Source organism: Nothobranchius furzeri, chromosome 7 (assembly GCF_043380555.1).
Source record: "Nothobranchius furzeri strain GRZ-AD chromosome 7, NfurGRZ-RIMD1, whole genome shotgun sequence".
In the NCBI taxonomy this organism is placed as follows: domain Eukaryota; kingdom Metazoa; phylum Chordata; class Actinopteri; order Cyprinodontiformes; family Nothobranchiidae; genus Nothobranchius; species Nothobranchius furzeri.
This window is the reverse complement of record NC_091747.1, coordinates 56,232,123-56,489,936: the sequence shown is the minus strand read 5'-3', so window position 1 is coordinate 56,489,936 and position 257,814 is coordinate 56,232,123. Positions and strand designations below refer to the sequence as shown.

The window sequence follows — 257,814 nt, the reverse complement described above, 5'->3', positions numbered from 1 at the left end:
AGAAAAGTAATTATGGCCTATTATACATCAAAGTACTTACCTGCTATTATGGAGAAGGTCAGGCCTAGCTTTGTGTGCCGTCTACACTGCAAATAGAAAGGTTGCTTTAACACATTGCTTTGCATTTCTTAGTGCTGAAAGCTGCCTAGTTTCTCCTCAATGCATAACTTAATTTGTATCTCAGGATAACATCTCTTCAGCAACAAGAACACCTGTGTCTTTGCAGGTTCTTTCTTCGACAGGACTTTCTTACATGCCATCACTGAGCTGGTTTTGCATGATATGCTCTTCTTTAGAGCTGAACTTTAGTAAACGCTCACGGAAAAACACGAAAAGCTGCGATTAGCTTTCGCACGCAGTAGCAGCGTCCACGTCGTATATTTAGCCGATTTATCTATCATTCTCCTGTCAGTCAAAATAAACAAACATATAAAGATGATTAAACTTTTCAGTTTTACTTCTTGTTTTAGTTAATTCTGTTGATTTTATCAACCAAAGCAAAGCAACACGGTTGGATGCTGCTGCTCCTGTTTCATCTTCTCCATTTTCACCCATCTCAATTGATTCCATGGCTGTCTTTGCATGTTTCTGGGTCGAGATTGGTAAACAAATACAAACAAATGGTCTGCTTCACTCAACAGTGTATTAGGATAGTCAGTGGACAATAGTGTGTTTCTGCTCTGATGTCCATAATGTGAAATCCAATCAAATGAGGAGCATTTAGAGGTACTTACGGACCGTTCCACCATGAAAACGATGCAGTGAGCTCTGTAACAAGAGCTTGGCTAACAACTGATTGAATCGTAGTGTATGGTCTTGATGCACAATAGGCCTAAACTCTAATGGACACTAAACAGAGTTTATTTTCTTGTTATAATATCATGAAATCCAAGGTTTGTATTCTCTGTTTTAGGCTATCGCAATTAGCCTGCGCTGTATTTATCATCCTCGGAGAGACCGACGTAACAAAAGCATGTCCTCTGCATAGAGTACACACTTTTATTCTGTGGAGAATACAAAATACTGTTTTAAAATATGGTTCAAGCTATTAATGCAGAAGACAAGCTTCATTTTAGCCAGTTTGAAATGCACTTAAACAATAATTTGTGTATTTAAATCTAAGAGTGTGTGCACTTTCATCCTTTAAAGGTCTACGTTTTGATTGAATGTAATTGTCTTCATCGGGAGGCTGTTTTATTTATTTATTTTATTTGAGGCAAATACAAAAACAATTCAAACCTTTGCTGTGGAAATATTTTGAACATTCATTAGTTTACCTGTTGTGGATAGGTATTTGGGTAACATCAGTTTGGATTAATAAATGGTAAATAAATCTGATTAGCCAGGCCAGTTTAAGCTGCCTCAAGCTAACTCAGGCCTAGCCCACACGTAGCCGGGTTTTTTTTAAACGAATATCCGCCCCTCCAAAGACTTGCATCCACACCACCTCGTTTTAAAAAAGAAACTCTGTCCACACGTACCCGGATAAATACGTCGTTAAGGACATGACAGACCTGTAGGCGGCAGTACTTCCCCCATTCTTAACCTCGTCCTTCGTCTGTGGTCTTCCGCAAGGAGCAGTAATTCCGCTTGCAAAAACAAACAAGCAAAAAGCGCTTGGACAATTGATAAAGCGAGCGCAGCTCTGAGGGCATCCATGCTGTCGGCTAGTGTAAACACAGGTCGCACACGTGATGTCAGCATTTTTTGTCGCGGAAAGTGACGTTGCGGACCTCAAAACTACGGTTTTGTCTGTCCACACGCAGACACCCAAAACGGAGAAAACGCAGATCTTCACTTTTGCCGGAGTTTTTAAAAAGATCCGTTTTCGTGTGAAAAAACTCCGTTTTCGTGTGGATGACAGGCCAAAACCTAGAAAAATATCTACGTCTCCCCGGCTACGTGTGGACAGGGCCTCAGCGGCCTGGTGGTATGAGTGTCTGCCCTGAGACCGGGAGATGGTGGGTTCAAATCTAAGGTCAGGTCATACCAAAGAGGACTTGATGCCTCCCTGCTTGACACTCAGCATTAGGGGGTTAAACATCAAAATGGTTCCCAAACGCAGACGCGTCTGCAGCTCACTGCTCCTCCAGGGGAAATGCGGAGAACAAATTTTACTTGTGTGTGACGACTAATGGGACCTTAATCTTCAAAGCATCTCTAATCCTAAAATTGTCATCGCAGCCCATGTGAAGACTATTTTATAATACTTTACACTCTCTAAATTTTTGAATTCACTTAAAATTCCTTGGATTGTGGTAGCAAAATCTAGAGGTATAGTCCATGCTAACTGTGGCCCTTTTCAGTTGGGTGTGTGAAACTTGAGATCAGAATTTCACAATACTTCTGTCAGATTATACCCTGCTGGAAAAGCCAGTATAGACCAGCATAGCTGTTGTGTTTTGGTGCTGGTTTAGTTGGTAGACCAGCGTACTGGACCAGCAACATGGGCTGCTTGCAAGTTCAACATCCCATCACCAGCATACCAGCACCAAAACACAAATAGGTTGGTCTATGTTGGTTTCTCCAGCGGGGTAACTGTTGGTGGCCATTGTTGTCTCAATCCAAACTAAACCATTGCTGTAGAGGTAATACAACCATTGCAACAGGTGTGTTCAAGAGGACGTGTGACATGCCTCATACTTATATTCTTAGTGGTGTCTTGTAATAACCAACCGTTAAGTGATACACTACATTAAGACAAAACATAATTTGTATGGCATCTTAAATCATTTAAAATAACATTTCCATTTAAGGTCTGAAACATTTAATTAACTTCAACTCTCAATGGTATTGTTAATGTGAAGTCCTTTCTTGTTAATGGGAATCATCAAATAAATGTGAAACTCTTTACTTCTGTAATTACCCTCGAGTCCGCCAACATTTGTAGCCTTGGTGGTGAATTGTGATATGATCACACTGAACCAAAGAATGCTTGAGAAACAAAGAAGTGACATAAAACATGGATGAATGATCATTAGATTGATAATTAGGAACAAATAGGGATTGGTACTTTGTAACCTAGTGGCTTTTTTGTCTATTTTCTCACATTTGCTGTTGTTGCTTTCACATTGGAAGTGTCAGAACACATTTTTCACATCTCTCATCTGAATTTGTGTATTTTTTTATCTGTTGTGATGTGACTTGTTAATTGTGCCAATCTGTCTGCGGTTGAGTGGTCAGCTGCCACATCTAATTGGTCACATTAACCGCCATTAAATTTGGAGTGTGTCATTTCAGCAAAATGCCAACATAAAATCTGACTTTTATTTCGTAGCAAGCCACAGCGAGTTACTGTTTTGAAGGGGCGTGAGTAGATTCAGTTGTTCCAAACTCTTTCAGGGGTGGAGGCCAAAATGTGTCTACGAGTTTTTGATAGAAATCATTTGAACACACTAATGAGAAACTCTTTAGGCTTCTGAAGTTGGCTTTACATGCTAAACCCGTTCTTTTCAGTGTCTGTTTCAGAATTAAACAATGTCACAATTTAATATTAATCTTCTGTATTTCAGGTTCAATTTACACATATTTGTCTTACTTAAAACCTTGAAAATGACATCTTATGCTTTTACTCTTCTCCCGTAATAGACAACAATAATTATCTGCATGGAATCTTTTTTGTTGCACCTAGATTCATTCTTAGAATTTGAACATCTAAAGGACAACCATGGAAAAATTCTGGAGGTGTAAGCACCCTTTAAAAACCCTTTTGCTTGGTTAGTGACTGCCAATTTAGGATTTTAGTGAGATTTCTATAAAAAACGTATTCTTAAGTTGTGTAACTGAGAACATTTAAACCACTAGGCTGAACGTGTCAATTTGTCACCATTTGGGATATTTCCTTTTAGAGTTGTATTTAAAATCTTGAATTAGGCTCTTAAAAATCACTTTGGCTTTCATTGGTGTGACTTAAAAAAACCTTTATTAAAACTTAGTTTTTTACAGGAGACACGCAGCTTCCCTGAAAGATTTCAAACCACTCTGGGAATGAGCTCAGGTGGGGATGCGGACGCAGTTCTTAATTTGGTTGAACAGGGTTTGGATAGCTGTTGTATGTGAGTGACCACAGTGCCCCTACTCCCTCAGCACTCCCAACAAAATGTCTTGAGGGCTATGGGCCCACCACTTTGATTGGCAGTAAAGGGCGTGGCCCTGGAGCTGCCGCTCCTCAACTAACTTACCTGATAGGAAGATTTCCATTTGCAATGAGCATTCCAGGTTCCCTGGGGAGGATTTTGGCATTTATAGTAGCAAAGCTGAAGCAAGAATAAACTGCCATCAGGCACCTCTCTAACCAAGACGGGAAAAAGGGAGGTCACCGGGCGGCCCCCCTGCATGTGACGTACAGGGTCGTGCGTTCAGCGTCAGATGGAAGACACGTCAGACTGATGGAATTTCTTTTTCAGGACCTTGAGCTTTGATGTGACCTGCTTTTCGTCCCGCTTGACGCCCCGCTCAGCCAGTGTTTTCACCACTCTGTCGAAGAGCTGGCTGCCTCTCACCGTCCCCGTAAAAAGGTGACTAATTTGTTCGTCCGCTCGCACGGCCAAAAGCTCCATGGTCTCCGCGTCCGTACAGTTTGCCATGAAAGATAGTGAGAGGCCATGTTTATCTGTGTTTATATCCCTTCCGGGCGGCACTAGGCGCGCAGTATATGTCACTAACGCGACAACCCTTTTTTGCGGGGGGGTTAGCTCCAGAGGGATTAGCGGGGGCTGACACCCGTTTAGCCGTCATAGGCGAGGGGCTCATGTGGCAATATTACTACGAGGCTAAGCGCATCAGAATCGAGTTTTGTCACCTTTCCCCTTTGCTCCTTGCCGCATTTACGAGACCCACAAATTCGGATTTATCACTCCGTAATGACGCGATTGTCTTATAAAAGAGGCAAAAGTCACATGCAGTGACATTCTCATGAACTGCAGAACAAGGATATTTAAAATCCAAAGGCAAGGAACCCGAGTACGAAAATAATCTGTGGTAATGAGAACATCATTCTTCCTGTCATGTGGAACACCCTTGGTGCCAACATTCCCAAAACCCATTCTGCTCTTTTGTAAGAAGTTAAAAAAACTAAAAAAAAAAAAAAATGTAACGTTCATTATAAAGGATGTCTGTAACTTACACTATAGTTGAGTGAAAATCCTTATGATCTTCAAAGAGAAACTTTTTCTGTAGTTAATCAGAGGAGCCCCACGATCAGAGTGACCACAACTCTTTAGCTTTGCAACCGCACGAGGATGTATTAACCACCCACTTTAATCTGTTTCCATGTGACAGCAGTGACTCAAATAGATGTGTAGCCATTTCCTCTGCGCTGTAGTTAGATTAATTCTAATAGCGTTATTCACATTTTTCTACTATAAATGATTAATAGCATTATTTATCTGGCTAACATGTATATAGTTCTTTCGCGGGACTCAAAAAGCATTTGCTCCAACCCTGACCGACCCCGAATTATAGTGCAGGCTCTGCCGGAGTTAATGAGAGAATGTGGAAACTCAATTCAGGTCTGCATGAAAAACAGTGTCTGAACCGTGTGACCTTTGTCATTCTCTATCCTCACGCCCCTGACTCCCTTTCACCCTCACACCAACTTGAGTATTTGCTTGTGCAGCTGCTGCTTGGATGAAGAGAAGGACCGGGAATGAAAAAGATGGAGCAGGCAAGGTCAAAGGGTTGCGATGGTTGACTATGCTAATGCTGTTGTTAATGACTCTGCTGTGAGTGATAATTGATCGTCCTCATTACCATATAACTCCACCACCCACCCCAATCGTATCCCCAAGTCTCCCACCTCGCTTACTCTTAAGGCAGTAATGGATGCCCCTGTTTGATCCCTGGAATAATGAACTAATTAGCTTGATTAAAATCAATAAAAGGTGCCAATATCAGGTTAGACGTTTCAGGGACGCCATCTCTCCATCCGCAGGAAAACAAATTCTCTGAACGTGAGGTTGAAACAATGGATGACGGGGATTTGAGGATTGAGATGTAAGAACCAGGAAGAGAGGGAGGAAGAGAGAGCGAAGCAAGAGTGGAAAAGGAAACGGCACAAGAAGCAGTGTACTGGAGGAAGTTTTAATTTTTATAACACAAAATGTAAGTCACAATATGAGTAAACATTATCGAGGACGGGGCAGCGAAGGAGGAAGAGACAGAAACCATCAGAGGAATGGAGGTAGCCAAAGAGAGGAGACTAAATGAGAGAGAAAGAGGGCGAAGAGGTTCCTAATGCTGATTTATGAGTGCTTGACGGTCGTTAGCTGCAATAAATGGCTTGTAGGAGTGGTTGCAGCATTACTCCCTGTACAGGATACTAAGTGCATTGTAAGGTCAGCTATAAGGCCAAACTCACATATGTAAAGCCCTGCCCTTGTAAACCTTTGCTAATGAATCAGCCAGTGGATGGAACTGTAACCAGTCCATCTGATCCAGAACCGTGACGTTTTAGTCAGTGTGGTGATTATTTCATTTTTGGGAAAGGAAGTGAAGAGAACCTGGAGAAGATCTCACGGCAAACAGTTCACGTGCTTCATGTTAAAGCACGAATGAGAAACATGGTCAAAATAAAACAGTTGTTTTATATCGACAAGATACTTTTTAAAAGTTTGTATTCATAACATTCTTTAGAAGTGGATTTGAAAACTTTTTGCAAGTAATTTGATGTTCTAAGTACGGAAGAGGATTAGTGCCACTGAGAAAGAAATAGACAAAACAAGACAAGACTGCTTTATTTATTTAGCACATTTGCTGCAGGCAACTCAGTGTACTTGAATACAATCAAGCACATTATAACCCTAAAGTAAAAGGAAAACAACTCTAACTTAAATATCAGCATTCCGACGTTAATCTTGGGCTTTCGACTCAAAATTCCGACCCTTTTTTAAGAAGTCAAAAGTCAGAGTAACACTTTACAATAAGGGTCCCTTTATTAATGTTACTTTTTATAAGCATTAATAAAGTATCAAAGGAAGTACTAACAACTGCTTAACCATAATATGTAATAAATTACTGAGCAGACCGCCCCCACCCCCCACCCCCCGCCCCCCGCCCCCGTTTCCTGGCCATACACTTAATAATTAATAATGGTAACGTTAATAAAGGGACACTTTGTTTATTGCATAATAATGAACTAAGTACGTTACCAAAGGGACACTTTTTATGAAGTGTTATCAAAATCTGTATTCTAAGAAAAAATTAACAGTTCTTTTTTTATCTTTTCAGTGGCCCTGATCCTCTTCCATATTTAATTTAGTCACTAAAATGTGGTTTGCACAACTCTGGACATTATATATATATATATATATATATATATTTTTCATTTCCATTTAATACTTGTTCAGCCGCTGTTTTGTACAGATATTTTTATTTCTTCATACATTCTTATACATTTACATACTGTGTATTTTGTTGTACAGTTACTTTATTCTCAACTTCAACTTATATATATTTTATCTTATTACTTCCCAGCTAAATTTACCTTTTATTCTAATTTGTATTGTATTGTGTATTTTGTTGTAAAGCTATTCTATTATTCAACTTTAATTCAGATGTATTTTACCTTACTCTTTCCCAGTTAAATTTACCCTTCATTTTAATCCGTGGTGTACAGTCTTTTTATTTTCAACTCTTAGGTCACAAGCAGTTGTGTAAGGCATTTCACTGCATTTCATACTGTGTATGAATGTGTATGTGACAAATAACATTTGAATTTGATTTGATTTATTAAAACCTTTATTTTTAGATGAAGCTTCATCCAGCTGTATATGTGGCCCCATTCTGGTTCTTTTTAATGGTTTCTGGTAAAAATTAAAGACACAGATCCATTTTTGTCCTTCAAGCCACCAACTTTGATGCATCACTTTACACTTGATTCCGCCTCTTTCCACACTTCTGAGTCTCCCACTGCAACAAACACGCTGGCCTTAACATAGTAGAACAAGATGCTCATGTGTTCTTTCCAGTCACCGTCACTGTGAGCTGAATGAAGTCCTTTCTTTCATCTGTCGCAATCTGTTTTGATCTGGTGAGTCAGAAAACACACGCTTCTACTTTACTTTTGTTTTTTCTCTTTCTTTGTTGCTCTCAGTTGACCGAGCTTCAGAAAACGAAATGAATGAGAAAGATGGAACAAAGGGAGTGACTGGTTTTTTTTCCCCCCTAAGTGATGAGGAGTTTAAAAAGGTAACAAAGAAAGTGAGAACGTGTAGGGGAAACACAAAGGAGACGGAAAACCTGACTATGGAATGTCTATTAGTTTTATTTAAGGCAGTTTAAGTACACACAATATTTTATAAATAACAGGGGCGTGTCCAGGGAGTGGCCTTGGGTAGCACATGCCACCCTTGGAATCTGATTGGCCACCCCAGGTGCCAACACACTAATTTACTTTTAAATAGGCTTTTCATTGTCCACAAAAGGCTAGGGGGTAAAACAAAAAAAGCATAACCATTGGTGCCACCCATGCACAAAGTTGTGCCTCACCTGGGCCACGCCACTGATAAATAAATACCAATAACAGAATTGATCAAGTTAAAACATCTTTTTAATCGTCTAACATTATCTAAACAGAGATAACCCTTTTCTGTGAATTAGTCCAACACATTCTCACTCCCAGCGCGTCAAAAACTTACTCTTGGTCAGCCACCCTCCGCGTCAGACTCCTGACGCCAAAAGTGCCCTTTTTCGTCACTTATGTGCAAAAAGGGTTTCTTCCTTTTTCTGACTGCAGATCCCAACGCAGCGTAAAACTGATGCGATGGGGAGGTTTCAACTACCACTGTGGAGGTTAAAAGTAGAGGGTATTTGTAACCTCCCCCTCGCCAAATGGTATGTTCTAACGTTCCCCTTGGGCGGCAAATATGAAAATTCACAGTCAGAATGCGTGGGAAACAAACGCTTGATCACTGTGAGAGTAACGTTTTAGGTAGCAAGAGGGTTAAGGTTAGGATGAGGGTGAGGGGAAGGTTATAAATAGTGAAACGTTAAGGTTTAGGTACGGTTAAATGAGCTGGTTCGGTGCCGCATCAGCAAGGACGTAATTTTCCCTTTAGAAGTGGGGGGGACACGGGGGGGTGGGGGGTGGGGGGGTAGCGTAATATTGTTTTTGGATGGTAAAAAGTGCAGAGTTCAAAACTTGACTTTGGAAAAAGTGGGGGGGGACGCACCCCCCCCCCCCCCAAATTACGTCCATGCGCATCAGCAGATATCCCATCGCGTCAGTTTTACGCTGCACTGGGATCTGCAATTAGAAAAGGGAAGAAACTCTTTTTGCACATAAGTGACGAAAAAGGGCACTTTTGGCGTCAGGGGTCTGACGCGGAGGGTGGCTGACCAAGAGTTTGTTTTTGACGGGCTGGGAGTGAGAATGTGTTGATTAATCAGCGCATGTCCAAAGCGAATTGTTACTGAAGTCGGTCTTTTAAAACGCTCACATGCTCCTTAGCTTGGCTGAAGCTGAACTGAATGCGACTACTCCGAATCGACTACGATGCCATTAGAAAACTGAACAACATCCCAGCATCACCGACCCTGGCGACCTGTGACCAACCTGGGAACTCCCCATTTTGGAAGTGATGAAACCACAGAAGCTGTGGTGTGATGATGTCCTCCCCACACAGTAACACGTGTAACACCGTCAGTCGCATACATGACACATCAAATAAGCTGCGCTGCAGCGCTGTTGGTGTCCATGACTTCGGCTGTTTTGCATATCCCGCAGTTATTTTATCCGCTTCACTCCCGCCTGCGATTGTTTACTATTTGTGTGTAGTTATAGGCTAACCGACAGAATGCCGCCATGAAAAGGAGCATGTTGCTACAACCGTAGCGAAGTGGAAGGCACTTCATTCGAAAATGTGTTTATCTAACGGACGTGTAAGCTAGGATAAAGGCTGCCACACTAGTTAAGATTTTAGATTGATTATTGCCTTCCATCCACTTAGATGCACATGTACAACACATTCTCACACCCTAAGCGTCGGAAACAAACGCTTGGTCAGCCACCCTCCACGTCAGACCCCAGACGCCAAAAGTACCCTTTTTCGTTACTTATGTGCGAAAAGGGGTTTTTCCCTTTTGTAACTGCAGATCCCAATGCAGCGTAAAACTGACGTGATGAGATGAGGACCAGCTCATTTAACCGCACCTAAACCTTAACGTTTCACTATTTATAACCTTCCCCTCTCCCTCATCCTAACCTTAACCCTCTTGCTACCTAAAATGTTACTCTCACTGTGCTCAAGCGTTTGTTTCTCCTGCATTCTGACTCTGACAGTCAGAGTCTGAATGTGAATTTTCGTATTTTCCGCCCAAGGGGAACGTTAGAATATACCATCTGGCGAGGGGGAGGTTACACATACCCTCTACTTTTAACCTCCACCGTGGTAGTTGAAACCTCCCCCTCGCATTGGCTCGGTCCAAACTCGACCCATCAAGAGGCGGCTCCCGCCGTTCACTTCATAGAGCCGGCTCTTAGAGCGATCGACACATCACTAACGTGTTCGCTAGCAAGATGGTTAAGGTTAGGATAGGGGTGAGGGGAAGGTTAAATAAGAGGATAAGGTTAAGGTGAGGTACAATGAGCTTGTTTGGTGCCCTGGCTGCGGACATCCCATCGCGTCAGTTTTACGCTGCATTGGGATCTGCAGTCAAATAAGGGAAAACCCCCTTTTCGCACATAAGTAACGAAAAAGGGCACTTTTGGCGTCAGGGGTCTGACGTGGAGGGTGGCTGACCAAGCGTTTGCTTTTGACGCGCTGGGAGTGAGAACGTGCTGACATGTAAGCACACAGGTTTACGTGCGTATCAGAAAACCAAACTGCACCTAAATAGATTGACGCTGATTTTTTTAAATTTATGTGAACGCATAGAGTTGCAGATGTCTAAGCATGAGGAGATGAAGGTGTAGATAGCAACCTCAAGTTCAGAGCATTACGTGATGGGACTCCTGACAGCAAACAAGAGAACTGTTCAACAATTCCCACTAAATTATTTACATGAAGCAGGTTTGTTTGTTAAATTTGCCTCAAGAATAAAATTGTGTCACTTAGAGAAAAAAAAACACTCTAGACTTGTTTGATTTACAGATTTCATAAGATTGTGACAGAACATGGATGCTTTTGTTATAACCTGAATGAAAGCTTGAAAACGTGCCTGCAGCAGAACGTTTCAGCACAAATCAGCATACTTAAGCCAACTTCTTACTGGGCTGACTGGCAACTTAGTGGAGTCTTGAAAATGTGAAAAGATAGCAAAGATTGTTTTGGAGTCCCTCTAAACTTGTATATTTGAAACATTTCATTCATTTTATTTTCTTTGGTCAGGCCAAAAGCTCCATCAGTCGTCGCTGCATACAAACTGAAAACATCGTCCATTTGTTGTGCACATTTTCTTGTTGCGGTTGTGAGAAAAACTGCAAATTAGGTCTCTGCTTGCTGTTTAATCAAATTTCATTTGCAAATAATTGAAGCCTACTTGGATTTTTATGCAGATGTTTACAGTATTTTGACTACATAAGGAAACGATACAAAAACCCTTTTCCAAGCATCACAAGTTAGAGTTGTCCCTCTTCTATCAATGACTTTGACTTTTCGGTTTTGGAATTGGAAAAACCCTTGATTCACCTTGGTCTGGTTTGTGTTTCTCCCATTTATGTCCATCCATCCATTTTCATCCGCTTATCTGATGTTGGGTAGCGGGGGCAGCAGCTTAAGCAGAGAAGCTCAGACTTCCCTCTCCCCAGCCACCTGGGCCAGCTCATCCTGGGGAATCCCAAGGTGTTCCCACCAGCTGAGAGACGGTCCCTTAAACATGTTCTGAGTCTTCTCTTGGCTGTCCTCCCGGTTGGACGTGCCTGGAAAACCTCACCAGGGAGGCATCCAACCAGATGCCTGAGCCACCTCAACTGGCTCCTCTCGATGTGGAGGAGCAGCGGGTCTACTCAGAGCCCCTCCCGAATGACCGAGCTTCTCACCCTATCTCTAAGGGAGAGCCCAGACATCCTGCAGAGAAAATTAATTTCGGCCGCTTGTCTGTGATCTCGTTCTTTCGATCACTACCCAAAGCTCGTGAGGGTAGGAATGTAGATCGACCGGTAAATCAAGAGCGTCGCTTCCAGCTCAGCTCTCTCTTCACCACGACAGACCGGTACAACGCCCGCATCACTGCAGACGCAGCACCAATCCGCCTATCGATATTGTGCTCCAACCTTCCCTCACTCATGAACGCGACCCCGAGATACTTAAACTCCTCCACTTGGGGCAGGACCTTATCCCTGACCCGGAGAAGACATTTTACCCTTTCCCGTCTCAATTTACACAACCAGAAAAAAAACTTTGTATAAAACAGGATACCTTTTGTACAGCCTCAGATACAAACAACAGTTAGCAGAAACTGAATTATTAAATCAACTCTCTTCTCGCCACAAAAATGATAATGTGGTATGATACACACACACACACACACACACACACACCCATAAGTAAGCTCTCCAAATTCATATAATGTAATCATAACCTTCACTGGGCTTATTATCATAGATTGCAGACCTTTTCATAAAATGCATTCTACTGGTGACAGATTACTAACAGGACACACACACACACACACACACACACACACACACACACACACACACACACACACACACACACACACACACACACACACACACACACACACATTTTGTGATCTCTAATGAGACCTTATCCCGGACACCCCACCCAGCTTGCCTGTAAATTACAGCCGCCACTCTACTGTACATACTTAATCAGCTAATGTTGTTTTATTTCTTATTATTAATTTGTCCCCGTGTCTGATTTATCTTAAGCTTTCAGCAACACACCAATATTCTGTATCCTTTACAGTTCAGAGAGGCAAAGAAAGCCATGTGCTTATTCATTTACTTAAGCGATTGCATCTGTAATGAATTGACTGGCTGTTTAGGCATACATAACACAGCCTACTACTCACCTTAATAATGTAAGCAGGTCGTAACTCCTGCTAACCCAAGGGTATATAAGGCATGCATACGCAGACACACATGCAGACACACTCCCAAACACACACGCCTTACCCATATTAGCCACTGACCTCTATTATTTCCAGGTCCTCTTATTGCCATATTGCAGCTGCAACAGAATATCAATGTTTAACGAAGGGGTAGAAAATGCTGCTTCTTAACTGCTGTGTGACCACCTCTTCACAACCTTTGTGGATGCCTTAAAGTAACGAGTATTTACTTGTATCTGAACAGACTGCAGTCTCTGAACAAAGCCTTTTCGTTCCCACAGATGGGACTCTGTCAACGCCAGCAGGTCCTTCATTATACAAATCAACCTTGATCTATGTGAAAAAGCAATTCACCCCTAAAACTGATAACTAATATTAAAACAACTGTAATCAAGTGTTTGTGATAGCTCTAAATGAGTCTAAAATGCTTTGATGAAAATTTTAATTCAGCATTGGGGTGTTTACCAGCATGAAGGACATTTTAAGGTCAAAGGTCAGACATTCTCTTGGAGGGCTCTGGTAGAGAGAAGTGGGCGGCACTCACCGTCCATGGAAATGCAAATATTTGAGAATGAAATTGTCACAAACAAGCTAGACAGTAGATATTCTGTCACCCATGCATCAAAGGTGGTTCGCTGGACTTTGTCTTCAACTGCATGCTTGTGTAGAAACGCTAAGCTGTAAAACTGTTCTCAACGAGAACTGTAGTCAGTGGGTTTACATGCAGCCAGTAACCCTTTTAAAACCCGAATATTCACAATAACCCGGTTCCGCATGGCCATGTAAACACCGCCAAAAACCCGGATATGCTCATGACCTTACTACACCCTTTTCTAACCCCTAATGTTTGGTCGTTTAAACGCATATCGGGATATCTCCATCAAAGCGTGTGTTCTGCGCATGCTCTGTTCGCAAGGAATATTGGTCTTTTGAGTAGCGAGACATCTTGTATGTGCCAGAACACCGGAAGTAAACAACAAGTTGGGAGCAACACGGCGAGTCGCGGCACAGCACCACACACTTTTGGAGTGACGAGGAAACTAAAGAGCAAACAAACGCGGTCGCTATCTCTTCCGAACTGGGAAACATGTTGTTTTCACGGATACCGGAACAAGAAGAACCGGAAATGATGCATATTGCGTCGGGATGTAGTCCATACGTCCTGACGCTTCCCCAACGTCCGCATTTAAATCGGGTTATGCAAGTTAGGGGTAACTCTTTCTATTTATGCTTGTAAACGGGTTATTCTGATCAACTCAGAAACCCGAATACCGACCTTAACCCGATCATAACCTGGGTATTGGCTGCATGTAAACGTAGTCAGTGTCTCATTCTGCTCACTAAAACTCATTGTTATGATGCAACAACCTGGTCAAAAAGCTGGCTGCATGGTGGCACAGCTGTTAGCACTGTTGCCTTGCAGCAAGAAGGTTGCAGGTTCGAAACCCGGCTGAGGTCTTTCTGTGCGGAATTGCATGTTCTCATGCATGCGTGGGTTTCCTCCGGGTACTCCGGTTTCCCCCACAGATCACAACACGCCCTATAGGTTAACAGTTGCACGTCGCTTTGGATAAAGGTTTCTGCCAAATAAATAAACGTGAATAAACATAAATAAAATTTAATTGGTAATTTGAACAAACAAAGCCACAGATGTCCTATTAAAGGGGGCTACACTCGTTATTTCAATAAGTGTGCTGTGGTCTCCCTCGCTCCCCCTCTCTCTCTAGTATAATGAATGTCTTGTGAGTCGTTCTTTGTAGAACAAAAGCCCTGGTGCTACTATAAATTACAAAACAAGGTTAGATGGGAAGGCCCGTTTGTCATTTGTTTATTCTACTTTTGGTGAAAAAGAGCATGTTTACTTATTAAACAGTAAAATATCACCTTTCATGAGCTAAGCTCTTCTATCCAGCTCTTCTTTTAGCTCCAAACAGGTAACAAAACAGTTTCTGTGTTTTAAAAAAAGAACGACAGCATGGAATTAGAACCACGACACAGCAAGAACACATCTAAGATCTTGTTTTAGCTGCTTTGGTCTGTTGTTTCTCGTTCTTTAGGGTTGTAGTAGTGTCACGTATGCACACACTAAACAGATGCGTAACTGAAACACACTGGAGCTCTCTCTCTCTCTCTCTCTCTCTCTCTCTCTCTCTCTCTCACACTCACACACACACACACACACACACACACATACACACATACACACACACACACACACACACACACACACACACACACACACACACACACACACACACACTCTCTCTCTCTCCCTCTCTCTCTCTCTCTCTCTCTCTCTCTCTCTCTCTCTCTCTCTCTCTCTCTCTCTCTCTCTCTCTCTCTCTCTCTCTCTCTCTCTCTCTCTCTCTCTCTCTCTCTGAGCTACGTGTTGACCCGTGAGTCACTGCTGTCACGATTGATTTCCTTTTCTCAGAGTGACCCCAGTCACCGCAGCGCTGGAGCGGCTGATATTTCAGCGGTCCTGCTGTGCCTCGCCTCGTCCAGCTCTCCGGATTTTCCAATTTCTGTTTTTTTTATGCAATTTTTTTCAAAAACTTTTTGTCTGTTTTTCCTTTTTTATTACAGTTAAAATGATTTCTTCATCTTCTTGACAACTGTTCAGTCAACAAATAAAAAAAAGAGAAGAGTAGACTCAGGCGACATGATGCCAGCAGTGTTTGAGCTAAACACTCTTCATCCTTCTGTAACAGTTTTATTTATTTTTTTATCTTGTGCATCTCTATTTCTCATCATCCTCCTTTCAGAGCAGCTCACTTCTGACGTGACAGGTGCATTTAAGATACTCTTTTAAATCTCCAAAGTTGAGATTAGAGTAACAATATCTGCAGCTTTTATTCTTCCATCCTTTATTATTTACTTCTGGTTCACAAAAAACAGATGCAAATGAAAGCTTTCTAGCTTGTTTTGCAATAATACCCTCATGTTTGTTTGTTAACGAGATGCAAATTCCCAACAATTAGCCAGTGATTACACTCCTTTACCTTAGAGAACTGTCACACATTATCACAATTAACAGAAGAAACTGTTTATTCTGAGCAGTTTTCTTGTGTTAAATTATACGTAAGAAAATAAATCAGGGACTCGGGAACATTATGTTGAAGGTTTGTACAATAGATCGTAACGTTTCTGTAGACTAGAATTCCTTCTACCTTTCTTCCATGCCAGATTTTACAAAATTATCCATTCCTTGTATCATTGTTTTCTACCTCAAATGATAGTTCACGTCTTTTAATTTGGAGGGGTCTGTAGAAACATTAGGAGCAAATAATATATTCCCTTTTGTAGATAGCTCAGCAGCAAATAGTTTATTAAACTTTAAGCTAGAGCTTTAGCATTCATCTTGGTGATTGTTGAGTTAGAAACTTGACCAGTTTCATATTTGACACAACTCTGTAGCCCTTTGCTGACCAGAAACTGCACTTGATAGCTCTTTACATGCTTTATGGCTGTTAGCTGTAGTGCTAGCCATTAGCATTTTCAGTTTGCCGATCATCAAACAAATGTGCACAGGAAGAAGAAAAAGAAGAGGTTTGGGGTGTTTCTCAATGTCAAGGCGCCTTGCTTACGAGGACACTGTCCTTCCTTGATCAAAGAAAACGGTTAAATGGAACAGACTTGCATCACATGACCGCGACTTCCACGGCGGTCACATAACGTCACGTGACACGGGAGACAACGTTATATTTGTATTAATTTCAATATAAATTTATAACGAGCCTTTTACTTTTTAAATTGTGTGTATGTTTATTAAATTAAAAATATATGTGAGTTACTACCCACTAGCCACCAAAGCTGCAACTACTAAGCAACTAACCAACTATAGATAACTTCTTTGGATCTAAAAAAACAATTTTAATTAGCTGACTTACTTTTAAATTAAAAATTTGTCCCCAAAGTAGCTGCCGGCTTCTGATCCACCGTCCTTTTGAAAATACTGCGGTGTAGTCTGGGTAATTATTGACCAAGGCTAGGCTACAAGACACCTCCCGTGTATCCTCGCTCAGCTAGCTAAACGGCTAACAAACGGAGTACACACGCCTCAGTAGAACATGAACATTGGAACACATCTTGGCGGCTCCCAATGACGTATCTCCTAGGCAACTGGGGCGAGGCCAAGACATCAAGGCAAGGCTCCTTGGTATTGAGAAACACCCTCGGTATTTCTGTTGTCATGGCAAAAAGTAAGGCCTGATTTATACTTCTCTGTCTGCGTTGGTGCGGAAACATGCAACACTATTATGCATCTGTGCAAGGTTTCTCCAACGGGCTCACAGAGGGTAATGAAGACATGCTCAAAATTTTAAACACTTGAAAGTGACTGAGACCGCAAGCTTGTGATTGGTCAGGGCCCCGCTTCCTATAAAGTCATCACCAGCACCGCCATCGCCCCGTTAAAATGTAAAAAGATATCTAGCAGCAGACCCAAACAGATTTAAAAACGCATCGCAGAAAAAGTCAGAAAATGTAAACGTTTATTCACCCGTGACTGAAGGAGTACAAAATAAGGGGTAAATGGAAATGACTGGAAATGTGTGTTTAGAGGTGACGACAGCATGAAGAGGTGGAGGAGAATGAAGGAAAAATGTGTCTGTTATAAAGTCTCTGAAATATATAAACACATTACGAAATACACTATTGTGGGCAGGATACAGGAGGGTTATGGTGAAGCGCTACGCCCTCTGTTGCCCTGGCGGAGAATTGTTTTGCAACACTCTGCTGCCTGAACAGGAGTTGGAATGTGAAAACCTTTAAGACACTCTGTGTGTGTCTCTCTACTCTGGAGCTCATGGAAAAGTATAAATCAGGCTTAGGAGGGTAATGTCTTTGGAGGTGAAGCAAAGAGCTAGCACAAGCGCAAACGTTGGTGCGGCTCATGCTAGTTTGAGGAAGCTAAAGGCAGCTACAAAATCACAGACTGATGATGATCTGGCTTTGTTACTACTGAACTTGTAAATAATCATTTATTTTTTGTCCAACAGTGTCGAACTTTTTATTTTGTGGTTTATTTTGGTATTAGTTGTCTCATGCTAGCATTAGCCCATTGTTAGCGCTAACTACAGCAGGGTTGTTTACAGTTGTAATTCTACTTGTAACTCATTCACTGCCATTGACGACTAAAGTCGTCATTTTAAATCCAATCGTTCACTGCCAATGCATTTTTTTTACTGTGTGGGCGTCGGAACGAGCCCCCACACCATGAGAACAAACATCTCAGCTCTAAAGCCGATCTTCATCCGCGTACGTCACACGTCATGTGATCAGGAAGCAGAAAATCCATGTTAGGAGATCGTTTTGGGCCGCTGCTGTAAAAAAAGTGAGGCGCGAACTGGAAAGGCTTCTGCCGATCACAGTTCAACAACGGATTATGAAAGAACAGATGACGCTCGAAACGCGCAGATTCTTCCTGATGTAAGAGGTGAGTCTCTGCTTTGTTTTGGCATCAACATCATCCTAGCAACATCATCCTAGCACGCAACATTCTGTGACTCTTAAAAAAAACTGTAAAAACGGTGAGAAATGCTGGCAACAAATGAGTTAATGAGTAGGTCAGAGGGGCAGGAAACTGCTCGCTGTTATTTTAAATAGAAGGGCTAACAGCTAATTAGTGTAGCCAGTCACAAAGTGTCTTAAAACAACTCCAATCTCAACAAAACCATTACAGTGTATGCAAGTTGATGCCATTTTATAGTATTTCCAATAGCATAAATTTCACATTTAATGGGTATTTTGGCTGAAATAGTAAAACATTCCAGCCAGAAGTGGTACATTAGCTAGCTCTGGAGCAAACATATGCTGCAAATTACTACAGAATTCTGTGTAAGTGATAAATACTGATAATGTCAAATATAAAACTGTATGTACATTTGCATTAACTGCTAAACTGCAGTGATTTTGAGACATTTAAGACAAGAGTAATCGTGTTTTATCTACTCTCACTCAGAATAGCCAGCAGCTTATTTTGACAATCAAAACTGATCTGTTTTCAGAGCTAGTGATAGATTTCCATCAATTTCAAGCACCTTTTCAGTTGATCTATATTCCCATGAAGTTCCTACGAAGATCTGAGCACGGACACCTACATTTGTAACAATCATTGGGCTCCACCATCTCAACACTTTACTAGTTCATGTCATGGTGCAGCTATAGCCATGTTTCCATGATGAGAGGGAAAATTGGCCGGGAGATACGATGACTCTGTCCTCTGAGCCGTTGTGTTTCCATAAAAAATGTGTCCCTTTCAAGACTTTTCGAAGACGTCAGACTTGGCAACTGCTTTGACAATGAGTGACGTCATTGATCCGCACCAAAAGTTGTCCACATACATCATTAATACTTTGAATTACAACCAATCAGCATGAGTTAACCACAAGTCCCACCCAGCTACTCTGTCAGGCCTTTCCAAGTACAAACCTCTGTTCTGGTTCCTGAAATGGCCTGGAAAGTGGTCCTTTTGTCCGGCAAGGTGAGATAGAGACACGTGCATGCTGCAAAGGTCTGGTAAAATGACCTGGAAGTTCCGTTAGTGGAAGCAAACCTTATGCGTAGCCAATGCATGGGGCCAATAGTTGCAATCATCTTCTATTAAACAACAGCAGTGCATGCAAGCCCCAAGGCATGGATACTTTGTCGCAGTGGCCCATCCAGGGCCCCAGTATGCTGCCACCTTGACTAAAACCACCACAAACTCATGGAAATTTTGCACATGCACAAAAAAAACCTCCACATGTTATGTGTAGCCCATTATGTTTACACGTATTCTAATACCGCTACATGACACTGCAAAGACCATCCAGGTTCCACCAGATTCTCTAGGTCATTGTTAAGATGTCCTAAATAATCCAAAAGTAGTTTTATTGAAGCTGAAGACTTTGTTTTCTGTGGTCCAGATTATGTTCTTGTGCCGACTCTCTTTATGGTTGGTATCAAAAATGACATTACCCACTTACAGTCCCATCTCATCAAAGAGTCAGCTTTTTCTTTAGCAAAGTATGTGCTTGACTGAGATAACTAATAAAGTACAGGAAAAGGTAACACAGCTGGCCTGAGGGACTCTGCCTATCCTTGGGGAGGCTGAGCTCTTAAGGGAGTTGCTGCAACACCATTGTCCCCATGGCGATATGCTAATCCCTGTGTGATATTTCCCACCATGCAGCGCTCCAAGGCCCCTGAAGACTTGTCCTGTTTCTAATGTTAACCTTTATTGAAAAGACAGATTTATATTTTAGGCTTCACATATTTTGACTAAACAAACGAAAGTAGGATTTGCTGCTTGGAAGACTTCATACTCGTATATGTACTCATACTCGATTGTTTCATAATTGGTTGCACACTTGGACCAGTCAGAAGAGGGAAAGGTTTGAGCATCAGCTTTTATTTTTCGCTGTAAATAAACACAGAGGAAGACGGTTGACCAATGAATACACAAAATTAAGCTTTTAAAATGCTATTTATGTTCATCACCCTTCCAATAAAGCTACATGCCTTTTGACAGCGTTCTAACATAATATAGCTAATAATTTATTATGGAGATTAAAACAGAAAATTGATTAAGTTGTCTAAAACCTCTGCCAATAACACAGCTCGGACCAAAAGCAACCATTGGACCATCCAGTTGTTGGTCTCACCAAACTGCATTACACGTTTGCATAATTTACAGAGAAGGAGAAACAGCCGGCTGCTACCACTTAAACTTTAGGACAAACTACCAAAGTTCCAAAAAGAAAATCACTATTTGATGTCACGGACAACAATAATTGTTTGGATGTAGAAACAGCGACCGATGTTTAGCATCATCTCGTTTCCTCTGGCAATGCAGGCTCTGGTTCTGTGCCCCAGAGATGATAGCCAACGGGAGGGGTGAGTGCTCCTTGAAAATGTTAGCGTTCCAACGCTAGCTTGTTCGCATTTTTGCAATCGCACCTTTAATGTTTAACTGACATGAACATTCTTGGTTTTAGAAGCTGACATTGTAATATCTATTGTGAAATAAGTCAGTTCTTCCCAAACATGAGGATATTATTGCAGTCAGTTGTTGTTTCTGCAAGCTGTCATGTGAAACACACAAATAAATAAAGAAAAACACGACCAAATATGGTCAAAAGTAACAGTCAGTAGTTTGACAGCCTGCAGTGCAGCCAATTAAAGCACCCAGCCAAGCAGAAATCAGTGGTCTGGCACAACGTGACACAGCTGAGTTAGTGGCTCTGCTGCTTGTGTGAAAGGCAATGAAGGCTGTGATGGATCCTCAGTCAGTGTATTTCCTGTCAGAGATGTAGGGATTTGCATCACACCTTGAGCGTTTTAAATGGCTGCAAATATAATAATAATATACATAAAAAATAAAATAAATGAAATGAGTAAATCAGGTCTCATGAAATGAAATGACAGGCAGGTTTAAACAGCGGGTGAGGGAATGTGTGTGTGTGTGTGTGTGTGTGTGTTTCTTGCCACTAGCGTCAACATTAAACACCATCAGATTGAAGCCACCCTCCAGGGTAGCATCACTCAGCCAGGTATGGGTGTGTGTGTGAGTGTGTGTCTGTGCGTGGTGAAACCTAAGTCTTTTATCTACTTTTCCATTTCCTCTTTTTTTTGTTTATCTACAAATTTATTTATATATTTCTGGTGAAATGGTGTACAGAACACACACACACACACACACACACACACACACACACACACACACACACACACACACACACACACACACTGATCTATCGATGTATTGATGTGTGAGTGGATGTCAGGTTTTTTTCTCCGTCTCAACCAGTTTTTTTAATTATTTTCCTTCAGTATAATCTCCTGCAGAGTTTTTTACACTTGAGTTAACTTGGGTGCTGTTTTCCTTTGCAAACAGCAGTGAAGTGCTGAAAGTTAGCTAGAAAAAAAAAGATGCTTTGACAGAATTTCCTGATTGTCATGTGGGAAAGGTAACTTATTTCACACACGCAGGCAGTATCCCTCAGTGAAACTGTTCTCATTCAAACCCAAAAGTTTCCTCTGTTAACAGAAGTGATAAGATATTTAGGCTGCAAGGGATTCAAGGTTCATCATAGTTAGTTTCCTCACGGCGTTGCTTTTTCCTTTTTTATTATCCAGCTGTTTTTCTGACAATCTCTGGACTCTGATATTTTCTCCTTTGCAGCAGCACGGCAGATGCATTAGCACCTACTTCTGTCCGTGTGCTCTTTCTCCCTCTTACCTCTTTCTCACAGGGCAGGAGGAGGATATGTCTCTTTTTCTCCATATTGACTTTCCCAGGTCAGGCTCCTCTTTTCCTATTAGGCCAAGCTAACTGATCAATACACGGCCTGGTGGGCTGCTATATGGACATGCGGACAGGCTGTGTCCCAGTCAGTTGCCACAGTCATTAACAAACACAAAGTTCACACATCTACCTATTCATTTATGTTTCATAAAACCAATATTTTGTTATAATCGTACTAGATTTAGAATTATGTTGCTACAGTACGTTAAAAAGGAAATAATAATAAAAAACCTAGTGTCTGTTTTAAAGTAACACTAAATAGTTTCTTAAACTTTAAGTTAGAGCTTTAACAGTGATCTCAGTGGTCGTTGAGTTAGAAACTTGACTTGTTTCATGTCTGACACCACTCTTTAGCCCTCTGCTTGCCAGATACGACACTTAACAGTTTTGGGAAGCAGGTAGGCGCTCTATAGGAGGAGCTCTTTAACTGCTTTATGGTTCTTAGCTTTTATGCTAGCGGTTAGCATTTTCAGTTTGCCGATCATCAAGAAAAAGCACAAGAAAAAGAAAAAGGAATTTGCTTTTTCAGTTGGCATCATGGCCTGGAAGTAAAAATAAGAGTAATGTTTTTGGAGATGAAGCAAAAAGCTAAAACCAGAGTGAACATCTGTATGGCCTACATTAGTTTGAGGGAGCTGAAGGAGGCTACAACATCACAGACTGATGGTGACCTGGCTTTGTTGCTACTGGACTTGTAAATAATATTGTTGGTCAAACAGCGTGGATCTTTTAAATTTGTGGCTTAATATCAGTAACCTTGTGTTATGTCCGTTTGTTGTTACCGCTAGCTACAGCAGGTTTTAGTAAGGTTGTTTACAACAACTGTAGTTCCACTTTAAAGAGTCACTAAACCCCAAAATAACTTTTTTTTTGCTTATAACTGTATAATTTGGTCTTTACCAATGCAATCTTTCTGTTTCTGTTCATTTTTTGACATGTTTGTGTAAACTTGATTAAATCTAGAATCTAGGTCTAGAAACGTCTTGGTGCTGCCCCCTGTGGCAGAACAGCGGCTACTGCATTTTAAACTTGTGATTGACTGGGGCTGGAACAATTTCCCATCATCGCTACTGTCTCCTCCCACTCCCCCTCCCTCTCAGGATGGAATTTCCCCACACCTGGCCATGCCACTCTGTGCCTCCTGGCAACGCCCACTTTCATAGCATTTTTCAAATCTTGACTAGGGGTGGAGTTACATTTTCTGATGGTGTGCAGTCCCTCTTTAAACGAGTAGGGGGAGTAGCAAGAAACTGCTCAATTTTACTTTAAATCATTGTCATAAAAATAATTTCCCCTCCCTCTCATCCGTTTTTTCAAACCAGCTGACCACATACTACATTCAAAGTGCAATAACATGATTGCGAGTTCTGTATCCAGTTTGAATCCTTTGTCTTTGAGCTCTCACTTCCTTTCGGTCTGACGTTTTTTGATCTCTGTGGATTCATCGTATAGTTCTGGATTTGTAAATAAGGGATATGTTGCCGCTGTGGAAGTGTAGCATCCCTCCAGTCTCCGTGAGAGCTGGGCAGAGTTCCTTTTCAATGAAAATAATACAAGAAAATGGCGGAAAAGGTTGTTTCCATGAGTAGCAAAGGGAGAGCGGGGTGCATTTCATTCTCCCCCATGGTATGTCATTTGACATCTTTTGGGGGAGCCATCACCTTTATTGGGGGAGCCGGGCTCCCTTTAGCTCCCCCGTAATCGAACACTGATTGTTGTACTGCTTCCTGAGAGATACACGAGTTTGCAAAATTTCAGGTCACTGGTCCGGAGAGGCTCCAGTTCCAAGCGTGGTATTCTCCCCATACAGATCGGAGGGGCTAAAAGATCATTCATTCACCCTTTCATGGGTCAATTTAGCACCTACTGGCTAATGATAAAAATATGGCAGTTACTTAGTGTGCCTTTAACAAAACCAATTAAGAGGATTAGCTGGTCAAGTTCCTCTGTCGAATGTGGAGATGCAAGAAACTCATCCTCTCCCCTCGTGTTTTGCTCTCTTCTCCTCCCCTGCTGTTCCCCCATCTGGCGAGTTGTGACATCTGCAGCACTGCGACGTGGATAAGCAGCTGCCAGAGATGGAGCTGAGGAGGAAAGAGGGGGGCGGCGCAAAAAGGAGACAATGCAGGAGAGGAGGGGTGCCAAAGGAGCTGGCGAGGGACGCTGTCAACCAGCAACAGTTAGATACATGTGTGTGTGTGTGTGTGTGTGTGTGTGTGGCAGCTTGCCAGGCAGTGCCATCTGGCTGCTTGACAGGGCTCCTCTCATTAACAGGGAGGTTAATTGCTGTGGCAGCGCCCAGGCTGTGTCAAACATCACCCTGGGGAGTTGAAGGCAACAGACGATCTACATGTTGGTGCATTTGCAAGCACCAGCATGTAGACAGGAAACGTATTTCTTAACATGAAAAAAAAAAAAGCATCTGCGATAAACTAGGCCTGTGGAGGGAAGACGCCGGGGAGAGGCGAGTGGGCCCTTTGTCCTCGTGTGTAGGTGAACACGCACGTGTGGCTGCTTGTGTATGCATGTCAGGCTACATGCATGTTTAGATTATTCTTATGAATTATGCCATGTTGCTGTAATGATGTAGAAAGAATTGGGTTTACTGAGCGAATGCCTATTGCCCTGAGGGCAAAAACACATAAACACACACGTGCATGCGGGCCGGGGTGCAGGGTTAGGGAGGGTTGGGGCAATTTGCATGTTATTACTGCATATTCATGACTAATTTGGTTAGCCTTGCTTAATAGGCCTGAGTGACAGCTTGAGAAATCGAGAGCTTGCTTTAATATCACACACACTCGCGGTGATGCACACGCACGGTCATCGCTTGCGTTCGCTCACCCTCTTCGAACACCCTGTTCGTCCACGCAGTAATCATAGCAACGCTTATTGCTTTAAACAGGAATCCTCTGTTCATTTGCTGCTGTGACATCAGGCCATTTGTTTAGTGCAGCTCCTCGATGTATATAAAAAAAACTGTAAGTTTTATAGACTTGTTCAGCACATGCATAATCATGACCTGCAATATAACGCACACGCATCCAGATACACGCTCTGAGAACTGCATGAATAAATTTGCATTTTGACGTGTTGGAAAGTGAAATTTGATGAGCTTCGTATGTTTACTTAGCTGGAAGAAATTTTAAATATTTGATGCTTTTACTTCATTCTGGTGGTGGTCGAAGGGACCGGTGGCACCATTGTTCTGCAGCCTCGTCTCTGTCAGTGCGCCCCAGGGCAGCTGTGGCTACAATGTAGCTCATAACCATCCGTGTGTGGATAGGTCCCAAATCCACCCTCCTGCAGTCAGTTTCTGTCTGCTCGTGACCTGAGCAGTGAGTTGTGTGTGTTCATGTTAACGACTTATTTGTCTGACTGAGAAACTCCGCGAGTGCCCTGTCAGCCATTGCCTTGGTGCCGCTCTCTCGGTCCACCAGGAACTCTGGTGGAATTAGGCTCCACCCGTGGCATCACTCCCACTTAAAGTGGCAGAGATTTTTTTTGCAGTATTCGACCACAGGATTTGTTACAGGAAGTCTTCCGTTTTGTTATAATCTTAGGGTTTGTTTATGCCGGCTGGATCTTCTAAAAGCTGTTGCTGAATTAGCATCCAGGAGAGAGCAGAGAATGTTTTGGCTAGCAGAAGCTAACGGTTAGCATTAGTAACTTCACAACATGGCGGAACTTCGCAAGGCTAGTGTTATTTGTGGAGATGAAACAACGCTGCAAAGCAAACAGAGGCAGTGGAAGAGTTACGTTGCTGTTAGCCAATCAGAGGCGAGATGTTTGCATATCATGGATACTAACGAGTAATGGGCTCGACACACGGGAGGCGACAAACAACTGCGATCAGAGAAATTGGTCGCTGTCACTTTTATTACCTGACACACGGGAGGCGACCCGCGGCGGCGGCCAGCTGCAAAGCCGTCTACGCGTTCTGTTCCATGGCGAAATCGAAACTTCCATTGTTTTTTTGGCTGTCAGGTTGGAGGGAATTAAGGTTATTTAAGCGGTTCAGAGTTTAAAAAAAAGTGGTAGATATGTTTCACAAGGTGCTGCTAGAGTTATGTGAAATCTTACTTCTAATTTTACTATATAAACATAATAATAATCAACTTCTCCTCCATGTTTGCTCGGAGGTGTAGGAGCATCCTGTCCGCTCATTGGTCAGTGAATGAAACCTCGGTTGATTGGTCCTCATCCGAGCGACAGCGATGAGAAGTTGAAAATTTTTCAACTTTCTTGGATCGCGTCGCTGGGTCGCCTGTGCACGACACGTGCACGAGCGCAAAATTTCACACGCACGTTTTTCGCCTTTTTGCTTGGTAGGAGGGAGACCCGCGATTATCGCTTTGTTGCGCATGTCTCATTGAAAATGAATGGAGGAGAGCCGATGTCGCCTCCCATGTGTCGAGCCCATTAGACTTAAAGTCCTGCCATTTTCTGCCCCCTTCTCCTCCAGCTAACTTCTACTTCCTGCAACAGGAGCATCAGAGCTTTTTTTCCCCACTGTTTTTAAATGTCTCACTCTCCTTCAGCACTGCATTTCTCCATCGTTCTATTAAGTTGCTTTTAAACATGCCATGATATACCATTTAATTGTTACCATAACCAGTTGTCCACTTTGGGCATGGCTGTCTCAGACTAGCTGTTAGCATGTTAGTCCTGGAGGACTTACACCACTTTTCCAAACAGAAGCTGTTCAGGAGGCTTTTTTAAACTGATTAGACTTTAGTAATCATGAACGCTTAAAAAACGGTGTGTGTGCTTGTCTCTGTGGATAATACCAGGTTTGGTGGAAAATTTTATTTTTAATTTTCTGGAGTAAAAGATTTAACTCTCTCCACCCAACTCGCATCACTTTTTTCATGTCTCACCATTCTTTCGCCGCTTGGCGCGAACGAGTCGACGCGAACGAGTCGACGCGCTTGATCAAATGTGAGTTTAACATTTTTAATCTGCAAAGTTTCAGCGGAAAAGCTGATCTCATGAGGCTGGTAAATATAAAATTATGTATGTGTGTGTCTTTGTTCACGAATGTGTGTTTGTGAATAATAACGTATGATCTGTTTTTTTTTTTACACCCCATCTCTTGCCATCTTGGGTGTGTGACAGCTGTCACCAGTGAATCAGAAAGGTGTCTTGGGCCGAGCTAGCAGATTCCTAGCTGCACGCAGATAAAATGTAGCTGCTGTCGGAAGATTTCACCAGGCTCAGCATGTCTTTGCTCTTTTTTTAGTGTTTGGTTTTTACACACACATTTCATATCTAATAACACAATACAGACGGCTCACATATTCCTCATTTATTCCTTTAGATGAAAGATGAAACTATTTTCCTGTGAGTTGTTCTGTAGTTTATTTCCTGTTTTATTTCCTTTTTTTTAGACTGAATATTAAACCAACCAAATACTTAACTCCACACCTACATATACCCGAAACGACCTGCATGAAGATTCAAACGGGTCACAGCTTGTTTTGTTTTATGAAAATTAGAATTATTTTCTTTAGTATTTATTCCTGGTTTTTCTTTTGATGTTTTGATTCATTTAGCCAGATTACTTCAGAATTCGATTGCAACTGTAGAGGTAAAAAAAAAAAACTAAAGGTAGCTAAATAATTTACTCTTCTGTGTGTTTGAGTCAACCGACAATGTTTGTTACCTTGCTGATATCACGAGGTTAGCCAATAGCCGATGTGTGCTGCAGATACTTCGAGATGATAATCATGGTGGATATCTAGATGTTATCCACCCGATCTGCATGCTAAAATGTTGCTAATGACACCAGTTGATGCACAAAATGTCTGTATTTAGCCAACTATAAAATCTGAGTCGGAAAGGGTAGAATTCCTTCTCCGGGTCAGAGATGAGGTCCTGTCTCAAGTGAAGGAGTTTAAGTTTCGCTGGGTCTTGTTCACGAGTGAAACGCAAGATCGACTGACACGATCGGTGCTGTGTCTGCAGTAATGCGTGCGTTGTACCGATCTGTCGTAGTGAACAGAGATGAGCTGGAAGGTGAAGCTCTCAGTGCGCCGGTTGATCTACACTCCAAACCTCACCTATGGTCACGTGCTTTAGGTGGTGACCAAAAGAACAAGATTGCAGATACAAGCAGCTGAAATGAGTTTTCTCTGCAGAGTGGCTGGGCTCTTCCTTAGAGATAGGGTGAGAAGCTCGGTCATCCGAGAGGGGCTCGGAGTAGATCTGCTGCTCCTCCACGTCGAGAGGAGCCAGTTGAGGTGGCACTAGAGGATGCTTCCTGGATGCCTCCCTGGTGAGTTTTCCAGGTACGTCCAACTGGGAGAAGACCTACAGGAAGACCCAGGACACGCTGGAGGGACTATAGCCCCCTTCAGACAGGCCATGAAAAACGGAAATGTTCAGGACTCTGTCCGTAAGACCTTTGTGTCTGAATACAAACATCCGGATAACGTTTTCCGTAATTAAACCGGACGACGCCCCTAGTAACAGGTCCGGACTTGTCACGGACAGGGTGGCTGCTTCAGACTGGTGAGGTCGAGTTCCGGACAGGGAGGGGGGGGGAGGAGGAGGGGACCGGGGGACGCTGTGCGCACCTAGATAGCTCACTCCGGTAGCATGCGGCGAACCATGGCAGCTCGCCTCCTACGGTACCGTCTAGACGCGCGACGGAGCGCTTCACACCACTTCACACCGCTTCCGTGATTCCTTTTACCGTTGAGCTTCATCATCCAGGTCTCTTATGCGGCTTCGTGTGCGCAGAATTATGCTTAACATAAGTCTGATCAGTGAGAAGAATCCTACCTCTTCATCTGCCATGTTTGACTGAATAGCTTTGTTTGGGTAAATGATGCATGTACGCCCGCCGCACCATGTTTACGCAATACCTGGGCACAGTACTGGTTAAAAACCGGACTGAATTGTCCACACATATTCCAGAATGTCAATCTGAAAAGGGGTTTATGTCTCTCAGCTGGCCTGGGGAGCGCCTTGGGATATTCCTAGAGGCGCTGGCCCAAGTGGTTGGGGAGAAGGAAGTCTGGGCGTCTCTGCTTAGGCTGCCGCCCGCGTGACCCGACCCCGGATAAGCGGCTGAAAACGGATGGATGGATACTTTTATTTTGTGTGCAGTGTTTAAACCTATGGAATGGCTTATTTATATTATACAAACTTGAAAATATATTGTTAAAAGAGCATGATGGTATGTTGCAAGAACATAAAATTCTGTAGAAATGTGATAACATATTGTATGAACGTGAAACTTGTGTTGCTCGGACAAAAAAGTTGAGATGTTTTATCGCATGAATTTAATTTTGTGTGGGTGGCACCTTTACGTTGCCATGAAAATCAGACGTTTTACCTGAAGTTCATGAAACAAATCAGTGAACTGACCAAGAATTAACTATTCAAAACTGGTAAATAAAAATACATTTTAGAGCTTTTATTAAGCAGATGTTTGGTTAAATTCTGCAGCAGAACCAGGCTGTCTGGGGATGTGCCTGATTTTAAATAGGCTTTAGGTACATCAGCTGATGTCAACTTATATATATATATATATATATATATATATATATATATATATATATATATATATATATATATATATATATATATTAAAAAAAAGTCAAATATTGGCCCAATGTATCGGCCGACCTACCCTTACTAACCAATAATTTAAATCTGAAATCTAGATATTTATGTTTCAGTTTTAAGTGTCTTAACATTTGACCCAGCATGCAAAACACAAAAAACAATAAAATAAATGTTGTGTCAGCAGATTTCTTTGCTACAGCTTTTAGACTGGCCGCACTATTAAACTCCTTCATTTAGAAAACAGTTGATGCAGAAATGCTTCTTGTTTTTTTGTGACATGCTTCTTGTTTAGAAGCCTGCTTGAGAAGTGGCGAAGTCCTCGATTTTTTATTTATTTATTTTTACGATACTGGTTTGGCAGCTGTGCTGCAAGCGCTTCGTGTGCAGCCAGGTTTAACAGGAAACTGTAGCGTGTGTGATGAATTACCAGCATATCTCACAGCCCTGGGTAACAAACATGGCATCTCCGGCTGGGATTAAAAGAGAGAGTTTTTTACGGCCTTCCCACACCTCCTTACTGGGTGTCACTAAATTATACCCACTGCTGTTTTACTGTCTTCTGTGGCTTATGGTTAAAGCACACACTCACAGGAGTGCAGGAACCAACACACACTTTTCATATGTGTTTGTGGTAAACCCAGTGTTGTTAGTTGTTTATGTGTGTGTTTGTTTGTGCTGCGTGTTAGTAGACTCATTTGTACTGCTGCTAATTAGTGGTTTGTGTAATTACAGAGCCTCAGAGCATCGATTAAAAATAGCACAACTTGTAGTCTTAATCGTATTTCTCTGGCTGCAGGTTTTTTCCCCCCTCTGATCTACTTTTGATTTGTTGATCCAGTCTCACACGTACACATAGATTCTTGTTGCAAATTATCCCCGCAGAATTTGGCCTTTAAAATATTGTTTGTGAGCTTCAAGATGCAAACTAATGAGGCTTTTAGAGTCGGATGCTAATACAAGGATAATAAATAACACATTCAAGCTGCGAAAAGTTCTGTTTCAACGAGAGATGACTCATTAAGCAAACATAAAATTGACTTTTTTGAAGAAGACACAACACATTTTCTACTTTCTAAATGAAATGGGTTGCGTATTAATCCCAACATGGCCAGCTGGCGTGACCGAGCCTTTCCACTGGACGCGTAAGCGTTGCGTAACGTTGGTGAAGCCTAGTGGCATTAGAGTGGCTAGGTCCATTTCCACTGGACGCGTAAGCGTTGCGTAACGTTGGTGAAGCCTAGTGGCATTAGAGTGGCTAGGTCCATTTCCACTGGACACGTAAGCGTTGCGTAACGTTGGTGAAGCCTAGTGGCATTAGAGTGGCTAGGTCCATTTCCACTGGACGCGTAAGCGTTGCGTAACGTTGGTGAAGCCTAGTGGCATTAGAGTGGCTAGGTCCATTTCCACTGGACGCGTAAGCATCCCAGAAGACTGACTTGTTGCTCTGCAAAATTTTTGATTTGAGTCTATTTTTTACATGCTGCACTTGCAAAAGTATCTAGCACAGCAAATGGGATTGGCCAAGACAGGAGGTCAAACACGAATGCAGTGTCAAATATATGGAAACTTTCAAAATAAAACTCACATGCAGATTTCCAGTTGCTTAAAGTAACGTCAGATGGTTAATTTTTTTACTTTAAGCTTGAGCTTTAACATTGATCTCAGTGATTGTTGAATTAGAAACTTGACCAGTTTCATCTCTGACACCCCTCTGCTGCCCTCTGTTGACCAAAAACCACACTTGATAGTTTTGTGGCGCGGGTAGGTGCTCTATAGGGGGTGTTCTTTATCTGCTTGTTGTTCCACTTTCAACCAGTAGAGTGGAGGAGCAGGAAACTGCTCAGTGTTACTTGAAATGGTCCAAAAAATAGTGCATCATTACCTGTGAAACCTCCGTGGTCGAGGTACACGGAACAAAAACTAAACCACAGACCTATATGGATAAATGCTGCCATATTTCTCCTTGCTTTTTATCACAAACTGCCAAATTCCCCTCTTGATTTTGCAATCATCGCGAGACCCGCTGTATGGAACTTTTTCTTTCTTCCGTTTCTCATCTGAAACATAACCGGAGCTGGTGGGTAAAACATTAGGCTATCCAGAGGGAAGGCTGGGGTGAGAGTTTAGTGCACCTGCAGGGTGAAATTCTACATCTGCAGCTCAGCGGGTACGAAAACATGTGCTTTCAGTGTGTTCTGTAGTTATCCAAATGTGCAATTGTTCTAACTTTTTACGTCTTTAAGTGTTTTTTGTTGTGTGTGTTTCTGTTTAGGTTTTTTTTAATGACATGACTGGTGTCTTGTAGTCCACTGGTTTTCGCCATTTGTTTGTTTGTCTCGTTAAAACCACGTTCTTTAAAACGACCTGAAAACAAAGGGGCTTCATTTGTATAGTCAAATAAAAAAGGTGGAATAATAATGCAACAAACACTAAAGAAGTTGTTGACAGATGGCAGGAGCAACAGTAGATGGAAGAGTTATGGGAGGAGAAAAGGAAAAATAATAAATAAAGACGATTTAGAAGTCTGAGGTGAGCTTTTACCTAAAATATCTACAAAACTACAAAACCAAACTGAAAGTGCGTTGAAAGCAGGGAAGGTAACTTTTTCTTTTTGGCCTACCTACTTCTAACCCTCTTGTGAGAGATAAATCATTTCTTTTTTAGAAAACAGTGAAGACGTGCGCCTCCATATTAAAGTTGGGTAAAATAAATGTAAGTGTTGCTGAGAACAAACATTCATCATCACCCAAGTCAACATTCTCCAACCCACCTGTATCCCCCACCAAAAGACAGCAAAGTCATTCCATTAATAATGTGATTTATGAGCGGTGAATTTAGCCTCTCCTTGTCAGTAAACAATATTTATAAAATTAGTTTTCTTCTGCATTTTTTGTTTGTTTTTAACCCTTTGGTGCATGAATTATGAAATCTTCAACCAAGATTTTTTTAAACATTTTCTTTCATTCATCTTTAGATGTGAAGGAAACAAATTTCAACAAATATTTTTTGTAACATTTAATAATTTACAAATAATTTATGACATGTCCACCTCAGTGGACAGCATGGTAAAATGGTAAATGGCCTGTATTTGATATAGCGCCTTCTAGAGTCCTGGAACCCCCCAAGGCACTTTACAACACAATCAGTCATTCACCCATTCACACACACATTCACACACTGGTGGTGATGAGCTACAATGTAGCCACAGCTGCCCTGGGGCGCACTGACAGAGGCGAGGCTGCCGAGCACAGGCGCCACTGGTCCCTCCGACCACCACCAGCAGGCAACGTGGGTTAAGTGTCTTGCCCAAGGACACAACGACAGCGACAGACTGAGCGGGACTCAAACCTGCAACCTTCCGATTACGTTAGCATGCATTCTGAACATGAATTATGTTGGCTTGACTTACTGAAGTCCAAATGGAGGGGCAACAAAGGGTAACACTTTACAATAAGGTACGCAAAATTGTGCTTCATTATTAGGGAATGACTTAAGGAGTAATTAGTAATGAAGCAGGAAAGAATAGGTAGTTAACCAGTAGTTACTGGTGAAAACGCTCATCAGTCTTGTTCCATGGTCTAATAGGTAGTTGGCCAATACTTACTGGTAAACACCCAGCAGTCTCATTCAGAGACTAATAGGTAGTTTATTTGTGCTTTGTTACTAGGGAATGACTTAAAGGGTACTGAGTAATGAAGCAGGGAAGAAAAGGTAGTTTCAGAGTGTTTTTAAATGTGGATTTCAAAGTTTATAAATGAAGAAGAAGAAGAAAATATCATTTCTATATCGCCTCTGAAGCTAAAAATCACGAGGCGCTTCACAAAAACAAAAAATGTAAAAATATAAAAAAGCATTTAGAAAATGTTTAAAAATATATTTAAAATGAGCAAAAAGAGACAATTGTGATGAAAAAAATGTTAAGATCGACAGAGAGTGAACAGGAAAGAGGGAAATCAGTGGATCCTGAGGAAGGTGGAATAGGTGGGGAGAGCAGAATAAAGAGAGAGAGGTGAAGAAGGTCATACAAAAGCCAGCTTGAACAAGTGAGTCTTCAGCTGCTTTTTAAAGGAGACCACTGAGTCCACTGATCTCAGGCTCAGGGGGAGAGGGTTCCAGAGTCTGGGGGCCACAGCAGCAAATGATCTGTCACCTTTGGTCTTTAGCCTGGTGCTGCACAACCAGTAGGCTTTGGTCACTGGACCTCAGGGACCTGCTGGGGGTGTAGGGACTAAGAAGATCACCAATGTAAGATGGTGCTTGTCCATGTAAGGCCCTATAGACCAGAACCAGGATCTTGAAATGAACCCTGAAGTTGACTGGCAGCCAGTGAAGCTGGAGGAGAAGCGGGGTGATGTGGGTGTGTTTGGAGGACTTGGTCAGAAGCTGAGCACAGGCATTCTGAACCACCTGTAGACGGTTCAGGGAGGTTCTGCTCAGACACGAGAAAAGAGAGTTACAGTAGTCTAAGTGTGAGGAGATGAAGGTGTGGAGAACTGTCTCAAGCTCAGAGCGGGACAGAATGGGACTCAGCTTAGCAACGTTCCTGAGATGGAAGAAGGAGGAGCGAACAAGAGAACTGACATGAGAATCCAGGGTGTGAGCTGGGTCAAAGGTCACCCCAAGATTCCTGACAGAATGTTTGGTGTGAGAAGCAAGCTGAGCAAGAGAGTCTCTGACTTTGGGAACCAGCTTGTCTGGAGCACAGATGAGGATCTCAGTCTTATCTTCAAAATTTAACAGTAATTTTTTGAGTACTTTTCTGATTATTTAAAAAAAGTACCCTAAACATTTAGCATTTTGTTAGTTATTGATTTGAGCCAGGTAACACTGTAACCTGCAGGCTTTTGGTCACCCATCTCTGGAATATTACCACACACACGATGAAAGAAAATGATGTGTAAATAAGCTCAATGTATTCATGGTAAATGGCCGTGTAACAACATATAAGTAATGGTTGAGTATTGAGTAAGTACACATTCGTTCCTCAGAAGGTACTTGGGAGGAGGCTTCACTTTCCATCATCTCGAGATGGACGACGAAGTGACAGACGAGTGAAATCAAGATGAAACAGGGATGTTAAATCACTGTGATGTCGCTAATTATCTGCATCCTTCATGAAGTTTACAAAAGAGTCGACAGGCTCTACCTTCATTTGGGATTCGATTCTTATTGCGTTCATAGATAACTACCTATTAGTCCCTGAATAAGACTGCTGGGTGGTCACCAGTAACTACTGGTTAACTACCTATTTTCCCTGCTTCATTACTCATTACCCCCTAAGTCGTTCCCTAGTAATGAAGCACAATTTTGCGTGCCTTACTGTAAAGTGTTACCCAATAATAAAGTATTAACAGCTGTGCTTAATAGCAAAAATAAACAAATAACATTTTTGAGTACCTGTCCACAGTTACCTTATGACAGAGGTTCTTTAATTAAGCGGACTTTGATTGTTTACCTTTAGCCATCGCTCCGAGTCAGACATTTATGCAAATGCACGGACACCCTTGCACAATATATTAAAGGAATGGGCGAGAGAGAGAAAGAGAGAGAGAGAGGAAGAAAGAACATGTCACCTTAATTCAGACCTCAGACACTCTGCTCTCCTCCACCCCCACACCCTCACTTCCTTCCATCCTGCCATCTCGCCACAACCGCTCCAAATTAATCTGCAAAATATTGATTTGAGTACCAAGGGTGCGGGTGCGGGGGGGGGGGGGGGGGGGGGGGGGGGAAGCGGGGGCACAGGATTGCGGCCGCATATTAATACGAATGAGCCGTACTTCGTCTCTCTATACTTTAAGATCCTCATATCTTCATAATTGATTAATGCTCCTTTGTGAAGTGGGGATGAATAATACATTAGTGGGCCTGCTGCACCCTCAGGCTGATGAGAAAATGTTTAATTTCAGTAAATGTAGCGCTCCTCTGTCTCTCCTCTTTCATTTTCCCCTCGCTGCTTACTTGTGAGTGTTGGGAGTCTGCTGGTGAGTTTGCGCTCGTCGTGAGCTTGGAGTGTTGTTGATTTGCCTTTTTTTTTCTTTTTCTTTTCCCGTGTTTACCGTCGGCTCCCGGCGCATGTTGGGCATCACAAAAGGCGGCATCTGCATTTGAAAACATGAATGAATAAATTGGCGGAGTGAGCTCAGCGTTGTTCTATTAACTGATAGAACTTCAAGAGTGGTTTCTCCTTACACGCTCTTGGCTCTCACAAAAGAAATCATCACTTTGGACATTTCGCTGCCATTGCACCCGTCGTGCACCGCTGCAGCAGCATCAGAACATGCAGCCCCGGCAGGCCTCAAAAGGAGAAATCGTACACATTTCAGTTGTAGTGACTAGCGCAGCTTGGCTCCACTCAGCTCGTCTGGTTAACAGTTTTAATTATGCCACACAGAACGCTTAATGACCACAATGGGGAGTTTAAGAGCTGCTGTGTGTGTGTGTGTGTGTGTGTGTGTGTGTGTGTGTGTGTGTGTGTGTTTGTGTTGGGTTGGCACCTGATGAGCATGTGTGTGTGTGTGTGTGTGTGTGTGTGTGTTGGGTTGGGTTGGCACCTGATGAGCATCTGTGCGGAGAAAGATAAATGATGCACACACACACACACACACACACACACACACACACACACACACACACACACACACACACACACACACACACACACACACACACACACACACACACACACACACACGTCTGACTCGGCTTAGCTTTGCTTCCATTTGAACTTTTGCCAGCGGTGACGGAAATCCAAGCACCGCTTGATAATACACACAAAGAGCTAATTGAATAAATATTACTTTTCCCGTTAACAAGGATCCTAATTAGTTATGCTAATCAGCCCAGATAACACAATTAACCCCACAGAGGGCATCAGAGAGGCCTCCTCTGCGTGCTCGTGAGTGGGTGTGGATTTCTCTGCCTGAGAGCTTATTAGAGATACTTAAGAAAACATGTTTGCCTAATTAGTTTTCATTGAACGACATCAGCGCTTTTACTATTTTTTTAAACACGTTTCCTCGCAGTGACGGTTTCACGGGGAACCGACGTTGGTCTGACGCGAATGCAGCCTCTGCTTTTGCATATCTGTGAATTTTTCTGCATTTGCACACATTTCTGTCTGCCCTCTGCCAGTCTGGTCCCGTAGTTGGATCCACATGGACGTGTATATTTTTACAACTATTATGGTATTTTAAACAGAGTGCGTATTTGTTCAGGGAATGTCTGCCCGCTCCATTAGTTTACGTCCTTGGAAACACTATTTGGCCTCAAGTTCTCTCCGTTTATTTAAAACCTTCAGTCAGCGTTCCCCTCCTAATAGTGAGCCGTGTTTCCTCTCATTTAGCTACACCACTCATTATCTGGGCCATGTGCGGGGGACATTGTTTTGAGAGGAGAGTGAAAGAAGAGAGGAGTGGAGAGGGGGGAGTGAGACTCGGAGAGGGACAAAGAGGGAGAAAAATGATTAAAAATGAGGAAACCAGGAAGGAAAAAAAAACGGAAGAGAGGGAATTAATGTGTGACTGAAAGAGAGAGAGTTTAGATTGTCTTTGAACCTGACTACAGCTGCTTTTGCTTCTAATGAATGGTAAAGAGAAAGAGGGGAGGGAGACACGCAGACAAGACGCTCTTTGTTGTGCCCGAGCACTCGTCTCGGAGGCAGAAGGCGACAGATTCATGTGGTACAGGAAGTCTCCCAGATCTGTGGTGGGGAAACGGACTGCTCCAAGTCAAAGCTATGCCTTGGCTTTTTAATAATGTATGCTTTATGCCTCTGTGTGTACAGTAATTAACTTTCCTTTTAATTAGAACCTGTGACACGTGGCTGTGTTTGCACCAATTAGACTCTGACCTGATTATGTTTCTGTTTGCATGTCATCAATCAGCCACCAGTTGTCTGATAATAAATCATTTCATGAGCATTGGCTTAAAAGACAAGTTACAAGAATCCCCTGAACTAGTTAAATCCTTTTAAAGTTCATCAGTTTAGGAGTTTGTGATCATGTTAAGTCTCTATAAAATAAAATACCCATCAATTCTGAATTACTGTCATCTTTTTGATTATTATGTACAGTTGTGTGTCTATGCATGTGTGTGTAAGGGTTAGAGTTAGGGAGATCTAGACACAGTAACCGAAGCAAGGAGATTGTACGCTGCAGGACGTTCTAGCCATGCTCCAATAGAGCGTCAGCACTCTGACCAGTCTGGTGGCGTGCCAATCACAGCGCTCATTTGGTTTGGTAGGCGGGATGATGCAGCGGAGCAGAGCGAAAATGGTGGCGGCTTGTTTGAAACAGCTTCGGCATCAACTTTGGACTTTTTAGATTTGGGCTTTTCTTTGAGTCAGGAGCAGACAGAGGCTCTTAAGTACTTTACTTATAAAAAAGATGTCTTCTTCGACTCTCCGTACGTTTACATGCACACCAGAAAACCAAACTATTGCCCTAAATAAACTGATTTAGTTTTTTTTTCAGGTCTGCACAATATATCGTAAATATGTCGTTATCGCAATATCAGCATGCAAAATATGCATATAGCAAAAAACAGATAAATATTGCAATAAATGGTCAGCTCAAATGTTTGCTAAACATGATGTATTCTGTCAACCAAACGGAAGTATTATGTTTTTTTAACAAATCAAATGAAGCTCTTCACCCATTTGGCCAAATGGGGGGGGTCTCATAGGTTAGACGCCCGCCCCCGAGGCGGACAGCACTTAATTTTGATGGTTAGCAAACACCTGAGTTAGCTTTGTTCTGCTTTTCCCGGGATCCACCGATTACCTTTTCTTGCTAATTTTCTTTTTCCCTTTCCTCACATGTTTTGCTTTTCTCAGTTTTACGAAATTTTTGTTTCTTGTTTTTGATTACTTTTGTTCCTGAGTTAAGTTTTTATTTATCGCAAGTGATCTCGTCATCGCAATATTAACCATTGTTATCGAATATCGCAGGTTTTCCTAATATCGTGAAGCCCTAGTTTTTTTTAATACATACAAACGTATTAGTCTTGCTGAAGGCAAACTGGTTCTGGTTGTTCTGAAGCTCCCAGATAACGCAGTAGGAACTCAACTTCATCTGCATGTACACGGCTCATTCAAGATGATACCGCTAACTTAGGGTCGAGACCGCCGAAACAGTCTTCTGACAAAATCATCGCCACAGTGAAACATCAAACAGTACGTACCAAATCAGCTGTGCTGCAGCGTTGTTGTCCATTCCTTCGGCCATTGTGCGAATCCTGCTTTAACTTTGCTTCACTCCTGCTGGTGTTTGTTTGCTGAATGTGTTGCTATAAGCTCACCGGAAGAATGCCGACATGGAAGGGAACATGTCTCATCTTACTGTATCGGAGTGGAACAAACTCCTTTTAAGAGTTTGGTTTTCCAACTTACATGTAAACTATAAAGAATCCCAGTTTATTAGTTTAGGTCGACCTAGGTCAGGGCAATCCTGGTCCTCGGGGGCCGCTGTCCAGCAGGTTTTAGTTGTTTACCTGCTCCAACACACCTGATTCCTTATGAATCACCTGTTCAGCAGCTCATCAGGCCCTGCACCAGCCTGTTAATCACCAGCAGATTCAAACCATCTGGGAATATGGGAACTGGACCTCATATTCCTGGCAGAGGTTTCAGTTGATCATCTATGTATTGTGGAAGCCCTGGGGAGATTTAGAACAATGAGCAATACTTTAAACTGGATCTTGTTGCGTGCAGAACGTTAGTGAAGTTAAGCGAGCACCAGAGTGATATGATTGCACTTCCTTGTACCAGTTAGCAAACGTGCTGCTGCGTTTTGTGATGTAAAGAGGAGTGGTCCAGGCCCTAACAGAGGAAGTTGCAGTGTTCCAACCAACAACAAGTATGCAGATGGATAAAACGGTCAAAGCCATTTGCAGGTAGATACTGTTTGACACTGGCCAGTTGCCTTAAAAACCAGACTGGACCACTGCACTCATGTCACCCAGAGTATATATTCACTTGTATAAGATGGCTTGCCAAGCTGTGTGTGCGTGAGTGTTAACAATTTCGGGTCTTTATCGGAGATACATCTACAGCTGATGATGTTTGGGCATCAACCTAATCCAAGATGGCTGCCAATCCACAATTAACAGAGCTTGAGGCCCTGGTCACACAGCAGGACTTTAAAATTGCCATGTGGTTGTTCTGGTTTAATTTGCAGTCGTTTAAATTTGCCAACATTTGCCAACAAAGTCACCGAGGAAAACCAGGATTAAAGATCTTCACAGTACCTGATGCACGTGTTGAAATGTAGTGCTATAAGTGAGCATGTTATCGGTTATATATTTGTATTTTTACTCTCTGACACTGTTTAGCTGCCCTCTTGAATCACATTTGGACACATCTGGTAAATTAAATGTTACAAACAAACCACTCAGTGATCTGGAAACAACCTTTTGTTCTTTTCAGTGTGTGATTATGTGCATCTGTTTCAGTTCTCCATAGGAGAGGTGCTCTTTTTGAAACACTCAGTATAATTTGTGGTATAATTTTGGGGTATTTATGCTTTTGGGATTGTCTAAGAAAAATCAGAGTATGTTTAAACTTCTTGCATGCAGGTTTTTTTTCTCCTCTAATTCAGTTTTCTGGTCTGTTTATTTATTCAGGAGGAGTTTCTTGGCTATCCTTCAAAAAGCACTCCAGGTGTTTTAGAAGACGTACAAAGTACTAAATACTTCCTCTCCCCTCAGCATGAGGTCATGGCTCTTTCACTAACATGCTAATGGAATTAGCCAGCATGAGCTTAACTGCAGCCCTAATGTCCAACGCCTGCACTTCTGTAGCTCCAAACCCTGGATGCTGCTCTGCACCACAAGCATCGCGTGTGTTTGAGACGCTAATATTAACCCGTGCTCTCATCAGCTGAGTCATCTCCTCTGTGTCCTTGGCTTATTAACTGATTTAAGCCTGATTAGATCAGCCTTGCAAGAGCCTGCGTGAGTACATGTGAAATTTGAATATCAAAATGGAATTGCTTGACCAGTGAAAGCTAGATTAATTCAAAATGTTTGCATCAAGGTGTAGATAAAACTGATGACTATGCATATTTTTAATGCACCTTGCAGCATTTAGAGCCATTTATGACATTAACCATAGCTCATGTTATGCAAACGCATTTTGCAAGTCAAAGCCACTTATGATGGGAATATGTGATGCTCCTGTTTTTCTCCTTTGGCTTCATTTGACTTCATGAGACTATTAGCATGGGTATCGATTCTGCACTTTGTTGGATGGAGTTTAATTTGGCTGCTATGTGTGTGTACCTCATGCCAAAAGGAGAGGAAGTGAAGCTGCTTTTGCCGTTTTTCATCACAATCTACAGAAACGCTAATGGGAAATGATTTCAAAAGCTATTTTAGATTTACGTGTTTATTAGTTTAGCATATTAATCTCGTTAGGACTTGACAGGGTCATGCCAACACACCGCTGCCTAAAAACACCACAAACGGCTTTTTTGGATTTACCTACCAGATCGCGCCTCCCCATAACCTTCGAGTATAGACAACAGGCTTTTGACACTGAAGTTTACTTGTCTTTGAAAAGCAGAAACAAAGTCTTTGATATCGTTGTTGTGGCTGATGTTTGCTAGTTGCACTCCCGTTTCTTCTCATTTGAACGTGTTGCTCACTCCTGCTGCAGGCCGTTTGATCAGCTCAGAACAGGATGTTACAATTTGACATAGTTGTCTTGGAAAATAAGAGAAAGTTGTTTTGGTGTCTGTTTGATTTAGTCAGGCAACGTGTACGCTCGTGTGTCCTCCTGCGTAGGGCTAAGTGTTTCTACCTCTCTCAACGCATGTGTGTGTCTGTCAGTTTCCTCTGGAGATGTTAATTCCTCTCCTCCCCGTTGTTGCCATGCCTCCACCAGCGGTATCTGCACCAGGGAGACGAAGACATATTGGTGTTAATGAAAAGCCCTCCTAAACTATCCTCCCCACATGAATGTTTAAACACGCTTGTCATAACATTCATTCCCTCACACATGACAGCTAGCATCTGCAGCTGCCTTGCTCGCCCTCAATATTTTATTATAGCATCTCCCCTAACCCCACACTAGCACAATGGCTGTGTGTTAGCCAAGTGAATTGTAATGACTCAGACCGACTGACATGCATAATGAATTCAGAGGTCTCATAATGGCACATTTAGTCAGTCTTAAATGTAAAAAGAAGAGGAAAAAGGTAAATGAAGGGCGAGCCGTTTTGGCTCCTACTGACAAAGAAAACAAAAAAATCAACAAAATATTACAGTCTGAGCACATGGAGCTTTGTAGTCTGATTGACGTGCATCCAAGGACAAAGTTCTCATTGGCCTTTTGTTATGTTGTGAAGTACTGTAGTCAGGAAAGCAGGGAGCATTTACTGTATCCACACGGAAAGATATTACGGATTATACACTGCATCCATCTTGCTTTTATATCTGTGAAAGGCGCTATATAAATAAACTTTTACTTACTTACTTACACCACCTCTCGGAACCTTAGATCCACATCTGAAAACCTCCTGGCTGTTCCTCGAACCAGACTGAAAACCAAAGGGGACAGGGCCTTTCAGACTATTGCACCCAGACTTTGGAACAGTCTACCTTCTAATCTCCGTCACTCTAACACTGTAGAGGTCTTTAAAAATCATCTAAAAACTCACCTTTTCATCCAGGCGTTCCCTCCCTAAATGTTCAAAAAGATGGCTTTGTTCGGCTTCGCACCTTCCCTTTGTTTATACTCATGATTTAATCTTCAATTTTATCACTGCTATTGTTTTTCTGATGTTTTTATTGGTTTGAGGTATTTGCCCTGATCTTTATCATGTTGTACAGCGCTTTGTGATTTACATCTGTGAAAGGCGCTATATAAATAAACTTTTACTTACTTACTTACTTACTTACTTTCTTCTTCTTCTGCACTCAACATCTCAGTATACCAGCAGTCTGCCTCAAGTGGTTCAGGACACACCATCTTTGGGCACTATGTTTTCATTTATGTTTGATTATAATCTGTCACTCTGCCTTGAAAGCTGTTTTGGAGTTTTGGAGTCGAATTTCCTGATATTTGGACATCTTACTTCGGATTGGGTTGCAACTACAACAACCCGACTCTACCACTGACTTGCAATGTGGACGTTTTATGTGCACAAATAACGAGCCTGGAGGAGCTTCTGCCATCTGGTGGTGGGGCAGCAGTAGCTGAGGAGGTTGAGCAAGTGATCCAGTAATCAGAAGGTTGCAGGTTCAATCCCGGCTCGGGACAGACAGTTCTGCTGTTGTGTCCTTGGGCAAGACACCTAACCACAGTCATCTGACTTTGGAAACTGTCAACTGTCATTTGGTGTTGCTAATGCTAATGGTTAGCTTAAACTAGCCAAAACGCCCTCTGCTCGCTCTGCTGATTCCCAGACAATAAAACAACAACAGTCTTCCCTGCCATAAGTCAAAATCTGTGAGATCATGAATGTTAAGTGACAGTGTGACACAGATCTGCCAGGAATTTCCAATCCTAATGCAGGAGGTATGTGTAGGAGACTATTTTCATGTTCAGGCTGCATGAAAACCTCAGAGTAACTGATTATAATCAGAAATGATCAATACAAATGTTTTTCAGTGAACCACACCAGCCGCTAGTATGCCTTGGCAGTCAGTCTCTTTTGTAAAGGAAGGTATGCTAACAGTTAGCTTCTACTAACTGACACTGGACTGGCTACAAAATGCTTTTTCCCATTTATCTATCTGGGCAATATGGCAAATGGCTACATTTCACTTACTATACATACATACATACATACATACATACATGTGTGTGTGTGTGTGTGTGTGTGTGTGTGTGTGTGTGTGTGTGTGTGTGTGTGTGTGTGTGTGTGTGTGTGTGTGTGTATTGTATTGTATTGTATGTATGTAATGTATGTATGTATTGTATGATTGTATTGTATGTATGTAATGTATGTAATGTATGTATGCAATGTATATAATGTAATGTATTGTATGTATTATATGTATGTATTGTATGTATGTATGTGTTGTATTGTATTGTATGTATGTAATGTATGTATGTAATGTATTGTATGTATTATATGTATGTATTGTATGTATGTATGTGTTGTATTGTATTGTATGTATGTAATGTATGTATGTAATGTATTGTATGTATTATATGTATGTATTGTACTGTATGTATTGCATGTATGCAATGTATGTAGGGTTTAGCAAATTGAGAGCTTTAAGAGCTATATATATATATATATTACCTCTACTTATGACCAGTAAGCTGTGATACTCTAAATATAGAATATCAACCCTGCTTGGTCTTTACAGTGTTTAATCAGAAGATTCTAGGATTCCTTATTTATTAGGGGATTGTGCACACTTTGTTTTGATTCAGAAAAGAGTCAGGTTTATAAAAGTAAGAATTTATTTTACCAACAATTAAAACATGACAGGTTAACTAACATTTACTGTGATGGATGGAACTAGATGTGATGTATGAAACCTGTGTGTGAAAGCGATGTAATCAGAACTTCTGTATCTAGGAGAGCTGAGTTCTGGATGTAAAAGAATTTGGTTTGCGTTAAGCTATGAAGGTGGTTGTTCTCAAAAGCACATCAGACGCTATCTGTGTGTCTACTTCACCCGTTTTCGGAGACCCTCTTGGTGGATCGGAAGGTCAGAGAGGTCGGCTGACCTCTGGCACTGAAGGGCTGTAGAATACCGTGGCACCGACTCTTCAGTCCAAAGATGTCTCGGGTCACGACAGATGGATGGAACCGCGTGTCTGGGACTCTTTAAGGAGTCTGAACAATATCAGCTCGTTCTGCAGGAACTGTTTGCTGTATTAGCTTTGCAGGTGCAAAAAGGTTTTGACGACGTGTCAAAAGCTTTGATGGGTTGAAGAGGTTTTTGCTTCAGATGGCCGGTCTGAAGCTTTCTCTAGAACTGAGGAATCACCAGAGTCATCTGGTTTTAATGTTCTCATGTTATGATTTGTGTAGCCAACCAGAGGTTGACAAGTTTGAGGAATATTACCAAGAATCTCAGAAACACACCTTCTTTGATACCGGATGCTCTGATCCGGGTAAAGGACTATTTATGTGTCATGAGTTTAACTTAACCTTACTTTGTTCTTGTGTGTGTGTAAATGGTGATGACCTTGTCAAACAAACATGCTGAAACATATTTCAATCACTGTAATCATAACATAACATCCATTTCAAACTTCAATCATTGAGCACAGATTAATGAAACATTTCATTATATTATAATTATTATAAGTAGCAATAAACAAACATTTATTTAATGATTATCTAGCTTATAATTTGTAAAAGTTCATATTTGATTTAGGAAATCAATCTTTGATTTAGCAGCTAATCCAGGATGCGAGTGTTCCTTATATGGAGGCATGAAGAATCCTGAAAGATTAGACCTTGAGGAGAGAACATTATTGTTGACATTTTGTTATCTGTGTTCAGAGCTGAAGGCTTATATATATGTGTGTGTGTATATATATATATATATATATATATATGTATATATATATATATATATATGTATATATATATATATATATATATGTATATATATATATATATATATGTATATATATATATATATATATATATATATATGTGTGTGTGTGTGTGTGTGTGTGTGTGTGTGTGTGTGTACACATAAGTCAACTAGGGTTGTCACGGTGCGAAAATTTAACCTCACGGTTATTGTGACCAAAATTACCACGATTTTCGGTATTGTCGCGGTATTTTTTTAAACGTGCTACATTTTCACACAATTAAATAAACCCTGTATGTCAGGAAATATTGTCCTCAGTTTGTGTCTAAATTTAGCCTAAAATGTGTTATTTTGTAATTATGTTGTTAATTTGTTTACATTTTTCCCTTTTAGTCTCTAAATTACCAATATTTGCCCATAACTCATTTTTTTCTGTTTGATGTCATCATTGAAAAAATATTAGATCAGATGATACTCAGTACTCAAGTAGCCTTCTAATCAGATACTTTTTTTTACCCTTACTTGAGTAATAAACCCTATATCAGGAAAATATTGTCCTCGGTTTGTGTTCTTCCAATGAGCTTTGCAGATGTGGGAAAATGTCATCAGGCAGTAATCATTGTTAAATTCATAATTATTCTCGGAGAGAGACCAACTCTTATCTGCCCCTGGGAGCCCCGTAATGCATAGCATAATTTCAATATGGGGGTGTCCACGACACGGTTTATATGCAGGTAGCGGCGCTGCGGCTGCTTTATATAGCGACTTGTTGCATTCTCCCTCAACCCAAATCCTCTGATCACGCATTTTTGCTAAAACACTAACGTTAGCTTGCCTTGCGTTGACTGTAGAGTTGTGGGTGATGGTCACGCAGATGTGTCATGAGATTTGAAGCGTTGCTGCCTTTCACAGACACTTTTTCTGCACGTGCTGCAAACAGGATAGCCGTCTTCTATCAACTGTCCCTCGGCATTCTTCAAATATCAAAAAGATGCCCATACTTCCCACTTTGTCTTCTTTGAGGGATAAAAAATGTCCTCCTGAGCGCTGCCGTCTCCTCCTTTGGCCGTTATTTCAGCTTTAGCTTCAAGAAAGTTTTGGTTGTAAACAACAAAGTGCGCATGTGCCGCCGGCAACTTCAGCAGATGATACGGTGGCTGGTAAGGGTCACCGCGCCTACACCGCAGCCACGGTAAACCCACCGAGATAATATATTTTTAAAAAACAAGACGGTTATTATTATTGTCAACTTTTTTACCGGCGTTTACCGCTACACCGGTTACCGTGACAACTCTAAAGTCAACAATTACTAAGGTCTACTCCCTTGCTTTCTGTGTATGTCAGCAGTTATTTGGGCCTGTGCCACTTCTATGACTTGGTTCATGATCAGCTTAGCCCACTGCAGCACTTCTCCATGTAGGTCTCTAGCTTTGCTGATCTGCATTAGTGACTCCGCCACACATAAAGCCCCCTCTAAATCAGTGTTAAAGCCTTGATAATAGACCTCACTGACCAATTGATTGACCTTCATATGTTTACAGCTCACTTTAATTGCCTTAAAAATACCATTTATCAGCCAAGTGCATTCATGTATGCATGAGTGTGTGTGTGCAAAGCATGTCTCTCTCCATCGACCCCAAAAAAAAGTCTATTGATTTATCAGCATCTGGATTTGTCCCGTTCACTATACATAAAACCTCTGCATATGTGCTGTTCAAAAAGGGAAATGGCCCCATCGATTCCCTTAAGTTGGAGCCCAAATGCTAAAGATTTTTGGATAAGCTTTCTCATTACTTAAGCTGAAATCAATAGGGGGGAGCATGGGTGTAATGAATGAACGGGCCACAGATCAGATGAGGTGTGCTCATCCCTGGCCTGTCCTGGTCGATCTGTGTGTGTGTGTGTGTGTGTGTGTGTGTGTGTGTTTGAGTGCGAGAGAAAAAAGTCTGAAAGACTGTTTTCTCTAGAAATATAAAATAAAGATCAAACATTTGGACTATTTTGCGATGGGATCACACCAACTGTGTCACCAATGGGTTCACTGGCCAGAACAGTTCATTTTATCTTGGTTTTGATTCTCTCCACCTTGGCAGACAAACCACAGTTGTGGCTGGTCAGACAACAGCGAGTGTTTTCGGGGACTACAATTTAAGGGTGCCAGTGCATTATTCTGTCAGGATTTCTGTCTATTTTCATGTACCACAGCGAAAAGAGCAAACATACTAATTATACAGTAAGACTTCCAGTTGGGAGTGTGCTGTGACTTCAGGCAACAGACAAAATCTGATTAAAACTGCCTGAAATGTCTCCTTGGACAACAAGTCATTCGGCTGAAACGAGAGCAAAACAAGCTCCTTTTGGACTTCTGGCTCAGGCCGACTTCCCACTAAAAACAGCATTTTGAAGTATCCACAGATCCCGAAAAGTTTGACTTAAGTGACTGAACTAAAAGTTTTTTTTTTTAAGAATCACAAAGTAGGTTTTACAATGTTTGGATTTTTTCCCACGGAACAATCGCTCTCGTTTGTAAGATCTAAAACGGTTTTGGAAACCACTGTAATTCTAGTAGATTTATATGGGGTTAGACCCGTGCCAAAACCCACATCGCGCGTGTGAACGGGACTCGCGAGTGAAAATATACATGGCGAGAGGTCATTTGTGCACTGAGAGGGAGCAAACTGTGTCTGTGAGCGCACAAGGATGTACACAAGTGACAAACCTGCGTGCACGCGTTGCCAACGAGCACACAACTGTCACAACTGAAAAATGATATCACAGGAATTAGGAAAAAATAGCATAACACCTACTGTATTTTCCTTGCCCAGACTCGAAACTGGATCCTCCGGGGGGAGAGTCACCCACTCTACCAGCTGAGCTATGACAACAACTACTGAATATCAGATTTTTTTATATAGCTACCGTCATTTTGGTCCGACAGGAAGCCAATGGGCCAATGAGGTAGAGGGTAAAGTGCGGGCAAAACTAACCAATCAGAGGACAGAGAAGATCTGCCACAGGCCACGCCTCCAGAGTGCCAAAACCACTTAACAGCCGAGCGAGCGGAGTCAGAAACCGAGCGCGCAGAGAGGCTGCCGCGTGCGCACATTTTCCTCTGCCGTGTGCTCGTTGGCAACGCGCGCACGCAGGTTTGTCACTTGTGTACATCCTTGTGCGCTCACAGACACAGTTTGCTCCCTCTCAGTGCACAAATGACCTCTCGCCATGTATATTTTCACTTGCGAGTCCCGTTCACACGCGCGATATGGATTCCGCATGCACAGGTTTTGGCACGGGTCTAACCCCATAGATTATAAATGCAACACCAACACGTTAGCATCATCGTATTCTTAAACCACCTGTGTCTGAAGCTGCTGAAGGTTTTGTCTCAAATCCTGTCAGATGCAGAGTAGCTAAATACTAAACCTCCCACAAACTTAAATTATATTTAGGTTGAAAACCAAGTTCATTTGTTTGTTTAATACATCTGCAGTCTCTAGTAAAAATGAATGCAAGTCATTCTTTGTGGGGGAAAGAAGCTCTGGCGATCCTGTTTCAGGAACCAGAAGTGAGCCAGCAGAGAGGTGAGCAGAAGACATCAGGATTTGGAGTCTTATTTCCTGATATTCAATCATCTCGCACCTGATTGGCTAACAGCAACACGACTCTACCACCGACTCTGTTTGCTTCGCAGCTTTGATGTTTTATCTCCACAAGCCTTTTATAACACAAGCCTGAAGTCGTTCTGCCATATTGTGGAGTTGCTAATGCTAACAGTTAGCTTCTACTAGCTGAGGCACACTCTGCTCTCTCCTGGATGTTACATCAACAACAGCCTTCCTCGTCATGAGCTACATATGCAAATATTCAATGGATCATGCAATTTACTGACTTTTTAAAATCTGAGCATTTCCCCGTCTATTCCCATCGATGACTAATGCAGGAAATAAAGGTGGAAGACTGTGTTCATGTTCAATCTGCACGTGAAACTCAAAGAGACTCAAGTCGAGTCAAAAATGGTTCTCAGTGAACTTTGTCTTTAAAAATGTTGTTGCAGTTAATGTAAGTTTATTTTGTTAACCTTTCCACAGCCCAACCCTCTCCATTCAGAACCTACAGCAGCTCCTTCACAGCAACTACGTTTCTTCATCGTCTTCTTTACTTTCATTTTGCTGTCAGAGCGTAAGACATGGGTGTCTGGTTACCATGGTAACCTTAGTGAGCTACTGTTTTAACATTTATTTTAGTCATGTCTGATTTTTTTTAGTTTACAAGTAAAATGTGTTGTTTTTTTTTATTACAAACTTTATGTTGGAATCGGTGGCAGGAGCTGCTCACTGTTCCAGCATGAAGACAATTAACCCCTAAATACTTTATTATTATAAGCTTTTTTTGATGTCTGTGTTTCACGTGCGTGAATGCTTCAAGGATAATAGTGAGGGTTATAACAAGAAAAAAATCAGCACTGATCCCAAAACAATCCACCTCACACATGGATATGCATGGGAATTATGTGCAGTGCATGCAGTCACATGTCAGAGATTTAGTATACACACACACACACACACACACACACACACACACACACACACACACACACAACACCATCCATCCCTCCCAACCGCAGCCCCTTTGGCTGACTTTTCGGTTTTTCCATTTTCCATTCTTCCCACCCTCTTAAAATAGCAAAGTGACAGAGTGTTGTATCTCTAGACTATTGTCTCTGAGGAAGTGCACACACCTCTTTCCAAGTGCATTTACCAGAAAACTCCTAAACATCTTAGCTATGTGCTTGGACCGACGCATGGAATAAACGGTGCTAATGAGCTGCAGATAAAACCGCTAAAACCCAGGATGTTACAAGCTTGTTGAACCCTAAACTTGATTGATTAAAAATACTGTAGATAATAAATGTCATATGCATGAATTAAGCTACTTTAGCAATATTTTGTGTATGGAACCAGAATGTGAATGAAAAGAAAACAACAAAGAAGAGTAAGGAGGTGCACGTCACTATCCGGCCCGGTTTTACAAGCGTAAAGTCCCTCTTTCCTCTTCCGCCCCCTCGTTCTCCTCTAAGGTATCCCGCCTTTTTAACTCATAAATAAGGCAGTCAGAAGATGATGAGATTCACAGACAAGAAATGAATCAAAATGTATTGTAGCGTGTCCTTTTCCCCGTGTAAAGTTTGGATTAAATGTCACACATTAGCATGTGAACTTTTAAATGAGCTTGTTTGCTCTCCATGGTGTGGGGCATGTAAATATCCATCTGGAGTATAGAATAGGGATTGCTCAGCAGGGGGTTAGGTGGGACAGAGGCATTTACGAGAATCCAGGAAGTGTACGACACGTTTGAGAGACTCAGAGACAGACGATTAAAAACATGGTACCAAACAGATCTGTGTGGTTTGAACTCTACGCCGACAGCGTCCCCTGTTGCGAAGAAACAAAGTGATTGGCTGGTGCTCCTAAAAAAATATCTGTCAGCAGTGGCACACGACCGAGCTAAATAAGATATTTTATACTAGCAAAACCTTGCAGTACAAGTGTGATTGTTCTCTTTTTCATTTACTTTGATTCCCTTTGTCTTAAAATGCGAGTCTGCTTATTTATTGACACAATTTCCTTCCAGTGAAGGGCTGGTGTCTATAAAACACATTAGAATCATATTGCAATCTCTGCTTACCCAGGAGCAGCGTCATTGTTCTATTATACTCCACGAACAACGGCATCACAGCCTGTTATCAATCCAATATCTCATAATGTGCTCTGCGCTCGGTCATTCTGAATATAAAAAGATCTTTTGCTCTTATTGTACCATATTTCCTATATTTAGTATTAATCTCTTGTTGCGACATGAATCTGACACATCCAATATGATATTTGATTTAGTTGCTGTTTTTGTTTGTGTTCTCTCGGCCTCTGGGTGATACTGGATACATGTGCCAAGCCGGTGGTGTGTTGGTTGTTTCATCCGGGTATAAAAATGATTTAATGTGTACTCAGCACGCAGTATCATTGACTAGCTTTAATTTCACTGCAAGGGTGGGCTTTATTACTGCTACTCCCTGTGTGTGTGTGTGTGTGTGTGTGTGTGTGTGTGTGTGTGTGTGTGTGTGTGTGTGTGTGTGAAAGAGCAAAATGAAACGAGATGGAATTATTTTGCGTATATATCTGTCCTTTTTTAATGTTCAGTAGTGCAGCGTTGTATTCCACCTGTATACACACACGCGCGCGCACACACACACACACACACACACACACACACACACACACAGGCACACCACACACACACACACACACACACACACAGGCACACACACACACACACACACACACACGTACGCACTCACACACATATACACGCACACACACACGCACACACTCACACACACACATGTGCACACACCCGCACGCACACAAAAATGCATGCACATACACTCACACACATATGCATGCACACTCACACACATATAGACACACACACATGCGTACTGACACACACACACACACACACACACTTACTCATGTGTGTACGCACGCACACACACAAACATATGCATAATTAGTGATGCCTAACAAACAGATTCACAAACTTTATAACAGGGACTAAAATGTCCTTTAGTGAATAATGTAGTAAAGATGGACATTTATTACCTTATTTTTTAAAAATAGAATCAAAATAAAGTAAAAGTAAAAAGGACTTCTCCAGCACATACCCACACCAAACAAAACACACATAAAAGCATTTAGAAATATAATTTGCATGTTTTCTGAATGACCTCAGCCGTCATCGGCTGTTCAGTAAACAGTACTTTCGTTTGGGTTCTGACTCGACCGTGCCAATAAATTACCAAAAGAGCATCTTGACTGACTAAATTGTTTCTGTTGTTGAATTTCGTCATAGTTTCCTACAAATATATAAATTTAGAGAAAATATTATGCAATTTACATTAATTAGTAAAGATATTTAATTAGTTTTTCTGTTGTCTACAGTAAAATTACCTTTTTAAATTACTTTTAATGAGGAGGAGGGACTGCTGTAGCTCAGAAGATACATCAGGTTGTTGAGTAATGGGAAGGTTGTAGGTTCAATACTGGCTGCTGTTGTGTCCTTGGGTAAGACACTTAACCCACATAGCCTGCTGGTGGTGCCGATGCTCAGCAGCCTCACCTCTGTCAGTGCACCCCAGGGGAGGTATGGCTACATTTGAGCTCCTCACCACCAGTGTGTGAATGTGTGTGTGAATGTGTGTGTGAATGGGTGAATGACTGATTGTGTTATAAAGCACCTTGGGGGGTTCCAGGACTCTAGAAGGCCCTATATGAAATATAGGCCATTTTTATTTTTATTTCTTAGAGTAACGACCTTCTTTATATCATGAGATGTGTTATGTTTAAGTTGTGTTGTAACAATCAGGGACAAAAATAGACTTTTTTTTGTCATGAAATCTTTTTTTAAAAATTGACTGTGAAACATCTTCAAAGTAAAAATAATCCAGTGAAATATTTCAAGGTCTTCGTCATCGTCTTCCTCCGCTTATCCGGGTCCGGGTCGCGGGGGCAGCATCCGAACTAGGGAGCTCCAGACCGTCCTCTCCCCGGCCACCTCCACCAGTACCTCTGGCAGGACCCCAAGGTGTTCCCGGACCAGATTGGAGATGTAACCTCTCCAACATGTCCTGGGTCGACCCGGGGGCCTTCTGCCGGCAGGACATGCCCGAAACACCTCCCCAGGGAGGCGTCCAGGAGGCATCCTGACCAGATGCCCAAACCACCTCAAATGACTCCTTTCGATCTGGAGGAGCAGCGGTTCTACTCCGAGTCCCTCCCTTATGTCCGAGCTCCTCACCCTATCTCTAAGGCTGAGCCCGGCCACCCTACGGAGGAAACTCATTTTGGCCGCTTGTATCCGCGATCTTGTTCTTTCGGTCATTACCCAAAGCTCATGACCATAGGTGAGGTTTGAGACGTAGATCGACCGGTAAATTGAGAGCCTGGCTTTCTGGCTCAGCTCCCTCTTCACCACGACAGATCGGCTCAGCGTCCGTATCACTGCAGACGCCGAACCAATCCACCTGTCGATCTCCCGATCCCTCCTACCCTCACTCGTGAACAAGACCCAGAGATACTTAAACTCCTCCACTTGAGGTAGGACCTCTCTCCCGACCCGGCGTTGGCAAGCCACCCTTTTCCGGTCGAGAACCATGGTCTCAGATTTGGAGGTGCTGATCCTCATCCCAGCAGCTTCACACTCGGCCGTGAACCTACCCAGCAAGAGCTGAAGGTCAGAGCTGGATGAAGCTAGGAGGACCACATCATCCGCAAAAAGCAGAGACGAGGTTCTCCTGCCACCAAACTCGACACACTCCACACCACGGCTGCGCCTAGAAATTCTGTCCATTAAGGTAATGAACAGAACCGGTGACAAAGGGCAGCCCTGGTGGAGTCCAACCCTCACCGGGAACAGGTCCGACTTACTACCGGCTATGTGGACCAAACTCAAGCTCCTCTGGTAAAGGGACTGAATGGCCCTTAACAAAAGGCCACCCACCCCATACTCCTGGAGCGTCCCCCACAGGGTGCCCCTGGTGACACTGTCATCAGCCTTCTCAAAATCCACAAAACACATGTGGATTGGTTGGGCAAACTCCCATGCTCCCTCCATCACCCTTGCAAGGGTATATTTCAAGGTAATTTAGATATTTTAACTGAAAACTTGGGCTGTTTGAGTTTGGCTGTTTTACCAGGAAACAACAGATAGTCTAAATCCTGGTTGCAGATACCGATATGTGCCGGGTCCTCTTCATTAAAGCATATTTATTCAGAACTAATCCAAATTCTAGATTCAGCTACTCATCCAAAAACATCCGATTGGTACTGTATGGATTATTGTTGGTGTTTCATATCTTTAGAAAATGTATTTAAACGTTTTATGTATCAAACTACTTTTAATCCTAATCCCAACCCTGACCCTAAATCAAATTTAGGAATGAGCGATCTTTCATTCTCTGGTCACTGTTTGTGTCTGCGTTTCACTTAAAGCCTCTTCAGCATGCAATTATCATTAAGTGGAAGAATCCATTACACCAACACTGGGAAAAGCTCCCACATCACTGACCACGCTGGTCCTCCCAGTCCGCGTAACCGAGGAGCTCCGCTTTGCCTTGACAAACCCGACTTCTGATCAAATGCTACAGAGCCATAATCATGTTTGCGCCACTGAATTCTTTAACCTTTGCGTGACCCCGCTGAATGCCAGCGGCCCAATCACAGAGCCTAATTGAATCTGCTCAGCGGCGCCCCCTCAACTGATGAAAAAATAAAATTGGAGGTGAAAAATGAATACAATGGTAGAGAGAGGGAGAGAGAGAAAGGGAAGAAGAGAGGCGATGAGGGTGGTGGGGTTTGAAGTGCAGCTTGATAAATACACAAACATACTCACAAACACACACCCAGACGTGTACACACCATCACACCTTTTTTTTCAAATCCAGCAGGAGACTGAAGAAAGGGAAATGACAGAGGAGAGGGGTTGGACCCAGGTTTCTCATTACCCCCCAGCCCCCCACCCCATTTTGAGGATATTCCTATAAGGTAATCTGATTTATTTGCAATTTTTCTGTAAGCGGCTTAGAGTTTACCTCCAAGATTAATATTTTCCCTGTTATTAATATCAGACTGTAATTAGGAGTGATATGTCTCTGTTCTCCACTGGTTCACGGCTGGCAGGCAGCTAGCTGCAGGAAACTCTTGTTGCAGCTCCCTTCCTGTTTCCCAAGAAGAAAAAGAAAAGGAAATTCAAAAGGAGGAGAGAAGCTACGGGCGAGGATGTGTAACTACAGCATACTGTACCTGCCTTTGTGTCCAAGAGTGTGCGGCCGCTGTGTTTGCAGGATCATGCAGACGGGTGAGTGTGTGTGTGTCTTTGGTTTTATGCGAGTGTGTGACAGTGTGATGGTCCCCTCTGATTGATAAGGTGTCTGTGCCGGCTGCAGATTGCTCTTGCTGATTGCTTCTGAGAGCTCCAGCTGATTTATAATCAGAGCAGGATGAAGGATTGGACTGTGGATTGCTTATCTGTTTACCCCACCCCCGCTCCCACCCCCATCACCGTCCTCATCACCACCACAACATAAACTGAGAAATTATCATGGTGAACACACGCACACGCACACACACACACACACACACACACACACACACACACACGCACACACACACACACACACACACACACTTATTAAATATTCCGATGGACAAACGCACACTGACCTAAAGAATCCACACACACACATTTGCTCATCAGAACTCATATTTTCTTCTGAAAAAAATCAAATCCGTCTGATTTGTTGTCACTTTGGAATATTACCACATTGAAATGACCGTGAATTTCAGCTTTATTTTGACTGAACCTGCTTCGTAACCACGTTCATTATGACTGCACCATGTTGGGATGCTTTCTAATGAGTGAGCCCCCCTTCACAATGCAGGAAACACTCTGGGCCACCACCGGTAAAGGACCTATCAGAGTTTGGCTATATAGCAATGAAAATGAGCTGCTGAAGATGGGATAAGGTTCTGTTTTTGCTGCTTCTTGGACATTTCTACAGATATCATAGAGCTAGACAGGAAATCACACACGGCTTCAGTCTAAACCCCCGGTAATTTTCAAAATAAGACTATTGCAGTGATGCAAATTCATATCTATCTATAGCCTGGCCTGCCAGACTCCTCCTCTATTTAATTCTGCACAGAGAAAGAGTCTGGGAACTCTCCTGTCCAAATAACCCCACCCCATGAGAATTCTAACCGAGCCAATCAGCGCAGAGTAGCGTGCATCACACACCATAACGCTGAGTTTGTCATAAACATGGTGATTGAAGTGGAGTTCGCCGCGGCTCTTTCCTTTGTTCTAAATGATTTGAACATGTCTCTAAAACTACAACAAGTAGAAGCGCTAAAAGCCTTTCTTCTAAAGAAAGATGTCTGCGCTGTCGTCAGACTCCATTTTTACTACAGCTACAAAAACTACTCGACCGGAAAAGGGTGGCTTGCCAACGCCGGGTCGGGAGAGAGGTCCTACCTCAAGTGGAGGAGTTTATGTATCTCGGGGTCTTGTTCACGAGTGAGGGTAGGAGGGATCGGGAAATCGACAGGCGGATTGGTTCGGCGTCTGCAGTGATGCGGACGCTGAGCCGATCTGTCGTGGTGAAGAGGGAGCTGAGCCAGAAAGCCAGGCTCTCGATTTACCGGTCGATCTACGTCCCAATCCTCACCTATGGTCATGAGCTTTGGGTAATGACCGAAAGAATGAGATCGCGGATACAAGCGGCCGAAATGAGTTTCCTCCGTAGGGTGGCCGGGCTCAGCCTTAGAGATAGGGTGAGGAGCTCGGACATTCGGGAGGGACTCGGAGTAGAACCGCTGCTCCTCCAGATCGAAAGGAGTCATTTGAGGTGGTTTGGGCATCTGGTCAGGAAGCCTCCTGGACGCCTCCCTGGGGAGGTGTTTCGGGCATGTCCTGCCGGCAGGAGGCCCCCGGGTCGACCCAGGACACGTTGGAGAGGTTACATCTCCAATCTGGTCCGGGAACACCTTGGGGTCCTGCCGGAGGAGCTGGTGGAGGTGGCCTGGGAGAGGATGGTCTGGAGCTCCCTAGTGGGGATTCTGCCCCCGCGACCCGGACCCGGATAAGCGGAAGAAGACGACGACTAAAAAAACTACAGCGACGCTCAGTTCCTCATGAGCAACGAAGACAGCGGCGGAGTTCGCTGCGGCTCTTTCCTCTGTTCTAAATGACTCAAATGTCTTTAGAACCACAAGTAGAAGCACTAAAAACATTTCTTCTAAAAAAATAAAAGATGTTTGCGCCGTTGCCAGAGGCTATTATTTTTACTACAACTAGAAATCTACAGCATTGTGCGGTACAGTCGGGATTTCCGTCTTTTTTCTGATTGGTTATTTTTGGGCTGCCTAGTGAGATGCTCTCGGTGTGTACTGGACCGTAGCGACAGTAGCGAGTAAACCGTGTCGCTCTGCTGATGCTTCCAGTGTGAAGTAGGGGTAATGTACTCATGTAAATGATAACAGAAATTGTATTTGTGTAGTGCCTTCTGAGGGTTCTACAACCCCCCAAGGCGCTTCACAACACAGTCAGTCTTTCACCCATTCACACGCTGGTGGGGATGAGCTATAATGTAGCCACAGCTGCCCCTAGGGCGCACTGACGGAGGGGAGGCTGCTGGACACAGGTGCCACCAGTCCCTCTGATCACCACCAGCAGGCAAGGCGGGTTAGGTGTTTTGCCCAAGGACACGACAGCAGCATTCTCTGGTCAGAGCTAGGATCGAACCTGCAACTAGCCGATTATTGGGCGACCCACTCTACCTCCTGAGCTACTGCTGCCCATGTGTGGCCGTGAATATCACAAAACAAAGATCCTTTCCTACGGTTTGGCCTCTTATCCACATGAAAGTGAAGATAAACGGCACCAAAAACGATTCTTTCAAAAACCTCAACCGAAATGGAGATTTGGAAATCCTTCGTTGTCAGCGTCTCTAATTTCCCTCTGGGATTAATAAAGTATTTTTGAATTGAATTGAATTGTTTGCTTGTGGACGTAAATAACCAGGGTTTTAAACTTTGTATCATCACTCCCTGTCACAAAGCTGCTCTGACATCACATGTGCAACGTTAAGGACGGTTATTTCTCGCCACCTTGTTATTCCAAGGAATGTTTTTCAGCAAAGGCGCCAAAGATTTGGTGAACTACTGCCACCGACAGACTTGGCATGCTTATGCTTCACAATGCACTTGATGAACACAAGGTCGTATGTACCCAAGTTCTTTTCCTAAACCGGCATGTCTCTCCGGGACAGATTGACTTCCTGTCCAGGATATTCCCCGTCTCTTGTCTGCAGTTCTCTTGTTCGCTCCTCCTTCTTCCATCTCAGGAACGTTGCTAAGCTGAGTCCCATTCTGTCCCGCTCTGAACTTGAGACAGTTCTCCACACCTTCATCTCCTCACGCTTGGACTACTGTAACTCTCTTTTCACGTGTCTGAGCAGAACCTCCCTGAACCGTCTACAGGTGGTTCAGAACGCCTGTGCTCAGCTTCTGACCAAGTCCTCCAAACACACCCACATCACCCCGCTTCTCCTCCAGCTTCACTGGCTGCCAGTCAACTTCAGGGTTCATTTCAAGATCCTGGTTCTGGTCTATAGGGCCTTACATGGACAAGCAACATCTTACATTGGTGATCTTCTTAGTCCCTACACCCCCAGCAGGTCCCTGAGGTCCAGTGACCAAAGCCTACTGGTTGTGCAGCACCAGGCTAAAGGTCAAAGGTGACAGATCATTTGCTGCTGTGGGCCCCAGACTCTGGAACTCTCTCCCCCTGAGCCTGAGGTCAGTGGACTCAGGGGTCTCCTTTAAAAAACAGCTGAAGACTCACTTGTTCAAGCTGGCTTTTGTATGACCTTCTTCACCACTCTCTATTCTGCTCTCGCCACCTATTCCACCTTCCTCAGGGTCCACTGATTTCCCTCTTTCCTATTCACTTTCTCTCTTTCTTAACATTTTTTCTTTTAAATCGCAATAGCTTATTCTTGCTCATTTTAAATATATTTTAAACATTTTCGAAATGCTTTTTATATTTTTACAATTTTTTTATTTTTTGTTTTTGTTTTTGGGAAGCGCCTCGTGATTTTTATCTTGAGAGGCGCTATAGAAATGATTTCTTCTTCTTCTTCTTCTTCTTCTTCTTCTTCTTCTTCTTCTTCTTCTTCTTCTTCTTCTTCTTCTTCTTCTTCTTCTTCTTCTTCTTCTTCTTCTTCTTCTTCTTCTTCTTCTTCTTCTTCTTCTTCTTCTTCTTCTTCTTCTTCTTCTTCTTCTTCTTCTTCTTCTTCTTCTTCTTCTTCTTCTTCTTCTTCTTCTTCTTCTTCTTCTTCTTCTTCTTCTTCTTCTTCTTCTTCTTCTTCTTCTTCTTCTTCTTCTTCTTCTTCTTCTTCTTCTTCTTCTTCTTCTTCTTCTTCTTCTTCTTCTAAGGCTGCTGGAGTTAGACACCAGCTCCCAATGACATCCAGGTGGAACAGAGAATGAACGAGTATCATTTTTACTAAATAAAATTCCTCTTTTATGTTTAATCCCCAATAAAAAAAGAAGCCTGCAGTAGGACGTGAGACTGATTCCACTTGGCAAATCGGAGAGCAGGGCAGCAGGTTTAATGCTGACAGCTTTGGTGTGCCCCACAGCAGTGAGCGTACACATTTGTGTCCATCTCTAGATCCTTCAGTCTACCTGTCTCTCTGAATACGCGTTTGCATTTTTCACACCACTGTTTTTCATAAATGCGCAGCGACAGAATCGTAGGAAAGGGACAAAAAACACAATGTACATGAAATACACACACTCTCTTTCTTTTTTGCACACACACAAACTCACTGATGAATGGCAGCAATTAGATGGGGAAACCAAGCATGTGAGGACAGAGGATCGCTGAGGGGCTTCAGCTGCGGTATGGGACGTGTGTGCATGTGTAGCATGTGTTTGTGTGAATTTAAAAGGTTTTTATCCTTCGAATGGACCATCTATCTTGTCTAAATATCAACACTGTTTCATAAGTCACTGGACAGTGAACGTGGCGGGGTGCAGTTTGTTGCGTGAGGTTGAAAATTGCATTAGAAGAAACAGAAGAGGATTAGCATTTGACTGTAGATACACTTGCTCTCAAAACTATTAAGAATTAACACAATTTTTTTATGAGAATCATCATTTCTGTCACACTCTTGTCCTTTTTTCTGCCATTTGAGTAGACAGACCCTGAGACCTTGAGATTTTTCAGTCTTTATATCATTTGATGAGTAACCTTGCTGCAGTAAGAGCGGCAGTCACCTCTCAGTTTGCTTTTTAACGCGAGCATTCGTCTTCTAATAAAATTCCTGTAGCCTTTTCTTCCTCCAATTAAACACATCTCTATTCCAGTTTCTGTATGAAAATGTAGTTTTTATCCCACACTTTGTTCTTTACATTTCCATTCTCGTTTAAACGGCATCAGTCGGCTTTTACTTTGGTTTTATTTCTTATAAAATGCATGATTGAAGCTTAGGAGCTGCAGTGGTTCAGTGATAAAAACAGGGAAATCAGACCTGATTTAGTTTAGAGTTAAATCTTCCTGAAGCTTTTTGACTGTAAAGAAAACAAAGTAAAGTTAAATTCAGGAAAATGTACATCATGCCGATTGCCACAACCAATGTCTTAATGGTAAATGTGTGTAAAAGCATGTGTGTGTGTGTTAACAGGTTTTCTCCTTGCTTCATGTTAATCTTTTCCCTTTTTTTCTTCTCTTTGAGATTGTGCAGATTTTTCTTGCAGTGTGTGCTTTTAGATTAGTATTAATAACCTGCAGAGTTGTGCTAGACACGGCTACTGATGAATTACTTCACTTCTGATTGCTAACATTACAAATTATTCCCTTATTTTAAGTTGTTTCATGCAAATTAGAGGCACTGTGTGTGTGTGTGTGTGTGTGTGTGTGTGTGTGTGTGTGTGTGTGTGTGTGTGTGTGTGTGTGTGTGTGTAAGACTAAGTACAGTGATCCCTCGTTTATCGCGGTAGATGCGTTCCAGACCTGGCCGCGATAGGTGAAAATCCGCGAAGTAGGGACACCATATTTACAGCATTTATTTAACAGGTACGTATTCAGTATTCAGACTTTTAAAACCCTCCCTTTACATAGAAAAAAATTTTTACTTGGTTTTTTATTGTTTTATTACAAAAAGTGCATTTTATGATGAAATTGATGGAAAAAAACAGGAATTTCTTGATATTTCGCATAGAAAAATACCGCGAATCGGTGAAAAATAACGCGAATAGGCGAATTTCCCTTGAATAAGGCTCCAAAGAAAAAATCCGCAAAGTCGTGAATCCGCGATAAACAAACCGCGAAGTAGTGAGGGATCACTGTAAAGGAGAACGCAGGTTTGAATGCAGTTCTTAAAAATGAAACAAACTCACATTTCCATAGAAGGTAAATGTAAAATGAGAGTTCATATATGTAGCCTAGTGTCTGTGAATAATATGAATGAGTTAGGGTGTGTGTGTGTGTGTGTGCACGTGCACCATGCACTTGTGTGTGGTAACCCTGTATCGCTGGCAGCTCATTTCTCTCAGAAATCAAAGTTAAATGGGTCATCTATCATGAGAATATGTGACTGGGACTCTTGCCTCTGCCATGTTCTGTGTGTTTGTGTGTGTCACATGCAAGGTGTGTGCTGCAGGAGCGGTATGCCTCTGCAACTGTGTGCATACACACAGGGCCTTGCTTGTGTGTGTGTGTCTGTGTGTGTTAGTGTGCACGTGGCGGCCACTTGTCTTTGCCTATGCCATGATTAATGGTTTACATTGGGCTGTTCAGCCATGCATGTTTCTTGGTTTATCGTTTTATGCTGTCTCCAATTAAAGCTCCATAAGTTGAGTGATGGCTTCACGCCAGTGTCCATCAATAGAGGCCATCAGCAGCCTCATGTATTCAGGATATGGAAGCCACACGCTAACTAATATCCTCTTGTGTCGGAGCTAGTGGCTAGCATGTGTGTGTGAATATACAAAGGGAGAATATATGTTGACATAAGATAAAAGGAGTGCCTATGTTAATGATAAAAGAGCAGGTTCAATGAGAAAATGTTTTTTTTTACTCTTTGAAATACGATTGGTCATGCTGAGTTTCACAAGCAGGTTGAACATGAATCTCCGGGATTAGGTGGCAAAATAAATAGATGGGGGAACGCTCGGGTCAGAAAAAGCCACACAGATCTACGTCACACTATAAATCACCATTCAGCCCATCTTGGCTCACAGCGGGGTAGGGCTGTTGTTGGTTTAGCACCCAGGAGAGAGCAGAGCAAGTCTCCACTAGAAGCTAACTGTTAAGATTAGCATCTCCACAAAATGGCAGAACTCCTTCAGGCTTTTGTTATTTGAGGAGATGAAACATCAACATTTCAGAACAAACGGAGTCGGAGGAAGAGTTGCATTGCTGTTAGCCAATCAGATGCGAGATGTCCAGATATCATGACTAATAAAAACTAAGACTTGAAATCCTGCCGTCTTCTGCTCCCCACTCCTTTGGCGAACTTCTACTTCATGAAGCAGGAGCACCAGAGGTTTGTCCAAGACATTTATACTAGAGACCACTGCAAATGTGTCGAAAACTAGTGAATGAGAGCTTTAATGTTGTCAAATCAATCAAAGCAGGTTCAATCAATACGGTAGGAGTGGTCTTGTAAGTCGTGCTGAGGGGTAGAGTCTTATTTGCTGATATTTGGACATCTCGCCTCGGACTGGATAACAGCAAAGCGACTCTCCACACATAACACAAGCCTGGAGGAGCTTAAGCTGTGTGGTAGAGTTGCTAATGCTAACAGTTACCTTCTACTAGTTGAGAGCTCTCTGCTGTTTCCTGCACGCTAAACCAACAACAAACGTCCCCGTTATGAGTCAAGACGGGTGAGTCCATGAAAAAATAACGATGCGATGTAGATCTGTCAGGATTTTTAAATCCTAGATTCTCAACGTCTATTTCCTATCAGAAGCTGATGCAGGAGACAGGTGTGGGAGACTGTTTTCATGTTCGCCCTGCATGAAAAACTCAGTGATCGATTATAATCAGAAATAATAATTAAACAATGCTTTTCCAGTGTTTTATGCTTTAGATATCTTGGGTGTTTGGTAGAGAGCATCCTGACATTTTCCATTTTCCTTACAGGTCGGTTTGCTCATGCTAGATTGTTCTGTGGGAACAAGGTTCTATCTTTTAAAATAATATTCTTTCATCAACAGCACAAGGAAAACAAAGCCGGAACTAAATGTGCACATTTTCACATGCAGTGCACATCAATGGAGGATTCAGCCCCTTTCTCCTCGTTGTGCATTTGCAGGTTCGTCTTCACCAAAGAGGTGATGGTTGATGCATACATCTGAACGGTGTGAACCTGTTTGTGTGTGCAACACACACACACACACACACACACACACACACACACACACACACACACCCTGAGCTGTATCATTTCACGCAATATTATTTCTCATATAGCTGTAATGACATTAGGCCGATATGTTGATTATACTGTCGGAAAACAGCAGGCTGCTGATTGGGTTAGCGTATTACCTTATATCACATCCCTCCATTCATCCCTGTGTGTGTGTTTTTTTTATTGCCCTCATTTTTCCAAATCAGATCCCACTTCCCCAGCTTTCAGGGCGAAGTTCCAGGCTATGCACGCATGCAAGGTGAGGTGAAGTAATATGATGATAAGAGTGAGAAAAAAAAAAAAACAATACAAAGAGAGAAAACGGTGAACCCTGAGCGCAGCCAAATTTGCAATAAGAGAACAAAGCCAGGTGATGGAGCAGTAAAGCATTTAGTCAGATGAAAAATGCAAGGATAGGAAATAAATAAATAACCACTATCAAGCTGACATAGGCACAAATGAGCGCTCAGGTTGTACATGTGATGCTCTCAGCTCAGCGTGTGTTTTTTTGACAAATACGTTGAACAGCTGCGCAGATCGGTGAAGGAAACACAGGGTGTGATTTAGTGACGGCTCAGATTAGGAGGGGAGGGGACGGTGAGACGGGAGCGAGGTATTTTAGAATGGGCTGCTGAGATTGTTAGAGAGGATGAGATTTCATTTGCAGCCGCGACAGTGAGCGATGCTTTCCACAGTGTGTGTGTGTGTGTGTGTGTGTGTGTGTGTGTGTGTGTGTGTGTGTGTGTGTGTGTGTGTGTGTGTGTGTGTGTGTGTGTGTTATGGTTTGATGTGTATCTGCACATAAAGAACTCAAACACAAAAACATATATTGGTATTTATGTACAAATACACACAGTTTCTCTTATGGTTTCAGTGTTCCACCACAGTGACAAGAATCAAAATTACCGGTAAACACACTCTTGTCTTTGTTTTCCCCTTGTTCTAAGCTGAGACGCACACACACACACACACACACACACACACACACACACACACACACACACACACACACACACACACACACACACACACACACACACACACACATATATATATATAAAGGTAGCAAATACAACATTAAACTATATGAATGTGATGCAGAAGCAAAGGTTGGTCCTTCAAAGAAAAACAAAAATCGTGTGAAAGACATTCCACTGCTAGTTGCTAATGGTGTTGCCCATTTCTTGCAGCACATTTAATGATTTGGCCATGCATCGTGTGTGGCAGGACACACAGGCAGCAAATAGGAAAAATGATAACAATAACTCCCATCAGACATCCATAACATGAAGGCTGCTACAACATGTCATGGCTGGACGACAGTGGGAGAAAAATGAACATCGATTATCTGGAAATTAGAAAAAAAAAAAAAAAGAAGAGGAGGACTGAATTTAATATTCAGCGGTGGCTGAAGGAGCTGGGGGATGGGAGAGAACGCAGACCTACGGATGGGGGAAGGCAGGGAGGTGACAGAGATGATAGAAATTAATCAGTCCTATCATCTCTGAAGGAGCTTAGCCAACCACCCACCTCAACACTTTACCGTCACTGCAAACGAAACGCATTTTTTAAGATGTTCATGAGGTTCAGACTTCGTTACTCATTGCCTGGAAAGGTTTCTGAGAAGGTTTCTGAGTGCTGCAAATGATAAACTATCACCATGAAAAATCCAGTGTTTAATTATCTGTCCTTTTTTAATTCACATGTAACATTACTCACAACCAATAGTAGTTTTGATCAAATGTTAACAAAGATGAGTCCAACGATATCCAGGTGATCTCCTGCAAAAAAACAAGTGACCCCCAAAACAACTGCAGAAATCTCAACATCAATGTTGTGCTAGTTAGTTTAAAAAGTAACTAGTTACAGTTACTACTTATGTTTTTCAAAAACTGACTTAGTTACTTGACTGATTTCTCACACCAATAGATAACGCATTACTGTTGAAAATAGTTTTTTCTCCAAAGTTTGTTTACCCATGGGTCCCCAAATGCTTTGGGAAGGCCCCGGGTGTGGGAATGTATTTTGACGGTAATCTGAATTATATCAAATATATAAATATTACATGCACATAAATGATTGTTCGATACAGTTAAAAAGGTCTAGTGGGATACATCTACCTACCTTTTCCTTTTCAGGCACTTTGTTTCATTTTCTTGTTTTTATTTGACAGTTTTCCTATCTTGCCTTCTCTTATCTTCCTGTATCTCCTCTCAATCCTCCAGAAAAACTGCTTCCTTGCTTTCCTATGTTTTCACTTCTTGAGCTACTTTTGAACTGAGCAGTTCAATTAGATCTAACCAAGAACAAAATGGCGGAGTGCATGGCTGTGCCAGTGAGGTGAAGTCGCCAGAACAAGGGTTCGAGCTCCTCTGCCTGCAGCAGAGCGTGTCAAGCCCAAATTAATGAAAGTACCAGAGAATACGAGCAGACTTGAACATTCGTGTTAATTAAATTGTTTTGGTGGCCCAACTTTGAGAATGTAATGTGGCTGATTGCTGGACGCAGCTGCCTTGAGTACATAAACAAGCAGCGCTCTCCATCCACTCCGCTCAAAAGAAGTCCCGGTACGCTGAGAGTCCATAAAACGAATGAAACCTGGTTCGAAACTACATCTTTTATCGGGATCCCCCTGAGTGAATGAGACGCAGACTTGCAGGGGAGCCTGTCACCCTTTCAGGGGAGCTGGGCTCCCCCTAGCTCCCCCGTAAATTGAACTCTGGTTTTATGTGATATTCAAACATAATACGTTTGAAATAGTGTGACTACAATGTTACCCCGGCTTTCCACGGGAGTCGTCAGCAGCACGTTACTGCAGCAGCACGTCATAGCTGCTGATAGGAACCTCTGTGGTCAACAGAACCTTTTCCACTGGAGCCGTCAGCAGTGCGAGTCGGCCGCGTCTCAGGAGCAGCATGTCGCGGCCTTTACGCGCCGGTTCTATTTTCTACGCGCGACGCCTCTGAAACGGGTCAAGTTCGACATTTTTGGGGAAGGAAAGACAGGAAATCAGACGCGGAAATGGAGAGAAGCTCCCGAGATTTTCAGAATAAAGAACATACTGCCTTCCGGTTGCTTTACTTTTAAAAAAGGTTACTAAATGTGCGGCCCCGTGAGAAGTTATCACCTAGCTAGCGGTCTCCTTTGTTTTTCAGGTCCGTATTGGCGATTATAAAACGGACAGAACATAAAACACAAACCATGTTGTAGTTTTCTCCTGCTTTTTGTTGTGTTTACTGACGAAGTCACTCGTGTGACTTCGTGCTCGGTCGGTGACAGCTGCTCCCCTGCTGCTTCGCGTCTCGTAGGAAGGGCCAAGCAGCAGCAAGACGTGCTGCTGACGGCTCCCGTGGAAACACGGGGTTACAGAGCACATAAAATGTTACTGTTAAAAGTTGGAGTTGCCTTATTTCCTTTGGTTGTAAGACGTAAGTGAATCTATGGCGAAGCTATGGCAATATTCAAGCTCATGCCTGAATCGGAGTGCGGGCTTTTATCTGAGTTTAAGTGTTACCTTAGAAATTTAAACTCCAAGACGCATCTTTTAAAGTGAGCATTCTTCCAGTTAGTTTACAGCAACACAACTAGTTAGCAAACGCTGTTGGCAGATGGAGTAAAAGCAGTAAATGCACAGCGACTGAGGGAATGAACAACAATGCTGCAGCACAGTATCTGTACGTACTATTTAATGGTGTTACACATGTTACAATGTGGTAATAATTCACTTTTCCGACAGTTCACGTGCTAATGTTTCCTCAGAGTGAGAAGGTTGCAGGTCCAAATCCAGGCTGCAGCCTTTCCCCCCTGGTGTTTGCGTGCATGGGGTTTTCTCGGGTTACCCCAGGTTCCTTCCACAGGCTTGCAACCCTGCAAAGAAAAAAGCAGTTCAATGAATGAATGAGGACCTGGCTTATGACTCGTTGCTCCAGACCTTTGACCTCAGCTAGAAATCATTTCTGCCCTTTTGAGTGTAAAGTCTGAGAACCCCTGGATTGCAGTAAAATGTTAGACGCTTGTATCCTTTTAAGTGTTTGCAAACTGAGCAGCTTCGAGTCAAAAAGCAGCTCTATTTTTCACCTGCTGTTTTGTCTAACACACCTCATATTCCCTAACTGTTTGAGCAAACGAACCGTGTCACATTGTGATTCCTTGGCTAACTTCACCAGTTTACCCCCCAGGATTCCGTTTGCTAATTTAAATGTGCTATCATAGCTCTGCAATCAGTTTTCCACCCACTTATATCTTTTCAATTATACAGATTACTATTACTGGTGGAGCTTATTGAGCTGTGCTTTTGATTCAAAGGCACACAGCCTATTGAGGCGAAAGCACTGACTGACAAACACACACACACACACCCACGCGCATAAAAATGCGTGAGTACACACCACTTGATCTGCATATCATTAAGTTTTTGATTCAATGCCAAGGTTTCCCCGAGAAAGACATCAGAGTCAAATGGAGCGAACGCGAGCGCAACACCTGTAGGATTCGTGTGGATCGGTGTGTGTGCGTGTGTGTGTGTGTTGCCCATGAGAGAGGCAGCTGTGAAAGCTGCACCTGTTTAATTGAATTAGCCTTGTTAATGTATTCACACAGGCTGCCAAAAAAGCACGCCATCAACAAGCTCATTTAAGCAATTAGCTAATTAATTGCCTGTTTGGCAGCAGCTTCCCAGAGAGCTGCGTCTTCATTATCTGATGACTGCCGCCCGCCTGTTGGATCATTGAATGAAGTTGATAATGCATAATGTCTGCGTGCTCACGTCTCCTTAAATGTCTTTTTCTTTCTTTAATACGTTGAAAGTGGTTCTTTTGGGTGAGATGCACCCACGTGCATGCACGCTCATGCGTTTGCCTGCGTGCACCATGATTTGAGCCAATATCGTTGTGCATATTGCATTGAAAGCTTATGTGGGGGCCGTCCCTCCCACAGGTAAAGACAGAGCAGTCCTCCTAGTCACTTTCTAATCTCTCTTTTATTAGAAGTTAATATCTCGCCCACTCATTCTCACTCCACACTCCCACCTGCTCAGAAATGGCCCCGCTCCATCTTTTTAATTCAATTATATCAGCCTCCCTCCCTCTCTCTCTCTCCTCCTCTGTCTGCCTGTAACTCTAAAACTCACATTTAACACTGTCTCTTCTTCTCCCTCCATCTCTTCCCATCTCATTCCTCCCGTCATTGTTCTTACATTTTCCATTTCTATTCTTAATCCTCGATGAAGGATCGGCCAATCAAGGATTGCTCACATCATTCTTCTCTTCTATGTCTTTGTGGCTAAAAACACACGATGAAAAAAAAAAAGCTTAAAAATTGCCAAAGTTATGAGACTTGATCACATTGAGGTTTTCCTCTCAATAGGAGCTCCACTGATATGAAAGTCCAAGACTTAAAGCACTCATTTGAAATAAAATCAAAAGATCTGATGTTCTTTCTTCCGGACTTCAGCCGAGGTCCCATAATCCTCGCTGAAGAATTACGACTTCACACAAACCGCATGGGAACTTTTAATCATCTCTGATGGTGGCACATTTGAAGATCAGGGTGGGAAAAAAAAATCACAGTAATGTATTAATTATGTAACAATATTATGGAGTTCTGGGCTTTAAAGACCTGGAGCTATTGGAAGAATTTTGACAGACACTGTGGTCTTTAACCACAGCAGCTGAACTGACAGCCATGAGATTTGTAGAACTCCTTTCTAGTGCAAGTTTGCTTTTGTTCTGGAATTTTCACTTGCATTTGAGCTTTTTAGTGATATTGATCCACATTTACAAAACATTCCTGATTGTATTCCTGTCAAATTAAACCAATATCAGGAAAGTGATAAATAATTACTGTCTTTTATAGTATGATTGGATCCTTTTAGGATTGCAGCAAACTACTTTGGCGTTAGCGTGTCAATCCCATCAGAGAAAACAAACAAACAAATTCACTAGTGTTTAAAACACATTAGCAGTGGTCTCTAGTAAACGAATGCCTTGTGAGTCAATCTATGTGGTACAAAGGTTCTGGCGCTAGGTTCCCATGGTGTGTTCCTAGACCAGGGCTATTCATTTCTGGACCCAGAGGGCCGGTATCCAGCACATTTTAGTTTTAACTCTGTTTCAACGTAGGGATGGGTACCGAATTTGGTACTTTTTAAGGTACCGACCGAATTCCATAGTACCGACCGAGCACCGATTCACGTCATTTCATACGGTGCCTCGTTTCGGTACCCGTCCTTCATAACGGGAACGTGCCAAGACAGCTGCGCATGCGCAAGAGCGTTATGTCGTCGCTCACTGCGAGCCAGTTGTAAACAGAGCAGCATGGTAGAAAGAACGCACGTTAACGCTTGGGTCCACTTCACTGAATGTGATGGGTAACTGGGTGATGATGAAACCAGCGACAACGATCTAAGTGAGACATCCTCATCTTAATCTGCTCCGGTAGGTAAATATAATTAGCTTGATATGTTAGCTTCCGTTTCGCTAATGGTACGTTCGCTTTCTCCTCGGAACTCCGAACTTCCGGCTAGAAGAACATGAACGCGCTCTAAAGTTTGGCTTCACTTTACTAAATGCGACGGGTGATTGGGTGAAGACGAAACCAGTGACAACGATCTAAGTGTGAGGCATCATCGTTTTAATCTGCTCCAGCAGCTAAATAAACTGTTTAAGATAACGTTAGCTTGGTATGTTAGCTTCCATTGCTACCATTGTTATCAACTAATGGTGCGTTCGCTTTCTCCTCGGAAATTCTAACTTCCCAGTAGGAAAAATCAAATGAAAAAGGACAGCAAAAGGAATGAAGATACACAGTAAATTTAGTTCACAGTAAAGATGTTTGCTTCAGTTTAATTATCAGCTTATAAAACTACAAGGTCGATGTTAAAATACAAACAGTTGTGTGTTATTTACCGTGATATTTATCAAATATTGTTATATATTGAGAAAAATATATATTCAATTATAAAAGAGAATTAAAATATTAAACACTCAAAAGTATCGAAAATTAGTACCGTTAAGTACCGGTATCGATTAGTAGGTACCGAGAATTAGTACCGGATTGATTCAAATGTCAAAGGTACCCATCCCTGTTCAACATGCAGGATTTAAACCAGCAGGTGATCACCAGGCTTCTGCAGAGCCTGATGATCTGTTGCACAGGTGATCTAGGGTGTTGGAGCACAGAAACCACTAAAACGTGCTGGATACCAGCCCACAAGGCCCAGAGTTGACTACTCCTGCCCTATAATAAAAAAGTTGCCAAACAAGAGTTTGGTCTAGCTCACTAGGCTAAAATCTACCCATAAGTGAGGTTAAACTCTCTTTTATTGCCTTGTGAGTAGTTTTCTGCCCTTGTGCTTCTGTTTTAGGTATTAGAAGTGTGTTGGAGGAGTGGGGAAGTCTTACTCATTAACATTCATGTTTTCTTTCCTCTGATTGGTTATATCAGCATGCAGCCATCTCTGTGGAGTTGCTAATAGTTAGCTTCTACTAGCTGAGACATGCTTTGCTCTCTCCTTCCTGTGGGGGGTTCTAAGCAAGGTGGGTGGGGCCACACATATCATATACATGGACTGGACCTGCCGTAGTGGCCAACCACCATTTTGGATGGTTCTCCATTCACCCCCAATGCGTTTATTTCTGCTGAGGAAGGTGCTTACCCAACAGGCAGGCTAGAAAAACCAATAGAAATCCCACATGATCTATGCTGGTTGTTGCAACTGGGGCTGCGCCAAAAAATGACCATAGTTGCTCACCCTGCATTAACTCCAGTTGGGTTTATAGAGTTAGAAGCCCACCCAATATGGTGCCGATGCTAATACCCTCTCCAGTGCCCAATGGCACGTCTACATATTCACGTCTGTGGGTGGGGCCATGAATGCTAACGTTCCTTGTGACCTAGTAGAGACTGGCTTTTTCTGACTCGCTCTTGGTCCTGTCCATTTCCTTTCTACAACTAATGCAGGCAACAGGGTTGGAGAACATTTTCACATGCATCATGCTTATGAAAACAGTGACATTTATTTTCAAAAAGAGCAAGTATCACACCATTTCTCAGGGAATGAGACCTTTAAGACAACTATCTGTCTGTTTCTAAGCTAATACTTGTTAATTAGATTTTAATTTGACCATTTTTTTCATTATAAAAGATCCATCAGACACCATTTCTGAATGTTTTGTTATCCTTTGTTGACAACTTCCACTGATATTGCACAATTTATAATATTGAGAGGTTGTAGGTATGCACCAGCATAAATGCAGAAGCTCATTTTCAGACATGGGTGGCATTTACAGCCTCATCATTCAGATATAGGTCACTTAAACATTTTCCTCAAAGCTGCATTCCCACATACCACTGCCATTCCCCTTGAGATTAGGCAGTACATCAAGTGTGGTACCCAGGTGAAAGTTGCCTTACATCTGCTGTTGCCATGACAATTTATAAAAGGCTGACATTATATATATATATATATATATATATATATATATATATATATATATATATATATATATATTAGATGATAGATGTGACTTCTTTGTTCAAGGTAAATGAAAAATAGCTGAAATTAGTCAGATTCATATAATTTTATGGGATTTTGTGCCTTTAATTGGGTTTTACATTAACGGTATTAATATTTAAAAAATGTGTAGAAAATGTGCTTTTTAGCTTCATTCATCATCCGAAATCCCTGCTGCAATATAGAGATTAGCATAAAGAGTGCTTTTGTAATGTGCCGAACTTTAACAGTGTTGAGCTGCTGCCGTTCACACAGCATTTTTTGTAGTTTTGTGAAAATGTATTTTATTTCCCAATAGTCTCAGTAAGATTTGTAGAATATAAGATTCATTTGAATCCAATATTGCAGAACTAATGGGACCTGTGCTTGTAATTGTTTCCATCCATTAGCGATGCTGTAAATAATTTAAACATGAACGATGACCTTTAACTCATTGATACGGCATGCTGGACTAGATATTATATATTCCAGGAGGTATGCATGATAGGATCTCTCAAGGACACATAATAGCGTTGTCACGTTGTCCGGTACCAAGCCCTGAATCTGAATCAGAAACAATGCATTTGTCTCAAAAACTGGAAATAATTTAGTTAGACAAAAATCTGCAGTTGGCACTGGCTGTGTGTGCACAACAAATTCTGCAAATTTCTGTTTGTTGTAATGAGTTTTTGTTTGTGTCTGTGTTGACGGTCTGAGGGGCCTCCTTATTCATCCAACACAAGGCTCATTTAGCTACAGTGCTAATGAAAAGGCACTTTGATTTGGTGAAGGGGTTCTGATTCACAGGCTCACTCACACTTGCATTCATGCACGGGGTGAGGAGTTCAGCCAGCGTCTGCTTCCTCTGATATTACCATCTGTTCCCCTCATACAGTATTTAGACTGGTAATTAATTTGTTTTAGTGTGTACAAATTAAGTTCATTTCATTTTCTTTCAGAGATGGTGATGCGTGATGTTATATGATCCTAAGATTATACATAATCCTGTTTTTGCATGAGCTTTATGGAGGTTAGACAAAAAACATCCCCACTCTGCAAAGACTGTTATGTCTTCACAGGAATTTAACCTTAATGTACCAGATAATGCTATGTTGCATATGTGAGAGCAAGTGGAAAAAAATAATAATAAGGGTTTAAAAACCTGCATTGGCTACTAAAAAAATAAATAAAAATAAAAATGGGACAAATAATTTAATAAATGAATGTAAGCAATAATAATAAAATAATAAACAAGCTTTGACATTTATCTCTTGTAGTGCAAAATGTTTGTGGAATAAATTTAAAACTGAAGACAAAACATTATTTAGCATGTTTTATGCTCACACTTCTTACAAGTAACAGACAGTTGGGTTTTGTTAAAGAGGGCTCCATCTAGAGGCAGAAAAACATATTGCGCCTTTAGCCCCTCTACCTGCTTCCATGATAGCGGCCGCAAACTCCGTTCTTGAACGCGCGCACCTCTAGCCGACCAACAGAGCTAAAACACATTGTTGATGTTTTTCGGCTGTTATTTTTAGAGACAGCTTATCTGCAAAACGCGTGCACTCTGTCAGTGACATGTGATCGGATGTCTAACGCTAATGGCTAATGCTAAGTAGCGTTCAATTAAAATTACATGAACTCTACGGAACGGGGGGGGGGGGGGGGGGGGGAATGGTCGCAAAGCAAAAGAGTTACGAATTGCTCACGTTCTATCACAAGCCCTTTTTACAAGACGCACCATGCCAGCGTAGTATCACTGCAACGGTGTGTCTTATAAACGTGACGTGCCGGCATGGCGTTTCACAAATTTTGCAGCATTCCTTCCACCTCGCTTGGTAGTAAAATTTCAGTAACGGTCGGTCTTATTAACGGCTACTGCGCCATGGCACAACAGAGGAAGGTGTCATGACGATGTGGGGAGTTAATGCTGAGCTCTGGCCAGACAAAATGTTGAAAATGAAAGTAAACACGGTCAACAAGTTTTGCTTTTTGAACAAATTTTGAGATGGCAAACTTGAGCATCTCTGTTAGAGCTGCAATATGTTCTGCTCTCACGAGCTCCTGTAGAAGCAAACTATGAGTTGAATATGGCGTCGCCCACTTGGTAGTAAAATTTCAGTAACGGTCGGTCTTATTAACGGCTACTGCGCCATGGCACAACAGAGGAAGGTGTCATGACGATGTGGGGAGTTAATGCTGAGCTCTGGCCAGACAAAATGTTGAAAATGAAAGTAAACACGGTCAACAAGTTTTGCTTTTTGAACAAATTTTGAGATGGCAAACTTGAGCATCTCTGTTAGAGCTGCAATATGTTCTGCTCTCACGAGCTCCTGTAGAAGCAAACTATGAGTTGAATATGGCGTCGCCCACAGACTTAGACCCACGCCGACGTTTGCGCCTGATTTTTATGGCTATATGTTACGCCATCATTATTTTCCAACAACTGGACATGGTTTCATTCATTGTCAATAGCATTTCAATGGATTTTTGCAGAGATTAATGGTAAAAACTACACATTGTCACGTAAAGGTTATTCTGCATTTTGCAGAATTTTTATGAGACCAAAAGTACAAAAACATGAAACACACAAACCCGGCTGGTTGTGAGCCTCACGGGAATCTAAAAACAACACATGATGGTGAAACTCCGCTTGCCCATTACAACACCAAGCTCAAAGAAAACCTGACCACACTGCAGAGCGGAGCTGGTGACACACACACACACACACACACACACACACACACACACACACACACACACACACACACACACACACACACACACAGACACAGACACAGACACAGACACACACACAGACACACACACAGACACACACACAGACACAGACACACACAGACACACACACACACACACACAGACACAGACACACACACACACACACACACACACACACACACACACACACACACACACACACACACACACACACACACACAGAGAGAGAGAGAAAGGGAGTTCTTAAATAAAGAACAAAATTGGGTAACACTCTCTAAATCAAATCCAGTATGAAACATAAGGGAATTCTCCTCATTTTTCACTTCCTTCAAAGTTAATCATCTGTCCTTCTCCTCCTCCCTCCCTCCCTCTCTTGCCCTCTCTCCATATTTAATAACTCATCACCACCATCTTAGCTCCACTGAGAGTATGACAGTATCCCAATAAAGAGCCATGATAGTGTGAATCTCACTCAGCCGTTGAAAGGGAACCCGACTTTGGGAGGGAGTTATTGTTGTTTGCATTTCTTTAATGACATTCTTACATCCTTTTTTTAATATTTTATTTCCTATCCTGCCTCATCTCTCTTGTCCAGCCTCACGCTCACCTCAGTGAGAACCAGTGGTAATGAATGTGAGCATTAAAGAGTCATACACATGATGAATGGACTGGCCTTTAGCTTTCACTCATCCTTTCTATCTCCCTCCTCTTTGCTTTTCTTTCTTTCTTTCTTTCTTTCTTTCTTTCTTTCTTTCTTTCTTTCTTTCTTTCTTTCTTTCTTTCTTTCTTTCTTTCTTTCTTTCTTTCTTTCTTTCTTTCTTTCTTTCTTTCTTTCTTTCTTTCTTTCTTTCACCCCTCTGGGTATATCAGAATGGCGTGATGTGTTTTAGGCCTAAATTAACCCATTTACTGTGTCCTTGACCAAACTAAGTCACCCGTCTGCTGCTGGTGTAGCAGTAGGCTACATCACATGCAGTCAACTGGACATAAAAGCAGTAAGATTTCACTTTTTACTTGTTCTCGCAGTAACTCTTTTCCCATAATAATAGTGTTCAGAATGTTTCAGTATATTATTTAAAATGTTACAGGACACATTTTTAAACCTAGCAGCGTAACATGCTGATGTTTGAAATACAAGTGCAATCTATGTGCGCTTCCCTGATTGGCTGTGCGCATAAAATGTTTAAATTCTCAGCATAACAAGTTCCTTTAAGAGCCTCAAAGCTAAGCATAAAAAGTCAGGGTCCCCACCTACCGATCAATGGTGACTGTACCCCATGATCCATAACGTCCTAAGGTCGTTTTGCTTCTGCTCTTGTCCCAGACCCCTAAAGCTAACCTCCCTGTGCTCATACCATTGGTTCACTGGTGTCAGAAGATGCATCCATTCCGTAAGAGGTGAGTGGTTATGATGTTGTGGATAATCATGAATGTGGAGGACATTTCCGAACAGAGATCCTGCTGCTGTTGAGTGCTGAACTGGAAGGCAAAAAGCCTTCAGTTTAGTGGTGTGACCGTGTACCAACCCCTACTGAAGGGCATGGGGCTTTAGATCATACTCAAAAGAAAGAGAGCTCAGGTACAGTTGGTTGAAAAGGGCGTCCTCTGTTGAGGGCCCTGGCTATCAGAGTTGGGGCGAAGAGCTGGAAGCAAAACTGCTTGTCAGGTAAGTAGCAGCCACATGTTTGTGTTTAGCTACTGAAGGACTGATCACTCACCCAGTCACCACTCAGTCATTGGTCTTTTCCTTCCATGTCACGAGCTCTCCTTAAGCCTGTCAGCCCAGTAAGTTGATCACTTCTCATTACGTGTCCCCAGGATTCAAATTATCAGGGGAGCTAGGGGGAGCCCTGCTCCCCTGAAAGAGTGACGGGCTCCCCTGGAAGCCCTCATGTGACACAACAGATGAACCACTCACCCCCCTCACAGAGGTGATCAGACGTACAACTTCCCCCTTCCAAAAAGTTGTTTGTTGGAGTACGGAATTCACCGAGCCTGCTCTTACGGCGTTCCCACCAGGGGCGGATTTAGGACTGAAGAAGATCCGGGGCTTAACACATGTGCGCACCCGCGCACACACACACATGTGACACGCACTAGTCAACATCATATATATTTGTCTTGTACCACACAATTTTTAATCTGAAGCTACATATTAAGCATATTCAGGGCAGAGTATTGTTCCTGTTAGTGTTTAGTGTGAGATGATAGTAAATATTCCCTTTCTTTCTCCAACAACTTTACCTGATAGTAAGCTAACTTTAGGCAAACCAGCAGCACAACAAATATTTTCAAATTAGACTCACAAACCTGAGTCAACACCAGTATCATCAAAGCTGGGGTTCTGTCGCGATACTTTTGGTCTAAAAAAAAACGTCCTTATGTCCATCTTCACTCATGCGTTTCAAGCAGAGACTGTAGAAGAAGCCGGCTGCTGAAGGGCTTCTTCTTCAGTGGTGGAGTCTGAGGCAGGCTGTATACAAACTACTGCCAGCTGCTCCCCCTCTGTTGGACTTTGGTACTGCACATTACTTCCACATTTTAGATCTGGGGCTTTCCATACAACATTCTGGGCTTGAGCCCAAGTAGCCGGGCCTAACGTCGCCCCTGGTTCCCACGTGGCTCTCATGGAAGACTGTGTAACTCAAACCCCACCTGTCCCTCTGTAACCTCTAACTCTGCTGGATATGTCTGCTGTGGCTACATCGTAGCTCATCCCCACCAGTGTATGAATGTGTGTGTGAATGGATGAATGATACACTGTAGTGTAAAGAGCTTTGTAAGAGCTTTGGAGTCCTTACTCTGAGAGGCGCTATACAAGTGCGGGTCATTTATCGTTTATCATGATGTTAGAAGTTACCAGATTAAAGCGCCCATCAGTTGCCATCCGGCACTCAGGATGCAGTTGGGTTACCCCGTGCACAAAAGTCCTTCCCTGCAGTCTCGCAGGTTCCATCCCTGGTCCGTTCCATCACTGCTACACCTTTTCACTGGGAGTCAGCTGAGGTGCGTTGAACATCTGATTCAGAACCAGAACTTCACATACAGTAACTGACCACTGTGATTTATTACACCTTTTAGAAAAGTATGTTTTAGTCTGATGGCAAAAGAAGATGTGTTCAGCTTTCTACCACTTTTTAGAGACGCTCCTTAAAGCCTTTTGGGATCCATCTTTATTGTTTCACAGTCAAAGCAGCGACAGCGGGGTTCACTGGCTTTGCTTAAAGCCTTTGTGATGTTTCCCTTTCACTGCTATGGAGACCAGCCAGAGACAAACAGCTCTAAATTCTACTTTTGTCTCTTTGTGTAGTTGGAATAGTTCTCACAGTCTCAACCCATGCACAGCAAGTAAAGGGCTTATTTTTCACTTTTATTTTTATTTATTGTACCTTCTGCCGTTGCATTCTCCAGTTACGAACCACAGTATGCAGGCTGGATGAGACCAGAATGATCCGAGCACAGAAAAACGTCTTTGAACAGAAGGTAATGGTTCTCTTTGTCATTTAAATATTAAACTAGCAACCTCCTTTATGAGAGTTACAGACAACCTTATTTGTCGGCTTTTCTCTAAGAATTTTAGACATGAACACACATGATGTCAAGTCTGGTTTAGTCAGACGTCAGGAAACGTCATTTTACCACGACGGCTACATCTGGAAGAAAGAGAGCCAGTATCTAAAAGATTGGAGATTAAAGCTGCTTTCTGGAGTTTTCCTCTTTTAGAAATTATGTATGATTTGTCAGAAATCCGTAAAAGTGATTATCTCATCATGTACTATGATAATATAAGCAATACGCAGTGTTGCCAACTCAGCGACTTTGTCGCTGTTCCTAACGACTTTTTGACCCCCCTCAATGACTTTTTTTCCAAAAAGCGCCTAGCGACGAACCTAGCGACATTTCTCAGGACCCGTTGCTGTAGAACTTTCTTTTAGATCTTCCCTACAGATTAGCAACAAAGAAACCATTTGTACTCTGAACCGAACGATAATCTGCACGTGTGCACGAGAACTGACCAATCGTAAACCGTTTTCGGCCGGGCCGATTCGCTGAAGACAAATGGGCCATTCCCATCTGTACTGGGTCGGCCCGGGCCGGGTAGCGTAGGTTGTTTACATATCTGGGTGGCCTGGTATTTTTCCGGGCCAACCAAGGCTCATTCTCAGCCCTCTTCTCGAGGGGGTCTGCTTCAGGCCGACCAGGGCCAACACACCCACTGCTGACAGCAAATTCACACCTTCCATTAGAGCAAGCCTCTGATTGGTGGGTAGAATCAGCCCACATGGGCTTAAGACAAGGATGTGTGGAATCAACCGGGCCAGGCTGGGGCCGACTGGGGCTACCCGGCCCGGGCCGACCCGGTACAGATGGGAATGGACCAAAAGGTACAGTTGCAGAGCTGGAGACCACCGATTTACGTCTGCTGCTGCTTCAGGCTCACGCTTCTACTAGAGACGGCGCAGGCGTCAACCTGCGATCTCTGGTTCTGCAGCCGTCAGACACTTTGGCTTTTCCTGCATTTGGCAAATAAAGTCAACGGGAGTTTCAACTACCGTCCCGTTTACACACGCAGCTCTGGCTTATCTGAATTTTCTTCAGTGACACAGGGATGGTTATACCATGAGACACACGCTCCCTTTTGCTCGGTGCGCCGTTATTATCACGATGGAGAGAATACACAACAGAGAAGTTGAGAAACTATGAGGTGTAAAAAAAACAGCTTGTTAGGAAAATGTCTGTGAGAATGAGGAGAGCATCTTGCTATGGGGAAAATGAACGCCAAAGTGGCATGATGACGCCATCAATATGTAAATTAGCACGTGACATCATCTGGCGACATCTAGCGACTTTTGGGGGGAACTTCAGCTACTTTCAGTCAAAAACAGTTGGCAACACTGGCAATACGTCTTTTTTTTTTGCTAAGCACGCCCCCTGCCCGGCAGAGCTCCGTACAATAGGAAACTGAGCGCCGACCAGAACTAACCAATAGGGTTAGACTACCACTTAGACACTTCACATTTAAGGAAAACCTTGGCTGATGCGGAGTTGATGAACTTTTCACGGACAAGAAAGTCTCTAAAATATAAATATATGAGAACACAACATGACATGAGAATATTACTCGTAAAACAACGTGTTTTATCTCCGTTTGTCGGCTACAGAAGGACATTTATAAACAGAAACGTGAAGTCGCCATCTTAAAAAAACAGAGGAACAGCAGTTTTGTGTGATATGCTTGACAGCCACTAGATGGTGCCATCGGATAAGAGAAATACTCCGGAAAGAAGCTTTAAATGTTGTTTTCACCTTATTTGTCATGCTTTGTCCTTTTCTAGAGTAAGACTGAAAAGAGGGTTGCACAGGTGAGGGATGATTTTAATATGTGATATTCACAGTGATGGACTGTTTCTACAGTGGGTAGGGCTAGAAAGTAGTGGGATGTTCTTCTGTTTGGTGCCTTATTTAAAACACACCTCACACATGTGGAGGAAGAGTTTCGCCGCTGGGACCATCAGGGGACTGTCAAATTCCACTTGTACTACTTTGGTCTTTAGACCTTTGTTGTGTGACTCCTAAAGAGCACGTTTGTGTTTAGTGGTTTGTCTTTAAAATCATTAACCAGGTTGAAGAGATACTTCTCCCAAAGCCAGTGGTGACTTTCAAGAGATTCTTTTTTAAAATTACTTTACTTAGGAAAAAGGGAAGCGGCTCACAAGGTCCAGCTCTATTCTCTGACAATCCTCTTAATGAACAATTCACGTGTGTTTTAGTGAAAGGGTGAAGGTCAGGTTTTCTGCTATAACTGAGACTGTTGTTACAACTGTGTAGGGTGGACTTTTTAAGGCTTGCCATGTCTGCCGCTCAGAGCGCTAAACGCAAAGGTTTTAATTACAAATTCTGTATAATACACTCTAGATCAGTCTTTAACACTTTTTTCTGCTAAATAGATCCATGCATTTATGGCCGTGTGCACTTTTAGAGGTGTGTGTGTGTGTGTGTGTGTGTGTGTGTGTGTGTGTGTGTGTGTGTGTGTGTGTGTGTGTGTGTGTGTGTGTGTGTGTGTGTGTGTGTGTGTGTGTGTGTGTGTGTGTGTGTGTGAATTTGCGTATTCCACACCTTGCTTTAACTCAGTTGATGGATCATTACATTCTGTCCAGGGATCTAGTTTCTCCTCCACATCTGTCCCTGCTTTACGCACCCAAACTGTTTTTCCTCTGATCTCTGTCTAACACACACACACACACACACACACACACACACGCACGCACGCACGCACGCACGCACGCACGCACGCACGCACGCACGCACGCACACACACACACACACACACACACACACACACACACACGCGCACACACACGCGCACACACACGCGCGCACACACACGCGCACACACACACACACACACACACACACACACACACACACACGTGTGTCCACACGCCATCCCAGCTTTAAGCATGCACACTCCATTTCGTCAAATTAAACGGACACCGCCTGCAGTGGCTGCACTTTCTCTACTGTAAATGAAACTGAGAACTTTAAGTATTTTCCTCTGCAGCTCGAAACGTCGCAGCATCAACACAGCTGAACAAACACTGTTAACGTGTTTGCATTCGTGTTCAACGCATTCTGATTATTTTACTCCAATCTCATCCTTTTTAGGCTTCTTTTTTCTTTTAAAAAAATAGGAAAACATTTTCTGTAGAAATTATGAGTTTTCCTCAAAGCTTTTATTTTGAAAAACCACTTTAGACAGTTTAACTTGTATATTTTTGAACTCACAATATCGTGATTTTATAATCTAGCAAGAAAATCTTTAAATATATTCAGATATTTATTTATTTTAATTGCATTTACCTTTATAATAATTACACATTTGTGTTTTGCCATCATCTTATTTAGATGAAGAAGAAGAAGAAGGAGAAGAAGACGAAAAGATCATTTCTATAGCGCCTCTCAAGATAAAAATCACGAGGCGCTTCACAAAAACAAAAAATGTAAAAATATAAAAAAAAGAATTAAAAAATGGTTAAAAAATATTTAAAATGAGCAAAATATAGACTATTTTGATTAAAAATGTTAAGAAAGAGAGAGAGTGAATAGGAAAGAGGGAAATCAGTGGATCCTGAGGAAGGTGGAATAGGTGGGGAGAGCAGAATAAGGAGAGGGTGATGAAGGTCACACCAAAGCCAGCTTGAACAAGTGAGTCTTCAGCTGCTTTTTAAAGGAGACCACTGAGTCCACTGATCTCAGGCTCAGGGGGAGAGAGGTCCAGAGTCTGGGGGCCACAGCAGCAAATGATCTGTCACCTTTGGTCTTTAGCCTGGTGCTGCACAACCAGTAGGCTTCGATCACTGGACCTCAGGGACCTGCTGGGGGTGTAGGGACTAAGAAGATCACCAATGTAAGATGGTGCTTGTCCATGTAAGGCCCTATAGACCAGAACCAGGATCATGAAAGGACAAGCGGGGTGATGTGGGTGTGTTTGGAGGACTTGGTCAGAAGCCGAGCACGGGCATTCTGAACCACCTGTAGACGGTTCAGGGAGGTTCTGCTCCGACACGTTAGGAGCTATTTCCATTTTTCTTAGCTCAGAATTATCACCTGATTAACCAGTCACACTTATTCAAACATGAATTGTTGCCAAATTTGGCCAAACTTCGAAAAATAATTTGCATTCTCTCTTTGAGATAATGAATGTAACTGCAGGATCAAAATGAACACACATAGAGGCTGTCATCTGAAATATTAAATCATTATCAGCTACAGATATTCAAATACGTGCTCATCCTAACAAATAAATAAATAAAAAACAAAACTATATGTATATATATATATATATATATATATATATATATATATATATATATATATATAATGTTTTGATTTGTATTCATCTATTTTTGCATTTTATTTATTTTTTATTAGTGACCTAATATCATCAGTTTTATGGTCGATTATGTTTTTTTTTGTCAACCAATAGGAACTGTTTATTTGTTGATGCAACGTGATAAAACGGTGATGTTCACTTCAGGAAAGCAATATTTTAAACAGAAAAAGACAAATGATTGAAGAAAATATGAAAAAAAAAGTGAAAAGCAACAAATTTTATTTAAGCCAGTGAATATTATTCAAGCCCTCAGAGGTGGACATGGGCAGACTCTGATTCTGAACAAAACGCTGAACAACCTTCAGGATATCTCAGTGAATTTTCTCTGCGTTGCTTTCGCTCTTCATCTCACTTACTGCTCATTTCTTTTCTCGCCTTTCCACGTCTCCCTTTTATCCCACCCCACCCCACTCCTTCACCGCACCCCATCCCCAACTGTTGAAATATTATTTTCCCCCTCCTGTCGTCCTGTCCCTCCTTTTTCTTTTCTCTTTTCTTTATCTTGTCATTGGCTGTCAGTAGGGATTCTGTCTGCGCTGAGCGTTGTGTGCGTGCGTCGTGTGTGTGTGTGTGTGAACACATTGAGACTGAGATACACTTAAGAGCTCATTGATTTAAAAATACCTTCGATATTGGAGATCCCCTCCTGCAGATTCGTTGAGGAGCTTATCACACACACAGACATACGCAGAAACCAAAGCTCCACTCCAAAGTTTCTCCTTAAACTTTGTGATTGACCTAGTTAGCGCGTCGTTTGACAAGTTGTCTGTTTTGACACGACATCCTCTGGTGTTTATCAACATCCATTCTGCCTATCACACACTCACATTGGGAATTCATGCACAGAAACACACACACACACACACACACACACACACACACACAGACGCTCAAAGATAAATCAAGTTAAGATTTCAAAATTGGCTGGAAGTTAGCGGTGTACTTGCTATTGGTTAAGTTGAGCGAAATACAATTTTCAGCATGACTTAAAGCTTTGGTAATTTGTGTGTGTGTGTGTGTGTGTGTGTGTGTGTGTAGGTCCTTTATCTTATGTTTAGGAACTTCAAAACATCATTTGTATATCCGTCCACAGCATCGACTAGTGTTTAGACGAATGCAATTATTTTTTTCTTCATATTTTCTTCTCCTCCCTCTCTTTGTAGAGGCTCAGATTTACTACGGTATGTGAGCCTGGCCACTGACAGCCAGAGGTGTAAGGTCAAAGAGCCAAGTTAACTCCATCAATCCCCTCGGACAGTTACAAACAAGCTCTCAGCTCTGGTCAAAACAGTCTCTGGATCATGCGGGACAGGCAGAGACGGAGAAAGAAAAAGTGAACAGTTGACTCTGTTTGGCGTGAAGAACTACTGCAAATTAAACTGGAAACTTATTTCCATCAAAGCTGGTCGACTGTGATACGTTTAGACTTGTGTTTGGTGACTATCTCTTAAAGTTGCAAAGGGAGACAAACCAGTGGTGCTCACTCTAAATATTTATTTTAAAAGCCACCATATACACACACAACTGTGTATAACTACTTCTGATGTCAGAACTGCCTCGATGCCTCATGGTGACCTGATAGGATCACACACTTCAGTTCAATTCAATTCAAGTTCATTTATACAGCGCCAAATCACGACAAGAGTCGTCTCAAGGCACTTCACATAATAAACATTCCAATACAGGTCAGTTCATTAACCCAATCAGAAAAAAGTTTCCTATATAAGGAACCCAGCAAATTGCATCGAGTCACTGACTAGTGTCAGTGACTTTACAGCAATCTTCATACTAAGCAAGCATGCAGTGACAGTGGAGAGGAAAACTCCCTTTTAACAGGAAGAAACCTCCAGAGAATCCTGGCTCAGTATAAGCAGCCATCCACCACGACTCACTGGGGATCAAGAAGACAGAGCGCGCGCGCACACACACACACACACACACGCACACGCACACGCGCACGCACGCACACACACACACACACACACACACACACACACACACACACACACACACCAAGTAGTGTTTCTATGGTTTCATTGTGATTTCTTAGTAAATATTCTGTTTGGTGAAAGATAAACTTTATTGTATTTATCCTAGTGGATCTATAATTAAACGAATAAACTAGTATTAGCACATGAAAAGTCAAGGAAAGCAAAAAGTTATTATCAGGAGAGGGAGAATGTTTTAGTGGTTAGCAGCAGTGTGCTAGAAGATGGCCCCCTCCATGAGGCCACCACAGCTCAGCAGAACATCATTGTAGCTTCTTCTGGGGAGAAAAACACTTACAGAGAAAAAATAAAGTTAACTGCTGAAATTGCAGAAAATAATACAGTTAAAGAGCAGATTGTAGAAGAAAGTAGTAGAGTGTGGAAAGTGGTCAGTGTATCCTCCAGCAGTCTAAGCCTATAGCAGCTTAACTAGAGATAACTCTGGATAACCTAGCCTTTTAGATGGAGGCAGGGCAAGGGAGAGTTGTCTTTACTGACTGTACACTCCACCTCCCTCTACTCCCCCACTTGTCCAGATTTAGGCTAACATCAGATTTTAACCATAGGCCCTATCAATTAAAAAAGTTTTAAGCCTAGTCTTAAATGTAGACAAAGTGTCTGCCTCACAGACTAAAGCTGGGAGCTGGTTCCACAGGGAAGGAGCCTGATAACTAAAAGATCTGCCTCACATCCTAATTTTAGATATTTTGGGAACCACCAGTAAACCTGCAGTCTGAGAGCGAAGTGCTCGGTTGGGAACGTATGGAACAATCAGATCACTGATATATGATGGAGCTTGATTATTAAGAGCTTTAAATGTGAGAAGGAGGATCTTAAAATCTATTCTGAATTTAACAGGCAGCCAATGTAGGGAAGCTAAGACAGGAGAGATATGACCTCTCTTTTTAATTTGCACGCATGCACTTGCATCCATGATGTGAATCTCTCATCACCCCACACACCAACGTTTGTGGACTGGATTGAGATCTGGTGACTGTTGAGTCCACGATAAAGAAAGCAGTTGAAGAGGACCTGAGCATTGTTACATGGTGTATCGTCCTGCTGGAGGTGGCCATCAGAAGATGGGTCCACCATTGTCATAAAGGGATGGACATGATCAGCAATAATTTTTTGGGAATAGTCCGATTAGCTTGTTGGGCACCCAAAACTGCCATGTTTAAATGATTTGAAATGCTCTTTCTTCTGTCTTCAGACATTCTTTTTTTCTAAATGCTTAAATGCATCTACGCAATCTCGAGATTCCAGAAACAAGCAGCCAAAATGAGTTTTCTCTGCAGAGTGGCTGGGCTCTCCCTTAACCCAAAATTCCACTGTCTCCGCTCCGCCCCCGCCCTCCGCTGCCGCTCGCTTCCGAACTCAAATTATACTGTACCCGCTCTACAACGGCTCCGCTCCGGTGCGGAGACCTGAGGTGCACAAACAAGCATGCGCGGGATTTTTGAGATCTTGCGATTCAGTCCGAGCAATAAACGCAGAAGTTAGATCCAAACACCCGTTGTGTGGGAGAAGCATCGAAATGAACTGTTTAATCTGCCCATCATTTGTGTTGAGTGATCAGCACGTGTTTGGACCAACAAAGGGCGACTACTTTGATAGTAGAAACTGTATTTATGGCTTATTTTTGTGTATTTAAAGTTCAGCCGCCATTGATAGTTATTAAAAGTTGTTAAACCTGTGCATATGAAACAAAAAACGCCTTTTGTTTATCGAATTATTGTGAAATAACAGAAGTTGTGCTTGCTCCCTTTCCTGTTGGGAAGTTGCGATTTCTGTCCATTGACTGCGGAGGTGCTCCGGCGTCCGGCAAAAATAGCATCGATTCTATTTTTGCCGGACGCCGCACGGCCGCAGTAGGGAACAGCTCTGATTGACTACAACGGGACCATTTTTGCTGCGGAGTTCGTGCCGGAGCGGAGATAGTGGAATTTTGGGGTTAGAGATAGAATAAGAAGCTCGGTCACCTGGGAGGGGCTCGGAGTAGACCCGCTGCTCTTCAACATCGAGAGGAGCCAGTTGAGGTGGCTCGGGCATCTGGTCAGGATGCCTCCTGGACTCCTCCCTGGTGAGGTTTTCCGGGCACATCCAACTGGGAGGAGACCTAAAGGTAGACCCAGGAAACGTTGGAAGGACTATGTGTCTCATCTGGCCAGGGAACGCCTTGGGATTCCCCCGGAGGAGCTGGCCCAAGTGGCTGGGGAGAGGAATGTCTGGGCCTCTCGACTCAGGCTGCTTCCCCTGCAACCCGACTCCGGATAAGCAGATGTAAAAGGATGGATGGGCTTAAATGCATTGAGCAGCAGCCATGTGATCCATTTATTAGTCATTTGTGATATAAAAAACAACTTTTGACTGGTTTTCTACTGGACAGCGGTCCGATGTCTTCAATCCCCAATTCCCAACACTCGGTTTCTCTCTTAGGAGGAAATCTGACTCGCATTCCAACTACTGAAAGGTCAAAGAGAAGTCGGGATGCTTTTGAAATATTAGTGAAACATGATCCCAGATGAAAATATCCCAAAATGGCTCAGAACCCAAACCCAGGCATTTTCAGCGACCTCAAACAGAGAGAGCCTGATAAGATACAGACTCAGTGAAACCCAGACAGACGGGGAAAAAAGTCCAAAACATTTCCCCCGAGCAGACTTGTGAGGAATCACACCCACATAAAAGCATGTGCAGACACGCGCGCGCGCACACACACACACACACACACACACACACACACACACACACACACACACACACACACACACACAAACACACACACACACACACACACACACACACACACACTTGGCATACAACTGGAGTGGGTAATTAAGGAAGGGTCACCAAGGAAACAGGCAAACAGACGTTCTGTATACTCAGAGTAGAAAAACCAACTGTTTTCTGTACCGTCATCCGCCCACTACCTCCATTATCTTAGGCATAAGTATGAAAACAAGACTGGAATATTCCATTTTAAGTTCAGTGGGCGGAGTTCCCCCGCTTACTGGGATACACTGATTGTTGCCAATAAACCAAGAAGATATCAGTTTTAGCAGGACACAGTTGTTTCTTTCTTCTTGACAAAATGCTTTTTAAAAGTTTTGCAATTGAAATAAGAAATGAGATGTTGTTCAGTGAAAAGCAATAATATATAAGCATTTAATATTTATACATGTGATAGGCCCTTTCTCTCTCTAACCGTCCTGCATGCTGCAGGTTTTCTCCGTTTTCCAGAAAAACTGTTTCCTAGATTTCCTACTTTCTAATCAGCCAAAGGGATCCACCGAACGCAAAAAAAAAAAAAAAAAAAAAAAGCTTAATATGCGCTGCGCTCCAGCAATGAGTTGAAATCACCGGGGCACAGATTATGAACTCAGCTGAAAAGTACATGAAGTACCAGAGAATATGGGCTGATATAAATTATCGTAATCTAATTACGTTGTTTTGGTGGAGCGTTTTGCGAATATAACAGTGGCCCCGCGCAGGACCCTGCTGGAGTGTTTGAGCCATTACTGCTGCGTCCTCTCTGCTCATAGAATGCCCGCAAAGCTGAGTCCATAAATGACGTCATATATGTGGATACCGGATCTTTTTTCAGGTTTCCCGCAATTGTAATTTTTAAGAAACCCACATCTTGATTCTGGGTTTTAAAATGCATTGTAATTACTGCGTTACTGACAATTTTACAGAGTAAATATTACCATTTTCTTTCCCTGTAATTCCTTACATTACCACATTACAGCAAAAAGCAATGCATTACAGTAATTATTTACATTTGTACCGCATTGCTCCCAACACTGCCCACGAGCACTGAAACCATGGGAAACAGGACTCATGTCTCCTCTTTGGACTGTGCCCGGCTGGTCCCCATGGATAAAAGCCCGGCCACCAGGCGTTCGCCAACGTGCCCCACCTCCAGGCCTGGCTCTGGGGGACTCAGGGGGGGCCCGGTGACCCGCATCCGGGAGAGGGAACGCAGTTTCCATTTGTATTTCTTTCACAGGGGTCTGTGGGCTGCACTTTGATCCCTCACCTAGGACCTGTTTATCATGGGGGACCCCACCAGAGACATAAACCCATGGGTGGACTGGCCATGTGGTGTACCGGGCATTTCCCGATGCGCCGTTGCAAGAAGTGGGCCGGTCCGTCGCCGCCCCCCTAAAATGTCTCAAAACTCTAAAAAGTACAGAACTAAAATACAGATACAAGAAAACGAACTCATACAGGTGAGTTTTACGTTTAGAGTTGACAGTGGAGAAGGAATCAAAGTTGTTGATTTTAATGAATTTTTACTTTTGTGTGTTTAAGTAACTTTTGACATGGTTTTTTGAACTGTTGTTGCCATTTTTCTGTTGTTTTCTTGTCTCCTTAGATGCCGGGGCTCGGTTTAGTGAGCACCCTTCATGTTTTCCTATCAATACTCTGCTTTTTACACCCACATGGTTGCAAACATCCACTCAAGGGCAGGGCCCGAGCCCACTCTGGCCTTCCACTGTTAGCTAAGCTGCATCACTTGAGCAGAGGGAGGCACAGCACCTTGCTCAAAGGCACCTCAAAAGTTGGACCCACGAAAAAGCAAATGAAAGTTTGCCATTTTTCTTTCCAGGCCCTGCAGCCAAACTGGGAAACGGTTTCACTCAAATGTCACTCCACCGCTTTTCTGCTCGTTTTACTTGGTACCTTATGCAGGATTTCTTTTGGTTTTGTCTCTTTTTCGCTTTGCTTAGCTGACAGCGCTGGAGGATGGGGTCAGACACTCAAACTGCGAGGTCAGAGCTCACGAAGAAGAGGTCAGAGGCATCAAACACCTTGAGGAGCAAAAGGATGAAGAGCAACAGCAGCTACAAAATCAGCAACCGGTAAGGAGACACAGAAGAAAGAAGCTTTGCTCACCTCAGTAGGTGGTGTCTCAACTCACACAAATGGAAGTGATACGTTGGATGGGAGCAGGTGTCGTGTCTGGACCAACAGACAGAACAACTAAGCTGAGCTAAACACATGGCAGCAAGCCTTTCTTGAAATCTAAAAGTCAAAAACTGAGAAGTAGTTTAAGTTTATGAACATTCTGAAGCAAGGACATAATTTTCACTTTAGAAGTGAGGGGGACACGGGGGGGGGGGGGGGGTATCTTTACAATATGTTCTAATGGGAAACAGGCTTCAACACAAACGGTTGCTTTCCGCTTGGTCCTAGAGCTCAACCAGTGTCAATTTAATATAGCGTAATATATTTTTTGGACGGTAAAAAGTGCAGGGGTCAAAACTTGACTTTGGAAAAAGTGGGGGGGACATGTCCCCCCCTGTCCCCCCCCAAAATTACGTCCATGTTCTGAAGAAGAAAATGAGCTTTTCATTTGTTTGGGACCTAACCAGCTAAGCTAAGATCCCACAGCCAATCGTATCAATCCAGGAAATGTCTTAAAATAAAAATATATACATAAATACAGCTTGGATGTTAGAACTTTATTGTGTTACATATGTCTTCATCCACACCATCCAAATGACTAAACTTGACGAGACGAGCCTTCTGTTTGTCAACTTTTCACATCTAATTAAATTCAAACATGGAAAAAATGGGACAGAGACTTTAAACACGACGGTTATGACACAAACTAATTTATAATCATCTGAGGGTCATCTTGGGTAGTCATGTGACAGCAATGGACATGGACCAAATGAGGTCGTTCAGGTCCTCAGAGAGTCAGATGTGTTTTCCCTCGTATTTTATGAAAGTTGTCTGTGTAACCAAAGCACAAGCTCCTAATTATGGTCACAAGAAAGCCATAGTTTTCACATTAAGCCTTGTTAGGAGCTCTTTCATCCCGTAGCTGATATGAGATGCTTAAACAGCCATTAGCGCTTGAACTTTCAAATCTTGGATTCCTTACAGGAAAAGACTTCCTGTCACACGGATAGCTTGAGCTGGAAAAAGCAACAGAAAATTAAACTTGACCTTGTGTGTGTGCGTGCACGTGCATGCATGTGTGTGTGTTGTTTTGACACACACACACCTGTAGTGGGAGTTTAGTTCTTGGCTCTGAATTGGAGAATCACCTCTGATGACTCCTGTCCTCCTCTGGTTTGTCCTTTTTTCTTTCCGTAGGAGTAAGTTCCTCCCCACACTGTGTTATCCAGCGTTAGTGCTAGATGGGCCCTGTTAATCCCTGGTTGAACCAAGCCGCAGTGAACCACAGAAATCTAACTAGTTGGCTGTCATTAGTTGTAAACCCTCATGTTCTGATCCAGATTACAACCGGATTAACGTGGATGAACTCAAGCTGAGTGATAGAGTGGGTTTAACTTTCTCAACCTCTCCCCGTGAGAGGTGAGCTATGGTTGGATCCGGATTGTAACGCTGGGATTAAGGCTGGTTTCACTTCCTTGGTTCCTCTGTCATTATGACAAAGGTTACTGTAGAGCAGCGAGGCGGGAAAACTGTTACCGGTGTCTAATTATTGTGTTGTGTTCAGGTACATTCTGCCATATTGTAATTTTCTGTATTGTTTTGCTTATCTGAATAATGACATTTGGGATTTTAGTTGTTTCTGTCAGCAACTCATTTACAAATGCATTTAAATTTGTATAAAATGTACGCCCTTCCTTTTGCCCATCATCATTTCCCAGTTTGCTGGTTTTTCACATTGACTTTAAATGTAGCTTTTTCTTTCCTTCATGGGCTTTTACATAGAAAACATTTTTATTTTATTTTATGACTGGTTAAAATGCCTTTTAGCAGCACTAATAACTCAAACATACCAGCCATTATGGGGTACTGCTCCTATAACTTTGCCCCACACTGACGATAATACGCTTCCATAGAATGACTATGGTGCTAATTCAAGAATATTGGCTGATAAATGTTTTTTTTTCTTTGTTTCAGTTGACTGGACAAAATAATTGCTTCTCTAAAGAATGGAGTCACAAACATTTAAAAGAATGTGTCATTTGTCAGTGCATGTTTATGCATTTTAGGTTAAGGCATTTGAAGAGGAGCTGAAGAAGCAGACAGTGGAGATGGATCTTCTTCATCAGCAGCTGAAAAGAGCAAAAGATCAGCTTAAATGTGCTCGTTTGAAACCTTTGGTACAAGAAGAAATGGCTGCCATTTTCAAACAAAAATACACAACAGCAATGGAGAAAGTGCATATGTTGCAAGGATATGTGGAGCACCTGGAAGTGGAGCTACAGTGCTCACAGAAAAAGGTGTAGAATCCTTGATGCGTGGTTAGAGGCTTAATAGATTTAAACAGATCTTGAAATTTCCAAACAGAACACCCTTTCTGGTCCCAAACAAATCTGAGGTTATTATTCTGTTTTACAGCAAAGAGAACTTCAGTCAGCCGTTTATCTACTAAGCAAAGAGCTTTCCGAACTTCAGCAACAGTACGAGGAAAAGGTCAGCCAATGGGAGAGCTCGCAGGAGGCTTTTGACCAGTTGATGGATGAGCTCCAGACCAGTCAGACAGCACTGAGGGACAGTCAGCAAAAAGTGGACCAATGTAGGAAACTCCACGAGACCCTGCAGGACCACACGAGAAGACTCGAGCAGCAGGTAAGGAAAACGCAAAGTAACTATATATATATATATATATATATATATATAGTTTTACACTTTAAGCTAATGCTTCCAACTGGTTCCAGTGTTTCTTGAGCCAGAAACTGAAGCTTCACACTCTGCTGCTCTTGACTGGCTGGAAACTATAATAAACACTATTGGTGGTTTTGGTAGACATTAGTGGGAGGTCTCTACCTGCTTAACCCTCTGGATGCAGGTGTAGCGTTAGGAAGTTTATAATGGTCTGCCTCTAACAGCTGCCCCTTCACACAGTAACATCGCCAAGGTCGGACGCTTGGTTCAGTATGTTTACATTCCAGGAGAAGAGACAGAAGAACAGAAGAAGAACGCTTTTCATTGATTAATCAAAGTACTTTATTTGTGACAAGCTATATGGCAATGTGGCGGCTCATGTCATCAGCTTCTGAAGCCTCGTGGTAGCCTAGTCATAACAAACCAGATTCGCTACGTCAGCCTAGAGATTCTGAACAAAACACACACACACACACACACCAACACGAAACATCTAAATCCATATGCATTCATCATTGAGATAGTCCTGGTAGATTGTTAGAATTTATAATTATAGAAATTAAAGATTCTTAAACGATCCCAACTCTTTCTTTTCTTGTCTCTCAGTCAATACAGAGTGTTTAAGTAAACTCCCTGATGATAAAAACAACCACTTCTGATTGATTACTTGGATTGTATAAATATACAAAATCAGATAATTAAATTATCTAATTACAGTATATAAATATACAACTTCAAATCACAACACAGGCGTTGCAGATCAGCAACGTTAAAACCTACCTACATGGTTACTCCACATACGTATGTCATGAGCATGTTTCATCTCAGAAGTTCCCCTGAAGGACTTAGTTGTTCGTCCTTTTATCAAAACTTATTTTGAGCCTGAAAGGGTTAAAAGCGTTGCTGTGCTGGTTGATCATATAAAAGCTAGCTGTTAGCTTTATCTATTCATCAACCAACAGTAAAAAGCACAAGGAAATTATTTCACACTGGAAGCATCGACGGTGCGGAACGGCACCGGAATGGTTTACTCACGAGCCTCGCTGCAGGACAGTACACACCGGAGGAGTCTCGGCCGTGGAGCGGCTTCTCTGCCGTTCCTCACTCAACGCGCAAGATCACAACATCCCTCGAGACTTCAAAGGTCACTGTTTGTTTATCCCATCCAGCATTAAACTAAACACAAGGAAATGACGTTTGATATTGCTGTTTGATGTCATATATGATGTTGTTCCTCTCCACTGTCAGGGTTAAAGCCATGAAAACGCATCGTTGCGACACTCGAACGACACTGGGAGGAAATAAGCCGCTAGGTCACATGCATTGATGTAATCTGCTTAGATATGAAATCCCAATGCTGCAATGGTCTTATTTAGAAAATTACCAGAGATTTTACACTGAGACTGTGTGTGATTTCCTGTCTAGCCCTGTGGAAACGGATGTGTCCTAGAAGCGGTTCGCTGCAAAAATAGAACCCAATTCCATGTTTAGTAGTGCAGCGCGGCTAGATTGAGTCACCCCCATAGTGGGGCAGGAGTAGCTCAGGAGGGAGAGTGGGTTGCCTCATGATTGGAGGGTCATGGGTTTGATTCCAGCTCTTGCCAGGGGTATTCTGCTGTTGTGTCCTTGGGCTTCACCCAACTTGCCTGTGTTGGTGGTGGTCAGAGGGGCCGACGGTGCCAAATGGCAGCCTCGTCCCTGTCAGACTGCCTCAGGGCGGCTGTGGCTACAAAATAGCTTGCCATCAAAGTCAAAGTCAGTTTTATTGTCAATTCTGCCACATGTACAGGACATACAGAGAAATGAAATTACGTTACTCTCAACCTCTCGCTAAAGTACGGAAGAGAGAGAGAAACCACTGCGTATGCACGCGCCGCCAGCATTTCATTTAGATGAAAAGGGAATTACATGAGGATAAATTGGGGGAGGGAAACAACGGCATCCCAGAGTTACTCCCGACAGGGCGTAGCTTTGCAATACAAAAAAAACACCTCAAACATGTAAGCACGAACATCAACAGTTCACAACATGAGAGCCCAAGAGAAAGGAGGGGGGGCTGGGATCCTGTTTCCCCAGCGAGAGCAGCCATCTCAAGGCGCTCAGCCACTGTAGCCACAGGTGGGAGGGAGATCTTGGGAGGAGTGCAGAGCACAGTGACTCCTGCAGGTTGATGACCTCGCCAGGCTGAAGTCCACCAATCCGAAGGCGGGGGGGAGGTCGGGTTTTCACAGCATCTGTCTGCATTCCTTCGTGGGGGTTTGTTTTTCACATCTCGAAGGCTGCTATGGCGTCAGATTCGGATAACAAGACTTTGTTTGGGTCAGGCTGAGATAATTTCCCTCTCTGCCTTCAGTCTTTAACTGACCATTCCAGTCCTCCAGTGAAGCCAATTTAGGTTTTAAACATCTCCACACCGTCCGGTGACCCTCTCCGAGATGACATCCATTTTGCGCACCAATACCGGTATCGCCGCTAGAACGTTGTCCAGCTCACGATTCACCTCAATAACGTCCCAGTCTGTGAGGTCTCAACACGGACGGTGCTTTCCGTGGGTGTGGGTCGCCCTCCAATCACTCCGTCTTCCCAAATTTCCAGAAGACCAGATATCCTCCCACTCCAATCAGGAGAAATCCAGTGATCATCAGGCCAAACATCCACACGTCTTCGACGTCCTCAGTGGACAGCTGGGAGAGGCATACGATCCTCCACTCCTTCCAGGAATCGAGCATATACCCCGCCGGGTGTGTCCCTTGCGGGCAAGAGGGAGCCCCCATCTCCGTCCTCATTGTTGAAAAAATCGTACCAATCGCACACTAGCAGTGTGTGAATGTGAGCGTGTGTGAAAGCGTCTTTGAGTGTCTTAAATAAGTACTGTATAAGTTTGATGTATTATTATTGTTATTATTATTATTATTATTATTATTATTATAGTCTATAATGGATTCTATTAGAAGCGTGCCACTGTTGTTCCGTGCCGCAGCAGCCTTCAGTGTGAAGTAGGGGGAAGCAAAGAACGCGTGAACTAGACAAAGAACTAAAACCATCTAAAAAGTAGTCTTTGTTTCTGACTAGCAAACAATTATACATTCCTAAAAAGGTGCAAATTTCACCTTGTCTGACGACATCTGCTAGTCTTACGGCAGGGATGCTTATGGAAGTTGGTATTCCGCTTTCAACCAGTAAAGGGAAAAGCTTATTAAGTGTTACTCTAAGTTTGTCTACATTTATGTTTTGAATTGAACTCTTAAGTACACGTGCAACAGTTCAGCCAATAGCGTACCGTTGTGTCTCAAAGGTAAAAATGAAAGTACATTTTTACCCAAAGCACGCTTAACATGAATAGATGCCACAGTTAATCTGATTGTATTATTTTTATGGTCTTTTTCATCCTCCAGGACATTTTTTTCAGTTTTCCTAAAAATAATTTTAGAGTTCTTAACCATTGAGATCTGATAACTCAGTTTAGCTCAGTGGTTTATTATCTTTTTAATCCGTGTGTGTGTGTGTGGGCAGCCAGCTTCCTGCCAGAACCACCAGCGCTGTGTGAGCGCATGCATGAATATCCTCGTCTGTTTGCGTGTGTCCTTGCACACGTGCATGCGTGCATGCACAAGCGTGTACGTGGGCGTTGGGGTGTGTCGCTTAATATTTTCTCCCTTTTCTTCCTGTTTTATATTTACTACGTCATGCAACCAATGAATCATCTTTATTACGGAGAAATTTAATTTGGATGAACTTAACTGCTGCTGCCAAGGTCAGACGGGCAGAATGTCATTTTAATCCAATCAACTTTAATCTGTTGGTTATAAAAGAGTTAGGCTGTTGAAGAATGGCTGTATCTCAGGCCCTTTATTACACTGGCTAATGACTTTGATTGTGAGGCGCCTATCAAGAGGTTAGGAGTTCTTATGGAGCTCCACGTCCTGCTGATTCACTGCCTCGTGTCGCTGCTGGGCTCAGCTAACCCTAAAATCACTTCTGCTTTTGTTCAGTTTTACAATAAAATTTAAACCATAGAAAAATACTTTTTATATTTTAGGACATGATTGTAAATGTACAAGTGCCAGTATATAATAAGTTTTAGTGTTACTTGTTTAATAAATGAATGAGAACACCCAGTACAGCCATGGTATCTTAATTCTGTCTTTGCTCGGGTCAATTTGTATTCTGACAAGGTAATATTTCACTATAACATGAAAATGAATTCCAGAGGACAAGTACTGTAAAAATTTCTTTCCCATGAAGATTTCCCACTTTTAAATTGGCTGCTTTAATTTGCCAGTGAAAGGGCCAGGAGCTGGACGATGGAGATTCTGGACGGAGATACACGAGGCCATTTTATTAAATAATGAACTAAAGTGTCAATTGTAAAAAAAAAAAAAAGACATTTATTTTTTATTAGAAATCTTTTGTTATTTGTCATCAGTTAGTTTCTTTGTGCTTAATAAGTAAAATGATTATGATGCAATAAATGTGATAAATTATAAATGAGACATTCAAGAAGAAGTTGACTGAAAGAATTTTTTTTTTTACTTTTTTTACTCAACTAGTAGAAGCTAACTGTTAGCAATAGCAACACTACATAATGACAGAAATCCTTCAGGCTTGTGTTTATGGAGATAAAACATCAGCGCTGCAGAGCGAGCGCAGGCAGTGGAAGAGTTGCGTTGCTCTTAGCCAATAAGAGGCAACGTGTCCAAAGTCAGACAAATTCTGCTGTTTTCTTCCTCCCACTCATCCAGCTACATTGAGCGCCAGAGCTCTTTATCCACAGAGAACAACTCACAACAAGGCATTCGTTCATACTATAGAGCATTGCAAATGTATTAAATAATGAGTGGAAGTCTTTGTAGCTTTGTTGGAGTAAGCATGCTGTTGTCTGTATGTTTATGTCTGCACTATAAAGCCAAAGGGCAGTGAGCTTTCTAATTTGCCAAAAAACTCTGGAATGACCTCCCGCTCCGTGTGAGGGAGGCTCCATCTTTGGTCAACTTTGAGGTCTGTTCTAGAATCCCATTATTTTAATCTGGCTTTTGACTGTAGAGTCTCTTATTTTGAAAACTGTTGTGTTTTGCCTCTCTATTTTGTATTCTGTTTTTATAATATGCAGTTGTTGTTTTTTTTTTATTGTGCCATATCTGTTCAGCACTTTTTCAGCCATCGTGCTGTTTTTAGTGTCCTATAGGCGGTGTGTGTAGGTGGAATGTCATGGTATGTATTACTGACTATTGGTTATTGATTCCCCACAGAATCTAATTCTGGAGCAGAGATGTTGTCTCCATCAGCAGATACATCCTCAATCAGAGGAGGAGCATCTCAGTCTGCTAAAACTCAGACAAGAGCTTCGGAAGGTAGCTCTCTCTCTCTCTCTCTCTCTCTCTCTCTCTCTCTCTCTCTCTCTCTCTCTCTCTCTCTCTCTGTCTATATATATATATATATATATATATATATATATATATATATATATATATATAGATATATATATATATAGAGATAGATAGATAGATAGATAGATATAGTATGGAACTCAATAAAAAAATGACATTTTTCTTAAATTAGATGGTCTTGGATTAGATGGTAAAATATGGTCTTGTGGCCCAGGCTCTGCAGTCTTTTTAATTTGCTATTTGATGATATTTATTGATATATAGGGCAGGAAATGTGATGCTTAACTTTTTTGCCCCCAATTGGGGGATGCTCGGGCTTGCGTGTTAATTTTTCTAACAATAAAGTTTGTTAAAAACAAACTACAATGTAAAATGTGTGTATATGTTAAAGGTTTGCATGAAGATTACCAATAAAGTTGTTTTTTCTTTATATTAACAGCAATCTATTTTGGTCCTTCTTGTCTATTTCTGGGGGCAGCAGTAGCTCAGGAGGTAGAGCGGGTTGCCCCATGATCGGAGGATCATGGGCTCAAGGGTGTTCTGCTGCTGTGTCCTTGGGCAAGACACTTCACCCAACTTGCCTGTGTTGGTGGTGGTCAGAGGGGCCAACGGCACCAAATGGCAGCCTCGCCTCTGCCAGACCGCCCCAGGGTGGCTGTGGCTACAAGGTGGCTTACTGTCACTAGCAGTGTGTGGATGTTAGAGTGCATGCACGCGTCTTTGAGTGTCCTAAACAAGTGCTGTATAAGTTCGATGATGATGATTATTATAATAATTATTATTATTTTTACTATATTACCTGAATTGTCACTGAATGTATTTTATATTAGAATATTTATATGTATTGTTACGTTGATTTTACTTCACTATTTGTGTGTTTCAGGGCGCCACTGAGCCAGCTGAACGTCTTGCAAACTGCCAAAAAGCTATTCTTGAGATAAAGTCCAAGCTGGCACAAAAGTAACATCAGAGTCTGTGAAACTCTCATCCTCCTGCTCTGATCCAAGTGGCTGTCCTTGATTCTCTTCTCGTGTTCTTTCATCTCCCTCCACCCCTAACTCTCTCATTCTCCTACCTACAGTCTACAAAACTAATGCCAAACAGCAGCATTTGGGAATCTAACAGTGTATTCAAATCATGTCTTGTAAATAAGACAGCTGACGGTAATTGTTTCTGTACTGGGTGAATGTGGTGAATACGTCACTAACGGTTTGCTGTTCTCTGTAGAATACAGGAGAAGGATGATCAGAGTGGTGCCGCATCTCACCCGTACCTGAGCAAATGTCGGCGGCTGGAACTGGAGGTGAGATGTTTCCAAAAGGCAACAATATGCTTAAGCTGGATGGTATCAAAGCAACAGTATTCTCACAGTAAGAGTATATGGTTCATCTATGGTTGTTAAATGCAGATAAATACAAAGCATCACATCTGATTAGACATGTCCATCTTTCTTTTGCATGCACACGGTTTATTGGGTTTTTAGCATCAACCTGTGCATTTAACAAACCTATTGTTGTATTTGATGGAACCAAGAATCCTTCTCTCTAAGTAGATATCCTACAGGAAAACATCTGACCTTTGACCCTAAATTACAAGTTCGTCCAGAAATCCCTCAAACAGTAGCCTGGCGAAACATCATATATGCGTAAATAGTCTGGCCTCGACCCATAGGGCGTAGGGATGGCATCTGTGTTTGCACGCAATTGGACAACGCTAGGACCAATCAGAGCAATGAACAACGTGATGTTTTCAAAGTGATGAAAATCAGTAAACAAGGATGTCCGCCTGAAACCATCAAAATAAAAGAAGTACCTCCATTAGCTCATGTCTCTAAGAAAAACCCAAGTCTAAATCGTCAAAAGTTGGCGCCAAAGCCATTTTAAATGATCGCCACTTCTGAGCCATCTCCTTTGTAGTTATTTTATTTTGTCGCAACTCGGGTGCTAAGCCCGCCCACTGTCTCTCTACAAACAGAACGCTGTGATTGGCCCAGCTTAAACTAAGCCGAGCCAATGGAGAGCCTGTTGATGCTACACTGGAGTGAGGTTAGACTGACCTGCAGAGCAGTTGTCTGGACTTCTAGGCTACTTAAATGCTGCTGAAATACTACATTTCTGGTAAAAATGTGGGTCTAAATTCCTCTACAGTTGTTTCTGCCAAGGTCAATTAAAGCAGTTATCACGTTTAGGGGCGATAACTTTTAGCATGGGTCCAGGTTGAATTGGCAAACGTATTTCTCTTGAAATAATGAAATGATCATGTGAAACTATTCATGTGAGTTTGTATTTGCTGATCTGAACCATCTGAAGTCATGAGGCTGAGAACATTTGTTGGAGGTTCCATAAAAAGGTACTCTGACCATTACCAACACACACCACCCACTCATGACTGTCCTGCGATTGCCTGGCAGAAACAAATTACCCTGGCATTAATTAAAGCACCAAACAGTGCCAAGGCTAGTGAAACTGACTCCAATTAAGAACTCAATGGGACACTAAATATTCAAATTACTCAAAGTGGTGACCGTAGGTTGGCAGTGTGCCAACAACACTGGCAGTTGTTGACATATGTGTGTGTTTGTTTGTGAGTGTGTCAGAACCTTTTATGTGCACATGAATTAGTGAATATGGCACCAATCATTCATGGTAATGTTCATTTTGCACATTAATTTGAGCGCTGTGTGTTATTAACAAGCACAAAAACAAATGTTGGCAACGGGAGAGTTTTTTCTTTTCTTTTCACTTGCAGGTCCACGTATGCATCTGTCCTCTCTGGGATCATAGACACATTTTGGTTGAAGGCTACATCACTATTCATCACATGCATTATGCATATACATATTATTAATCATTATCATTATGCAAATGGACATAATTATACAAGGACTAATGATTTACATGATTGCTTTGTCGAGCATATTGTGTCTGAGAGGACAATTGACCATGAACAATTTTTTTGAGGAAAAGTGAAATTAAAACGTGCAATAAGAATAGCTTTCATGAAAAAGTAACTATTTACAGTGCAATGAGAAATGACGTGCCCCCATAGATTACTCCTCTGTTCTTGATGTGTTGTCAGATTTAAATGTTTCGGATAAACATTTCAGAATCAGACGAGAATCATTTGTTAAAAACTAACTCAGCATTTCAGACAAAGAACATATCAGCAGTGAAACACAGAGGTGGTAGTGTGATGGTCTGTGGCTGCTTCGCTGCTTCAGGATCTGAACCTTGCTATAACTGAAGGAACCATTCATTTTCTCCCCCATTAGAAGGATAAAATCTGACTTTTGGCCTTAAATAGGCCGTTAATCCTGGAAATCCGCTCATTGTGGTTGAATTAAAATTATTCTGTGGGATGAAATTTACCCGGTTATCACAAACACCTAATTGCAGTTGTTGCTGCCCAGGCTGCTGCAACCTGTTATTGGGCCTGTTACTTTTTTTCCATCATAAGGCCATGTTGCTTCAGATTGATTTATTACCTTAATAGGTAGGTTTGCGGCCGAGTGTGAAGCAGCTGGGATGAGGATCAGCACCTCCACATCTGAGACCATGGTTCTCGACCGGAAAAGGGTGGCTTGCCAACTCCGGGGGAGAGGTCCTACCTCAAGTGGAGGAGTTTAAGTATCTCGGGGTCTTGTTCACGAGTGAGGGTAGGACGGATCGGGAGATCGACAGGCGGATTGGTTCGGCGTCTGCAGTGATGCGGACGCTGAACCGATCTGTCGTGGTGAAGAGGGAGCTGAGCCAGAAAGACAGGCTCTCGATTTACCGGTCGATCTAGGTCCCAATCCTCACCTATGGTCATGAGCTTTGGGTAATGACCGAAAGAACGAGATCGCGGATACAAGCGGCCGAAATGAGTTTCCTCCGTAGGGTGGCCGGGCTCAGCCTTAGAGATAGGGTGAGGAGCTCGGACATTCGGGAAGGACTCGGAGTAGAACCGCTGCTCCTCCGGATCGAGTCAGTTGAGGTGGTTTGGGCATCTGGTCAGGATGCCTCCTGGACGCCTCCCTGGGGAGGTGTTTCGGGCATGTCCTGCCGGCGGGTCCCCGGGTCAACCCAGGACACGTTGGAGAGGTTACATCTCCAATCTGGTCCGGGAACGCCTTGGGGTCCTGCCGGAGGAGCTGGTGAAGGTGGCCGGGGAGAGGACGGTCTGGAGCTCCCTAGTTGGGATGCTGCCCGAACTCGGATAAGCGGAGGAAGACGACGACAATGACCTTAATAAATTATTTATTACTATCTCTAATAATTTATTAAGGTTTTAAAAATAGTTTCCTGATCTGCGTATTTGAATGAAGATTACTGTAAAGTCTGGCACAAGTCAATGACACAATGCAATCTTCCGGATTCCTCATAGAAACTTTTTACTGTAATGAACTGAACTCAACTGGAATGTTTTATTTTGTGAAGTGCCTTGAGACAACTCTTTTTACGATTTGGCGCTAAATAAATAAACTGAATTGAAATAATTAGTTTAAAAGCAAAAAAGAGAAGAGATTTTAAAAGGAGGGAAACATATGTTCTTGTTTGTAGAATGTATGTTTCATAATGTTGAACATACGTACGTTGGCATAAGGGAATTGATGTTCATATGTGTTTTAAAATCTCTAGTTGCATTTATACGTTTCTAGAAAACATTGTAATTAAAAGTAGAATAACACACACACACACGCACACGCACACGCGCACACGCACACACACACACACACACACACACACACACACACACGCACACGCACACGCACACACACACACACACACACACACACACACACACACACATCGGGGCTGAAGAACTAACCAATACGTTTCCAAAATGCTGACTTAAAAATAAGAACATTGAACAATCCTAGCAGGATTTAGGTACAACTCAAATTTAAACTTTAATTTCCAGGTTTTCCAAGCAGGTGCAAACCTAGCATCAAAATAAATAAATAAACATTTAAAAGCTACTTATCACAGATATGTTTTAGCATCGTTTTGAGACCAGAATCAAAATGCATTCTTGCTCCAACCCAAGCCTGAATCACCACATAAACCTGATTATCTGTATCTTTTGATGTTTTTCTCATTCTGCAGGTGCACCTGCTGCTCCTCGGGCAGGTGGAGGAGCAGTTAGAGGGGATGAAGTATGAGTCTGAAAGAAGATGCATAGAGTTAAATGTGCAGAGAGGAGAGGTGCAGAGACTTCGGGAGGAGTTACGAAACAAGGAGGAAAAGACCAGGAGCACCATGACGGAGAACCGGAGACTGCGGCGGACGCTGGAGGAGCTGTGCAACAAGCACCGAGTAACAGGTGGCCTTTGTTTTGTGACGTAATCACATATCAACTTTTTTATTTTCTCACAATTACACAGGTGCATTTTACGAAAGTTTATTTTTAGAAAACGTTGCCCGATGTCTTTCTGGTGATGCAGAACTTACAGGAAGTGTGGGCTCTCTTTTGTGTTAGCAAAGCAGTTAGCTTTATCAGTATCTTGATTCTGTTACTACCTGTCTGCATGCACTGCACCTTACACACACACACACACACACACACACACACACACACACACACTGAGAGAGAGAGAGAGTCATAAACCAGATCATTGCCATACAGCTAAAGCCGTGTGCCATCGAATGAAAAGCTCAGTGTGTGTGTGTGTGTGTGTGTGTGTGTGTGTGTGTGTGTGTGTGTGTGTGTGTGTGTGTGTGTGTACGATGGTGGCCTTTGTAGTAGTGTGTCAGTGCAGGAATGGTGATGTTTGGGTCTCTCTGGGCACAGAAATGTCTCATTAAGAATTAACGTACATATCTACGGTCACGGCAGGCAAACACCTCACATACGCACGCTCACAGTCAGTTCTTCCAACTCCCACTGCTTTAATTAGCACACACACACACATTGGTTCTCTAAGGTACAAACACACACACACACACACACATTCGTACACAGACACAATCCCCTATTGTCCGCAGAGAGATGAATCTGAGGTCTCTTCTCTGTGGCAGACAGTGGCTGGCTTGCTCAGTGAACAGTGCTCATTAACAAGATCGAGACAGAAGGACAACGCTGTGTAGCTTGGCCTTTTGTCTGTGATCAAAACGCATTCCCTCAACTCTACTCTCCACACAAAACCACATATTATTCAGCTTTTACCTTCAGCAGATACAGTCCACCAATGAAGAGCCAATTGTAATGACTTAAGAAGAATAAATATGCATTATTGTAACAAAGGGGACTTTGTTTACCTGGATAGAGCAGCGGTCTCAATAAACCGGGTTAGGAGTCAGCTTGAAGAATTACCGCCATGAACAAAAAGCCTTTTTATTGCCATAAACCTGTGCTGTCCTTGTTTTGTATTACACAAATGACACGCGGAGTGGTGAAAACTACATCGATTGATGGGAGATGTGTTACAGAATAAAGTGGACCGGGAGGACTGGTGGCTTAGAAAGATGATTGTTAAAAAAGAATAAAAAAAACTATCTGTCATTTCTTATTTTTAATTTTTACTTTGAATCACAGGATGACTGATTATCACTGTTTCAAACATTTGGTAGAAAATGCAATTATGTGTTAAATGCTTTCAGTATCACAAACAGCTACGCCTACATACTCATTGGTCGCTTTATTAGGTACACCTGACCAGCTGTTTACAGAGAAATCTAAACAGAAAACCACGCGGCGGCAGCTCCGTGCATGACACGGCCAAGACGAGTTGTTGAAGTTCAAACTGAGGATCAGAGCAGAGGACCAAGTGCATGAATTCACTTTTAAAGATGTGGAACGCTGAAAAAACGTCTCTAAATGATTTTTTTCTGACTATAATTGGCCACTAAGGTTATCTTCCAAATCTGAAGCTCAGCTGTGATGTGGCTCATTTCTAATTCCTATAAATGGTGCGTCAGTGTTTTGTACCCCCCGAGAACAACTTACAAGGCATTCATTCCTACTATAGAGCATTCAAACTGTATTTATTAAATGAGTGTTCAACACCTTTAAAGTGATTTGAGCTGCAAAATCCAGATAGTGCATAAGAACAGAGGTCATGGTTCCACCCTGCCTTGTGTTAACAGCTCAGGCTGATGATGGTGGTATATTAGTATGAAGGAGATGTTCCAGGCCTACACTGGAATACTTAGGACCAATTGAGCACCATGTTTACCACGTTCTAAAGCTTTCTTGCACCACGTCACAAAGCTCAGACCGTCTTGAACATGATGAGTCCTATGGATTCTACCGGCCTCCACAGCCACCAGGTCTCAGTCCAGGGAGGTGGGGGCCCTGGTACCAACGCATAAAACATGCCTGGTGGGTTTTTGATGTGAACTCTGTGTACATGGACATACATGGGCAAAATATCACATTAAAAGGATTCGGTGGTCTAATAAAAGGATAGAAATAAAAAAAAACAACATTTGTAACCCAGGAAATGCCACAGTGATGAGACCGAAATGTTTAAAGGCAGCTGGACCCAATCAGACTCTGTCAGGGTCGGCCACAGAGACCCAAATGACCGGGATGATTAAAAAGATTAGAAAAAGTCTTTAAATGGGATGCATGGCCCTGTGTGTCAAACGAGCCGTCCGTCACATTTCACTCTCGGGATGAGCCTGGGCGTGTTTGGTACTTCGGACAAACGCACATGTTGTCTGCATCTGCTTAAAACCAACCTAAGAATTGAACCCGTGAGATACTTTTGTTTAAGCAGATGTGTGCTGCAAAAAAAAAAAAAAAAGGTCACGTTAGCACTCTCTGTGCTGCTGATGCGCATCTGCCCATCATGATGATGAAATCATTATGTGTGCACGTGTGTGCACGTGTGTGTGTGTGTGTGTGTGTGTGTGTGTGTGTGTGTGTGTGTGTGTGTGTGTGTGTGTGTGTGTGTGTGTGTGTGTGTGTGTGCGTACGTACGTACGTGTGCATATGTGTGCTCTGATGTCAGACCTGGATCCCCCGGACACACAAATGCGCCGGCCTCTCTCCTCCAATTCACCTCTATTACTAGCTATAATCCCATTTCACACTCTATCGATCCCCAAAACTGTTGTTTGCCGGAACCAGCAGCAAACACTGGCATTTCTCCCCATCATTTCACCACTGTTGTTCTTTATTACTCAAAGAAGCTGCGCCCTCCCCACCCCACCTGTACCCTTCCACCTCCCCTCGTCTTGCAGCTAGCACAGCCCGGCTGAAATATGAATTATGAATGTATGGCTAATAAAAGAAAAGGGGGGGGGGGGGGGAAACGGGAGAGAGTTAGAGATAGAGAGAAGTGGTTGGTGGAAACATCAGAGAAAATGACTCCTTTACAAGAGTCTATTGATCAGTTTCTATCAAAGGAGGATGTCAGACATGAGATTACCTGGCAGTTTGAGCATTAGGTGCCGTGTGTTATAGCCCCAGGCCCTTGTACCGCTGCCAGAGGATTGTAAATAAAGCGGAGAGGAGAGAGCAAGAGGGGAGTGTATTGGGGTGTAAGTGTGTGTGAGTTTGAGTGTGTGTGTGTGTGTAAGTGATAGTCTTTGTGAGCCAATGTTGTTGCGCATATTAGTGAACTCTCTTTTTTTTATCTTGTGGTTATATTGATGTGCACGATGGTGTGCGGCTGTGCGCCGGCGCCTTTTGGCTTATACCCAAAAGCAGTGTTGCAAGCTTATGAAACTTCAGAAAGAGAGAGAAAGAGTCTTGGGAGGCTTTGGGACGTCTCTCGGGAGCACCTCAGCCGACTACGAATCCCCCAACAAAGCCAAAGGAAGCTCCCATGAAGCCTTATGAAGCTTTTGTGAGGGCCTGGCAGGGCCCAGCCCAGCCCCAACCACTGATTCAGGGTTAGCAAGGTTTTCATCCTTCTCGTGTTAAAGGTTAGCAGCGAGAGCAGGGTAATCTGACCGCAGATCTGTGATTATAGCCTGATGCTGTTTGATGGGCCTTGAAGTGAAGGCGTAGCGAGTGAGAGATCGGGAGCGAGGGAGAGCGTTAGATCGTGGACTAACATCACAGCGTAAGTTGTCAAGCCAGAATAAAAGGGTCAAAGAAGAGTCTTCGACTGGGAGACTGACAATCTTAGATTGTGGCTTGCTGTCATAACTTAACCCACGGTTGTAAAACACGCCATCTGCAGATTCTGGACTTGTGTTCCTCTTTAGGACACTCAGAAGTGTCAAAGTGCATAACACTCCACAGATCCCAAGTGAAAGTGGAAAATTGTCAGTATTTGGTCAAAACTCTCCAAAATGAAGCGTAGCCTTTAATGTGTGTTAATGTGTTTTACGACCGGGCATGGACGTAATTTTTGGGGGGGGGACATGTCCCCCCCACTTTTTCCAAAGTCAAGTTTTGACCCCTGCACTTTTTACCATCCAAAAACAATATTACGCTATATTAAATTGACACTGGTTGAGCTCTAGGACCAAATGGAAAACAACCGTTTGTGTTGAAGCCTGTTTCCCATTAGAGCATACTGTAAAGATCCCCCCCCCCCCCCCCCGTGTCCCCCCCACTTCTAAAGTGAAAATTACGTCCATGCGACCGGGCATTTTAAATCCCTGACTTTTATTATTTTACTGTGTCTTTTTATTGACCGTGATTATCTGCCTTGTTGTGTATTTTACTGTTGACCGTGTATTGTTTTATATTGTGTTTTTACTTTTTATTCTGTACAGCACTTTGGTCGGCTGCCATGCCGTTTTTAAACGTGCTTTATAAATGAAGTTGGTATGGTGTGTTAATCCCACCCAAGTTAACGTTAAGTTCATTCTCAGGCAACTTTTATCAGTGCAACATGTTTGTGTGCAAACAAATAAAGTTGGTGTAAACGGTCATTTGGTGCAGCTAATTGCTCTCTCTGTGGCCTCCTCTTTTGGGAGGGGTCACAGAGGTCACCTGAAGAATAATGCCTCCAAAATGAATTTGATCTCCACCTCAAGTTTTCACGTCTCAGCTTTTATTGATTATTGAAATTCACAGCAAACTTTCACCTCGAGGTTCAATAAAATAGCCACAGTAGAGTTATCTCTTTCTCCCTCTCTCACTCACACACACACACACACACACACACACGCACACACACACACACACACACACACTTAGATGCATACTGTAGGTAAAGATGTTTGTTCTTCATAAAATATTTAACACTTCCAGATGCAGCCTCAATTTTCATCTGGCTTCGATTTAAACAGTTTGGATGCAGCAAAACAATAAATTATTGTTAGTTCTATTAAATGTAGATTTCCTTTATTGTGTCTTTTATTTTTATTGCTTTTAGCTTTTTTTTTTTTTTGCAGCACATCACTGTTATGGACCGGGGCGGGCGGCCCTAAAAGCATTACAAAAAAATAACTTAACATTTTCTCTTATTTCTGTGGTTTTCCTCTGCCAAATGCACACATGCAGCAAAATCAACCCTGTAAATATTCAACACACACATACACACACACACACACACACATTCTTCATATTCTGTGCGCACACCCTCTCAATATTCACTAGCCTTGACCACCGCCGACTGACAGTTTATGTTATATTCAATGAATTCTGGATTTAGTGCAAAGGTTTCAGGAGCGATGGGAAACATTGACTCACAAAACACCGCAGAGAACAGAAGCAGAGGAAGGCGGCAAATCCTAAAATTCATATTCAAAATGGAAAAGGGCCTAACGAGCAAACCTGCCGAGTGGTTTATTATGCACCCACTCCGTGTGCTAAACTACTAAGTGTAGGACAAAGGGGTTTTATTACATGTAGATATGGGAGACCGCTTGAAAGGCAACATGAAGGCTCTGCAGGGTGAGCTCAGAGAGTGATTAAGGTAAAGACTGCCATCTATTGACCAAAACAGGAAGCGCTTCTCCTTTTGGTTCAACACAAGGGCAGCCGGGATAAACCAGTGCTTTCATTCCTTCCTTTTTCTGCTCCTGCAACACATCCAGGAACCTCCTTCTTTTCTGTTTCTGTTTCGGTTTTCCAGTTAGAAACCTGAAAAAAATCCAGTTAACTTCATATGTGCATTTTGAAAAAAAAATAATAATAAATTTCCCTGCAAAAACATCATATTTGTTTATTTGAATGAATAAAACAACATGGCTTCCATATTGATCACCCCCGCTTTGGCTCTAAATTAGCCCAGGTGAAGTGAATTTCAACCAACATGTTGGTGAACTGTTGCACTTTCACTTTTTCCTCCTCTTGTCTGTCATCCTCTCCTCTCCTGTCGTCTCCTGCTCAGTGGAGGAGTTGGCAGCACGTGCAGACGAGGCGAGGCGGATGGAGGGGCACCTGAAGGAGGGAAAGCTATCAGAGGAGAAAATACGGTAAGCAAGGAAAGAGGAGGAAGAGAGGCATCCTCTCCGGCTACCTTTATTTGCTTTTTCCGTACTCCCCTGTGTGTGTGTGTGTGTGTGTGTGTGTGTGTGTGTGTGTGTGTGTGTGTGTGTGTGTGTGTGTGTGTGTGTTAGTCAATAACATTTAGATGTTTTACGTGTGGCGTACAGTAGGCCTCTCAACTGAACATGTGTGGGACAGAGCCGCCCCGAGCTCGAATCTTTGGTCAGGTATAGAATTTCTGATTTATTTCTTGATTATTTTTGGATTAATTTTAAAAAAATGTTAAAAAGGTGAGAAAACAAGATGTTAGGAGGTGGAGTTCAAAGGCAAGGCCCCCCAGTTGACCCCTGTGGGCTACCAGCTCCGTGGCGATGACATCAGCATGCCTGTTTAACCCAGAATAGTGTGTGTGTGTGTGTTTTCCTGAGTCTGTTTGTGCACACATAGCTGTGGTCGTGGCTTCAGCATGACCTCGCCGCAACCGTCTCGGGGAGTTTCTCAGCCGAGCGATCATGGAACATTTTCATCGTCAACTCAGTCCGGAGACATGACGGGCCGCGTTCTGAATTCTTACATTTTGATTAGATTAGAAGTAATTTTGGGTACGGCGATGGTGAAACAATGTCTGGATATTAGATCCGTTTGCAGAACCGTGCTGTTTACTGTTAACCCAGTATTATCTAATAACTGCAATGACATGAAAGGTTTTTAAAGCAACAGCACCATGCTAATGGCTTCCATCTGTGCTGTGGGAAATCCCCGTCTTTCTCCACAGGATGCCTCCTCTCTCTATCCTTCCCCTCCTCACACTATCACATGTTCTCTCCACGGACCAGCCGCTCGGGCGCTTCGCTTTCCTTCGTGTTTCGCCTCTTTCTGTTATTAAAACCTACTTTATTAGAAACTATTTTAAAGTTGCCGCCAGACCGCTCTGTCCGTGTGCGGCCCGCTTCTTTGGAATATGAATTTTATGATTTATGTGTCACTTTTTCTGCTGCGTTCGATCATGATTCCATCAGAACTCGCAGGAACATTTGCTGTCAGGGTTAGGGTTGTACTTAATAATCATTTCTGTTCCCTTTAAAATGCTACATTAAGGTTTTGCCAAAGGGAACTCTCTTTTTCACTGTTTAGTACATCGGTCAGGTCTATTTTATTTTTCTTTATTTTTAATTTTTTGGCCACAGATTGATTTTGTACAAAGCAGCTATCAAACAAACATCTTCAAATATGCTAAATAAAAAGAAGAATGCATCACATTTAAGTTTTCTGCATTTTATTCATATTGTTTTCTACTCCTATCAGTGTTTGAGTGGGCCGGTCACCATACAGGTGTTACACCAAATTCTGCGACCCACAACAATTTGTGACCCCAGGGGGATGTGTTGCATTTTGTTGCGTCTGCACATCCTGAATTGGCATAAAAGAAGAAGATGCTATGTTAAAACCGTAAACTACGTAAGCTTTGAGGAAGTTGTGCGGCGAGGACCATGGTCACACAATACGATGGTGGCATCTGCATCTCAGTAATAATGCAGATGTCAGAGGTCAAATGCACTTTTTTTTAATAAACTACATAATCAGAGAAGTTACCAGAAACAGTTTGTGTGATGTAAAAATCATTATAACTGAAGTTACAGTAAGGTCCTACAATATGATAGTGGCTATCACAGAATGTGACCATCTGCATTTCAGTAATAATGCAGATGACTTTAATTTTCACTAAAGCTAATAACAACAAAAGACGTTTCGTGATGTTTGTGTCATTTTATTTCCCTTTTATCTCCACCAGTACATATGAGTGTGACAGGAAAAAAAAAACGTAGCAACCAGATAATCTGCAGTGGTTTCTAATAAACTGAGGATGTAGATCACAACAATTTATTTCAATAAATGGAAGTTCTGAACATTTTACCTGCGGACCTCGCATGTTGTAAAATCAATGTTTAACGTTAGCAAACATTTCTGGTCAAAGCCCTGGTTATCGCTGCATTTATTGTCTCGTTTGTTTGTAATAAACATTAACAAACGCTCTTTTTAATATCCATGCTCCGCGCCGCACAACTTCCTCAAAGCTTACATAGTTTACGGTTTTAACGTAGCATCTTCTTTTATGCCAATTCAGGATGTGCAGACGCAACAAAACGCAACACTGCCCCCTGGGGTCACAAATTGTGATGGGTCGCAGAATTTGGGGCAACACCGACACTTTTAAAATTATTTCTCATCCCACTGGGACTTTTTCTACTGTTTGGTGTGTACTGGTATTTTGTTTGGGGGGTCATTTATCAGCCAACATTTCTAAATTTGTGCTTTCTGCTGAACAACAAAAGTAAATTATTAAGTACATTTTATTTATGTAGCACTTATCACAGACATAGAATCACAAAGTGCTTCACACAGATCAAAACAAAATAAAACAAAGTCATAAAATCATAATGATCTCAAAACAGAAACAGATTAACATCAGAAAAAAATAAAGTCGTAAAATTATAAAATGTCATAAACAGATGAAAGATTAAAATTTTGAGTTAAAAATGAGAAAATAAAAGATTTTGGTAAAAGCAGCTTTAAATAAAAGGGTCGTACCTCTATCTGGTTAACGGCCGTCAGAGGGGTTCTTCCCCCGCTCTATTCCACCATCCCTGCCCTCCTGGTGGGCAACGTTTCTTAAGGGGTACCAGCATTTATTCTTTTCCACTTTAATTGCTGACTCTAATATAAATAATCGGAGTATTTTTGTCTTAATAAAAAACGCCGGAGACCGATGTATACAAAACAAAAAGATGAATATCTATATTTTAAATTGTTCTGTAGTTCTTTGGCCCAGTTCAAAAGACTCCACAGATCAGGACCAGTCCTGGGGGTGTAAGGTGAAACTGGATAAATTAGAAGATGGTGTAAAGGTCTGTTTGCTTCAATGATTGAACTTTAGACTGAGAGACCATCTAAGGGCTCAGGAACCCTTTCTAGCTGTTTTGGAGCCTATTGAGCCTTTTTACAATATTCCAGTTGTCTGAGATTTTGAAAGTAGCGTTTTTCATTAGCTGTACGCCATAATCTTCACAATTATAACAAAGGCTGAAATATCTGGCTTTGCATCTAACGAGTCAGTAAAATCCTTGTTGCATACCTCAGACCTCTGCCCTAAAGCAGCCCTAAATTTTACCATCTTTAAACTTCTCACTTTTGTAGGAGGGTCAGCAAGAGGAAAAGTGTTGACGTGTTGTTTGGGTTTCTGAGTGTGTAGACGTGGTGGTGGTGGGGGGTGTTTAGGCTCAAGAGTGGCCGAAGCGAGGCTGTGAGGAGAGGTTTGTGGAAATGGTAATCATTTGTTGTATTGATTCGGCTGTAGCCGGGGCAGTCGGCACACGCAAACTCACTCGTGCACATCCTCGAGCGCGCTAGCAGACACCAACCAACTCGCAGCCCTGCAGACGCACACAGTGGCGTTGTAGAAATAGACCCCTCCATATTGATCTCCTTCACATTCCCTTAGCTGAACTGCCACATGCACAGGCACATACACACACACACACACACACACACACACACACACACACACACGTTCATGGGTCTATTTGAACACTTCATGGTCCAGTGACAATGCTGCGTGACGTTTTTTAGGATCAGACTGAACTCATGTGAAGTTAATATTAGTGTAAAGATGAATGTTTTGGATATCTTTATGGATCTGTTTTATTGGTGTTCTGCTTCTTTTTGATGCAGATCATTAGCAGAAAAGCTGGAAAAGGACATGGTGGAGTACCAAAGGAGGCTTCAGGAAACTGTTGATGAGAAAATCAGGGCGGACAGAGAGAAACAGGAGGCACAGGAGCAGGTAAATGATCAGTAAATGCATAAAGGAGAAGAAAAGATCTTTAATAAAGCGCCTCTCGGGATAAAAAACGAGAGGTGCTCCACATGAACCCACATTTTAAATAATAAAAAATAAAAATTATTATTTTTTAATATAATTAAAATAATAAAGAAAATTGTGAGAAAAAATGTGAGAAAAGGAAAAGAGAAAATTAACTAGAAAAATTGCATTTATTGCACAAATGCTGTTTGAATGCTGGATAGCTGAAACTGTAAGCTGAAGCTGCTGAACAGCTGAACTGAAGCTGAAATTAAGCAAAACTGTCCAAATGAGCTGAATGTCTTGAAAGATGTAGAAGCAAAAAGCACCAACAAGCAAAAAAAGCACACAAAGTAAGTGAAGAATCAAGAAAACGAATCCTAAATAGCAGAAAACTCAAAATCTCTGAACACTGTTTAAAAGCTAAAATGTCTAAACACCTGTTATTTCAGTAGGACTAGTTTAACAGTTTAATTTTTACATTTAGCTGAACTGTGAAATTAGCATCATACGCTGAATTCAGAAACTATTTGCTGAAGCTGAAACTAAGCAAAACTGTTAAAATGAGCTGAACATTTTGAAAGATTTAGAAGCAAAAAGCACCAAAATGTAAATAAAGCACAAAAAGTGAAGAACGGAGAAAACAATCCTAAACAGCAGAAAACTGAAATCTGAACATTATTTAAAAATCTGGACAGCAAAAATGTCTAAACACTTGTTGTTTGAGTAGGACTAGTTTAACAGTTTAATCTTTACATTTAGTTGAACTGTGAAATAAGTAGCATAAGCCGAATTCAGAAACGGATTGCTGAAGCTGCTGAATAGCTGAAGTGAAGCTGAAACTAAGCTAAACTGTCAAAATGAGCTGAATGAATTTAAAGATTTAGAAGCAAAAATCACCAACAAGTGTAATAAAGCTCAGAATATAGGTGAAGAATGGATAAAAATGCTAAACTGCAGAAAACTTTAATCTTTCAACATTGACTAAAAACTCAAACTTTGAAACGTTAAACAGCTGGCATTTGAATGAGAATAGTTTAACGGGTACATTTTTACAATTGGCTGGACTGAGAATTTAGAAATATTTGCTGATATCTGAAACTGATAGATTAACATATGTTCAGATTTGATATGGGATGGATGAATGGTTGGATGAATGAAATAACAGATGGATTGTTGGATGGATGTTAGATGGTTTATTGGATGGATGGATGGATGGATGGATAGATAGATAGAAGCATGTACGGATTTATATGTAGATGGATGGATTCCTCAGGCCAAGCTGATCAATTTGATGTCTCACATGTGTGGGTGTGTAATTCCATTTAGTCAGAAGATGATTGACCACTCTCAACCAATCAGGGAGCTGGGAGGGAGCGGGGCACTTTCCCACCTTCTGACGGTCAATCAGATTGAACTTATTTCTAGTTTTAAGTACAAACAGTTCAAAAAGATCAAAAACAGGAGTCTGTTATTGGCTCAATATTCTGCTTTATATATTCATTCCTATGAGACTTGGTTAAAGTGATTTGTAGTTCCTTGTGTTGCCATGGTAACAGATGACAGGAGTCTGCATTAATAAAGCTATGTACAATAACACATGACTTATTTAAACTTTGAATAACATTTCTATATTAAAGTATGTTGATACAGTTGTGTCTAAAATGTTGTTAAATGTTGTTGCTAAGCACGTTGCCATGGTAACGCAGAACGCAATATCAAGTTAATACAAGACTCCTGGGACCAAGCAGGTTGAATTGATGTACCATATGTGTGGGTGCACATTTCCTTTTAGGCAGAAGACGATTGAAAACTCTCAGCCAATGAGAGAGCAGCGAAGGAGGAGGGGGTGGTTCCTGCCGTCTGACTAGTGTTAAAATGCTATGCTGCTAGTTTTAAGTGTATAGAGCTGGTTGGTTGTTTGGTTGGATGGATGGATGGATGGATGGATGGATGGATTCCTTAGGTCTAGCCGATCGATTTGATGTCTCACATGTAATTCCATTTAGCCAGAAGATGATTGACATCTCTCAACCAATCAGGGGGCTGGGTGGGAGCGGGGCACTTTCCCACCTTCTGACGGTCAATCAAATTGAACGTGTTTCTAGTTTTAAGTACAGATAGTTCAAAAAGATCAAAAACAGGAGTCTGTTATTGGCTCAATATTCTGCTTTTTATATTCATTCCTATGAGACTTGGTTAGAGTGATATGTAGCTTCTTGTGTTGCCATCCCCAGAATTTTAAAAACTGTCTGACAATAAAAACCCCTTCACAACACTCATCCTCCGGCACACACACACACACACACACACACACACACACACACACACACACACACACACACACACACACACACACACACACACAAATATATGATAAAAAACTGTTTAAAAATAGCGCGTATAAAAAAATACATAATGTAAATAAATAAATAGATAAATAACCTAATTAATTAATTTATTAATTTAAAAAGTGAGAGTAATCAGTTAAAAGCTAAACTAAAAAGATGGGTCTTGAGCCTGTTTCTAAAAACATGAACGTTCTCTGCGGCCCTGAGGTCCCCTGGCAGCTCGTTCCCTCGGCGAGGACCATGGTACCGGAAGGACACCTTGCCGTGAATATGAGTCCTGACTTTAGGGATGACAAGGAGACGGCTGCCAGAGGAGCGCAGAAACCGCGTGGGTTCATACGGTATAAGCATTTCTGAAAGGGAAGAAGGCCCAAGACCGTTAAGACACGTAAAAACCGTTAGAAGTATTTTAAAATCGATCCTGAAACATACGGGTAGCCAATGCAGTGATTCTAAAACTGGAGTGATGTGCTCCCGCCTCCTGGTCTTCATCAGGACACGTGCTGCTGAGTTTTGTAATAGTTGTAGACCTGAAATCCTCTTAGGAAGACCAGAAGCCCAGAATAACAAGTTGTCTAAAATATCTCAGTGAATATTTCAACTTTTGCATCCCGTTTCTTGTCAAATAAACATGATGTAAACAGTTTTTCTCCTCTTTTCTCACTTCCTCCCAAGTTTTTATTTTATTTCCCTTCCCCACACTCACCTCCTTTTACCTTTTCTTGATGATTAGCGGCACATATCCGGTGCTAGAGCCCGGGATTATCTTGTCTAAGAGAGAGGGAGGGGTCGGCGCGGGACCTAAATCTTGCAAGGTGATTTGGAGCATTAATTCTTGGGTGTAATGTCCCCTGATATTCCTCAATGTTCTGGCTGGGAGCGGGTGAATCTCTGGGGAGAAGGGATGTCGGCGCTGAGCCACTGCTGCACAAAGGCAAAATGGATAATTAAGGGCAAAGAGAGGATGAGGAAGTAATGTTCACTTACCTTTAAAAAACGTAGAATTCTGTCTCGTGCTCCCACACTCCAATTGATTCTGCTTTTATTTACTTTTGTATCTATTTTTTTCCATATTTCTGTCTTTCTGACACTTTTCCTCACCTCGCTGTTTTTTCTCCCCGTGAATAATGCAGCACACGTGGCTCGGTTCTCCTTTTTTTTTGTTTATAGCAGCAGGGTGATTGCCTAGGGCCAATAAGACACCAACTAAGGCCAGTTGGTTGGTTAGTCAGGAGTCGAGCGACTACTCCCAAAGAGTTCTTCAACTATTTCACGACTGTTAAAAAAAAAACCTTTCATCTCTGCGTTTGCCGTGCGACTGGTCTTCTTTTCTCTGTGGCCTGTGATCAAAAATGATGCGTGGCATGTCGGAGTTTGCCAGAAGTCTCTCATGCTAAAAGTATTGCAAAAGGCAGATATGGCAAAGACTAGCTAGAGAAATGAATTATTATGAAGAAAGTGGAGGCATGTTTCTGTAATGTTCAAAGCAGCGGTGGCCGGGGTCAGCGGCTCTGAAATGGTAATGTGGTTTAAAAAAACTTGTTTTTTTTTATTATTGTTGGGATGAATTGCTTCTGTCACAACACAGCAAACATGTCTGAACTAATGCAGAAGGCCATTGTCTAATGCAAAGTTTGACTCAAATGAGTAGCTATGAATTAGCAAAGCTAACTTAATTTCTAGAATGCATCAACAAAATGATCTTTGCAGGCAGATCTGTTGAAAACAGAGGATGTAATGCAGAATTGGTTGTTACTTAATACTTTGTTGTTCAAATAATTACATTTCTTCCTCACCTTGTTGGTGAGTTCTAGCCTAGAGATATAGACAAACTGTAGAAATTAGGGATGTTCCGATCCGATCACATGATCGGAAATCGGCCCCGATCGCGTGGTTTCAGACTGATCGGGACTCGGGCTTTACTTCCCGATGATCCGGACTCGGATACTGGGTTCAAATTACAGGAGAGCAACTTGGTTCTCCTTAAAGGTTGTCAGGCTCCCCTGATGCCCTTAACTTACACACCCAGAAGGAGCACAAAAAGATCCAGTTTCTACCTATATTATATTATATTATATTATATTATATTATATTATATTATTTATATGAACTCAGCGTAGCGGGGATCCTTTTGAGCAGAGCGGCAGGCAGACCGCTGATTATTCATGAACTCCAGCTGCGTTCTGCACACGGCCACAGTAACATTTTCTAAGTTTCTAAGTGGCGTCACCAAAAATATACAATTAACACACAGTCGTTCGTGTCCGTTCATTGTCTCTCTGGTAAGTTCTGTCTGTATTTGAGCATGACGTGTGGACGCGCTCGCGCTGCCCCCGCTGCAGCGCTCGTCACTGGTGCAGCCGGGCAGCGCAGTGCACACTCCGCTTTTTTTGCGGTCAATAGATCAAGTTAATCTGCTAGTTAAAAAGTTACTCATGAGGTGAAAAAGAAGGAAGCAGGCAGGAGTTTTTCTGGAGGACTGGGAGATGCAGGAAGATCAGAGACAGACAGGACAGGAAGACAGGAAAATAAAAACCAAGAAAACAAAACAAAGTTCGTAAAACATAAAATGTAGGTAGATTTATCCCACTACACATTTCTACCTGTATAAAGCAATAATTTATCAGCATGTAGTATTTATATAGTTGATACAATTCAGATCATCTTCAAAACTCCGTCCCATGCCCAGGGACGTATCTAAGCATTTTGGGGGCCGAGGCAAATTAGACCCCTGCCGGGTATTTTAAGTTGAAGTGCTATCTGTTTTTATATTAGACTTTTTATATTTGCAATAAAGTCCAAAAGTGAAGAATTTATGTAATTTATTACTTGGTTGTTCAAGCTACCTCACAGAAGTGATCTGTTGTTAAAAATTAAAATAAAAAGGTAATTAAATAAAAAATAAGGAACATTCTGGAACTGTGTCTTCCTTTTCTTTATTTTTTTTTTTATGTATCAAAAGTATCGGATCGGGACTCGGTATCGGCAGATTCTCAAAATCAAATAGCTCGGACTCGAACTCGAGGGCAAAAAAACCTGATCGGGACATCCCTAGGAGAAATGGCAACAGATTATGCTCTGCAGGTTGGGCCAATCACAGCGCTCTATGTGCGTAGACGTTGGGCAGGCCTTACCTCCATTATGGCATAGCTTTTTGTTTTTTATGATAACGGCGGAGCTGTAACGACGATGGCATCAGCTCAGGAACGGCGTTTGTTTGAAACGCCTCTGGCATGAACTTTGGACGATTCAGACTTAAGCTTTTTTTAAGACATGAGTAGAAAGAGGTACTTTTTCTACTTCTCGTATGAATGTGTCACGTAGTTCTTTGCTCTGATTGGCCCTATGGTGCTGTCCAATTGCCTTCAGAATAGTGTCAAAGAGATTCCACCCCTACAACTGAGCCCTGTGTGAGTCTTGGCCAGACCAGATAGGATGGCTTGCTTGGCTACGTGAGTTCAGCGTAAAGCCTAATTTGTACTTCTCTCTCAGCTCTACGAGGGCAAGAACAGAGACGTTTTGCTGTCCCCTCCAGGACAACAGAGGGCGAAGCACTGTTCTGTGGTATCCTGCCATGTATCCGTTCCTAGATAGCGCTATTTTTCTCCCGCCTCGATTTCTGCAATGCCCTTCTAACTGGTCTTCCAGACTGTACTGTGAGACCTCTTCAGATGGTCCAGAACGCAGCGGCGCGTCTGGTCTTCAATCAGCCTAAAAGAGCACACGTCACCCCTCTGTTCATTGAGCTCCACTGGCTACCGCTAGCAGCACGCATCAAATTCAAATTGCTAACACTAGCATACATAGGCCGAGATGGTACGGCTCCCATCTACCTGAATCCTCTTGCAAAGGCTTACGTCTCGGCCCGGCCGCTCCGGTCATCACAGGATTGTCGGCTAGCAGTGCCTACACCACACTCACGACAATCCAGACTTTTCTCATGCATCGTTCCACAAATGTGGAATGACCTACCAAGCACTACCAGAACTGCGGCTTGCTTTTCAATTTTCAAGAAACTCCTGAAGACCCTGCTCTTCAGAGAGCATCTTCTTAACTAGCACCCTGCCTGCACCTGTCCCCCCCTCTCTACTGTCCACTCCTTGTTCCCTCCTCTCCATGACTGATGTCAAGTTGTTGTTATTGTTGTTGTTAGCCTCAAGGGCAAAATGCCGATTATCACTTGTAAGTCGCTTTGGACAAAAGCGTCTGCTAAATACATAAACTTAAACATTTTTATTGTGTTTTTTGTATTTAAGAGACTTTTTAACACGGATACATTTTCCCTCATCCTCCTACACCTCTTCGTTCACTCGCCACCTCTAAACCCAGGTTTCCCATCAGTTCTGTCCACTAATAAAACGCTTGCTGCGTACCTTTTCACTCCTCCAGTCACGAGGGAATAAAACATTCATATATTTAGAGGTTTTCCGCGAGGTATTCTTCAAGCTGCTCCGTGTCTGCCGCTAGATATCCTCGGTTCGCTTTATGTTTTTGAGGGTGCAATGGCTGTGCCGTGGAAGACAGTGGCATCCTGACCAATCACAAGCTTGCTTTCTCCGTCTCGTCGGACGGATGTTTAGAAAAGAGAGCTCAACTCCGTCTGTCCTTGTGAGCCTGTCGGAGAGCCCTTGGAAGAAGGGGTAATGGCGTTACGTGCATCCATATCAACGCAGACGTAAAACTATAAATTAGGCGTTGGAGTGGTAATCAGCCATCAGATCAAATCAGGTGTGTTAAAAAAAGGGAAGCTTCTAAAACATGTAGGATGTTTAAGGATCGAGGACCAGGATTGTGAAATTCTTCCATGAGTCATGGAAGAATGTCCTGAGTCCACATGAGTCAGGAAATGTTGTCACTGAGTGACAAACGTAGGCGCACAGGAACAGGGAGGCTGAAAGGGAAGAATAAATATATAGAATGTCAAAATAAAGTGTCATGCACTCATATTTAAAAAAGAAGAAAAAGCAGGAAAAATCATATTTTTGACCTGCAAGTAATTACTAAATAAGTTAAGTGTGACTCTAGCCATCATTAACTTCAGATAAATGGCACTAATGACTTTCTTGGCTTGATTAGATTCACTTTGAACTTTCTGTTCCCTGATGAGATCTGAAGAGTTCAGTTTTGTTGCAAAACTTTGATAATTGTTGTAGAGTTGGTTAATGATCCAGTCAATTAATGCTGTGGTTTATTTTGTATTGTGTACTGGCCCCTCTGCTTTCATTGAATCCTTTCCATTTTCTGGCTGCACCCATGGGTGCGTCTTAATAATCATTTAGAGTTGTATGGGACATAACTCAGTTTCATGGGAATAGCTGACCTAACTGTACTAAGTAAACTATACACATTACTTTTTTGAGTCCATGCTGTTGTCCATCATGCCAACAGCAGATGAGGTTTTCAGTGCATCTGGATCCAAACAGTGCTTAAAAATCAGTGTGATGGCCGTTGTGACTATAACTCCTTCATTAGGTCCCGATTTCTGTTATTGACTTGCAGAAGATGAATTATTCGCTGTTGAAAAAAATCAAAGGGTTTGAAATGGTAAATGGTACGCTAAAGTGGCCTATGGAGGAAATCTATATTACAGATTGCCTTGGTGCGCAGAACCTCCAATCGTTCTGGCTCTTCTGTGTCTGTATCTTTGTATCAATGGGAAGTTTGTGCGCATGGTGTGAGTTTGTATTGTGTTCCTAGTGGAGCCATCTGCATGTTACTTCACAAACATGGTAAACACGAGGGGCATGCTTCCTGTTTTTAAATGACTGATCGTCTCTGACACACACACACACACACACACACACACACACACACACACACACACACACACACACACACACACAAGTTGTTTTTACAGGACAGGCGTTTGCAAAACGGGATTTGCCGCGGCTCAAGGGGGAGGATAAAGGTCGTTTATAAGATCAAACCGTGGCGGTAATGTGACGCAATCGTGGCAATTTTATTAAAGACTAGATGATGGCGGCATAAAGGGGGTATGGGGGCGGTCTCTCCGCTGCCGCAGACTTCCGTTTATCTTGGACATGATTTGCTTTTTATTGCGATGAAAGCCGTGATCGTTACGTTTTTTTTTTTAAAGCAGCTCCTAAAGGCGTCTGTTCCCATCAGTCCCTGTGCAGTCTCTGGTGATCTGAGCTTCAGCTCTAACAGAGAGGCTCATGGAGCGCTGCAGTGCTCCAGTTTGCCGGTGTCGGTACAGGATCTGCTCGGGTGCAGGATCGGCTCGGGGTCCTTCGACTGCCGATGACATCAAAGTAGTTGATTGGCTGAACACAAAGCTTACGGAAGTTACGTAATCATGTTATGATTTTGATTGGTCAGAATAAATTTGCGGTCGTATAGTCCTGTAGTCCAAAAATGAACTCTTTTTGGAGAAAATTTGTTTGAATTTCTAAAGGAAATGTAAAATATAAGCAAATATAAACGGTGACCCTCAAAAGCTCTTGATGTTGATGAAATGGGGCAAAATAAAATATAAGAACTTTTGTTGAAAGACACCAAGCAATATTTTGAGTCAAAGAATGTATTTAGATAACAACTAAGGAAATATACAGACGAACTCCACATTAATACAAACAGATGTGGCTTCACATTTAAGAACTGTTCTATTTTTTCCTGCACCCGAGCAGATCCTGTACAGACACCGTCTCAGCTTATTATGTTCAAAAAGCAAACCTTATTGCCTGTTTACTTTCATTTTCAATAAATTTGCCAGCCGGAGCTCAGCAATAACTCCCACGTCATCATGACATCTGCCTCTGTTGTGCCAGGGCGCATACGACAGACCATTACCGCAATATTACTACCAAGAGAGGTGGAACGAATGCCGCAAAATTTGCGCAACGCCATGCCGGCATGATGCTTTTAGACATACCAATGCTGTAATATTACGCCGGTTTGCGGGCATGGTGTGTCTTATAAAAGAGGCTACACACACACACACACACACACACACACACACACACACACACACACACACACACACACACACACACACACACACACACACACACAGTCATTAGTGTGTTTACCTCAAGATTTCAAAGAGATTTACAGAGAAATTGCAGGGAAGTGTCAAGATGGCAAAAGTGCAGTTTAGTTTTATTTTTCAGTTTTATGCCAGAAACGTGTTTTAGTTGCCCAACAATGTTTACAAGTGATGAAATCTTAAAGAAAGGCAATGAAAGAGTGGATCTGAATCACTCTAAGTCTGAGGGGTGCCACCCCAGTAATTAAAAAGACAAGCCTTAAATCCTTGAGTAATAAGAATAAGTTTATATAAGGAGGAAAAATAAACACCGATCCATTCTAGACAAGTCAAATGTTATTTTCTCTTACGGAGAGAATGATAGCAGAGATGATTTTTCAACTTGTCTTATCAGTATCTTCAAGATAAAATGCTCCTTCAAGAGTCATTCAAAATGCCTTTCCTTTCACCTTCATCATTTTGAGGTGTTCTTATTTAATTCAGACATGGATACAAATGAGGAGTTGGGCCCCTATTTCCATCCCTTAAGCTGTTATGTTCTCCTTTGAGAACAATGTCCTAAATCAGGGGTCTGCAAGTGGCTCCAGTGCCACACTTTGCTTTTCTACTCCTCTAAAGTGGTCCGACGTAACTTTAACCAAAAATGAAACGGACCTAAGTCATGCATATATTTTAATTGACTAAATGAAAATGAGTGGTTTAAGCAGCTTTTCCACTTTGTATTACTTGCACGGACTTTCTGAAGTGATACTACTAATAAAAGTAGCTTGGGTTGACTGTCCAGAGTATTTTCTTTTTGTTTAATTTATTTAACAAGAGTTAGAAATACAAATGCCTGACATAGATGGAGATAGTCTACATATCAATCAATCAATCAATCAATCAATCAAATTTTATTTGTATAGCACCTTCTACAACATTATCCGAAGCCCAAGGTGCTGAACAACATCATTAAAAGAAAAACATTCCCAGTAAATGGGCATAAAAGCAGGATAAAAACATAAAATCATAAAATATTAAGCAAACACTGTTACAGATAAGAGATAACGGAGTAAGACTAATCAATAAAAAAACAAATGTCGGACAAAATAAAATCAAGCATCTGGGTTAAAAAGAAGAATAGTTAAAACCATAATGTTAGGGCAAATCAAGTGACCCTAGCGCTAAAACGCAATCAGATAAAAATGAGTCTTTAAACGAGACTTAAAGACTTGAAGGGATGGTGCCTGCCTAATGCTCAGTGGCAATTCGTTCCACAGAGTTGTAGCCAAAACCGAAAAAGCATGACCGCCCCTCAAACGAAATTTCGACCGGGGGACCACCAGAAGTTCCTGCTCGGCTGAGCGAAGAGACTGAGATGGAGCATACCTGTTCAAAAGCACAGTAATGTACGAGGGGGCACTGCCCTGGAGGGCCTTATAAACGAGAGTTAAGATTTTAAACTGAGCTCGATATTTTACCGGGAGCCAGTGCAGAGCATCCAGCACTGGGGTAATGTGCTCTCGACATCTAGTGCCTGTCAGGAACCTAGCCACAGAGTTCTGCACAAACTGGAGCCGTGCAACCGTGCACTGGCCCAGACAGGCATACAGAGCGTTGCAGTAGTCCAGCCGGGACAGGACGAAGGCATGCAACACAGACTCCAGATGAGCTCTGGTCAGCAGAGGCCTGATCCTGGATAGTCTTTTCAGGTTAAAGAAACAGGACCTCAGGTTCCACTGTTTCCATGAGTCTGTATTATCTAGACAAATTGTAGCAGTAGCAAAAGATTTGCCCATTGCAGCCTCAGCAGGTCTACCACTGGCTCTGCTAAGTTCAGGCCACACCAATCACAGCGCTCTATGTTTGTAGAGAGATGTTCCTGGGCGCTCTTTCCTTCAAAGACAACAGAGCTGAAACTGAGCAAAACAACAATGGCAACCATTAAAGGAATGGTGTTTGATAAAGCTTTGGCATCAACTCTGGCCGATTTAGACCTGGGCTTTTCTTTGAGACGCGGACAGAGAGAAGTACTTCCACTTCGACATCGTACAAAGAACTGCCCTAATGACTGATTTCCATCACTATGAAAATGTCATGTTTGTTGCTCTGATCCTAGAGCTGTCCAATGGCGTGCAGAAACAGTTTAAATGACCACTGTGGATTCTGCCCCTACAGCTTGGTCAATGGGTTGTGGCCAGAATACACAGTATTTACATGTAAAGAATGGCTTGCAAGGCTAAGCTGGACAGGATTTTTGAAAAATCTCCCCAAATCACATAAGAGAGACTAGTTCTGCAACACATCAAGGCTGAGTGCCCCCTTCACACCTGCTTCCTTCCCCTGGATGGCATGTTCACTACCGTCGACAAACCACAAACATCCTAAAGGATCCAACCCACCCTGCTAAAAATCTCTTCAAACTTTTTTCTGTCTGGTGAACGACACAGGGCAATAAAACCCACTCCACCAGTCTGTTAAACAGCGTTTATGCAAGAGCCATCACTGATCTGAACGTTGCTGCTAGGAGGTCACATTAACAGTGATTCTGCAGGACAATTAGTGCACCACCGCACCTTAAATGAAGCTAGTTAACCCTGAGACCTCAACATGTGAGTGTTTACATTTGTTATGTTCACTTTACGTTTCAGTTTGTAGTTTAGACTTGTCTTATTACCATGTTTACATTATACTTTAACATTTTTGCACCTTAAACTGGCTGTGTGTGTAAAAGGTGCGTGTGTGTATGAGAGAGAGAGAGAGAGAGAGAGAGAGAGAGAGAGAGAGAGAGACCATGTGTGTGACTTCTATTTTAGCCTTGTTATTTTATTTCACTACCTCCTTACGTGAGCTGTCTTTAGTGAGTGCAAAAACAATAAGTGATCTTGAATCGTATTTAAAGGCTATTTTTTTATGCTAATGCTTTAGTCTGTGTTGGTCTCCGGAACATTCTTAGATGATCATTGATCCTGCTCATACTTCCTGATAAAACCCTGATAATCCAGAAAAATAAAAACAATGTGTTTACTTGATGAATGAACAGAAGTGCTCCAGTTGTCTGAGTGGAGCAGACTCTGTATTTTTTCATTGCGTGCACCATCCTCATCCCACACAGCTCATTAAGCGACAGCGCTGTAATTCATTTGAGAGATGGAACGGACAGGCGGGCAGACAAACAAGCCATGTTGTCTCTACAACTTTCTCAGCCCTTTCTTAACTGTCCCACGCAGTTTTTCTGCAGAACAGAGCTGCAAAGACTCATGGGAAGGAGAATATAGCTATATGAATTTAATTTTACACACGAAAGGAAACATGAAAAGGGCAAGGCTGTTTATTTTTCTTCCTTGTTACATCTAGTTTGTGTATTTGCAAACAAAATGTTGAATTATGAAATCCTGTTGTTGGGGTTTATCTTGGTAGTTACACTGTTACTATAACAAAGAAGATTATTATGTTCGGAAACTAAAACATTAAAAAGGTCTTTGACAATAAGATAAAGTTTAACAAATCACAATTATTTAATTGTGGTTTGCACCAAAGCTTTTATTGCAGCTTCCCAAGGTTAACAGCTAATGATCTCACCTCTGTGAAAGTGGGTTTTGTTTTTTGTTTTTGTTTTGTTTTATCTTGTATTATTTGTTTTTTATTTTTTGGAGAACAACATCAAAAATTCAGTTTCTGCTGTTAGGAATAATTTCATGGCTAGCACAAACGATCATATCAGCTTTTTTTAAAAACTAATATCCTTCCCCACCTATCTGGGAAAAATCGTGGGAACACGTTGCCTTATTTCGGAACTTCTTCCAGCTCTTGGAGAGTTCAGACGCTTTTTTCCGCCTCCCTATCTTATCCCCAAGGCTCTTTGTCTGTCTTTGGGTGCACGGAGCTTCTACATTTTTTCTGGAAACTGGAAATGATTAAAAATGGACCTGGTCAGTTGGTCACTCAACGTGACTGACAACATTTTCCCAATGATGAGAACGGGAGAAGGGGCTCCCGGATGCCCCTCTGGGACAGATCCAGTTGGGCATATCATGGACTCATGGAAACAGTGGAACCTGATTTGCCTCTCTCAGCTGTCTGTAGAGGATTCTGAAGATGTCTGGATATTCGTGGTGTTGGTGTCAGGTTTCCTGCTCTTTGACCTTGGAGGTTACCTGACTTACCGGAAAATTAACAAGCTGTCGAGGAATATTGGCTCACTCCCAGAGCTCAGAGATGGATTGCACCACGCTGTGAATTCACAGACTCATATAATTGTCGAGGTGAGTCATAAGCTTGGAACTCTGGCTGAGATTCATGCGTTGGCACAAAAGATGGATGCAATCAAGGAGCGAGTGGACGAATCAGAACGGATTGGGATAGATTAATTTACGCCTTTATTGGATTCAGAGGGGTTGAGGACCAGCAGAACTCTAAGACAGAGAAGAAATTATCTCTGTCTGGCCCCTAAACAATTTCTTACTGAGGCTGAAACGAATACCGTCCCTCAGAAGAAATGGGAAATACTGCTGTCGCCATGGCAACTCTGTCTCCCTATCCCGGCTTGGGCGGGACTGCGAGCTGTAAGGCCGCTGAATCATTCCAGGAGTCACTGTGCTCTGTAAACCCAACGACCCCCACCCCTTTCCAGACTGAGGTGACAAACCCTGCTTATCGCGGCTGCTGCTGCTGACATGTGGAGAGTCACAAAACCCTACCACCCCACCTAGTGGGCACTTATGTTGTGTTGTCTGAGGTGTTTTTTGCATAGCATAGCTGCCCTCCCTGTAGAGGGTAACTCTGAAGTGCCTTTTTTTTCCTCCACCTGATCCAATCCTCATATATAAACCCTCTGTTCTCTATTAAAGTAGCACGACTCGTGTTGTGAATGACCACAGTCACCAATTCTTGTCATGTGTCTTTGCCTATGTATGTCTGATCTCAGAATTGTGTGTACTGAAACTCTAATTTCCCTCTGGGATTAATAAAATATCTTTGAATTTCAATTGAATTGAATTTGAATTTTCAGCAAAAAAATAAAAAAATAAAAATTCAATACGTTGTGGAACACATTCTAAAGCACTCCATGCCTGTAGGTGGCAGTAGTTCCACAAATTGTCTGTATATTTACCAAAATTAATTCCTTGGACATGTAATAACTACGATGACGGACAACAACCAGGCTTAATTAGTCTTCATGGGCGACAGTGGCACAGGAGTTAAGTGCTCGCCCCGTAAACGGAAGGTTGCAGGTTCGAGCCCCGCTCAGTCTGTCGCTGTCGTTGTGTCCTTGGGCAGGACACTTAACCCATGTTGCCTGCTGGTGGTGGTCGGAGGGACCGGTGGCGCCTGTGCTCGGCAGACTCGCTTCTGTCAGTGCGCCCCAGGGCAGCTGTGGCTACATCGTAGCTCATCACCACCAGCCTGTGAATGTGTGTGGATGACTGATTGTGTTGTAAAGCGCCTTGAGGGTTTCCAGGACTCTAGAAGGTGCTACATCAAATACAGGCCATTTCTACATATGGCAGCGATGTTGCAAAACCTTTAACTCAGGTTTTTTACGCCCACAAGCAACTACTAACAGCAGAGAATCCACAAATTTCCACTTTGGTCGAAATGTTTGACAAAAAGTTATTAGTGTTTATCTTGACTTTCGTGTGGATGACAGGACAAAACTTAGAAAACTAACTTTGTTTTGTGGGATACCCCGCAACATGTGTATGGGGTCTTAGATGCTCTGTAATGAACATGAGTAGGAAATCCTGGTTCTCGAGTGCTGCTTTTCAGCATGTTTTAGTTGTTTCCCTGCTCCAACACACCTAATTCAATGGTTAAATAACCTGCTCACCAGTTTATATAGATCTACAAAAGCCTGTTAATCACCTACTGATTAAAATCAGGTGTGTTAGAGCAGGGAAACAACTAAAACATGCTGCATAGCGGCACTCCAAGACCAGGATTGAATGCCGCCGGTATGGAGCGTTAGTGGGCCTTGTCAGACCTTTCCCAAAAGCAATCTATGACAATAGAAGCAATAAACAAACAGAACAAGCAAATAAAAATTAATAAAATGCAAAAAAATATGTTTAAAACATTCAGTTGGATGTTCTTGAGATCTCGATTGGGAGGGTAATAACAAAAAAATGTTCACACCTTTATTGAGCTTGGCTCACTTCCCCTTTGCATTTATTGAAAGCGGACCAAACCACCTGGACATCATGATTTAGTTACATCAGCTGCTCACTAGAGCGACGTTGTTAAAAAAGAGCACCGACCACGATGACCAGGCTCTTGATCAGTTAGGACGGGTGGCAGAAACAAACTAATGGGCCATTCCCATCTGTACCGGGTCGGCCCGGGCCGGGTAGCCCCGGTCGGCCCCAGCCTGGCCCAGTTGATTCCACACATCCTTGTCTTAAGCCCATGTGGGCTGATTCTACCCACCAATCAGAGGCTTGCTCTAATGGAAGGTGTGAATTTGCTGTCAGCAGTGGGTGTGTTGGCCCTGGTCGGCCTGAAGCAGACCCCCTCGAGAAGAGGGCTGAGAATGAGCCTTGGTTGGCCCGGAAAAATACCAGGCCACCCAGATATGTAAACAACCTACGCTACCCGGCCCGGGCCGACCCGGTACAGATGGGAATGGCCCATAATAGCTTCAAACAATCACAACATCTGCACCTTTTCGCTATTTGGAGACATTTTCAACTCTTCCTTGGTTTATTCCTGTTTTTTACCCACACAGTTGGCTTTTTAAAGCCCGTTTGCATTTGACACTGAAGTTGAACCACGAGGATCGAAGTCTGCGGTGAGGGACGGCGTGCATTCCCTCAAAGAGTGATCGGCCTTCAGCTTTTACTCAAAAGTCAAACAAAATGCTTTTAAAACCTTTTCATTTTCATTACTGCATGGTTTTGTGCTGCATAACATTATGACATCAAAGTGCTGACCAGCTGGATAAATCTGACATCCTTTGCACCTATAGTCTTACTTTGGCTCAAATACCTACTTGTGCAATAATGGTCTCTGCTGCTTTAGATGAGGGACTTCATCTCGCTGAGGATTAAAATCAAAGCGGATAATGTGGATGTGTTCCTGCACGCTGGATGCAAGATGTGGTCTTTGGGTAATGGCAGCGACTGATAAACAACCCAGCAGCATGCGTAGGAGAGTGTGTGATGAAAGGACTCTGGGAAGAAGAGTCGGGCCATGCAGCAGCAGACGAAGGTAATTAAAGAAGCAATCATCAGCATCATTAATATGCTAGATCTGCTGTGGCCCACTGACTAGTCTAATGGAGAACGTGTCATCATCGTCACCATTAGGGAGAGTAGGACACACACAAACACACGCACACACACCGTCTTAATGTTGGGTCATGCCATGATTATCACCATTAAGCCTGGGAGTGAGGAGGCCTGCTTGGGAAGCTGCATTCTCCTTTGCCATTGCACACACACACACACACACACACACACACACACACACACACACACACTTACAGATCTTTAATTCAGACCATGTGAGTGATAAGTGTGCATATTTAAGTGATGTCAGGCCTGTTGGGTCTTTTAATTAGACAGAATGAATGAATGTTTTATAAAAACGTGTTTAACAATAAATGTGTTCATTAATTTGATGAGAGGATGGGCTCTGATGAGCTGAGTGGAACGGAGTAATGGCCTCGTATTCGGCTCTGGTGGCTTGATGGCTGGAGATGCAGCAGCAACTCGATCCTATTCTGATTCTGCTGCTTCTTTTCATGTCTTCCTCCTCGCCGGTGTGAGGGATGGTAATGCAACGTCGGTGTGTTTAAGTAAGGCTTGCATAAAAGCAGCGTGCAGTTACTTTACAATCTTTATTTTTTTTTTGGTTTCGGGGCATTCCTGATCATTTTCCACTCTAGTTTGTTCCCATCTTGAAAGAAACGCTGAATTTAGATCTTCTGTCTTGTATTTGTTGGAATTGAAAGGTGTAGGTTGAGGGCTGGACACGGCAGCCTTATCTTGATGGAATAAATAAAAATGATAAATACTGATGGAGCAGCTCTAAAGATTCCAAATCCTTTACCAGCATCTCTGTAGTCCACTCATATTCAGCATTGCAAAGCTGAAAGGACAAGATGCATCACCCAACTTGGTTATAAATGCATTTTGTTGCCCCTTTTAGCCCCCCTCATCATCTGCTAAAATATTTGAGCAACAAAACCAATCTAAATGTTAAGCAGGTATGCTACCTTAGTCCTCCCCCCTCTTTCAGTTGTGCCCTCTTGTCCCGTTCTCTCTTTATTTCTTTTTTTTTTTATTTATCTAAATGCCCCTCAGTCTCTCCCACAGCCCTCGTTCTCACACACCCTTTCTCTGCCTCCCCTGACACTGGTGGAAACTGTGTGATGATGTGTAATTTTGTCCTAATCACAACATCAGACTTGTGCTGCGACTTACACCCCTCCACCAGCCAAGCCAGTCAGACAGTCAGGAGGGAGATGTTAATGTGAGACTGCAGGTAATTACTGTCATTACAGCATGCCTCACATTCTGCCAGCGTGCGTGCGTGTGTGTGTGTGTGTGTGTGTGTGTGTTTGATCTGTGCAAATGTTGTATAACCGTGGGTGTTTCTTCTTTCTTTCAGCTTTTGAAATGACAGGATTTGATGTATTTGCCCATAGTTGTGTACCCAACATTGATTCTCAACGTAACTTCCCTCACGCGACGAAACGTTGATTTAGACCAAACAGAAATTAATCCCATTAAGCGGAGGACTCACAATATGTATTCAGTTGCTGATAAATGTAATTACAATCGATGGCCTGACTCAGTTCATCCTACCGGATTGAATGGTTTTCTTAATGTAATTTCATTGTTCTCGCTTTTTTTTTGTCACTGCCTATTTGCTGAAATGCAACCGTCTTATAATCCAAATGCAATTTAAAACGTAATTCTTTATCGCGCTACGACGTTTGAATTATTAGATGTCACTGTTTTTCACAACTCCATTTCACACCCAGTGATTACTGTCTTCTTGAACAGCAACTAAACCATTTTGCATTAACCTAAAACATGGGGAGGATTTCAAAATCACATACCTGGAGAGCCAGTTTTCCTGCCTGTTAGTTCTCCTCTTCCACGAGATTTTTTTATGATATTTTTTTAGAAATAAAGACTTTGTCATGTAGTTGTTTGGTCTCTGTAAGAGTACTTTTATCGTTAGTTTATGGCTCTCTTTAAGTATGTATATATATATATATATATATATATATATATATATATATATATATATATATATATATATATATATATAATATACTTAAGGCTAAAAGTTTGGACACACCTTCTCATTCAGTGTGCTTTCTTTATTTTCATGACCATGACCATTTACAAAGGGGCCAACAAGTGCTAAACACCTCGGGGTACTCCTCAAGACCGTTAGACAACCATTCCAGGTGACTACCTCTTGAAGCTCATCAAGAGAATGCCAAGAGTGTGTAAAGCAGTAATCAGAGCAAAGGGTGGCTATTTAGAAGAAAATAGAATAGAAAACATGTCTTCAGTTTTTTCACCTTTTTTGGTTAAGTACATAACTCTACATGTGCTCATTCATAGTTTTGATGCCTTCAGCAGTGTTGGGCAAGTTACTTCAAAACTGTAATGCATTATTTATTACTTGTTACCCTCATTTTAAAGTAATTCGTTACATTACAATATTACTGATTTTAAAATGTAAGGCATTACACTACTTTTGCATTACTTTAAGTTACTTTCACCGATACAACTTCAGTATGAATCTGGTAATGTGACGCTCAGTGAGCTCATGATATATATGTGGAAAGTGATGTGGTGTCTGAGCTAGGATTGCTGTTAAAAACAGTCAGATATAATAACAGCGCTTTAAAATGACTGTTTATTACATAAAAGCAACAACAATCTGTACTCTCAGCATGCTGCCATCTTATATTAACTGAGCAGGGAGTGAGGTGGTGGGGGCTCCAAGCCTATATTTGCCTTGGTCCCCAAATGCCTTGATACGGCCCTGGATGTGGGACTGACTTCTGGGGTGATCTGATTCTATCACATGTACAAATATTAAATGCGTATATATATATTATTGTTTTTTACTGGTAAAAATGTGTATTGGGGATAAATCTTCGTACTTTTTTTCTTTTCAAGCACTTTGTTTTGTTTTCTTGATTTTATTTGAATAATTTCCTGCCCTTTCTCTCTCTAACCTTCCTGCATGCTGCATCTTTTCTCCGTCTTCCAGAAAAAACTGTTTCCTAGACTTCCTACTTTCTAACCATCAGCCAAAGGGATCTTCACATGCGTGGCGCTCCAGCAGCAATGAGTTGAAATCACCGGGGTACAGATTATGAACTCAGCTGAGGCAAAGCACGTCAGAAAAGCACAAAATACCAGAGAATATGCGCCGATATGAACGATCGCAAGTGAATTATTTTGTTTTAGTGGAGCGATTTTGTGAATGTTGCAGCGGCCGCGTGCAGGACGCAGCTGGAGTAGTTGAGCCGTTACCGCGGTGTCCTCTCTGCCCGCAAAGCTGAGTCCATAAATGACGTAATATATGCAGATACTGGATCTTTCTTCGGGTTTCCCGCAATTAGAATTTTTAAGGAACACATCTTGATTCTGGGTTTAAAAATGCATTGTAATTACCGCATTACTGACAATTGTACAGAGTAAATATTACCATTTTCTTTCCCTGTAATGCCTTACATTACCACATTACAGCAAAAAGCAATGCATTACAGTAATTAATTACTTTTGTACCGCGTTGCTCCCAACACTGGCCTTCAGTGAGAATCTTCCAATGTAAATGGTCATGAAAATAATGAAAACACATTGATTGAGAAGGTGTGTCCAAAATTTTGGTGTGTGTGTGTGTGTGTGTGCGTGTGTGTGTGTGCGTGTGTGTGTGTGTGTGTGTGTGTGTGTGTGTGTGTGTGTGTGTGTGTGTGTGTGTGTGTGTGTGTGTGTGTGTGTGTGTGTGTGTGTGTGTGTTTTAAGTCCAGTAACAACAAAGCCAGGTAACCATCACTCTGACATTCCTTTAGCTCCTATGTGAAGCTGCTCACCTTCCTGACTCACTAAAACCAGTTTGAAAGCAATAGCTCAGTGTTAAAACCTTTTGGTGTTGATTTAAAGCAATCGCTCCTATTTTTTTTTCAAGATGTCTGCTGTGGTCTCTGGTATGAATGAATGCTTTGGGAATTGTTTCCTGGCACTCCTGTCTCAGGAAGCAGAAGTTAGCCGATTTGGCTAACAGCAATGTGACTTTTCCACTGCCTCCATTTGCTCAGTAACATTGATATTTTATCTCCACAATTAACCCAAGCCTGAAGGAGTTCTGCCATGTGTGGTGTTGCACATGCTAACGATTAGCTCTTACTAGCCGAGATCAACACCCTTCCCCGTCGTGGGCCAAGATTGACAATTTTAACTGGTGCATTTCCTGATCTTTTTTTTCTATTGGCGGCTAAAGCAGGAAATAAGGGTAGAAGAATATTTTCACGTTCAGCCTGCATGTGAGTGACCAATCATATTTGAAAACAAACAAGTGAACTGTTTCTCAGTTAACCTGCTTTTTAAATTAAAATGTTTCTTTGCGTTGTCAAATTGTTTTACATTGGATCACAAGATCTTGCATGCCATCAACTCATGATAATGCATCAGTGATCAATGTATCAATCAGACTGATGGCTGTGCATTTAAACGTTTACCGTATCAGCCACACACCAGAGATGCACAACCCTAACTGCAACTTATCACATCACATGCCCTCCATTTGGTCTGTTATAGTTATTCTGTTCTTGGGCAAGACACCTCACCCTCCTTGTCTTTGGGTGATGTTCTGAGGGAGTGGTGAGGCCTGTGAAAGGTAGCCTGGCTTCTGTCAGTGAACCCCAGAGCAGCTGTGGCTATTATTCTAGCTTGTCACCGTCGGCGTGTGAACACATGTGTGCATGGGTGATTAACTGACAGTGTTGTAAGGTGCCTTGGGGGGTTGTGGAACTCTAGAAAGTGCTACATCAAAAACAGGCCATTTAAGTTTAACATTTGCGTTTAAGTCCAACTCCCATTAGTCATCACAGACTGGTGAAATTACATCTCTGCATCTGACCCATCCCCATGTGGAGCGGTGAGCTGCTGCTGTGGCCATGTACTGGAACTATTTGGTGGTTTAACCCCCCCAAGTACAACCCCTAAATCTGAGCGCCTAGCAGGGAGGCATTGGGTCCCATTTTTAAGGTCTGGTATGACCCAACCAGGATTTGAGCCCCTGTCCCAGGGCAGACACTCTGTTTATGTATTTAGCAGACTTACAAGTGATAATCGGCATGTTGCCCTTGAGACTAACAAGAACAACAACTTGACATCAGTCGTGGAGAGTAGGGAACAAGGAGTGGACAGTAGAGAGGGGGGACGGGTGCAGGGAGGGTGCTAGTTAAGAAGATGCTCTCTGAAGAGCAGGGTCTTCAGGAGCTTCTTGAAAATTGAAAAGGAAGCTCCTGTTCTGGTAGTGCTTGGAAGGTCATTCCACATTTGTGGAACGATGCATGAGAAAAGTCTGGATTGTCCTGAGCGTGGTGTAGGCACTGCTAGCCGACGATCCTGTGATGAGCGGAGCGGCCGGGCCGAGACGTAAGCCTTTGCAAGAGGATTCAGGTAGATGGGAGCCGTACCATCTCGGCCTATGTATGCTAGTGTTAGCACTCTACCACTAGGCCAATGAGAAGGTGTCACGGACCTTGACCATTTCACAAAAGCAAAAGTAAAACAATTTGGATGTCCTTCCTTTACGTTTTACTTTCTTTCTCTCCTAGTTTGTTCATTTCTTTCATAATTTTATTCCAAGAATTCTAGATTTTTCTCTCTTCTGCATCCACAGAATCTGTTATCCATATATTTTAAGTTCCTTCTAAGTCTGTGATGTTTTTTCTTTTTTGCCCACACATCAGCAGGAAAATATTTGTCATAATATTTAGACTTCCCCCCCCCTCCCCCCTACACACACACACACACACACACACACACACACACACACACACACACACACACACACACACACACACACACACACACACACACACGCACACACACACTGATAAACAAACACATGGACATTCATGTGACAGCAGCAGCTGGTATTTTGACATTTCGGGGTAATCATTTGACATTTTTATGTTAAATTGTGGCCGACATGTTGGAAACTTTTCCCATGTTTGTCCAAGTCTTTGTGGGAAGATGGTACGGTATATCAAGGTGTTTCTATGGCGATAAGGGTAATATGTCAGGGTCCCCAGAGTTTAGGCCCGTAAAGGTCCTGACTGATAAGCAGAATGAAAAAGTCAGCAGTTTGGCCACTGCCATGCAGTCGCAGTTTTCACCTCCACACACACCTTTTTATTTCTCCAATCTAATCTTCAGCTCCCTCCCATCCACCATCTTCCCTCCCTCCTGCTGGATCCCCCACGTTGCTATTTATACCTGCGTCTGCAAATGCCATCTCTTTCATCCTCCATTATTCTCCATTTACCCAATTTCTCCTAATGTTTCTATTATCCCTTGTTTTTGACATTTATATCCCTCTTTCCTTTGCCTCCCTAATTAGAGCCTCACTTATCCCCCTTTTTTAGCCTTTCTTTAATCACACCTTTGCCCCCATAAAACTCACATTTTATTCTGAACGTGATAGGCACGTCTGTGATGATGTCGGTGTATGTATGCATGAAAGAGACACTTTAGACTATGGTAAATGCCCTGGTAATGTTTATGAAAATATACTTTTAAGTGAAAGCTTTGCTCAGATAAAAAAGAGAATTTAAATGCATGCAGGACACAAAAATATTGGTAAATGAAAGGACAACCGAAAACCTGCAGCACAAAAATCTCAAATCTGAGGAAAAAATAAAACATGTTCTATGCTCACTGTTTTGCATTGTTTTTCAAAATTCCAGCATTTATATTTTCATGGGTTTAACATTACAGATTAGCAAACTTCACTCAGAGTTGGTACGGGCACAGTCTAGTAACGCAAATCTTCACCAAGAGAGTCGGCTGGTCTTGAGAAATGTTCATCTTTGGATCACTGAGCAAAGGTAGGAATTTTTACACAATGTTTATTCAAAATTTCATGTTGGAACAAGGAGTTATAGTCATGAAACTTGCATGTGTGTCTGTTAATATTTATTGAATCAGGTTCTGTATATTCACTCATTAAATCAGTACATTTGCAGTGGTCTCTAGGAGGAATGAATGCCTCTTTAAGTCGTTCTCGGGGGGCAAGGGGGTTACTGGTAGCCTAGTGAACTAGACCAAATTCTTGCTTTGCAAAGTTTGGTCTAGGAACGCTCCACTGGAACCTCTGCAGCCCCAACAGCATTCTGGCTGGCCAATCACAGCTCTCTAGAGGGGTTTCAAACACATAAAGAGCTGTGGTTGGTCCGTAATGGTGGGCCAATCATAGTGCTATATCTGCTTAGTGAACAAATCACAGAGCTTTATCCGCTTTGTGGGCCAATCAGGGCACTCTATATGCCTGGTGGGTGGGATGATGCAACAGAGTGAAACAAGAGTATGTCACATTCATTCTCCAGTGGAATGCGGAGATCATTTGAAAGACAACGGTAGAACCCGCCCCACAACCGAGAGCCGTCAATGGAGCGTGGCCAGACTAAATAATACATTTATTTAGTCTGGCTTGCCAGGCTAGGTTACTGGTGCACCTTTTCCAAGAAAGAGCAGTGACTCGCATCACAGCTGAGCTTCAGATGGCAGGTTTTGGAATCTTTATTTCCTGATATTTGAACATCTCACCTCTGATTGGATAACAGCAATGCGACTCTACCACTAACTTACAACGTGGATGTTTTATCTGCACAAATAACACAAGGCTGGAGGAGCTGCTGCCATTTGGTGAAGTAGCTAATGCTAATGGTTAGCTTCTCCGCTGTTTTCTGGACGTTGAGCCACCAACAGTCCTCGCTGTTGCGAGTCAAGCTGAGTGAGTCCATGAATGTTAAGTGACAGTGTGATGCAGATCTGGCAGGATTTTCAAATGCTAGATTTTCAACGTTTATTTTCTATCAGAAGCTAATGCAGGAGATAGATGTAGGAGACTATTTTCATGTTCAACCTGCTTGAAAAACTCAGTGATCGATTATAATCGGAAATAATCATTGAAAATTAGTTTTCAGTGATCCACACCTTTAACTCATTCACTGCCAACCGTTTCCTGATCACTAACTGCCTTCGCTGCCAGCGTTTCTCACTGTTTTTACTGTTTTTTTAAGAGTCACAGAACGTTGCGCGCTAGCATGATGCCGATGCCAAAACAACCAAAACAAAGAGGAGACTCACCTCTTACATCAGGAAGAGTCCGCGTGTTTCGAGCCGTATCCATTTTTTTATAATCCGTTGTTGAATTGTGATCGGCAGACGCTTTTCCGGTTCGCGCCTCACTTTTTTTTACAGGAACGGCCCAAAACGATCTCCAAACACATGGATGTGTTGCTTCCTGATCATGTGATCTGTGACGTATGCGGATGAAGATCAGCTTCAGGGCTGAGATGTTTGTTCTCTCAGCGCGGGGGCTCGTTCCGATGCTCAAACAGTAAAAAAAAATGCCAATGACGACTTTAGTCGTCATTGGCAGTGAACGGTTGGATCTAAAATGACGACTTTAGTCGTCAATGGCAGTGAATGAGTTAAACGTAGGAATTGTCACCTGAAATCTTTACCATTTGACCACAGGATGTCATTCCTACTTCATGTAGCTTTAAGTTACGCAAATAAGACAAACTAAAACATTTGAAAATTGTCTTAATTTGATTTGATCATCTGAAGTATGAGTTAGGCGACAGCTTGCCATTTGACAGCAGATTGCTTCTCTCTGCTAATGCAGATCAACTTTAAAACAAACAGGAAGCTTTTAATGTAGTGCTATTCTGCATCAGCTGTTTGTGCGGTTTGATGTAAAATGTTCACGTCTGATTCTTATTAGCAAATTAGAAAAATGCAGCTAAATATAACACGAGCGTACTTCCGGAGGGAAGCCGCGATCAGCTGTGGCTATTTCATGTATTCATGCTGCATCGGATGAATCAATGCACTTTACACCCCTCCTTATTTGGCAAATACAAAATTACAAATGAAAATGCACGAGCATGTGAAAAGGCTTTTACAAGGAACATGAAAAAATATCAAGTTGAAATATTTTGTTCATGCTGAATAAAAACGTGGGAGAAAACTCCTGAATGATGCTTTTAACCAAGAAAGCGTGAAAAATCTCAAACTCTTCTATAAAAGTTATTGTTATTTTTGCGTTGTGGCATTATTTTAAAGACACGTTTCTTTTTCTTTTCATCTCAAGGACTTCCTGTGAGATCCTGCTGACCCAAATGAAGGCCCAAAACCAGAAGCTGCTTATTGATGCTGCAGAAATAACGTAAGTCCTTCTTTTTTTGGAAGAAAACCGATCTCACGCATCTAGACGACACACAGCGCCTTTGTTTAGAGTAAAGATAAGAGGCCTTTCTTATTCCGGTGGATTCTTACACACATGCATCAGATTATCTTGCAGCATTTCTGTACCATCATAGCTGATACACACAGACAAGCACACGTGTGTCCGACAAAGCCAGTTTTCTCTGAGATCAAAGCAATTAAGCCACAAGAGCAGCCTAACAGTGTCTGTTTGTCCCTCAGTGCTTTTGTCTTTGGTCTTTGCAAAATGATTTAAAATAAGTAGTCTGAATGTCAGTAACACAATAAAATACTGTGATTTGTATCATAGAAGGCTATAAAATGTGTTTCTGTGTGTGGGTGCTGGCGTCTGAACTGTTCGTTAAAGGCAGCAAAGGAAATCGTGAATTCAGGCACTCCAGCTGTTGTGTTTTGCCCTTCGTGCTAACAGAAACCTCTTGATGATCCTGTGTATCTGTTGCACACTATGTATATTTCTCTGTTTAACTCCCATTGCTGCATCGTCTCCCCTTTGTTAGACACCTCCGGGAGGCTAATGACACGTTGAAGGCGGAGATGGGGAAACTAAAACAAGCGCTGGATGAGAAGGAGCGAGACCCGGAATGCTTCCAGGTGAACAAGTGGAGGAGCAGCCATCTACAAATCACAAGAGGCAAAGAGAGTCGATCACAAACGGGGTTTGTTTTCGTTTTGTAATTGTTTTCAGGCTCAGATCCGAGACCGGAGCATGGGAGAAGACGGGAGAAAAATGTGAGTCATCTGCATACGTGATGTGTGTGTGTGTGCGTGCGTGCGTGCGTGCGTGCGTGTGTGCGTGTGTGTGTGTGTGTGTGTGTGTGTGTGTGTGTGTGTGTGTGTGTGTGTGTGTGTGTGTGTGTGTGAATGAGAATTGTACACGAGTGCATACATTTGTGTGCGTTCAGCAGATGATCAAATCTAAGCATTCACGTCCAACAATAGCAATGCCCACCACATTTCACTCCTTCGTACACAATCTAGGGCGAACAAAGCTGATGATGATAATGACAGCATGACTGGCAAGTTGTGAATGAAACACCCCGTGGGCCCTGGGCCACCTGTGTGTACGTCTCTCCTCCAATCTGAATGCGTTACTCATGCTGGGCCTATAACAATGATTACACTCCAATCAAGTGCCTATCCTCTCCTGCTCTACGGCTGTCGGATAGCATTCATCAGTAGAGAGGAGATATATTTATTATGTTCATTAGGGCAATGAAAATGAATGTTGCACAGATGGGATTGAGTGTCGGGTGGAAGTGAGGAAAGAAGGCGTGCACTATCACACATGCACAGAAAAGAGAGAGAGAGAGACGGGTGTTTGGGCGGGCTCCTGCCTGGAGCAGTATTCCCCCGTACCGCCACCGTGTCCCCCCGAGGTATTCCTCATTAGCAGGCCTTCCAAAACCTTACCCCCCTTTCCTTTTTTTTTAACACGTGCACTCTCTTATGTTGCCCCCCCCCCCCCCCCCACACACACACACACACACACACACACACTTTCCCCTAACGAACCACCAGGATCTGTTTCCAAAACGGATCAGATTTGTTTTGACTGGGGAAGCTTCCCAATGCTATTCAAAGCTGTCAGTCATTTTAATGATATCATTAAGGGGCCGCGACAGAAAGATGAATCACTTTCCTTTGTCTTTCTCTCGTAATTGCGATTGAGCAAGAGAGCGGGACAGAGCGAGGGGAGTAGTTCATATAGATGTTCGCAAAAGAGAGGTTTTTGATTGAACAAATACAATAACACAGATCAAGACCAAATGAAAATAAAAATAAAACAGTGACTGAAAGCGTCCTCCATGCATTTTCTGCTTTGTATTACCATTTCTTTATCACACACCCACACCTTAAATACCAGATATGCAACAGCTATAGTACATCCTATAAGAAAAAAATTGCATATATATATATATGATATATGAGATTATGATATGAGATTTATATATATATATATATATGTATATATATATATATATATATATATATATATATATATATATGTATGTATATATATATATGTATATATATATATGTATATATGTCTTCGTCTTCGTCTTCCTCCGCTTATCCGGGTCCGGGTCGCGGGGGCAGCATCCCAATTAGGGAGCTCCAGGCCGTCCTCTCCCCGGCCTTGTCCACCAGCTCCTCCGGCAGGACCCCAAGGCGTTCCCGGACCAGATTGTAGATGTAACCTCTCCAACGTGTCCTGGGTCGACCCGGGGGCCTTCTGCCGGCAGGACATGCCCGAAACACCTCCCCGGGGAGGCGTCCAGGAGGCATCCTGACCAGATGCCCAAACCACCTCAACTGGCTCCTTTCGATCCGGAGGAGCAGCGGTTCTACTCCGAGTCCCTCCCGAATGTCCGAGCTCCTCACCCTATCTCTAAGGCTGAGCCCGGCCACCCTACGGAGGAAACTCATTTCGGCCGCTTGTATCCTCGATCTCGTTCTTTCGGTCATTACCCAAAGCTCATGACCATAGGTGAGGATTGGGATGTAGATCGACCGGTAAATCGAGAGCCTGGCTTTCTGGCTCAGCTCCCTCTTCCCCACGACAGATCGGCTCAGCGTCCGCATGACTGCAGACGCCGAACCAATCCGCCTGTCGATCTCCCGATCCCTCCTACCCTCACTCGTGAACAAGACCCCGAGATACTTAAACTCCTCCACTTGAGGTAGGACCTCTCCCCCGACCCGGAGGTGGCAAGCCACCCTTTTCGGGTCGAGAACCATGGTCTCAGATTTGGAGGTGCTGATCCTCATCCCAGCCGCTTCACATTCGGCCGCGAACCTACCCAGCAAGAGCTGAAGGTCAGAGCTGGATGAAGCTAGGAGGACCACATCATCCGCAAAAAGCAGAGACGAGATTCTCCTGCCACCAAACTCGACACACTCCACACCATGGCTGCGTCTAGAAATTCTGTCCATAAAAGTGATGAACAGAACCGGTGACAAAGGGCAGCCCTGGCGGAGTCCAACCCTCACTGGGAACAGGTCCGACTTACTACCGGCTATGCGGACCAAACTCACGCTCCTCTGGTAAAGGGACTGAATGGCCCTTAACAGAAAGCCACCCACCCCATACTCCTGGAGCGTCCCCCACAGGGTGCCCCTGGGGACACGGTCATAAGCCTTCTCCAAATCCACAAAGCACATGTGGATTGGTTGGGCAAACTCCCATGCCCCCTCCATCACCCTTGCAAGGGTATAGAGCTGGTCCACAGTTCCACGGCCAGGACGAAAACCACATTGCTCCTCCTCTATCTGAGATTCAACTATCGATCGGACCCTCCTCTCCAGTACCTTGGCGTAGACCTTTCCAGGGAGGCTGAGGAGTGTGATCCCCCTATAGTTGGAACACACCCTCAGGTCACCCTTCTTAAAGATGGGGACCACCACCCCGGTCTGCCACTCCCTAGGAACTGCCCCCGATGACCACGCAATGTTGTAGAGACGTGTCAACCATGACAGCCCTACAACATCCATAGCCTTGAGATACCCAGGACGAACCTCATCCGCCCCCGGGGCTCCGCCGCTGTGTAGTTGTTTGACTACCTCAGCAACTTCTGCCACCGAGATCGGACAGTCCATCCCCAGGCCTCCCAGCTCTGGTTCCTCCTCGGAATGCGCATTGGTGGGATTGAGGAGCTCCTCAAAGTATTCCTTCCACCGTCCGACAATAGCCTCAGTTGACGTCAACAGCTCCCCATCCCCACTGTAAACAGTGTGAGCGAGTTGCTGCCTTCCTCTCCTGAGGCGCCGGACAGTTTGCCAGAACCTCTTTGGAGCCGATCGATAGTCTTTCTCCATGGCCTCACCAAACTCCTCCCACGCCCGAGATTTTGCCTCGGCAACTGCCACTGCTGCACCCCGCTTGGCTATCCGGTACCTGTCTGCTGCCTCCGGAGACCCACAGACCAGCCACGCCCTGTAGGCCTCCTTCTTCAGCCTGACGGCTCCCCGAACCTCTGGTGTCCACCAGCGGGTACGGGGGTTGCCACCACGACTGGCACCGGCCACCTTACGACCACAGCTAGCAACAGCCGCCTCGACAATCGCAGAGTGGAACAAGGCCCACTCGGACTCAATGTCCCCCACTGCTCTCGGGACGTGGTCAAAGCTCTGCCGGAGGTGGGAGTTGAAGACCGTCTTGACAGGTTCTTCTGCCAGGCGTTCCCAGCAGACCCTCACTATGCGTTTGGGTCTGCCAGGTCTACGCGGCATGTTCCCTTGCCATCTGATCCAACTCACCACCAGGTGGTGATCAGTTGACAGCTCCGCCCCTCTCTTCACTCGGGTGTCCAAAACATACGGCCGCAGGTCAGATGATACGACTACAAAATCTATCATCGACCTGTGACCTAGGCTGCCCTGGTACCAAGTGTACCGGTGGGCATCCTTATGTTCGAACATGGTGTTCGTTATGGCCAAACTGCGGCTTGCACAGAAGTCCAATAACAAAACACCGCTCGAGTTCAGATTAGGTGGGCCGTTCCTCCCAATCACACCCCTCCAGGTCAAGCTGTCATTGCCCACGTGAGCATTGAAGTCCCCCAGCAGGAAAATGGAGTCCCCTGATGGAGCACTATCTAGCACTCGTCCCAGGGACTCCAAAAAGGGTGGGTACTCTGGACTGATATTTGGCCCATAAGCACAAACAACAGTCAGGACCCGTTCCCCGACCCGAAGGCGCAAGGAAGCTACCCTCTTGTCCCCCGGGGTAAACCCCAACACACAGGCAGAGAGTCTCGGGGCTAACAAAAAGCCAACCCCAGCCCTCTGCCTCTCACCCGGAGCAACTCCAGCAAAGTAGAGTGTCCAACCCCTCTCCAGGTCTCGGGTTCCAGAGCCAATGCAATGTGTCGAGGTGAGTCCGACTATATCTAGCCGGTACCGCTCAACCTCTGCCACAAGCTCTGGCTCCTTCCCCACCAGCGAGGTGACGTTCCATGTCCCAAAAACTAGTTTTCTTGTCCGGGGATTGGACCGCCAAGGCTCCCGCCTTGGTCTGCCACCCGATTCACATTGCACCGGACCCTTCATGTTCCTCCTGCGGGTGGTGGGTCCACAGTTGGACGAGCCCATGTATCCGGTTCGGGCTGGGCCCGGCCGGGCCCCATGGGCGAAAGCCCGGCCACCAGGCGCTCGCTCATGGGCCCCAACCCCAGGCCTGGCTCCAGGGTGGGACCCCGGTAACCCTCCGGGCCGGGTACTCCGACTCTTCGTTTTAACCGCCATGAAAGATCCTTCGAACCGTTCTTTGTCTCACCCTTCACCTAAGACCAATTTGTCATGGGAGGCCCTACCAGGGGCACTAAGTGCCCCAGACAACATAGCTCCTAGGATCATTAGGGCACTCAAACTCCTCCACCACGATATATATATATATATATATATGTATGTATATATGTATGTATGTATATATATATATATATATATATATATATATATATATATATATATATATATATATATATATATACAGGTGCTGGCCAGTAAATTAGAATATCATCAAAAGGTTGAAAATATTTCAGTAATTCCATTCAAAACGTGAAACTTGTACATTATATTCATGCAATGCACACAGACCAATGTATTTCCAATGTTCATTACATTTAAATTTGATATTCATAAGTGACAACTAATGAAAACTCCAAATTTGGTATCTCAAAAAATTAGAATATTCTGAAAAGGCTGAATATAGAAGACACCTGCTGCCACTCTAATCAGCTGATTTACTCAAAACACCTGCAAAGGCCTTTAAAAGGTACCTCAGTCTTGTTTTGAAGGCACCACAATCATGGGGAAGACTTCTGACTTAACAGCTGTCCAAAAGACAATCATTGACACCTTGCACAAGGAGGGCAAGACACAAAAGGTGATTGCTAAAGAAGCTGGCTGTTCGCAGAGCTCTGTGTCCAAGCACATTAACAGACAGGCGAAGGGACGGAAAAAATGTGGTAGAAAAAAGTGTACAAGCTCTAGGGATAACCGCACCCTGCAGAGAATTGTGACGACAAACCCATTCAAAAATGTGGGGGAGATCCACAAAGAGTGGACTGCAGCTGGAGTCAGCGCTTCAAGAACCACCACGAGGAGACTCATGAAAGACATGGGATTCAGGTGTCGCATTCCGTGTGTCAAGCCACTCTTGAACATGAAACAGCGCAAGAAGCGTCTCGCCTGGGCCAAGGACAAAAAGGACTGGACTGATGCTGAGTGGTCCAAAGTTATGTTTTCTGATGAAAGCAAGTTCTGCATTTCCTTTGGAAATCAAGGACCCAGAGTCTGGAGGAAGAGCGGAGAAGCACAGAATCCACGTTGCATGAGGTCCAGTGTAAAGTTTCCACCGTCAGTGATGGTGTGGGGTGCCATGTCATCTGCCGGTGTTGGCCCACTCTGTTTCCTGAGGTCCAGGGTCAATGCAGCCGTCTACCAGGAAGTTTTAGAGCACTTCATGCTTCCTGCTGCTGACCAACTTTATGGGGATGCAGACTTCACCTTTCAACAGGACTTGGCACCTGCACACAGTGCCAAAACCACCAGCACCTGGTTCAAGGACCATGGTATCCCTGTCCTTGATTGGCCAGCAAACTCGCCTGACCTTAACCCCATAGAAAATCTATGGGGTATTGTGAAGCGGAGGATGCAATACGCTAGACCCAACAATGCAGAGGAGCTGAAGACGACTATCAGAGCAACCTGGGCTCTCATAACACCTGAGCAGTGCCACAGACTGATCGAGTCCATGCCACGCCGCATTACTGCAGTTATTGAGGCAAAAGGAGCCCCGACTAAGTATTGAGTGCTATACATGCACATTCTTTTCATGTTCATTCTTTTCAGTTGGCCAACATTAGAGAAACAAACATTTTTTCATTGGCCTTTAGAATATTCTAATTTTCTGAGATACCAGATTTGATGTTTTCATTGGTTGTCACCTATAAATATCAAAATTAAACGTAATAAACATCGGAAATACATTGGTCTGTGTGCATTGCATGAATATAATGTACAAGTTTCACGTTTTGAATGGAATTACTGAAATATTTTCAACCTTTTGATGATATTCTAATTTACTGGCCAGCACCTGTATATCATTACTGGTGGCAAAGGGTATATAATAACAGTGCCACCATCACTGACAGCAAGCAGCACACTGTTCAGGCTTTGTCATTTCAAATGTCTCTATTAAAGACGTTAGCAACGATGGTCTCTACTCCGGTTCCTACAGGAGCAGAGGTTATCTGTGCAAATTGCGTTTTTTACAAGTGAAGCTCTCTGAAAGTTAAAAAGTGACCAAGAGAGTCTGGACACGACCAAACAGATCGGTTAGAATAGTTTTAAATAGAGATTCTTCACTTTAAATGCTGCTTCTGTGTGTGATGTATTCCTTTGACCTTGGGAGCAGGCAGGCAGAAAGCAGCTGATTTATTGATAGTTATTATAAGCAGAGGATTGGACACAGGCGACTTTTGGATCTTAAAATGAATGAAACACTGAGGAGTATATATGCTGAAAGGGTGATTACTGGATGACAGACAGCTGGGGCGATGATCAGTGAATGAGAGACAGGTGTGTAACAATCAAATTGACTGAGACGCTCACTCGCTCATTCTCTAACCTGCACTTCCTCATGAGGATCGTGGGGACCTGACTGTCACCAGGCGGGAGGTAGGGGACACCCTGAAGTCCATCGCCATGCCACACAAAGACAAACATCTCTTCACACAATCACTCACACCTATGGCCAGTTAGGATGAAGCCAGGATTTGAACCTGTAACTTCCTCGGAGCGAGGCAACAGCACTACCAACTGCGAGAAGATGATGATTTATAAAACTGCTATCTCCAGCGGTCAATGGGCAATCAGGCGGGATACACCCTGGACAGAGAGCCAGTCCATCACAGGGCAACACAGAGAAACACAGGACAAACAACCAGACACACACTCGCACCTGAGGACAATTTGGACAGACCAATCAACCTAACAGTCATGTCAGGAAGCCGGAGTACCCGAAGAGACCCCACGCATGCACAGGGAGAACATGCAAACTCCATGCAGAAAGATCCCCGGCCGGGAAGCGAACCCAGCCCCTATACACAACGCCCTTAAACCTTTACATTTGTTTTTGCTCTAAACAGAGGCAACAATCCAAAGTTGACACCAACAAAAGTTAAACAAGTGAATAAAGAGCTACTTGGAGCCAAATCTTTTCCTCCAATAATTAACAACATCTCTGAGAGCCACATAAATCCTCCCTCATGGCTCGTTAAAGCGCTCTCAAACAAAGCTTAGGCGTGTAGAAAACACTCAAATAACTGATTAATCGCAAAGTTTTTTCAACAAAACTATTGTTTGTCAGCATTAGAACCCAAAGCCTTCATTTAGACAAGCAAATCGACTTTATTGTATTAAAAACTGAACAGATTAGATGCTGTGCGTGGTATTTTAGAGTAAAAGGAGTCAACTTAGTACAGTTTTATCCTTAGTGGAAATACAAGAATGTACACACCTTGGCAACCATAACAAAATATTTATTTTCTGCATCATTATACAAATAAGTTCCCTAGAAATTGTACAATATGGTTTTCTATTCACCTTTCAGAGCCTGTAAACATCTAACCGGGTATCACACCAAACAAAAGGAGATTTGCTAATTTTCTGTTGTCTGTATTTGCTTGTGGACTTTGTAAAGATTTAATTTACATCTATTTAATGAACCGTAAGACATGAAATTCCATAGTGAATATGAAATCAATCTCATGGATCTTTGGGTACTTTTAACCAGAAGATTGGAACTTTTTATTGCAGGGATTATGTAACAACTTCGTATTAACTGAGAGACAACAGAAGAGAGTCACCTTTAAAATGTTTAAGAAGATTTATTTCTAAACAGTTTTAAACAAGACTAACTCTAAATTCTAAATGAATGGGTGGATCTTAGTGTGAATGAGACGTGAGATGAATGGTGTATGTGTGAGTGATGTCATCAGAACTCTCATATCCAGAGAAGCAAGTCTGAATGATGTTGTGATGTTTTGCTCTTAAGCTATGATCGGAGTTTCATAAACACATAAGACGCCATGTTGTTGCTCCACACATACCCTTCAGGATGAGACCTCCGTACAGATCCAGAATGCCAGGTCCTCGGACCCCCCTTTCGGTACCGGAGCCGATGAAACAGCGTCAGCAGTACGACAGACTAGTCTTTGGATTGTCTCCAGGTAAAAAGCGACAGTTGGCTGATAGCGTCAGATGGACCCGGAGGGTCCGTGAGTTCAGCTTTTATTCTGAAAGGAACCGTTGCTTGGTTGGTAAAATGCAACAGATTTTATCCAGCTTGTTGGTTCTTTGCTTGAAAAAGAAGTCCGGGTGGCCGGTCTGATAGTTCTCCCAGAATGCGGTGAACTGATCTAAAATGGCGTGGGGGCTGGTTTTTTTAATCTGGATGTTTTGATTTATGGTCGAATCAAAGTTGGACAGATTTATAAACACCACAGAGACTGTGCCACGCTTCAGAAAGTCAGGTTCCAATTAGATGAGTAAAAGCAATGTGTCGTGTTTACATTACGTGTGATCAGGATGTCTAGTGCACCTAGATTAAAGTCATATTACTTATTAAAACTTACTAATCATAACATTGTCGTTTCACAGATTGGTCCACATTATTATTGGACTAACCCTTTGTTTGATTAGGTTTATTAAAATAGAGTTTTTTGATTTCTTAAACAGAAAGAGTCCTTTGTCTTCATTCTTCTCTTGGGCTGGAAAGGAAGCAGTTTAGAAGCAAATGCATGACCTTGGGGCAGTCTCATGCAGATTAGTTCTGTGTGTAAATAACCTTCGGTGGAATAGCTCCGTCATCACGTTTCAACTTACATAGACAAGGTTTTAGATTTTGACACCTCACTGTCCATGACACTTGTTTTTACAAGCTCAAGTCATTGTAGATGGCCACAGACAAAGGCAGTGTTAAGGATGGTTATTGTCTGCCATCTAGTTCCAGTATTCCACATCCAAGGAATGCTTTTGGGCAAAGATGCCAACGATTTGGGGAACTACTCCCACCTACAGGCTTGGGATGATGCCTGTGGAACTGAAATTTCTGCTGAAAGTGAGGTGGTGGAGGTTTTTTCTAGATGTGTGAAGAACAAGCAACTCAACAATGGCCTCTGTGGGAGAATTCCAAAGTAAAAACCTCTGTTAACCCAAATTAACACAAAACCCCATTTCATCTTTACCAAAAATGATCAGGATGTTTCTGAGAAATGTGGGGAAATTTGTGCCCTGATGAGACAAAACCTTTTAGGCAGTGTGTATCTGCTGTAAAATTCCACTACCTCCGCTCCGGCACGAACTCCGCAGCAAAAACGGTCCCGTTGTAGTCAATCAGAGCTACTCCACTACTGTGGCCATGCGGCGCAGTGCGCCGCCCGCCGGTCCGCTGGAGCACCTCCGCAGTCAATGGACAGAAATCACAACCGCCCAACAGGAAAGGGAGCAAACACAACTTCCGTTATTTCACAATAAATCGATAAACAAAAAGCGTTTTTTTGTTTCATATGCACAGGTTTAACAACTTTTAATAACTATCAATGGCGGTTGAACTTTAAATGCACAAAAATAAGCCATAAATACAGTTTCTACTATCAAAGTAGTCACCCTTTGTTGATCCAAACACTGCTGATCTCTCAACACAAATGATGGGCAGATTAAACTGTTCTTTTCGATGCTTCTCCCACACAACGGGTGTTTGGAACTAACTTCCGCATTTATTGCTCAGACTGTATCGCAAGATCTCAAAAATCCCGCGCATGACTGTTTGCCCCCCTCAGGTCTCCGCACCGGAGCGGAGCCGTTGTAGAGCGGGTATAGTATAATTTGAGTTCGGAAGCGAGCGGCAGCGGAAAGCGGGGGCGGGGCGGAGACAGTGGAATTTTGGGGTAAAATTAAAACAAAACAATATACCAGCAATCAAGCATGGAGGTGGTAGTGTGATGCTCTGGGGATGCTTTCCTGCTTCAGGACATTTCTACTAGCACATCCTAAATGAGCATTTCTGACCTTTGACCTTAGGTTGTTTGTGACAGAAAATCCTCCATCTAGCTGAATTTAAAGAAAAACTCTGCAGTTTCAGCTTGCTTTTAGCACCCCCTAGTGTACGTTTCTCCTTGCTGTGCGTTTGTCTTTTTAACACCTTAATCTAACAGCTGAAATGTCTTCTCAGCCTTCATTAGTTTCTAGAGAAGCGACTCATCACTAAATTAAACAAATCAGCTGTGTTCACATGCAGAAAACGTGCTGGAAGCAGATTCCAGTGCCAGGCATGTCAGCTCCACTTCACTCAGTCCACCAGGGACCAGACTGGCAACTGTAAAGTTGCAAGTGCGACTCAGAGGGTGGTGGGGGTCTGAGTCGCATTTCATTAACCCTGTAAAGGGCTATTTTAGCACATATTGGCCCAGGAAAATAATTTAAAAATATGAGAATGTTGCATCCTATGCCTATAAAATTCCACAAGAATGATTGGGACAGACGTGGAACTGTTCTATAGAAATTAGTTTGTTCTGGAAAACTTCGTGCATTTAGCTGATGACATTTTGTACAAAAATGTAAAATCCATAACTTACAATAACGATTTTACGGGTCACATCAAACAAATGTCTAAATTATGAACAAAAAAGGTTAATCCAGAAATGCTCCAAGCAGCGGAGACTGATGCTGTTTGCTTCTGGCAAAACTGACTCAGTTACTTCCTGACACAACCCATGGTGGGGTGGGTGGTGGGTGGGGGGGACGCGCTCACGCAGCATCAGGCTTCATCAGTTCCATGGCTAATGGTGTGCTTCCAATTAAGAGCTCCCAGTGATCACAGCAGAGGATTTGTACAAACCCAGTGAGCTAAAGTGACAGATGCCGAGAGAGGTGATAACAAGAAGACGGCGTAAGAAGGGAGTTGAGTCTTGCATAAAATTTACGAGCAAATAAGAGCAGTAAATAAGAAAGATGAGCAAGACTGGAGCAGGGGGAGAATCCGTGGAGTTTATTGGCTGCTTTAGAGAGCACGGGCGCTTGGCTTTGACACTAAGGACTGTAATTATACACACATTGATTGGGTTAGGCCGCTAATTACACTCGTCTGTGTTTGCGTGTAAACACAGGAACATATGTTTACTCAGGCGTCATGCCAGCAGCTGAGCGCGTTGCTGTGCTCTCACAAGGAGTGCATAAATCTCCCACAGTTGTCTCAGCGGCGGTGATGATTCATGATCTGCTGAAGAGCACATTACCATCGAGAAAAGAGTTTAAATCATCGGGAGAATCTGTGGAGATGCAGCGCTTTAGGATTTTTATGCAGCTGGTTCGTGCTCCAAGTTTACGCCTCCTGGTTTTTTTGCCCCCACTGTGGCAACAGAAACTCAAGGAACCCAATTTTCTGGTGCCATTTACAATTTCTAAGATCAAAGGATATTTCTGCATTCCTCTTATTAATGTTCGTTGTGTCATCTTTATGGTGTGAAATTAAAAGATCTGCAAGGGTCAGCCGCAATTATCTGCAGTTAGTGAATGTCATTTTTGAGGAAATGAGGTTTTCTTTTACAGAATGCTTACATCGGCCAAGCTAAATGAACTTGCATATGAGCTGTGATTCAGCTGTCAAGCTTTAGTTTATTTATCTGTTTCTCAGATAAATTTATTCCGCTTTTTATGGGCAGATAAACTAATCCAAAATAAATGCAAATATAGAAATTTATTATTCATTTTTGTTATTTTTCCTCGTTAATCTGTAATGAAAACAGTGTCTGCTCAGTAACAAATGTTATCTTTTAAAATGAAACTGACTTTAAATAGGACTCAAAATTAAAAAGCGGTGAAGAAATTGTTGGAAAGTCACAAAGGACTTTAGTTTTTCTTCATCACAGATGTTATTCGACGTTTGTGAATAAATGTATTGAACTTTGTTTACGGGAGATAAAAGTTATTCTCTGACCCTGTTTGATATGTGTCATGTATTTAACATATTATGTACGTGAATTTTAAAGACATTTTTCATACTAAGAAAGTGTTTATTTTTGAGTAAAGTTACTTTAGGTTTGCAGTGAAAATGTGTAGAGGACAATATTTGCTCGTCTCACGAAATTTACGTAATAAATCAGACAAGAAGAAGAAGAAAAAGAAAAAGGTGGTTTTGAAGAGACATTCAGAGAGAATATTTTGGAAGTCAAACTGTCTCTGTCTCACATGTAGTGGGATGTATACCCAAGGACTCGTCAAGGATAAACAACATCTATTGAATGTTTTACCCCTGATAGCCAGGAAGATGAACCTACTGTATCCCAATGCATAGACATCAATCAATCAAACTTTATTTGTATAGCACTTTTCGTATACGAAAAATACAGCTCAGAGCGCTTTACAGGTTCAAATCACCCTATACAACCCATAATCCCATCATTTCCCCAAAAATATAAAAATAATTTTGACAGTTGCACCCCCCTCACATACACACACACAAACAACAAATACACACATGCACACACACAAAACTTAAAAAAAAAAAAAAATAAAATATCATAAGTAAACATTAGGTCGAGTTCAGATGGTTTAAGTAACGAATGACATGCCATCAGGTGAGCCATCTGCCTCGGTAGTCGATCGACGGCAGCAGCAAAGGCACCAGCCCAGGGCTCCCAGGGAGGTAGGGTGAAAACCCCCCACCACCACCTAAGCACTCCCCGAGGTGCGCCCAAACCACCACAGTTGACCACCACCCCCGAGGCAGAGGGTCCCACAGAGGAAAACACTGACACGAACAAATAAAAATATTAAGAGCTACTATGGATAGTAAAATAACTAAAAAAGTGATTAAAAGATAGTAAAACACTAAGACATAAATGTCTAGTAAAAGTTAAATATAAATAATAAAATAAAAATAAAACAAGCAATATAGCTAAAAACAGATATCAATTAAAATCTATGGTAAAAGGTGAGTCTGCTCTTAAAGACCGTTCTCTACAACCCTGAGGTCCTCTGGCAGCCTGTTCCAGAGACGAGGGCCATAAAATTGGAAGGACGCCTTGCCATGGGTATGTGTCCTGACGTTTGGAATCACAAGAAGACGGCTGGCAGAGGTCGTGAGGGTTCGTAAGGTATAAGCAGTTCCGAAAAACAAGAAGGCCCAAGACCATTAAGACACTTAAAACCATTAAGAGAACCTTAAAATCGATCCTGAGACATACGGAGAGTCAATGCAGTGATTCTAAAACTGGTGTAATGTGCATACATGCTGCTGAGTTTTGTAAAAGTTGTAAGCCTGAAATATTCTTTTTGGGAAGACCAGAAAGCAGGCCATTACAGTAGTCTATTCTACTGTTGATAAAAGCATGCATCAGTGTCTCCGTATTGGCCAGAGAGAGAATGGGGTGGACTCTGACAATATTCTTTAAATGATAAAAAAATAATTTAGTAATGTTTTTTATGTGTGGGATAAAAGTCAACTCAGTCGAAAGTCACACCCAGGTTCTTCACTTGTTCAGAAGGATTAAAAGTAGGGTTGGGCATCCAGAGGCGGAGCTAGCCTAAATGGCGCCCTGTGCGAGAAACCCCTGTGTTGTTGCTATTAGTCAGGCTATAGAAGCCAGATAAACTGGGTTATAGATGCATGTACTGTCTTCACATAAAAATATAAAGTAATGATTGTAAAATGTATTCTACTGAACATAATAGATCATCATTCAAAGAATTAACTGCTACATATTTTCTTCAAGGTAAGCTGAGCAGAATTCTAGCTTTCAATAAACCACTTTAAAATTGATATTACAACTCGAGTTTAGGGCTTCTTGTAGGACTTAAAGTTATTAAATGCTTATGCTAGAGCAGTGAGTTGCATTACTACATCAAATTTATTGCTATAATTTATTATAGTAATGTATGTGGTCTAATTGTGTTCTACAATGTGTTAGGACTGTCGTGTTCCTGTAATGTAGAACAGTCATGGGTGTTTGTCTTCCTACAAATGCTCGGAAAATAAATAGGCTACTTTGTGAAGGAATTAGGACATAATATATAATATAATATATAATATTGTCCAATAATTACCAAAAAATCACCAGGGGAAATGTGATTATATTAAATTTTTGTGACTTGTCCCACCATTCGCCGTTCAAACTGACGTATGGTGCTGGGATGTTCGGAACCAAGTGACCGTGAGTTGGTGAGTTCAAAGCGTGTCGCAACTCTCTCTCTACAGCTCTGGTACCGAGTCCTGACTCCCTAACCCTAACCCTTCTCCAAAACATGTTTTTGTCTAAATGAAGGTGATGTTGTTGTTCATAGAAATAAAATTCATGTTGACGTTAACATTATTTCATCAAGTAGGATCTGTGGTTAGCTGGCTCATTTAAAACATGTCATGTCTTGAAAGAATCGGAATCAGGAATCAGGAACTGGAATCGAAATGAGGAATTGGAATCGGAATCATTCAAAATTAAACGATGCCCAACCCTAAGTAAAAGACATTGATAGTGTTTTTGGTAAAAGTTTCTCTCTCTGGGCCTCGGGACCGATGACTAAAACTTCAGTTTTGTCCTAGTTGAGCTGGAGAAAGTTTTCTGCCATCCAGGATTTGATGTGTAAAATGCAGTTTAAAAGTGCATCCATTGGCTATGTGTCATCAGGAGACACAGAGATGTACAACTGTGTGTCATCAGCGTAGCTGTGGAATTCACCCCATGTCTCCTGATGACCCCGCCAAGAGGGAGCATATAAAGGTTAAAAAGCACTGGGCCTAAAACTGAACCCTGGGGCACACCACTTGTAATCCCATGAACCCTAGAAGAGCAGGTATCCAAACTCAACATAAAAGTCCTGTCTGTGAGGTAGGATGTGAACCATCTGTGGACAGCACCAGAGAGGCTGATCTGTTTTAAACAAGTTAAAAGAATAGTGTGGTCTCCTGTATCAAAGACAGCACTAAGATCCAGTAGAACCAACACCGTTACGCTTCGGGCATCATAACTAACTCTACAATCATTTAAAATCTTGAGAAGGGCCATCTCCATGCTGTGGTTTACCCTAAAACCAGACTGAAATATCTCTTGGACATTATGAGTATTGACAAAATCATTAAGTTGAATTAAAACAAGTTTATCTAGATTTTTGCTTAAAAATGGTAAGTTGGATTCCGGTCTGAAGTTGTTGAAATCATTAAAATCTAAATTGCTCTTCTTCAACAATCAACATGGTTAAAATCTCATCTTAAAGGAATCATAGAATTGCTTAAAAACTCTAGTGGGAATTGGGTTCAACACATGTGGACATGAATACATAGACACATCATTGGGCGCTGGAGAACGTCACCACCATATTGGATGGGTTCCTCACTCTCCAAGTCTAACTGGAGTCAGTACAGAGTGAGCAACTGTGCCCATATTTTGTGCAGCTGACATTTGCAACAGCCGACATACTATTACAGCTCAAGTGGGATTACTATTGACTTTTCCAGCCAACCTGTTGGGGTTTTAGATTTTAGTTTATTTTATTTCATTTGTATTTTTATTTTAATTATCATTGCCATATCATGTGTCCGATTTTGTGAAAAAGCCTAATGAAATGTGTTTTTTAGTCAGGTAGAAAGTAGAAACAAATGCACCAGGGGTGAAAGGAGACCCATCCAAGATGGAGGTCCGCTGCTACGCCAGCTCCAACATGCAGCGGCAGTCCATGGGGTGTCTATATGATGTCTGTGGCCCGATGGACTAGAAGATCAAGAGACATTTAGATTATGGAGGAGCTCAGTTGAGGCTTATGAAAGACATTTTTACAAAGAGATGGTCATGTGTTTGGGAACACGTTAAAAATAGGGGTTCTAATGTTTGGTATCACTGGTGGTGTCGGGGACAATCAGAAGTACATTTTCTTCTTTGTTGTTCTTTTGTTTTTTGTTTGTTAACTGAGATTGAGTGTGGGTTTGTTCAATCAATCAATCAATCAATCAATCAATCAATCAATCAATCAATCAATCAATCAATCAATCGGATGCAGCTCAAAGCGCTGCAGAATATTGAAGAACTACTAACAGTCAACTTCCTCTTCCCTACCCCCCCCCCCCCCCCCCACACACACACACACTCACAGTTAGAAGCTAAAATGAAAGGAAAGTTTGGAATTTGATGCATGTTTATGATTCAATCAGAAGTTTAAAAAAAAATTAACAAACTTTTCAAACAAAAACTTCGGTTCACACAGAATCTCCAAAATGTGGGTTGTACATATAAAACAGTAAGCACAAAACTTTCTGTGTGTGTGTGTGTGTGTGTCTGTCATCCCGCCAACACATCTGCAGGAACAATAATGCCATTTTTCAACGTTCCAACAAACGCGTGCATCTTAACTGAAGCTGAACGGGACCGTCTTCCCGTCTGCTGCTCTGATAGAAAATCCCAGCTTGCTCCTTTACAAGAAAATTAACATAAAGGAGGTACAGTGGTACTTTAATGGGCTAAGAAGTCTTCACTAAAGTATTTAGAAGGCCCCCCCACCCCAGAATACTAACTGGACAGGTTCATCGGAGCATGAAAGAAAAAGAAAAAGCGTAAAGCGGGGGCAGCCAGCTCTTCAGCTCGCACAGAGCGTCATTATCCACCGTCGTTAATTTAATAGTCATTCCTTAGTCAGCCCTGGGTCCAGAGATACGAGACTCCGGCATTTGTTTGTCATTTCCCAAAACAGTTTTAATAAACAGTTAAAATCTTAAATGGCTTCTCGTAGTCTTAATGTTCCCTGGCTGCACTTGCATTTGTTTTTGTTTTTTCTGTTTATATGCACTAGAATTTGATGATTTCTGCAGCCTATTTGCTCACTCCTCTCAGAGTTCAGTAATAAGTTTGAATGACGATGAATGTGTTGGACATGTCCAAACTTCTTTATGTTCTAAATTTGGGACATTTGACTGCAGATGTTTGTGCAAATTGGAGAAAATGTGGAAAAAAAGCTAATTTAACATGATTCTTCAGTTTCTTTTTCAAGTGAGGACATAAAAAATGTCCGTTTTATGTCATTTGTGTTCATGTGTTTGCTTTAGGTCCTCTCACCGCATTGGAAAGAAAAGTTGTGTTGCTCGAAACCTCAACAAAATCGAGGACGTTCATTCCAGACTGCAAAGCAACCAAGAGGCCATCGGCATGCTAAATCAACAAGTAAGATTGAACGTACACACACACACACACACACACACACACACACACACACCAGGTCCTGACGGTCCTTTTACCCGACAGATACAAACACAAACCCACACACCAGCCCACCTGCTGTTGAGCTCACACAGAAGAGGAAGCTTTCAAGCGTCCAACTTCAAACACGCGAGTGCACTTACACAGAGACACACGCATACATCCATTTCCTCTTCCTACGATAAAAGTGAAGTCTGCAGCAGGAAGGGGGGACGCGCGAGCGGCGTGGGGAATGGGGGAACAAATCGTATCGGGAAAAAGCAGTGACGTTTCTTTTCTCTGGTAAATGATTTCCCTTTCATGAAACTCGGAGAAAGATGTATATCAATACAGCCGCGCTGATCTCTCCGTGACAGCGTAGGGAAATGGCCCGCTGTGATAAAACAATGTGGGGGAAAAAAACACAGAGGAATATTCTCAAGAAATGCTGACATTTTTTTTTTTTTTACTGCGTTGAACTTCACAGGAGTCAACAAATCACCAAAGGAGGGAGGAATCAAAAGTACTCCTCAGCCCCCTCAGTTCTCCAAAACTCCAGGGCCCGGGGAAATGGCTCACCCGACTTCTGTTAGTTTGTTAGAGTGGCCCGCTGATTGACGGGCTGCGAGGAAAGCTGGCGCTTGTTGAAGTTTTTAATGTTGACATCAGTTGCATGGGTTGAGACAGAGGAGCGTGCAGCACAGGAAGCAACAGACAGAGGGGAAGAGGAGGGTGCTGTTTAGCAGGTCAGGTGTGTAATAGCACCTCTTAATCTCAAGTCTGAATCGTTACATCGATCCAACACGGACGATCCACACACACACACACACACACACACACACACACACACACACACACACACACACACACACACACACAGTCTGGAGACGATGGGATGAAAAAATTTCACTGTCCACTGGACACTCAATCCCTAGCCACACATTCGGAAATCAGCAACGAAGTTGAATAAATTTGTACGCGAGGCTCCGAGTGATTAATTGGCTCTCTGTCTTTTTGCATCAGTCCCCTTTACTTCTTAAAAACAGGTTCCCTTTCATCCACAGAAGCTGCAGAAACAAACACCACACACACACACACACACACACACACACACACACACACACACATCATTTCCTTTTTGCCGTCAAGTTAATTTCATGCAAACCTTTGAAATGTCACACAAATTTAACTGAGATGATGGCGAACAACATCAGAAGAGGAAAACGTGATGCTACCAGGATTTGATTAGGATTAAACTCGTGTTCTTTATCAAATGTCCAGGTTATTTCATGCTGAGATGAAAGACAATGGATTAGGTGATGCTTCTTCACACCTTTGGCTTCAAAATGCAAGGGTGGCTGATGATTCAAATGCTTTTTGTTCCAACACATTCTTATTTTTGCCAAATGAAGACTCGTGCATTGTTTAGTTCTATTCTAAATGTTAAAAAACTGCATGCATTTCATTATTTTAGGATTTAGGGTGTATAAATGTATTTAATTTATTCTTTATTTAACTAGGAAGGTCCCATTGAGATTAAACACCTCATTTTCAAGGGAGTCCTACATACACACACACACACACACATATATATATATATATATATATATATATATATATATATATATATATATATATATGAATGTCTGCTGAGTTTTTCTCCGTGGGAATAAAAAGCTCAGGAAGTAGAAGTTAGCCAGAGGAAAGGAGAGCAGAAAACAGCAGGATTTCTGAGACTTTCTCATTATTAATATTGATACGCAAACATGTTTCCTCTGACTGGCTAACAGCAGCATGACTCTTCCACTGCCTCCGTTCTCTCTGTAGCATTGGTTTTATCTCCACAATAACTCAAGCCTGAAGGAGTTCTGCCATGTTGTAGAGTTGCTAATGCTAATAGTTAGCTTCTATTAGCCTAGACGGGCTCTGCTCTCTCCTGGATGCTCCACCGTTGTGAGCCAAGGTAAGTGAGTTAATGAAAGATCATTTTAAGTGTGATGTAGATCTGTGCTGCTTTTTCTGACCCGAGCGTTTCCCCCTTTGTTTTATATCATCAGCAAATGCAGCAAGTAGAGGTAGAAGACTATTTTTACGTTCAACCCGCCTGAATAAACGTTTCCGATTGCATTTCACTAATGACATTTAATCTTTCGAAAGCTTGAAGAATGAAAACATAATATTCGCAGATTGAATTGTGCGGATGCTGTTTTCGATACAGCACCTCAACCCAGATGAGCGGTGTTTGTTCGCTCTACTTTACAAACGACATTTAAAAAATGGTGAAAAGTGTTTTTTTGAGACGGATTCCTGTGCCTAGGTAATCTAAAGTAAACTTTCACAAAAAAGCAAATGATTCACAGTTAAATATTTCTTCTGATGATCCGGTTCCATCACACTCCTTCAGAAAGTGCACAAATGATGTCTGACGTCGCACGACTTCAAACATCTTAATAAAGAAAATGACAAAAATAATCATGTTTGTTCCAAAGACTCAGCTTTCTACGTCTCTTAAATGCAAAAATTAAGCATGAAACCATTTTTTAAGAAACAATAGACTGAAAAACTGATCCATGCATTTAAAAGTAAACTAATGCCGACATATTTATCTGAATAGAAGCTAAACCTTCAAAATTCATTATTTAGCATTTCTGAAAACGTTTTCATAAAATTATAAGTAGAGTTTGACAGATTAATGAGATGACCGATAGATAAACCTGTATTCTTTTTACTTTTTAAACAGCTGTGCTATTATACTCATTCGTCCTATTTTTATTTTTATTTATTTATTTTAATTTTTTTTACACACTGGCCCACATTTGTTGACCCCTAATAAGGATTTAAACTTTTGCAAAAATAAATGAAAGTTATTTTTAAATGCAGCTGGTTTGAAACTTGCATCCTCCACTTGTTTGTTTGTTTGTTTTGTCTCATTTTCTCCTCAAACCTCAGTTTGTACACATCCCTTTTCCATTCCCCAGATGCAGACCGATCCACCCAAATTGTGTGAAGGGTGATGTGACGAGCTCTGATTTTTAATCCCCACCCCCCCACCCCCCCCCCACACACACACACACACCTTTTGCAATTAGAGATGTATCCACAGCCACCAAAGATGAAGAAATTAAAGAGGTTTCCCTGAATATGCAGTTAATTATAAACGCCAGAGTCTGTATTTTTCATCCACAGGCTTTATTGCTTTTGGCGTAACATAAAATTACCAGAGTGCGTGGGGAGGGGACGGTAAACACTGTTTTAAGGACTTGACATGTTTATTTATTTTCCTTGTCAAGGGTTAAACCAAGTTGTTTCAAATCATCAAATGTGACGCATTTGCTCACATTTATTGCTTGTGTGTGTGTGTGGGGGTGGGGGTGGGGGGTGGGGGGGGAGGGGGTTAGTGGAAGCATCCGGAAATGTGTCTGCCTCATCTTCATTTGTTTTTATTTCTTTCCCTCACTCACTCACTCACTCACTCACTCACTCACTCACTCACTCACTCACTCACTCACACACACACACACACACACACACACACACACACACACACACACACACACACACACACACACACACACACACACACACACACACACACACACACACACACACACACACACAGATTAACACTTGGCCAGACATGTCAGTGTGACATCATGCTTTAACCGCTACACACACACACACAGAGAGAGCAGATGTGAATGTGTGCAGCTGTCATTACTTGTCTCTTTCTCTCTTCCATCTTCCTGATACCTAAAAATATATGATTTCAGATCTTTGACTCTCTTTTATTCGGATTATTACTTAGTTTTATTTATTTATTTTCTTTTGCGTGCGCGGCATCGTGCTTTAACACCAGATCATTGTATGTTTCGGCACTCAAAGCCACTTTTTAGAAGTCCTCGCAGCTTTTACCCAAACGTGTTTGTCGGAAAAATAAATACATCCAACAATTTACCCCGCCTGTAATTGTGTTCCTCGTAGCCCAATCATGTTCTGACGATGTGCAATTTGTTTTGTGTCATGGATGATTTGATGTCACCGGGCCTCTAATGATGGCCTAAATTGGTTGTTTTCATGTAGAAATTCCCTCTGTTGCATGATTCCTACCCAAATGCACCGCTGAAAGCTCTCATGCAATTTCCATTTTTACGTCTCTCGGAGACTAGCGTAAGAGCTGGATTAGGCTCACGATGGATTGATGGCTGTTTGATGAACATGTTCGCTGTGCAATTTTGATGGCTGGTAATATTTTGTGGCTTTGAATGAAGTTTTAGAACTTGATTTGGTGACCAAAAGAGGAGAAATGTCTAGGGTCTCTTGGAAGTTTTTGCTTTCTTACTTGTTTTACATCTTCATGCTTTCATCTTGGAAGATTTCTAAAACTCTCCTTTTGTTTCTCTCTACAGTTATACACCCTCTGCAGGGAGCACAGGCGGTTGCATCAGCTGTATGACCGTGCACAGACAACCAGGGCAACTTCCACTCACCCACCTCCCCTTCTCTCTTAGTACTCTCCCATCTTCCATCTCTGGTTCCTTATCCCTGGATCCTCCAAGGCCAGTGGTGTGACACATGGATGGGACTCCACCTCAGACTAAGTCTTCTCGGGGGAGATCACATGATTTGCATTGATTCTATCTTATTTTTGCAAGTAGTTTTGACTCTTGAGGCGTCCTCTTTAGAATACCATCAGTTCGATCAGAATGAGAATTAATGGATTTCCTGCAGGAAACTTTGTTCAGTTGTTCAACTCTTCTTCTACTGCCATTCCAGCTGTTTGGCTGTTTAGTTTTATCATTAGCAATGCCTGCTGATTATAGCAGTTTTTTTTTATCAGATGCCACCACCTAGAGGCAGAAAAATGGCTTAGGACTTTTAAGACCCTCCCCCTGCTTCGTTGATACAGCTGGAAGCAACGCCTCTCTTTGGTGAACTTTTACAATCAGTATTCTCGTGTTAAGCTGTTTATTCAAAGAGTTGACAGAATTGTCAATGAGAAATGTTGCCTACTCTGCATCGGTTCAACATTGAGGTGAACGCGGTGATCCTTCCGCCGTTGAAAAGCAGGTCAAAGGTAAAGTCTTTGCAGGTTTTTGAGACACTTTTGATGAGTTTGGTTAGCGGGAACTGGGCAGTCGTTGAATTTCCATTTGTTGTGGCTGAGAAGGTGGTGGCTGTTGTTCCGTGATTCGCCGTGTCTTCACAGCTTTGGAAACAAATAGAAAATATCAATCTAGTAATTCCTTAAGCTTGTGATTGACATGTGAGCGGCTGTAGAGCGCTACTAGCCAAGAAACGGTCAGCTCTATGGATTTCTAAAAAAATCATACATAATTCCTGAAAGGGAGAAGACTCCAGATAGCAGTTTGAAGTGGGTGAATGTTTTTCTTATTATAATCAGTCACTCTCAGGCTGAACATGAATATTCTCCTTCATTAGCTTCTGATAGAAAATAGATGGTCTAGAATTTGAAAATCCTGACAGATCTACAGTCCATCACTCTGTCATTTTACATTCGTGGACTCACCCATCTTGATTCATGACGGGGAAGGCTGTTGTTGGTTTAGCGTCCAGAAAACAGCAGAGAACGTCTCAATTAGTTTAAGTTAGCCATTAGCATTAGCAACTCCTTCAAACTTGTGTTAATCGTGGATATAAAACATCACCGCTGCAAGTCAGTGGTAGAGTCGCGTTGCTGTTATCCAATCTGAGGTGAGATTTCCAACGTTAAGAAACATCAGGTCTGAGAAATGTTGCACCGCTCACCCCCATGAGAACAACTTAAAAAGCATTCACTTCTATTAACTCATTCGCTGCCAGCCGTTTCCTGGTCAGTAAAGTCCTTCGCTGCCAGCGTTTCTCACCGTTTTTACTGTTTTTTTTAAGAGTCACAGAACGTTGCGCGCTAGGTTGATGTCGACGCTAAAACAACCAAAACAAAGCGGAGACTCACCTCTTACATCAGGAAGAATCCGCATGTTTCGAGCGTTATCCATTCTCTCATAATCCGTTGTTGAATTTAGATCGGCAGAAGCTTTTCCGGTTCGCGTCTCACCTTTTTTACAGCAGCTGCCGAAAACGATCTAACACATGGATTTTCTGCTTCCTGACCACGTGACGTGTGACGTATGCGGATGAAGATCGGCTTTAGAGCGGAGATGTTTGTTCTCACGGTGCGGGGACTCGTTCTGACGCCTACACAGTAAAAACATGCAAATGACGACTTTAGTCGTCACTGGCACGGTTGGATTTAAAATGGCGACTTTAGTCGTCACTGGCACGGTTGGATTTAAAATGGCGACTTTAGTCGTCACTGGCACGGTTGGATTTAAAATGACGACTTTAGTCATCACTGGCACGGTTGGATTTAAAATGGCGACTTTAGTCGTCACTGGCACGGTTGGATTTAAAATGACGACTTTAGTCGTCACTGGCACGGTTGGATTTAAAATGACGACTTTAGTCGTCACTGGCACGGTTGGATTTAAAATGGCGACTTTAGTCGTCACTGGCACGGTTGGATTTAAAATGACGACTTTAGTCGTCACTGGCACGGTTGGATTTAAAATGGTGACTTTATAGTCGTCACTGGCACGGTTGGATTTAAAATGGTGACTTTAGTCGTCACTGGCACGGTTGGATTTAAAATGGCGACTTTAGTCGTCACTGGCACGGTTGGATTTAAAATGACGACTTTAGTCGTCACTGGCACGGTTGGATTTAAAATGGTGACTTTATAGTCGTCACTGGCACGGTTGGATTTAAAATGACGACTTTAGTCGTCACTGGCACGGTTGGATTTAAAATGGTGACTTTAGTCGTCACTGGCACGGTTGGATTTAAAATGGTGACTTTAGTCGTCACTGGCACGGTTGGATTTAAAATGACGACTTTAGTCGTCACTGGCACGGTTGGATTTAAAATGACGACTTTAGTCGTCACTGGCACGGTTGGATTTAAAATGACGACTTTAGTCGTCACTGGCACGGTTGGATTTAAAATGGCGACTTTATAGTCGTCAATGGCAGTGAATGAGTTAAAGTGAATCACTCCTTTAAAAGGAAATCTGCCTGATTGCCGTTTGTAAATATGGATGCTCCTGATTTTTTGGGAATAAAAAAAAGCTACAGTAGAGAATTAGTTGCTCAAATATTTTAATGAGCTGGACTGTTGGCAGCATATCAAGAACATGTAGCATAGAAACCTACTTTAACAGTTGGCTGCAAATACGTTTTTATGTACTAGTTCAAAAAGCTCCTCCGCTCTTGAGTGAGTCAGTGTGTCCCGCACTGGTTTTCAGTTTAGAGGTGAATGAGTGACATCACATCATCTGCAGACATGGCACAGAGGTTGATGTAAACGGTTTTACATGTACTCCGGTTACGCCACAGCTGTGCACCATGTGTCCTACATCCAGACTGCAATGTGCAAGCGGGTATGAGCTTGTTTCTCCTCTGCAACGTGTGGAAGAGTCTGTGACTGAGTAAATTAGCTGTTTAAAGTCTTAAATACTTCAAAAACATCTAATCAAATTCTCACTCTTGCCTTACCTAACTTACTGTATAGAGATGCGGGGCAATAACTATAAAAGTTAATTAAATTCCGTCTTCATGCTCCAAAAACGGGCCGTAAGAATTATCCATGAGGTAAGATTTAATGATCACACAAATAACTTATTTCTGCTTTGTAAACACTTAAAATTCTTTGATATGGTGGACTTTTACACTTCACAATTATTATACAAATTCAGTAAAGGTACACTTCCTTTAAATATGTGTTTTTGTTGTCACGCCGTACTTCGTTTGGTCGACATTGTCTCATTTGCAGCTGCTTCCTCTTTAGTAGCTAGCTACCACTAAGCATCGAATAATTCAGCTTATTCGATTACAGATCTAAAAAACTCAACTTTCAATGTATGAACAGTAAATGACCTAAAACCAGATTTTGATGCAAGCATGACTTTTCTGCAAGCATCTACTGAGATATACCTTTTTATGTTTTAGGCCCTTGAACAAGAGTGGTGCTCGTTCATGCAAGTAGGGATTAGGAGAGAAAGCATGCAAATGTCTGGATTTATCCAGCGAGAGGGCTATTATGCTGTGATAATGAGTATTTTGGGGGGAAAACGGGTCTCAGACCACTACTGGGCCCTTCATCTTGCCATTCTTTGTCAATGTCGCTCCCATCTGTCTTCCAGACTCTTTCTTATCCTTTATTGCTTGTGTGTATACATAAGTTTTCTATAGCCAGTCTGGATGTCGGATATTTTAATGATATCGAGCAGAGTTTCATGTCCTTGTTAGCTTGGTTCTCCTCATTTGCCGTGTCATACTCCTTTTTATGTGCAAACGCACACGCGTGCACCTCCTCGCACAGCCACACACCTAGATTCCTTCTGCAAACACGCGTTCACACAAACGGCGCAGTCATTAAAAATGAAACCACAAGCTTTTTTGAAAACTCCAAGGACTGAAGGAAAAGTCAGCGGCGCAGCGGTGAAAAGAGTCCCCCTGGAAACAATGAGAAGAATGATCATTTGTTGTTCTTGAAAACCCGGTGAGGTTTCACAGAGGTTAAGCTTCCCTTTGATGTGTTTTTAACTCGTCTCAGCTCTGTGGAGGGATTAGTCAGCCACTCACACACACACACACACACACACACACACACATGAGCGCATGCCAGCTCCTAGTTTCCACACCATGAGTTCTCTCACAAAGATGGAAAGCACAGAACAGACTCCTTCCTAACCTAATTTCATCAAATGAGCATGTGTGGCGCTCCGCTCCTGCATGTGTGGTCCCTTGGAAATGTGTGGTAAACCAGCGAAATTTTGCAAGTCAGTATTTTCTTTTTATCCCAAATTAGCGTTTGGCTGTTTGTGAACAGTGTGGGCCCTCAACCACGAGAGAGACGGTGAAACGAAGACAGAAAGTTGTTGATCATCACAGCATTCATTACTGTGTTTACGAGCCGTTATCCTTATTTCGAGACGTGCAGGATTGGGGCGCTTGTGCCCGGGATGTGTTGTAGTGTGTGTGTGTGTGCTTTCTACCAGCTCCAGTTTTAGCTGTTTTGTGAAGTCTGTGTGTGGTTCCTAATAATCATGCATAAAACTTGTGTTCATATCTGTTTTTTAAGCAGCTCTGCAGTAAATTTGCTTGCAAGTTCCTTAACTAGCATGTGGCACCAAATAGGTGAAGACACACCAGAGTGAATATTATGCACTGTGCAGAGATAATAAAGTCAACAAAAAACAATTATTTACAAAAGTATTTGGCTGCTGCAGGCTGACAGACTTACCGTACTTTTATTACAGAAAATAAGTTTTTTACTGAATGAAGAGCATTGAAACTGCGACGATGACTCATTAAATTTGACCCGTTTCTTTCTTAATGCTGAATCATGAACTGAAACTCAAACCTTAACCAAGTGAGGCCTACAGCTTTTTAGATGTTCTGAGTTTTTTATTCTTACATTTTTTTTAGGATTGGGTGCAATGTGTTGCTTTTTGGTATATTTTTGCCTACTTCGCATTATGAGAAAAGTTCTATTGAAATGCCTGATTCTACATGGCTAGCATATTCAGGTGTTTGTGTGGTCTGTGGAACTGAACCCATTTTATTTTTGCCAGATATTGAAATTTGCATGTTGGTTTCAAACATTTGCGTGCAACAACAAAAGCAACGTCAAGATAAATCCTGTGAAAATAGTCTTCTACCCCATTAGCCACCAATAGACAAGGAAACGGTCAGATCAGAAAAAGCCATGCAGATCTAAGTCACCTCAAAAATTTGAATTCGATGTGTTGGCATGTGACTGGGAACGCAGTGTTGATTTTTGCAGCCAGGAGAGAGCAGAGTGCATCTCAGCTAGTAGAAGCTAACTATTAGCATTAGCAACATGTCAGAACTCATGCGAGCTTGTGTTATTTGTGGAGATAAAACATCAACCTTGCAGGGCGAACGGAGGCAGCGGAAGAGTAGCACTACTGTTAGCCAATCAGAGGCGAGATGTCAGATTATCATGAATAGTAATCCGTAGGAGTTCAAATCCCGCATTTTCTGCTGCCCTCTCTTCCGTCCAACTTCTACTTCCTGAAACAGAAGCACCAGAGGACGACTCACAAAGCATTAATTTATTCTAGACCACAGCTAATTTATTGAAAAAATGAGTGAATGATAGCTTTAGATCACTTCTTCTGACAACCCCTTCATGCAACAGCCGGTAAATCTCTTTAGCAGCGTAGAATTGTGTCTACTGTCAAAATAACTTGTAACAACAGAGCGTGTTCTGTCAGAAAACTTTATTGTTTTAAATGAACAGACAAGGAAGCTGGAAAAAGACTAAAAACTGACGTGAAAGTCAGTGTATTTCTCTTTTGAAATGATAAGTTTCTCATAAATAAAGTAAGTGAAGTAAAAGAAGGAGACAGTCTTGCACTTTTGTGGCTACTTTTTTATAGACTATACAGCAAAATGCTGACAATCTGCTGCTGTGGTCGAATTTAAGCTGCAGGCAGAGGTTCATTTTCACTGTGACAAAATGTTCCAGCAGAAGCCCGCTGATTATGTACAGAGAGGGTTTTATTAATCTTGTCACACAGCGAATCAGCACTGGTTTTTCATCTGTAAACATATTTATACGACCTCGGATGTGTTCGGCGTAGTAGAGCATTGCTCTTGTGCTTAAATTCAGCATTTTTTTAATGACCAACTTGAGCTTCACAAACAGAACAGAGAAATAAGTTTGATTGCCTTTTCCATGAACAAACAACATTTTTTGCTTCTGAGTCATTAATCTGTTTATGCTTCAAAGACACAATTATAGTTTTATCCATTACTTTTGTCTTGGAAAAAGAGAAGTGTGGAGGATGTATTAATGTGGAAACAACACTCAGATGGAACAGAGAAACAATGTCGTACATTTGCTTTTCTAATGTTTTCACTGTTGCACGATGATTTAATTTGCATCACATGACTGAAAATAATCCTTCACAGTGAAAAAGTGAACATTAACACTGCAGCTATGCAGCAAAGCTACATGCTACAGCTAGTAGCTACTAGGGGCTGTATGACTTTTAAAATTTTTTTCTTTAGTCGACAGTCAAGTAATGAAAATTGAGTCGACTTTGACTAGTCGTTGATGACGTCATACACCTGAAGCGGTTGGTTCGCTGGAGTTTTGACAATTAAAATTGTGCCCACAGTTTCTAAGTTAAACATATCTTCTAACAACGGCAGTGGCGGTTCTACATGGAATTACTCCCCGGGCGAGGCCCCCTTTGAGCACCCCCCACCACCACCACACACACACACACACACACCCCACCACCACCACAACACCCCACCCGCACGCACACACGCATGTTTTCTACAAACAGGCATGTTTTATTAGAACGACTATTGAACATTCATTTTTCTAAGTTGCACATATTTACATTAATTACTATAAAGTTGTCAGAATGTAAAGCAATATACGTTATATCCTGTTTCAAAATATATAGAATCAAATATACAAAAACAAACAATAACTAAATATTAAGTATATATGAACATATTATATAATAAATATTCTAAATAGCAAAACTATTTCACACATAACAAACTAAAGATAATCACTACAGCATTGAACTTAGAACAGAAAACGCAAACCAAAATTAAAACCTAACCTTGATGCAAAGTCATCAATAATGTCATCATATGAAATCTGCTCCCCTACTGAGTGATTGATACTAATCAGAGCCAGGTTAGTGAACCGCCCCTGAAACATAGTCAAGTTTTGAAAAGCTCCTCTCAGCTTGAGCCACAGTGACTGGCGGAGCAGTCCAAAAGTTGGGGTAGATCTCCAATAGATCTTTATCATGATCCATAATATTTTAGAATTGCCTCTGAAATTGTAATTTAAACTGACATAAAAAAAACTGTAGACTACCAAAAATGCCAACTTTTACAGAACAAATCATGTAAAAAATAACCAGTGCAGCCATCTGCAATAAATAAACAGGATAGTTAGTGGTGACTGGGGACTTTTCTTCTGCTTGTAGAGTTGTTTTATTTATTATTATGTGAACATGATCAACATGTGTTTGTTGTTGTTCAGGCAGGCCACAGGCTGCAGCGAGCATTTAACAAATCCTAGTTTGAATCAGTAAAAAACGATTCAAGGAATTTTTAAACGAGGCAACGTTTTACGTGATGTTTACTTTCTGCTATGTGTAATAAGACAGAAAAAGCCACGCCAAAATAAGTTTAGGAAGCCCACTAAGAATCGTAATAAAAGCATTTAAAATAAATACCATATACAGTTGAGGAAACGTTGGTTTAAGTACCTGATATGAAGCGGTCGCTGCATAAGTGAAAACCTTTACTCTCGGGATCCCACAGTTTCATTTTAGCCCGGTCACTAGCGCGTTTTATTACAATGATCCAACGTTTGCGGCGCTCCGGATCTTGGGGAATCCTGTAGATGGCTCATTCCTTATGTCGTCTGTGTCTGTTCTGGCATCCTGGGGCACAACAGGAATCTACCATATTTCCTGTTAATTGAGTTTTCTGACAATAACAAATAGTCCAGCTGCCGGCTTCTGCCTGCCAATATGGCGCCATTTCCATTTGAACTGTTGCATGCCGGGAGAAGTGACGTCAACTCCCGGAGCTCTATAGTCTAGCTATTGCAGCATGGCTAGGCCAGTCCAACTAGAGTGGTACAGCTAAAGCAGAGCAGCTGTCCATCGTTTAGGGCAGATAAACACCACGGTGCTGCTGTTTGTATCATTATTTATACACGAACATGAGAAGATGCTAGAAAATAGTAGCAAGGTTTGTTTGGCTTCGTTATGACTTTACAACCCAATAGTACATGTCGATGAATTGAAGATTTTAATAGCACCCCGTAGGCATGCAACTACAGCATTAGCTTTTTGTAAATGTAGTTAAATCTGCAATAAGACGTGATGATGCGGGAACAAACCACGACTCTTGTTTGAGCCCTCTGCACAACGAACTTGTTCCAATTAAGTTAGGTCCACACTTTTGAGCAAAGATAATCACATCTGAGTGTCCCTGTTAGATGTGCGATAAAGGGCAATTTGGGATGAGAAATACAGCAAGAAAGCCACAGATTCAGAGAAAATGAAGCTTGAAACAAGCATCAGAATGCTTCCTTAAATCATTTATATTAAACAGATTATTTATCACAACCTAATCTACATTATTAACGCAAAGCTTTTGTAAATTTCGTCCAAATAATTATGTTTTTCAGTCTTGTAATTGAAAACAAAACATGTGCTTTCATTTGTGTTTCCTGATGACTTAAAAGTCAGTCATTTACCTCATGAGTAGAAATATTTCCAAATGCCCTGGCATGCTATCACAGTGAAGAATAAACAACAAAAACAGTTCATTTAGACGAATTTACCACAGCTAACTCTTCATAGTTGTGTTCCTGCTGAGAATAAAGCCACTTACAGTTTATTCTAATGCGAACACGTCAAAAGCTGCATGTCTTCTCATTTATTAGTAGGTACTTATGACGGGGCCACTTTTCCCCCATAAAGGGTGAAAAACCATCCCCGGAGACAAAGCTAGGGGGAAACAGGTGCAGCTTAAGACAGAAGTAAACGACGAGGGACCACGAGATTATGAGGCGATTTAAGGAGAGGAAGAGCTGGGGGAAAGGAGAATGCTATTGGGAAGAGATGGAAAGAATATTTCTGGGGATTTGGGGAAATAAATTTGGGAATCAGGAGGAATGCGGAGTGATAGATGTGGATGGAGGCTAACAAAGGAGGTGCAGAATGTGATTTAGTGGGCTACGAGGAGAGGAAGGAAAGTGGAATAATGGAATAGTTAAGAAGAGGTGGTGAGATGGAGGGAGAAGTTAAAGATGAGAGAGGCCTGTGACAGAAGACGCCGGAGAGGTGGGAAAAGAGAGCAGACGGATAGAAAATAAAGAATGAGAGAGTAGTGTGAGATTTAGGGTATATGTGGACGAGCGAGTGCCAGAGAGGAGCATATTGTCCTTATCGGCCCGCTCCAGAAAGCCCGCTCCCTAATGGGGCTGGTGTGAAGGGGAAATGAGGAGTAGGCCTGATGCTAGCTGATTAGCCATAGACTCAAAACGCACATCAAAGGCACGGAGGACCAGGTGTGTGTGTGTGTGTGTGTGTGTGTGTGGGTGTGGGCCGAAGGTGAGCCGCCATCACCTCCTCCCATCAGAGCGAGAATCACTCGCCTCCTTCGCTCACACCCAAACGCAGAAACGGCCATTTCCCCCAACCTTGAAAGGAACGACCGCTCTGAATAAAGGAGGTCCTCTGGAAGGAGAAGACGGAAGGTGGTGGGGGTGAGGGGTGAGGGGGGTGAAAAAAATGAAGAAGGAATAAAAAGAAGACATGAAAAAGAGTCATCGTGTTTCATTTTAGGGAAATAATAAGTGTGTTTCAGCTAATATGTCTGCTGACACTTCAGTTTTCATGTAAATGACAGCGGGCCGGGCCATGTCTTACACACCTAACACACACACACACACGATCCCACGCCTCAACACAACTACACACACTCATATCTAGAACAATCAGTGCCACTGCGTTGACCAGACAGTGTCCCTATTTGAAATTCAACACTCCCAGAGGCCTATATCCCTTTTTCCATCCCAGACCCTGAATTCATTACTGTCACACACCTCTAATCATATTCATCATATCACCAGAGCCTCCCCCACCTCTCCTTAAATTTTCTATCCAGGGGTGCGCCACTATGGCTGCCAGTGACCTTCATTAGCCTCCCTTTCTTCCATATTTGTTTTTAGTCTCCTTCACCTCATGCGTTCACAGCTCTCTCCCCCTACTGTTGCACACATTCAAGGCTTTTAGTCCGTTTTCCACGTTCCGCTCGCTTCCTTTCATACTGTACACCGTTTCCCTCCTTTTTTATCCCTCACTCTTTTCTCATTACGCCCGCTCTCTGTTTCATTAGCATACAGAGTAAGAAGATGGCGCTGGGGGGGGGGGGGGGGGGGTAAATCTGTGTGATTTGATGGTGACAAAATGGAGGGCGTCATCAGAGGTTGCGGCGCCGTCACCGGCTGCTGAACCTCGGTGATGTCTGCTTGTCATGCTCGCGTGCACGCACAGGTTTGCTACAAAGCAAAGGAGATGTGTATCTGTAATCAGGTGTGACACATCACGGTGTAAACGCTGCAGTCCTGGCTGACAGCCACGTACACGTGAGCGGCGTTTGCGTCGTGGGCCACCAGGACGCAAACAGACACTGACAGGTATCTGAATCCGCTCTGAGGTGCACACGAGAGCCGCTTTAATGAACACAGTCGGTTTGTTTGCTGTTTGGTTTCTCCTGGTCGGACAAGTCTTCGGGCTTTTGAGGGAATTGAACGTGGGTTTTGTGCTCAGGGAGATGGATGATGGCTTCTTTTCCGTTTGACAATTACAGCAGATTATCACCTCATTAAATCGGTCCAGTATAACAGTATATGACAGGTTTAGTCACAAACAACCATCCTTCTGCCTGGAATGGCCTTTCATGTGAAGAGTTTTATGCCAACACTTCAAACATCTTGTTTCTGTTCAGATTTTTGTTTTGCTGTTTGGAGACGATAGAAAAAATAGTAAATTGAAGCAGCAAAGGAGTGATTTAGTTTTTTTTTTTAACACCTGTGGCGTTCTCCGGTCCCTTTTCCTTCACTTACGTCTGATTTTGTGCAGAGGTGACTGCAGCAAATGCATGGAGATGTGTTCCTTTGTGAATAGGTGGTCTTATGGCGCTTACACGTTGTGTGTGTTGAACTTTCTTTGAGGTAATCCTGGACTGAATAATAAAATTACCCAACACACGTCAGGGTCAGTACGGTCAGGAACGGACCGGAATTTGGTTTCACACCTGGATCAGATGAGTTTTCCGTTCTGGGGTGACTCTTCCTCGGAGGTCTGACTGGGACCGAGGTGGCACTACGGACTGACTGGCTGGCTTAAATTCACACCTACCGCCTCCTAGTTTTGAGTAGAATCAGTCAGCTAGGGGTTCCCGCATGCGCGATTCAGTTTTGTGCTGGATGCTGTTGATAAAACATCTCCCGCTCAGTGGGAAAGGGAACAGAGAGCCGTGTGTGTCTTCTGAGCAGCGAACATCTCTGCACGGAGCTCTCGCCACCATTGTTTTTTCGTTCCCGCGCGTCCTAAATGCCACCCAGGTTCTCGGGGATCTCCACATTCCTGCGAACTCCTTTAGAACTACGTGTGAACACTTCCCGCCCATGCGAGACCATGAGCGTACCAGGACTTATTCGGGACATTTAGCTTAATCATTCCATCTTTAAAGAGCAAGTCACCCCCAAATCAACTTTTTTTCTGATTTTTCTGCATTTAGTTAAAATAAAAATGTTCTGCCTAAAATTGTCAGTATTGTGCCGTTGTCAGGTAAAAACTCTGCACTGCATTTGAATTTATCTGCCACCGCTATTGGCTAAGAGGTACACTAGAACGTTAGCTGTAGGGATGAGCGAGTACACCACTATCTGTATCTGTATCTGTACTTGGAGTGGGCGTGGCCTAACCCGGAAGTGGGTGTGGTTTACATCAATACGTTATTTTAAGTCTGATCAGAAGTTGCTATGTGTAATGTTTATTTGAAAACTATTTACAGAGCAGCCTCAGAGTTGAGATTAAATGTTTTTGATCACAATAGTAAAGAAGCTATTACAGAACAAGTTTTCAATAAATTCAGAACATTAATATTTAAGTGCATGAATTAAGAGAGAGAGAGAAGAAAAGATCTTTTCTATAGCGCCTCTCAAGATAAAAATCGCGGGGCGCTTCACAAAAACAAAACATGTGATATAGAAAAAAGAAATTAGAAAATGATTAAAATATATTTAAAATGAGCAAAAAATAGACAACTGTGATTAAAAATGTAAAGAAAGAGAGAGAGTGAATAGGAAAGAGGGAGTGGATCCTCCTCAGGAAGAGGAGAGAGAGGGGAAAAAGAACCCGACCGGAGCGGAAGCAGTGACTGACGCAGCACGAGCCGTTTTCAGCTCTGTCTTGTCAAATGCACCACGTACGTTACGAAAAAAGTAACTTTAAATAACTTTAAAGTAACTTTAAAAAGAAGCAAACCGAAGTAAACATAGGGAGTACTGAAGAAACGTGAACAGTGAAGCAAGCACAGAGAGATCCGTTACTGTCTGTGTGTGTGCGTGGATGGACCGGACGATGGATGGATGGATGGACCTGAGCCGTCAGCTACCGGCTGCAGTTTTGTGTGTAGGGAGGGGCAGGCGCTCTATTTGACTGGCCAATCACAGAGCGTGAAGACAGTCAGTTACCCAATGAGGATTTTCCTTCAGCACAATTACAGATATTTACCAGTTTTACTCGTTCCATGCTAGTACTCGTCAAAAATGCTTTATCCGTACCGGATACTCGTCTGAAACGAGTATCCGGCTCATCCCTATTTAGCTGGTACCATATGATGTCACAACGTCGTTGTGAACCTGTGTGTGTGTGTGTGTTTGTGTGTGTGTGTGTGTGTGTGTGTGTGTGTGTGTGTGTGTGTGTGTGTGTGTGTGTGTGTGTGTGTGTGTGTGTGTGTGTGTGTGTGTGTGTGTGTGTGTGTGTGTGTGTGTGTGTGTGTGTGTGTGTGTGTGTGTGTGTGTGTGTGTGTGTGTGTGTGTGTGTGTTTGTTTGTTTGCAGCTCCGCCCTCTCGTTCTGCTAGGCAACAGCGTTTGTTGCATTTTTCAAATAGGAAGTGGGAATGGAGTAACACTCTGGTAGGGGGTGACTTGCTCTTTAAATCCTGCGCAAACCTTTTCAGACAGATTTATCCACAAATGTCTGCGGTTTATTTTCTGTTCTGTTTACATCAGCTACGGGGGTTTCACAGGAAATAAGGTAAAGTTTATATGCACGTGATTCCAGATGTTTTACACTGCGTACATGTTTGACCTCCTGTCTGGCCCCATCTAACCTGCGGAGTTTAACGTGTTTTACAAGCGTGGACTCCAAATGTTACGACGGTGTCCCTTTGCTTCTGGGACGCATCCAAAACACACTTGCTGCGAAATACGTTTTGCCGCCATTTTGCAAATGCATTAATGTTCGGTGGAAGGGAGGTTTTGCTGTTGTTTGTAGGCAGGAAACTGAAAACAAGAATCTTAAAGAGTAAAATACACAAGAGGACTGTAAAAATGTTGAATTCTCCAACAACACGATACGTATTCCATGTGTTTTGATTGGAATGACAACTGACACATCTTTACTTTCAAAATGATTAAAGCCATTAAAGCAATAGTGTAAGTTGAGACGAGCTAAATTTATAATCTGACCTTCACAGACGCAATGACTCTCATTTAGAGGCCTGTCATGTTTTCCTTTTTTCAAGTTTGTCTTCTCACCGAGGGAACCGCAGTGTACCATGACAGGACAGCGGAACCAAATTCATAGCTGCGTGTTGATCAGTTGATGGCCTCCTCCTCTGATCTTGATTAGAAACTGTACTCTTTTAATATCAGCTCATGCTTGACAAGCCAACTGTGTCTCAACTAAATAAATCACATTAGGCCAAAAGAACAAGGCAAACGCGAAGAATGAGCTGGATGGAGGAAAAAAAGGAGGGAAGAGGCACTGCTTGAACAGCACGATAGCCATGAAACAGAAAAATACAGAGACAAGTCCAACAGTGAAGGATAAATCCTCTGGAGACGCTGTTAGGTTGTGTCACTAATGGTATTCCTGCCATGGTTATGGAACTAGACATACTTTGGTGCTAATAGACAGATTACGGAAAGAAACGAAGCATGTCCTGAAATCCTCTTAGCAACACTTCACCTTTTTATCTATTTATTTCCTGCCGTTTTTCTTTTTGCTCTTTTCCTCTCTACCTCGGTCGCCGTGGCATTGTCTCGCTGAACGTGTTTAATGTTTGATTGCTTCATGGCGGGAAGTGTTGTCTCTCACGCTCGCTCTGTATCTTTTTCCGTCTCACACATTTTCAAAAGGCACTTTATTTATTGTCCCCAGGGAGCACTACATTATGCATTAACCTGTTCAATTATGCATTCATTTATGCAGCCGTTGCCTTATGTAAATGCACTTTATGATTAAACAAATTGTTTCGCTGTTTGGCCGTGTGATTCCCACGTCGAGTGTGAGCCAGCAACGTCAGGAGGCAGTAGTGAGAGCCTCGGTGTCTAGAGTGAGTGAGTTTTATGTGCCCCATGAAAGTGGTGAAAGGAGCAGGTAAGTATACATATATATATATATATATATATATATATATATATATATATATATATATATATATATATATATATATGTATATATATATGTATATGTATATATATATATATATATATATATATATATATATGTATATATATATATATATATATATGGGGCAGCAGTAGCTCAGGTGGTAGAGCGGGTTGCCTCATGATCGGAGGGTCATGGGCTCGATTCCAGCTCCCGCCAGGGGTATCCTGCTGTTGGGTCTTTGGGCAAGACACTTCATCCAACTTGCCTGTGTTAGTGGTGGTCAGAGGGGCCGACGGCACCAAATGGCAGACCTCCCCAGGGCGGCTGTGGCTGCAAGCAGCTTACCATCACTAGCAGTGTGTGAAAGTGTCTTTGGGTGTCTAGAAAAGCGCTATATAAGTTCAAAGCATTATATATATATATATATATATATATATATATATATATATATATATATATATATACATACAATAATAATGAATGGTTTCAAAGGTTTCCAGGTGGGTGTTTCAGCCTGTTGGTTACTTTTCTTCCCGATCTTAATTTGTACATAAAGCCATAGTCTCAGCTATTCAAACACAGCATTTTGAAACAAGTTTCAGTTGGAATTACTCTATATTAGTACCTAACATATTTTTGCAACAAGTTTTAAATATGAATTGGTCAATGACACAACTGCTAGTGAGCTACAGCAGTTGTGGAACTCGCAGACAATATTTGTTGTAATTTGGTCATTAAATTAATTTCTATATTTGTTTACATTTTACAGTAAAATGTACAGCAACAAGTACTTGACCAGAGGTGGAATTACACACAGGCTTCTGGGGGGACCCCCGTGAGACGGGGTGTGAGTCATCTGGCCGAATTATGATTCCAGGGATCCTGGACATGAAATAACCCCAAAGCTGGCCAGAAAATTAATGATTATTAAAGGTGTGGAACTGAAAACATTTTTTAAATAATTATTTCTGATTATAATCGGTCACTCGGTTTTTCATACAGGCTGAACATGAAAATAGTCTCCTACACCTATCTCCTGCATTAGCTACTGATTTGAAATAGACGGTGAAGCTCTAGGATTAGAAAAGCCTGACAGATCTGCGTCACACTGTCACTTAACGATCATGGACTCACCCATCTTGACTCACGTCGGGGAAGGCTGTTGTTGGTTTAGCGTCCAGGAAGCAGCAGAGAACGTCTCGGCTAGCAGAAGCTAACCGTTGGCATTAGCTACTCCACCACACAGCAGAACTCCTTCAGGCTTGTGTTATTTGTGAATGTAAAGAATCAGCATTGCAAAGTAAACGGAGTCAGTGGTAGAGTTGCGTTGCTGTTAGCCAATCAGAGGCAAGATATCCAAATATCAGGAAATAAGACTCCAGATCCTGCCGTGTTCTGCTCACCTGTGATCTGGCTCACTTAGTTCCCGAAACAGGCACACTGGAGCGTATCTTACCCTGAGTACAACTTGCAGGACATTCTTTCCTACTAGAGACTGCAAATTTCTTAAAAATATGAGCAAAGTTGATCTTGAAATTACAAAAAAAAAGTACTTCTTTCACCATTGGCATTTTACCATGCTTTGATTTTCGATGAGGTTGTCAACTTCTCTAAGTCATCCTGCACACATCCTACATTAGAGGTTGTGGCCACGTTGTCAAGCCTCTAGCCTAAATAACACCTCCATCAAATGGAGGTGTTGTACCACCATGGTATCTTCTTCTAGCTCAGCTGCATCCTGACTGACGTCTGAGAGACTTGTACCACGATGGGGCGTTCTTCAAGCATGGGTGAAATGCAGTAAGGTGATTGTGGGATCGTGCTGATGATGTGTGGAGTGAGGAAGGTGCAGGGATGCGGGAAATATCAAGGAGAAATCTACTTGGCAAGTACTATGAGCTTTACATCATCATGATTGTCTTTACAGTGATGCAAGTTCTTAACAATGGTCGTGATCCAGCTATGTTCTAACAGATTGTGAATGAGCGAAGCCTTAAAGAGACTGATATTTCCTGTGTTTGTTATTTGTTTGCACTCTAATAGGTTAGAACGTAAGTTAGTGTTTTGACAATGTAATTCATCCCAAGTTTACTTTGTGTTTATAGGACGTAGCTTGTGTGGTTGCATGCACAAATAAAACCACATGTTTGTCGTTTCCCGTTCAAGAACTTTTACTTTTCTTGGCCACATTTTGATAGTTAAGCAAACAATAAAATCACAGCGAGCTCCTCTGCCAGCACAATATTAGCAAATTCTAAACTCAGCTTGCTGGATTCGTGCCACATTACATAAGAGAAGTACTAATGTGTCAATAAATGTTCACTCCTACAGCTAAAGCTGGTTTGAGACAAACACGGTTATTAGACAGCCGAGTCTTTGGAAGTTTCCCGTTGGCTGCAGATGCATAAAGCTGCCCCGAACGTCTTAATCACAGCTTTAGAAGTATCTCCATATAACCTTTCTTCTATCTGAGCAGAGAAATGAGCCGTCGCTTAAGACAAATGAACTGCTTCTGGATGGCGGGGGGACTTATCGAAACCACAGCCACACCTTTGATCGACTCCAGAATCTCCCACTGGTTTCCATCTGATACAGAATATCAGATCCACTCACGCCACTGAGGAATGAGAAGTTTCAGAACAGAAGAGATGAATGGAATATGCATTAAGACACAACTATACAGACACTCAATTTTTCCACCTCTTTTTTTTTTTTTTTTTTTACTTCATATGCAGCCATTTCTCCATCATGTGGTTGTAACACTGTGACTGATTCTCCTCCCCCTCCGGTTCAACACCATCGCTCTCTCCCCCTGCCTTCCCTCCCTGCATGCCTCGGTCTCCCTTCCATCTCTCCCTTTCTCTCTCTCTCTTTCTGCCAGGGTGTGAGTGAGTGATGGAGTTTTAGTGGACCCTGTGAGTGGTCCTGTGGTTTTTCTTTGCTGCACATCAGAGGCAGAGCATTAGCCTCGTGCATGCTTCAGGAGTTTGGCTTGGCAGAGCACCAGCCCCTAACTACCTCCTCTGTAGCACTCGCTGCTGCCAGCACAGGCCTACCTGAGGTTCATTCACAATGAAATTTATGGTCTTGTCTTTAACTGTATATGTTAATATTCATTAACTTTTATAACAACATGTATGTTTTTTACGATGCTCATTTTCTGAGTGACACCAAGTTGGTGCAAGTCGGTTTTTATTGGCTGTTTTGAAGGAAAGTGGTTCCTTATATGTATAATGTCCAGGAAATCCTTATTATCCGCCCCTCAGAATAACTCATTGTACCCATTTAAGGGACTAAACCAAGTGAAACAAAGTGTTTAAAGAATGTTGCAGCCAAGGGTCGTAAGTTGTTTTATTCAGGGAGATGATTTGTATGTTAATAATATTTCTTAGTGCTGGTGTCCACATCTGATTGGTGAACCAGTGGCCTGGGGAGTGTCCTGATTGGATAATTGATGGGAGCAGACCTTTAAGAGGGATGTCAACGTCCTCATTCTCTGCTCATCCCAACCTCGCTCCGTCCACTTACCCCCAAATTCCACTACCTCCGCTCCGCTCCGGTCCGCCCCCGCCTTCCGCAGCCGCTCGCTTCCGAACTCGATTTTTATTGGTACCCGCTCTACAACGGCTCCGCTCCGGTGCGGAGACCTGAGGTGGGCAAACAAGCATGCGCGGGATTTTCGAGATCTTGCGATAGTTGTTAAAAGTTGTTAAACCTGTGCATATGAAACAAAAAACGCCTTTTGTTTATCGATTGATTGTGAAAAACGGAAGTTGTGCTTGCTCCTTTTCCTGTTGGGCGGTTGTGATTTCTGTCCATTTACTGCGGAGGTGCTCCGGCGTCCGGCGAAAATAGGATCAATTCTATTTTCGCCGGACGCCGGAACAGAGGGCGGCGCACAGCGCCGCACTGCCGGAGCACGGCCGCAGTAGTGGAATTGCTCTGATTGACTACAACGGGACCGATTTTGCTCCGGCGTTCGTGTCGGAGCGGAGCGGAGGTAGTGGTATTTGGGGGTTACCCCCAAATACCACTACCTCCGCTCCGCTCCGGTCCGCCCCCGCCTTCTGCAGCTGCTCGCTTCCGAACTCAATTTTTACTGGTACCCGCTCTACAACGGCTCCGCTCCGGTGCGGAGACCTGAGGAGAGCAAACAAGCATGTGCGGGGTTTTCGAGATCTTGCGATACAGTCCGAGCAATAAACGCGGAAGTTAGATCCAAACACCCGTTGTGTGGGAGAAGCATCGGCATGAACTGTTTAATCTGCCCATCATTTGTGTTGAGAGATCAGCAGTGTTTGGATCAACAAAGTGTGACTACTTTGATAGTGGAAACTGTATTTATGGCTTACTTTTGTGCATTTAAACTTCAGCCGCCATTGATAGTTGTTAAAAGTTGTTAAATCTGTGCATATGAAACAAAAAACGCTTTTTGTTTATCGATTTATTGTGAAATACGGAAATTGTGCTTGCTCCTTTTCCTGTTGGGCCGTTGTGATTTCTGTCCATTTACTGCGGAGGTGCTCCGGCGTCCGGCGAAAATAGGATCGATTCTATTTTGCCGGACGGCACTGCCGGAGCACGGCCGCAGTAGTGGAATTGCTCTGATTGACTACAAAGGGACCGATTTTGCTCCGGCATTCGTGTCGGAGCGGAGCGCAGCGGAGCGGAGGTAGTGGAATTTGGGGGTTAGTGTCCTGTGTTGAGTGCTGTGGAAAGATCTGTTGTTAAACTTGAGGAAAGTAGGGGTGAACCTGCCATTTAATTTCCCCATTCAGTTTTCTCCTGTGTTTGTAATCAGGGAGGTAAGTTTGATTGTATTTCTTTTTATTTAAATTTGTAGGTAAGATGATTATTTAAGTTAGGGGTATTTTTGTTTGTTGTTTTGACCTTTGGTTCACCCTGAGTTATATTTATCCTCCCTCGCTTTTAGTTCATATAGAACTTGTAAATAAAAATCATTGTAGATATGTCAAACTGTGGTGTGGTACTTGGGATCTGTGGCAAAATGGGAATCCACCTTCATGTTGTGGCCTGGCCCCTCCTAGACGGGTTGAGCATCGTTAAAGTGACAATGTGTATTGTCAGGTTGTGCAGAACAGTGCTGCCAGGTTCCTGACTGGGACCAGGAAACGGGACCACATCAGTCCAGTTCTGGCCTCCCTGTACTGGCTTCCGATTTCCTATCGCTCACAATTCAAAATACTCGTCTTTGTTTATCATTTCTTCCAGGGTGGTGCTCCCCCCTATCTAGCCACACTCCTGAACAAACATTCCCCATCACGCGCTCTGCGCTCCTCTGACCAAGGCCTGCTCGCTGTCCCTCGGTCTAGGTGTCGTACCCGTGGGGACCGGGCTTTCTCAGTCCTAGCACCGTTACTCTGGAACCAGTTGCCACCCTCAGTTAGGCTGTCCCCTTCTCTGCCAGTCTTTAAGAATCACCTAAAAACACACCTCCTCCGCTTGGCGTTTCCAGAACATGTTTGATTATGGCCCTCTATTATGTTGAATCCATTCCACAGTTTTCATTGGTACACTCAATCCATCCACTCAATCCAATTGTGTTTCACACATTTGTATTTTACCGAAATATTTCATCTATCTCGTTATTTCCATTTTGTATTTTGTAATTTGTATTTTGTAATTTGTATTTTGTAATTTGAATTTCTTTTATTGTTGATTTATTCAGTATAATTACTTACAACTGTACCATGTTCAGCGCTTTGGGCTTCCTGACAGGGTTGCGGAAGGCGCTTTATAAATAAAGCTTTGATTGATTGATTGATTGATTGATTGATTGATTGATTGGTCCCTGGCTATAGGGGGCAGAACATACCTGAATTATTGCAAGAAAGCCGTATTTTTGTGTTCGAGGGAGACCTTATCTACGGATGGCCATCAGGGTCAAAAATCCCTGGGATTGCAACTTCCTGCAAAATGACAAAAACATCAGACTCCCTTTCTTTACTGGAAACCAGCAAAGAAGTAAATGTGTAAAACAATTTTTGTGAATGGCATTAAATGCATTTTGTCCTCATGGGCACCTGTAGAAGGAAACATGGCATATAATATGGTCTCGCCCAGAGACAGACTGGCTCCGTTGATTTTTAGATCAGTTTTTTATGGTTATATGTTACGAAGCCGCCGATATTTTTCAACAACTGGGCATCATTTAGGTAATTTTCAACAACATTTTGATGGATATTTCCAGAGATTAATGGTAAAAACTACACATTGTACCTTTAATAAAGCCATCACATCAAAAGCAACACATTCATGTGATCTTTCTACCGAAAAAGAAATTGTTTGGTCAATTCTAGACCAAATAGCTAAGAGTCACATTATAAAAGCATAGCTGTACATGTATTAGTCTTTAGTTCATTGTGTGTGCATGCTAATATACAATATAAATATAACATAAAAAGAAAAAAAATCACTTTTAGCAGCCTGTGACCCCTATTGGAGCACTTGTAATTACACATTCTGTAACTGAAATTAAAAACAGATGGTTGGAGCTGCAACATTCTAACAGTTTGCACTGGACAGCCTTTATAAATGCGGTTATTCCTAAAACTCTTACTTCATTATTCATTCAAATTATGATTTTGTTGTGTGATTTATTCTCTGTGGCCATAAGGGGTAAGGACGTTAACTCATGACCTTGGATTCTGGATCATTAAAACTGAGCTACAGGTCTTCTCAGTTGGGGACCTGCATGAAAAAATGGCCCTGTGCGTTTCTTTTTTATAAACAGCCTTTCTATGTGTGATGATGTGATGGAGGCAGGAGGGCATCAGGAGTCACGATTGCAGACAGCTAGCCTCGGGCGGTGCTACGCAGCCTCTGTCTGTGTTTGTGTATAACTCTGTTCATCATAAATCCTCTACTATAGTTATAAAACACATATTTAAATCATCTTTCAATGTCTTATTAAAACGCTATATTTGCATAATTTATTACCTTTTTAGAAAAAGGCGGTAAAGTGTTATTACTTTTGACTAATGCACCTTTAAAACAACGCACCAGTAGGGAGGTTTTAATAGAATATTTGATCAAAACAGATGGTCATCTAACTATAACCAGCGGTAAAAGATGCAACCCATAGAGTATGCATGAAATTATGCTAATGCTCATCCATTTCTTTATATTTACCAATGAATATGTATAATTCCATTACTTAAATCAAGTAAGACTTAAAGAAAGGCTCTTAATCAGTTTAAATGTGTTTGATTGGTTCAATAAAGACAAGACGTTTAAATGTAAAAATATTTATTTTCTGACATATATTATTAGAAGTCCTCAAGCAGGAATTGTTCCGAGACTTTCGCCATTTCCGAACAATGTATTAATTTCAGTATTCTCCTGTTTGAGTCGACTAGTTGTAGAAATGCGTCCCTGGTGGAAAAAAAAAAGGTGTTTTAAGGTCTCGTGACATGAAAAGACACTATCGGGTCCACAACAAGTCATGTAATGAGGAACAGGCAACAACATGTGGTAATTTACACTCTGCCATTACTGTGAGATGACATTTAAATACACTTTCATTGCTTTGATGTGAATTGACGGTGTATATGATGAGCTGCCGGGTGCTGCTCATCAAATGCGTTTGATAAACTAGTGATGAGTGAATGTGGGTACTTTGATACAAGCAGAGGTTTGGTCAGTTTGCTGGTTTGGGGCACACGCGTGTGCACTAGCACAAGGAGGATGGAGATCAAAGATAATCTTAGAACAGCACTGCTCATCAAAAAAAGAAGGATTTAAAAAGGACATTTGGAGTCCAACATTCTGTGGTGAGATTATTCAGAAATGGGAAACAGTCAAAACAATCTGTTTTGATTGTGGGCGTCTCTATGAGATCACCCCAAGGTCAGATTGTTCAATGCTTTAAAATGTTTTTAAAGGCTTGAGTTTGATTCTAGAGACTCTATTTGGAAAATGACACATTAACTCATTCGCTGCCAGCCGATTCCGCATCGGTAAAGCCCTTCGCTGCCAGCGTTTCTCACCATTTTTACTGTTTTTGTAAGAGTCACAGAACGTTGCATGCTAGGATGATGTCGACTCCAAAACAACCAAAACAAGCAAAACAAAGAGGAGACTCACCTCTTACATCAGGAACAATCCGCGCGTTTCGAGCGTTATCCGTTCTTTCGTAATCCGTTGTCGGATTGTGATCGGCAGAAGTTTTTCCGGTTTGCTCCTCACTTTTTTACAGCAGCGGCCCAAAACGATCTCCTAACACATGGATTTTCTGCGTCCTGATCACGTGACGTGTGACGTACGGGGACGAAGATCGGCTTTAGAGCCGAGATGTTTTTTTCGTTCGGCGCGGGGACTCGTTCCGATGCCCACACAGTAAAAACATGCATTGGCAGTGCATGAGTTAAAGTTCATACCCATAGAAAAATAAAACTGAAAAAAATAAAATAAAATAAAGAATAAGGTACATTTTATTGGTCCAATCGCAACATCTTGGACACCCTTTTAACATTTACAGGCTTCTCGAACAGATACGTAAAGCATTGCATAATTTTCGCGAAGCATGGTACACAGCAATTAGCCTCCGTTACAGTGGATGAGTGTGTTTCCACCGGCCGGTTACATCACTCGGCTCGGCAGTTTGGGTCAGACCAGACAGGAAGTAAAATATGAAAGTGTTAAGCCTAGTTTATACTTCTCTGTCTGCAGAGCTGCTGAGACACACAACGCCTTTATCTGGCAACGCAACGGCTTTCCGAGAATCACGCTAGGACGGATGGAGTAAAGCCCAATTTTTAACTATTCATGGAAAAGAACAGAGAGCACACATCTGTAAACAGTGCCTTCACTCATGTTGACATCAAGCCATTTCAACTAAAGGAAAACTTGATCTCTCTCTATCTCTACCACTGCTCCATGGGTGGATTTGCATTAACAAACTGACGTTAATAAACTGCTGTTGACCAGATGTCACTGAGATGGTTGACAGACCTGCCAGAAAAGGTTTATGCCCCCTGTTGTCCTGGTGGAGAATGACTTTGCAACACTGACTGACTAAAACGTCTCCATGAGAGTGCAAAATTGCTAACGGAAAAGCATAAAGCAGTCTTTAGACATCCGTAAACCTTTGTAATACAAGTCATGTGCAGACTTCCAGTTGCTTAACTAGGAACACAAATCCTCATTAACTGTGAAACCTCTGTAGCCGACGTAAAGAAGAACAGAAATTAAAGTACAGAAATTTTTGGATTCAGGGATGAGGTCCTGCCCCAAGTGGAGGAGTTTAAGTATCTCAGGGTCTTGTTCACGAGTGAGGGAAAACTGGAGCGTGAGATCGATAGGCGGATTGGTGCTGCATCTGCAGTGATGCGGGCGTTGTACCGGTCTGTCGTGGTGAAGAGAGAGCTGAGTCATAAGGCGAAGCTGTCGATCTACGTTCCTACCCTCACCTATGGTCATGAGCTTTGGGTAGTGACCGAAAGAACGAAATTGCGGATACAAGCGGCCTAAATGAGTTTTCTCCGAAGAGTGGCTGGGCTCTCCCTTAAGCCGGGCGTACACTGTGCGACTTTTTCACTTTTTTGAGCCGATTTTCCAGTCGTGCGAGAATCCACGAGATCGGGCGAGGTTTGCGCCGAGCGGTCGTGTAGTGTACGGGGGTTACGAGAGGCGATTAACACCACGTGACCAGCTGCCAATCAGCAGTCGTGAGGTCGCACGGACTTCTGGCGTGTTTGATATTTTGCTCGTCCCTCGTGAGGGTATCGCACTGTTGAAGCGGCGCTGCGAGCAGCTGCGACCCAAAATGTATCAGAACCGCTCACGGCGCATGCGCAATCCTGCATCAACACCGCTCGCTCGCTATTTCCCTAATAACACACGCTGTTCGTTTTTGTTTCTACACATTTTTTTACTCACAAAGATTGTCAAGAAAGCGTGTTTGTCGTGTTCATGTCAAATTAAACTGATCGCAAAACACAGATTTACTTTCTTTATTTCGTTTTCCTCATCCAACCCCCATAAATCCCTGTGTGTCCTCCTGCAGCACTCCCGAAGGACAACAGGCAAAACAAGACAAAAAAGTCTGACGTGTTGAGTAAAAACTGCTATTTTTAGCATATTTTTAGGGCCGACGTGTTGCTACCAGACGTGCAGTGTGAGCAGTCAGGTCGCATCCGAGAACTGGGCCGTGCAGTGAGAGCGTCTGGCTCGTGAGATCTGCCCTGCGAGGAAGTTGTACAGTGTGAGCTGAAGCTGAGTGCTACGAGTGAAAAAGTCGCACAGTGTACGCCCGGCTTTAGAGAGAGGGTGAGAAGCTCGGTCATCCGGGAGGGGCAGGGAATAGATCCGCTGCTCCTCCACATCGAGAGGAGCCAGTTGAGGTGGCTCAAGCATCAGGTCAGGATGCCTCCTGGATGCCTCCCTGGTGGTTTTCCGGGTACATCCAACTGGGAGAAGACCTAAAGGTAGACCCAGGACACGGTGGAGGGACTATGTCTCTCACCTGGTTAGGGAACGCCTTGGGATTTCCCCGGAGGAGCTGGCCCAAGTGGCTTGGGAGAGGGAAGTCTGGGCCTCTTGCCTTAGGCTACTGCCCCCGCGACCCGACTCCAGATAAGTGGATGAAAATGGATGGATGGATGGAATTTTTTGGACACAATGCCGTTTATCTATTTGTTTATTGTTATCGTAAATTCCAAAATCACACGTGATCTCGCAACTTTGTTGTGATTTGGGAACATCGTGGGACCAGCTGAGTGGAATACTTTTGTTGCCGCTTTATGTCTGAAACGCTCCTGGTGGGAAGGGAGCATGCGGGTAAAATTAGTCTATTTTGTTACGTGCCGCTTACATATCCAGTAGAAAGCCGGGGTTAGACTTTATGTTTGGAATCACTTTCAATTACAAAATATAAACTTTTATTAACCACCACCAGCTGTCAAACACTGTGGTGGAGGGGTGATGATATGGGCTAGCCTTAACTCACCGAGCCACTTATGAAATTCCCACAAACTGAAGTTTTCCAAAGTAAAACACGAGGCCAATTCAAACCTTGTCTCAAGGTGGCTCATGCAACAGGACAAGATCTCTAGCGCCGCAGCTAATCTTCAACAGAAACACTGAAATGGAAAAGAATTGAGGATTTCCCATGGTTCTGTCATGGTCTAGACGTCAGTCTGATTGAAATGCTGCGACGGGCCCTTAAGAGAGCTGTGCATAAAATGAATGCCAGCAAATCTCAATTATGAAGTGAAGCACCGTTGTAAGGAAGAGTGAGCCAAAATTCCTCCCTAATGATGTGCGAGGCAGATAAGGTCACAGAGAAGACAATTACTTGGAAGTTATTGCCGCAAAAGGCAGTTCTACAAGCTATTGAATCATGGTGTAGATTTCCCTGCAGCTGTTGCATTTGGGTTTAGTTTATAATAAATAAACTGTGTAACAATATTATTTGTCAATTTATTTTTGCTGCTTATGCAGTGTTAAATCCTTAAAAACAAACGTTGTAATGTGCTGATTTGTGAAACCTTAGAACTGAAAGCAAGAAAGGTTTAAAGACCAAGGTGACTAAAACACATTTATGGTCTGAGTTTTGCATGCAGGCTAGATGGGAAAAGGGTCTTCCACCCCTTTTTCTTGCATTAGCCGCCGGTAGAAAATAGACATGGAAGCGCTCTGACAAGAAAAGCCAGTCAGATTTACGTCACATGGTTAAGTAGAAGTCATGGACTCGTCCATCTTGGCTCGCGACCGGGGAAGGCTGTTGTTGATTTCGCATCCAGGAGAGAGTAGAGCGCGTTGTAGTAGAAGCTAACCATTAGCACTGGCAAATCCACAACACAGCAGAACTCTTTCAGGTATGTTATTTGTGGAGATGAAACATCAACATTGCAAAGCAAATGGAGGCGGTGGAAGAAGTGTCTTGCAGTTAGCCAATCAGAGATGAGAGTCTAACCCCCCTCCCCCTCCCACGCACACACACACTCCTCCCGTTAACCTGTATTTCTACTAGGGTTTTATTGCCATACATGTGAGAAATCACAACATTAGTACATTTCTGTGGTGCAAAAGAAAGAAATACGAGGTAAGCAAGTATAGGAAGTAAGAATATAATCATGACAAAATAATAAAGTGGCAATAATTAGAGAAATGGTCACAATATAAGACAGTGTTGGTACTGATCATCAGAGCAGATCAGTTCAGGTGCAAACACAACACAGGGCCATGTGAGTGAGACAAAGTGACTGGAGTGGGCGGGTGGGCGTGGGAGAGATTCTGGTCCAAATGGATCTGAGCCTCCTGCCAGATGGGAGCGAGTCAAAGAGGCTGTGTCCAGGGTGAGACGGGTCAGCTGTGATCCGACATGAACACTCCAGTGTCCTGGAGGTGTGCAGGTCCTCTTTAGAGGGCAGCCAAGGGCCTTCTCAGCAGAGCGCACGACACGCTGCCGTCCCTTCTTGTCCCTGATGGTAGCTCCAGCAGACCGCATGGTGATTTCCTGAAGCAGAAGCATTGGAGCTGTTTTCCCACAGAGATGGACTGACAAGACATTCATTTGTACTCGAGAGCCATGCAAATGTATAGAACAAACAAGCTAATTGGTCTTTAAGTCTCGGTCATATCCTGTAAGATGTCAGCATTCGTTCTGCCACCTTCATATTAGCTCTTTCAGCAAATGATCAGATATCTCTTGAAATAACATTTTTGTTTGCAAGACTGAGTGCGAAAAACCCGAGTTTATAGATATTGGGTCAAAAACTATGCTGCGTGCTAATGATGCTTAACATACAAATTAGAAGCATTAACTGTGCAGGTGACACGTCAGTAGTCCCATGCTTGTCCTTATATCTATAATGGTTACTATGCTGATGATCAGAGCTATTTGCTTTAAATAGGTCGTTATCAGTGGAAGACTCGACACCTTGTGATGGTGATGAGAGCTTTGAAAGATATATTGCCAAATGGGAATAGGTGGCGATGATGAGCTACAGAAGTGTGCTGCTATTCCACGCTTTCATTCTCTCCCCGTGTCTTTCTACTTCATTGTCGCTTCACCTCTTCGTCCTATGGTTCAATTTTCAAATCACAAGTCAGGAGCAGTCAAGTGCCGCCATGCTGGCGCACAACAACGTGTCCCTGAATGCTAAAGAGCAGGCACTAGAAACGGTATTAGTAAAACAAAGTCTGCTCAACGTGTGCGTTTTGGAATTCTTTTTGTTGAATTATGAAGAATGTATGATAGCAATTTGATCTGGCGTATCACGCTCTTGTTCGGTGTGTTTGAGATACAGTGTGGCTCTTGAGTGTCTGCCTCTTCGGGGAGTCGGCGAGGACCAGAGCGTGCTGCGTGACGCTCCACTCACCCCAATCACAGCTTTGAGCCTTCAAAGAAAGAAGTGACGACTCAAATTTATATTTGACACGGTCAAATTAAAAACTACTTAAAACTATAAAGTCCTTCAGAATTCCCTCATTTTCACAGGCCTGTTTTTATCTCCGCATTTTAATTAGCAAGTACCATTTATTCTTTTTTTCCCTGCTTTTACTTTTTATCGCCAATCATTTACAAGCAGGAGGATGATCGTGTTAATATTACCGAATTATGAAACACGTTCCCCGGGTTAATTAGGTTGTTCTTTTTAATTAGAATGTAATTGTGTGAATTGGTGTCTTTTGAAGGGGAAAGGAACCCCATCAGACGGAGGTGAATGGAGGCTGTGGGCAACAGTGCCCTCTAGAGGTTTAAATGAAGACTGCGTGGCTGGGTTGAAACCGGCCTTTTTAGTTTCAATGGGTGTTTTTATGTGTTGAACATGGAGAGATTATTAATGTTTTTTTTTTTTTTTTTTTTTGTGGGGCGGTCCAGTGTTTTAGAGTTAGTTATGTTGATTTATTTTTACATCTAATCTGATGTTTTTTTGTGGGCGTAGGTTAGGGTATGAACATGCAGCACAGCCTTTCTGCTTAACTGGCCTGCCCCTAAGTTTAGACATGCTGAGAGAATAAAAACTGTTGTGTGCACAGCCATTATTCTCCCCCATTATGTTTCTGTCTCCATGTAACTGTATTCGTTTGCCCACGTGTCCCCCACCACGAATGTCTCCAACCTAATCATTCACCACGGTGCCTGTCTCTCCATCACGCCCACAAACAGCAACCAAAGCAGAGCACGGGTAAACAGCACTATCTCTGGGCCAATCCTTCACATGGGGGCAAGGCAATTACAAACTCTGCATGTCACCACACCACGCCACCTACACACACACCTGAAGACACACCCCTCAGTTTGGAACCACCTTGCACACACTCACTATTTCATCTCCCTCTTTTTCTCCTCTCCCCTCTTTCTCTGCATGTCATTCTCTGTCACTCGCCCGGTGCAAAATTGCACTGAAGCGAGCTGCCACAGTATTGAGGAATAGTGTCATATACTGGCAATTTCCTCCCCAGGTGTCAGGCATACTTTACCTTAATATGTCTGCAGCGACTCTTAATAAAACAGTCTTGTCTATATACATATCTCTACCGCAGACCGGCCTGTGCCACACTGCACACGGCACTCAATAGCACGCTGTTAAATATTTACCTCCGCTGAATGTCAGCGGAGGAGGGGAGAGGAGACAGAGGAGAGAAATGGAAAACTGTGTCCCCGGCTGGTGTTTTAACTGTCTGGATCTGTTGCATGGAGAAATTCCATATCAGCCGGCAGAATGTTTTAGAATATTGTGACGCCATATCAGTGTAGTCTGCTTGCTCGAGTGGGGAACAAAAACAGGCAAGTCCTGGAAATTGGAAAAAAAAAATGTTGGATTTTGTGCTTTAGATGAGGAAAAAGAATGAAGTATTTTCACACACAGTATTTTCCTGCAAATGTCGGCTTTGTTTTTGTATTTTTCTCAGATTTTTAAGCCACAATGCACCATATGCTGGTAACCATTAGACTCAGGTAAACGATAAACCCCGATACACACACACACACACACACACACACACACACACACACACACACACACACATAGTAAAACTTAGACAAACATATTTACTGTAACCAAGAAAACACTTGTGGGCTGAGATAAATCCCTGCAGGCCGGAATCGTTATTTTTATATCTTACATAGAGACAATCTGGAGTTGTGAACACTGTGGAACAAAGCAACGCTTAAAGGTTGCAACACTGTAAGCTATTGCTTTCAAACTGGTTTCAGTGGTTCATGAGACAGAAACTGGAGCAACTTCTCATCGACCAGAACTCTGTCCCTTTGCTGGCATGAAATTGCATTTAAAGAGCAAGTCACCCCCAAATCGACTTTTTTGTTGCTGATAAACTAAATAAACGAGTGTCTAATCGTGCTGCAGACACGTGTCGTCAATAATTTGGCATTTCAGTGCATCTTAGTTAAAATTTAAATATTCTGCCTAAAACTGGCAGTGTTGTGCTGTTGTCAGGTAAAAACTCTGCACTGTATTTAATTTAAATTTGCCACCACTATTGGCTAAGAGGTATGCTATGATGTAAACTAGTACATAATGATGTCACAATGCTGTTGTGAGCCTGTGTGTGTGTGTGTGTGTATTTGTTAGCAGCTCCGCCTTCTCGGTCTGCCAGGCAACAGCGTTTGTTGCATTTTTCAAACAGGAAGTGGGAGTGGAGTTAGACTCTGGTAGGGGTTGACTTGCTCTTTAACAGTTTTGTAGTTTGGTAGGAACAGAAGTGGGAGGTCTTTCCTTCACAGTAATAGCTGTTTATTGTGCCTGTAGCTAATACAAAGGCTAGTAGTTAGCTCTTTTAGTTTACCAACCATCAGTAAAAAGTCAAAAAAATTTAAAAAGTTTCTGTTTTCTTTTGGCATCATGCCAGAGCCTGGACGTTGAAGTAAAAGAGTAATGTCTTTTGAAGCAAAGCAGAGAGCTAAAACCAGAGTGGACATCCGTGCGGCCTACACTAGTTTGACGGAGCTAAAGGAGGCTACAAAATCATAAACTGATGGTCACCTGGCTTTGTTGTTACTGGACTTGTAATATTTTTGTCCAGAAGTGTGGATCTTGTTACTTAGTGGATCATTTTAGTTCCAGTTCACTTGTGCTAGCATTAGCTTTTTCTTAGCACCACTTACCACAGGCTGGGCAGGGTTGTTGATGATCATTGTAATTCCACTTTCAACCAATAGGAGGCAGAAGCGGACATCTGTTGACTTACTGCTGGTGAAGGCTCTCAGTCATCCAGGTCATGGTAATCCAAAAGGTTCAAATGACGGCAGCTGGAATTCTTTGGTTTCACTTCTCATCCAAGGAGCTTTGTCCGTTGCCTCAATAGAGGCCAACGACTCATCAGGGGATGGAGAGGCGGGGCACCCAGAGTAGTTTCGGCTCGTTAAATGACAATAGACAGTTGAAGCGTATAAGCTTGACTCTCCCATATTCCAGTTAGAATTGACAAAGCTCCTCTGATGAGAAGCCAAACGTCTTCAAGAACACAAAGAAGTCCAGTTGTCTTCATTTGAACCCTTTGGATTGTTGACGTAATCATAATCCTTGTCTAGTTTTTGCTTGATTTTGTCTTTTTTTTTTTCGTCTTAGCTTCCAGAGCCAGTGGACATAACCCAGCTGTAAATGACATTGTTGCCCTGAGTAATCACACCTCTGTGAGTTATAAACCTGGTCTTTCTCCACCATGGCAGCTCACAGAAGCTGAAAACTTACTGTCCAACCCAGCAAATCTTGTCACCTCGCAGTGGTGTTAATTTGAGTGAAAGTTGGAAAAGTACAGCTCCAGGATGTTAACTATGTGGCAGGTGATCCTGATAATAATCACCAGCTTCAAGGAAGGAAAGCTAACATCTCCTTTTTCTTTTTTTTTTCTGGAGCTCAGAGTCAGAGTCAGAAATATTCTCGGCGAGGGGAAACAGAAAAAAGGAAGAAAAACGGCGGCAGTTTTTTTAATGACTTTCTGCACATTAGAATAATCTGTCATTTCAATTAGTGGGATTGTCATCTGTGAGACGTCTCCTGCTGAACTTTTGCACAGACACACCCACATTTGCACACATCTGCACACACGCACCTATACCTTCAGGTTGTCATCTGTACCTCTCATGGGAGACGAGCAGGGGTGTCAAAGCAAACCTCCCCCTCCACCCAGTACCGCCACCACCACACATGCAGACACACCACCCAACGCCATCACCACCACTACACGCCCTCCCTAAAAACAAAGCAAGGTTTCAAGGGAAATTGCTTGACAGCAGCTTAAAAGCCAGTCAGGAATAACTTATCAGGCAAGGGCTGCCATCGTGCCTCACGGGGTCATTTCATTACGATTACCTTACCCTCTTTAACTCAAAGAGAGTGTAGAGAGAAAATGAGTAAGCGGGGGGGGGGGGGGGGGGGTGAGTAGGAGCACAGGTGGTACGGTGATGATGGCAGGGAGGGGGTAAACTCTTCAAGAAACAGAAAAGGAAGGAAGTTGAAGTTTCAGGAAGTGCTTAACTTTTACTTTTTCCTTCCTTTCTGACTCCTTCTAGTTATAAAACATGTCCCAGTAATGAGCTTACATCTTTCCCCCTCTCTGTCTTTCAGCTTCACTCTACAGACATGACTGCTATTTCCTCTTTCCTGCAGGTAGGATATTTCAAACTGTATGAAACAATGCAAGAGGCGGAACAGCTCGTGTAGTTCTTTGTAGTTTTTAAGGCCAACATTTCTGGAAGTGACCCAGCACCTCATCTGTAGAGGTGGTTCCTTAGGATCCGCAGATGGAGGCTAGTGTTGTCAGATCATAAGTGATACAGCACTTTTCCTAGTCAGAGGACTCCAAAGCGCTTTACACAACCGTCATTCACACACTGATGGTGGCCACAGCTGTCCTGGGGCACACTAAGGGCCAGAATATACTTACTTTTAACGGCAGTGCAGCAGCAAGTATGTGAACAGAGATGCAGCCTGCTGCCTGCAAGCATATTCTGGCCCTAACAGAGGTGATATCTTCAGATATCATCGAATATGAAGATTTGAAGCAGAAATCTGGAGATTTTTCTCAGAAGGCCCCATCTAGAGGCGTAAAAAGGTATTGCACTTCAAGCCTCTCTCACTACCGAACGCGCACTTCTAGCAGTAGAGCTCAAACACATTTTAAAATCCTTGTTCTCACATTATGTATTTTATTCATTTATTTTTGTCTTAATTTTCCATAAGAAATGTCATCAACTGTGCATCAGTTAAGGTACTTCTGCAAACGTGCACACTTTTTCTGTGACTGAAATCTGTACGAAAGCAAATGACCAACGCTATTGGCTAACGCTGTGCAGCACTCAGTTTAAATTACACAGGGTCTACGCGAGCGTACATTATATCACACGAGAAGGCAGTGGTATGGTACGGACTGGCCATTGGGACATTTCCTAGTGGCCTGGATGCTGAACTGACCCACTTTGTGATTGCCGACCTCACCCCCGCTTAAAGATTCAACATCGGAGAGCTGAGCCACTACCCTCATGCTTGAATGGAGAAAGCGTAGCAAGTTCTTAGTGTCCTGGTCCGCCCCGGTACGGGTTAAAATATCAGTTTTACCAATTTCTAAAAAAAAAATCATCCATAATATCTGAAGGGGGGAAAACTTAAGGTTGCTGCTTTAGGACGTTAAGAAGATTCTGTATAACTTTAATTGTGTCAACATTAGGGATGGGTACCTTTGACATTTGAATCGATCCGGTACTAATTCCCGGTACCTACGAATCGATACCGGTACTTAACGGTACCAATTTTCGATACTTTTAAGTGTTTATTATTTTAATTCTCTTTTATAATTAAATATATATATTTCTCAATATATAACAATATTTGATAAATATCACAATAAATAACATTCAACTGTTTGTATTTTAACATCGTCCTTGTAGTTTTATAAGCTGATAATTAAACTGAAGCAAACATCTTTACTGTGAACTAAATTTACTGTGTATCTTCATTCCTTTTGCCGTCCTTTTTCATTTGATTTTTCCTACTGGGAAGTTAGAATTTCCCAGGAGAAAGCGAACGCACCATTAGCTGATAACAATGGTAGCAATGGAAGCTAATATATCAAGCTAACGTTATCTTTAACAGTTAAACTGCTGGAGGAGATTAAAACGATGATGCCTCACACTTAGATCGTTGTCACTGGTTTCATCTTCACCCAATCACCCGTTGCATTTAGTAAAGTGAAGCCAAACTTTAGACCGCGTTCATGTTCTTCTAGTCAGAAATTCGGAGTTCTGAGGAGAAAGCGAATGCACCATTAGCGAAACGGAAGCTAACATATCAAGCTAATTATATTTACCTACCGGAGCAGATTAAGATGAGGATGTCTCACTTAGATCGTTGTCGCTGGTTTCATCATCACCCAGTTACCCATCACATTTAGTGAAGTGAACCCAAGCTTTAGCGTGCGTTCTTTCTACCATGCTGCTCTGTTTACAAATCGCTCGCAGCGACCGACGACATAACGCTCTTGTGCATGCGCAGCTGTCTAGGCAAGTTCTCATTATGAAGGACGGGTACCGAAACGAGGCACCGTTAAAAATGACATGGATCGGTTCTCGGTCGGTACAATGGAATTCGATCCGTACCTTAAAAAGTACCGAATTCGGTACCCATCCCTAGTCAACATTAGTAAAAAAAAAAAAAAATGGACCACAAATGAACATAAGGCCTTAAAAACAACATCTAACTGAAAATATATAGAGGGTTTGGGGCGATGACGACTATAGCCTCTGTCGCTCGTGAAAGGAGAGACTTCATAGAGTTCTGATTGGCCAGCGATACAAAGGATGGGCAGGTAGAAAGGTCACAGGGATACACTGATGAGCTAGATTTTAAAAAAGGGTATTTTGTCTTTCTTATTGGGCGGGACATAGACCATCACCCCAATGAGTGAAACACCCATGCTCCTCTGTCCAAAGGGCATTTGCTGTTGCACTGTTCTCGTTAAATTCGTGTTTAAGCGAGGGAACATTCCCATCTTAGTTTTGGGCAGTTTTTTTTAACCACAAGGCAATTAAGAAATTTCCAGAAAACAGGACTGCATGGTATGTAGGGATGATGTTATGATTGCTAATTACGCTCTGATGCGGCCCTGAGAAGTGCTCTGCTCTCTGGTTTTCGTCTGGCCGACTTTGCCAGGCCCAGATGATATTCATGAAATGTAGACATTCTTGGAGCTGAAGCAGAGTCATCATAATGGGAGACAGATGGGGCTCTGCTTCGGATTAAGAACATGGACTCCTCTATCTGTGGGAACACCTCTCCGTCGTTTTGCATCTGCTCGAATGCACACCTCAGTGCTCGCTTGTGTGGAAATGCGATCGTCTTTGACAGGTGTGCTGTAGTTAGTTTTATTTATTTATTTATTTATTTATTTTTTGCGTTTCTGAGTTATGATAACAGCGGCTTCCAAATCTGCCAGTGGGGAGACAAGGGGAATAATTCTAAAATAAATAATAAAATAAATACAAATCCCATACAGTTATGTAGCTGGAGTTCATTTGGTCCAGAGAGCCAAAGCCATTGCAACTCAATGTGTCTTTAGCCTTGATTTATCAAAATCAATGAAACTCCTTATTATGCCGAGATGTGCAACATGAAGGCAAATTACATCTAATATTTTTCACTTTAAGAGTCATGAGCCTACATAGTAATGATGTGTTGAATTCAAATGGAGAAGACAATAAAATAGGTCTAAAAGCATGCGTTGGTTTCATTTAGCAGCAAAATGCTCTTCCGTTTGTCCATTGCGGTGATTGCCATTTAATTATGTTATTGTGATTTCCAGAATAAGGAGAACGTGAGTGGGAGCATCTTGTAACGACTGGCGCCACGATAGAGTTGTGTTATTACCATCGAGTGCAACAACTATACAAGGTTCCTTTTGAAAATGACACTTAACTATCACTGCCTTGCAGTCACTTTAGCCTGCATGTTTGCTTCTTTTTGGTTGACATCCTCAAATGCCTATTTTCCTGTCCTAGTTTGAGCTTTTTTGTGCACCAAACACCTTAACTCCACGCGACGCAAGTGTCGACAAGATGAGGAACAGGTTTCAGCGAGTGCCCTTAAATTAAGGAAAGGGTTTGTGCAAATATAGAGAATAAAATGCAGGAATAAATGTGTGAATGCACTGCATCCTGTCTGAAGCTGTGGACCCTGATCTTTCAGCTAAAAGAGAGAAAATGGAGTAAAACATGGCTGATTGCATTACCATTGAACATGGCTCAAATTCAAACCCTGCTTCCATGAAATGCATCGATAAAAATTCATAGAGACTCACCCTCCGACCTAGCAAAGGAACCAGTTATTTTGAGCATTTTTCCCACATTTGAACACTTTTATGACTGTTGGATTTCCCTTTTTCTTTGCTTTGAAAGACTCTGGTAGCAGTTTCTAAGCTTTGGCTTCAGTGACAAGAGAAACGGGTCTGTTATTTCTGCCCACATTAATACTCATCCTGCACTAAATTGAGCAGATGGAAATTAAGTGAATCTGTTGAGGCCACATTAGTCCCATTTGGACGAGTGTCATTGAAAAGATGGCGAACAGAGCGAAGTCGAATGACACTTTCTGCTCAATGAATTAGGCACAGTTAAGGATTAGCCCACAATGGAGGTCAATTGATTAACAGTGTTAAATACAGTGTTAAATGTTGAGAGTTGAAGAAGAAAAGAGGAAAGAGGAAGAGAGAAAGTACCGGAGCTGGGAAGCAGGTTGTTTTTTTTCTCATTTAGCATAATTTTGGTTTACCAACTAGTGTGTTTTCTTCCCCTTGTTGAGCATCTGTTCCCAGAATCTCAAAGACACGCATCTTCCTTATTTGTCTTCATTTTTTCCTCTTTCTCTAATATTTTGGCTCTCCTCTTGCTCTGCTGCATCTTTCCTGTCACATCCCATCTTTTGCCTTTTGCCCGGTATCATCTCCTGACAATGAGGGCAAAAAAATGACAATTTAGCTGGAACGTTTCATGTTGCAAAGCACCAGACGGAGTAATCTTTTTTTTTTTTTTTTCTTGCAGAGGTGAAAACATCAGGCTGCATTTACTGCACTCCATGTATGTAAATCAGAACACTGATGCACACACCTTCTGAGGCCAGCTAGACGATGCGTTTAGACTGCTTGGGGGTTGATACAATGTAAGCTCTCTGTGTTGGTGTGTGTGAGTGTGCGGTTTTGATGTGCATGACTGAGTGTGTGGTTATGAGTGTCTGTAGGCCTCTGTTTATACCCTTTAGTGACAGCCTCAACATAATCTGAGCTTGCTCTACAGGCATGGAGGATGATACTTCAAAGTAAGCACCTGCTAACAGACATTAGTTCATGTAAACAGGGCATATTCTACCTAAGCCGGGTGTGCAGCATGGTGGCTGTCCACGCTCACACACAGAATGTTGTTTTGATGTGCACACGAAGGTGCAGTGGCAAATTAATGTAATTATAAACTCGTGCATGGTGCCGTTTTATTGATATATGTAAAATCATTTCTGCTGCTCTGGACATTTCAGTGCACAGATGTGTGTAGAAGTGGGTGTATGTTGGGGCGAGGGGGGTGTCTGCATGTCATATTCCCTGTGTAGTGGCAGGTGAGGCAGTCACATGTCAATGAGGCTTATGGTTTAAACATGAGTACGGAAAGATGGAGCCACAGAGAGAATTGGTTCCATTTCTTGAGGCAGGGAAATAAAGAGGGACCGACGGTTTGTTGCAATTTTCACTGCAAGGAAAACTGGAGGTTTTCTTAAGAAAAAATAAGAACATCATGCATTTTTACATCCCTGCATGGATTTATTTTACACACTCTTGTAAAGGCTGTGGCGGAATACAAGGCGTGAAGCATCATAAAAGAGCTGAGTGTTGCGAAGGTTTTGATTTAGTGGCTCTTGTCATGATTTGAGACCAAAAGGGCCATACGCAACTACATTTTCACCATAATGTTATATTTTTGTCTTAAACACTATAAAAATACAAAATATGTGCAATCTCCTGACTTGCTGTGCAAAGTTTGTTTCAAAGAGCATGAAATTCATTTTCTGCCCAAATTGCCTTTTTCTGGGAAATTCTCAAGTGTCAAATGATCACATTGCACACAGATAAGAGAGAAAATATTGTCTTTTTCTGGTGAAAGTTTGGCTTTTGAAAGGGTTTGTTCATTTTGTGCATTGGTGTACATTTTACGGAACAAACCTACTGAAATTAGAAAATGAACCCAACCCTAACCCAAAACAGCCAACCAGGAAAAGAGCTCATTTAAAAGCAACTTTTACAAACATTCTCACTCTGGTATAGGTTTTCAAGAAGAATGTGGCGTTAAAGATGTTTGTCAGGCACATTTTGCACCAACAAAGTGATTCTCAAAGACGTAACTAAAAACGTCTCACACCGTGCCCTCAAGGAATTTGGAGGTGATCGGATAAAAAAAGACAACAAAACAAGATGAGATGCATCTAAAAATCATTCTATAGAAGATGAAAAATATCTGAAATGATGTCTTGGGGAAAAAAATAGATTAGGGGAAGGAAAAGCCTGACACAAGACCTAAGAGATGCATCATCCTTCAGCTGATCCATCATAAGGAAGCATCATCTACAACAGTCTCACTGGAAGTCCAGCTGTCAAGAAGCCTTTCCTTGAAAAGGAAAACGTGGAGATAAGGAAAAAATACTCAAGAACTGGACTAAAAATTTTATAGTAACCCAAAATCTAAATGAATGGTTCAAATTGTCCTAATGTGTCAAAAAAATCACGATCCACTGTATTGCAATGCAAGTGGTCTCGATATTGTCTGTTTTTCGTCCATCACGCAATGTCGTCTTTCAATTTCATTTTTCCTGTAGTTAAAATGGTCAAAAACTGCACTTCAGCAAAAATCAACATAGACATAGAAAACACAATCTCTCTTCAGAGCCGAGAACTCAACATTACTGAGTTGTGTTGGATCATCTGGACAGAATGGTGCAAGATTTCTGCTCAAAATCCAGCAAAGATTTCAAAAAGGCTTCCTGACGTGTCATTTAAAGTATGTCATGTCAGTGCAAGACACACTGATTACAGTACAGATGAGCCCATGCCTAGACACAAACGACAATGGGTAGAAAGAAGCACGAACAGGCGGCAGACAGTCAGTATATCGGAGCTTGTGACATGCAGGAATGATGTCTAAGTGGATCTTCCACTTAAAACTAATCCCAGTGATCACCTGGTAACTGACAGACCAGGACAATGGCCTGATGAGAGAAGAGATGAAACAGGATGACACCTATGAATGTTCCTCTGGCTTTTAACCAGCCCAGTACACTATATACGATATGAGCTACTCTAAAACTTGCTCTTTGAAGAGTTGGGCCTTCAAGATTTTCTTGAAAACAGAGATGTCCCTGTTCTGATGTTGCTCGGTATGTCATTCCACCAGTGGAACGACCAAGAAAAGTCTGGATTGCCTTGGTGGTGATTGGAATTGTGTAGGCTCAGCTAGCTAGCTTTCAATAAGGAGTAAAAGTGGCTCTGCTCCCCTTGGAGTACCACACTCTATCTCTGACCCTGAAAGCTTTCCAAAAGAAGTTCATTAGCCACATTTTTCTCACTCCTCTAGTCTCAGTCCACATCTTGTGACCATGAATGTAGTAGGTAAGTGTGTAGCTCAATGATCAAATCGAGATTAAAACAATGCTGCCTTTACTGTAGACAAAGCCCCGATCCATTTGTCCATTTGATGCTCCATTCCACCCTCAACATAGTATTCTTGCTTCTTTCTTTCGGTCTTTATTTTGGTTTATAGCATTAACATAAACATATTCACTCTGAACACAGCATAAGATTGATAGGAGCTGCTTCGCACTCAGGTACAAACCAGCCTCACGCACACCGAAGCCAACAAAAGCACATCATCTGCAAAAGGCAGCGTTTAGACCCTGAGGTTCCCTACCTCTCCTCACCACGGCTAGCCCAGAGATCCTAGGTTTATGATCTTCATGAACTGTGACGACAGTTGCAGAGGAGTTAAGTTCAGTGTAATCAGGCTGCTGGATTGTGAACCACTTGTTCTGTCGCAGTAATCAAGTAAGATAAGGCACTTCACCCGAATTGCCTGCTGGTGGTGGTCAGCGGGACCGGTGGTGCCAGTGCCCCATAGCAGCTGTGGCTACATTGTAGCTCATCACCATCATTGTGTAAATGTGTGTGTGTGTGTGCTTGCGTGGATGAATGATTATTTGTGTTGTGAAAGGGATTGGTAGGTTGTAGAACCCTAGAAGACGCCATTCAAGGGATTTACCATTTTACCAGGAACCGGCTATTGAAATATGTCAACTTCTTGCATACACTGTTACAGGTGTACATTTCACACTGTCAGAAGTTTTATACTTAAACTCTTTTATAATAAATGTCTAAAATGAGTTTGCATCAGGCAAAACTGGAAATAATGCATTAAATCAAGAAAATCGTAAAGGAGTCCTGCCTTTTCATTCCTCTGTCAATTATTTGTATGTTTTTAACACAAAATTAGATTTCAGGCTCTGTATGATTTACTGCCCTATACTATCTGTTAAAACAGATTACCTCCGAGTTGAACACCTTTACCCTATACATCACCATGCTGCTGACAGGATATATATCAAGTGCACTTATCAAACACCATTATCACACCTTTGGATGCATTGGTCACCCAGCCTGTCCAAACGAGGCAGTTCATCTTTCAACACATGATTTTTTTTTCTTTTTTCCTCATTGAACAAAATGAGAGAATAGATGTGAAGAAGGTGCAAAAAAATCTTTCTTACAGACATCATTCCCTCACTGAGCTTTTTTCCTGTTATTTTCCTTTGTGTGACTTCCATCCAACACACTTTGCACTTTCATCTTTCGGCTCCTCGTCTCCTCTTCTGTTCTGTCGCTTCTTGTCCCCCGTCCGTGTCCCAGCTTGTCCCCTTATCACTGCATGTTCAACACAGGCCGAGGGACTCCGCTCCTTTTCTCCCACCTCCCTGCCACTCCGCCCTCCTCTTTCTTTTCCAGGACAACAGGCACACAGGATAACCCCTTCCTCTAGAATTAATTACGTGCCCCTTTAATTCTGGGCCACGCTGATTAGCTCTGTATGTAAAACGGAGTCCGCATTAACATAATATTTGGCTATCTCCCATAAGCTGAGGTCCCCTGACCTTTTCAACCTCCTAAGTCTTTCTCTCTCGTTCTCTCTGTCATCTTTTCCTCTCAGGAGGTCCGCGCCAGTCCCAGCCTATGAATGTGATTTGAAGGGGCAAATTAGATTTCGCCTCTCTCCTGCTTTTCTAGTGTTTCCCCCCTCCCTCCGTCTTGCTGTATGTGTATGAAACTAACGACAGTTCATTTCCAGGACCGGGTATAATTATGTGTGCTTTTTTTCCCCTTCCCTTCTCTCTATCATTGACTGCTTTGATGGAAAGGCTGATACGCTGTGTTAATATAAACGTTTAGCTGGGTTATTATGAGCCCTGAGAGTCATAAAGGACATCCAACCTGTATGCTGATTGTCTCCCACACAGGACGTCCGCCCTCACTGTCGTCTTCTTTATCACTGTCTCTTGTCTCTTAGTGCTTCTACCTACTGTAGTATCCTCCTTTTGTTATACTCCACGTAATGCCCCCCTTGCCTTATTAGAGTGAACCGGGGAGCTGTAAAACCAATGGTTATGAATGGTTGGCTCATTCAGGACACCCAGAGTAGTGGTGATAATACTATTTGTAGTAATGAGCATCGGTGAGCTTGGCTCGCCACATATTTGTTATATTGATAGTAGAAGCTTACTTTTACCACGGTTGTTTTCACATTGATTAAAACTGGATTCAATGTGTGTTTGAAACAAAGAGTCAGCATATCAAATCAGTCTACTCTGACACATTTGGGGTCCTCCAAATACAAAACACAGTCTGTGCATTCAGTTGGGACTCTAACATTTTATTAGGGATGCACCGATACCGATACTGGCATCGTGTTAGGGTTAGGGTTAACCACTATCAGGAACCGATACCAGTGCAGTTGCCTGAAAGTGGCTTCACTGTAACTTGTCATTTCTGTTCACCTAATATTTTAGTTTTGTCATCATTTCTATTAACCTGTTTAACCCTAGCGTCCCCCAATTGGGGGCCTCTGCAGTTTCATGTCCCAAACATCTACAACTGTCCACATTCTCCAAACACAACTAAAACCACAATCAAACAGCCCAGATGGGAAACAAGGCCATTTTAAATTGTATTAAATTAAGATACAACGATATTTGAACTTTATTTTAGAAGAGCATCTGACCTTCTCTGGTGTCTGCTGGAAAAAAATAAAACCTTGAACAAATTTAGTTGAGGACCCCTGGAATAAATAAAACAACAGACTAAATTTCCTAAATGGAATTTGAACTCACAACCTCCATCCTGTTAGCACTTTCACACAGGGCAGCTCTTCTAAAATAAAGTTTAAGTGTTATTTTATCTTAATGTATCAAAAACCAAAAATTGCTTTGTTTACAATCTAAACTGTTTTGATTGTAGCTGTAGCTGTGCTCGGGGAATGCAAACAATCACGGACACTTGGGACATGAAACTCCAAAGGCCCCCAATTGGGAGGCGCCAGGGCCCAAAGAAAAAAGGCCTAGGGCCTAAAGGGTTAATATATTTTATTTTTTATCTACTTCACAGTCGTTTCATGTTGAAAGCAGAGAAGAAAATTTGAAAGCAGAGAAGAAAATAAAACCTGTATTCCAATTCACAGTATGTTTTTGTGGTAGAAGTATCGGTATCGATAACCGGTATCGGCGCTTACTCAGATCCAAGTATAGGTATTGTATCGGTTTGGAAAAAGGTGGTATCGTGCATCCCTACATGTTCTGCCTTCTGTTGACCATGCTTTTTAGTTAGTCTTTTCCTGTGGATCATGCATAAAATGAGTAAACGTATTAAACATCCTCTCTCTCTCTTCACTACGCTGAATGCCTTGTGGGTGTTTTGCAGACTTCTTATTGCTGTTGCACCACTTTGATACAGACTTATCACAAGTTAATTAAAATTACAGCAAAAATAAGTTTTGTGAACAAAGTCCATAACACATGTAAATGACACTTGAAGCATAATGTACACTTGGTGTTGAGATATCCACTCCGAGGTAGTACGTTGGGCTTTAGTTCATCTCGAGGAAACGAACAATTCACATGAAAGCATATTTACTTCCTAATAATGGTCAAACTGATGGTAATAAGTTTCTGTTCTTAAGTGGAGATGTCATTTTGTGGCTGTTTTCTGTTTAGTTCATGTAAGTTACAAATCAAAATGGAAAAATCTGTTTAACTCACTCGCTGTGAAACTAGTGAACCACAGGGTTTCAATGACTCTCATCAAGCAAACTTTCATGTCATTTTAAAGGGCCAGTGTCAGCGAAGAAAATAAATACATTACAGGCAGACTTTATTAACAAACACAAATGTCCAGTACAGATAAACTCAAAAACAGCACCTAAAATAAATACCTAAAACTACATAAGAACACAATCCATAGGTAAAATATAATGATTAAGCTACACAAGATGTAAAGAGAATAAAAGGAAACAAACTACAATCTGACCCACATGCTTAAGAAGAAACAACACACATCAACCAGTGCTTCCATAATCCTGATGAGAATGTGTCATTTTTATGATTTTTAATGTTTTGTGTAGTTCTTCCACAAAGTAATGGCGGACTGGCCAGTTGACTGACATCCATAGTGATCCAATCACATTCCACAAAAATAAATAATAATGAACAAGAATCTGCTTCTAGACCTGCAGAAAGAGAGAAGAAGAAAAAGGCAAAAAAAAAAAAAGGGACACAACACCAATACAACTAGATCAAGCTATCACTGCATCAACTTGATGAAGAAATATATAATCAACATTGTTTAACTGAACAATCACACGATAATAAATCACAGTGCATTTAGTGCCAACCACAGCCTTAAGACCTGTGTTGAACGTGCCCAAGTCCATACTTATGAGAGCACCATGTGAGCACCTGTGTGTGTACACGCGCTTGTTTGTGTAAGGTTTCTCCATAGGAGCGTCCAATAGAGAGTGTGAGGGGCCACAGATCTGCCACCCAAAGATGTGCAGGAGACGGAGGGAGCTCCAAGACCCAGAGATCCAGGGATTGCCCCAGAGCACAGGAACTCCAGGGAGACTGCGACCAGAAAAGCCCCCACTCCCCCCGAGAGGCGGAGAGGATTGCCCCGGGGGGCCACAACCAGCAACCGGCAGAGTTCCGGGAAGTATCAGCGGCAAGCCCACGGGCCCAGGTAGACCAAGCACCGCACTCCACACCAGGTGTGGCAGGGAGATGGGAGACAAAGATCTACATCACCAAAAGAAGTCCCAGGAGAAGGGAGGAGTCAAAGGCCCCACCTGACATATACAGTCATACACAAACACAGTCATGCACTCCCTCCCTCATGCTCACACATACACATACAACCAAAGACTTACAAAAATGCACGCTGGACACCCACTCATGCTCCCCATACACACCCTTTTCACTCTGGTCCCGGTACTGCTGCACATGGGGTACAACCATTACCGGTTCCAAGAGTTTGACCCTTTCTGCTGGGGTGCTGATGAGCAGGCTCCCCCACCCAATGCTGAGAACAGCAACCCACCACCCCAGACCTCAACCGGACGGCCGGATCTCCCTCCTAGCCTTCAGCCCCGGGAAGCCAAGCGACAACAGAGGTGTGCTAAGACCCCTAGTCTCCCTCCACCTGCTCTAATATAGTGTTAGTGAGTGTTGATGAGGTGTATTCCATGGCTGTGGTGAGCGGGCAGTGCGGGCATCGTCTAGCCTATGCAAGCTGTTGAATCTTTATAGTTGAATCTTTTGAAAGAGTCTTCTCTTTGGTTACAGTGAACGCATCAGCTGGGATCACACACCAAATGCAGAATGCATTTTTTTCCATTTACATGGTCAGCAAAATAAGGAAGAAGACGACTGACGATCAATATTATTGATGGACACCTTTCAGACTACCAGAAGGACTTTGTAACCTAATTTTAGTAATGTACTTTGATGTACTGCTGTGTGGTTGGACACACCTTTGTTTTATTTCAGGGTGCCCCCAGATTTTTAATCAAAAGGAAATGTGATGGCCAGAGACTATTTTACCCATTGTTTTGTTATTTTTCCCCCAAACCTTAACTATCCATGAGCATAAACACATCTCTGAATTTTCTAGGTGTGACTGATTTACACAGTAATACACAATTACTTTTGTTTTTGTAAACACTGCAATCTCGACCAAGCAATGTCTTTAATTGTAGAGTGTGGATGAGTTTCTTAGTGAGTGTGTGTGTGTGTGTGTGTGTGTGTGTGTGTGTGTGTGTGTGTGTGTGTGTGTGTGTGTGTGTGTGTGTGTGTGTACTCTATCTTCTCAGCCTATTAGTTATGGTGTGTGTTGTTTCAGCTCAGGGCAGGTAAACAGTCAGGAGGACATTAGCTTCCAATCAGCCTTCACTAAATCACCCAGAAGTTTAATTAATTTCAATCCATATGGACATGCAGTGTATGGAGGGGCTGCATTTCACTGTATGTGTGTGTGCGTGTGTGTGTGTGTGTGTCTTTCCATTTAGATTCCCTTATAACCCTTTCACGGTCAGGGTGTCTAAAACTGCTGGAAAGGTCAGCACATAATCACTCTCTTTAGCCTGCTTCAAATTTTAATTGACTATCTTCAACACAGCACCCCCACCCGTCCCTCTGCCACCCTACACACACACGCACACACGCTTAAACACATACTGTACACAGACACAAACTCCCCCATCATTACGGCCAGTATAGATCCCAGTATGAATTGATGATCTCTCCTATCCTAAGCCTAATCACACTGCAGGACCTTAGGGAGGCTCGGTGATCCGTTTCCTCTTCCACTGCACCACAGGAATCTCACATTCACACACCGGGCCTGTTGATGACTAGGAAATGAGCGTTCTACCTGGTTTAATATTGCACTTCATCACAAGTCCTGTGAGAAATTGAAACAGGCATAAAAGCTTTCCTGAAGACCGACAACAAAATTGGAGAAATAGCTGGAAGTAAAACATTAATTGTTGAATGCAGAAGAAAATTTAGGTTTTATTAAATTGATTTTTACTTTTATTGCCGCGTAATCAGATGCAACCCAGCGTGGAAATGTAAAATCCACGAGATTTTATAAATATAAAGACAGGTTGCACTGATTGCTACTATCCTTACCTGAAGGCCATTTCTATTTGAGCAATAGATGATTTTAATTAAAGAAAATGTTTTATTTTAGTGGAAATTGAATTAGTTTTACAGCATTTTGAAAAATTACTTGGTTTCTAGAATTGCTACTTAATTATGCAAATTAACTGCAAACTTTTTTTAATGTATTTGTGGAAAAATGTAAAATTCTAAAATGTGCGTTGCAAAAAACGATCAAATGTTAATAATTTAAAAGGTATTTCAGTAAGAATACTAGAATGGATAACTCTAGAAATGTTTTTCTCATTAAATATTTGACTCGCATATCATGTTTTAGGACATGGATGATTGCCCAATTTGAAGACTCCAGTAGTAACTCAGTTATGTTGATTTATTCCTCATCTACAATTAGAAATAATAAATTAATTAAAAGTTAACTTCACTGAAAAAACATTTTAAAATTATTTTTCTTTTTATAATGGGTCGCTGTGAGTTTTTCATGCAGGTTGAACATGAGAATAGTCTCAATTCAATTCAGTTCAATTCAATTCAATTCAAATTCAAAAATACTTTATTAATCCCAGAGGGAAATTGATTGCTGTAGTAGCTCAGAATAATATTAATAATCAAGTTGTCAAAGAGTTATTGTATATTACAATGGCTGTTGGAAGGAAGGATCTCCAGTAGCGGTCAGTGTTGAAGCCAAACTGAAGAAGCCTCTGACTGAAGACACTCTTCCGTTGTCAGACAGTCTTGTGAAGAGAATGCTCAGGGTTGTCCATCATTTTCTTGATTCTCTGGAGAATCCTTTGCATTATCTCCTCCAGTGGTTCCACAGTCGTCCCCAGAACAAAACCAGCCTGTTTTATAGGCTGTTGAGCCTTTTCAGGTCCCTGATTCTGATGCTACTACCTCAACAGACGATGACTAAAGAGATTACACTCTCAACAACAGACTTGTAGAAGATCTGTAGCATCTTGATACAGACATTGAAGGACTTAAGGGTCCTCAGGAAGTGCAGTCTGCTTTGCCCCTTCTTGTAAATGGCTTCGCTGTTCTTTCTCCAGTCCAGTCTGTTGTCCAGGTGAACTCCAAGGTATTTGTATTCCTCAACCACCTCCACTTCTTCTCCCATGATGGAAACAGTGTTTGACTCCAGCCTGTTTCTTCTGAAGTCTAAAACCATCTCCTTTGTTTTGTTCACGCTCAAGGTCAGATGATTGTTTTCACACCATGCCACAAAGCGCTCCACCAGCTCTCTGTACTCAGCTTCCTGTCCATCTCTGATACACCCGACAACTGCAGAGTCATCTGAGTATTTCTGTAGATGACAGGTCTCTGATTTGTACTGGAAGTCTGAGGTGTACAGGGTGAAAAGGAATGGTGAGAATACAGTCCCCTGAGGTGCTCCAATGTTACTGATCGCCTGGTTTGATGTGCATTTCTTCAACCTCACAAACTGTGGTCTGTTTGTCAGGTAGTCTTTAATCCAGGCAATAGTTGAGGCCCCTACCTGTGTCTTCTGGAGTTTCTGGCAAAGTACATCAGGCTGGATTGTGTTAAATGGACTGGAGAAATCAAAGAACATGACCCTGACAGTGCTGCCTGCTTTGTCCAGATGACAGTGGATTTGTTGAAGCAGCTGGATGATGGCATCTTCAACTCCAACTCCATGGCAATAAGCAAACTGCAGCAGGTCCTGATATGTTCTAGTTTGCTTATTCAGGTGGACCAACAGGACTCTCGCCAGGAACTTCATGATGTGGGATGTCAGAGCAACCGGTTTGTAGTCGTCATTGACTGATGGGCGAGTTTTCTTTGGAACTGGAACAAGGCAGGATGTCTTCCACAGGACTGGTACCTTCTCCTGGGTCAGGCTGGGGTTGAAGAGGTGCTGCAGAATCCCACAGAGCTGCTCTGCACAGGCTTTCAGTACCCTGGGGCTGACACCATCTGGACCTGCAGCCTTGTTCCTGTTCAGTCTCTCCAGCTGCCTCTTCACCTGACACCTAGAGACAGATAGGTGGGAGGGGGAGGAAAGTGGGGCAGCAGCATCTCCTGACTTGGTTGAAGACAGATTTATAGAACCAGAAGAGTCCATGACTGCGTTAGAGGACAAAAGAGCTGGCGTGTGACAGGAAAATGTTGGATCAGAGGAGGATGGGATGTCTGATTGGCTGGGGACAGGTGAGGAGGATGCTACGTTTGTTCCTGAACTGAACCTATTGAAGAACTTGTACAGTTAATTGGCTGTGTCCAGGCTGCCATCTGTGCAATCCTTCCTCTGCTTGAAGCCTGTGATCTTCTTCATCCCTGACCAGACATCTCTGAAATTGTTCCTCTGTAGTTTGTTCTCCAGCTTCTTCCTGTAGGCCTCCTTGCTGTCTCTGATCTTGATCTTCAGTTGCTTCTGTATACACCTCAATAATTCCCTGTCTCCCTCCTTGAAGGCTCTTTTTTTCTCATTTAGCAGATTCTTCAGTTCACTGGTGATCCAGGGTTTGTTATTAGCAAAGCATCTCACTGTTCTGGTGGGTATGATGTTGTCCACACAGAAGTTTATATAGTCAGTGACACATCCAGTCATGGCATTGATGTCCTCTTCATATCCTTGGCAGAGAATCATCCAATCTGTGGTCTCAAAACAACCCTGCAGGGCTTCTTCAGTGTCCTGTGACCATTTTCTCACAGTTCTTCTTGTCACAGGTTGCCTCTGAACAAGTGGTTGTATTCTGAGCAGAGAAAAACAAGATTGTGATCTGCTTGTCCCAGAGGAGGTCTTGTTTTGGACATGTATGCATTCTTTACATTTGCATAACACAAATCCAATGTCTTGTTTTCTCAGGTGGAGCAGCTGACAAACTGTTGAAATGTTGGAAGTGTAGCAGAGGGCGAAGCATGATTAAAATCACCAGATATAGCCACAAATGCATTGGGGTGCTGGGTTTGTAGCTTAGTGACAATGGAACTGATAGCATCACATGCATTTTCAGCAATAGCTGAAGGTGGAATATAAATGTTTACCAAGACAACACTGGTGAACTCTCTTGGCAAATAGTATGGGCGACAACTTACCGCCAAGAGTTCAGCATCTGGGCTGCAAAGACAACATTTCACTGAAACATGATCTGGATGGCACCATCTGTTGTTGACAAGCACTGCCACTACACCTCCTTTTCTTTTCCCGCTCCTCTTCAGATCTCTGTCTGCTCATACAGTCAGGAATCCTGGCAGAGAGACGCTGGAATCGGGGATATGGTCCTGCAGCCACGTCTCACTGAAACACATAACACTGCACTGCCGATACTCTGGCTGAGTCCTTGAAAGGGCTTGGTGTTCATCCATCTTGTTGGGCAATGATCTCACATTGCCCATTATGATCGATGGAAGAGATGGTTTGAATTTCCTCTTTCTCTGTCTCCATTTTGCTTCCGCTTGCGTTTTAGCTCATTTGGGATTTTTGGCTTCAGTTGAGGTATTATCTCAGCCTTCCCAACGTTAATCAGCTGCTCCCGATTGTAAACCAGCTTGTTGCCATGGTTACGCATCATAACGAATGCTCAAAAAGTGAAAAAATAGCAGTAAAAATCCTCCAAGCTTCACAGCACCAGAAACAGAAAAGTAAAATGTCCAAAAAAAATACCGTTCCTCCCAAGAAAGCAGAAGAAAAAATGTCAAAGAAAAGGCAAAACTTACATGTAGTCAACAGAATTACTCCAACATGCAGCCACCCAGAGCAGTGAAGTTCCGGAATGTCTTCTGGTACACCTATCTCCTGCATTAGCTTCTGATTTAGAATTAGAAAAGCCTGACAGATCTACGTCGCACTGTGATGGACTCACCCATCTCGACTAACGATGGCGACGGCTGTTATTGGTTTAGCGTCCAGGAAACATCAGAGAACGTATCGGCTACTAGAAGCTTACAGTTAGCGTTAGCACCTCCACCTCACAGCAGAACTTCAGGCTTTTGTTATTTGTGCAGATAAAATTTCAATGTTGCAGAGCAAACTGCAAACGTGGCTGTTATCCAATCAGAGGCGAGACGTCCAAATATCAGGAAATAGGATTCCAAGTCCTTTTAGTCCCCCCCAGGTGTAAAAGCAGAAGGGTCCCATATTCCAGATCCAGACCTTTCCTCTAACATTTGATGTATTACACCGCAGTTTTCTTCTCCTGTCTGCTTCAATGTTAAATTTCTGCCATCTTTCATGGATGTAGCCTTTTCCCGGTATCTATTTAGGTGAATGCTAGGAATCTGGTGGGAAGGAGGAAGACGATTGGCTGTGGCGAGGTAGACGAATGGCTGTGGCAGCCCCTACAAAGTCCGTATGCCACTGTGCTGTAAACACAACAGCTTTTAAGAGTTGATTAAAAAAAGAAAGACAACTAGAGTTTTGAAAATGCTTCACTTCTCTTCAAAAATGCTTCTTCAGAGCTGATAATGAGTTGGGGACACACATTTATAAGAGATTAATCCTCAAACTTATAAAACCTGGAACTCCCAAGCTCTGCCCAGAAAGGAAAGAAGCCTTTTAGGGTAAATTTTGAGTAAACTGAGACCAAATTAAGATGTTTTTATAATGAGTCACATAAAAATAAATTAGTTTTACAAACATGTCAAGTGACCTGGACGTGTGTATGTAAAACTGCTTATAAAGGCATATGGGTATGAATGCCTTGCAAGTTATACTCGGGGGGGAAAAAAAGCCCAGAAGCACCTGGATCTGCATGGACAAGTCTGCAGCAGCAGACGGCAAGATTTGGAGACCTGGGGCTTCATTTATGAAACTTACTGACACACAGATCTGTGCGTATTTCATGCGTAGGAAATATTCTACGCGTTGTGTGGTATTTATCATTTTGTACTTGTGCATAGAAACATTCCTAAATTTAAGAACATCTCTGACCGTGCGTACGCACAGCATCTAGTGGCAGGACGGGAAAGCGCAATACTGAATGCCTGTCATCCAAATGTGTTTCTCCTCCACAAATTTTTATTTCTCCAGTATGTAATTTTGTCTGAGGAAAAACGGCTTTTTAACATAATTGGTGCTAAAACCAATAAAAGACACAATCAGATGACATATCCAAATAAAACTACCTTGAAACGACAACCCGTTACTTTATGATTTATCAAATACTTTTTTTAAATTTCTGACAGGAACCTCTCCTCTGTCCCGATCACGCTTTTAACCTCTGTAATGCTTGGTTTATGCTTGACGCATTCACTTTCCGCGTGGTGATGCGGCTCGCGGATGGAGCGCGCTTCACAACTCGCAGCGTTTATGGTTCGTGCGGCTCGTCTCTGCGGTGAGCCAATATTCTCCCAAACTGAACGGGGCATCATGGAGCTCTACGGCATGCATCCAACACTACACCATAGTAGAAATTACTGTTTACAACATGGCATTTCAGCATTTTTAACAGCGTCCTCGTCTTTTCCGACAGTGCGAGCTATTTCTCTCCAAGAATTATTAACAACATGTTCATCACGGTGATCTCTGAGAGCTGAATCATACAAATGTCTGTATTTACGAACCTCTGCCATACTAGTTCATGCCGGTCCGCCATGTTTTTCCGCGTCCATCCATCCGCGTGGTTAGAAATTTTCCTAGGTGTGCGTTGCGGAAATTTTGGGCCGTGCGGAGACGCGGTGGAGGGGCGTGGTTGTTAAAATGACGCAATTTCGCCGCGCGGAGCCGTGCGGACCTCGCGGACGCATCAAGCATAAACCAACCTTAACTTGTCTGGTTCTTTTGCACTTCGCCAGCCAGTGTATGATCTCGTTGTCAATAAAGTTTTTCCTATTTTTTCTGGGAAAAAACAGGGAATCCCCTCACGTGCCGAGGACGAAGCGCGACCAAATATGGTTAATAAAGGGTGTTTATCTAAGCAAATGGCTGTCAACCGGTACAAGCACCTGAGTAGCACAACGAGGATTTATCAACAGCTGATTGCGGAGGAACGTGTGTAGGTGAGGCCACAGCATTTTTCATACATCAGACTTTGGGCTGTTTGTACGAACATTCTAAATTCAATTCATAGGATAGAATATAGGAACATTTCTACAAACGATTGATTAATGAGGCCCCTGATACTTGCACACCTTGCCTCGGATTGGATAACAGCAACATGACTACAGCTGCAACATTGATGTTTTATTTCCATAAATAAAACAAGCTTGGAGGAGCTCCTGCTGTGCGGTTGAATTGCTAATACTAACGGTTAGCTTCTGCTAGCCGAGATATTAAATTCTGTTTCCAAGATGCCTAAGCCAAAACAGCCATCCTCATCACGAGCCAAGATGGGTGAGTCTAAGTTTGACGTAGATCTGTGAGGCTTATCAAATCCCAGATTTTCAACGCCATCAGAAGCAAATGCAGGAGGTAGATGTAGGAGACTATTTTCATGTTCAGCCTGCTAAAAAACTGAGCGACCGAAAATAATCAGAAATAATCTTTTAAACAGTTGTTTAATTTTCAGGATTTGTGTCATATTAATAATTAACTTATATATATATATATATATATATATATATATATATATATATATATATATATATATATATATATAAAATTGTATTTAATCATGAGGGGAAAATACGTGCAATACTTGAAATTCTCTCTTAAAATGCAAAAATAGTTTTAATCATGCATTTTGTTAGTTGCTGAATTAGTATTTATACTAGATAAAATCATTTGGTTTGTGGCAGAAAGGCGCACTCGTACATTATCCCCTGAAAGAAGAAGACAGGATGTCTTTATAATTCACACACACACACACACACACACTAAGAGAAAGGCACACACAAACAAAATGGCAATAACACAGCCCTGCTTTTGTCTCAGCCTTTTGCAAGAAGAGAAAAGGCGGGTGTGAAAATGAGCGAGCAAGAGGAGCAAAAAGAAGCTCAGGATGAGGTGTGTTATTCAGCCTCGCCACAGGGGTCTAGGACAACTAGGAGACCAGGATAGGCTGCCCATTGTCCACACATGCCACACACACGCACACTAGCTGGACAGATCAGGCTCGCCACAGCAAAGCCCAATATGTTGCAACATTTGCCAAAGAAATGTGAAAAAGAGTGTAAATTGAGGTTATTTTCTCCGCCTCTCTTTCACAATCTCACACTTGTTATCCAGTCACCCTTGAATGTGATGGGGTTCAATCTACACCAGTTTCCATGGTAGAGGTTCATCACAGCAACCATATGCAGGTGCCAACAGGGACAGGAAGCTAGAATGACTTTTTAATTTCTTTGTTTTAGCTTAGTTTCTGCCAGAAATCCCTTCAAAATGTGACCAAAAGTGTTCATCAATGTCTGATTGCTAATCAAAGCTAATGGATTAGCTTTATGTGGCCAAAGAGCTGCATTAACTAGTGTAACACATTATCATAAATAAAAAAATGGTTGGTTGTTAAATCCTTTCTTTCAATTTCAACTGTGATAACAAAATAACTTAATTTTAATACATGGAACCATGTGTGTGCCTCAATTTCAATAGAAGCTACACGAGCGACGTTTGAACACAAACAAATGTTTCATTCACTTTTGCTTCATTTTTGTAAAATGAGAGGAATAATTCATTTTCTAAAAGACCAAATTTACTTTTTTTTTCTACATTTGCAATGGTCTCTAGTATCGATGAATACCTTGTGAGTCAGTCTCTGTGGGGTAATAAGCTCTGGCGCTCATGTTTCAGGAAGTACAAGCGGTAACCAGCTCAGTGGCATAGTGGTAGAGTGTCCGCCTTGGGACTGGGAGATGGGGGTTCGATTCCCGGTCGGGTCATACCAAAGACTTTAAGAATGGGACCCAATGCCTCCCTGCTTGACACTCAGATTTATGGGGTTGGATTGGGGGGTTTAATCACCAAAGTTACCAAGCGCAGCCACCGCTGCTGCTCACCGCTCCCCGCCATGGGGATGGGTCAAATGCGAAGATGAATTTCACCAGTGTGTGAAGATGACTATGAGACTTAAATTTTAAATGGCCTATTGTATAGCACCTTCTCATTGTTCTATACAGCCCCCCAAGGCGCTTCACAGCACAATCAGTCATTCACTCATTCACACATTGGTGGGGAGCTACGGTGTAGCTACACCCGCCCTGGGGCGCACTGACCGAACACAGGAGCCACTGGTCCCTCTGACCACCACCAGCAGGCAAGGCAGATCTTGCCCAAGGACACAGCAGCAGCATTCTCTGGTCGGAGCCCGGATCGAACCTGCAACCTTCCGATTATTGGACCACCCACTCTACCTCCTGAGCTACTGCTGTCAAGTACAAGTACACTGTGTCCAAGGGAGTGGGGGACAGAAAACAACAGGTTCTATTTCGTCTAGTCTTAGCCCTTAAGCTAGCTGCTATTGGAAGGATGATCTCCGCATCAGCCAATCATGAAGAGCTTAAATGTACGCCCACCAATAGTGGGCCCCCTCGTGGTATATAACCGCAGTGACCCCACTGCTCACCTCCCTTTTTCTCTTCATGCCAAGCTTGAGAGCTTTATTAAAGAGCAAATATTATCTCAAAAGAGCAAATTTATCCGAATACGACTTACCAGCCATGTCCAGCGACGCCAGACCCTGACCGACCTGCCAGACGGGCTCCATTTCCAGCGGCGACCTGCACGCTAAGTGTGAGGTCTGTCTCGGGGCTCACCACGCTGGCCTGGCCTTGACCCCGCAGGCCTCGTGCCCGTTCTGTGCCGCTCTGCCCGTGGCGGAGAAGATTCGCCGGGTCGAGTACTTCACTCCCGCCGCTGACGAAGAATTTCCGGTGGCTGACTCCTACCCGCTGGACAAGGCTTTGGTTTTCTTCGACGCCGGTCAGGAGCCAGCTGGCTTCAACCGGCTGGATGATGTCACCGACAGCGAAAACTACGATGAGGCGGCATCCCTCCTAGACATAACGGAGGTCGACGAGCTTCGCTCAGCGGGTCCTTCTGCCCCAGTGGCTTCTCTCTCCTCCCTGCCATTAGTAAGAGCACTGCTCCAGGAGCTGCCCGCCATCATTTCTGCGGCAGCAGCCCGTAAGGGGCTAGCTGTGCCAGAACCGGCCCTGCCTGAAGCGGATGATTTGGCGGGAATTTTCGGGGCAACTCAGACACGCTGTCCAGACCCTATCTGGCCGCGCTTCCCCGCTGCTATGAGCTGCTGGTCTGCCGCCTTCTCCGAGCCTGCCAAGCTCAAGGCGCCAGTCTCCACGTATGCGCCCATCACCAAGGTCGAGGGGTTTTCCGACCAAGGCTGGCCGTCCGTTCCTCCACTAGAGCCGGATTTGGCCTCGCTGTTCGGCGCCAAGAACCACCTCGCTGGCCCGCGAGCTGTTCCCGCTTCAAAACATGACCAGCTGCTGACGCGGCTCACCGACCGCGCACATCAGTGTGCCTTTCAGACCGGCGCTGCAGGGAATAACATCGCCCTTCTTGCCTTCGGCGTCTCCAAGATGATGGAGGAGTTGGAAGCTCCCGAGGAGTCGAAAGCCGTCATAGCGAAGACTGCTGATGCTATCCTCAATCTGTGTGCTGCTGTGCTCACCGGTTCTGCTCGCATCGCTGCCTGGCAGACCCTCATCCAGCGAGCGATCTGGCTGAAGGCCCTGCCCTCCATTCCGGAACATCTGCAAAGGGAGATGCTGGATGGCCCCATCACCACCGATGTTCTGTTTGGTCCCCATCTTAGGGGCGTCATTGAGAGGGCTCAGAAGACCGCCGAACTATCGGCTACGGTGCGAGACCTGGTCCACCCTCGGTCAGCCTCGCACTCCGGCCGTTCAGCCAGAGGATGGGACGAACGGCGCGGAAGCTTCAGACGTCCAGCTGCACCGCCCGCTCCACGGAGCCGGCCTCCCGCTTCGGCTCCACATCAGAGGGACCAGCGAAATGGCGGACAACGGTTCCGGCGGGGCCAGCAGACGCCGTCTTGGCAGTCCCAGGTGCAGGAGCCTCGCCGAAAGCAGCCACGGAAGTGACTCTTTGGGGGGAATGTGTGTGTTACTGATTGTTCTGATGTTGTTGGTTTTGAAATAAAACCCAAAAATCGTCACTCAAAGAGCACAATCCTACAGTCCTCCGCAGAATCCTCTGCCGAGTTTTCACACATGTTCCCCACACCAAGCACTGCTGCACGCACACATGTTCCTGCAGGTAGTCATAATACACTGCCAGCCGTAAGGGTGCGCTCCATTTGCGCTCCGGCCCCAGCATCCAGCCAGGCCCAACTCTTCCCGCTCTCCCCACGCCGTTGGGTGGGGCGGGATGTCATGTCGCTGTCTCGACCACGCGCGGCGGCACAGTGCGCGGCTCCATCCGCTAGCACTCTGTCGCCCCAGTGCACAGGCCCGGCTCCCAATCGTCCTTCACTCTCGGACTCCACGCTCCGTGGTGTGGACCAGCCTGTTCCAGCTGTTTCGCACTCGCCCTTTCGAGCGCAGCCCTCCATGGGTCGCCCCCAGTTCTCTGGTACGGGCGACGGCGGTAAGGGCACATGCACAACCCTCAGACGTTGTTCACGTGACCGCGCACACGCGTCCACTGTCGGAACGTGCGCACGAGTGGCGCCGCCTTTGCATCATGAGCAAATGGATTTCGGACACCATTCATTGCGGTCACACACTTCATTTTCAGGCCACTCCACATCCCTTCAACGGGATCGTGGAGACGACATTCACATCGCAAGTACAGTCTCAGGCGCTAGAGCTGGAGCTGCGGGAACTTCTGTCCAAAGACGCTATTTCCCGAGTCCCTCGCGGACAAGAACTCTCGGGTTTCTACTCCCGCTACTTCGTAGTACCGAAGAAGTCGGGAGGAATGAGGCCAATTCTCGACCTGTCCCTGTTCAACTGCTCCATAGCAGTAATGCATTTCCGCATGTTAACGATGAGACAAGTCCTGGAATATGTGCGCCCCGGGGATTGGTTCACGTCAATCGACCTGAAAGACGCATACTTCCACATACCAGTAGTTCCAAACCACCGGAAGTTTCTGCGTTTTTCGTTCAAGGGAGTTCAATATCAGTTCAATCGCCTCCCTTTCGGCTACTCGCTAGCCCCGCGCACCTTCTCCAAATGTCTGGAGACCGCGCCACAGCCACTGCGCACGGAGGGAATGAGGGTCTTATTTTACCTGGACGATCTTCTCCTGTGCGCTCGGTCCAAGGACGAGGCGTCACAGCAAACCAGGAGGTTGACAGGGCATCTGTCAACCCTAGGGTTTTCTATAAACTGGGAAAAGAGCTCCATCCTTCCATCCCAGTCGATTGTGTATCTCGGGGTGGAGTTGGACGCTTCCCTAATGAGAGCACGTTTGTCGCCTGCAAGAGCGGCAGATCTCTCCACTGTGAACCCCCGTGTCCAACCCCGCAAGATCGTGAGAGCCCGGTTAGTCATGAAACTCCTGGGCATGATGTCCGCAGCCCATTCAGTGGTGCCGCTAGGTTTGCTGCGCACGAGGCGCTTGCAACGCTGGTTCGTCCGCCTCCGGGTACACCCGATACGTCAGAAGAGACGTATGTTGAGGATTCCCCCTTCAGTGGGCGGGAACCCCTGCATCCTCTCACGCGGGGTTCCCATCGGACGTCCTGCGTCACACGTATCTGTGTTTACGGATGCGTCACTGTCGGGGTGGGGGGGCACGTGCTTGTCCCATACGGTGGCAGATCGCTGGCCGTCCCACACGCACGAGCACATAAATGTGTTGGAGCTTATGACAGTGAGGAATGTGATCAGACACTTCGCGGCCCTTCTCGAGGGCCGTCATGTCGAAGTTCACACAGACAACCGGGTAGCGGCAGCCTACATAAATCGCCAAGGGGGAGTTCGATCCCTCCCACTGTTGCGTGTTGCCACAGATTTACTGTGTTGGACACATGTCCACCTGCTGTCCATCAGAGCCATCTACATTCCGGGGGTACTGAATGTAGCGGCAGACATCCTGTCGAGAGGGGGACCCCGCGACTCCGACTGGCGTCTGCATCCTGCACTGATATCACAGATCTGGATCAGGTTCGGGGAACCGTCTGTGGATTTGTTCGCGGCTCGCGAAAACGCTCAGTGTCGCCTGTGGTTTTCCCTGAGTCCCCGGGACGGACCCCCGCTCGGGGCGGACGCCTTCTCACACCAGCCCTGGCCTCGAACGCTCCTTTATGCGTTTCCACCAGTCCCTCTGATTCCCCGTCTCCTGGACCGAATTCGGTCGGAACAGCTCTCGGTGATTCTGGTGGCTCCCAGACGCATGTCCGCGTCATGGTTTCCGGACCTGCAAGCGCTAGTGTCCGGCTCCCCGTGGAGGCTCCCGTGGAGGGCGGACGCCCTTCTCCAGGCGGATGGGATAATCAGACATCCTGATGTCCTATCGTTTCTGCAGATACTGATGGACAGGGGCCTCGCATTCAGCACTGTTAAGACATATGCTGCAGCTATCTCATCATGTCATCAGGGTTTTGGAGATAGATCTGTTTTCAATCATCCCCTCACAAAATGTTTTCTAAAAGGTGTCAGGAGGAACAGACCTGTGTCCCGCCCGCTTTTTCCCCAATGGGATCTAACGGTGGTTCTGCGTGGCTTATCTGAAGCTCCATTTTAACCCTTGGACCAGGTCTCACTCAAGTTCCTGTCGCTTAAAACTGCATTGCTGCTGGCGCTAGCATCAGTTAAGAGAGTGAGTGACCTAACCGCCCTCTCAGTGGCTCCCGCATGCCTCAGGATCCGGGAGGATGGCGGGTCTGCTGTTTTATGCCCCAACCCAGCCTTTGTGCCCAAAAGCATTAATGCTTCCTTCAAATCCAGGTCAATTTCATTGGCTGGACTTTTTCCTCCTCCCCATAATTCTGAGGAGGAGGCGGCTTCTCACCTTCTCTGCCCGGTGCGCGCATTTGCACGATATGTGTCACGCACTTCAGGGATTCGTCGCTCACAAAACCTGTTTGTGCACTACAGGGAGTCTTCCCTTGGTCAGGCGCTGTCGGCCCAGCGCCTTTCACGCTGGCTGTGTGACGCCATTTCCCTCGCTTACACATCATCAGGGCAGGATCCCCCTGAGGCACTCAGGGCTCACTCAGCCAGAGGGATTTCCTCTTCGATGGCGCTCCTCAGTGGTGTGTCAATGGAAGACATTTGACACCCTGCTTCATGGGCTTCACCCTGTTCCTTTACTCGTTATTATTTACGAGATGTGTCTTCAGGATCCATCCCTCGTTCAGTGCTTGGACCCCAGCAGGCTAAATGAATGCTTATGGCACCTCATTGGCCTTGCTGAGATGGATTTCATCCTCTTGTGGATGATGTTTTTTAGTGGGGGCCCCTCTCTTATCGTGCCTGCCTCAGTCTTTAACCCTGGTCTGAGGCTGAACGTCCCCCACTAGAGGAGATTTGATTGGGTGTGTCCATTGGTTGTGTTAACCAGTGGGGCGTAAACCCATCCAGCTGCGCTTTATTCCAATAGCAGCTAGCTTAAGGGCTAAGACTAGACGAAATAGAACGTTGGTTACGTATTGTAACCCCAGATTCTATGAGTCTAGTCGCAGCCCTTAAGCCACTGGCCCCACTGGTTATGATGGGAATAAGAGCCATTGGAGGTGAGCAGTGGGGTCACTGCGGTTATATACCACGAGGGGGCCCACTATTGGTGGGCGTACATTTAAGCTCTTCATGATTGGCTGATGCGGAGATCATCCTTCCAATAGCAGCTAGCTTAAGGGCTGCGACTAGACTCATAGAATCTGGGGTTACAATACGTAACCAACGATTTGGAGACTTATTTCCTGATATTCGGACATCTCACCTCTGATTGGATAACGACTCTTCCACTGCCGCCTTTCGCTTTTCAACATTGATGTTTTATCTTCAGAAATAACTCAAGTCTGAAGGAGTTCTGCCATGGTTTGGAGTAGCTAATGCTAATGGTTAGCTTCTACTAGCTGAGACGCACTCTGCTCTCTCCTGGCTCGTAAATTAAGAACCGCCTTCAACGTTTCGAGCCAAGATGGGTGAGTCCACGGAAGCTAATTTACAGTGCCACGTAGATCTGTGGCTTTTTCTGACCCAAGTGTTTTTATATTCTATCATGAAATATTTTTATGTTCAGTCTGCGTATGAACCTCAGTCACCGATTGTATTAAAGAAAGACAAGAAAAAACTGAACTTGGTCTTTAAAGTGCAAGTCACCCCCAAATCAACTTTTTATTTTCTGATAAGCTATACAAATGTGTGTCTAATCGTGCTGCAGACACGTCTAGTCAATAGTTTTGCACGTTATTGCCTTTTAGTTAAAATTTAAATTTTCTGCCTAAAACTGTCAGTGTTGTGCCGTTGTCAGGTAAAAACTCTGCACTGCATTTGAATTTAAATCTGCCACTGCTATTGGCTAAGAGATACCCTAGAACATTAGCTGGTATGATATGATGTCACAATGTTGTTGTGAGCCTGTGTGTGTGTGTGTGTGTGTGTGTGTGTGTGTGTGTGTGTGTGTGTGTGTGTGTGTGTGTGTGTGTGTGTTAATGGCTCCACCCTCTCGGTCTGCTAGGCAACATCATTTGTTGCATTTTTCAAACAGGAAGTGGGAGTGGAATAATACTCTGGTAGGGGGTGACTTGCTCTTTAAATAAATTAATGAGCAGCTCATGCAGACTATGTATATAAGGGGGTTTATAAAGTAACCCTTTAGTTGTGTCAAGATTTTCAGTGATTGATATGTCTTAAAAATTATCTTATCTGTTTATCCAATCAGATAAAATTCTGCAAAACATTTAGAACTTTATTTTTCAGAGAAAAGTTGATCACGAGTCCACCTAAAATCTGTGTTCATTTGTCATTTTTAGGTGCAAAAGATGCAACAAGGAGAAAAAAAAGCGTGCAAAGTGTCACGGTGATGTGAAATCGCACAGTGCTCGTTATTAAAATGCCATTTCGAATATTTTGTACTCTGTGTTTATTATTAAAGCCGTGGTGCTAATTTTAACTGTCTGCGCTCATACATCATCTCACAAGTCACCAGCTGTGTTTTCTTTTTAGTGTGAGACACGGTGCAGAGTGGGACATGTAGCACATCCAGGTGCTTTGAAAAGAAAAAGTTGATAAGGGTTGATATGATATAGAAGTAGTCGAAACTGTCAGTTGTTCTGCGTGTAGCGCCCTTCCAAGTCTTACAAATCACAACTTCAAATCACAGGATCTCCATTTGTCTCTGAGTATTTTGATCATTCTCCTTTATCAGTTTCAAAAGGATTATTGCACACACAAAAAAAAGTGTCACAGGAAGTGAGCCACAGATAGAAGACAGAACCTGTGTTGGGTGCTCATTGATTTTAAGCATCAAACATGTGTGTTTGTGTTTTCATTTTGCCTGAAGATGTATTCCAGCTGTTCTACTGATTGAAGCAGGTGAACACAATTTTGTAAATGTTGACTTCTGTCAGGTACGTTTCAAAGTGCATCAAAGGAAAGAAACAGCTTTTAGCTGCCGCTAATTCACATTAACTGTGACACGTTGGTAATTTCTGTTTTTCTGCTGAATGCAAACTTTTCTATGTGGTTTCATTATTTTTAAAGAAATGCAACAATGTCAAAAGAGCTGAAAATAAATATTTTGGTGTGTGAGGCAGGGAACAAAAAAGGATCAGAGGGACATAGTTATCTTAAAATAGTTTATTTTTATTTGTTTTTTTTATTTTTTGAGAAATGAAGATGAGCTGCTCACAGTGAGACGGCCGAGCTGAAATGATCAAACGATGAATAATTTATCCAGGAGATCGACTTTTAATTTGTCATTTTACACTTGTGTGGTGTGTGTTGCATTTGTGAACCTTGTGCAGTAAAAGATTCACAAGTTGCTCTCTGGATGGAGCTGCAGTGCCTCTAACCTTTCACCTTGAAATCTCCAGTCAGGCCTAATGATTTGGTCCTGTTAGCTGGAATATGTTACCGTGGAAACATAGCCTACTTCCCTCTTCTCGTGATGCAGGAGAGCTCTCTAACCATGTCTAATTAGGTCTCAGGCCATATCCGAGACCTGAGAGTTTGAGCCCAGTCTGGATACTTGTTCAGGTTAAGTACTATACTCGTTATTGGAGAGAGAAAAAACACCTGACCACCTGAAAATTTTATTTGTTTTTGTCCACAGTTTGGATGAAAACAATACAAATTTCTTGTTTATTTGAAGGTGGGGGGATAAAAACTCTGGTGCTCCATTTCAAGGAATTAGAAGTGAGCCACATCACAGCCTAGCTTCAGACGACAGGTTGTAGAGTCTTATTTCCTGATGTTTGGACATCTCGCAGCAACTCGACTCCACCACTGACTCTGTTTGCTCTGCAACGTTGATGTTTTACCTCCACAAATAACACAAGCCTGGAGGAGTTCTGCTATGTTGTGAAGTTTCAAATGCTAACAGTTAGCTTCTACTAGCCGAGACATTCTCTGCTCTTTCCTGAACGCTAACCCAAGAACAACCTTCCCCGGTGCAAGTCAAGTAGGGTGAGTCCATGAATGTTAAGTGACAGTGTGACGTAGATCTGTCAGGCTTTTCAAATCTTGACATTTCACCATCTATTTTCTTCCAGAAGCTAATGCAGGAGATAGGTGTAGGAGACTATTTTCATGAATAACTCTGTTATAATCAGGAATAAGATTTTAAAAATGTTTTTTCAGTATTCCACACCTATAACTTTTTTTTTAATATCAGTCCATCCATTTTCAGCCGCTTATCCGGGTTTGGGTTGTGGGAGCGTCAGCCTAAGCAGAGGCTCTGACTACCTTCTCCCCAGCCACCTGGGCCAGCTCCTCTGGGGGAATTCCAAGATGTTCCTGGTCAGCCAAAAGACATAGACCTGGGTCTTCCTTCAAGTTTCCTTGCGGTTGGGCGTGCCCGGACACTTTGCCAGAGAGGTGTTCAGGAGGCATCCTAATTAGAGACTCGAGCCACCTCAGCTGGCTCCTCTGTGGAGCGGCAGCAAAGATCTCTAAAGGTTGGTTTATGCTTGACGCATCCGCGAGGTCCGCATGGCTCTGCGTGGCAAAATTGCGTAATTTTAACAACCACGTCCCTCCACCACGCCTCCGCACGGCCCAAAATTTCCGCACCGCGCACCTCGGAAAATTTCTAACCACGCGGACGGTCGGACGTGGAAAAACATGGCGGACCGGCAAGAACTAGTATGGCAGAGGTTCGTAAATACAGAAATTTGTATGATTCAGCTCTCAGAGATCACCGTGATCAACATGTTGTTAATAATTCTTGGAGAGAAATAGCTCGCACTGTCGGAAAAGACGAGGACGCTGTTAAAAATGCTGGAATGCCATGTTGTAAACAACAGTAATTTCTACTTCTACTATGGTGTAGTGTTGGATGCATGCTGTAGAGCTCCATGCTGCCCCCTACAGTTTGGAAGAATATTGGCTCACCGCAGAGACAAGCCGCATGAACCATAAAAGCTGCGAGTTGTGAAGCGCGTTCCATCCGCGAGCCGCATCACCAAGCGGAAAGTGAATGCGTCAAGCATAAACCAAGCTTTAGGGAGAGCCCAGACACCCTGCGGGGAAAACTCGTAACGACCGCTTGTGTCCACGATCTTGTTCTGTCGGTCACTACCCTAAACTCGTGATCATAGGTGAGGGTAGAAAGGTAGATCAACTGGTAAATCAAGAGCTTTGCTTTCTGGCTCAGTTCTCTCTTCACCACGACATATCGGTACAACACCTCCATCACAGCAGATGCACCACTAATCCACCTGTCAATCTCCCTCACTCGTGAACAAGTCCCCGAGATACTTAAACTCCTCCACTTGAGGCAGGACCTGACTCGGGGAAGGCATTCTACCCTTTTCCGATTCAAGACCATGGTCTCGGATTTAGAGGAGCTGATTCTCACCCCAGCTGCTTCCCACTCAGCTGCAAACCGCTCCAGTGAGAGCCAGAGGTTCTGATGAAACCAACAGGACCACATCATCTGCAAAAAGCAGAGACTCAATCCTCAGTCCACCAAAACGGATCCTCTCAAACACCTTTGCCTAGAAATCCAGTCCATAAAAGTTATGAACAGAATCGGTGACAACGGGCAGCCTTGGCGGAGTCCAAATTACTGTCATTTTTTTTACTAATATATATATTAAATAAAACTCCATATGAGTGAAACAGTGACTGTTGTACTGCCTCTGCATGTCCAGCAATTTGAAAGAAAGGAGTAGCGATCGTTTATAATGATTGTAATATTTATGGACCAGCCGCATTATCATGTCAAGTTACAAATTAAAATGGCTGACCGCTAATAGACTGGGAATATAAATGGGCCATCATGGCCATCTAAGTGTTCTAATGACATTCTTTGCCTGCCAGGCAATTAATTCTATCAATCTGCATAACCTCTCACGAAGCTGCAAAAACAGTGGCATTTTTAATGCTCAAAATGAATGGAGTCGAACTGAAAAGTATGCTTGGGCAATCGTTACGTTATTTAACAAATGCATTTAATTGGGTTTTGATGCCTGGGTGTCTGTTTTCTGGAGCTCAGGGGGCCAGCGTGCTGACTCCAGCACCGGCTAATTCAATAGGCTAAATGGAATCAGTGGAAACACTCTGCAATCATCACTGCATTAGGACGCTCATTCCCATCATGTAAACATTGCTTTGAGCTCTTGCCATTTATCTTTTGAGTCTCTCTGTCTCTGTTTCCTCTTTATTTCCGCCACTTCTCAAGACATTCTTTCATTCCCTGTTTAATGAAAGTTGAGGCTTTAGTTCCGTTTTGGACTCAAGTGAATTCACAAAAAGCAATTTACCAAAAAGCTAGCACTTCTAGACGCATGAACTGCTTAGCTCCTCACTTTTCATAAATTAGGGGTGGAAGGCTTCCATCAGACAGAGTCTCAAAGGGATTGGGAAGGTGCTAAGCACGTCTGCCTTTAACGGAGGTGAAAAACAGACTAATTCATTAAGCATTGATCACCCCAAATGACAGCAAAGTGCTTCAACATTTAGCGGGCAAATAACTGGCAAATTGGCACACAATTTTTGTACATTTCCAACTCTTTAATGGCTAAAGTATGGAGCAAAAAGGCAATAAAAATGTTAGCAGACAACCCGATGAACCCACACCCAACCCATTATGTTCACCACTTCTCGTGGCTAAACGCCCCTAATGTCTTAAACTGTGGGCAAGGGCTGTCCTAATGATGCATTTTGGTGAGTGTTTCTTACTTTTTGATCAAAATGACATGTTTTATTTGATTCTTTTCAATGCAGTTTGAAACAGGATCCCCATTATACTGTTGCTGAATGGAACCATTACGAGGGGTTAGACTTAAAGTACCTGAGTATGTATTTGAGTAAATGTGCTTAATCTTGGATGGCCTAATGCAATTTCTATCAACAATGGACCCCGCTCTGGCCTGTCAGATGAATACCGATATGACCTTTTTATCGTGTTACCACTGGTTATGCTGAATGGCCTGCAGACACACTCAGGCATGCATACTTTTACCTGCAGTTTTAGGCAGAAAGATGCACTACGCCAGCGTATCAGATGTCACAATTGGGCAGAACACACACTATATCCAGACACATAAATGGGCCATGGAAAGAACTGATTCAGCCAATCTCTGCACCATCTGAACAACAATTAAAAGGGGCCTGGGCATGTCAGTCAACACCGGCAAGCTAGCAGTCAGCGCCAAACAAGCAAGAGGTTAGAAGAGTGTTAAGACGAGCGGAGAGTTGACCTCAACCCCAGCCAGACTTTATTAATCAAGGGAGGAAACTTGTGTAACCTCTCGAGCTTGACTTTACCAGCTGTCTTCCTGCACTGCCTGCATCTCCTATTTGTGGTATTAGCCTTTTTTTTCTCCTTTATTTTGAGCTGAAAATGCCTGCCATACGGTCTCTCTCACATGCACGCTTTGCTGATAAATTTTGTCTCAGAGAAGATCACATGGCTTCACAGGGGATTTCGAAACAACGCCTCTTCGAGCCATGATTCTGAAAGGTGGTAATGATTTACAGCATTATACCTGCAGAGAGCCAAAAACCCCTGTGTCTCAGTGATAAATCTGTTTCATCTTCTCATTACAAAGCCACACATGGATTGATGCCTGGTCCCTGTTCCCTCCTTAAAACCTCGCTGTTTGTGGTGTTTTGAACAACAGTCTGCTCATAGTTTGTAGTTAGCTGCAGATATTCTACTATTTAGTGCCTGTGAAGCTTTATGTTGTTTCCTATTGGATTGTTATGTAATGCTGGCAGCATGTGGCGAAGTCAATGGCTTCCTCCAAAACTCTTCTAGCAACTTCCTCATCTTAAATTTGCTCCCGACATACTCCCGATGACATGAGACCCCACCAAACTTTCCAGGAACGTTGTTGAATTGTAGCAAATTTGGAAACTTCCCTCATTGGGAAGACGATTAGGATTGCTACAAATTTAGTACCAATACTTTTTTTTTTTTTTTCCAGAAATTTCATGTCTCAGAGATGTTGTTTTGCACATTTCTGCAACAATACCACAGAGGTGTCCAATCCTGGTCCTCAAGGGCCATTATTGTGCATATTTTAGTTCTCTTGCTGTTTCAGCACACCTGTGGCAGCGGTTGGAAAGTCATGCTACTTCCTGCACGGGCCTATTGTCATTCATTCACTACCAACGCACTCTGTACTCAGTCTTTCCACTGGATGGGTAAGCACTGCAGTGCGTAACATAATAGAGGTTTTTTACTGCCAGCCAAGTAAAGCCGGGCGGACACTGTGCGACTTTTTCACTCGCAGCGTTCAGCTTCAGCTCAAACTGTACGACTTCCTTGCAGGAAAGATCTCACGAGCCAGGTGCTCACACTGCACGACCCAGTTCTCGCATGCGACCTGACTGCTCACACTGTACGTCTGGTAGCAACACGTCGGCCCTAAAAATATGCTAAAAATAGCAGTTTTTACTCAACACGTCAGACTTTTTTGTCTTGTTTTGCCTGTTGTCCTTCGGGAGTGCTGCAGGAGGACACACAGGGATTTATGGGGGTTGGATGAGGAAAACGAAATAAAGAAAGTAAATCTGTGTTTTGAGATCAGTTTAATTTGACATGAACACGACAAACACGCTTTCTTGACAATCTTTGTGAGTGAAAAAACGTGTAGAAACAAAAACGAACAGCGTGTGTCATTAGGGAAATAGCGAGCGGCGTTGATGCTGGATTGCGCATGCGCCGTGAGCGGTTCTGATACATTTTGGGTCACAGCTGCTCGCAGCGCCGCTTCAACAGTGCGATACCCTCACGAGGGACGAGCGAAATATTAAACACGCCAGAAGTCCGTGCGACCTCACGACTGCTGATCGGCAGCTGGTCACGTGGTGTTAATCGCCTCTCGTAACCCCCTGTACACTACACCACCGCTCGGCGCAAAACTCGCCCCGATGTCGTGGATTCTCGCACGACTGGAAAATCGGCTCAAAAAAGTGAAAAAGTCGCACAGTGTACGCCCGGCTTTAAATGGCCCTTCCTACTACGAGTGTTTCAGATGCAAAACAGCAGCTAAAGTATTCCATGCTGCTGGCCCCGCTAGGTCAAGTGATTCCTGGTAATTGCAAGCTTTCATGTGATTTTGGTGGGTCACTCGATAAAAAGACCTGAAATATAAATTTATTGTAGCAACGTGACACTACGCTACTGGGATACATCCGAAGCCTGTCTCTTCTTGGCCAGTGGAAACAGCCATTGACTAAAACTGGAACTGTTCGGTGCGTACTTTGCTTTGTGAATGCTACTCAGTGCTAACATCAGAGAGAGCGGATTCTCCATCAAAGAATAAAGCAGGACTGGTTTCCTTGTGTCTCTAGTGCAAAAACAACTCTAATCAGGACATTATGGTTTCAGTTTTCCAAGTCTTTTGAAAAAGGTGGTAACATATCTTTATTGCCTCAGGATCCTAAAATGCTGCCAGCATAATAATGACAGACCAGATCTTAAAGGGGCATTATGGAAGTTTGACAGCCAAAACATGTATAGAAATAATAAATTTCTTCTTCATACATTCTCCTGCAATGCCCTGGTCCTGTAGAATGAGCCCTGGCATTTTTACTGTGATTGCCTGTTGTTCTGTAAAATCACAGAAAAAGAGAGATGCTCGGGTCAAGCAGGCTGCTTCATGCGCGTTCACGCTCAGGCATAGCCCGTAGCATTTGCTATCCGTAGCTTTAGCAGCAGAGAGAGAGGTAGTGCCACTTTGTCGCTGTTCCTAACGCCTAGTGATGAACCTAGCTACATTTCTGAGGACGCTTAGCTACTTTCTTCTAGATATTTCCTGCAAATTAGCAACAAAATAGCCATTTTCGCTCTGACCCGTTCTTTGAACGTTGTTTCAGTTGTCATCAAGGATGTAAAAGTTACAGATACAAAAGACATTACTGGTGCTTTAGCTCACCTAGTAAGACATTAGACTCTCGTGGAGACGACCCGGGTCCGATTCTGGATGTGAACATAGTTTACATAGAGTTTATATTTTACATTAATGGTATTTTTTTTACAGTAAGATGCCCAAATTTTTATTTGAGACTCGCCGAACGGCATTGAATTCACAGAAAAAAAAGATATGAGTTCAACTTTGATTTTGGAACAATTTTTCAAGCAAGGGAAGGGAATGATATGAGCATGCAGGAGGACTGACCCACCATAAACCTTTTTCGGCTGTGCTGAAGAGAAAGGCACAGAACCAAATTATTTAATTAATTAGCTGTGCGTTCTCCTGTCCTCTGTCCTCCAGGCCACACACACACACACACGGGACTGTCTCAGCTGTTATTTTTGTTAAGGAGTGTGCAGGTACAGCATGCGCACTTCGTGCACGAGCCTACTATTGAAGCTGCCGTTGCGCTTTTGGCCTGAGCGGGCAATCGCGAGCATAAAAATTCAAAACTCTGTAAAGTCCCTTTAATATGCCAGTTATTTGCATTACCAATATGTTAGTATTTTGCATTAAAATTATCACAAAATATTCAAACGTCTAAATTATGTTGGAAGGAAGGTTACATTGAAGCAGATTTCATTTTCAACCAACTGGAGGGTTGTCAGTTTTTTTTTCCTTTCAAAAAACAAAAGAGGGACACAGTTACTGTTTACATTCAGTGACTGGGGTGTTGCAGAGTCTGTGCAGAGCTAACGCTGCAGCGTCGGCATTTGTAATTCAACACCAGCAGGCAAAAACCTCCAGAGTTGTTTAAAGAACCAAAGCCAGTAAACTGGAGCGTCCCAGAAGTTCTTTCTTGTAATCTTAAGAAGCCAAAACGTATTTTAAATTTAGTCTAATATTTGAGTGGAGCAAGCTAGATGCTAGCGTTGAGCTAGCAATGCTAACAATGAATCAGAAGCAAATAGTCAGCTTCAAAAACATTTCAAGCTGCTTTTTTAATTACTGACAACTCAATATTACAGTGAAATGTGTGTGTGAAGTGAATTAGTTTATCGCCGCGTTTGACTTCCTGTAACGATTCGTTCAAAACAATAGCAAAGCTAATGGCAAGATGGTAAAAACCCACACTTCCTCTAATGCTAATAGAGATATTTCTGTAATAAGTGCAGTAAGTTCTTCCTATAAGTGCAGTAAGTGCTTCCTACTGTAAAAAGAAAAACCAAGAGCAGATATGACAATGTCTATCTACAATGTATCTGTTTATCTACATATCATACTGTGTATGTCTCGTCTTTGCTTGTTATTGAGAATATTCTGGTGCTGACCCGTAGCTGGTAGCAGCCATGAAACTCACAGGACGGTAGTGAAAACTAAGTAACTTTTTGCTTAGGAAAATAGACTGAAATAAACAAATTTGACCACAGAATTTCTTTTTTACCTAATTCTCACATATTGCACCTTTAAAACAATCACAACCAAAGGATCCCTAACACTCACCAAAAAGCCCTGGGTCCTGCATTTTATTGCAGATTTTGTAGTGAGGTCTTCATCCTGTGTGGAGGGCCTCTTACTTTGTGTGCAATACTTACAGATTCATGAATATTGGAATGTAATGAATATATTACAGTAATGTTAAAATGCAGTTTCACACTTTTAGACTTTACAGCTGCACTTTCAGCTCTTACATCCTCTGCAGACCCAAATCACTTTGGTTTCAAAAGCTCAACTATTTGCTTCAGTAAAGTTGATGTGGGACACACACACACACACACACACACACACACACACACACACACACACACACACACACACACACACACACACACACACACACAATGCCTTGAAAAGTTGCCTTGTTTGAAATTCCAGGAAATCTAATGGCATTTATGAGTGAATATTGCTCCTACTGAACTTCCCTGACATGACATGAAGAGTACGCTGTCAAGACTGCGCGTTCCCAGAAGTAGGCTGTGAAGTACAGGCCTCCCGGGGACCGAACGTTCTTATGTGAAATGACGCAAATATGGCGTAGAGGAATGATTAATGTGATTGCGTGAGTGATTGCAGGATTGATTGATGGTTGGCCCTTTTTAATGAAACGTTTGTGACAAATAATGTAGTTTTCATCACAAGTATAGGAGAGACTGGAGAAAAGTACCCAGTCGAGTTGGTGCAATATTGACTGTGCCATCTGTGATGTGTGTAACTTCAAAGGTACAATTACTTTGAGCATTTTTAAGACTGATACCTGCTTGTGTTAAGAGACAGTCTGTCACCTCTGGAGAGCCGCCTGCCAGACAGATATTATTCATTTTTAAGAAACATAAAGGCAAATTCTGCCACATTGGTTTCTTTACATCCACCTTCAAAGAGATGCAAGTTCCTTTAAACAAAACCAATTGACGTTTTAGCTTGAGTCATGGGGTTTTAATTCCTCTATTGTTGTTGACTGGCCCCATTGACCCAAGAGGCTTTATGAACACCACTGGTCTCTTAAACACTGACCAATCAGAATGCAAAGCAACAATTGAACATTTATTTAAGACATGCAGGGGATTTTAATATTAGTCAAATCTCAGTTTTTAGAAAAACAATCAAATACAAGCCCCATGACTCTTTCTGGGCGTTTCCACGAGAGGTCACTTTGTTCGGCTATTTCTTCGTATCTTTCAGGTGAACCGTTGTGCTGCAGCCATTACCATAGGTGACACTGAAACAAGTATTATAGTTTAATTCCTACAATGAAAAGCTTCCAGAGGCATTAAAATGGAGCCACAGTGTGGAGGAGGCTTGCAAAGACAGACAAGCTCCAGAGGCCGTGTTGCCTGCGTGTCTCGTTGACTTAATGGCAAATGGATGTCACTGGGATTTTCTTGCCAGCCAGCAAGATCTTATCAGTCCGGATAAATGAATTAATATTTCACACTTCATCCGTATATATATTTTTTGTTACACGAAGGCTGGAGTTAGAAGGGGGGGTGTCAAGTAAATTAAGAAAAAGAAAAGCGAATGAGGAATTGTAGGAAAGAAAGAAGAGGCTAATATTATTCAGAGCCAGTGAGTCAAAAAGGATCTTTTCTTGTACCAGTCAAGGACATTATCATCTCCTACTAGCAGTTATTAGCATTAGCATTTATATATTCAATGCAATTTTGAGGTCTGGTGATACTCTGAGGGGTCAGGAGAGAAAAATGAAATGAGGAAGGGTGAAAAAAAAGTGTCTTTTCTCTACGTGCAATTGGTGCTAACCTGCACAGAATAGCCAATGAGGTAAGACACAAGGACGTTTCATGCAGGAGTTTAATCTGCGATAAGAGCTGGAATTCTCTCCATCGACCGGAGTGGGCCACGCCTTTGGAAACGGAGAATAAAAAACATAAAAATCAGGGCATGGTGATCATTCGGTAAACATTCGGTTGCTTCATATTTTGAACTGAGCAGCAGATTTACATGCGTTCCTTTAGCAACTGGAATTATGGTCGGACATTAGGGTTCCAGTTAAAGCAATCCAAGAACGGCGCTCCGGAGATGTGCGATAACGTTAGTGGGTCAGATTGCATTTGAAGCAAATGGTTTGAATAATTGAAGATTGGGTGTTAAATTGTGTTTTTTTCCATAAAAGAAAAGTGGGGGGAGGTGATAACAGACACACACACACAGTCAGCTAATGGTTTACCCCCCCCCCCCCCACACACACACACACACACACAGTCAGCCCTTGAGGGTCAAAGGTCACGGTCTGAAGCACTCAATCGGTTTGACTCACTTAGATGCATCATCTGTTCAATTTAAAGACAATGACGGGTGATCAAAATGGGCCCTACCTCCCTGATAATTTGAGTAAAAGTGTGTCACGATGCTCCAAATTAAATGAGCTTATTTTTTATAGTAAAAAAAAGCCCTTTAATTTTCATGATTGTGCTTTTCTTTGCATAATAGCTTGAAACATTTAGGATTTTTTTAAGTGCAGGTACAATGCCCTAAAAATCTTAAGTGTTTATTTAAAAACATTTATTTTTATTTGATTATTCCCCCTCCCATAGCAGGTAGTCCTCACACCAATCAATGCCACTTGACTCAGACGCCTGTAATTACTCTCAGGATAAAAATGGGGTGCAGGTAATTGAGCAGTGACATAAAACTTTGAAAGTATAATTTATTTTTGTTTTTTAAGACAAATGAGCTGAAAAGTGTGAACAGTCACAGAGAGAATACATTGAATAAATCAGTTTTTTTTTCATCAAAAATTACATTTAAATATACTTTTATACACCACCTGTGTAAAATATGGTCTCTTCATGAATTCAATCCTCAGTGTTTCCATTAAAGTCCTCTAATCTGGTATAATAATCTCTGTGTTGGTTCCACGAGTCGTTTTCCAGGTCCAAAGTGCCCCCTCCCCACCACACACACACACACACACACACACACACACACACACACACACAGAGCCAACCTTGTCCCAGGCAGTCATTGTGCAGTTGTATTAAGTGGTAGGGGGCAGAAGAGAAGGGGATAGGGCACAGAGAGAGGTGGTGATGGAGGGGGCACATTCTCTTCTGAGGCTGACTTTGAGATTGTTATTATCATTTTCAAAGCATCAAAGCTTTCTCTCTGGCTTTCTCTCACTCTCTCTCTCCATCCAAGCTTAAAGAGATGAAAGTTTGCCTTTGTTCCATCCCCTGCTACATTACCTCTATGCATTAGGCCTCCTCTTTATCCGTGAAATTACCTTTTAGCTTTCTCATTCATTGCAGGCAGCCTGCATGCGACGAGATGGCTCGCACTTTTTCACCACATCATACCACCCCCCCACTGCACACCTCTCTCTCTCTCTCTCTCTCTCTCTCTCTCTCTCTCTCTCTCTCTCTCTCTCTCTCTCTCTCTCCATCTTGCCACTAAAAAGATTGTTGCATTTGCAGTTTGATTTTGCCTACACCTCTCCTCTCGCTGTCTCCATTCCATTGAGGCCCCCCCTCCATTTCTCTGGCTTTCTCTCCACTTCATATAAAGTCCGTCTGGCCCTTCATTATATGGTTAGTGTTGTTCTTTGATCGTTCTATCTCCAAAGCAAACACGGGTCTCTGTGTTGTTCCCCCCATCATGCAGATGGCAGAGAGATGATGCCTGAGATGCTCCTGTTCCTACAGTTCCTCAGAGAGCCACTTTTGCAGCCTCTTGAGGCGCTCTTTGAAGCTGACAGGAAATACTCTTCGAGAAAGAGTTTCTTGATCATCATGCAAATACACTATTCATCTATCTATCTATCTATCTATCTATCTATCTATCTATCTATCTATCTATCTATCTATCTATCTATCTATCTATCTATCTATCTATCTATCTATCTATCTATCTATCTATCTATCTATCTATCTATCTATCTATCTATCTATCTATCTATCTATCTATCTATCTATCTATCTATCTATCTATCTATCTATCTATCTATCTATCTATCTATCTATCTATCTATCTATCTATCTATCTATCTATCTATCTATCTATCTATCTATCTATCTATCTATCTATCTATCTATCTATCTATCTATCTATCTATCTATCTATCTATCTATCTATCTATCTATCATCTATCTATCTATCATCTATCTATCTATCTATCTATCTATCTATCTATCTATCTATCTATCTATCATCTATCTATCTATTCATCTATCTATCTATCTATCATTTATCCATCTATCTATCATTTATCCATCTATCTATCTATCTATCTATCTATCTATCTATCTATCTATCTATCTATCTATCTATCATCTATCATCTATCATCTATCATCTATCATCTATCATCTATCTATCTATCTATCTATCTATCTATCTATCTATCTATCATTTATCCATTTATCCATTTATCCATCTATCTATCTATCTATCTATCTATCATCTATCTATCTATCATCTATCATCTATCATCTATCTATCTATCTATCTATCTATCTATCTATCTATCTATCTATCTATCTATCTATCTATCTATCTATCTATCTATCTATCTATCTATCTATCTATCTATCTATCTATCTATCTATCTATCTATCTATCATTTATCCATTTATCCATTTATCCATCTATCTATCTATCTATCTATCTATCTATCTATCTATCTATCTATCTATCATCTATCTATCTATCATCTATCATCTATCATCTATCTATCTATCTATCTATCTATCTATCTATCTATCTATCTATCTATCTATCTATCATCTATCTATCATCTATCATCGATCATCTATCTATCTATCTATTTATCTATCTATCTATCTATCTATCTATCTATCTATCTATCTATCTATCTGTCTATCTATCTATCTGTCTATCATCTATCCATTTATCTATCTATCTATCTATCTATCTATCTATCTATCTATCTATCTATCTATCTATCTATCTATCTATCTATCTATCTATCTATCTATCTATCTATCTATCTATCTATCTATCTATCTATCTATCATCTGCTCAGCAGTTCAGCTAGGGCCAGACAGGAAGTCAAACACAAAAGCAGTGTAAAAAAAAAATCTGGAAACTTTCAAAATAAAAGATGTCCAGTTGCTAATATAAGTATGTCATTATACCAACAAATGCTCTTTGGCTATATCTCCATATCCATAACCCTAACCCCACCTCCTGTTGCAGTAGGCAGAGGGATTGTAACTATGTCCTGTTTAAGGTGGTGTTCCCACATAGTTAATGTCTCTAAAACGACCAAAAATGGATGGCCTCATCGCCGTGTGAACAAATGCAGGACTGGATGTCCTCATGGGGGATAGGAATAAGGTAGATAGGACCACACTGATTTGGATGTTTCCTTCAAAACCAAAATGACCAACTGAAAATTATATGTTGTCAAGGCTGGATTAACCATACGGGCAACTGGGCAATTAGGGGTCCACAAACTCTAAAGGGCCCAGGGCAGCAAGGGCACGAGCAAAATACTGTATCTGTAATCTCCCGCTTTATATTAAACTAGGGTGACTGTACGTCCTCTTTTCCCCGGACATGTCCACTTTTCACTCTCTGTCCGGGGCGTCCGGGGGGGGGGGGGGTTCTTGTATTGATGAAAATGTTCAGTTTTTCATCCAGGAGCAGGGATCGAATTATGGGGGAGCTGGATATCATACACATCCAGGGGAGCCGGAACAAAGTTTTCAACCTATATTACATCATTTATGGACTCTTTTGAGCAGAGAGCGGCACAGCGCGTTGTTGTGCAGCGCTCCAGGCAGCTGCGTCCAGCGCACGGTTCATTCTCAAAGTGGCGCAACCAAAAAACTATAATTAACACACGATCGTTCATGTCCGCACATGTTCTCTACTTTCTGTCTTACTTGTGCCGGAAGCGCTCTGCTACTGCGGAGCTCATCACCTGTGCTGCGGTGATTTCACCTCACTGACGCAGCATCGAAACGCGCTCTCTGCTTTGCGGTCAGGAGATCCCTTTAATCTGCTCAAAAGTAACTGATGAGGTGAAAAAGTAAGAATCCAGGCAGCAGTTTTTCTGGAGAGTTTAGAGGAGACGCAGGAAGATGAGAGACAGACAGGACAGGAAAATAGTTAAATAAAAACAAGAAAACAAAACAAAGTGCTGAAAAGTAAAATGTAGGTAGATTTATCTCCACTACACATTTTTACCCCCCGCCCCCACTATAACTGGGCTCCCCAGAAGCCTCTGTGTAATTCCTACCCTGTTCAGGAGTGTTAGTTATACAGTGTTTGTATAAAAAAAAAACCTCAGACATTACTGACATGTTCTAATATATCAGATGAAGAACTAAATGATCAGACATGCTGTCTCATCTGCTGCTTTTCTAAACTTGCAAAAAGAAACAAAACTATTTGAAAGCCACTATTTGTGGATTCTCTGAACGTTTCCATGGAGTGTGTGACAACTTATTTTATCATTGATCCTATCGTCTAATCTCACAGCTGAAACAAGCATCCTTAATAATCTGTGCACAGGAAGCGTACCGCTGTAGTAAAACAAAAGGTATAATAATTTCTTATTAATAAAACCTTGTTGCAGCATTAAAGCAGAAAAATGAGATTTTGCAGAAAATATGCTAAATATTTACATATGAAATGTTTTAGAGCCCTTTTATTGGCAGAATCTGATATTAATTTTAGTTCTTTCAAAAAAATGGGTCCCAACATGGTTTGTGTGGCGTTGCCATAGTGTGACATCATAGGCACAGATCCCCTGTCCTCTTGTTTGGAAATGGAAATGTGATCACCCTACATTAAACAAAGTGTCCACCCGGGCTTTTGCGCTGCACAGAGACGCTTCGCTGCCTATGACTGAACGTCAGTTGAGAGTCAGTCTCATGCAGACTTACCAATGAAGAGAGGGCCTCAAGTTAAGACCCTCTCCTCACTGGTCAGTCCACACGAGGTGGGTCAAAGGTTACCCTGAGCAGGTTGCGTGATGTCAGGAGTATATTTACTGCATATTACAGTAAAATATTCTGTATGTGACCATATTATGGTGATCCTTGGGTCGTGATGATGGGGCCCTTTAATATTGTTGCCCAGGGTACAACAAAGTCTTAATCTGGCCCTGCATGTTGCTATTACTCATGTTAGCTTTGACTGATAAACATTTGAGCATGGTAAAATAAAATAAAGATCTATCCAAGCTTGCAACGAAACACTCTAAAACTCCAAACTAAGAGCAGTACAAGCAATGAAACGAGCACGGTGCGAAGCTCAACACCTGCACCACCGGTGCCAAGCCAATAGATTTAGTAAATGTTCCCCTGTCTATAAAATTCTCATATACCAGGAGCCGTGCGCTCAGTTTGCAAAGCAATACATACAAGTAAAACGCCCTTTCCACGTTTATAAACCCATCTCCAGAGAAGCTGTTACCGGGCATTGTTTGGCCGCAAGACAGCATTAATATACAAATGAGCAGAAGTGTATATATGGAGGGATGAGAAACACACACGCACACACACTGAGGCAGAGATACACACACATGTTCTACACAGCTGGAATGACTCTCTGCAGACTAATGTAATTAATAGCTTTTTATCCATGTAGAATTTGAAATGAAGATGTAAATTGTTCGTTTAACATAGCCATAGGACATGGAGGCTTCTGCTGTCAAAATCAATTACAGACTCAGCACAGTCCCAGACTTTATGAAAACCTAATCAAGATGTGGTGCGTGTGCATGAGTGTGTGTGTGTGTGTGTGTGTGTGTGTGTGTGTGTGTGTGTGTGTGTGTGTGTGTGTGTGTGTGTGTGTGTGTGTGTGTGTGTGTGTGTGTGTGTGTGTCTGGACACAGAGCAAGGCATGGGGTTTGAGTGGGTGCATTTGTCCGCCTTTGAATGTTGCTTCTGTTTTAGTGTAAGCTGGATATTTTATACAGATAAGAGATTTATTAAAACCAACTCTTATCCACTGAAAAAGTTCAGTTTTAGCTGCTTCGGCAGAAAAGAGATGAAAATCTTTTATTACTTCAGTCTTTCAACGTGCTGCTGTTGCTTGTTATTGTAAGATTTAAGCTAAGTGGTATTTATCCCTGCAACCCAGCACAGGATCAAGCAGGTTCAGGAACTGGGTGGATGGCAGTTTTTAAACTAAGAGCTTTTATAAATTTAAACGCTTTATTGAGTTCAGTTGTTTTGACTGTTATATTAAACGTAATCATCATGTCTCTACAAGCATAAACAGCTGATTCAGTTGCATTTTCTCCATCATTTACATCACATAAAAGGCTATTGGTGACAGATTCTGAGTAATAAATCAGAAAATAAGGTGAAGTGGATGATCTGTAGATGAAAACATGGAGCCTGAGCCTCCTACAAGCATACACACAATAGCTGTGATCATTTATAAACGTTATGCCGACATAACTTTTATATGGAGGTCTGACTATACTGTAGGGTCTGTTACTGAGATTTTATGAATGTAAGCTTTACAAATAAAATCTTGCTAACCTCAGAACAGGCAAAAGTGTGAAAACCCCCTTGGGAGTCCCGGACCCCAGTTTAGGAACCACTGGACTTGACCATCAATGGAAGTGAATGGCTGACAAGCACGTTTGTCATCTGATGCTAATAATTTTAATAACAAGTGAAATAATTATGCAAAAATGAAGTGAAGCAATTGATAGAGCTCTGAAAATGAAAAGAAGCTGGAAGAAAGTGAAAAGGTCGGATCTCTTTGCAGTGATGAAGAATAACAACTGAAAGCTGCAGAAATGCTAGTGCTGCAAATGAAAAGCAGGAAGTCACAGCTTGCTCTAGCTCTAGACAACAGCTGCAGAGGGCCACCTGCCTTTGTCCGCCTTGGGCCCCTAAACTGCTAAGTCCGCCACTGATTGTCACTTTAGTAGTTTTGTGGGAAAGGTAGGTGCACTAGAGGGAGCTCTCTTTACGACTGTGCGCTGTTTACTCTGCCAATACCTAATTTAAAGGCCATTAGAAGCACAAGAAGAAGGAAAAAGAGGTTTGTTTTTGTTGCTGGCATTATAGCTGAGCCTGGAAGTTAAAGGAAGAGGGTAACGTCTTTGGAGGCAAAGCGAAGAGCGAAGAGTGAACATCGGCGCGGAACATTAGGAGGTTCCAAAATCACAAACTGATGGTGGCCTGGCTTTGTTGCTACTGGACTTTTGCTAACAGTGTGGGTCTTTTTACTTTGTGACATATTTAGCATCCGTTGACTTGTGTTAGCACGAGCTAGTTGTTAGCAGCAGGCTGCGACAGGGTCGTGACAGTTGTAATTTTACTTTTTCGGACAGAGAAGACGGAAGCTGTTTAGTGTCACTTTAACACGAACATTTTACACTGTAAGAAATTAAATGTTGATTTAACTTAGCCAGGTTAGGTCAACTGGTTCTACTAAGCTTAGTTGCTTGAATGTAAAGACGCTACAAAATAACAAGAAAAAGAACACTAACAATTTCCGAGACCTTTTGCTCTAAAAGTTGTTCACACATCTAAAATCCAGTCTCGTCGCTTCTTAGTTTAGTTTCTGTAAGAGCAAGAATACGAAATATTTATGGGAGGTGTTAGCAAACAAATTACAAAAAAAACTAAAGCTCAGTGTGGAAAATAACTGACGAAAAAACTATTATACCGTATGTCTTACGTGATTCGAGATATTTGCTGTAAAATATACTGTGCTGTTAAAAATCACTGACTCTTAAAAAAAATAAAAATGCTATTTTCTGTTTGCAACCTGCTGAATTTCAGTGAGAATTTAGCTTTTTTTTTTCTCCAACGCCTGCAAATGAATAAACAGCAATGTCATTTTGATCTCCCCCTTTGAAAAACTACAGTGCTCCATTCTGACGCTACAAATGACCAGAATAGTCTCATAAGAAGCTTTAATTCATCATAAAAATCTCATTTTGTTTTGTACCTGCTCTTCATCAATCGAACATCATCGTTTTTATTTACCCACCAGCACCGTTTTTCACGCCGAAAGTCACAAAATAGTGGTGAAAAATCTTGTCAAACTTTTTTTAACGCGACTTGTCATGCCAGTGGACAAGTGACACAAATTCTGTTGACAGACTTCAAATACCCAAATGAGCTCAGTGGAGTAAGCCATGCAGGCGGAGGCTTGCTTGTGTGGAAAGTCATTTATAAACGCCAAGGGTAGCCATTCATGCTCAATGATTTAGGACTTTCAAAACACATTTCTAGCTCATTTGAATAATAATAGTGGTCATATAAAAAATGAAAGAAAAAAAAACACTGCCTCGGGCAAAGCAAGCATACATCAAGCAACAACGAATGCCTTCTGAAGTTGTTGAAAGGCCTAAAAACATGAAAACAATTAGGACACACAACTTAATTTGCAAAGAGTGTGTTTCTCTGTTACACCTTGCTCATTTTAATGAGTTTAAACTCGGTTGTCGTTTCTGCTGTTGAGTGATCGGCTGTCGCTGCAGCCATCTATGCAGATATACACACTTGGGTCTGTTTACACTTTGAAAGGCATATTTCCCTTCTCCGTCTTACGCCAGACTTAATCACACCAGGTAGACGATAAGCCATTCAAGCACCCACATGCGCGGACTTACGCCAAGATGAATGAAACAAACCTATCCACTTCAAACAGATGACCTCGTGATTGCCTTACATCAAAACCAGTGTGCAGTTAGAGCTGAGTAGTGTTCATCTTCCCAGCCTGGCTTTGTCCAGAGGCTTTTCATTGCCCCGCACACACTTAGCAGCAAACATCAGACGGAGATTCAAAGACGAGTGCAATTACGTCTCACCGGTCTGTTTAAAGACGTCGCCTTTTAACCTCTGAACAAAAAAGAAATATAGACTTGAACATTCATGATGTCATCTTTTCAAGCAAGTTTAAGACTTGATATTCAGATTTGTGTAGCTGGCAGTGTTTGCTCTGGATTAACCACAGAAAGTCAGAAAGTTATTTCAAAGGAGAATTAGAGCCGAGTACGACCTGAACGCTTTTGGCTCATTGCAATGGTAAAATGAATATTGTGCATGCTTTTGAGATCGTCCGGCCCAAAGTCACAACAAAAGGCAATTTTCTACTAATGCATTTATTGCAGAAAACAACAGGTGTTGAAACTTTGCAGCTGTGAGATCACTGAACTGAACATATAAGAATACCTAGTCTTTTAAAATGTATACGTCTTTATTTCTACTTCTTTCCAACAGACACAAAACTAAAATGTAAATGGTTCAAACGGTGAAATTAATTATTTCAATCTATTTTATTTCTTCAGTAACAAAGAAGGAGAGAAACTGCTTCTTAAAGGCCATTTTTTTTACTGGATTTATCGGTCAATAACATTTTATTTTCATAATAATAATAATAATAATAATGATGCATTGAACTTATATAGAGCTTTTTAGGACACCCAAATATGCTTTCACACACTCTCACAGTCACACACTGCCAGTGATGGTGAGCTATTTTGTAGCCACAGCCGCCCTGGGGAGGTCTGACAGATTTGAGGCTGCCATTTTGGCACCGTTGACCCCTCTGACCACCACCAACACAGGCAAGTTGGGTGAAGTGTCTTGCCCAAGGACACAACAGCAGAATACCCCTGGCAGGAGCTGGAATCGAACCCATGACCCTCCGATCACGGGGCAACCCGCTCTACCACCTGAGCTTCTGCTGTTTATAGCACCTTTCACAACCTTAACGGGCGCTGAACACTAAATAAAAATGATAAATGACCCGCACTTGTATAGCGCCTCTCAGAGTAAGGACTCCAAAGCGCTTTACACTACAGTGTATCATTCATCCATTCACACACACATTCACACACTGATGGTGATGAGCTACGATGTAGCCACAGCTGCCCTGGGGCGCACTGACAGAGGCGAGGCTGCCGAGCACTGGCGCCACCGGTCCCTCCGACCACCACCAGCAGGCAAGGTGGGTTAAGTGTCTTGCGTCCTCTTGACACAGCAGCAGGATTCAGAATTCTCTGTCCGGAGCCGGGATCGAACCTGCAACCTTCTGATTACTGGACAACCCGTTCAACCTGTTGAGCTACTGCTGCCCCTAACATAGACATTGTAAGAAAAGGAGGATGTAAATTTGCATAAGAACAACAAATAAACAAAAGCACGCAAGAGCATTAAAAGCTATGCAAAATAAAAGCAATTTTTAAAAGCCAGTGTCAATAATCATGTTGGTGGGGGGGAACCTAACAAGTAAAATGTGTTTTTAATCTCGACTTTAACACCTGAGGGGGTGGAGCCTGCTGTAGTGCCAGTACTCTAGCTGTGCTGCAGCCAGCCAGCATGGAGGGTCTGTAGTTCTTAAACATTTCAGGCCCACACTGTTCATCAGCCATGGGCTCACACCGTTCCCCTGATAGTGCAAAAGCAAACATGTAGGATGGTAAAACCACCCTTTAGTGGGAGGAGAGCTACTGGCATGCAGACTGTGTGTACGCACGTCATGAGCAAACGGATTTCAAAAGGACAAATTTGTCATTTTTACCCTTTTTTGTTCTGCTGTTTGATATCTAGGTGCTGCTACTTAAAACAGCACCAGGACTAGCAAACCAAAAGGAGATGTGCATTTATCAGAACAATGCAAATACAATAAAAGCGTGTGTGTTTGATTCTAAACAGATTCAGATTTTTTTTTTGTTTGTTTTTAATGCCTGAAACTTTGCATTTTGTTCAGTCATGCAGATACCAATTCATAGTTTCTGCACGATGTCAGAGCTCCAGCCATTGTGTAGCATCTTAGCTTAGCCATAACACCTGCTAGTTGTTTTGCTACTAATGGGTCCAGAGACAAGTCAGGTGATTTTACTGGAGTCTATTAGAAAAAAGAAATCCAGAGAGAAGAAAATTGTGTATTTGAGCCTTTGGAGGTACTTCGCTAGTATCTGTTAACAGCTAGTTGTCAAATCGACACACCAGACATCCCTTATCAACAGATTACACAAATACACCCTCACGCTTTTTTAATGAAGAATGTTTTCAGCAAGCATTATGAATTTTACAACATAACTTCAGGACTGCCAACTCTCACACACTGAGCGTGAGCCACATGCATTTGACCCTCCTCACACGCTCTCACGCCACACCTCCAACCTCTCACACTAAACCAGCGCCTGCGCTCCCCAAACGCGCATCACGCTTGGTGTGTAGGGCTTATGAAAAAAATATTATCTTAATTATAACATTAGCTACTGAACAACATGCACACAAACAACACTTAAGTAAAAATTTAACTGGCGTTATTTCATCTGAGACCATGGTTCTCGACCGGGAAAGGGGGGCTTGCCAACTCCGGGTCAGGGGAGAGGTCCTACCTCAAGTGGAGGAGTTTAAGTATCTCGGGGTCTTGTTCACGAGTGAGGGTAGGAGGGATCGGGAGATCGACAGGCGGATTGGTTCGGCGTCTGCAGTGATGCGGACGCTGAGCCGATCTGTCGTGGTGAAGAGGGAGCTGAGCCAGAAAGCCAGGCTCTCGATTTACCGGTCGATCTACGTCACCTATGGTCACGAGCTTTGGGTAATGAGCGAAAGAACGAGATCGCAGATACAAGCGGCCGAAATGAGTTTCCTCCGTAGGGTGGCCGGGCTCAGCCTTAGAGATAGGGTGAGGAGCTCGGACATTCGGGAGGGACTCGGAGTAGAACCGCTGCTCCTCCGGATCGAAAGGAGCCAGTTGAGGTGGTTTGGGCATCTGGTCAGGATGCCTCCTGGACGCCTCCCCGGGGAGGTGTTTCGGGCATGTCCTGCCGGCAGGAGGCCCCCGGGTCGACCCAGGACACGTTGGAGAGGTTACATCTCCAATCTGGTCCGGGAACGCCTTGGGATCCTGCTGGAGGAACTGGTGGAGGTGGCCGGGGAGAGGACGGTCTTCAGCTCCCTAGTTGGGATACTGCCCCGCGACCCGGACCCGGATAAGCGGAGGAAGACGACGGCGGCGTTATTTCACACACAGAATCCCATCTGTACAATCCAAGCTAATGTGCTTTTTTCCGCTCTGATTGTGAGATGGGCAGAGCGGTGAGCTCCACCTGCTGTTGAGGGGACGAGCCCGGTTCTCCCAGAATCGTGAGCTGCGTCTGCGCGTGCCGCCAAAAGCCATGCTTTATTAAGAATTGCAGCCGCGTCACCAGCCGGCATTGACAGAGCTTCAGTCCTGAATGTTTCTCTTTTGTTTTCACTCATCAGCCACAGATCCTCGCTCACAGCGAGCTGGGCTTCCTACCGTGGTGACTCACTCACACGTTCCCTCTCCTACATTAGTTGGTGACGTGGTGAATTAAAACATTAGGAATCCTAATGTTTAAATTCACCGCTTCACCAGTGTGTTTTTCCTGTTTGTGAGACGAACTCCTCCTCCATAACCAGGTTACTGGTACGGAAGCCTGGAAAGGCCAAAATCCCTCAAACATTTTTTTTCCCCTACTGGCTGATACGAATTAATATAATAGAATAGAGTAAATTGTATTAGTTCCACAGTGGGGACATCCACTCATTACAGCAGCACACACACTTAGAGACACAGATGACAGGTTAAACTGATTCCAGCCATGTTTGCTTTGATAACTTCAATAACCTCATGCTGGTGACCCACATGAACACAATCCTCTGTTTAGTGGATGCAACTACATCACGAAGTTAGCTTAATATGATAGATTTTTTTTCTTGGCAGGAAATAAGAACGGGTAAAATTATGAATGACATGATGTTGCCCACCCCTAGATGGAATTTAAAACATTTACATTAATTATAACTAAAAGTTCCCGTGTGACATTTGTGACACGTAGCTGTAACTCTTTACTGCTGATAGATAGATAGATAGATGGATGGATGGATGGATAGATAGATAGATAGATAGATAGATAGATAGATAGATAGATAGATAGATAGATAGATAGATGGAGGGAGGGAGGGAGGGAGGGAGGGAGGGAGGGAGGGAGGGAGGGAGAGAGAGAGAGAGAGAGAGAGAGAGAGAGAGAGAGAGAGAGAGAGAGAGAGAGAGAGAGAGAGAGAGAGAGAGAGAGAGAGAGAGAGAGAGAGAGAGAGAGAGAGAGAGAGAGAGAGAGAGAGAGAGAGAGAGAGAGAGAGAGAGAGAGAGAGAGAGAGAGAGAGAGAGAGAGAGAGAGAGAGAGAGAGAGAGAGAGAGAGAGAGAGAGAGAGAGAGAGAGAGAGAGAGAGAGAGAGAGAGAGAGAGAGAGAGAGAGAGAGAGAGAGAGAGAGGAAGAGGGATGGATGGATGGATGGATGGATGAATATGAGAAGTTCAGTGTGTAAACAAAGGTCAGTCCCTCTGTAAGTCGGAGGTACGGAAAGAGAGTGTGTTAAACAAAGGTCAGTTCCCTCTGTAAAGTCGGAGGTACGGAAGAGGATTAGAGCCACTGAAAGGAAAAAAAAAGAAAAGAGAGAGAATTCTGACTTTTTTCCCAGAATTCCCTGTCAGAATTCTGAGAAAAAAGTAAGACTTGTCTTTCTTTTTTTTCCCCTTGTCAGTGGCTCTAATCCTCTTCTGTACAGAGTAGAAATAAATAAATAAAATATAGAGCAGAAAAAGTCTCGATATTAATAAACTCCCCCGCTCCGAACGGTCGGCGAATTGTCCGCCCCCAAACCCATGACCCCGTCCCACTCTTTGAAATGTTCAAAAGTTGTCAGCCCTGCCGTGTGAATATTAATATAATTTACAAAGAAATATGGAATAGAAAAAAATGAGTAAATAAAGGACTTTCTGGAACAGTGGATCAATTCCTGAAGCTTTTTCCCCACAGAAAGACGCTGCAGAGATCCATAATGTTTGAATTATAAAGTGAGATGCTTTTCTCATCAGCTTGTCACACTGTGCTCTCGTGGACTGGCTTCTATTATCTTTGTAGAAATCACACATCGTCTGCCTCCACTGGAGACCGTGACCCTGCATCCACACGTGGAACAATATGCATAGATGCACTCGTTACTCACAGAGGACGCCGCAGCCTAGGTGGAAGTGACACAAACAAGCACGCACAACTCACTGACTACGAACAACAACTGCTATGAGCAAACAATGCAAAGTGAAATGGTATTAATATTTAAAGAGATCATTTGCAAGATTGGTATAATTAGCAGCTCATATTCATGCATTCACTTCAGGGATATCACATCGAGACATGTCTCTTTATTCAAATGGGATGCAACATGTCACAGGGTGCATATATGCAAATGCACATATGCCACTAATTACACATTGCCTGTCACAAAGAGGGAGAGGCTTTCAGCGAGAATGTTCAAAGTTTTCTGTGAACTGCTCAACCAGGCTGCTCAGGTCTAATTAAAACATGCATGTCCCCAAGGCCTTATCAAAGCACCGTAGAAATATGTACATCTCAAATAGAGAAGAATTAGCTATATAAAGGACCTCCCTGGTGCTTTTGTCCTGCTCAGATTCCAGGCTCTGCGCGTACAAACTTTAGTTTTGATTGATTCTCAGGGATTTGAGAGTATTTTGACCTGAGGCGGGGGACTTTTATTTTGACATCTTTTCCCCTGGCACAATCCCAGATTTGATTCAGCACTTGACACCAGCTGCAGTGAAGGCAGTTGTGATGGGGATTGTTATTTTAATGATGTGGAAATGAGATGTAAACCTTCCAGGAAGTGTTTTCTAATTAACCAAATGATCCGGCCAATCGGATTAGCTGCTGACAAGTCACACGCTGTGCTCCACACAAATGTGATAACAGGGTTTTATTTTCAGGCATCAAACAAAGTCTGCTTTTTATGTGAAGGGACACGACGTTTGACTGATTATCTCTAACATATGATTGTGTAATTGTTTTTATTTTCTTGGTTAACCAACAGGGAGTTATTTACTATAAATATGCATTCTTGTCTAAAACTTTTGCAACATTTCATTGCCCTTTCCTCACATAACACACGCGTTGATGACGGCAGACCGTCCCAATCGAGCTAATCAGAAGCAAGTCTGATTTTTATGTAAATACTAAGCAATATACAGAAGCACAGTCTCCAAAAATCAGTAAACACTTAAAAGAAACTCTTTTTAGTTGCTTCTAAAGAAACTTGCTGCCATTTTACTGGGAATGAACACACCCAGGACTTGGAGGTAGGAATGTCATCATTAAAAAAATGGAAGCAACACAAGCAGGAGAAAAACACGGATGAATGACGGGTGGATGTGATAAGTGTGTTGAGAAACCAAGGACTGTGGAGCGTAATGGTTGGTTTATGCTTGACGCGTCCGCGAGGTCCGCACGGCTCCGCGTGGAAAAGTTGCGTCATTTTAACAACCACGCCCCTCCACCGCATCTCCACATGGCCCAAGATTTCTGCAACGCGCACCTCGGAAAATTTCTAACCACGCGGACGGACGGACGCGGAAAAACATGGCGGACCGGCAAGAACTAGTATGGCAGAGGTTGGTAAATACAGACATTTGTATGATTCAGCTCTCAGAGATCACCGTTATCAACATGTTGTTAATAATTCTTGGAGAGAAATGGCTCGCACTGTCGGAAAAGACGAGAACGCTGTTAAAATGCTGAAATGCCATGTTGTAAACAGTAATTTCTACTTCTACTATGGTGCAGTGTTGGATGCTTGCCGTAGAGCTCCATGCTGCCCCGTTCAGTTTGGGAGAATATTGGCTCACCGCAGAGACGAGCCGCACGAACCATAAACGCTGCGAGTTGTGAAGCGCGTTCCATCCGCGAGCCGCATCACCGCGCGGAAAGTGAATGCGTCAAGCATAAACCAAGCTTAAGGGCAAGCCGAGCAGGGGGCAAACAGAAAACAGGTGAGGAAAGAGGAGAATCTGGGGAGCAGAGGAACAACAGGGAAGTGACGCAGAAAGAGATGGCCAAACTCACATTTCTAAGACGACTAAAGAATTACCAGCTGCAGCCAAAACTAAAAACACTTGAAAAATAAGACAAGTGAAACTAACAAAGAGCAACCAAGCCAAACAATGAGCAGGTTCACAGAGAAACCATTTTTTACTTATTATTGTTGAAAACCATCAGTCACTCTGAGTTTAAAGTGATAATGTGTAGTTTTCACCATTAATCTCTGGAAATATTAAGTGAAATGTTGTAAATGAATTACAAGATACCCAGTTGTAGAAAAAATATTGGCGGTTTCTTAACATATAACCATAAAAATCTGGTCTAAATTACATGGGGGCGGGTCTAAGTCTCTGGGCGACGCCATGTTGGATGCCATGTTTCCTTCTACAGAAACCTGTGAGGACAGAATGCGTTTACTGATTTGTAACAAATGGTTACAAGACTTTCAGCATTAATAAACCTTGTTCTTTTACACATTTACCTCTTCACTCATTCCAAGTGATGAAAGGGAATCCGATGTTTTATTTTGCTGGAGGTTGCGCTTCCAAGGATTTTTGACCCTAATGGCCATCTGTTGGTAAGGTCTTACTTTAACACAAAAAGAATGCTTGCTTGCAACTATTTAGGCATCTACTGCCTCCTATTGCCAGGAAAAATACACACTGTCACTTTAACATGCAGGCTGAATGTGAATATAGTCTTCTACCCCTATTTCCTGTGTTAGCTTCTGAAAGAAAATAGCTCCGTCCAGATAAGCCTGACAGATCTATGTCATGCCGTCAGCATTTAGCGTTCATGGACTCACCCATCTCGGCTTGTGACAGACAAGGATGTTGTTGATTTAGCACCCAGGAAACAGCAGAGAATGTCTCAACTAGCAGAAGCTAACTGTTAGCATTAGAAACTCAACAACAACACTGATCTCCTTCAGGCTTGTGTAATTTGTGGAGCAAACGGAGTCAGTCGTACAGTCGTGTTGCTGTTAACCAATCCGAGGTGATGTACTTACCTCAAATCAAACAGTAATCTTTCTATATTAAAGATGTCAAATTTTGAAATCTTTTTCCAATTGCAGCTTAATATCCCTAACCACTCCAGTGTGGGTTTGGTGATCTGTGAGCGTGCATGCACACGTGCACTTACAATCTCATCATACACATCCATGGTGTGTAGGTATCCCACTGAAGAAGTCAGTCATGTGCATCTTTCAGATACGAGCTGAGAAAGCTCGTGATTAGGACAGGAAGTCATGTGTGTACGATTCACAGTTTTCCACCAACACCACAGTGTTTTCATACGGAGGGAAAGTAACCTGGGTGTGTGTCTGTGTGTGTGTGCAGCACACATTTATAGAAACCATAATTAACTGGCGTAGAGGTAAATAGTAATATAAAATTAATTACACGCTGACAGTGAATTCCTTTGTACCTTTTAAAATGAGCTCGGTTCTAATTTTGAGGTAAAATAATTAGATCCGGGGCTGTTTTGGAAATGAAACGCCTCGTCTCTCCTATGAAAGACAAATTATTTACACTTGGTTTGTTTCTGATGATAAAATTTAAAATTAAGACCCAACAGTCTTTTGAGCTGCAGATTAAAGTGACTGATGTGCAATTTGACTGAACTTCCTCAGTTTTCTTCTCTTGATTAAACTTAATTTACTCAGAAATGCTCTGATTCACATGGACGTACCTCAGCTCAGTTCGTCATTGTTGACCGTTAGCCACATCTGATCAAGAAACGGGTAATATCTGTAATAGATATATAAGAATGGAAAACCTATCTCTGCCTCTTTCGTGTTCATAAATGAAGCCAGCACCTTTTATTTATGGGCATTGTGTTTGTTGGCCCAAAGTCTGTGTGCTCTGGAAGCGGGGATTAAAGTTTTAGTTGCTGAGTTGCAGGCAATCATGAACTTGCAACAGGTGTGTTTTGATTTTCTACCCACCTCCTTCACGATATCTGCGTTTTAAGCCAAAGTAAATGTTTATTTTGGCAAGTTACGACAGAAAGCACGTACGTTTGTTAATTGTTTACACCACCTGGCTTCCACTGAGCTTGACGAGGTGTTCAATGCACCTCAAAAAAACAAAGACATAGCAGATAAACTATGAAGTAAATGATGTAACCATGTTTTTTACCAATGAGGGACACGCATGGAAAGATACGCTGCAACATAGCCATCAGTTGTAGTCGATGCACACGAAAGCTACCGATGCAGTCGCATTGCTAGCGTCATGGTCGAACCACCATTTCTGATTGATGAATCTCTCCGTCCTTAGTATAGAACTGCAAATGCTTGTCTCACCTTGTTGACATCAGCGAACCAGACAGGGAGCAGAAAATTTGGCCTAGTGGTGAGATATGGGACGTCCGACTTTTCGTCATATAATTGACAAAACTTTACAAGCTAACAGAACTTAACCCTCTGGAGGCAGGAGTTGCAGATTTGCAACGTTAAAACCTACCAACCTGGTTACTCCACATACGTATTTCATGAGCATTTTTAACTCAGAAGTACCCCTGAAGTACTTCGTTGTTCGTCCTTTTATCAAAACTTATTTTGAGCCTGGGAGGGTTAAAGTATGTGACAATAATGGTTAAAACTCACATCATTTCTTTAATTTAAACTGAAAGCGCAAATCACCCCCAAATCAACTTTTTTTTTACTGATAAACTATATAAATGTTTGTCTAATCGTGCTGCAGACACGTGTAGTCAATAGCTTTGCACTTTAGTGCATTTTAGTAAAAATTTTAATAGTCTGTCTAAAACTGTCAGTGTTGCGCCGTTGTCAGGTAAAAACCCTGCACTGCATTTGACTTTAAATCTGCCATCGCTATTGGCTAAGAGGTACCCTAGCATGTTAGCTGGTACCATATGATGTCACAATGTCGTTGTGAGCCTGTGTGTGTATTTGTTAGTGGCTCCGCCATCTCAGTCTGCTAGGAAAAGTCTGCTAGGAAACAGCGTCTGTTGCATTTTTCAAACAGGAAGTAGGAGTGGAGTAACACTCTGGTAGGGGGTGACTTGCTCTTGAAGTACAGCATGTATGCGGTCCAGGGCGCACGGCACAGCGGATTAGAAAAAATCTCACTTGCATTCATTTTGTTGTCGTTCCAGGAGCCCATCAGCTAACTGGAAGGGGAGGATTAGGCTCCCATTTAGAGTATGACGCCTACTGTGCACTGGAAGCTGAAAAGGCGTGGAACGGATTACTCACGACAATCACAGCACTCAAGTGCACACCGGGAGAGTCTCAGTAAGGGGCGGCGTTAGGTCCGGCTACTTGGGCTGAAGCCCCGGATGTTTCATGAAAAGCCCCGGATCTAAATCGCGGAAGTAACATGCAGTACCAAAGTCCAACAGAGGGAGCAGCTGGCAGTAGTTTGTATACAGCCTGCCTGAACCTCCACCAATGAAGAAGAAGCCCTTCAGCAGCCGGCTTCTTCTGCAGTCTCTGCCTGAAACGCATGAGTGAAGATGGACATAAGGACGTGTTTTAGACAAAAAGTACAACGACAGAACCCCAGCTTTGATGAGACTGGTGTTGACTCAGGTTTGTGAGTCTTATTTGAAAATATTTGTTGTGCTGCTGGTTTGCCTAAAGTTAGCTTACTATCAGGTAAAGTTGTTGGAGAAAGAAAGGGAATATTTACTATCATCTCACACTAAACACTAACAGGAACAATACTCTGCCCTGAAAATGCTTAATATGTAGCTTCAGATTAAAAATTATGTAGTACAAGACATATATGATGTTGACTAGTGCGTGTCACGTGTGTGTGCGCGCGCGCGTGAGTGCGTGTGTGTGTGTGTGTGTTAAGCCCCGGATCTTCTTCAGTCCTAAATCCGCCCCTGGTCTCAGCACTGAAGCGGCTTCTCTGCCGTGCTCCTCACTCGACTCACGAGATCACAAAATCCCTCGCGAGATCTCACGATCCCTCGAGACTTCAAAGGTTATGGTTTGTTTATGCAATCCGCCATTAAACCAAGAAGAAACAGTGTTTTATATTGCTGTTTGATGTCATATATGATGTTGTTCCTCTCCGCTGCCAGGATTAAAGCCGTTAGGTCACACGAAAGCTTCATATATATGAGATGACATCACTGCAATACCGTTATTTTGAAAATTACCAGGAATTTTACACTGAAACCGTGTGAGATTTCCTGTCTAGCCCTATGTTGACTGCAGTAATTGACGCATCCCAGAAGCAGCTCATGGGAAAAAATTTATTCATTTTATTTATTTATTTAGGAAGAGGGGCAATACATATTAATGCACATTTCAATAAATGTAAATATGCCAGATTATAGCCTTGGGCTAATTTCCATCTGCAGACCCTCCGGCAGGTTGAAAAGTAGTGGAAACATACAGAGATAGTATTTACAAGTCACGTGACAGAGACAAAAACAGTCATCCCATTATACTAACACAAACAAATGTCAAGGAAAGTGGACACAGCGGACAGCATAGATAACAACAACGGAAACACATCAATTGTATTGCACAAACCCCGATACTACCGATAGAACCCGATCCTATCTTTAGCGGCTCGGCGCTGCTGGGACGCGTCTGAAAATTTCTGCATCGCGGCTGGTTTGTGACGCTCCATAGAATATTACAGATTCCATCTGAAGCAGTGTCGTTTTGCTGCCGTTCCGCGTCGCTTTTGCTTTCAGTGTGCAGCAGAGGTGAGTGCAAACATGTAAAACTAGGCTTTACAACCCACTGCATCGATGCTTTCATCCATGACCAAAAACGGCACCTTCTTTGCAGCTCCTTCATTCGACTAAATTGTTGTGCGGTGAAGTTCTTGCATGGGGTTAAGTAAACATGTTGGTGAAGGATAAAAATGCACAATGAAGACCATTTTATTTCTGAAAGCTTCACCAACATTTCCCACTTTGCATAGCAGTACACCCAACAGTTATGCTACAAGACTCCAAATATCCCTAAATAACACTTTTATTAAAACCTCACTATCTGAAAAGCAACTCAGCAGACTCTTAACTCATTCACTGCCAATGACGACTAAAGTCGTCATTTGCGTTTTTTTTTACTGTTTGAGCATTGGAACGAGCCCCCGCGCTGAGAGAACAAACATCTCAGCCCTGAAGCCGATCTTCATCCGCATACGTCACAGACCACATGATCAGGAAGCAGACCATCCATGTGTTTGGAGATCGTTTTGGGCCGTTCCTGTAAAAAAAAAAGTGAGGCGCGAACCGGAAAAGCGTCTGCCGACCACAATTCGACAACGGATTATGAAAGAACGGATAACGCTCGAAACACATGGCTTCTTCCTGATGTAAGAGGTGAGTCTCCTCTTTGTTTTGGTTGTTTTGGCATCGACATCATGCTAGCGCGCAACGTTCTGTGACTCTTAAAAAAACAGTAAAAACGGTGAGAAACGCTGGAAGCGAAGGCCGTTAGCGATCAGGAAACAGCTGGCAGTGAATGAGTTAAACAAGGGATGACGACTTGGCAATGAAGATTGTGCTTCACTGTAACATCTGATTGAACCCAAACAGCTGGAAGCTAAGGCGGCTCCGATTGGTGCGAATGAAAATGTGCCGACTCTTAGTTAAAAACGACTGGAGTGAAGACGTTTCGGAGAGTGGTTCAGCTGTTCGGGGACCCTCGCCGTATAAACAAGGGCAGCATTCATGCAGGCTTATTACAGTTTGATAGCGCCTCCGATGGTGCCAAACACAGCCCACCCACACGTTACAATCTGTGAAACATTTTGTATTATTGACCAAGGTTCATAGCCCTCCAATAATTTAAGAAATCGGCAAGACTTCCACTGTGCTCGGCGATAGCATTCACTGTGTCCTTTGGACTGAAGGTACTTAGGTGTCAGTGGCAAACCTGTGAAAACACAAGATGAGCAAAAAATGTATGAATTTCCTTGATGCAGATGGAGTTATCTGAAATCACGGCTCCCAGATTCAGTCCTCTGCCTCCTTGTTCCTCCTTTCCCTTTCTCCTACTTTTCTCTCCCACCCCTTTCTCAATTGTGTCCCTCGCCTCCAGCAAATGGGAGTCATTTGTTTGTGTGAACTTCCCATAACCCGGAGTGTGCGAGACACTTATCATTCAGAGTGGAGCTGCATCGTTCCGAGTTGTAATACCTCTTCTCCTCCTCTTCTTCTCTCCTCTCTTCTTGTCCACCCCCCAAACCCCACCCCACACCACCCCCCTTTCCTGCCGACTTGCCATGTCTGTTCCAGTTGACTTTCACCATGGTTCATCATACACAAGTCTCCATATTTCTGTTTTTTCTACTCTTTCTCTCAAAATGCAACCCCTTTCTCCTACAGTACACCCCCTCCTCCTCCCCCCCCCCGCCCCCCCCCCCCCCCTCTCTCTCTCCAATCTCATTCCCCGTGTAATCTCGGGGTACACAGGCCCATTTTCATTACTGCCCTACTCTTATCATCCACCCTGTCATCTCCTCTGCCTCCTGTCCTTTTTATATATTCCTTTATTCTAACAAGTCTACATCGCCGAGCCCATCAATGGCCCACCCCTTTTCATTTCCCTAATGTACCCCAGCAAACACACACACACACACACACACAAACCCTTGCATGGTGGTCCCAACCCCTAATTTCATTGCTCTAACCTGTTCCCCATCGACATGATGTAGAGTACACCTCGGTTCCATACACCTATGTAAATCATTGTGTGTGTGTGTGTGTGTGTGTGTGCGTGCGTGTGTGTGTGTGTGTGTGTGTGTGCGTGCGTGTGTGTGTGTGTGTGTGTGTGTGTGTGTGTGTGTGTGTGTGTGTGTGTGCAGCCATTTCATCAGTAAGCAGTTTTCTCCCCACTTTTTATCTGTCTGGTTTATCTCTGCAAACAAAACAACAAAATAGACAATCTAAACAGAGTAAAACTCTAAAAGTGGAGGGCGAAAAATTCGTCTGGAGGTTGACGGAAGAGATGGAGATGGAGTGATTTTAAGGAGGGAAAGCTGTCACTGAAGGCTGAGGTGAACCTCAACCCTCCTGTTTGCTTTAATCCTTCATTTATGTGAACTCAGCTTTGGAAATCAAGCTGTCGCTTTATTCTTTCCTTCCCTTCACCAATCCTGTGGTTCACAATCACAACGAACACATGGATTCAGCGCATGCAGGACAGGGAAAATCACTTTTTATTTATTCCAGAGTCAAAGGTTCAAACCGCCTCACCTCGTCTCCTAGAGGAGGGAGGTATCACTGGACGTGTTGGCGGAGGGGAATTCTGGGTAAATGTACTAGTGAGGAATGGTAGTCAGCTTTTTTGGACTGTCGCATGTAACACAGCTAGATGGTGTGTGAGTGTTAGCAATTTTCTCAAGTGTTATTGTGAACTGCAAACGGACTAAAACAAAACAATGAATTTTATTTGCGTTTTTGTTATTTTGGCGTAATTTACTAAATGTAATTTTCTTTTCAATTTTAGCTTTTTATTCCTTCATATGATGCAGGAAGGGCTGCAAAACACTGTTCGGTACCATTTATATAAATATAATAATAATGTAACTTTGATTTAAATTTTCTGTTTTTTTCATTTTGGTTTAGCAGCTTTTATTTTTTCAGTGCAGTGCTCACTTCATTAAGATATAGAGGCTAAAATACGCTCTGCCAGGTGGCTGACCTGCAGGTCAAAAGGTTAATAAGGTGGCCTGGATTCCTGATTACAGGTCTGAACAGCTACATGAAGACTAAATGAATGAATGAATGAATGAATGAATGAATGAATGAATGAATGAACGCAATGGTGTGTTTGTTTTCAATTAAAAACTTAAAATCAGGAAAACTACTGCAGTCATAAACGTGATGCTTACAACACTGATCTGATTTGATATTTTTCTAAAAAAAAGTCGGAAACGTTTTCATTTAATAACTTATTGACTCGTTCATTAATTCACTCATGCAGGCTGCAGAAGCCTGAAGAAGAGCCGGTGCATTTCAGGAAAACATGGGCGTGCACTGCCACCTAGTGGCTGTGAAAGTCAAAGACTTTTCGATGATTGGATGACTAAGTAGATCATTTACCATTCAATAAATGTGTGCCAAATATGTTTAAATTCATAAATATCTGATTTAAATATAGTATGTAATTTTAATCAAGTTTGTTAAAGAGTAAATCATTTCTAAAAAAAAAAAGAAAAGTGCTGCAGAACAAAGTAAAATGAGTTTTCTGAATGATGTGTGGTGGAAGCGTACACCACGCACTCTTTTCCCCTGAGTTGAGGCCGGCTATTTTAGCAAACACCACCTTTAATGAAACAAACTGATGAGCAACCAAATAAAATAAGACATTTCATATTCCTGCCCATCCTTTGTTCCTTTATCCCTCCATCTCCTCTCCCTCCCCTCTCCTTGTCATCCTCCACAGGTGGAGCGAGCATCATACTGGTGTGTAATAGTGTGCTGTCAGTGTGGGCCGTGGCGAGGTGTGTGTGTGTGTGTGTGTGTGTGTAGGAGAGCGGTGCGTCTCAGATGAGATATGTGACTGGCATGCTAACACTCAGTTTTATCTGAGGGAGAAGAGAGAGACAGGGCTCCCACATCTCCTCAGTATAGGCCTTTGATTAAAGCTCCCTGGGTGCACACACTTGGACACACTTCCAAAAAACACACACATACGGGTGTGTATGTGCATGCACCCCCTCAGATTATAAATAAATTGCAGGCCGGAGCACACACATGCACAGAATATGCACCCACACACGCATGCCCATCGCAGGTGGTGTTGTTTTGACCTAAGCCAGGTAGCTTGTCCATTATGGAGTTGATAGAAGGATTTGGTCGTGTTGATTCTAGACAACATCATCTCCTCGGCTATAAATACCCTGGTTTTTCTTCTTTTCCTTCCTTCCGATCCTCACAAC

At 42.7% G+C, this 257,814-nt stretch overlaps 1 protein-coding gene across 1 annotated transcript; it reads left to right on the top strand.

Annotated features, from left to right (window-relative positions):
• The first annotated feature begins 49,588 nt into the window (after positions 1-49,588).
• LOC129167081 (myosin-9) lies at positions 49,589-171,063 on the top strand. The gene is made up of 19 exons (XM_054751092.2): positions 49,589-49,600; positions 50,347-50,462; positions 52,526-52,582; positions 55,117-55,294; positions 89,268-89,399; positions 91,512-91,742; positions 91,861-92,091; positions 97,377-97,478; positions 98,398-98,474; positions 98,742-98,817; positions 102,602-102,818; positions 108,736-108,820; positions 112,563-112,674; positions 136,008-136,117; positions 138,391-138,465; positions 139,022-139,115; positions 139,210-139,253; positions 156,616-156,730; positions 161,152-171,063. Exons 1-19 carry the CDS (start codon positions 49,589-49,591, stop codon positions 161,251-161,253), a joined length of 2,166 nt encoding a protein of 721 aa, XP_054607067.2. The 3' UTR covers positions 161,254-171,063.
• The last annotated feature ends 86,751 nt before the right edge of the window (positions 171,064-257,814 follow it).

Bases quoted from the DNA above. Each gene is read 5' to 3' on its own strand.
- LOC129167081 (XM_054751092.2), top strand. The intron at 52,583-55,116 runs GTATGGCTACAT...CACGGCTGGCAG, and splicing joins GTCAGTGCACCCCAGGGGAG to GCAGCTAGCTGCAGGAAACT. The intron at 112,675-136,007 runs GTAAATGATCAG...TTAACATTACAG, and splicing joins AACAGGAGGCACAGGAGCAG to ATTAGCAAACTTCACTCAGA.